The sequence below is a fragment of the Sorex araneus genome, chromosome X, assembly GCF_027595985.1.
Source record: "Sorex araneus isolate mSorAra2 chromosome X, mSorAra2.pri, whole genome shotgun sequence".
In the NCBI taxonomy this organism is placed as follows: Eukaryota; Metazoa; Chordata; class Mammalia; order Eulipotyphla; family Soricidae; genus Sorex; species Sorex araneus.
In genome coordinates this window covers 265,192,384-265,414,073 of record NC_073313.1, presented here as the reverse complement: position 1 = coordinate 265,414,073, position 221,690 = coordinate 265,192,384, and the positions used below count along the sequence as shown (strand labels likewise).

General features: G+C 50.1%; 4 protein-coding genes across 9 annotated transcripts; 2 read left to right on the top strand and 2 right to left on the bottom strand.

The window, feature by feature from the left end:
* The first annotated feature begins 29,710 nt into the window (after positions 1-29,710).
* LOC101557259 (ephexin-1) lies at positions 29,711-63,797 on the top strand. Its single transcript, XM_055122425.1, has 13 exons — positions 29,711-29,917; positions 30,416-30,558; positions 35,557-35,858; positions 55,732-55,892; positions 56,824-56,976; positions 58,195-58,324; positions 59,943-60,017; positions 60,484-60,573; positions 61,513-61,676; positions 61,854-62,009; positions 62,308-62,387; positions 62,577-62,681; positions 63,154-63,797. The coding sequence occupies exons 1-13, from the start codon at positions 29,814-29,816 to the stop codon at positions 63,342-63,344; spliced, it is 1,854 nt and encodes a 617-aa protein (XP_054978400.1). The 5' UTR covers positions 29,711-29,813; the 3' UTR covers positions 63,345-63,797.
* A 1,317-nt stretch (positions 63,798-65,114) lies between these two features.
* Positions 65,115-69,627, bottom strand: SNORC (secondary ossification center associated regulator of chondrocyte maturation). Its single transcript, XM_055123497.1, has 3 exons — positions 69,495-69,627; positions 65,877-66,059; positions 65,115-65,249 (listed from the first exon to the last, which is right to left on the bottom strand). The coding sequence occupies exons 1-3, from the start codon at positions 69,553-69,555 to the stop codon at positions 65,140-65,142; spliced, it is 354 nt and encodes a 117-aa protein (XP_054979472.1). The 5' UTR covers positions 69,556-69,627; the 3' UTR covers positions 65,115-65,139.
* An 8,596-nt stretch (positions 69,628-78,223) lies between these two features.
* Positions 78,224-220,866, bottom strand: GIGYF2 (GRB10 interacting GYF protein 2). 5 transcript variants are annotated; one of them, XM_055119839.1, is made up of 30 exons: positions 220,787-220,866; positions 215,502-215,567; positions 208,531-208,649; positions 188,365-188,448; positions 174,741-174,870; positions 172,651-172,746; positions 161,376-161,487; positions 154,413-154,524; positions 152,633-152,673; positions 128,421-128,600; positions 124,240-124,457; positions 123,991-124,153; positions 123,565-123,753; positions 114,875-115,068; positions 113,812-113,974; positions 110,779-110,945; positions 108,889-108,980; positions 107,857-107,964; positions 106,498-106,598; positions 103,890-103,990; positions 103,127-103,288; positions 101,272-101,430; positions 98,579-98,815; positions 92,307-92,429; positions 90,278-90,484; positions 89,968-90,173; positions 88,668-88,822; positions 86,914-87,110; positions 84,137-84,284; positions 78,224-80,009 (listed from the first exon to the last, which is right to left on the bottom strand). In XM_055119839.1, the coding sequence occupies exons 3-30, from the start codon at positions 208,581-208,583 to the stop codon at positions 79,942-79,944; spliced, it is 3,966 nt and encodes a 1,321-aa protein (XP_054975814.1). In that variant the 5' UTR covers positions 208,584-208,649; positions 215,502-215,567; positions 220,787-220,866; the 3' UTR covers positions 78,224-79,941. The 5 variants fall into 5 exon arrangements, with proteins under 5 accessions (XP_054975814.1, XP_054975815.1, XP_054975817.1 ...); XM_055119840.1 differs by having other exon boundaries at positions 123,625-123,753; XM_055119842.1 differs by lacking the exon at positions 208,531-208,649.
* Positions 136,918-147,519, top strand: KCNJ13 (potassium inwardly rectifying channel subfamily J member 13). 2 transcript variants are annotated; one of them, XM_055119845.1, is made up of 4 exons: positions 136,919-137,022; positions 141,011-141,094; positions 142,230-142,705; positions 145,188-147,519. In XM_055119845.1, exons 3-4 carry the CDS (start codon positions 142,246-142,248, stop codon positions 145,808-145,810), a joined length of 1,083 nt encoding a protein of 360 aa, XP_054975820.1. In that variant the 5' UTR covers positions 136,919-137,022; positions 141,011-141,094; positions 142,230-142,245; the 3' UTR covers positions 145,811-147,519. The 2 variants fall into 2 exon arrangements, with proteins under 2 accessions (XP_004610874.1, XP_054975820.1); XM_004610817.2 differs by lacking the exon at positions 141,011-141,094 and having other exon boundaries at positions 136,918-137,022.
* Positions 220,867-221,690: the final 824 nt, after the last annotated feature.

Genomic DNA, 221,690 nt, shown 5'->3' with positions numbered 1-221,690 from the left:
CTGTTCACGGACTTTCTTTCGTGCTCTCTCTATCCAAGGCCTCTTTCAAAGAATCTTTTTTTTTTTTTCCTTCTTTCTGGGTCACACCCAGCGATGCACAGCGGTTACTCCTGGCTCTGCACTCAGGAATCACCTCTGGCGGTGCTCAGGGGACCTTATGGGATGCTAGGAATCGAACCCGGGTCGTCCGAGTGCAAGGCAAACGCCCTCCCTGCTGTGCTATCACTCCAGCCCCTCAAAGAATCTTTTTAATTGATCGGAAGACTCTATGGACCTTGACCGCGTGTCCTTCACTGACATTGCAAATACATTCGCCCAGTCTGTGACTTACTATTCAATTCTCCTGTCTTTGAAGGAACACTCTTACTTTGATGACACTAACCCCAACTCTTTGCTCTTCCTGTTGATCAACCCCACAGAACGGTTGACAGCTCCAGGTGAGAAAGGATTTCCTTCCCCCGGTTTCCTTATAGGTTCTCGATACTTTTTCTGTTTTCGACTTTTTAGGCTCCTAGTCCACACGGATGAGTTGTTTTTAACATCCTTTATGAAAGGGCTTTCTGCTGCCGGGTGAATAGCTCCGGTTCTGCTTCTTCCCGAGCCCACGTTCGACAGCGGGGCCGGGCTCTGCTGGTCTCCTGGTCTCCGTCACGCCAGCAGCACACTGCAGCTTCATGCTAAACCCCGAGTCTGCGCGTGTAGGTCCTCCTACTCTCTCCTTTTTTTAAAGACTGTCGTGGCTATTTTAAGCCCTTTGCTTCTCCATATAAATCGTAGAAACGCTTTGTCAATTTCCACGCCAAGAATGTGGTGACGATTGCTTCTCCTCTGCAGATAAACGTGGGATCACTGGATCACTGTGCTCCCACCCCCCTCTCCGCCCTCCCCCCCCCCCCCCGCCGGGACCTTCTGCCTCTTTCCTCTTCATTAGAGAGCCTTGAATTAGCCTGGCAGGGATCTGTAGTTTGGTTGCTTGGTTGGGTTTTGGACCACACCTGAAAACGTCAGGGGTTACTCCTGGTTCTGTGCTCACAAGTTGCTTCTGGCAGGCTCAGAGGACTCTATGGGGTGCCAGGGGTGGAAATTGACTCGACCATGTGCAAAACAAGTGCCCTATAGCTGTAACCTCTCTTTATTTTTCTTTACATTTATCTTTTATTATTAAATCACTGTGAGAACAGTATAATATCTCTTCAATATAGTGAGTTACATAGTTTGATTACATTTGTATTTTATTACAAATTAGTAATAATTTATTGCTAATCATCAAAAAACAATTCAATCAATGACTGCCCTGTTGATTAATCAATTCATTATTCACTCATTAATAGTTTTATTAATGAGGGGCTGGAGTGATAGCACAATGGGTAGGGCATTTGCCTTGCACATGGCTGACCTGGGTTCAATTCCCAGCATCCCATATGGTCCCCTGAGCATCACCATGAGTTAATTCCTGAGTTCATGAGCCAGGAGTAACCCCTGTGCATCACCGGGTATGACCCAAAAAGCCTAATAATCATCATCATCATCATCATCATCATCATCATCATCATCATCTTGTTAATGATTAATTAAATTAGTTAATTTATTATAAATTAATCACTCACTGTTGAGGCTGGAGCAAAAGTATAGATAGATTGAAGCCAGCTCGACCACATGACCACATGTAAGAAATTAATAATGAACTATTAGATTAATCAACTTAATCATTAAATTAAAAGATATGCTATCTTTTGTTTTGTAGAGCAACTTACATGGTTTGATTACACTTGTCCCTAAGTATTTACTGCTTTTGATTCTCAGTACAGTGTTTTATCATTTTATTTTTCATTATTGTTACTCTGGGGCTGGGGGCACCACACCTGATTCTGTGCCCAGGAGCGGCTTCTGGCAGTGGCCGGGAACCCTGTGGTTCTGGGGTCAAACCTGGACCTTCCTCTATGAGAGCAGCCCCTGGAGCCAGCACCTTGACCTTGTTTCTCAGTTTATTTTTTGGGGGCAGTGTATTTAAATGCTGTTTATTTTTCACCTGCTGACCTTGTGGGCTGTGTCCTTCATGACTTATCCATTGTAATAGTTGGGTTATTAATGTTTGGGTTTTCTAGGCACACAAAACTGTCAACTATGAATAAAGAAAGTTTCAGCCCTTTCTTCCCAAACTCCATGGTTTCTTTTTATTTTTCTTTCTTTATCACACTGGCACACGGCAGACCCGGGTTTGATTCCTCCGCCCCTCTCAGAGAGCCCGGCAAGCTACCTAGAGTATCCCGCCCCCGTGGCAGAGCCTGGCAAGCTCCCCTGTGGCATATTTGATATGCCAAAAACAGTAACAACAAGTCTCCAATGGAGACGTTACTGGTGCCCGCTCAATGTAACTGGTGCTAATCGGTGAACAACGGGATGATGGTGCTATAGTGCTATCACACTGATGAGAACTTCCATTACAATGTTGAATGAAAGCAGATAAAGGTCCTTACCTTATGACCTGATGACATTCTTTCATATATATATTAATATAATGCAATTCATTTTTTCTTTTCTTTAAATTTTTTTTTTTATTTTACAAAGTAGTTCACAATATTTGATTACCTTTAATGTTCAGACACCAGTCCCACCACTATTACACCTTCCCACCACCATATTTTGGGTATTTCCAACCTGAACCCCAACCCTTGTCCCAAAGCAGAACCAAAATAATATATTTCCCTCTAAGGTTGATTGCCTCCTACTCTGAATCCCATCAAGTGTTGTATGGTACTGTTGGAGTATGGGAAGGGTGTGTCCTATGAAGTGTCTTGCGGCCACAAATGCAGCCGCGCAGTCCAGAAAAAGGTTCACTCACGGGTGAGGCTCAGCCTGAGCGTGTGGAGAGCGGCCGTGAGCATGGTGGCAGTTGAGTTCTAGGGGTTTTCGGCTGCTGGCGCTGGGTCCCCTGGGGCGGGGAGGGGTCTCACCCACCCGCCTCTGGGGCACCCCAAGTGAAACAGCTTGATTCGGGGTCCGGTGGCATGATTATGGCGAGCGTCATGTTGCTCCCTTCCGGGAGAGAAGGACATGCAATCTGGATGGTGGCCAAGGGCGAGATTATCTGGCATCAGTCAGGGGTGGCTGATGGGCCTGACTGCCAAGGTGGGGGCACACAGTGGCCGTAGCCAGGCCCACAGTACAGGGCCGGGCGGGGGACAGTCTCTGGGTGGGTGGGTGTCTCTCCACGTCAGAGACATAGAGGACAGCGCCCCCAGAAGGGAGTGACTAGCGGAGGCCGCAGAGCCTCTGAAACAGCCACAGCGGGTGCTGGGTGCCTGGACGCCCCCTGGTCTCCCACAACCTGGACTCAGGCTTCGCCAGGAAGTGGGTGCAGTGCCGTCCTGCCCCCAGGGGGCAGGTTCAGAGCCCTGTGGGGCCCCAGCCTCTGTCCTTGACTGGACTGTCCCCGAGGGTTAGACTCTTGAGAGGGTCTTTACACCAGGTCAGTATTTCCCTAAGTGGGCGCACGGGCCTCCGGGATCACTGGAATAGTGGACGGGGTGCTTGCAGGCTCAGGTGCTGTTGGGGTGTTCTTGGTGACATAAGAATAGCAGATTTCCAGGGAGGCGCTGAGCAACCTCCCCCAGGCCCAGGGGAAGCCAAGTGAGTTTGGGGGCTTTAACTCTGGGGACAAAGTCACAGGGGAGATTTCCGGGTCCAGGAAACACTTCCTGCCACAGAGAATCCACATTTAGCACCTCCCTAGGGAAGAGAACTGAGACTAGAACTTCTATAAATTGACATTTAGTACATAAGATTACGCCATGTGATGGATTTTGCTTGTTTTTGAGGCCACACCTGGCAGTGCTCAGGGGTTGCTCCTGGCTCTGTACTCAGGAACCACTGCTGGTGGTGCTTAGGGAACCAGATGGGATGCCGGGGATTGAACCCGGGTCGGCTGCGTGCCAGGCAAATGCTCTCCCCCCACTGTGCCATCACTCCAGTTCCAACGCCACATGATAAAATTTTATCTGGGAATTTTTCTGCAAGAGCTGAGCTAAGGTGCCTTCAACTATTCGTCTTCTGGCCTTTCGACCATCAAACTGGCCTTTGTCTTGTGACCACATCCTGAGGACAGGGTTGGAGTTCACCTCCGCGTGCCCAGGCCCGTGTCCAGTGGGCAGTGGGGCAGCCTCTTTCAGTTTAGCAGCTCCGGACAGTTCGACCATGACTTCCTGGATATTGACTAGTGTGGCCACTACCCTTGGACACAAGAATGGTCATCAGCAGGAACCCACTTCTTATTGCCAGACACATGTATGGTGCCGAGTGTCTCTCTGGATGCAGGCGTGGAGCCAGGGCTGGCTTCCATGGTGGAAAATGGGTGTTTCCATGGAAATAGACAAGTTTTACTGATGATTGCTCTGGGTGCAGCTTCCCATACATTCATAAATGTGACTTCAACTTGTTCCAGAGAGTCTTAGAGGAGCCAGAGCAATCATACGGCGGGGAGGGCACTTGCGTTGCACGCAGACGGCACGGTTTCAATCCCCAGTGTCCCATATGGTCCCTTGAGCACTTCCGGTTGTGTCCCTGACCAGAAGCCAGGAGTAACCCCGGAGCACTGTCAGATATGACCCGCAAAAAACAAAAGCAGATGGCCTTCAAGTCTTTACAATCTCTAAACACTAGGAATAGAGCACACGGGTTGGGAGCTAACTCTTCTTTCAAGGAAGCTGTTCTGGGGGCCAGAGCGATAGCACAGCAGGTAGGGCGTTTGACTTGCATGTGGCCGACCTGGGTTCGATCCCCGGCATCCCATAGGGTCCCCCAAGCACTGCCAGGAGCAATTCCTGAGTGCAAAGCCAGGAGTAACCCCTGAGCATCGCTGGGTGTGACCCAAAAAGCAAAAAAAAAAAAAAAAAAAAAAAAAAAAGAAGCTGTTCTGGGGATCCCTTAGAGCAACATAGGAGCTGGGAAATGCAGCCTACCATCAGCCCGTCGTTCTACCGGAAAAGGGTTAAACAACTCCTGGAGGCCCATCGGCAAAACCTAGGCTGCGCGGGTGACCCAATTTTCAGCAAACAAGTTTCCAGAACACACCAAAGAAAGAGGGAAGCGATTTGAAGAGAAAAGCGAAGTTGCAATGAATGGTGAGAGATTGCTTAGATGCTCTCTAAAACATAACCCCAGAGAGATCATTTGAGTGAATCTAATATTTGAAGAGATTATTAAGAAAGTGTTGTTCCCTGAATAGCCAAGCAACCCTGAGAAAAAAGAATGGGGGCATTACTATCCATATCTTCCAACAATGCAATAGAACTACAGCCATCAAAACAGTGTGGTATTGGCATAAATGGACACACAACTCAATGAAACAGAGTCAAGAGCCCAAATTAACCTTTGTGTGTGTGTGTGTGTGTGTCTGTGTGTGTGTATATAAAAAGTTAATTTGTAACAAAGGTGTCAAAAACAAAAAATGGAAAATGGGAAGTTTTTAATATATGGATAATCACACAGGAAAGAATGAAATTGGGTTGCTATCTCCCACCATGCACAAAAGTTAATTGACAAATAAATTAAAGACTTAGATGCTATATCTAAAGCCAGGGAAGGAAATACATTGAAGAAAACATCCAAGATATTGACTTCAAGGATGTCTCTTTTGTTTATTTTGGTTCTTGTTTGAGGGCCACACCCAGCAGTGCTCAGGGCTGACTCCTGGCTCTGCACTCAGGGATCACTCCTGGCAGGGCTCGGGGCCCCTGTAGGGTGTAGGAGATCGAACCCAGCCCAACCACATGCAAGGAGAGGCCCCTGCCACTATACTCTTGCTCAGGCCTCAAGGATGTCTTCAAGGATTCCAATAACTGGCAAAAGAAGCAGAAGGAAAGATAAATAAATGAGGTTACATAAAATTAAGGATATGTACTGTGAAAAACCTAAGATAAAAAGACATTCAGGGGGCTGGAGCAATAGCACAGCGGGTAGGGCGTTTGCCTTGCACACGGCCAACCCGAGTTCGATTCTCAGCATCCCATATAGTCCCCAGAGCACTGCCAGGAGAGATTCCTGAGTGTAGAGCCAGGAGTAACCCCTGTGCATAGCCAGGTGTGACCCAAAAAAGCAAACTAAAATAAATAAATAAAATAAAAAGACATTCAGGGGGTGATATTCACGTACCAGGCGTTTAACAAAGGCCAAAATCCAAGATACACAAGGAGATTGCAAGACCCAATCACAAGAAAACAATCAAACTTCGCAAAACACGAGGAGAATGGCTGGACAGAACTTCTCCAAGGAAGACAGACAGATGGGACCTGGGGGACAGGAGTGCCATTGTTATCACTGTTATCAGGGAAACGCAAATCCAGACAAGGGTATCCAAGCACTGAGATTCCCGCTCCTGAGAACAGCCTATGTATTAAAAAAAAAAAAAAATCTCAGAAACGTGGAGGAAAAGTCACTCACTCATTGTTGGTGGGGGTGTGAATTGGTCCCATCGCTGGAAAACAGTGTGGAGACTTCTCAAAACATCAAAAATATAGGCTAGTCATGGGATCCCACGGGCCTCTGCTGGGCTTCTATCCCAAGAACAAAAACCACTATTTTTTTATTTTATTTTTGGTGATGGACTGGAGCAACAGCACAGCGGGTAGGGCGTTCGCCTTGCACACAGCCGACCCAGATTCGATTCCTTCGTCCCTCTCAGAGAGCCCAGCAAGCTACCGAGAGTATCCCGCCCACACAGCAGAGCCTGGCAAGCTACCCGTGGTGTATTCGATATGCCAAAAACAGTAACAAGTCTCACCATGGAGACGTTACTGGTGCCCGCTCGAACAAATCGATGAACAACAGGACGACAGTGCTACAGTGCTTTTTGGTGATCCAGTTTTGGGTCACAAATGCTCAGGGTGGGGCTGGAGCGATGACACAGGGGGGAGGGCATTTGCCTTGCATGCAGCCACCCAGGTTCGATTCCCAGCATCCCATATGGTCCCCTGAGCACCGCCAGGAGTAATTCCTGAGTGCAGAGCCAGGAGTAACCCCTGAGCATCACTGGGTGTGACCCAAAAAGCAAAAAAATAAAATAAAATAAAAAAATAAACAGAGCAAGGGAGAGACAAAGCACCCAAACACGCCCGGGATTCTGGCCACAGAGCTGAGGTCACGGGCACGGGAGGGGTGAGCTGACAGGGCTGTGTGCGGGCTGGGAGCCCAAGGCAGGTAGCAGAAGGTCGTGGGCCTTCGGATGGTGGGTGCAATGTGATCATCGACATTTCGAAAAGGTGTGAAGTCATACCTCCGAGACAGGCAGTCCTGTGAACCTACATCACCTCATTAGAAAACCAACATGAAATGAAAATTTAAAAATCGGTCATGTGTGTAGGCGTGTTCGTGGTACTGTGGTTATTTGTTTGAGTCCTTATCCTTTTAGAGATGGGCTCTGAAGCATTTTGGATGCAATAAGAGGTCTGAGATAAATTCCACAATAACCCGAGTGGGTAGTGGGCGGTAGTGGGGGAGGCGGGGAGATGGACGGGCAGCAGCCTGAGCCTGGGTTCCTGGAGCTGGAGCTCATTCTCTCTCTTTCTATCCACCTTAGCGCATGCTTGAAATTGTACATGAGAAGAAGTTTCATTTGTATTATGTTCATATTTTAAAGCTTTTAAAATTAATTAATTAATTATTTTTATCTGAAAGGAAAAGCCAGGGTGGGCCAGAGAAATAGTACAGTGGGGAGGGAGGGAAGAAAGAAAGGGAGGGAGGAAGGAAGGGAAGAAGGAAGTAAAGAAAGAAGGAAGGAAGGAAGGAAGGAAGGAAGGAAGGAAGGAAGGAAGGAAGGAAGGAAGGAAGGAGGGAGGGAGGGGGGAGGGAGGGAGGAAGGAAGGAAGGAAAGAAGGAAGGAAGGGAGGGAGGGAGGAAGGAAGGAAGAAAGGGAGGGAGGGAGGAAGGAAGGAAGGAAGGAAGGAGGGAGAGAGGAAGGAAGGAAGGAAGGAAGGAAGGAAGGAAGGAAGGAAGGAAGGAAGGAAGGAAGGGAGGGAGGGAGGGAGGGAGGGAGGGAGGGAGGGAGGGAGGGAGGGAGGGAGGGGGGAGGGAGGAAGGGAGGGAGGGAGGGAGGGGAGAAGGGAGGTAGGTAGGGAAGGAGGGAAGGAAGGACCTGAGAGGGCGGCGGGGAGGGAGAGAGTGAGGAAGGGGAGGGACAGGAGAGGGAGGGAGGGCTGGAGGGTGCCAGTGAATGCCCACGGCCTTGGCAGGCAGCAGCCCCAGCAGAGTCAGACTCACGGGAAGACACCCCCATCTCTCGGGGGGCTCGGGTTGTCCAACCCAGAGGGTCTGCCCACTGTCCTGGGTTGCCTGCCCCCCCACCCCGGACTCCCCCAGTCGGACAGGGCTGCCCACGCACTCGACCATGAAAATGCGAACAGCGTCCCTGGAACCCATCTCCTCCCCGGCATCCCTCCCCTCGGGCCTGGCTGAAGCCCCCCGTGGCCCAAAGGACTCCAGGACATTCCCTGGCTGAAGAGGTGCAGATTCTCTCTCACTGAATCCCTTCCTATTTTTACCCTGTCTCAGAACAAATATATCTGTGGCTTATGTTTCACAGTTTATGCAGCTAATTTCATATGCTTTTGACAGCTACATCTTATTTTTGGCAGTTCTAATTTTTTTTTCCGCCTCTGAAGGGCGTCTTTCCCTCCTTCCTCCACCTCCCGGGGGCGGGTGGCCTGCCCCGGGCACACAGCGGCCTTGTCTCTGGGGCTGGCGCTTGGTGACTGGCCACTGGGCCGCGTCCTAGGACGTGGCTGTGGTCTCCAGTGGACGGGCCCTCCCGCCCCCGCCCAGGGGTGGGCCGTGCTCAGATCTGATGGGGTCAAACCAACTGTCACTCAGGCTCGCTGATTTCTTGCCGCCTAAAATAATCAGAGTAAGCGGCGTGGTGCCGGGCTGAAAGCATGCATCTCCCGGCCCACAAGTGTGGCCCGAGCGTTGTGTTGGAGACCGTTGGCATGAGCTCACTTGCTCGAGTGTCCACTTGGGGTTTTGCTTCGCTTCTTACCCTGTCATTCTTTTTAGAACGTCTTTGTTTTCAGCTTCCTGACTTTGTCCTTTAAACTTCCTTCTAACTTCCCCCTTCTGTTTTAATCACCTTTGAAACGCTTTTTCTTTTGCGTTTTACGTGTTTGGGGGGGTTGGGGTGGGGATGGAGGTGATCCCTGGCTCCGCGCTCAGAGGGGCCCCCTGGTGGTGCTCTGGGGAACGTATGTGGGTCTGTGACTAATCGGGGTCTTCCTTCCTGCACGATCCCTCAGCCTGGATTTTACGGTTCTAATTCCTGCCGATCTAAACATGCAGTGCTTCAGAGGGGCCAGAGTGAGGGTACAGCGGTGTTTGCCTTGCACACGGTCAGGTTTTTCTTTTTGGATCACATCCATGATGCTTAGGGGTTACTCCTGGCTCTGCAGTTAGGGATTACTCCTGGCAGTGCTCAGGGGACCCTATGAGATGCCAGAGATTGAACCCGTGTGCAAGGCAAACGCCCTACCCACTGTGCTATCACTCCGGCCCCCCAAGTTAAAATTTCAAAATAAATAAAAACCAAAATGCAGTGCTTCTGTATTTACTTGGACCTCTCTGCCCCTTTCTTATGTTTTTGTCTTACTGTTTAAATCCCTGAGCTTCGGGGGAGGGGGTAAGCTGACACTTATTGTTTTATTTCTGCTTCCTTTTTGGTCATTGTCTTTCATATGCCCTTTTATTTTGTTTGCTTGACTGTAGCCTAACTTTTCAGAGACCTAATTTTGCTTCATTAATCATTACATGATTGATTTCTATCTGTCCCTTACACGTCATGTTTATTTTTTTCTGTCCCTTTGGTTTTTCGTTTTGGACCACAGCCAGCTGGACTCAGGGCTTTCTCCCGGCTCTGCACTCCAGGATCACGCCCGCCAGTACCCAGACCCTGTGGGTGCTAGGGATTGAACTGGGGTCAGCCGTGTGCGAGGCAAGTGCCCTATTCATTGTGCTGTTTTGTTTTTTTTTTTTTCATTACCTTGACTCTGTGGACGGGCTTGAGGAGGAAGAGGACGAAGTGGACACAAAACATGTGTGTTTTCTCCCCAGCCAAACCCAACATGCACTGACTGTGGGCGTTCAGGGAGGGCTTCACAGGGCTAGAGGTCAAAGCGGGTCTGAGCTCTGGACGTCCTCTGGCCAAAGCACCTCCAACTAGAAGGGAGAAGAGGAGAATAAACCAGCAAACACTCGGACGGGGCCGACACACCCAGCACAAGACAGACTGCAGCAAGCTTAGGGGACACCCCAGAGCCGCCCTAATATTGTGGAATTTGGGCCCCGTCTGTTAGTTAGAAGCTGGTTTTATTTGCAGCAGGTGGACCCAGCCAAGCTCAGGCTCTTCTGGACTGGGCCCAGAACAGAGGCCGTGCAGGAATTAGTCCTCTGTGAAGCGCTTTTCTGAAGTGCAGGAGACGGGGGCTGGGGGGAACCAGGCAGGAGATTAGGGACCCTGGGGTGTAGAAGGGGGCACCCTGGGGCTGAGGGAAAACAATGGCACTGTCCTGAGGGGGCCTCTGAGAGTCCTGACTGGGGAAGCAACTAGCATGGGGGTGCAGGCAGGGGGCCCCTGAAGAAGGCCTGGCCAGAGGCTTTCCACAGTCTACGCCGGTCGGGACCCCCGGGCCCGGGCTGGTCAGATGTCCTGGCCCGCCACACTCAGAGGCTGCTTTCGTCCCGTCAAGTTCCAAATCCCACGGGACTCAGAAACTCATCTCCACAAGCCACGAGGCCTGAAGCGAATCCACCAGATCCCTCGGAAGAAACCCAGTCAGGACAGAACCGGCAGAGTGGCGAGACCCCAGGCGCTGAGCTGAGAGGCAGAGGTGGTTCCTGAGGGAGGCTCCCGGCAGGGAGACAGCGCCGTGCAAGCGTGACCCTGGACTGAGGGAACGACCGTCACTGGGAGGGCCGTTGTTTGGGGCCCCGAGCAGTAGTGCAGCGGGATGTGTGTGTGTGTGTGTGTGTGTGTGTGTGTGTGTGTGTGTGTGTGTGTTGTGGGGGGGAGGGATTGTGCTTTCCTTGCATGCATCCCATCCTGTTTCAATTCCTGGCACCACAGAGGGGCCTGAGTCCCACCAGGAAAGATGCCTGAGCACAGCTCCCAGGAGTAAGCTCAAGTTAGTGTTGGAATATCATCATCATCATCCCGTTGATCGTCGAATTTCTCGAGCGGTCTCAGTAACGTCTCCATTCGTCCTAGCCCTGAGATTTTAGCAGCCTCTCTCTACTCGTCCTTCCCAACGGTGCCGCATTGGAGGCTCTTTCAGCGTCAGGGGAATGAGACCCAGCCTTGTTACTGGTTTTGGCATATGCATACGCCACAGGGAGCTTGTTGGAATATAGCACTAAATATTTCAGGCTTAACAGTGGCGTGTCCCTTCTCCCTTGCCACAGGGAGCTTAGGTTTACTGAGTCACATCCATCACAGTGCCCCCGAGTCACTCCCGTTCCTTTTGTCTATCTGTAACCACTTCTCTCTGCTCTCTTCCCCAACCAGCTAGTCAGTTTTTTCCCCTAATCAGACTCTGTTAATTTTCAAGGTCAAATCCTTCTAGGACACTGAACTTGTATTGGAAGTTAATATTGCCTCTCTCCTCTCCTTATATCTTTTGATTAGTTTACTTTAAATCAATGGGCTGGAGCGATAGTGCAGCAGGTAGGATGTTTGCCTTGCAAGCTGTCAAACTGGGTTCAATTCCTCCGCCCCTCTCAGAGAGCCTGGCAAGCTACTGAGAGTATCTCACCCACATGGCAGAGCCCGGCAAGCTCCCCGTGGCATATTCGATATACCAAAAACAGTAGCAAGTCTCAGAATGGAGATGTTACTGGTGCCTGCTCAAGCAAATGGATGAGCAACGGGATGACAGTGATACAGTGACAGTGATACTTTAAAGCAATGTCCTTTTTGTATGGACAAAGGAAGACAGTTAATATTATGCTTTTGTAACTTGGGAGTAAATTGTATCCAAACAATCTGCACTCCTGGGCATCTGCTTCCTCGACTTAAGCCTCAGTTGCTCTTAGTTCCTAGCACCCCAAAAGCAGGGTCCTGATGAGGGACGGAATGGACCCAGAGCAAGCTGTGAGCTACCTTGGCATCTAAATGGGCCAGGCCAAAGTGTCACAATATTCAACTGTAAGTTGAGAGCATGGTCATGGACAAATGCTGTCATGATCCAAAAGTAACGCCGAGACTAGGACCCTGCTAGGGATAGGAAAGACTAATCTGGCCCGAGCACTGTAGTCTGAGCAAGATGACCCTAGAAGAGCAATTCTATAAGCTTAATGTATCTCTTGCTGCGTCCATACAAAATGATTAATATTATAAATGCCTATATGTTTGTTGGACAAGGAGAGGAGAAACACACCCATGGGATTCCGCTCTTTGGCGGGTCGTCCTGCTGAATGAGTGTCTGTCCTAGAAGCAGCTTCCCCTGAGGGAAAGACTTTACCCCTATTGACCGTGACCACACCTATGTGTAAGCCCCAACCCCTCATGCTGGGGGGTTTAGCTAGGAGGTAAGAGAGGGCTGGGGAAGGAGGAGAAGGAGAGGCAGAGGGGAATGGAGATGGGAATGGCATAAACTGCAGCTGACTCCGACCAGCCTGGCCCTGTTCCTTCCTTCACCTGCACGTCGCCATCCACTTCCCTGGGATGGGGAAGCGGCCGAGACTGTGGAACGTAGGCGGCAGGAGAGAGAGAGAGAGAGAGAGAGAGAGAGAGAGAGAGAGAGAGAGAGAGAGAGAGAGAGAGAGAGAGAGAGAGAGAGAGAGAGAGCTGCAGCCCCTTCGGAGAATACCGAGTGGCTTGGAGCATTTCTGAGCAGCATTGACCGAAGGCATCTGAGAGAACTTCCTGGCTTAGCTTCCTGTAAGCCCTTGGTATAAGGAATTCACACTATAAAGTGACTGTGGGCATCTACGCAGCCGAGGACTCATCAGAGCCCGGAGGGGGCCTTCAGGTTCCTCTCCCCGGCCAGAGACAGCCCGGGAAGCGAGGGAGGCCTTAGTGAATGACTTCTCCTCTCATCTCCCGCCCTCCCCACCATTCCCTCCCTCCCCACCCTCCTCTCTCCTACCCTCCCCTGTCATCTCCTGCCCCCATCCTCCCCTGTCCTCCTTCCCCCTCCCTGCCCTCCCCAGTCTCCCCTCCTCTCACCATCCTTCCCTGCCTCCCCCTCTCCTGCCCTTCCCTGCCCTCCCCTTCGAGGGTATGATCCAAGTGCTCCTTTTTTTTTTTTTAATTTTTGGTCCACACCTGCCCATCTTTACTCCTAGCTCTGTGCTCAGGGATCACTCCTGGAGGGCTCAGGGGACCTGATGGGTGTCGGGATGGAACCCCAGCCGACCACTTGCCAGGCAAACTGCCTCCTGCCGTCCTGACCCAAGCACTCTCAGTGAAGGACTTGGCTGCAGGCCGGGCACCAGCAGCCAGCTCCGCCCTGCCCCCCACAGCGCCCTCGGGAAGGGAGCGCCCAAGGGGCCGGGGGCATGGGGGGCGTTTGGGCGTAGCCCAGCACTTGCCCTCACTGGCAACTTGTCTGTTTCTGTTTCCCAAAGATCCATAGGAAAAAATGTGTTCTCTCTCTGTCTCTGTCTCTGTCTGTCTGTCTGTCTGTCTGTCTGTCTATCTCTCTCTCTCTCTCTCTCTCTCTCTCTCTCTCTCTCTCTCTCTCTCTCTCTCTCGGGTGTCACACCTGGCTATGCTCAGGGGTGACTCCTGGTTCTGCACTCAGGAATCACTCCTGGCGGTGCTGGCTGACCATCACGTCTGGCAGTGCTCCGGGATGGGATGCCGGGGATCGAACCCAGGTCAGCCGAGTGCTAGGTGAGCGCCCTTTCCGCTGTCCTACTGCTCTGGGCCCTCACTCAGGTTTAAACTCTCGCTCCTGAGAGACACATGCGCCAGCCCTTGGCGAAGGGGAACTGGCCAATCCTAGTTCTAAAACTTCCCAACAAAACAGAAGAAAAAGGCAGCTGTTAAAAAAACACAAACCGTTCGATCCCCGGCATCCCATAGGGTCCCCTGAGCAACTCCAGGAGTGATTTCTGAGTGCAGAGCCAGGAATCACCCCTGAGCATTGCCAGGTGTGACCCTGTCAGTGTCACTGTCATCCCGTTGCTCACTGATTTGCTCGAGCGGGCACCAGTAACGTCTCCGTTGTGAGACTTGTTACTGTTTTTGGCATATTGAATACGCCACAGGGAGCTTGCCAGGCTCTGCTGTGCGGGTGAGATACTCTTGGTAGCTTGCCAGGCTCTCCGAGAGGGATGGAGGAATCGAACCCGGGTCGGCTGCGTGCATGGCAAACGCCCTACCTGCTGTGCTATTGCTCCAGCCCCAAAAAGAAGAAGATAATGCAAACCCCCAACCTGCTACAGGCCTGGCTCTGGCTCCTGGTGGGAGCTGGCTGAGGTCGGCGCGTCTCCGGCTGGGGAAAGGCTGTAATTACCGCGTGTGCAATTACTGCAGAGTTTCTAGGTGTTCTCCTGCGTCATCTCCCAGGAACCCTGGGCTTCCTCCTGCTGGGGAGAGCAGCGTTGGGGGACTATGAAGACCACGCTCTTGCCCTGCGTGGCAAACCCGGAGGGGCAGCAGGAAACGCTTCCAAACTCGCCTGCTGCCGTCGCGGGTGCTTGGGCAGGGGAGCGGGGGGCGGGGGGCAGCCTGCAGCTCGGGCCCCAGTGCCCCTGCTCTCCTTGTTACTCCTCTGCTAATCTCCACACAGAGCCAGGTGCCCTGGTCCCTTCCAGACTCAAGGCCCCCCCAGGCTCCAGCCGAGCCGTCTGGAGGCTGGTTCCTGCTGGATTCACTGCCTTTCATCCCTGTGCTGGCCACAGGTCCTTAGCACCTCCCCCTGCCATCCCCGATGCTCCCCGTCCTTGGAGCCTGCAGCACCCGTGTGGCGATGGCTCGTCTCCCCACCGAACCCTCTACCGGGCGGGCAGCCCCGCACACACGACGGCCCCGGCTTCCCTGTGCGTGATTGGCGCTGTGGGCCCCCGAGCCTGCCGCTGCTGCCCGGGCGCGGGGAGGCAGAGAGAGGTTGGCGCTGCGGGAGAATAATAACATGCTCTATTTTGGCCCAGGTTTAATTACTATGCCAGGAGTCAGGTCTTCCCAGGTTGCAAAGCCTCGTGCCTGCCAAGCCGGGGCTGCCACGCCTGGGTGCGAGAGCCAAGACAGTGCGAGGGATGAAGGGAGGCAGAACCAGCCTCAGGCAGGACAGCCAACCCCGGGCGGCTGCTTTCCCGGGGCCTGGGGGGTGGGGGGGACACAGAAGGCCACGGGCGACGCCCACCCAGAGGACCCAAGGGGCAGACAGCGACCCGGCCCCAGCGACTGGCGGGTGCCTTTGTCCTCTGTGGCCCGTGCCCTCCCCGCCCCCCTCCGCCCCAGGCAGCAGCACTGGCTGTGATTCATCGTCCCAAACACAGATCCATCAGCCGCCCGTGTCAGACTCTCCAAGGAAATCCTGTTGTCTGCCAAGCAGCATCGGCGGGGCGGGGCTGTGTTTCCTAACGACGTCGTCTCTGGCTAGACGGGCTTGGAAATCAGATCGATAACCTTGGGCCATCCCTTTGAATAGGAGCTTTGCGTCCTGCGACGCTTCTAGTTGGAGTCCCAGGCAGTTACTCCCGCACGGCGGAGGGATGGGTGAATGAGTGATGAATGAGTGAATGAGCTGGAGAACATCCTGTTCTGGTCGCAGTCGGAGGAACACGGAGCCCCTAAGAGAGCGTCTCAGAAGCGATGGAACCGTCTTCGCGGTGTTCTCTGGTTTGCTGTGGGGTGCTTTGTCGGGAGTCAGAGCCGCACGGGGGCTGGACCCCCAGGTGCTCGCCGATGCTGGGGCTCGGTCGATGGTGGATGCTCCTGTCGGAATAAGTTCACTACCGCATAGCTGGAAGCCGATGGAAATGTAGCAACTGTTCTTCCTTCCCTTTGTTCCCCCTGAACATGTGTTGGAACAAGAGCTGGAGCCAGCAGGTCAGGCCTGAGCTGGTGCAGAGTCCTCCCGTCAGATTGTCTCACTGGGACAGGGGACAGATAGGACCTCTGGGAAGTTCCTCCAACCACCCGGCGTTGCCCAGGGAGAGGCGATCTCCCTGGGTTCCCCATGGATCTGCTTCCAAAGGAAGCGAAGGATCAAACCGGCACCGGGAACCACAGCTGACGGGAGGGGCCAGAGTTGGGGGGTCACAGAAGTTGGTCACCTCCCCGGGATCTTACGCAGCCTTGAACCCAGTCTTGAACTTGAAGAAGATGCGGGGAGCAGAGGTCAAGGAACAGATACAACCCAAGGACACCGTCTGACCAACACATAGCCGGCATCCCTCTATCAGACCGATGTGGGGACACCCCATCCTGGAGACAGAACTGGAAGACTCTCGACTGTGAGGGGCTTGAACTGGATCCCATCTGGACTCCTAGAACTAGCTGTAAATGCCATTTGGGGGAGCATCAGAGACATCTTGAACTACTTGGTGGATTACGAAATGGTTGTCAATGTTCTTGGCACCCTGGTACCCTGGCACCCTGCTTTTATAGATGAACACCCTTTTTCTTAAAGGCTGGACACACATCGTGGGATAAAATGTTGTGATGCCAACAATTGCTGTCATTGGTGCAGGGAAGATGGGAAACAGGGCTAGGAGGGAGGGAGGGAGGGAGGGAGGGAGGGAGGGAAGGAGGGAGGGAGGGAGAATACAAAGGTGCCAATGTTAGTCATTTGTTTTTCCATCTTGAGGTTCGGGGTTTATGGACTGTCATAGCGTGATACTTTCCCTTTCACTTCCTGTTAAAATAATGTCTTCATGAAAGAGTTGTGTGTGTGAGGGGCTGGAGCGATAGCACAGTGGTAGGGCGTTTGCCTTGCACGTGGCCGACCCGGGTTCGAATCCCAGCATCCCATATGGTCCCCTGAGCACCGCCAGGAGTGATTCCTGAGTGCATGAGCCAGGAGTAACCCCTGTGCATCGCCGGGTGTGACCCAAAAAGCAAAAAAAAAAAAAAAAAAAAAGTTGTGTGTGTGAGGGAGATGTCTTTAGAAAAGTAGCACTTTGGGGTTATAAAGCTGGGTTGACAGATGTGTGGAACTACAGTCAGATACGAGGTAGGGAACAGGCATTCGATAGTGTAAAGGAACGTTGTCAGCTTGGGGGCTGTGGGGCGCCAAGACCCACAGAAACAGGTACCCCGGGAAAACAGAGCTCCTGTGCCCTGTTTTCTCTGCCAATCCCTGAGCAACGCCGGGCTCACGGGGGATGCCCAGGTCCTTGGGATGAGGTGAGAGCTCAAGGATTACCAGACTAGCCTGAATCATGACCGTTTCTTCAGAACACAGCGAGCACAGTTTTATGCTCTTCACGGTTATTATGAAGAGAACAAAAGCTTCTACTTGTGTCTACCCAGCCCGTTTCTCTCTCCCGCTGTCAGCCTTCGCGTCTTAAGCAATTCGCATTCTCTGGAACGTGGGGAACGCTACCCTGCTCTGTTTGACACGTCTCCATGAGCAGAATTGATGTTTTTGTTGTTTAGGATTATTTCGTCGTCTTCTTTCACGTCTTGCTTCTTTTCATGGTTTAATTTTAGGACTCGTTCATCTGCCTTGCACGTGTTGTGTACAGTGCCGGCTAGCTGAGCTGTGTCTTCCGTCTCACGTGGCCCACTTCACTGCGGACGGAGTCTGCGTCGGCGGGTGTGGCCCTGGAAGGGTCATGGGGCCTGGGGACACTGAGCAATGGGCAGTGGTGTGTCCCTCTGGGGCAGGGTATGGCCCGTGGATTATGGGGGCAAGAGGGGCACAGAGGTCTTGGGGTTCAGGCCCTGCCCACAAGTTGCGTCTCAGTTTTCCAAGATGTTGGTCGTTCTGTTTGCTGCTGGTCAGTTCTCAGGGGAGCGACAGCTGGAGGCCACTTTACTGTCCACTCAGTGGCCGTGGACACCTGGTCAGCCACATGTGTGTCCCAGCATTGCCTCTACTTGTTTCACTCGCGCTCCTGTTTTTTCATTGTTTTGTGGTGCGTGCATCGCTGTGGATTCGGGCAGTTGCCCTCCTTGTTCAGTAAGTTTGACACGTGTCCACCAATTACCAGCTCTCTCGAGGGACGCCCTGGTCATCCCGGATTGGCCCGGAAGGGCCCTTAAAGTTGCCTCCCCAGCGGGGATTTGTCAGTGTGTCCGTCCGTCTTTGAGCCCTTCCTGCCTCTTACCCGGCAGGGGACTCTATGATTTGCTTCTGCTCTGTGGCTCCCAGAACTGCTCTGAGGAGATTAATATCGGATTCTCCCAGCGTCCTCCATCCTGCAGGCCCAGGGTGCCTCCCACTCTGTGTGGCTGGATCGGGAGAGACTAATGTGTGTGTGTGTGTGTGTGTGTGTGTGTGTGTGTGTGTGTGTGTCTGTGTGTGTGCTGCTTTGAGTGCGTGAGTGCGAATGTGTGTGTTTGATTGTGAGTGTATGTCCACAGATGTGGGCGTGTCTGAGCATGTGTGCGTGAGTGTTTTTGAGCGTGTTAGTGCTGTGTGTGTGTGTTTGCATGTGTGTGAGTATGCAACTGAGCATTGTGTGAGAGCGCATGTGGGTATGTGTATGTGTGTGAGTGTGTGAGCGTGTGTGTGAATATGTGAGTGTGAGTTCAAACCTGCATGGACTGACCCCAGTCCTGCACGAGCTGACCACCCTCCCAGCTCCCCCGTTCTCACGGGGACACCTGGCTCTCAGCAGCCCCCCTCTGGGGCTCTCAGGCCAGTCCGTAATGGCGCAGAACTGTGCGGTCACTCTACGGCCGCAAGAAGTCCCACCAGTGGGTGGTCAGAAAGAGCAGGGCTGGGGCCGGAGGGAGCACTGAGGGTGAGGTGCTCCCCTTGCCTGCAGCCAACTCGGACTTGATCCCCGGCACCTCGTGTGGTGCTCCAAGCTCTGCTGGTGTCTCTGCTGAGTGCGGAGCCAGGAGTGAGCCCGGAGCACAGCTGGGCGTGCCCTTCCCTTTAGAAAACAAACCAGCAAACAAAAGCCCCACAAACATAGGTGTCTGTTTTCCCTCAGCCCTCGAGGCCAAGTTCAAAATCACGGTGAGAGTGAAGGCCGGAGGAGTGTCTCTCCCGGTCAGCTGCCCGCCCTCCCACAGACACGTCTAGCCTCTGCCTGAACGCCCTTTGAACGAGCCCAGTCACGCGCCTGACGAGACCCTCTTAGCCTACTGATACTGGTCTCTTTCTTACTTTCCGTTTTTGTTCGGGGGCCTCACCTCAAGGTGCTCAGGGCCTACTGCTGGCTCTGTGCTCAGGAGTCACCCTGGGTGACAGAGCCAGGAATTGAACCAGGGTAGGCTGCAGGCAAGGCAAGTGCCTTCACCTCGGTCCTTCTGATTTCCTCTGCAAAGACCCTGTTTTCCAGTCACAGCAGAGGTCCCAGAGAACTAACCCAGTGTTTCCTTCTGGAACACTCCACAGTCCCCCACACCAAGGAAGTTTTAAGATGCTTTTGGTTTTTGAAGCATACAACTTAGTAATAACATACTTCGTTCAAAAATTACTAGAAGTAGCTTTTTTCCCAGGCAGTTATGTTATCAACTTGATAATAATTTGGGTCCATAGATTTCAGTATACTTTTTTTTTTCTTTTTGGGTCACACCCTGCCATGCACAGGGTTACTCCTGGCTCTGCACTCAGGAATTACTCCTGGCGGTGCTCAGGGGACCATATGGGATGCTGGGATTTGAACCCTGTTCAGCTGCATGCAAGGCAAACACCCTACCCGCTGTGCTATCGCTCCAGCCCCTCAGTATACTTTCAAGTCTCAGCTTAGATTTCCTTCCATGGTTTCAGACGCTTTTAAATTATTTGAATATTTAAATGTCTGCTCTTCATGTTCCTGGAGCGAGCAGACACCATTGGGCTACACAAGCACGCAACAGGGACGAAGGGAGGTGTTACTGGTGCCTGCTCGAACAAATCGATGAACAATAGGATGACAAGTGATACAAGTGATATTTAAATGTCTATGCAGTATACACGTCAAACTGTAGAAGAAGGTACATTCAGAAAGCGCTTACCTGAGCCAAAGCTATAGCACAGCGGGGAGGGCGTTTGCCTTGCATGTAGCCGACCCGGGTTCCATCCCCGGCATCCCATATGGTGCCCCAAGCACTGCCAGGAGTGATTCCTGAGAGCAGAGCCAGGAGGAACCCCTGAGCATCCCTGGGTGTGACCCCCAAACCAAATCCCCCCCAAAAAAGAAAGCTCTTACCCCCCTGTTTAACTCTAGGAAGAATCATCTTTTGGGGGGAGGGGGGTTACACCCAGTGATGCACAGAGGTCACTCCTGGATTTATATTCAGGAATTCCTCCTGTCGGAGACCCTATGGGATGCTGGGAATCAAACCCAGGTTGGCCACGTGCAAGGCAAACGCCCTCCCCGCTGTGCTATTGCTCCAGCCCCGAAAGCATCATCCTTGCTTTTCTCTTGTCCCCACTGTGCCTGTCTTTGGGGAGTGTAAGTATGCACCCCCTGTTTTCACTTCACAGCTGCCTGTCCCCTTCCATGCGTCTACAGTTAGCACCGTAGCCCCCCTCGCGCAACGCGAGTGCTCGTGCGTGCGCGCACACACACACACACACACACACACACACACACACACACACTCCCGCCCTCGCAGGAGTCCTCCCTGCCTTCTCTGGGCTGGAGCGGCCCTGGGTGCTCGTCCATGTGCTTGAGTGTTTGTCCGGCCCTTCTGCACGGCGAGACGGACCATCCGATACTGTGACCCTGCGGAGGACCCCCCGGCTTGTCTCATCCGTGCTCTCTGATGGCCTTTGGGGGCCGGCCGGCCGGCGATGACGCCACAGGCAGGGCCCCTGCCTTGCACGTGTCCGGCCCAGGCTTGCTCCCGAGCACCAGAAGGAAGCCCTGCGCGGGGCCGGGTGTGGCCCCAATCCTCTCCCCCTCCCGGCAGAAACACCCTGCAGGGGTGAGGGGAGGTGAGGCGGGAGGCGGATGGTGCTCCAGAGGGGCTCAGCAGCGCCTGTCCCGTATCCCCTGGGTCTCCCCTGAGACTGTGGACTCAGCCCGGCCCCCTCTGCACCTTCCAGCGGCCACACTGGGCGGAAAGTGCTGGAAGCAGGGCCCTCGGTTCAAGAGCGGCCGCCTACACCCCCAGATGCTCTCCCTGGAACCGTCCCTTCTCGCCTGCCGCTTCCCGAGGCTTTCCTCCGTGCAGGCGCGAAGCCAGAGCCGCTTCCGTCAGGACCAGAGCTAACTCCAAAGGATGGGGTCCGCCGCTCTGCCCCTCCTCCCGGCCCCAACCGAGGCCCCTCAGGGTTAGTAAGAAAAGAGCTGGTTTAAGCCCCACATGGGGGGGGGGGCGGGCGGAGCAACAGTACATCAGGTGGGGCGTTTGTCTTGCATGCAGCCGACCCAGGTTCGATTCCCAGCATCCCATTTGGTCCCCCGAGCACCGTCAGGAGAGCAGAGCCAGGAGTAACCCCTGAGCATCGCTGGGTGTGACCCAGAAAAGAAAAAACAAAACAAAACAAGCCCCACATCGATGGAGCTGGCGACTTCAGTGCCCAGAGCCGGCCTCCGGCAGCACCGGACAGAGGGCAGGGGGCGAGCAGCCCACGTGGAGAAAGCAGCCCGTGTGGAGAAAGAAAGCAGCCCGCGGGAGGCGCCGGGAGGGAAACGCATCCAGCAGGTGGTTTTCGGGAGAGAGGAGAGCAACCGAAAATCCGCGCGTGTCTGGTGAATCAACCTTGCCCGCCTCTGCCACACGCCCCATAGCCAAGGCTGCGTTAAGGAGGGAGGCCTGTGCCCAAAGGAGGAAAGATGGGGCTTGTCTGCAGTTCCTAAGGCCGTGCCGAGAGGCTTCCTGCTGATACTGAAAGAATGTTCTCTGCCCTCGTGACTCCTGGGCAAAAATACTGGTGCCTCCAGGTAGCAGGTGGCGTTGAGCCAGCTGTCCCGGGGCCCAGCCCAGGAGGGTAGAGAAGGGATACACCGTGGAGGGAGCCGTGCCCCCAGAGAGATGCTGGGGAGGTGCCACTGAAGATGCTGACAGGCTGCAATCAGAGGTGGGCTTCCTGGAGGAGGAGGCATCTGTTGCCAGCACAGTGGTCTGCAGGCTAGGGAAGCCTCTGATGGGACACACGGGGCTCAGGGATGACCCTTGGTTGGGACGTGGCCACTTCCGGGGCCGGGGGCTGTGTTTGGGGATTTCTGGAGGGAAAAAGGGGGGTTTCTGGGAAACTGCCTCTTCGGATCATCAGGTGGATAAAAATACCAGGTGAGTGTTTTAATTTTAGAGCTGCCAGGAAGTAATCGACTGAAATCTCTGGGTTCGTGATGCTTTGGAAACTGAAGAGCTTTTCAGAAGATTGTTTTACGTAACCAGTTGAGGTGTTTTTCACCCATCAATCCGGAGAAAACAGCTCAGCCCCCTCTTCTGAGTTCATCAAGATGCCCTCGGGTTAGTGAGCACTCAAACCCCAGGCTCTAAATTTATGCACAGTTCGAGCCCGCTGTTGTTTGGGGTTTTTTTTGCTTTTTAAATTTTTTACAGTAACTTTTTTTTTCCCTTCTTACATAAGTGGCACATTTATTGCAGAGAAAAATTTTAAATGCCTGAGTGAAAAGAGGAAAATTCCCTCAGAATTCAACCAATGACTCTAAGAACTGTGGCATGTTCTTGGGGATCGTTCCAGATCTGTGTGTGCACACACTTAAAATTCCACAGAGATGAGTCTATTTATGAAATGGAGAAGTTTGGGAATCTGTGTCTTGATTCACGGACACGGGACAGGAGAGATGGCATGGTAGGGAGTAGGGCGCTGGCTTCGCATGTCACTCACCCTGGTACAATCCCCGAAATCACATCAGGTTCTCCTGAGCACCACCAGAATTTATCCCTGAGCACAGAGCCAGGAATAGCCTCTGAGCACCACCGGTGTGGCCTCCAAACAAAATTAAAAGATACTATGGCAACTTATTCACTGTCACTGTCACTGTTATCCCATTGCTCATCAATTTGCTCGAGCGGGCACCAGTCACGCCTCCATTGTGAGACTTGTTACTGTTTTTGGCATATCGAATACGCCACAGGGAGCTTGCCAGGCTCTGCCGTGTGGGCGGGATACTCTCGGTAGCTTGCCAGGCTCTCCAAGAGGAACGGAAGAACCAAACCTGGGTCAGCTGTGTGCAAGGCAAACGCCCTACCCACTGTGCTATCTCTCCAGCCCGGACATTTATTCAAGTTAGCAAAATGTTTCTAAGTCCTTTTTTTTTTTTTTTAAACTTTTGGGATCACACCCAGCAGTGCTCAGGGGTGACTTGTGGAATTACACCTGACAGTGCTCAGGGAACCCTGGGGTGCCGGGGGTGGAACACGGGTTGGCCGTGTGCCAGGCAAATGCCTTACCTGCCGTGCTATCGCTCCAGCCCTCTGCGTGGTCTCTAACATGCCTCCACCTTCAGCGGTGAGGCATATTTGGTCCACTTCTCCTTACCAGCCACAGGGCCCTTCCCCGTCATCGCTCAATGCTGCCTGGGGTCAACTTCCCCACAGGTGTTCTCCTTCTTCCTCGAAGACTCTGCAGACCCCTGCAGATCCGTGGAAAGGGGCGTTTGCCTGCCAGCTCACTCTGCCACCCCAGAGGCAAATGCCACCTCCCGTGCTTCAGCTGTGCGCTGTGCAAGGCTATGCTGCTGTGTGTGCACGCTATGGGCTGAGCTGAGTTTCCCATCAGTGTTGCGGCCCTGGCCTGGTGCCCCTCAGTGGGCTGCGGTCTCAGGCCCTGGCCCACAGCCGTGTCATGGCAGTGCCCAGGAAGGAGGCGGGAGGGCACTCAAGTGGGGCTGGAGTGATAGCACAGCGGGTAGGGCGTTTGCCTTGCATGCGGCTGGCCCGGGTTCAATCCCCAGCATCCCATATGGTGCCCCGAGCACCGCCAGGAGTAATTCCTGAGTGCAAAGCCAGGAGTAACCCCTGTGCATCGCCGGGTGTGACCCAAAAAGAAAAGCAAAAAAAAAAAAAAAACAATGGGAGGGACGCCCTGTGTGCATCCAAAAAACGACCCATCTCCACCCAATGCTGTTGGGTCTTTTATGAGCCTCTAAATCCTGGAACACTTCGCCCCAGTGATTCAGCCCAGAACTTTCTCGCTACTGGATGTTAAGGTGTGGTGGCCGGTCTCTGCGGGAGGGACACTCTGTGTTCTGTCTCACGGGCGTGTGGAGAAGGGAGACTCCGCTCAGCTCGGACAGTGGCGGTGTTGTCACGGGCACGTTCTCCTTTTGTTGACGCTGAGCTCTTTCAAGTCCGTGTTGTTTGGGAACGGCCTCTTTGTCTTGCTGGCCTGGTGGCTTCTACAGAGTGCCCGCACTAGGTCACTGGCTAAGATGGTGCTACAACGGTGAATGTCTTTTAGAGCTAAATGGCGGCTTTCTAGAAGAAGAATTTCTTTGCAGAGGGTGGTTGGTCATACCTAGTGTTGCTTAGGGCTTACTCCTGGTTCAGTGCTCGGGGGAACATATGCAGGGGTTGGGACAAATCAGAGGCACGCCATGAGCACCTCACCTCCTGTGCCATCTCTATAGCCCCAATAATAATAATTTCTATTGAGCACAGTAGTTTCCTCCCATTAATGGAGGACTACATTAGATCTGATGGCAGAGCTTCTAAGGTGAATAAACAAATAGCACTGCACTGTCGCACTGTCATCCCATTGTTCATAGATTTGCTCAAGTGGGCACCAGTAATGTCTCCATTGTGAAATTTGTTGTTACTGCTTTTGGTATATCGAATACACCCTGGGGAGCTTGCCAGGCTCTGCCATGCGGGCAGGATACTCTCGGTAGCTTGCCGGGCTCTCCCAGAGGGACAGAGGAATCGAACCTGGGTCAGTCGCGTGCAAGGCAAACACCCTACCCGCTGTGCTATCGCTCCAGCCGGAACAAACAAATAAACTTATAAAATGAATAAATCTAAGTGGGCTGGAGCGATAGCACAGCAGTAGGGCGTTCGCCTCTCATGCTGCCAACCCGTGTTCGATTCCTCCGCCCCTCTCGGAGACCCCGGGCAAGCTACCGAGAGTATCGCGCCCGCACGGCAGAGCCTGGCAAGCTCCCCGTGGCGTAGTGGATATGCCAAAAACAGTAACAATAAGTCTCACAATGTGAGATGTTACTGGTGCCCGCTCAAACAAATCGATGAGCAACGGGATGACAGTGACAGTGACAGGGAGGAGGTGGACTGTTCATCCCTCCACTGAGCTCCCACTAGGCCCGTCTGAGGCCCATAGCCACTGGACTGCAAACACACGTCCCAAGGACCCCCTCATCCTCCTGACTCCCAACCTCATCTTCTACGTAGTTTGGAAATCGTCTCCTTTGACCCCCTTTCTCAGAGTGCTCCCACGGACCACCAGCCCTGGTGCCCCCACAGCCCACATCCGCATGCCCCAGCTCCCAGGCTGGGAAGCCCACCCTGCAGGGTCTGTCCCGCTAGACGCACAAGCGTCAGCGTCTTCCCCTGGTTTCCCCGGAGGGGCTCCTGACGCCAGCACTGCCGCCTTGGCCGCAGTCTGCACCTCAGAGGGGAAGGTCTGGGCGCAGCCTTGGGAGGACGGAACCTGGGTCCCGAGTACCGTCTATATCAGCCGTGCCTCTCCCTGCCGCCTCCTCCGGGCTGCCCTCGGGCCCTGGAAGGGAAGCCTTCAGCCATTAGGCGGATGCTCGCAGCCCGGCACCCCCGACTCCAGCCCAGGAGCCACTCGCCGCCCTCCAGCCCAGTTCCCGGCCTTGCCTCACAGAGGCCTGTTTCCAGGCGCCTGACGCCTGGCCGGCCCGAGGCCCCTTCCACACTCGGGGCAGCCCATCACGGAAGCTTCCGGAGAAACCTCTTCCTCCTGGAAAAAAGGCCAGAAGCTGCATGAGCCCAGCCCCGGGGTGAGGATGGACCAGCACCATGGCCCTGGGTGGGAGCCCCCCACACCCCCAGTTCCACCCCGCATACTGGTGCCTGGGGCCGCCCAAAGGCCCTGGGGCCAGAGAGCTGGGCACCCGTGAGCGCTGCCCCCTATCCTCTGTGCCCTGGGTTAGAGACAGGGACCCGTCAGAGCACGGGGCAGTCCTGGCAGAGCCAGGGGCCAGCCCGGACACCCACCGGCCATCAGCAGAGCCCCAGGCCGGCCGTGGCCCCCCGTGCCGAGGGAGTGACCGGGGAACGGGACTCACCAAATGTGCTGGTAGAACCGGCCCCGGGGGTCTCGGGGCAGATGGGGCGGATGGTGGGAAGGGGACGAGGAACTCAGGTCCTGTCCTCGGAATCAGCCTTCAGCAGAAGGGGACGGCCCCAGCGCCCCTTGTGACACCAACTCCAGAGTGCGGGAGCCCCCAGGTCACCTTCAGTTTTGGTATTTCCGCAGAAGGAAAGGTGCTCGCGGTGACGCCTTACGACCATGGGTGTGAGGGAATTAAGTTAGGTGAGGGGGGATTTGAGGGACAGAGCCCGGGACACCCCCGTCTCGACTGAGGATTGCCAGCAGGCAGCCCCCTAGCGCCTCAGGCCCAGAGCTGTTCTTGGGGTGCCCTCACCTGGTTGCCTGCCCGGGGGTCGCTCGTGTCGAGCTTCTGCCCCCCCTGGCCCCAATCCCACACCTTCTCAGGGGTCACCCCAGACCCCAGGGGAGCAAAGCGTCTCCGGTCACACAGAACATTCCAGGGATGCGTCATCCATGCACCCCGGGCCCCCAGGAGACCAGCAAAGGCCAAACCTCTTTGAGGAAAGTTAATTTTTCAGCCAAATTGATTTTGTTTCTGGCGTCTTTCCATAATAAGTGACAACCCCATAATGGCCCTTTGTCTCTGTGATAAGAACGAGAGACAGTGCCCTCCTTCTGCCTTACGAGGAAGTCTCACCACCAGCACGTGCGACTTTTTTTTTTTTTTCTTTTTGGGTCACACCTGGATATACACAGGGATTACTCCTGGCTCTGCACTCAGGAATCACCCCTGGCGGTGCTCAGGGGACCGTATGGGATGCTCGTAATCGAACCCGGGTCGGCAGTGTGCAAGGCAAATGCCCTACCCGCTGTACTATTGCTCCAGCCCCGGCACTCGTGACTTTCACACATGTCCCCGTGAAATACACCGTCTCGGGCAGCGAGTGTGGGTTTCTGGGTGAGGTGCAGATGGGGTTCTGCCTGGCCTCTTTCCTAGCGTTCTCCCTCGGTTGGGGACCCCTGGACCCCTGGGCCTATGGTGGTTCAGATGCTGGTGCTATCTCTGTAGCCTAAATGCATTGGTCTCAAAGCCACTGGAAGAGATAATAAACCATTCGGTTCATGAATTCGAATGATATCATCAACTAAAAGCAACCAAGCACCTGTTTCTTGAAGTCTCTAGCGTGTATTGGAATGTGATCTTCTCATTACAAAAATAAATCAATAAAAAGTCATTTTCCTACTAGCTTGGAGGATACAAATGTGTTTTCTCATTTGATAATCAATCTGGTAATCAATCTACCAGGCAATCAATACTGAAACTATTAAGAGTTAGTTTGAAGTTCTCTGATCTGATACCAGGAAATCTTGACTTTACTCCCCAGATCTGCCATTGCTCTCTCTCTCTCTCTCTCTCTCTCTCTCTCTCTCTCTCTCTCTCTCTCTCTCTCTCTCTTCACACACACACACACACACACACACAAAGTGTGCACACACATGCACACATACACACACGTGATCTTGGGCCAGTCATTGGAACTCTCTGGTTCTGCATCTTTTTCTAGAAGACAAAATTGCAAAAGCAGATTATTTCCAAATTTCCTTCTCAAGTTCTTTCTCATAATAAAGTAACGGTTTTTCAGATAAGCGCTCTGGAAGGCCAAGAACAGAAATGGGAGCTGCTGCTTCTACAATTGCCCTTTATAGCCCAAAGGAAGAAATAGATAATTTTGTGTGTTTAAAATATTTTAAATAACTAAATATTTCTTCAAATATACCATCAATTCCTCAACAGACACCTGTAGAGCACGTCCTAAGTGCCCACTGGGTCTAAATATTTGAGGCATTTATCGGTCCTTTAGAAAGAATTCTGAGCAAAACGTTGGTGAGATGGAGGTTTTGGTACCAGCCTCAGCCCTGAGCAGAATGGAAAGTAGAACATGGGGAATTTAGCTTAAGGTTAGATGCCTTCAGAACTCTGTGACTTTCTAAACTGATTTTATAATTAGGAGGATATTTTTAGCTTATTTTTCCTTCGGAAGGTTTTATTATCCTCATCTTAATATATGTAATTTCTCTCGAATATTTTCCGACTGGGTGGGGGGAGAATTTTCCCGCTTCAGCGCAGCCAGTGTGGAACTCGAAGGCTCCATCTGGCTTTCCTTCCCCGGAAGGGTGGGGGACTCGGGGCAGAGCGGGGTCCGGCACGGGGGCGATGGGGGAGCTCTTCCCTGAACTGGCGCTGGCAGGATGAGTCAGGAGGCGCCCAGCGACTCTCCAGGAGGATTCCAGGGCCAGCCACTGCTGCCGGAGACACGCGACCGCACCCGCCCCTGCCACCCCCTCACGCATCTTAGAAATGGGGCGGGTGGGGGGAGAAAGCTGGGGGGTGCAGGTAAAGGAGTGGTGGCCTACAGGAAGCGGGCGGGGGAGGGATCCCCTGAAGCGCAGGGAGGAGGGTGGGTCCCTAGTTTTAAAAGGCAACAAGGAGAAGGATGGACGGGGGGTGAGGGGCAGACGCCAAGGGGCTTGGGACTTCGGGAGCCACCGACAGGTGCCCCTCGCGGGTGCGAGCGCAGGAACGGTTTGGGGCTCCCTCAGCTTGCTGACAACGGACAGGGCTTGCTGTGGGGGTGCAGGGGAGCCGAGAGAAGTGTGGGTCCCCGCAGACGCAGACGCTGCAGAGAGGGAAGAAAGGGCGCGGGTCCTCGCGCCCTCGGGACCCCTCCCCAGCGGGTAACGGGGCCCAAGTGGCCACTCCTGCGGCTGGGTTCGCGGAGGCCACGGGTGTGCGCCCTTCCGCGCCGCGTCAGCGACCCCTGCACCTAGGAGCATCTGCAGGAGACACACGGACCCGGGTCGTCGGACACACGCCTGGGGGTGGGACGCGCAGAATCTCGCGCTTTGCTCCGCGCACCCGCCAGGCGCCCGCGCGGCCCGCGCCCGGGCAGCGGGACCCAGCCGCTGCCCACGGGGTGCGACGCCCCCTCGGCCTCCTCTGCCCTGGAGACCTGTCCCCACCCGCGTCACCCCCACCACACCCTGTCTGCGAGCTCGGGACCACCCCCCCACCCCCCACAGAGGAGCGAGCTGCAGCTTCCCGAGGCCCCGCGCGCGCAGGCTCGGGTGCAGGTGCGGGGGCGCCGGGTGTCCCCCTTCTCTGCTCCCCCCATCCCCATCCCCGCCCCCCACCCCCGAGCTCGGGGCGGACCGGGCCGCAGGGGCGGGCGCGCGGGGCGCGGGTCCCGGCTCGGGCTGCGGGGGGCGCGCGCGCGGGGCGCGGGGTCACGTCGCGGGGCCCGTCCAGGTCCGCCCGGGGGGCCGCGAGCTGCGGGGGCGGCGCCCGCAGAGGCCCGGGACCCGCGCGCCGCTCCCGCCCGCGCCCCGGCCTCGCCCCCGCCGCGCCCCGCCCGCCGCGCGTTACCCCGGCAACCCCGAGCCTCGGGCGCGCGCCGGCCCGCGGGAGCGCTCGGCGGCGGCGGCGGCAGCGGCAGCTCGGGCTCCCCGCGCGCTGCGACCCCGTCCCCGCCCGGCCCCGCGCCCGCCCCCATGGAGCTGCTGGCCGCAGCCTTCAGCGCCGCCTGCGCCGTGGACCACGACAGCTCCACCTCGGAGAGCGACACGCGCGATTCGGCGGGACACCTGCCCGGCAGGTGAGCTGGGCGGCCGGGCGCCCCGCCGTGGGGACAACCCCCGGACCCCGATCGGCCCGGCACCCCGCCCGCGCGGCGCGTCCCCTCCCCCGCGCCCCCGGCCCCGGCCGCCTGCGCCCCCGGAGCCCGCGCCCCCGGGGCCCCCCGCGTCCTCTCCGGGCACCCCGGGCGCGCGCGTCCCCCTCGCCGTGCGGCGCGTCCGGGGACTGGCGCGGGTGCGGGGCGCACGGCGGGCTGCGCTCCCCGAGCCCCGGCCCGTCGGGGCGGCCGGTCGGCGCCGCGCCTCGGCCCGGGCGCGCCAAGTTTCCGACGCCTGCCCGCGAGCTCCGAAAACAGGCCGGCCTGGGCGGGCTGCGGGGGGATGAATCACCCGGTCGCGCCCTGGCCGGTGACAAAAAGGGTCCTGTGGGGCCCGCGGGGCCGCGGCCAGCTGGCGGCGCGGGCGGCGAGGTGCGCGGCGGACGGCTGAGCGCGCCCCGCTCCTCCTCTCTCCGGCAGCGAGTCGTCGTCCACCCCGGGAAATGGGACCACGCCCGAGGAGTGCCCGGCGCTCGCCGACAGCCCCACCACGCTCACCGAGGCCCTGCAAATGATTCACCCCATCCCCGCCGACTCCTGGAGAATCCTCATCGAGCAAATAGGTGGGTGTCCCCGCCGTGGGGGGCTTTCGGTGCGCCACCGGCGCTGCCCACGCCCGCCCCCTCGTCGTCCTGGTGCGCCCCGGGCGGGCGCAGGGCATCACCGCTTTGGTCCCCGGCGCGTCCATCCTGCCCTTTCCCGGGGACGGCCCCGTGTCCTTCCTGGCGGAACCGGGGCGAGTACGGGGCAGCGGAGGGACGGTCCCCGGCGGGGCTCCTGGGAGACCAGGAGCGGGCTTTGGGGGAGAAGCAGGCGGGGTTGGTGCCGCTTTGGCACAGCACCGGGCGAGGCGGGAGAGCTCCCCGGTCCGCGGGCGAGTCTGGCTCCTCCTGCCCTGCACGGCGGGAGACCCCCCCCCTCTCCCGGAGGTGCCCCGGGCCCAGGACCGGCTTTAAGGCTGAGGGTGCTGTGATGTCACGCGGCCTGGGGTCTCCGTTCACGGGCCACGTGGCGGCCGTCTGACGGAGGGGTGGGTTAAGGCGCCCAGACACGTGGGAAGGGGCTCCCGGGCGGGCAGGGAGAGGTGCGGGTGGCGCAGGCCCCGCGGAGCCTGGGGGAAGCTGAGGGGGTGTACCGCACACTGCGTGCTGCAGTCGCGTTCCCAGAGGGCCCCTTGCGCGGCGGGCTGCTGGTGGGGGCTCTCTGCCTTTGTGTGCTGCCAGAGGGGTTGATCGGAGAACAAAGACTCCTGGAAGCCCCTTCTCCCACTCTGAGCCCCCCCGCCCCCCGCAAGAGCACCCTCAGGACGCTGCTGCTGCCGCCTCAGTGGCTGGAGGCATCAGAGGGGAAGAGAATGGGTTTGGGGAGGGGGGCTGTGCGTTGTCTCCTGGAGACAGCTCTGTGCGGGCATGGCGCCCCTGCCCGGGTCCCTGCCCTCTCCACCCTCCTTTTTCCTCCTCTGGTCGGTCTGCGGGGCACCTGCTGGTCTCTGCCACCAGCCCTGTGGGCATCTGTTGGTACCCGCTGGCAGCCCAGCGCCTTCGTCCCTGCGTGCCAGTGCTCAGCCAGGGGGGGACGGCAGCTACCCCTGCCTGCCGGGCCCACACCAGCCACGCACACCTCCCACGGTGGCCTGCGCGCGCCCTGCTCCCTGCACGCGGGGCAGTTGTGCCGGGCCCCCCCAGGCTGAAGGGGGACGCTGAACCCGGGGGTTTCAGACCACCCCGCTGGTGACAGCCACTGCTCCCGGGGATGCCAGAACAGAATGATGTACAGGAAGCAGCCACGTGGCTGTGGTGGCGCGTGTGCATGTGTGTGTGTGCGTGTGTGTGCATGCGTGTGTGTGCATGTGTGTGTGTGCATGCGTGTGTGTGTACTGTTACAGGGACTCGGACGCATAGACCCTGGGCCCCTGGAGCCGGGAGAGTGCCTGTGTTTCTGGACGTGGGTGCAAATGCTGTTCCTGTCTCCAGCACCTAACAAATGCTTGGCACAAAGAAGGTGCTCACGAAAAAGGAAATGAATTTCCTGCCTTTTAAGGGTTCCTGCTGGAGAGCGGGAAAGATAGTACCGGGGTGAAGGTGCTGAGTGAGGGTGGTCCCCCTGTACCACCAGGAGTGACCCTGAGCGCAGAGCCAGAGTAGGCTCTGTGCGTGGCTGGGTCGGCCCCCCACAACTGCTGCTAGTTGGAAGGAAAATGACTCTCTCCAGGAACGGAGGGTCCTGTTTGTGTGTTTATAGTGAAGCCAGTTAGTTTATGTTGAGCAAAACTTGCTTAAGAAGGACGCAGGGGCTGGGGGCCAAGGGTGAGGGTTCGGTGTTCAAGAGGGAGCACGAGCCTGAGGAAGCAAGTGGGGAGAGACTCAGGCAAGCAAGCGAGAGCCGTGTGCAGGCGGGACACGAGCCTGAAGAGCCGGCTCGGAAACTGCGAGTTTATTGGCCCCGGAGACCTCGGCAGGAGGCGGTGGGAGAGAGTGCACACAGCCTGCCGCAGACGGCCGTAACCAGGAGAGACGGGAATGGAACCTTCTAGAACCGTGTGTGTACAACAGCAGGGGCAAGTGTGCATGATAATAGCCACATAAAGCTGTGCTGAGTCTCCAAAAATAAGTAAATAAACCAGAAAAACACGATATACTGGCAGTCCACTGAGGACATCACTTAAATCAGATCATTTATTTGGACGTAATTCCTCACTTAAAACTGTCTCTGTTGTCATCTAAATTTTAAGGCTAATAAAAATGAGTAAACAGCTATTACAAATGGCTACATAGTGTGTCAGATAATATTGCCATGATAGTGCCTCAAAAAAAAATAGCATCTAAATTTATACTCTAAATAAGTCAGAAGGAATTATGGTGGCCTTTTAAAAAATAGATTTAAAGTTGAAATACAACTTTATTCTGATTCTAAGAACAAGGAATGGGAATGACAGATATATTTTTTTAGGTAGAATTATGTTGTCAAGAAATTTTAAAAATAACTTGGATTGGGAATCTTTGACAGAGAGCAATAGAATGCTCTGTGCCCCCCCCCCAAAAAAAAACAACACCTTAAGCAATGGAATTTCCTATGTCAGTTGGTGACCCAGAGGCAGATAGTTCAGAGGGGCATCATGCAGCCAGTCAGTACCTCAAGTCCTTTCCCTCTGCCATGCTCAGGATTCAGGCTTCATGCCACAGCGTGGCTGCCACGGCACCAGACATCACATCTTCAATCTGCCATAAATAAAAGCCGAACGGGAGGTTTGCCTGTAAGTGTCTGTGGGGCGGGGGCTGGGAGGCCCCAGAGGAAGCAGGCAGCAGGCGGCATCACTTACTCTCCTTGGCAGGCTCTGTCCCAAGCCGTGACTCAGTTCACCGCTGGAAAGGGAAGGGGCTCTGTCAGTGGCTTCTGAGTGGCCAGCTCTCACCCCTCCCGGCACAGAAGGGAGGGTGTGAGGGGCTAGACCGCGGCCCCAGCCCCTGTGCTGAGTCCCAGCTCCCCTCCCCCACCCCACGTTGCTCTGGTCGCAGCGGCCCGAGCCCGGCGAGCTGTGGGCTGGCGTTTCCCGTGGCGTGTCGGCCTGCAGCAGACACGGGCCGTGACGTGGAGCCTTCAGAAACATACCAGAGTCGTTAGACAGTTTTTGTGCCGCTTAGAAACTACATTGTGTTTGGGTCAACAAATCCTCCGGCGCCTACTTTCTTTAGACCCCGTGCCGTGCCGGCGTCCCAGGAGCCAGCTGGTTTGACGTCCCCCCTGGGCCTGTCAGAAGCTGTCCCTGCCACCACCGCCTTCCGGAGGAGGGACGGCCCCTGGGCCCTCGGCTCTGCTGCTCTGCACCAGCGGAGAGACGCCGGCTCTTGTTTTTGGAACTTGCTTGTTTTTTATCGAGCTGACGCTCTAGTTTCAGGGAGTTGATTTCACGCTGTGTTTCATTTCTTTGTCTTTGGGCCACGTCCCGTGGTGCTCGGGACTTACTCCTGGCCCCGAGTCACTCCGGGCAGCGGGCAGTGCCCAGGGAACCGTACGGGGTGCTGGGCATGGAGCCTGACTTCGCCACGTGCAAGGCAGGTGCCCCCCGCCTTGTGCTCTGTCTCTCTGGGCCTCCGAGCTGTGTTTTTACATCTTTAAAGAAGTTCCGTGGGGGCGGAGAGGCAGTAGAGGGGGTCACGGGGCTCACTCGGCATCCGTCCGTGGTACCTCATGGAGTTCCCCGAGCACCGCCAGGACTGAGTCCTGAGCACAGAGCCAGGAGTCAGCCTCGAGCATCACTGGGGGTGGCCCGAACACTGAAACTAATGCAGAGAAGGGCCGAAGCGCGGCTAACCGGGCCGCTCGGCCGCACAGTGCTCAGGAAGCCCCCGCCCGGGCACTTGAGCAGAGATGGGTCAGGGCCGGGTCTGTGCCCTGTGCTCAGGGGCCGGGTGCTACCCCAGCCCTGACCCGGCCCCCCCCCCCCCGGGCATCACCGGGCAGCCCAAACCGGCCAAACACAGCACCTCCGTGCAGCCCCACCCCGGCCCGGCTGGTGAAGAGGACGCGGCCACCAGGCTCAGGGCTCCCCTCAGGCTGCTCTGCACTCCCCACCCCGCCCCTCAGGAAGGAGAGGAGCTGCCGTGGCCCCCTGCTGCAGGGGGAGAGGGCGCTTCCCGGGACCCTGTGGCACACACCAGACCTCCCCTGGGGAAACCGTCTTTGCTTCAGACCCAGGCAGAGCCGGGGCTCGGGACCCTCTCTGCACCCCGGAGCATCACACAGCCCCTCCCCCTAAACCTGAACCCCAGATGCTTTCTGAGCTTCCCCTGGGCCTTCCCAGGGAGGACGAGACCCTCCCCCAGCTGCCCTGACACAGGCGGGGCACCTCCCCTGCCAGAGCTCCCCACCTCCCACCCCTGCGGGCTGGACTCCAGGAGGGGCCGGGCGCTGCGGGTTGATGCCTCGGTGCTGATTCCACTGCACCCCAAAATCTCCAGGGAGATCCCGCTTGCCTTCATCCCTACTCTCGCCACGGCCCGGTGCGGGGCAGGAGAGGGACCCAAGAGGCTGAGGGACGTTCCCAGCTTCCACTGCTGAGTGCACGGCTCTGACTGCCAGCGGCCAGGGCCAGGCTGCGAGCAGCTCCTGGAGGGAGAGTGAGATTCCTGGGGCCTGTGGGGACACAGCGCTGACCACATAGCGCTGACCACATGGCACTGACCCCCCCGGCACTGACCACATGGCAAGGCCTGCATTGGGCCTGCCAGCATGGGGGAGGAAAACCTAGATGCGTGTGTGTGTGTGTGCGTGTGTGCATGTGTGTGCATGCATGCATGTGTGAGTGTGCATGCATGTGTGTGCATGTATGTGTTTGTGTGCATTTGTGTGTGCATGTTTGTGCGTGGGTATGTTTGTGTGTGTGTGTGCATGAGTGCATGCATGTGTTCATGTGTTTGGATAGTGGACCTTACCAGGGGTATCTCCGTCCGGTGGGCGCATCCTGCCGGCTGCCGGAGGAGCAGCGCCCTCGCCCTGGCCGGACGCCAAGCCCCGCCCCGCCTGCCGCGACCGCGGCCTCAGCACGTCTCTGTGGCTCGCAGGGCTCCTGTACCAGGAATACCGCGACAAGTCCACGCTCCAGGAAATCGAGACCAGGAGGAAGCAGGATGCCGAGATCGAAGCGGGCGATGACGTGTCCCCGGCCAGCGAGGAGGCCCCCGAGGAGGAGGAGGAGGAGGCTGAGGAGGAGGAGCCCGCCAGCACCCCGGAGAGGAAGACTCTGCCCCAGATCTGCCTCCTCAGTAACCCGCACTCCAGGTTCAACCTCTGGCAGGACCTGCCCGAGATCCGGAGCAGCGGCGTCCTGGACATCCTCCAGCCCGAGGAGATCCGGCTGCAGGAGGTAACGGGCCGTGTGCGGGGCCGCGTCCGGGGGCTGCGTCTGGGTGGTGGGTAGAGTCCTGCCTGCGTCTGTCCGTCCGGAACGAGCAGGCTTGAACCCGTGCAGTGAGCGGCCTCCGTCTGCACGGCTGTGGCTCCGTCCGTCCGTGGGCTGCAGCTGCGAGCTGGGACCCCCGCCCCAGGCTGCGTTTGCCCTGGGTCCCACCCGACCCCCGTCTCAGTGCCCCTCAGGCACCAGGCACGGGGTGAGCAGAGGCTGGGGAGGAAGCAGAGGGCACCAGTGCCAATGGGACTCCGCCCCTGCCGGCTGCGTCCGTGACCCCCGGGCTTGTGGCTGGCGGTGAGGTAGGACCCGTAGAGACGAGCAGGGCCGGGGAAGCAGCATTCGAGAGCATCGGCACCTGCGTTTCCCCCTAAGCGAGATTATTCGGGAAGAGGAGTGGGGTCGGTGGTGGGGAGGGAGCATGGGGGAGGAATGGTGGCGGGAGCAAGTGGGGGCTCCTGGAAACCTAAAAGGCGGGTCCAGGGCTGCAGATGGCGCGGGGTGGGGGGGTGAGCACAGGTGGCGTCTGGCCCCTGGCAGCTCCCTGGGCGCAGACCTGGGGCAGCCTGAGCACCTCTGCCGTGGCGGGTGACCCCCGGGCCACCTCCCAGGCCTGGCATTGGACACCAGCCGAGTTGGCCAAGCAAGGGGGGCCCAGCAGGTCTCCTGAGGACCCTTGGGAGTCCTCCCCTCAAAAATACAGTGAATTGGGGCTGGAGCCATATCACGGTGGGGAGGGAGCTTGCCTTGCACGCGGCCGACCCGGGTTCGATTCTCAGCATCCCATAGGGCCCCCTGAGCACCGCCAGGAGTAATTCCTGAGTGTAGAGCCAGGAGTAACCCCTGTGCATCTCCAGGTGTGACCCCCCCCAAAGAAAAAAAAACACTGGGCTCAGGGACAGCCCAGAGTGCAGGGTTGAGGCACGGAGGCGCCTGCCGTGCACGTGGCCGCCCGGGTTCGATCTCTGGCAGCGCAAGGGCCTGAGAGGCTCCACATGGCTGAGCCCTGGCGCCGACCCACCCAACAGGGGCCTCAGACTGGCCAGGGGCCCGTAGGTAACTTCCCTTGCCCGGACGGCCACTCTGGGAGTGGAGTCGAACAGTGCGGCTGGCTGCTCGTCTCGGCAAAGGTTCTGCTTTATTATGAAATGTTTTGCAGCTAAACAACCAGCTCATTAACACACTGTCATCGCCCTGCAAAGCTGTGAGCCCGGGGCCAGGGAGGGAGCTCAGAGGAGCCTGTGCACGCGCGAGTGTGTGACGCGCTGTGTGTGCCCAGAACCCAGCAGGCCTGTGTTCAAGGGGGCATCTCCAGGAGTGGCCTGGGCCCAGCCCCACTGCAGGCGCCCCTGTGAAAGAGAAATCAGCCCACCGAGAAAGTGCTCCTGGGGTCAGGCGGGCTGGCTCCCGAGTTCTCACGGCCGCCTCGAGCAGAGCCGCACTGTGGGGTTCAGGCTATGTCCAGGGCTCAGGCTGTACAGACATAGCTCAGGGTGTACCGTGGCTCAGGGTCTCCCTGTGGGCTCAGGCTGTACCTGTGAGTTAAGGGTGTACCTGTGCGTTCAGGGCTGTACCCTGGGCTCAGGCTGTACCTGTTTTTTGGTTTGTTTTTTTTCTTTTTTTTTTGCTTTTTGGGTCACACCCGGCGATGCACAGGAGTTACTTCTGGCTCATGCACTTAGGAATTACCCCTGGCTGTGCTCTGTGGACCATATGGGATGCTGGGAATCGAACCCAGGTTGGCCGCTTGCAAGGCAAATGCCCTACCCGCTGTGCTATTGCTCCAGCCCCTCAGACTGTACCTGTGGGCTCAGGGCTGTATCCATGGCTCAGGGTGTACCCGTGGGGCTCAGGCTGTACCCGTGAGCTCAGACCCAAAAGCAAAAAGAAAAAGAGTCAACACTGTTATAAGCATGTGACCCAAACTATACGTGAAAAATAACAATTAAGAGCTGCTAAGGAGGCAGAGTAGGGAAGGGAGGGGGCTGGGGTCAGTTTGGAAGGTGACGGCACTGGTGGTGGGTCAGGAGTGGCGCCCTGCCTGCTGGAAGCTGGTACTCAGAGCTTTGTAAGCCGCGGTGCCTGCATTAGAGGAACAGCTACTCAGACTGTTTCAGGGCCAGAAGAGGCGCAGAGGGACGGTGAGCAGGATTTGCATACAGAAGAGCGGGTCTGGCTCCTAGCACTGCTCGGGTCCCGCCCCCCATTCCAGCACTGCTGGGGGTCACTCCCTCAGCACCACGGGTTATAGCCCCCCAAACAAACAAACAAGGATCTTCTTTCATCTTAGGCCTGGACTGTAGCTCAGTGGTAGAACATGCACTTTGCATGAATAAGATTCTAGATTTGGTTCTTGGCACCAAAAGAATAAATAAAATAGAATAAAAACCCAAAACCCACCTTAGTTCTGAAAAAAAGTGGAGCCTGTGTCTCACGAATGGGAGGGCCACCATGTCCCCATCAATCACGCTGGTGCCAGCGGGAGTGGGGAGGTGGGGGGTGCCAGAGTGGGGAGTCAGGTGGCCCGTCTCAGAGGACAGGGCTGGGCGGTGCAGGGGGTCTAGAGGGAGATGCTCCCCTCCATGCCCAGACCACACCCCGGGAGTCAGCAGCCCCGGTCCTGCTCAGGACAGGCAGAGAAGATGTGATATGCAGAGAAAGCACTCGTAGAATAATTTTTATATCACTTGCCAACATAATATTTGAGATATACTTATTCAATAAAGTATATGATAGATCCAGCCTGGGGCTGGCACGATAGTACAGCGGGCAGGATGTTTGTTTTGCACGTGGTTGAACCAGATCCAGTCCCCAGTGTTCCATATGGTCCCCCGAGCATCGTCAGGTGTGACCCAAAAACCAAAAGATAAATAAGCATCCCTCATTTTATTCCATCTTGGGGGGCATGGCTGGCAGTCCAGACTATTGCATAAAAAGCACGGGCTCAAGGCTGGAGCAATAGCACAGCGGGGAGGGTGTTTGCCTTGCACGCAGTTAACCCAGGTTCGATTCCCAGCATCCCATATGGTCCCCCAAGCACCGCCAGGAGTAATTCCTGAGTGCAGAGCCAGGAGTAACCCCTGAGCATGGCTGGGTGTCACCCAAAAAGCAAAAAAAAAGCACATGCTCTGACCCTCTGAGTCAACTCCTGAGTCTTTTAATAACCCTCCCCCCCTTTTTTTCCCTTTTGGGTCACACCCAGCATTGCACAGGGGTTACTTCTGGCTCTGCACTCAGGAATTACTCCTGGCGATGCCTGGGGGACCATATGGGATGCTGGGAATCAAACCCAGGTCAGCCGAGTGCAAGGCAAATGCCCTACCCGCTGTGCTATTGCTCCAGCCCCATCTTTTTATAACTCTTAATATGGTCAGAGAATAGCCAAGTATATGTGGAGCTCACACTATATTTATATTTGACAGTGTGGTTCAGAAGAAGCAGTATTTTATTTTCCTGTGCCCATAGTCGCCATCAAAACTTGATCACACTAAGCTATAAAAAGAAGATATCTATCACTGTCATCCCATTGCTCATCTATTTGCTCGAGCAGGCACCAGTAATGGATCCATTGTGAGACTTGTTGTTACTGTTTTTGGCATATTGGATATACCACGGGTAGCTTGCCAGGCTCTGCCATGCGGGCAGGATACTCTCGGTAGCTTGCCAGGCTCTCCGAGAGGGACGGAGGAATCAAGCCCGGGTCGGCTGTGTGGAAGGCAAATGCCCTAAATTGCATTTTAATGCCTTACTCTAAGGCAATGAAACATGGAGATAAAGTTAAACAACGTAAACTCGCCCGATTGGAAATGTTTAGAATGCTCCTAACCTTTGACACAGAATGGGTTTCATAAGCACACGTTTGTGTCAAAGATAATGATGAGAATATTTCGTTTACTAACACACAGAATGTGGCCCAGGTTGGTTTGGATAAGAATCTGTAAGCTGCAATGCTAGTTTCATTATTAAATGAAGGATAGAGACAAAAATGAACGAACTAAGGTGTCAGCTTGAGACATTCCAGGAAAATCCCTCACACACACGTCACCAAGGAAACAGAGAAGGATCCCAAGAAGACTTGGGAAAATTTGGACGAGACAAATGATTTTCTAAGAAAATCCGTGTTACCAAAAACGGACACAAAAAAATCAACAATTTCAGGACAGCTGGAGATCCGAGAGGTGCTGGATCGCAGCTGGCGAGGTGCTGACCTTGCTCGGGCCAGAGACTCGACCCTCAGCACTCACAGGGTTTCCTGAGCACAGTCCTGGTGGGGGAACCAGAGGGGGTGCTGGGAGTGAACCCAAGCGACTGTGTGCAAGGCAAGTGCCTTACACGCTGTGCTGTCTCGCTGGTCCCCGATAACTGTTTGTTTTTTTGTCTTTCGGGTCACACCTAGTGATGCTCAGGAATCACTCCTGGTGGTGCTCAGGGGACCATATGGGATGCCAGAGATTGAACCTGGACCGACGCATACAAGGCAAATGCCCTACGCACTGGCCTATCGCTCCAGCCCCCCTCCCCCGCCCCATTCTTTTTAATCTTACAACGTATGCTTTCTGACCTCAGTGGCATTCAGCTAGGAATCCACAACAGGAAGATGGCAGGAAAATCTTCCACACACAGTTGGAAAGTGATTGGTGCATTTCTTTTTGTTGTTGTCGTTCCTTTTAGGTCACACTCAGCAATGCACAGGGGTTACTCTACTTTGCACTCAGGAATTACTCCCAGTGGTGCTCAGGGAACCCTATGGGATGCTGGGAATTGAACCCAGGTCTGCCACACGCAAGGCAAACGCTGTACCCACTGTACTATCGCTGTAGCTCCGTTTGGTGCATTTCAGATGTGTCAGAAACGCCCATCAAAGTCTCCAGGGAAATTAGAAAAACAAAACTGTCTGTATCCACAGATATTATGACTGTCCACATAGGAAAGCCCAAGGAAGCCACCAAAAGCACTCTGAGAACAAATAATAGGATGGACGCTGGAGTTGGGCGTGGCTTTGTGTTTGAATAGCACTGGGGGGCGTGGCTTTGTGTTTGACTAGCAGTGAGGGGCGTGGCTTTGTGTTTCAATCGCAGTGGAGGCGTGGCTTTGTGTTTGCATAGCACTGGGGGCGTGGCTTTGTATTTGAATAGCAGTGGGGGCGTGGCTTTGTGTTTTAATAGCAGTGGGGCGTGGCTTTGTATTTGAATAGCAGTGGGGCGTGGCTTTGTGTTTGAATATCAGTGGAAGGCGTGGCTTTGTACTTGAATAGCAGTGGGGGCGTGGCTTTGTGTTTGAATAGCTCTGGGGGCGTGGCTTTGTGTTTGCATAGCACTGGGGGCGTGGCTTTGTATTTGAATAGCAGTGGGGGCGTGGCTTTGTGTTTGAATATCTCTGGGGGCGTGGCTTTGTGTTTGCATAGCACTGGGGGCGTGGCTTTGTATTTGAATAGCAGTGGGGGCATAGTTTTGCGTTTAATAGCAGTGAAGGGTGTGGTTTTATGTTTAATAGCAGTGGGGGCAGGGGTGGGCCCTGGGTTTGTGTTTAGCAGTGCCCCCCCCCCCCCCCCGCACCCCACACTCCGCAGGGAGGTGGGAGTGGCTTTGTGCTTGAATAGTGGGGGGAGGGCGGCCCAGGAGGTGGGCTTGGTTGTGTTTGAATAGCAGTGCTGTGGTGCCCAGGGACTGGTGTGAGGGGAAGCCCAGCCTGCCTGGGGCTGGTCGCCTCTCTGGCCAGTACTCCGAGCCCACGAGCACCTCGGCCCCCTACCCCGTGACACCCCACGTGTTTGTCCACCCAGCTGCGGGTCTGAGAACATTGGCTGGGCAGAGTAAAGACCCGGCACCCCCACACCCGGCCGTGGACGTTCCGAGTAGCTCTGCGCCCCTTGCTCCGGACCAAACACAGAGGTCGCTGTGAGCCGGGGACACGCGGAATCCAGACCCGCGAGAACAGAGATGGGGCCCGGGAGGCCACTCCCGTGGGACGCGCGTATCCCCGAGGTGTGGCCCCCAAAGCAAACAGCAACATGCCGAGCAAATGGGCGCTGCTGGCTGCGCTGCTGCAGCCTCGCCGGGCCGGCCAGGGAGCACCGACCAGGGAGCACCGGCCTCCAGAGAGCACTGGCCAGAGAGCACTGGCCAGAGAGCACCAGCCTCCAGAGCGGGCAGGCCTGGGCAGGCTTCCCTCTGGGCCATCGGAGACCGTTTCCCGCGGGCCGGAGCCAGGGCCGGCGGGTGAGCGTGCCCGCCGCATCCCACGTGGCTCCCATGCCCGCCAGCACAGTTCCTAGTGCAGAGCCAGGGCCGCCCTGAGCAGTGCTGGGCGCGGCCCGAGGCCAAACAAACTGACCAAATGAGCAGTTCGTGTTTCTCTGACAGGAGCGAGATGCGGGCGTGGTGCAAGGCTGCGCTCTGGGAACTCTCTCACCTTATTTATGTACAGGCAGGAGGGCGGTGGGAGTTTCGGGGTGTTTGTCTTTGTAACTCAGGAATTACTCCTGTCAGTGCTCAGGGGACCATGTCTTAACGACATAGACTTGTTCAAGGCTATTTCAGTTCCTAGAAGTGTGTCTCGTGTGTGTGTGTGTGTGTGTGTGTGTGTGTGTGTGTGTGTGAAGCAAGATACTTTTCTTTTGGGGGGGGGTCGGGTTACACCTGGCGATGCACAGGGGATACTCCTGGCTCTGCACTCAGGAATCACTCCTGGTGATGCTCAGGGGACCATGTGGGATGCTGGGAATCGAACCCCGGTTGGCCGCATGCAAGGCAAACGCCCTCCCCGCTGTGCTCTCGCTCCAGCCCCGCAAGATACTTTTTATTGAATGAAATTTCCTTAGAAAGATGTGTGGGGAAAGAAAGAAATCCATGTTCAGAGAGAGCGCAGGCTCCTCCAGAGCGGGCAGGGCAAGCAGAGAGAGATGCGTCTTCCTGGGAGAGCACGGGCTCGAGAGAGCGGCCTCTGAGAAGCATCTCGGCCAAATCGTCAGAGACGCACACCCAGTGTTAGCAGCTGAGGATATTCAGTGCAGCAAAAATTAGAAGCCTCGGGGAGAGGGGAGCCCTAGATCCACAAGGACGGGGGATGGTTTGGTGAAATCTTATTCCACTGGCCACAGATGCAGACGTTAAGAAACACTTCCGGGGGGCTGGAGCGATAGCACAGCGGGGAGGGCGTTTGCCTTGGAGGCAGCCGATCCGGTTCGATCCTCAGCATCCCATATGGTCCCCTGAGCACCGCCAGGGGTAATTCCTGAGTGCAGAGCCAGGAGTGACCTTTGTGCATCGCCAAGTGTGACCCAAAAAAGAAAAAAAAATTTTTTTCAGAAAAAAAAAAAGAAACACTTCCGGAACTGGAGCAATAGCACAGCGGGTGGGGCGTTTGCCTTGTAGGTGGCCAACCCAATTCGATTCCCAGAATCCCATATGGTCCCCCGAGCACTCATGAAATCTCATTAATCACCAATTTCTCGGGCGGGCTCAGTAACATCTCATTTCGTCCTTTCCCTGAGATCTTAGAAGTCCATCTTGACTTGGCCCCCCTAACAATGTTGCACTGGGGGCTCTTCAGGGCCAGGGGAATGAGATCCAGCTTGTTATTGGACTTTGCATATGAATACACCATGGGAAGCTTGCAAGGCTATCCCATGGGGGCAGGAAACTCTCAGAAAATTGCCAGTTTCTCCCAGAGGGAGAAGTAGGCTAAAGATATCGATTCTGAGCTCTTGCTTTTAAGTCTCTCTCTGGATGTTGGCCGTTGATGGGATTACACACACTTGGGTTCCTCTGCCGGTACCTTCATGCGTGACGCCTGTCCGAACGTGTGGAGAGGGGCCTCGAGCATGGCTGTAGCTAGGTTCTGGTGGTCTTTGGCCGCCAGGAGCTCTGCTCAGGGTGGGGAGGGAAGCTGGAGCCCATCCCCTCCGAGGGGCCCCTGGGAAGACAGCCAGGCGTGCGGGCAAGAGACTCTCTGCGCCCCCCCCCAGCACTGCCCCCCTCCCAGCACTGACAGGAGTAATTTCTGAGTGCAGAGCCAGGAGTAACCCCTGAGCATCACAGGGTGTGACCAAAAAAAAAAATTTTTCCTGGGGCTTAGTGCAAGCACTAAGAGACGTTCCCTCGACATTGGGACGTTTCTAACGTCAGGAGAGACATTGCACGTGCCAACCTGGTCCAGTCCCCCTCGTCATCCCACATGGTCCCTGTGCGTGGCCAGGAGTGATCCCTGGGCCCAGGGCAAGTCCTGGCACTGCCCGGGTGTGACCCCCAAAGTAAAACACACAGAGCTCATTTCCCAGGGGGACCCCCCGGAGCGGGCGTCTGTAGGAGGGGGCGGCCCACACCATCTGCTGTGGCGTGGGCTGGGGAAAGAACTCGGCTCCTTTGGTCTATTTTGGTGGCCCAGCGAGCACCCTCGGAGCCCTTCAGGCTGAGCATCTCGGGTGAGGCCCGAGGGCCCGCGGCTTCCAGGCTGGCTCCCCGGGTTTGTGTTTGGAGCCGAGTGTGTGTCTGTGGCGGCCGGTGCCACGCTGCGTTTCCACCCTCAGCTCTACTGCTTCCTCGCAGTCAGTGCTGCCTCCCCTGCTCTTCACAGTGCTCCCCCGAGCCAGACGGGCGCCACGCTGCCAGCCCCTCGCTCTGCTGTCGGGGCGTCTGTCTGTCTCCGCGTCCTTCCCGGAGCCGCCTGTCGGCAGGCGCGGCGCCCACGCCAGCCCCCCGCCCCCGAGTGAGTGCCTCCTGGGGGGGCTGCTCAGTTACTGAGGCATCGGGAGTCAGGACCCCCCGTCTGTGCACCTCCTTCCCGGGGTCTCGGGAAGTGCGTGCTGAGCTCTTGGGGGTCGGGGGCACGGGGGGGGGGGGTGGTTCAGGACCCCTCTGCTTAGATTAGACTTGGATTCAGACCCCAGTTGGGAGGGGGGCTGCTGTAGACGGGGCGGGGGCGGGGGTGCCCCCTAGGGGGCGGACGCAGAATTGTCCAAAGGAAGACTTAGCAGCGCAGAGGCCAGACCAGGCCTAAGGAAGAGGCCGCTGTTGTGGCCACTGGCACCCAGCTGACCTGCCACCCCCACTGCGGGCAGGCTGTGTCCCCCCCGCAACGCCAGGGCCGGGCACTGGGAGAGAAAAGCCGGGCTCGGCCGCCCTTGCGGGAGCTGAGCTGGGGAGGCGCGAGGAGGGGACTGAGCGTGTCCAGGGGCAGGGGAACAGGCCCCAGTGGACCTAGGCTTCCTCCCCCTGGGGACGAGAAGTGGGGGGCCCAGGCCTTCCTGTGCAGCCTCACCCCAAGTCTGCGCAGTGTCTTCAACCAAGTGGCTGTCCGGCCTCTGAAACCCAGCTTTATTTTTTGTTGTGTTTCGGACCCGTTTTCACAACTCTGGATTTAAGTGGACTTTTAGCTCCCCCCAAAAAGGAAACTCTCTGTCTTAGAGAGAAATCACTCGGCATCTGTAATACGCTGCACTTCCGTCAAACACGTGTGTCCCGGTCACACTCTGGCTTGCCAGCCCCCACGGGATCAGACCCTTGATTCCTAGGGATAAATGTTAAGGATCCAGCAGGTTGTTCGGAAGGAAGCGGGGGCGAGAGCTTTGCTTTCGGATTCGGGGTGGGTAGTGGCCGCCACCACACGTAGCACTCGGGTCCAGGGCTGTGGAGTCACCCGTCACAAGCCTTTCCTGGTGAACGAAGTGGCAGTTGATTTTTCTGTTTGGTTTGGCTTCTGGGATCACACCCGGCGATGCTCAGGGGTGACTCCTGGCTCTGCACTCAGGAGTTAGTCCTGGTGTTGCTCAGGGGACCGTGTGGGATGCCGGAGATCGAACCTGAGTTGGCCGTGTGCAAGGCAAAAGCTCTCCCTTGTGTACTGTCGCTCTGGCCCCGCATCTATTGTCTTTACAAGGGATCTTTGAATAACTAATTTACGCACGTGATGTAAAGTTCTAGCAAAGCAAACAGATTTGCGGCGGGGAAAGTTTTCTTCTGGATCAGTGCTCCAGTTTCCAAATCAGACAAATGCTGTGTGTGTGTGTGTGTGTCTGTGTGTGTATGTGTCTGTGTGTGTGTCTGTGTGTATGTATGTGTCTGTGTGTGTTCTGTGTGTGTGTCTAGGTGTATCCATGTGTATGTGTCTGTGTGTGTGTCTGTGTCTATGTGTGTATGTGTCTGTGTGTGTCCAGGTGTATCTGTGTGTGTCTGTGTGTGTATGTGTCTGTGTGTGTTCTTTGTGTTTGTCTAGGTGTGTCTGTGTGTATGTGTCTGTGTGTGTCTGTGTGTGTGTCTGTGTCTATGTCTGTGTGTGTATGTATGTGTCTCTGTGTGTCCAGGTGTGTCTCTGTGTGTATGTGTCTGTGTGTGTATGTATATGTCTGTGTGTGTTCTGTGTCTAGTTGTGTCTGTGTGTATGTATCTGTGTGTGTCTGTGTGTGTCCAGGTGTGTCTGTGTCTGTGTGTGTCTGTATGTGTCTGTGTGTGTCCAGGTGTGTGTGTGTCTGTGTGTGTCTGTGTGTGACACAGACTGGCTGTCCCTTGAACAGACCTTTCCATCCCTGCCCCAGAGCTGCCCATTCTCGTTTCCTTCTTTCCCTTCCTAGCAGCTCTCTGGCGCCCCCTGGCTGTCAGCGGCCCCTGGTGCATTTCCAGCTTCCAAGAGGCAGGAAGTGAAATCTACAGGGTAGGGTAGCGAAGGTCTAGTGGAACGCCTGGACTCAGAGGGACATTTTGTCTCGTTTGGGGGCCACACGCAGCAGTGCTCAGGGCTTATTCCTGGCTCTGTGCCCAGGGATCACTCCTGGCGGGCTCAAGCACGCACCCTGCGCGTGCGTCTCACTGTGATGTTGCTAAGTCCCTCTCCAAGGCGTCCCCGTGCTGGTGGCGCTGGGTGGGCCGCTGTGTTACTGAGCGGGGGGATCTGCTGTGGTCCCCCTGGGCTGGCAGTTCTGTGAGGCTCGGAGGGCCACGTGGCCACTGTGTACTCAGACAGTGAAGACGAAGCCCCGGTGCTCTCTCGCTGCCTGTGCTCGGTGGTCTCGGGCCGCTTCCCCACCCATGTCGAGGGGCGGGCAGAGGAGGAAACGGGGCCTGGCTGGATGGTGATGAGTCGCAGTTTATTCCAGTCTGATTTATTCCAGTCTCGTCTGGATTCTCCCCGCTCCCACTCTTACGGCCTTGGTTATATCCCCAAGTCGTGAGGGTTGGGGCAGTCACACACAGGTGAGGTCAGACAATCAACAGTTTTAAGGCCTTCCCAGGACAAATTATTTTTTTTTGCTTTTTGGGTGACACCCGGCGATGCTCAGGGGTCACTCCTGGCTCTTTACTCAGGAATCACTCCTGGCGGTGCTTAGAGGACCATAGGGGAGGGATGCTGGGAATCGAACCCGGGTTGGCCGCATGGAAGGCAAATGCCCTACCTGCTGTGCTATTGCTCCAGCCCCTAGGACAAATAAGGGAAAATACCATCTAGGGTTTTTTTCTCCTTTCCTTAGTCTGACAACCATTTAAACATTCATCTTGGGGCCGGAGCAATAGCACAGCGGGTAGGGCGTTTGCCTTGCACGCGGCCGACCTGGGTTCGATCCCCAGCATCCCATATGGTCCCCCAAGCACTGCCAGGAGTAATTCCTGATTGCAAAGCCAGGAGTAATCCCTGGGCATCGCTGGGTGTGACCCAAAAAGCAAAATAAATAAATAAATAAATAAACATTCATCTTAATTCTACTTCTTAATAACAGTAGTCATGTTGTATGGACAATGTAAGAGATACATTGAGCTTGCAGAGTGTCTCTCCTGGGGACATCTCGCTATAGATCTCAGACTACAGTGCTCAGGACAGATTAATCTTTCCTGACTCTAGCAGGGTCCTAATCCAGCTGCTACTCTTTGGATCATGGCAGAATTTACCAACGATCATGCTCTTAACTTATAGTTGAGTATTGTGGTGCTTTGGCCTGGCCCATTTCAATGCCAGGGTAGCTCACAGCTTGCCCTGGGTCCATCCAGTCCCTTGTCAGGACACTGCTTTTGGGGTGCTAAGAACTAAGGGCAACTGAGACTTAAGTCGAGAAAACAGATGCTCAGGAGTGAATATATTCGAAGTCAGCTAAGTCCCCAGTTAACTGGGAGTTAAAAAAAAAAAGTATAGTATTAATTGTGTCTATACAAAAAGGACATTGCTCTGAAGTAAACTATGCAAAGGACATAAGGGGAGGAGAAAAGCAATAGTTTACTTGTAACACTGCCGTCCCATTGTTTGCTCCAGCGGGCACTAGTAACATCTCCATTGTGAGACTTGTTGTGACTGTTTTTGGCATATCGAATATGCCATGGGTAGCTTGCCAGGCTCTGCCGTGCGGGCGGGATACTCTTGGTAGCTTCCCAAGCTCTCCGAGAGGGGCGGAGGAATCGAACCCAGGTCGGCCGCATGCAAGGCAGACGCCCTACTCGCTGTGCTATCGCTCCAGCCCTTACAAGCACAAAATCAGAGATTTTGGAGGAATTTGACTTTACAAGTCACAGGTACTGCTTTGGGGATGAAGGTGACTAACGGTTGGGGACGCAGAGCACAGAGAAGAGTTGCAGATAAACACAGAGGAATGGGAGTGCCTCGGGAGCACTGTGATGGGTGCAACCCAATAAAAACCTAAGCTCCTGCAACCAGGGAGAAACGACAGCAATGCTATCCTGCAGCCACGTGCGGTCCAAGCGCTACAGTTCTGGAAGAACTTGAGGTTCATCTGTGGGCTGGGTGGCGGGGGTGGTGGGGGGCTGCTGTGCCTCCAGGCAGGGCTCATCTGCCCGCCCCCACCCCAAGGAGGCCCCAGAGTTCGCAGCCTGGACCCGTCTGCCCGGGGAGGTTCAGGGGCGTCGTGTTCTCTGGGCGACCAGTTGTGGAGCTGGACCCGGCAAAACGATTTTAAAATTAGAACGTGACACAAGTCGGGGCGAGTGCATCACCGATGGAGAAGCCGCGTCTTTGGGGGCGGAGAGACGGTGCAGGGTGGCGGTGCCGGCCTGGCGTGCTGCCAACCTGCCCCATCGCTGGCACCACCGGGCCCCGTGAGCCCCGCCAGGGTGACATGCAGCGTCCATGCCACTCCACACCCTCAGCTGCCTCGCTGGGCCATCTGGTCCACTGGCCGAGAATTCGAGGAGTGACCCCCCCCTCCCAGGACCGTGGAGCACTGTTTTTTTTTTTTAAATTTAAATTTATTGAATCACCATGTGGAGGGTTACAAAGTTCTCATGATTATGTCAGTTATACAGTACTCAAACACCCTTCCCTTCACCCGTGCCCATATTCCATCACCAACCACCCCATTATACCTCCCGCCCCCTCCCACCCCCCCAGTCCCCGCCCTTGTAAGTGATAAGTTTCACTTCGTTTACGCTTTATCTTGGTTACAGTCCATGTTTCAACACATAATTCACTATTGTTGCTAGGGTTTCCCCCCAAAAAAGAGAAGACAGTCCCACTGTCAAGGAAGCATTTGATGGCTCTCCATTGCTGAGAATGTAGAGATATTAAGTCCCGCTGTTTGTTACATAACTTTTCTATTTTTTTCCCCCCTCGTCCCGCGCCACCGAGATCACGCCTGTTTAGTAATCACCACGCTGCCTGACAAAGGGAAACAAACCAAAAGAGATGGTTATTTCTCGTCATCAGCCGGCGTGGGGCTCTAGCTTAGTTGATAGTCTGGTATAATGTCTGCAAGCAGTTTCTGGAACCAAAAGTAATACGCTGGTATCGGCCCCGGCTCAAGGTTCCACCAGCGTCCCGATGTTCCAAGTACATAATAATTTATTCCCTTGCATCCGATTCCCACGCCACCAGGTCTGTGTCAGCTTAATGGACATCATACTATGGTTAACGCCACGCCGCGTTTTTTCCCGAGAAAGAAGGATATTTCTTCTCAGCTGGCGTGGGGATATGGCTTAGTTCAGTCTATAGAGATGGCTACCACTTTGGTGGCCTTCAATATTTCAGCAAAAGACTTACTATTCTTGTTAGGATTTCCCACCAAAGTCCGACCCGTTAAAGTCCAGGGAAAATTCTGCCTAAAATTCTATCGCTACAATCTTTTACCCTTTAACAAAAAACTGAGTACTATTGTTTGGAGTTTCCCCCCACGTTAAGCCCTGCCAAAAAGGAACATTTACACGTTGCTGACAATCAAACAATCAAAAGATATTAGGTCTTCCTAATATCTTTTGGAAGATATTTAAGCAGAGAGCGTCCCCACATGGCTCTCTGCTTAAATGTCGGCCGGCACAGGGCGGATCCAGGAGTCCCGCCCATCGGCTATCCCGGGCTTCCTGTAGAGTCTAAAAACCGGCTATAGCCTCGCTGCGTTCAAACAGAAAAAGTTGAGAGAGAAAAGAGCATACCCTGCCGGCAGCGCCTGGGCCAGAAGCTCCCAGCACACAGTTTGGAGGCATTTTGGGGGCGCCACTCGTGTCCAAAGTGGTTCAGTTGCCTCCGGGGTCGATCTCGCGCGGGGCCGCAAAGGAGCGTCCCCCACATGGCTCTCTGCTTAAATGTCGGCCGGCACAGGGCGGATCCGGGGGTCCCGCCCATCGCGTGGAGCACTGTTTTTGAGTTTTTTTCTGAGTGTGTGTCCCAAGCACGGAGCCGGCCTGTCCCATTCCTCTCCGAGGCCCCCCAGGCCAGCCCCCCCGACCCTGGGCACCCCCGTGCTGAGCTCCTGGCAGCCTCGGGCTCGTGCAGGCCGGCCCCAGGTCGGGGGGTTTCCTGTGGGGTCTGGGCAGGGATCCACAGGCTCGGGAGCTGGGTGGGAGTCGACCCGGGGTCACAGATGGGGGTGGGGCCGCGCTACTGGCTCGAGTGGCCACCGGAAGTGTCTGGATTCTTACTGAAGATGGGCCAGGAAGCAGCTGGCCCCTCCCGGGCCCTCCCGGGACCCCCTGAAATGCTGTTGATGGGGCGAATGGACCTAGGGTGGTCGGGGGAGGGCAGGGCTGCTCTGGCCAGGCAGCCCGGGAAGCGCCTGAGCCCCCTGGCCCGGGTCTGGGATTGGAGCACACGTGCCTCATCCCACCTCCCCTCTGCTCCCACACTGGCACCCCCAGAGTGGGCAGCTCTCAGCCTGGGCCCCCTGGGAGGGGGTGGGGGTAGCCGGGGCAGCCTCTGGCCACATGGCAGCACCGGACAGCGGACAGGAGCCCAGTGCAGGGAAACTGAGGCCCAGCTGCACTCACAGAGATCTGACTGGCCGCAAGGCTGCGCCCCTGCGTGTGCGCCCTTGCTCAGCTGCCTCCAGCGGCTGCCCACACCCCTGCAGGTACCAGGCTGGCCCTTGCGGGTCCCAGGTGACAGTGGGCCCCTTGCCACGGAGGGCAGAGAGCAGCCAGGAAGAACGGTCGGTGCAGACCAGCCTCGGGAACCACGTGCGGGGTCCCAGCAGCGCTGAGGGGGCTCCCGGGACACGAGCTGCTGTCCCTACACACGCGTGCGCCCACTCAGACATTCTCACGCCCTTCGCTCTCACATGTGCATTCACATACACTCACATACATCATGTGCACGCATACACACTCACGAACACTCCACACTCATATGCATGTGCTGCACAGCCACACACATCACATACACATATACGCTCACACACATCATACGCACACATGAACACTCCACACTCATATACACACACTGTACCAGTCACACATATCACACACACACTTACATACGCTCACAAACATAACATGCACACACTCACAAACACTCCACACTCATACACGCACTGTACAGTCACAGATATACTACAGATATACTACATAACACTCACATACACTCACATACACCATACACTTCCATGTACATGCACTCATACACACTGTACACTTAGATACACGTCTGCTCATACACTTACACACATATGCACTCACAAATTCATGCTCACATTCATCTATCACTGTCACTGTCATCCCGTTGTTCATCGATTTGTTCGAGCGGACACCAGTAACGTCTCTCAATGTGAGACTTATTGTTACTGTGTTTGGCATATCCAATACGCACGGGTAGCTTGCCAGGCTCTGCCGAGCAGGCTCGATACTCTCGGTAGCTTGCCGGGCTCTCCAAGAGGGGCGGAGGAATCGAACAGAGGTCAGCTGCATGAAAGGTGACTGACCTACCGCTGTGCTATCACACACACACATACCCACACTGACTCAACACACTCATGCATACACGCACACACACACAGGCACTTGTACAGACTCACATATGCTCACATACCTGCTCACCTGCACACAGATATACATCATGCACCTAGTTACCTGGTCTTACACTCCCACACAGACTCTCACATACCCACACACTCTCCCGCCCGAGCGCACAGCCTTCCCGGGCTGCTCGTCATGCCCCTCACCTGCCCGAAGTGTCCCCTCAGCTGCCCCTCCGCTGCCCCGCACACCTGCCTGGCCGCCAACGGTGTCTCACTCCCTGGGGGGTGCCTAGTCCGTGCCTGTGGGTAAACAAGTGCATGCATGAACGAGTGACTGGACGAGTGAACAGAGGAAGGAGGGAGCGAATGAACAAATGGGAAGGGAGTAAGAGAAGGAAAAGAGAGTTAATGAGTGAGTAAAGGAGTATGTGAATGAATGAGTTGAATGAATAAGTGAAGGGGTAGGTAAGTGAATGAAGGACTCTGAGTGAATGAGTGAATGAGTGGGTGAGTGAATGAATAATTGAGTGAGTGGAGAAATGTGAGTGAAAGAATTAATGTGAAGTGAAGGAATACGTGAATAAGTGAGTGAAGGAATGAATAAGTGAAGGAATGTGAATGAAAATGAACAAGTGAAGGCATGTGAATGAAAAAAAATGAAGGAGGGCCGGAGCGATAGCACAGAGGGTAGGGCGTTTGCCTTGCACCCGGCCGACCCGGGTTCGATCCCCGGCATCCCATATGGTCCCCCAAGCACCGCCAGGAGTAATTCCTGAGTGCAAAGCCAGGAGTAACCCCTGAGCATCACTGGGTATGACCCAAAAAGAAAAAAAAAATGAAGGAATGTGACTGAAGGAGCATGAGTGAAATAGAGAGCGAATGAAGGTTTCTCCACTCACTCAATTATTCATTCACTCACCCGTGAAAGGAGGAATGAGTGAAGGAATGTGAGTGAGGGAAAGAATGAGTGCAAGAATGAGTGAGTGAGAGGGAGGCAGGAGTGAGGCCGGAAGGGCCTCGACCCTCAGCCCCGCCAAGACTGACTAACAGGGTGTCGGTAGGGAGGAGACACCCACATGGATGTGGCCAACGGTTTGACGCAGACGAGCCGACAGGCCCCAGGCGCTGGGCTCCGGTGACTCACGGCCGCTCCCGGGGGGGGGGGGGGGGGTGTGTGTGGCAGAGAGGGGCCGTGAGTCAGGCCGGCAGGAAGGCCCACCCGCCTCTGCCCAGCTGCCCGCTGCCCCAGCGGGAACAGAGGTGGCCCTGGCCCGGCCAGCCCAGCCCTTCAGCGCGTGTGGGGGCGACAGGTGCCACTCGGGGAGACGGGCACAGACCCTCCCCGGCAGCGGCTCGGGCCCGGCCTGGCCCTCGGCCACACACCCACCTGGGTCGCAGGTGGTCGCTTGGAGACAAGTCAGGGCCTGACGTTTTCTTCAGAAACTCACAGTCAGCGGCAGGAGGCGTTGGGTTCCTTCTCGGGAACACTGGGGGGTGTCAGACGTGGGCCGAACAAGGGGCCACCGCTGAGCCCGGAGGCTGCCCTGGCGCGCTCTGTGTAGCTTTGGGGCTTGGGGTCGGGGGTGAGGGTTCCAGGGCGACGCTCTGGGGAGCAGAGGGGCTGCAGGGTCACTCTGTGCAGGTTTGACTGGGGCTGTGGCTTAGGGACAGCAGAGACGCCTCGGGCCAGTGCGGGCCTCCCCGTCACCACCCGGAGGGCCCGTGTGAGGGGTCGCTGCGGGGGGCTCTGGAAGCAGCCAGGGGGTGCAGGGGCCGTTCCCCTGGCTGCCCTGGGGAGCCCCACACACTGTCCCCTGTTGGCCCCACACTGCTCCATGTGCTGGGGGGAGACTGAGTCGGAGAGACGCCCGAAGCGCTGTGTGGGAATTCAGCCCAGTGAGACCCGGCGGAAAACTCCAGGGAACGAGAGAGTCTTTGACTCCGGGGGGCTCAGAGGCACGGCCTCCACCTCCCGAGCTCCCAGCACAGGCCACCTGCTGGACTTGCACATGTGTGTCCAAGAGCGCACGTGCAGAGCAAGAGGCCGGGTGAGAGAACGTGTCAGTAGCTAGCAACCAGCCACAGAAAGTGTACCCAGCACGGTGGTGCACGCAGCCACAGAGCGGGGCCCCACCACCGCTCAGTCCCCCGAGTCTTGGCTGTGTATGGAGTCATGTGTTTGTTTGTTTTTTAATTTGTTTTGTTAAGCATTTTGTTTGTTTGGGGGCCACCCCTGGCATACTCGGGGCTGACTCCTGGCTCTGCACTCAGGGATCACTCCTGGCAGGCTCAGGGGACCATGTGGGGTGCCGGGGATTGAGCCCAGGCCGGCCGCGTGCAAGGTAAACGCCCTCCCCGATGTCTCCAGCCCCTCCGGGGGTTCCGAGCTCTCTGAGTCCATCTGCAGGCGCACATTTTGCAAAGAGGGCGCGTTGCCAGGGGTGAGGGCAGCAGCCAGCCTCGGGCACGGGGGCTCGATTCACACCACCACACTGCCCCTTCCGCTGGCCGCCCGTGGCAGGACCCTCCAGGCTGCATGGAGGAAGCAGCAGGCAAGGCAGCTCCGGGGCAGTCTCAGGTGGGGTGCGTTTGCTTAGTTAGGGCAGGGCGGGAGGTGAGTGGGCCAGAACCACCTCAGGTGTTTTGCTCCTTGTACCCGTGTGATCAGGTCGCAAGCACAGCATCCAAGCCTTGAGGTTTCTCTCTTTCAGAATAAAAATGGCTTTGATGATCGCATGAGAAAACTGGGCCATAAGGAGCCGGTGACAGTGCCGGGGTTAAGGCACTTACATGCGGCTGAGGCCTGGGCATTGCCAAGTGTGGCCCCCGGCCCCCCATTCAATAAAAAGAAAAAGAAAAGAAAATCCGATCATGAGAGGAATATGTATACAATTTTTAATTAGTTTGGGGGTTACCCACCCAGCAATGCCCAGGGCTTACTCCTGCCCCTGCACTCAGCAGTCACTCCTGAGTCATTCCTGAGGAGCATATGGGATGCCCGAGATCGAACCCAGGTTGGCAGTGTGCATGGCAAATGCCTTACCCACGGTGCTATCACGTAGGCCCCTGTACATTCCATTTTTATGTCTTCAATTTAACGATTGAAAATAAGGGCTGGAGCGATAGCACCGCAGGGAGGGCGTTTGCCTTGCACGTGGCTGATCCGGGTTCGATTCCCAGCATCCCATATGGTCCCCTGAGCATTGCCAGGGGTAATTCCTGAGTGCAGAGCCAGGAGTGACCCCTGTGCATCACCGGGTGTGACCCAAAAAGCAAAATAAATAAATAAATGAAGGGTGAAACTAAGAGTGAGGACTGGGTTGTGGCTCAGAAGCAAAGTGCCCGTCGCAGAGGGGAGGCCTTGGGTTGGATCCCCAGCTCTGCAGAAAGCGCATTCACGCCTGCCGCTTAGGAGCTGACCCGGTGGCCTGCGGCCCACCCTCCACTCTCCAGGAAGCAGAGACCCAGGCGCCCTGGTGGCAGTGGGGCCCTGGGCATGGCAGCCCCGGTCTGTACCTGTCTCCTGGCGGGGGGCGGTGGACAGGGTCCCATTCCCACAGAGGTGTCCGCTGCGAGCTCCTCACCCTGGCGCAGGCCCTCCGCACCCCTCCCTGGCTGGCTGGCTGGTGTGTCCCCGACGATGACGCTTCGTCTTCTCTGCTGTCCCTGCTGCAGGCCATGTTTGAGCTGGTCACCTCGGAGGCTTCCTACTACAAGAGCCTGAACCTGCTAGTGTCCCACTTCGTGGACAACGAGCGGCTGAAGAAGGTCCTGCACCCGGCAGAGGCGCACATTCTCTTCTCCAACGTGCTGGACGTCATGGCTGTCAGCGAGCGGTGAGCACTGGACAACCACCCTGTCCGGCTGGGGACTGCCCAGGAAGCCCCGCCCCAGGTCCCCTGAAGCCCCGCCTCGGCCCCGCCCCTAGCCCTGGGAGCCCCGCCCAGCCCCTGGAACCCCTCCCCAGAGCCTCACCCCCAGGTTCCTGAAACATACCCCCGGGGCCTCGCCCCCAGATCCCTGGAGCCCCGCCCCCAGCCCCTGGAGCCCCACCCCCAGATCCCTGGAGCCCCGCCCATGGAACCCCACCCCAGCTCCTGAAGTCTCGCCCAAGAGCCCCGCCTACAGGAGCCCCGCCCACAGTTCCCTGGAACCCCACCCCCTGGACGCCTACCCCATCCTTGTCTGGGCACAGCTAAAATAGGTGGCCAACTAACCTAGCTTTTCTGGAATGTTCCACAACTAACTAGAAATAAGTAGTGGGGCCAGAGTAATAGTATAGCAGGTAAGGTGTTTGCCTCGCACACGGCCAGCCCAGGTTCGATCCCCGGCATTCCATATGGTCCCCTAAGCACTGCCAGGAGTAATTCCTGAGCACAGAGTCAGGAGTTTTTGGGTGTGGCCCAAAAACCATAAAGCAAATAAGTAGGTAAACCAAGCAGCATGGCCTGGAGTGCTTCCCAGGCTCTGAGTATTGTCTTTTTTTTTTGGCGGGGTGGGGGGCTTTTTGGGTCACACCTGCTCATGCACTCAGGAATTACTCCTAGCGGTGCTGCCCTGAGTATTGTCAAGTCTGAGCCATCAGCTTGGTTGGCCAAATGTCAACAGGGCCCCCATCCCTGGCCACTGCTTGTAACCTCCCTGCAAAAGAAACTGAGCACAAAATTCCTGATGGGACCAACGGCTCCCCCACCCCCGGGTTCCCTGGCTGCTCCGGGGGTTCCTTGTGCACCACCCCCCACCCACACTCCCGTGCCCCTCCCACAGGTTTCTGCTGGAGCTGGAGCGGCGCATGGAGGAGAGCATCGTCATCTCCGATGTGTGCGACATCGTGTACCGGTATGCAGCCAACCACTTCTCCGTGTACATCACCTACGTCAGCAACCAGACGTACCAGGAGAGGACCTACAAGCAGCTGCTGTGAGTGTGTGGGCCCCGCCGCCCACAGCCAGCCCACGCCCTCGCCCCTCTAAGCACATTCCAGCCCGACCTCTCAACACCAGCCCGGGCCCAGGAGCCCTCTGCAGCCCCACTGGGCTGGGCAAAATTCCAAAAGATTTAAAAAAAAAAAAAGAGGCCAAGAGGACCACTCGTGCCCACGGCCCAGGACCGGCTGTGACAGGGTCCCTGACTCAGCCGCTACTCCCCTGGGGCTTGGGGCCAGCTGGATTTTCACTCTGGGAAGCGTCATCTTCTGCAGGAAACAGCCGGGTTCCCTGTGCTCCCCGCCTCTCGGGGCAGTCTAAGCCCCTGGCTTGAAAATTCTGGATGGAGAGACAGTCCATCAAGTCGGCACTTGGATTAGGTTGCCTCGTATGCAGCTAACCCAAGTTCGAACCCCAGCACACCATACGATCCACAAACCACCAGGAGTGATTCCTGAGCACAGAGCCAGGAGTTGTCCCTGAGCATCACCAGGTGTGCCCCCCCCCCCAAAAAAAAAAAGAAGAGAAAACACCAAACTTCTGGACCGAGGGGGCTGGAGCGAGAGCACAGTGGGCCAAGTATTTGCCTTGAACGTGGCCAACTTGGGATCCATCCCTGATATTCCAGAGTCCCCCTAGGCACCGTCAGGAGCAATTCCTGAGTTCAGAGCCAGAAGTAAGTCCTGGGCATTGCGGGGTGTGGCCCAAAAACAAACAAACAAATCAACAACAAAGAAAAATTCTAGACGGAGCCCATTGGGACACTGTGCCGAGCACAGGAGAGGGAGGTGGAGATGTCGCAGCACCAGCGCTGTCAGGCCTGCGGAGAAGGCAGGGACCCTCAGGGTGACATGCCGGCTGAGAGCGCGAGTCACCGCAGCTGTCTGCAGCCCCCTGCCGTCTGTCCTTGTCCCCATGGGGCTCACCCCACACGGTTTCCCGCTGGGCAAATGAGCGCAGTGTGCGACTGATTCCTAGTCTCGGCCATACAGAGACTCCTGCCCTCCCACACGGAGCGCGCTTGGCTCCTTCTTCACGGAGTCACTCTTGTTAGTTGACCTGATCCTGAACCGTTTCTTTGCCGTTAGAAAACGCACATCAATAAACGGATGCACTTTCCCTGTGCCGGTGGGCTGTCTGGCTCCCAGGAGGCTCCAGGTTCAGGAGCAAAAGCTGAGGAGTCAGACACCTACTCTGGGGTCTTTGTCCCCAGCCAGGAGAAGGCAGCATTCCGGGAGCTGATCACGCAGCTGGAGCTTGACCCCAAGTGCAAGGGGCTGCCCCTCTCCTCCTTCCTCATCTTGCCTTTCCAGAGGATCACGCGCCTCAAGCTGCTGGTGCAGGTAGGCCCCGCCCATCGTCGTGAGGCCACGCCCGCGACACGCCCATATGCCTCGAGTCCCCACCCATCCGGTGTCTCCCACCTTGGAGAACTTTGCCTGCCTTTGGGCCCCACTCACCCGCCTTTGAACCACGCCCTCCAGCCTTTGGGGCCGCCCCTTTCGCTTTGGCCCCCCCACCCATCCTTGAACCACGCCCCCCAGCCTATGGGGCCGCCCCTTTCACTTTGGGCCCCGCCCGCCCGCCTTTGAACCACGCCCACCAGGCTTGGGGCCCGCCTCTCTCGCCTCTGGGCCCCGCCCACCGCCACCTGTTCTGCGCCCCTAAGTCCCTCTGCACCGGCCCTGTAGTCCACTGGTCTCTGCCGGCTTTCCGGAAGCCCGTTTGTTCCACAAATCCTAATTTTGCTCCCACCGTGTGCCAGGCACACATTCTGGGGTGGGGAGCCGAGGCTCTCAAGAAACGTGGCTGTTTCTTGAGACCCGGGTACCAGGAGCGGGTACGCGTGGACACGGCGGCGAAAGCCACGGTCTGTGTAGAAGCCGGGGTGGGATGCACAGTCCCGGCCCGGGGGCGCTGCCCCGGAGGGGGCACAGGCGGATCTGAGAGCTCACAGCGCCGCCACGTGGACGGAGATGGAGACGGTCTGGTTAGGAGGCCCGGGACAGTGGCTTAGAGGGTCCCGGAGCCTTGGGAGAGCGCGGGGTTCCCCAGGTGGGCGGTGTTTCCACTTCCGGTCAGCATACTGAAAGGAGACCCCTAGGATGAGCATTTTATTCACAGAGGTGGGACCTACACCGGGGGTGTGGCTAGGAATGGGGCGAGTTAAATGACAGGTTTGGGGACTCCCACATAGGGTGCAGTGTCAGGCAGGGGGGCTCAGAGACGGAGCAGGGCTGGGGTGGGCGCACCCCGCGGAGCTCCGGAAAGAGGCGAAGCCGATGGCTCCAGTGCCAGAGCTTGGGGCCAGTGCGGCAGGGACAGCACAGCATGCAGAGTGCTCGCCCAGTCTCAGGACAGGGTTCGGGCAGTGGGGCCACAACAGACTGCCCTCTTGGGACCCGGGATGGAGCTCGGCACCCGGCACCTCCTGGCCCAGGTTCCTCTAGGCACTGCAAAAATTTAAAAAGTCGTTTATAGGCAGACTGAGCATCACTTTATGTTAAGTCACAAAAAGTGGGCAATTGGGACTGGAGCGATGGTACAGCAGGGGGACGGCACTTGCCTTGCCTGTGCTGACCTGGGTTTGAGCGCCAGCACCCCAGAGAGCCCCCGAGCTGCCAGGAATGATCCCTGGAGCACAGACCCTGGAGTCAGCCCTGAGCACGGCGGGTGTGGCCCTCCTCCCCACCAAAAACAGGTGTTTTTAAAGCGAACCCCTGGGGAAGAGAGACACCTGCATCCGCAAGATCAAGCAAACAGAGTTCGGGGTCACTGGCTGCAGCCCTGGAGGAAAGCGGGGGAGGGGGTTCCAGCCGAGGGCCCCCTTCCACAGCCGCACCTGTGCTCGGCCTCCCCCGGGGCTGACTCCGCGGCCCACGCTGGCCGCTCCCGGCCCAGCTGCGAGGCCCCACGCCGGGCTGCGGCCCAGCGCGTCACGCTCTCTCTCCGCATGCGCAGAACATCCTGAAGCGAGTGGAGGAGCGCTCGGAGCGGGAGGCCACCGCCCTGGACGCCCACAAGGAGCTGGAGCTGGTGAGCGCCCTCCTGCGCGAGTGCCCCCCAGGCCCTTTGCCCCCCCTTTCTGGCCATGCTCCCTACGGCGCCTGCCGCTGGGCGCTGGGAGGTGAGGGCCTGGGGAGAGTGCCGGTTTATTCTAACATTGGCTTATGTGATCCAGAAAGGTCTCTGGCTCTAGACCAAAGTGTTGGGATGGTGGATGGGGGAGGGGAAGCCCCCCCATCTCCCCGCATCCCCCCAACCTCAGCCATCTGAAGCCTGGGGGTCTGGCTCATCCTTTGACAGATGACCAGTGATGTGTCTGTCAGAGGTGGCACCGATGCCTGGGGCTTGGGCAGAGTGGGCGCTGCCCTTGCCAGAGGCCACAGCCCAGCCCTCAGCCCAGAGGTGTGGGGAAGGGCCTCCAGCTTGGGCCGCAGCCCCCAGGGCCAGCGTGGGCAGAGGAGGTGGGCGGCCCTGACGCGCCCTCCGGCTTGTCCAGGTGGTGAAAGCCTGCAACGAGGGCGTCCGGAAGATGAGCCGCACGGAGCAGATGGTCAGCATCCAGAAGAAGATGGAGTTCAAGATCAAGGTGAGCACCTGCTCCGGAGGGCTCAGTGCCCTGGGCCAGCGGGTCAGGAGCGTCCAGAGACTAGGATGGACGTCCCCAGCCTTCTCCCAGACTGTCACAGGAGCCCTGAGGCCCTGGGGCCGGGTTCAGAGACACACCAGGGGCCCGGAGGATTGTCGAGCCAGGATCAGGAGCAAGCCCCACTCCCAGATGTACATGTGACCACGAGAGGGACCTTCACCCTTGACCTCTCACCCATGACCTCTCGCCCCTGACCTGGTGCTCACTTCCCCACCATGAACCTGGCCACTTTGATTCTTGCTGCAGGGCCTGTGTCCAGACCCACATGCTAAACACACGTGATATGCATGGAGAGAAAGTGTGCAGTCACAGAACAGACACAGCGCAGACAACGGCGTATGTGGTGCAGTCACAGCACACAGGCATGCAATAGGCATCAAGCATATATGTGTGCAGACACGTGCACACTAAACAGCTCAGACACGTGATACACATAGAGCCTTGTGCAGATTCACTAAGCACACATGCCCAGACATGTATGCAGAGCAGACTCACAGTGCACAGACACTGAACACATACACACTAAACACGCATGCAGAGCCACATGTATGCAGAACAGACTCACATGTACAGACAACACCCGTGGGCACACTAAACATACCTGCACACAAACATATGATGCATACTGAACAGACGTGTGTACACAGCACATGTACGTACACCAAACATGTGCATGCAGGCACGTGATCTAGGCAGAGCAGACATACATGTGCTCGCAACTCAGGAATCCCACACGTGCGTGTCCCAGCCTGAGATGGCAGGAGGCAGCCCCGCCCCCGGGAAGGGCGGAGGGGCGGGCTGGGTGGGGCGGGGCAGCGGGCCGGGGGCGGGGCAGCGGGCCGGGGGCGTGGCCGAGCCCTGAGCAGCCCCTCCCCGCAGTCGGTGCCCATCATCTCGCACTCGCGCTGGCTGCTGAAGCAGGGCGAGCTGCAGCAGATGTCGGGCCCCAAGACGTCCCGGACGCTGCGCACCAAGAAGCTCTTCCAGGAGATCTACCTCTTCCTCTTCAACGACCTGCTGCTCATCTGCCGCCAGATCCCGGGGTGAGGGCCACCCTCCCTTCCTCCCGGGCCAGCCTGGACAAGATTATTTAACACCCCCCCAAGCCTCAGTTTCCCCTCCTGGCGAGGGGGCGTTAGGACGCGTGGTCCCCGGCCCGGTGCCCGCGGGGGAGGGGCCCGCGCGGAGGGACAGTCCCCGCATGCCCCCTTGGTCTGCAGGGACAAGTTCCAGGTGTTCGACTCGGCGCCGCGGGGCCTGCTGCGCGTGGAGGAGCTGGAGGACCAGGGCCAGACGCTGGCCAACGTGTTCATCCTGCGGCTGCTGGAGAACGCGGACGACAGGGAGGCCACCTACATGCTGAAGGCCACGTCCCAGTGAGTGCCACCCACTGCTCGCGCTCTCGCCCCGCCCGCCATCACCTGGGCCTGTGTCCTGGCGCCCAGAGGGACAAGAGGGTCCACGTGGGAGAAGCTGAGTGCGGGGGAGGGGCTGCGGGGTGGGTCCCCACAGGGCCTCAGCCCACCCAGGGCTTCATTGTGGGTGAGCTTTGGGGTGTCTCGAGGGCGCATCCCCCTGCTGACTTCAACACGGGGGACATCAGACAGGGCCCCCGCGTGCCACCCGGCACCCCGGGCTCTGTGCGTGAGGCGTGTGGTCTCTCCCCCGGGCCAGGAGTGAGATGAAGCGGTGGATGACCTCGCTGGCCCCCAACCGGAGGACCAAGTTCGTCTCCTTCACGTCCAGGCTTCTGGGTAAGGGGCCCGGCGAGGCGGGCGAGGGAGAGGTGAGGGAGGCAGGTGAGAGGAGGAGGTGAGGGCGGGTGAGGGCTGAAGCTAGATGAAGAAGAGGCGGCCTGTTCTCAGTGGCGGGCCCCCCCCCCGTGGCGAGGGGGTGGGGGCTCAGTTCCCCGGGACCCTGCTGACAAGGCTGGGCCCCGCCAGACTGCCCACAGGTCCAGTGCGTGCACCCGTACGTGTCCCAGCAGCCGGACGAGCTGAGCCTGGAGCTGGCCGACATCCTCAACATCCTGGAGAAGACGGAGGACGGTGAGCGGGGACCCCCGCCCGACCCCCGCCTTCCTCGGAACGGCCAGGGCACATCCTGTGCAGCCCCTGGGAGTGCAGGCGCAGCCTCGGCCTGCCTGCCCCTGACCCCCAGCTCAAGTCTCTGCTGCTGCCCGGCCCAACGGGGCTCGGCGCCCCCTAGGAAGCTCCCTCATGTCAGAGCCCCCCCAAAGTGCAGCCCCTCCCTTAGGTCCCCCTCCAGGCCTTGTGGGGCCGTCCCTTTGTGGGGTGGGGCGCTGACATGGATGGGGTCACCTCTCCTGGTGGGCCAGGCTTGTGGGGGGTCTCGGGGAGAGGCTCCCCCCGCAGCGCAAGCCTGGGCTGGGTTTGTCCTAGTCCTGGGCACATGCCCCACTTCAGAGTGGGGGACCAGGCCAGGCTGGGAGTGGGCGGGCCCCCTGCCCCCCACCACCCCCCAGAGGGAACTCCTGACCCCCAGCTCCACCCCACACAGGCTGGATCTTTGGGGAGCGCCTGCATGACCAGGAGCGAGGCTGGTTCCCCAGTTCCATGACCGAGGAGATCCTGAACCCCAAGATCCGGTCCCAGAACCTCAAGGAGTGTTTCCGGGTCCACAAGATGGACGACCCTCAGCGCAGCCAGAATAAGGAGCGCCGGAAGCTGGGAAGCCGGAGCCGACAGTGACCCAGCGGGCAGGGCCTGGCCGGCAGGGGAGGCCCCGGGACCGACGGGCCCACTGTGTCGTGTGTCCCGGCCGCCTCTGCTCCTGGCCCCTGGGAAGAGCCCTCCTGTCCCCCGGAGGGTGACGGTGCCGGCATGCCGCGGGCGCCCCACGCCCAGGGTGAGGCTGCGGGTGGGCGCCGAGGTGCCTCGCCTGCCCCCTGCACGCATCCCTCTGTGCCCCGAAGCCCCTGGACCCGCCGGGAGGGCAGACAGGCCGCCCAGACCGGGCCTGTGACCGCAGTCCCGTGGTCCTCCTCGGGCTGACGAGCCGCATGTCACCTGTGTGCTCTGGCCTCTGCGGGAGCCCAGGGGCCGTGAGGGGTGACGGCTCCTGCATCCGGGATGGGGCATGGGTCCGGGAAAAGCAAACCTCGTCGTTGGCTGCATTAAAAGAAGCATCATGTATAAAACAGGGCAGTGGGCTCCTTTCTCCGTTGCCCCGGGTGCCCGGAATGGCGTGGGGGTTCTGGGCAGGGGGACAGAGCCCCGTCAGGGTCTGTGGGGGCCACACAGCCCTCGGGGAGGGGCTGAGGAAGCAGAAGAGGGACCCCCTCGGCTGCAGCAGGTTTGGGTGACCACAGAGGGACCGAGGGAAGGCGACCCCAGGCCTGCGGGAGCCCAGGCTGCACCCCCTGGGCCACAGACCTGAATGTGAGCCCTCCTCAGCCCCCCACTCCCTCTGCCACTCTTCTCGCCCCCGTGAGAAGCCCGGGACGGGGGTGAGGAGAAGCTGGGCCGGGCACCCAGCTCAGCCAGGGCTTGGAGACTCGGGCATCTGCGGCCACGCCCTGCAGTGGGCCCTGCACCACGGCGGGTGTGCCTGTCCCGAGCCCTCTGGGGCCTGGGGGCACTGGGCTGGCCGCTGCCCAGCTTTGCGGGGGCTGGGAACTTCCCCAGGGGTCACCTGTGCTGGGGACAGGCCACCATCTAGGCATCATGCGTCCATGTTTTGACAACCCAAAGCGTCGACCCCACCAAGTGTTTGGGGAAAGAGTGTGGGGGCCACCGGTGCCCCTCTGGGGGGCCCAGGAGAGTCGGGGGAGAGCCCCCAGGGCCCGCCCCCCACTCCACTCCAGGCCGGTGGGCCTTGTCCTGGCTTTGGCCTCTGTGTAAAGCCCCACTGGAGGGGCTGGAGTGATAGCACAGCGGGTAGGGCGTTTGCCTTGCACGTGGCCGACCCAGGTTCGAATCCCAGCATCCCATATGGTCCCCTGAGCACCGCCAGGGGGTAATTCCTGAGTAAAGAGCCAGGAGTAACCCCTGTGCATCGCCAGGTGTGACCCAAAAAGAAAAAAAAAAAAAGCCCCACTGGAGCTCTAAAAGGCCGGGAGGCTCCTGGGAGCGCCGAGAAAGGGAAGCCAGGGCCAGGGGGTTCCCCTTGCTCCGCCGCAAAGGCCCTGGGATTGAAGTGAAGAGGGTGGGCTGGACGGGCTTTCATCGCTTCCGGCCCTTGGGGAGGGGCGCCCCTCAGTCCTTTCTTGCTTGCATCTGAGCCCCAGCTGGGGGCGGGGGAGGGACCTGGAAGGGGACACGGCGCCCGGTCCAGTAACGGAGCCCCACTTTCCACACACCCCTGATCGCCCAGCACAGAGGCAGGGAGCGGCGGCGGCTGTGTCCGCACCCCTCCACCGCCACCCCCCCCCCCGGAAAGGGGTGGGCGCCGGGCAGAGCCCCCTGCCCCGTGCACATGCCCCACCCCGGCCCGGACACACGGGAGACTCAGCTGCGCTGTCGCGGGACAGGCCCTTTATTCGCTTCAGGAGGCGGAAAACTTTCTCAGCGCGACCACGACGAGCGCCAGAACCACGCAGGTGGCCAGCAGGGCGGCGATGACGATGGCTGCGATGGCGCCGGGGCCCAGGGAGCCTGCGGGGGGCGGGCGGGGGCAGAGGCTGGGGGCGCGGCCGGTCCTGGCCGCCCGCCCCACTGGAGCCGCGCGCCAACAACAGGGTACCCGGGGCCCCGCCCCGTCGCAGGGTACCCGGGACCCCCCCAGACCCCCCATCGCAGGGTACCCGGGCCCCGCCCCATCACGGGGTACCAGGGGCCCCGCCCCACCACAGGGTCCCCGGGACCCCCGGACACCCCCAACACAGGGTCCCCAGGACCCCCGGACCCCCCCACCGCAGGGTACCCGGGCCCCGCCCCATCACAGGGTACCCGGGGCCCCGCCCCATCACAGGGTACCCAAATCCCGTCGCATCACAGGGTACCCCGAGCCCCACCCCGCCCCCATGCTCCGCTCCCCCCCACCCCCTGATGCTCGCCCACCCTTGTGACTCTCCCGAACCCTCCCCAGTGCCCTGCCCCTGCCACGCCCCTCCCACGATACCCCGCCCACCTACCACTTGATTTGCCAGGGCTCTCCCGGTGCCCCGCCCCGTGCCACGCCCCTACCCCTGATGCCCCGCCCACACCGACTAGTGATTCGCCCGGGCCCTCCCCGGTGACCGCCCTCTGCCCCGCCTTCCCCTCCGTGCCCCGCCCCCTTACCGGCGCCCGGGTCCAGGTGTCCAGCGCTGTCGTGGTCTTCGGGGGCCGGTGCAGCGCTGGGGGCCGCGACAGCGGTGGGCTCGGGCTCGCGGGCATAGCTAGTGCTCTCGGCCGGGCCTTCTCCCGAAGGCAGCTCCATGGGCTCGTTCCACAGCGTGGGCACCGGCTCCTGCGGCCCCTCGGCTGCAAGGCCAAGGCATGCGCGGGTCAGGCCGCCACGGGGGCAGGGGAGGGCGCGGGGGGAGGACCTGGGGCCCCGGGCCCCTACCCGGCTGATCGACAGGAGGGAGTAGCTCTGAGCCAAAGGGTGTGTGATCTCTGCGGACAGCAGGGGACGGCTGAGCACTGGCCCGAGCTGGGCCCCCCACAGAGCTCCATGTGCCTTGGCAGAGACACCAGCGCCCCCCGTAAGCCCCGGGACTGAGGGCAGGCAGGGTAGGGCTGGCTCGGAGGAGACCAGGAGGAGAGTGGCCCCTCCGAAAGCCAGAGTCCCTGGCCCCCTAGTGCCCCGGGTAGAGCCAGTCAGGTGTGGGGGTGACTGTGGTCCATGCAAACTCCGCAGTGGCTGGCGCCCCCACCCAGCTGGGGTTCCACCAGCGCCTCAGGCGTTCCTGCTGCGTTTCAGCCCTCGCAGGGTTTGGGGTACTACCCAGGGGCCCCAGAATAGAAAGGACAGCTCAGAGGCTGCAGGCAGCCCATGACATCATGCCATTCCTCCTTCAAAGATCCCGGGGGTCGGGGGGCGCCCACCCCTCACAAACACCCTCCTTGCAGATAGGAGGCCCAAGGCAGCTGGTAGAGGGGCGGGCTTCACCCGGACCTGTCCTTGGCAGGAAACTGCTGGGCTGCCCAGAATAGAAACCAAGGCGTGGGGGCCCCCAAGGCTTCGAGGGCCGCAGCCACCCCTCCCTACCATGTGCTCTCTCTGCTTCCCTGGGAGCTACAGGGAAGCTGGGGTCTGCATCCACTGCCCTCAAGCCCTCTGTCTGGGCTCCCCTTGCCTTCAGGCCCAGAAGCCTCCCCAACAGGAGGAGGGGGTGTCGGGAAGACTGGGGCTGCCCCAAATGAGCACTCGGGCCAGGCCCAAAGTGGAGTGGGCTGCCCACCCCTTCCAGGAGTCTCAGCACTGCGGTGGCCTGGATGGGACTTCACGTCATTGGGAGCTTTTCTCTGGGAGGGGCACACCCAGCCTGGGGTGGGGGCTTCATGGGGTGCCCGGGTCAGCGTGTGTGTTCTGGTCTGAGCAGACTGACCCCGTCACCGTCCTAGGGAGAATGACGGGGCAAGGGCCCGCCTCTGGAACGGGGGGCCAGGGGAGGGCAGGAGTGGATCGGGAGAGGAGGCCGGGAAAGCAGGCTGGGAAAGTAGTGCCGCAGGGGTCCTGGCCAGCCCACCCACGGAGATGGGCACCCTGAGCGCGGGGCGGCTCTGGACGCTGGCCTCTGGCAGTGGCCCGAGGGCTGGACAGAGCGTGGCTTAGTGCCCCGCTGCGTGGCCAGCCCTGAGGTCCAGGGCTCAGACTGTCCCAAGTAAACAGCAAGCCACAGCCCCCTCCCCACTGCTGGCCGCGCACCCCAGGACGGGGCCAGCAGGCCCCTTCCCGCACCCTCAGCGCCAGCGGCTGCCACGGGCCAGGGTGGCCACCGAGAGCCACGAGGCATGGGGCCAGCGGGCTTGGTGGCATGTGGGCCTCAGGCCTGTGGTCAGCCGGACGGCAACCCCACCCGACCCCCAAGACAGCCGGGGCCCCCTCCCTTCCCAGAGCTAGTGAGGCCCAGGGGATCCCCCGCCGCTGGCCCTTGGGGGACGCGCCCTGCCCACTGCGGCCCCACACCTTGCTGCCACAGTCCTTGGTGGCAGCCACGTGACTGGGCCCGGGGCGCTGCACCAGGGCTCCCTGCTCAGAAGGGCAGAGGCCCGAACCCCCTCTCGGTCCAGCCCCCACCGGACCCAGGAAGACCTACTTGGGCCCGGGTCACCTCCCCGACCTGGGGAATGGGGGTCCCCGGCTGGGAACTGGCTGCCGGAGCTCTCGAAGCCGCAGCCCCGGGTGTGAGCCAGGCAGTAGCCCCCTGGGCCTGCACATGCTCTGTGCTGCAGCTCCAGCCCCGGAGCTGCCGGAGCTGTGCCTGCCACCCAGGGGTTCAGGCAGCGCCGCCCGGCCCGGGCCCCCGGCGGCTGGCAGGCACAGGGCATTTGCTTATGCTCTTCTGAGACTCAGTTTCTCCTCTTTGCCTCAGAGAGGAAGACAGTGTGACCTGCTGCGGGGCGTGGCGGGGAGCCGGTGGGACCCCTGGGGCAGGATGAGAGTGTTGGGACGCAGAGGGGCGCAGAGGAGGAAGGCCACGGGCGGGGGGAGCCTGTGCCAGCAGCAGCCTGGGTGCCGCCCCGCCTCCGACACTGACCTGGAATCAGGAGGGGGCCCGGGGACACTGCCGGCCCCGCCGGCCGCCTGCCTGTCGGTGCAGAGTTTGTTTAGCGTGTGCCCGACCACAGGGCCCCGCGGCCGGGCGCCCCAACTCACAGGCGCCTTTGTGAGGGCCGTGAAGGGCCTTTTCATGCCGCCCTGGCCTCCCGCCCGCCCCGGGCTGCTCCCCGCCCCAGAGCCCGCATAGCGGCCCGGGCAGCCAGCAGCGGGGAGCGCTGAGCCCCCCCACCCGGCACCCCACCCCGATGGGCAGGACCCCCATCCGGCGGGCTGGGGGGGGGCAGCGGCCCGAGGGCCTGGCACACCTGAGCCCCAGAGACTGCAGGGGAGGGGCCTGCCCGCCTGTGCAGGACGAGAGGAGGAAGGAGGGGTGAGGCAGGAGATCCGGGAGACACCGCCCCCCCCCCCAGACGAGGTGGCACTTCGGGACGCCCACCCAGCCGGCTGTGCCTGCCAGGTCACCTGGGGCCTCAGGCGGGGCCAGTTGGCTGCTTCGGGACAGGAGCGGACCTGCAGGCAGGTGTCCCCGAGCCGCCCTGACCACCAGGCGAGAGGAGCTTGGGCAGGGGTGCGGCGAGGGGGATGCAGGCGCCCCTGTTCCAGTCCCCCACCTCCCGTCACTTCCCAGGGGCCAGGAGCCTGAGTCTGCCTCCTGACACCACAGAGGGGACAGGGCAGCCCCCTCCGTGGCCCTGCTGTCCCTGTCACACTCCCTCCTGGCCCCCACCCCGAAGCCCAGAGCCCCCAGGCACAGGTGGTCCCAGACGCCCCTTTGCAGACTCCCTGGGACCCAACCCCTTCTCCTGGTCTCCGCGCGGCTGGCCCCTCTGCCGAGTCTCTTGTCACTGGACCCCAGATCTAGTCAGGGGGGTCTCCTCCTGCGTCCGCCGTGGGGCTGAGGGCCCGGGACCCCGCTCCCTCCAGAAGGTGCCCTGGGTGGGACTCGGACCTGGAAGCCGGCGGGAAGGGACGGCACCAGCCCTGAGGCCTCAGTTCGGCCCCCGGGACCCCCACCCTCATCCCTGGGCCGCGGGCCCCTCCTTACCCTTGGATCTGCATACTCCAGTCTGAGGGTCACCCCAGGCCCCCCAGGGGGCAACCCTGGGACTCTGCTCCCCAGTCCACATCCCACAGTCGGCCCGTCACTCGGCCCCTGTGGCCGGCCCCAGCCGGAGCCCGGGCCCCCTTACCTGTGAGCACGGCGGGGGCGAGCACCCCCGGCAGCAGCAGCAGGGCCAGGCAGAGGGTCATGGTGGCAAGCGGCGAGCACGGCTGGCCGGCGAGCGGGCACAGAGCACAGAGCGGGGGAACTCCAGGGCGGCGGGAAAGAGGCATCAAAGGGCTGGGAAGGGCTTTCATCAATGCCAACTCTGTCCTCCTGGGACACCGTGCCCGCCCCCACGCACACGCGCCGAGCAGGAGGGGCGGGGGTGGCCCCACCCTCGGAGGGGGAGAGGAAACGGCCGCCTCTCCCCGGCCGGCCTCCGCGGGCTCTGCAGCGCCCAGAGCGTGTGCCCGGGCCCAGGACCCAGCTCTGGGCTCGGGCTCCCTGTACCTGGCTGGGAGGGGACGCGCAAGGGAGCGGGACAAGGCCGAGCCGGAGCACAGCGGGGAGAGCTTTGCCTTGCCTGTGGCCGGCCTGGGTTCGATCCCCGGCACCCCACACGGTCCCCTGAGCACCGCCAGGAGTGACTCCTGAGGGCAGAGCCAGGAGGGTGGCCCTCTCCACCCCGAAGGGAGAGTAGAATAAAGTGCTTTGGGAAAAACGGAAGTGTTCTTGGTATCTTTTAATACCAGTAAGAGCGGCACAGAACAGCACCTTGTTCGCCGTGCTGGGCAGAGTGTGTGCAGGGGAGGTGCTGTGCTGCAGACACCAGCCCCCCGTCAAGAGTCCTCACCCCTGCCCGGAAAAGCCGTCCCTGAACGCCGACCCTCCTCTGCTCTGAATGCAGTGATTCCTGGGGTGCCGATGGCGCCGGAACCCTGCTGCATGGCTTCCCGCAACTCCAGCATCTCTGAGGTCCCCCAGCTCCCCTGCTGCACCCCGGCACCCCGCCCCCCTACACCCCAGCACCTCCTTCCCCACGTCTTAGCCACACAACTAAACGTCTTCGTACACTCTGCATGTGACCTCTCTAACCCAGAAAGGGGAGGGGCCCCCGGAAACCGGCGTGGACTCTCACTGGGAACTGAAGGTCAGAGGGCGTGCTTGCCCCAGCTCCGCCCCCTCCTGACTGGCTCCGGCCAGACGAAGCAGCCCCGTCCCCCTCCCACCGTCCACCCGACACAGCTCCCGGGGGTCACCAGCTTCCCCGCCCGATGCTCTTCCTTCGCATTTAGTCCTGTAGAGCTTCGGGGTTGGTGATTTGAGGGTTTCCAGGTTGAACGGGCCGACATGTGACCAGCTGAGTGTGTGTTCACACATCCACATCCGTGGAGAACGGGACATGCCTTCTGAGCAGCCTCCGTCAGCCGCAGTGCGGGGCGCGGGGCACGTGGGCTTTCACTGAGGAACAGTGTCGGTGTAGGACTGTCACCCTGTCCACTCCCTCTGGTCCACTTTGTCTACTTATCCATGCATCTCCTCGGGCTGTTTCCAGCTGGGAACGCTCACACGCTGATAAGGCTCTTGAGTCTCATGCCCATTGACATATATATATATATATATATATATATATATATATGTATATATATATATATACTTTTTGGTCACACCCAGCGATGCTCAGGGGTCACTCCTGGCTTTGCACTCAGGAATTGCTCCTGGCAGTGCTTGGGGGACCATATGCGATGCCGGGGATCGAACCCAGGTCGGCCGCGTGCAAGGCAAACGCCCTACCCGCTGTGCTATCGCTCCGGCCCCTATATATATATATTTTTTTGAGGGGTGGGGGGAAAGAGGGGGCCTTACTGGGTCACATCTGGCGATGCTCAGGAATTACTCCTGGAGGTGCTCGGGGGACCATATGGGAAACCAGGGATCGAACTGTGGTTTGCAAGACAAATGCCCTCCCCGCTGTCCTATGGCTCTGACCTTTGACACGACTTCCCATGCTGTGCCACAGTCCCCAGAATGAGCGTCTCAGCGCTGTTAGAGTTGCTTCACTCTCACCAACCAGGTCGGGCTGTCTTCTTCCTTGGGAGGCGGGGCAGGGTCTGGGGCAGGATCTGGGGCCACACCACAGAGCTCAGCAGCGGCCCCTGGTGGTGTGTGTGGGAGCCACAGTTCAGTGCCAGGGTTGAACCAGTCAGCAGCTTATAAAGCAGGCAGCTAACCCTGTGTCTCCCCCTGCCCTGCCAGTCTTTCAGCCCGCCCCCTAGTCATTACCGGGCACGAAGGTATTGTGTTAATTTTCAGCACTGTGACTTGCAACACTGTCAGTGACAGGGTTTCGTGCGTGCACTGTTCCAACACCTCCCCCTCCACCTGAGTACCCCTTGCCCCCGCCACAGTGATCTCAGCTCTGTAGACCAGTTCTCAGGTCCTGTTGTCTTGGACCATTTGTAAACCCCTTATGTTTTTGTTTTTGAGCCACACCCAAGATACTCGGGACTTACAACGCAGAACTTACTCTAGGCTCTGCACCTGGGGACCAGTGGGACGCTGAGGATCGAACCCGCCCGGCCATGTGCAAGTGCCCTGCTTGCTGGAGGCCCAGCCCATCATTCCCTGTTTCCTTACACCCCACTGGATCTGTCCTTCTCATCTTGCTTTTATTCCTTGTTTGAGCCATACCCGGTTATGCTCAGGGGTTACTCCTGGCTCTGCACTTGGGAGTCACTCCTGGTGGTGCTCAGGGGGACCATTCAGGATCCTGGGGGGTCAAACCTGGGTCAGCCACCTACAAGGCAAGCAGCCTACCACTGTCCTATCCCCCTTACCCTGTGGTTCTGATGAGCAGTTGTATGGCTAAGAAGTCAAGCACCTTCTCATACGTACCAAACGCGACAAGATCCTTCCGTGGTCTGTTCAGGGTTAGGGTTGTGTGGCCCATTTCTGGGTTTTCCCCCCCAATTCCTCAGCATTCCCCCATTGTTCTGGGTGCTCATGGCGGAGGTTTGGATTCCCAGTTACTTGAGAACAGATCTGTTAGGTTGTTGATACCGACACCTACCAATATTACCCCTGCTGTTCAGGCTTTTTTTTTTTGCTTTTTGGGTCACACCCAGCAATGCACAGGTGTTATTCCTGGCTCATGCACTCAGGAATTACTCCTGGTGGTGCTCGGGGGACCATATGGGATGCTGGGAATCGAACCCGGGTTGGCTGCGTGCAAAGCAAACAACTTACCCGCTGTGCTATGACTCTAGCCCCACTGTTCAGGCTTTTACCGTGCAGTGTTGAGTATGTCTCCCCAAACTGCCAGATAGTTACTCACTTAACTGACATTTAACTCAGTGAAGTGTGTGTGAAAAAGGACCACCATGCTCCCCCCTACTCCCAATATAAGATATATATAACTTAACTTCTCTGCACGGACGCGAGTGCATCTGCGCGGTTTTGGGGTTAGAAGTCAGAGTGCCTTGTCTGGGGTCAGGTCTGGTGGCGGCCGTGCAGGCTTCGACATCGGGCCCCTGGGCTTCTGGCTGGGTGGGTGGGTGGGCTGCAGGCTGGGGGTGGGGGCAGGCCTGGGGTCCGTGCAGGCCACGCCTCTTTCTGGCCTGTTTCTTCGAGAAGCCCTTTACATTCGCTTTCAGCTTTTCTGGTTTCCCCGTGTAAAAGCCTTTGTGCAACGGCACCCGTGGAGGAAGTGGCCACCCCTTACCTGTCTGTTCCCACCCTCAATGCCGGGGCGGCAGGGACTGCTTGGTCCCATCTATTTCCTAAAGCCCATGACCCCCCAGCACAGAGGGCACTTGTGCGAGGGGTTCGGTGATGGTGAACGTGTTCTCGCTTGACTATGCATTTGTGAGGACTCTTGCTTCTCTGTCCAGTCCCGTTGGCCCCTGGGCCCTGCGACAGGACAGAGCTGTGTGCCGTAGAACATCAGACCCCAGATGCCTTACCTGGGCCAGCCAGCTTCTGATTAGCACCCGCCAATGGAAGGCATTGCTGGGAACCCCAAGATGGGCGAGGCGGTTGCCCCCCCCCCACCGCCCCGACTCCTGAGGCCACCCAGGAGCAGCAGCCCTGCCCTGTCACCTGCGATGGTGGGGGCAGGGATAGCCACAGAGAGCAAAAGTGAAGACTCCCAGATCAGCCGGCCTCTGAAGGCAACTGCGGTCCCAGAAGCCTCCTTGGACAGTGCTCCAGGCTCAGTACTTTGCTGCTCCAGCACCGGCCTCCACAAAGCAGCTGTTTTCTTTTGGGTCCACACCTGGCGGTGCTCAGGGCTCACTCCCGACCAAATGAGATGGAACCCGGACTGGCTTCCCGCGCGGCCAGTGCCCTACTGCTGTACGGTTGCTGCAGTGGGGCTGCTCCGTTTCAAATGTAAGGTACTCATTTAGAGTCGTAATAATGTTTACTGTGTAACATTAGCACAATTAATCATGACCAAAACAAGACACACTGCACCAGCTCTATAGTATTTAAAATAAATGTTTATGATTGAGAAACTCTGCAGTGACAACTTGTATTCTACAGTGGATGAAATTACATGTCTGGAACTTATCCAAATTTTTTCCGACTGTACTGTATGAAAAGGAACAGATCTGTGACACTGAAATGTGAACGGTGAGTGATCGGATATGCCTTTTCACTCTGTCGCACATAACACAAGTCACTGACTCCTCACCGATTCCCGCATTCGGTCTCTGCTGCAAACTGCTTCTGGCCAGGCCAGCATCTCACCGCCTTGCCCCTAGGATGGTTCTGAGAAATGGGCCCTCAAGGGCAGTTTCCAGGGCTGGATTCACCGTGTCGGAGCCAAGTGGGACACACGATTTGTGACACAAAGCTACTGAAACAGGAGCTAACCGACCGAAAGTGTCACTTTATTGTCTGGCGACCACATGGGCCGTGAACAGAGTGGAAATTTTTTTTTTGGGGGATGGGCCCTACCGGGTGGTGCTCAAGGTTTACTCCGGAAGGCAGGGCTCGGAGGACCCTATGAGATGCTGGGCACGGAACCCAACTCTGCCATGTGCAAGGCCAGTGCTCCACCAGCCGTCCTCTGTCACTTCAGACTGCAGTTGGTGCTCACAGACGACAAACTCTAAGGTCCGGCCTTGCTCAGAGAACAGAGCTCTCGACAGCGGGCTTCTGAAGACTCGCTAGACCCCCAGTCTGACGCCCGGAGCCTACTGAGCGAGAATGCCAGGCCTGGGCTTGGCCTACTCCCGCCACTGCCTGGGAGCCTCCTGCTCCACAATGTCGACCAGAGACCAGAGCAATAGCACTGCGGGGAGGACACTGGCCTTGGACACGGCAGACCCGGGTTCAATCCCTGGTATCCCATATGGTCCCCTGAGCACCGCCTGGAGTGATCCCTGAGTGCAGAACCAGGAGTACACCCTGGGTACCACTGGGTGTGCCGAGGAGACACTCTGGGCACATGGATGTGTAAGGCCAGGCTGGATCCTGCACTCTGGGTCTTGAGCACTGGACTGACATGTCAGCAGTGAGTGGCTCCTGGCACTGCCGGGTGCAACCCCAAATTAAGAAACAAGATCCTATTTCCTGCACAGTCACAACTGGCGGCCAATCAGGCTCAGTGAGTCCAAGGAGCATCACGCCCAGTCTGCAAACTGATGGGCGGAACGGGCAGTAGGTGCAAAGGGAACCCGGAACCAAGGTCCCTCCCGGCAAGCGCCAGGCACCACCTCAGCCTGTTCTTGCCTTGTTACAGTCCCCCACCAAGGACACCTGCTCGCAAGACCCATCTGAGCACCCTCACTGCGTGGACCGGGGGAACTCCGCCGTGTCAAGGCCTGGGTATTTGTCACATCACTTTGCGCCCACAAACACAGGCTGCCAGGACAGGCATCGGGTGGGAAGCACTCGTCTGTCCTGTGGGGGACGGGCTAGGAGTCCCGCCCCGCCCCCCCACCCCCACCCATGGTCTCTGCTGCAAACTGCTGCCAGCACCTGGGGGAGATTTTCTACTTCCTCCTCTGGGGCCCTGGGAAGTGTGTGATGCTCGGCTGAATGCAGAGGAGGGACGTGCCAACCAAGCGGGTCAAAGGAACTCACAGGGATCCTGGCGGCGACTCAGAACTCGGCCTTCTCACTCCAGCACCGAGCGACAGCTGCGAGTCCACCTGGCTGCGGCCGGGACTCCGAGGGCCGGACTCAGGCAGGCCGGACAGCGCATGCCCCCGCCCCGCAAGTCTCGGCACGCGCTCGGGAGCTAGTGCGGTCTTCCTGCCCCTCGAGGGGACTCTTGCACTTCTCAAGCCCCAGGGTCTGAAAGGCCAGGCACCATGGGCAGTGCCCAGCAGAACGTGGTGCCCCTTAAGACGAGGGGCTGCCAATCAACATGTGACTTGGTAGGGACGCACACCTGGAACACGGAGCCCTCAGGGTGCAGACCCCGAGTCCCGGGAGCAGCCAGCTTGTCGTCAGGAAAGGACACTGAGCGGGCTGCAGGTCAGGGCAAACCTCTCCCCGGGGCCCCCAGGGAGCAGGGCCGTGGCTGGGGACGCGACACAGCCCTCTCGGGGATCACGCCTCTGGGTCCCCGCCATGCCAGCGGGCTGGCCAGGGAGAAGAGAGGGGCACAGGGGCGCACCGTGTCTGCACGCACACACCCTGGTAAGAAGTCTGGAGCTGGAGGCTGCCCAGGCGCAGGGCCTGGCGGGCGGCAGAGAGCGCTCCGGGGGCAGAGCCCAGGTGCTTGCCCCGTCGGGCGTCACTCTGGAGAAATTTGAATCTCAGAGAAACGTGAGCTGTATTCCAAATGGCCCACCTGAACACAGCCCGAGCAAGCCGAGAGACCCAGACTGCACCTGAACCCGCGCGAGTGTCTGTCACAGAGCGCCCCTGCGGGCTGAGGAGGCAGGGAGAGGTGGCGATGATGGCAGCGGGCCAGGCCTGGGACGCACCGGGAGCACCGGCATGGGCGCTCCACGCAGCTGTGCACTTGACACACCTCACGGACACACACAGACACGGACGTAGCTGAGCTTCGGCTTAGGATGACCACGTCCCCTGTGGGAGCACATGGCAGCAGGCCTGACCTGCAGGCTCAAGTCCGGGCCACCAAGGGCCACTGGGGCGGCACCCCGTCTCAGAAGGCAGCTGTGATGCCTCGCTCCGAGGGAGTGACTGCCTGGGACAGTCCTTGGAACCCAGAGCAGCTGCGCACGACTCTCCCCAGAGAGACACTCGGGGCCCAGGACCCCAGTCGAGACCGGCACGGCCCCTACAAGCACCGGCGACATGACCGTCCCCAGCACCCTCCAACGTGCCTGCCTGCCGCCCGCAGGAGTCTGACCCCGACACTGGGCAGCAGTTTAGAAACAGGCTCTTGTGAAAGCTGCGTCTTGAATCAGGCACACGCGTTTCTTTTAACTTTTATTAAAAACAAAGCACTTCGTAGAAAACATATTTCGGCTTTTGCTGATCCGAGTTGCAAATAGTGTATGTTAAATGACATACTACCGCGGGTCCTCAGTATCATTTTATTACGGTTTTGACGGAGAAAAATGGTGCTGGCCACGGCTGAAGGAAGCGGTGTGATTTGTCATTAAGTGTTTCCAAGAACCCATCAGCAACACCAGCATATTTTATGTCATTTCATGAAATGGTTGCCCTAGGAGAAAGGTACTGAAAGCAGAGTACCTGGCATCGCCTCCCCCTCCGCCCCCCGCCCCTCCTGCTGCCGTGTGAACTGAGGGGGCGGTAGAGGCCCTACTCCAGGCACCTGGACACGAAAGGCTGAGACTACTCCGTGTAGCTGTCCCCCCCTTCCCCCGTCTGCTCTACGCTCCAGGCACCATGGCACTACAGCAGCACGCGTGCCATGGTGCCTGGAGCGTAGAGCAGACGGGGGAAGGGGGGGGACAGCCTCTGCCACGCTGAAGGCAGGTCAGGAGCTGCCAGATGTCAACCCGGCTGGAGTCCCGCCGTCCCCAGGCGAGTGGCAGCACAAGCGGCCGTGACCACGGTGGAAGCAGCACGGAAATACCTCTGGGCCGGGCCCTTCCCAACGCCTGACGTAGAAAACGCAGGCACCCGAGTTAAGGTGGGATTGGTGTCAGGGAGCAGGGACCACCGAACCAGAAACAACATAACTCAACTATCTTGCCTTGGCTTTGGGGGGGAAAAAAATCATCTTTCATTTTTCAAACAACTGGAAGCAAACAAGGTGCAAAACATGCACTGTGAACAATTCCGAGAGGGCTGGGGCCAGCCCTCGGGGGCAGAGCACCGGCCGTGCACGCAGGTCCTGGGTCTGACCCCAAGCACACACATCAATTTAAGTGAAACTCAGAAGAGTGAAAACAACCAAGCAAGAATGCTAAGAAGGGGCAGGATGGAGACAAACATTCCGTTCCGAGGGAAGAGGGACCTGAAAGAAACTAGGAAATTCCTCAGGGAGAGGCTCTGTAGAGCAGACCGAGTGTCTCGCACGGAAACCAACAGCTGCTCCCTTAGCCTGCCCGCTCGGCCCCCGACCCTGCGGAACCTGCCCGCACGGATGCATGCACGCCCAGGGAGCAGATGAGACGGCTGGACCACTCTGGCCTCGGGGCGGGAGGGACGGCGTGTGCTGTGAGGCAGGAGACAACCCACAGGCGAGCAGAAAGGCGCAGCCAGGAGGCCTCGGGCAGACTTACCTGTGTCTCTCCTGACCGCTGCTTTCCCCCACACAGAGCAGCCAGTGTTGCTGCGCGGGCGGGGAGAGCCCCGGAGGCCTCCGGGTCCCGGGTGCCCGCAGGACACCGTCCTGGGAGTCATCCACGGTGCCGAGAGCAAGGCCTTCGCCCAGCTCCGGCAGGCGACCACAAGAGGTGCACTCAGAATAACACCAGCTTTTTATTTAAGTTCTTTTTTATTTTCCTCCACACTGGCAAAAGTTCCGAGGGAGCTTAAAGTTTTGTAAACATTTTAACTATCCCTCTTTCCCACCCCCCACTTTTGAATTTACAAAGCAAAGGAGAACAGGAGTCCCGATTCTTAGTGGCACCCCGGAGCTCCTCGTGCTATTCTGATCCAAAAACTATATACAAGTCGTATCAGTCTCTGTATATCACTGTACACATTAGGGGGCGGCGGCGAGAGGGGCGAATGACGATCCCAAAGAATAAAAACAGAAACCAAATAGAACCACCCAAACTACTCTCAGAGCAACTCTGGCGTGACAGAGCGAAAAGGTGTCCCCTGAACCACTGCACTTTCCGCTCAGGGCCGGGTGGTCCAGTGGCTCCGGACTGAAGTGTACTTGGCATTCCAGGTGGCGGGGGCGCGGGGCAGGGGTGGCGGCCCACAGCTGGTGGAGGCAGGAAGAGTGTCTGTTCATAAATAGGACTCGACTGTGTTTCCAGCCGAGGCGGAGGGGCAGTGCTAGGCCACGCCCTGGAGCAGCCAGGCCCAGGCTCCCCGCCACCCCTCCTCTCCCGCCCCCTCCCTCCCGCCCACCCTCACCCCTGCTGCCTTCCTTGGTACAATGGTTTCCACTGGTGAAGGCCTCAAAGATGGTCAGGTTTTTTTTATGTTTGCTTTTCAGAAAAGGCAAGCAACTCGACACTCCAGAACCTTTCAACAAAACCTTCTCGGGGCCACAGCAAGACAAACACACAATGCTCTGAGGTACCAGATGAAATTCCGGGCTTTTATCAGAAGCAAAAGTTTATCCCTATCCAAAATGAAATTATACAAATTCATACATATGGTAAAGATCCTAGCTGCCTCTTAAAACGAGACAAATTTTCAGCAGAAAGGCCCAAAACAAACTGGTCCTAGTCCTCTGAAGTAAAAATATTTATGGGAAAAATCAGTTTTTGTAAGAAAGAAAAATTGAGCACAAGTCCTCTCTCCCAGGACACAGGGCTTTCTCTGTCCAATCAGGTTTGGAGGGCGCCAGGGGAGACGCTGGCGTGCGTGGAAGTCCCTATTCTAAGGAAGAAGAACGCGAACCCTTTCTCCAAAAACGCTCAGAAAGAGGAGGTGAGGGCTGTGTGCAACATCGAAGCAGTCCCTGGGCCCCGCCCCCACCCCCGGCTGGGTCTCCGTGATGCAATCCCAAAGTTAGCAGCCGCCGAGCCCCACGCAGCCCGGAAGCACAGGGGCCGCCGGCCTGGCGCTGGGCTGCGGGCGCGGGGCTGCTGCCGTCCACTCTCTTCATGATTGCACCAGCAAGACCCCTTGCTTGCCCTTAAAGGGAAACGGGGGGAGCAGGGAAAGAAGAAAACAAAAATGGAAGAGTAAGAATGACAAGAGAAAGTAAATTGCTATTGGCAGGTCCCAACTCACTTTCCGGGAGACAGCAGGTGAAATTAGGGCCCAGTGATCAGCTTGTTGGGGAGCGATCCCGACTGCCACCGGGACACGGGGCTGCCCCGCTCCTCCAGTCGGAGATGCTCGCCAGCAAGGGCCGGAAGAATCTTGGACACAGAGCTAGAAGAAAAAGCCTGAGATGACGGTTCTGTGATTTGTTGCAGAGTGATAAAGAGTAAAGGTGAGGAAGTGTCCAGAGGTGGAGAATCCGTGGTCAGCAGAGAGGAGAGGGCAGGCCAGTCCATCGTGGACACTCAGTAGTCATCCAAAGTCTCGATCTCACCCATATTGAGTCGCTCCGACGAAGCATTCACCGAAAACCCTGCCGGAGGGAAAAATTGGCAGTGAGCGCCCACACAGACAGCCCTCAGCTGCTCCAGGATGGGCCCTGAAGTCCCACGGCCCAGGGGGTCGAGACACCGGGGGGCGACAGGGAGGAGTCAGGCCTCACGGTCTGTGCTTTAATAAGGAATCTCTGTTGGCTCTCTCAGGGCGAGGGTAGAATCAGGAAGGAGAGTGGGAGGAAATGTGAAGCCGAATCACTGTTTTTGTGTTTTTTTTTTTTTTTGGGGGGGGGTTTGGGTCATACCTGGCGATACACAGGGGTTATTCCTGGCTCTTTACTCAGGAATTACTCCTGGCGGTGCTCAGGGGACCATATGGGATACTGGGATTTGAACCCGGGTCGGCCGCGTGCAAGGCAAACACCTTACCCGCTATGCTATCACTCCAGCCCCACTGTTTTTTTTTTTATGTCCTTTTTTTTTTTTTAAGTGGTGGGATCAGACCTAAAACCCCTACACGTGACACAATTTAGCCACTCGCTTCTTTTCAGGGGGTGTACACTAGTGGTCCTGACTCTGCTGCCTGTGAGTTCCAGCACTCTGCGACCATGTGGCAGAGTGACAGAAGCGCCCACCCCTGCCCACTGTTTAAAACGGAAGCCGCCTCAAAGGCCCCAGGGTCTGGTGGTCGCCAGGCTGAAATGCGTTGGCATCCCTGCACTGACTCACATGAAAGAGGCCCGCAGGACCCCGGGATGTCCCATCACCCAGTTCACAGATGAAGGCTGTTCCTCTCAATCTACTAGGGAGATCAGCAAAAGAACTTCAGTGAGCAACTGAGCCCAAACAGGATGTTCCAGAAAAAGTAAGACTACCACTGAAGGCAGCAGGCAGTTATCACATTAGCTGAAGATCACTGGCGCATTCTCCCTTAACTTCATGATCAGAGATGAATGAAAAGAGGTCCTCGATTTATTTTTTGGGTTTTGGGCCACACCTGGCAATTTTCAGGGGTTATTCCTGGTTTTACACTCAGGAATCCCTCCTGGCAGTGCTCGGGAGACCATATGGGTGCCAGGGATTGAGCCTAGGTTGATCGTGTGCAAGGCAAGTGCCCTACCCGCTGTACTAGCTCTCTGGCCCGACAGGTCTTTTGAGAATAGGTGATTCCCAAAAGCTTTTCAGTTCATTCACCCTAAATAATATCCTGAACTGTTTAGCTACCACTTGAATGCCCAACAGTAAGCTGATGGGAAAGAAAAAAGCAGTCAATATTACCCAGGTCTTCTGCTGCTCCTTTCAGTTCTTCAATACTCAAGTTCTCAAACAAAAACACCTTTGAAATGTACCAATAACAAAAAGTGCCTTACATAATAAAACTGGGTAATTATATTACTTTCTTGAGGCAAAAATATCATCATCTGAAAAGACAAACATGCTTGTTTGCTCACCAAGGAGGCTGTGGCACCGGAGGCTGCCAGCCTGGGCCTGGCCCAACAGCCACGTCCCCGCAACCCACACACCTCCTCCTTGGAAGACATGAACACCTTAGTGTTTGTATCTGGAAATAACGGCTAGGTTATAAAGTATGAAAAACTCAAACTCAAACTCTTATGAAATGACATGAGCTGTTAATCTATGCTTAAACAAATTCTCTTGGACTTGACAACAACAACAGATACATTGTGATGAGCTGCGTGCAAACCGTGTGGAAACGCGGGGCCGGGGAGAAAGCACCAAGTGCTGGAGCACAGGCTCGCAGGCCGGACACCCAGGGTTAATCCCCAGGATCACACGGTTCTTCAGAGATCACCGAGTGACCCGAGCTGGAATAGTCCCAAAACAAAACAAGTGGAAATGTTTAAAAAAAAAAAAAAAGCCAACTAATTTTTAACCAGGTAAAGACAGGAAGGAAGAAATTTGGGATCGAAAGGAAAAGTCAGTTATTTACTGGGCTAGACTGTGGCAGACATGCAATGAGAGAGAGGCAGGAACTCTCAGCGAGCACCAGGAAGGCCCAGACACCGGAAACCCAAGCTTTACGTGACCCCCAACAGGCCTGGCCGTATAAGGTTCAGAGACCAGGCCCGCTGGGACAGGCCGGCGCTACTGCAGCATGCGTATCGCTGTCCCCCAGCTCAGGAAACTGGTGCGGAGCCGGCAGGGGCTGACACGTGGTTGCAGGGGCAGGGGACTGGAATGAAGCCAGATGCCCCCTTCTGTGTTTCAGAAGTAAACGTCTCCAAATACTGCCTTCTCAATGATGCCTTTGGATCAAGGGAGAATCTGTCTCACCATTCTGTGCATGAGGAACTTATGACTGGCGGGTGCCTCTTGTTTCTCACTGTAGACCAATAAGGAGTATACACATCGTGGAAATGGTAAGGAGCAGAAGCTGCTGAGTAATTTCTAGAGGGAGCTTCTGAGCAGTCCGCACGAACTGTCTGAGGCTCTGGGAGCGGGCGCCAAGGTGGCACAGGCCCCCGACATGCACTTGCTCCCCCTGCCTTTTCACCTTTTCCTCCAAGACCGACACATCGTGTCAACTCCACTCCTGAGAGGATCCAGCTCTGCCTCCTCTGAGAGGGGATCTTAAGTTCCTTTCCTCCCGAGTGCTGCCGTCTCGGCGGCGGGGCTCCTGGCGGGACACCCAGGGCGAAGCCCCAGAGCCACACTGTTCCTCGGGGATCACCACATGTCCCTCAGAGAGGTCGGATCAAGTCTTTCACACTCAGCTGTGCCGCACTCAGGAGCAGTTTTTTTCTCTGACAGCTTATGGCACGGCTGAAGAGTTAGGGATTCTCCGCCGGAACCCAGGACAAAATCTAAGGACAACTTTTAAACCTCTCTTCACCTATTACGATCAAAACGGAAAACAATCTGGGGCTGGTTCCATCCTTAACACCACACCCCCTCTTCTGGAGAGCCAGATTTCCTTGTCCCAAAGCTAGTTTCCAGGCACCAGGTCCAAAGGACACTTTTGGAAGGTTCTGTTGCTGGCCTCCTTGTGCTCCAGGGAAGCCCTCCTGCTGCCTGCAGCTCTGGTCACTCTCCACCTAGTGCTCCTTCCAGCGGGCGGCAATGCTATCCCCCCGTCATCCTAGTCACGCTCGGGCAAGTCTTCACTGCAGTCTAACTGGTGCGGCCCTGGCTGGCCAACACCCCAACCTGCCGTCTCCCAATAGAACCCTTCTACTCTGAGCAGCAGAGTTCCCTCATAGCACACCTGACATATAGAGAAATAACAAATTTCATCCTTGCTTGAGTCAGAGCGACAGTAAAGTGGGAGAGCTCTTGCCTTGCACGCGGCTGACCCAGGTTCAGTAACTGACATCCCATGTGGTCCCTTGAGTACTGCCAGGAGTGATCTCCCAGTGCAGAGCCAGGATTAAATCTTGAGCACAGACGGATGTGGCACCCCTGTCCCAAAGCCCCTCTCCCCCTTCCCCCCCACTGTTTCCCATCAGCACTCCACAGAAACTGGAAGGACTTCTAGGAAGTTTCTATCATCTATGCAACAGGACTTTCAAGTTTTATTTAAGTGCCGTAGTATAAGAAATGCCTTTTCTTTCTCTCTCTCTCTCTCTCTTTTTTTTTTTGCTTTTTGGGTCACACCCGGCGATGCTCAGGGGACCATGTGGGGTGCTGGGAATTGAACCCGGGTTGGCCGCATGCAGGGCATATTCCCCACCTGCTGTGCTACCACTCCAGCCTGCCAAGAAATGCCTTTTCTTACTCCCTAGATACACTTCTGAGTTGGGTTTCCTTCGGAGATGCCCAGCAAACTATTTTGAACTGGTTAAAACATTTTTCTTCCTTTTTTTTTTTTCTTTACTGAAACTTACTTAGAAAGACATGTGGGGAGGAAAGAAGACAAGCCTGTGTTTGAGAGAGAGAGAGAGAGAGAGAGTGAGAGCGCACAGACTTCCCCAGAGTGGAAGGAAGCAAGCGAGATGTGTGTTTCAAGCCAGACCATGGCCTTGAAGAGTGAACCACAATTTTGTAGAAAGTATTTCTGTTCAAACTGTGGCTCACGGTGATTCAATTAAAAAAAAAAAAGGGGGGGGGCAATTATCTATTCATAAAACCATCTTGCTCGGGACACCATGGCCGGCACTGTCTAGACACCTTCTCCCACCAACCCCGGCGTCCAACCGGTGCTCACCTAACAAACTGGGATCTGCTCGAACCATCTTCTGCTTTTTCTTTTTCTTGCCACTTTGTACGGCCTCAAAATTGGATTGCTGATTGTTGCTCTGATTGGTCTGAAATACTGAATGGAGTGCACTGTGGTTCATCCCCCACACAGAGTCCTGTAAGAACAAAACGAAATCACAGCTAAGGGCAAAGCAGACAGGGACTTGGTCACCCCCCTGAGAAAATGCCCCCGCCCCACCCCGAGGCACATAGCCCTGGCGACACTAGCACCAGGAGGCAGCCAGGGACCTGCGTTTTCGGCCCCTCAGACCAAGACACCCCATCGACGCCCCATCCCGGTAAGGACCGGTCTCTACACCAGGTGACAGCAGGGTGGCCACAGCCTCGCCAGGATCATCAGACTCTCCCTTGCTCACTCTCCTTTTTGGGGGAGGGGGGCAGGACGCATACCCTGCGATGCTCAGGACTTACTCCTGGCTCTAAGCTCTGGAGACCATACAGGAAGCCAGGGACTGAATCCAGGCTGGCTGCATGTAAGCACCTTACCCACTGTTACACTAGCATCACTGCCCAAGCCGCAAGAGCCTTCCTTTTTCTTTCTTTCTTGGGGGTAGGAAGAGGAAGAGGGAGAGGGAGAGGGAGTGTGTGTGTGTGTGTGTGTGTGTGTGTGTGTGTGTGTGTGTGTGTGTGTGTGTGTGTGTGTGTGTGTGTGTGTGTGACATGACATCAGTAGTGATCTGGGCTTCCTGGCTCTATGCTCAAGGATTACTGGCTGAGGGAGGAGGAGGAGGAGGAGGAGATGGGGGTCCCAGGGACGGCACCTGGGCCGGCCACCTGCAAGGCAAGCACTCTACCGCTGTCCTGTCTCTCCACCCCAACAACGGAATCTGTCTTATCCATTTAGATGAAACACACAGCAGTTTCGGGAACAATTTCTTGATGACGATGATGAGGAGGAAGGGATCTGTGTGGAGTGCACACATTCTCCCTACGGCTGCAGCTTTCCTCTGGGGACTCTGGCTCACTCATCCCAACGTGCAGTGTCCCAGTGTGAGTAGGCGCCCTGGGGTGGAAGGGTGCCCTGGCCCAGTGTGAGCCTGCCTTGAGCCCTACCTGGAGAACCCGGGCCAAAAATGAAGGAAGGAGTGACTGAATACAGATGACGTTACTATCAGTAAAGTATGCCTTTTTTTAAAAAAGAAGTATTTGAAGTTTTTAGTTAAAAGCGTTTGGTGATGTTTCTGTGACCAGAAATAAATAGGAGGAATTTTGCTCTTTTTTTCCCCTATCAATCAACCTATCACCAAACTGGTTTTACTCAGGCTGCAGTTTCCAAGAATCTGCTCCCAAGTTAAATGAAGATTTACTGTATAGAAAATAACCACAAACTGACCTCTGAACTCTGGAAACTCAGGACCCTTACCTCCCCAAAGCAAAAGGTTCTTTTGTTCCCTGGGCCTCAGACTGCGGGCCAACTCGCAACACATTATCAAACAAAACCAGTGTCACCCACTTTCTTTCAGACCTCCGGAGGAATCTGTACGGAAAGTGTCTGTCTACGAAGTGATCTACCAGCCATTCACACTTAGTTGCTGCTTTTATCCAAGCAATCATCAGTCATGAGCCGGTGAGCGTGGGTGGGAGGGCGGAAGCACAGGGGAAGGTGTGGCCGCCCTGTCGCACCCATTTCTGCACGGATGCGGCCGACACCCCAACACAACGACTTCTCATCCTTAAGATGTTTACCCGAGCGTCCAGGTTTTCGTCCAGCACTCTCCTCGTCTGATCCCTGTTAGACCATCTACCCAACAGAGTGCTCTGAACTTCACTTTATCTTATGCTCCACCAAGATGACCTATGACAAAAGTCTAGAAAGGCTATGACACAGGAGGACAGGACTATTCCTCTCTCTGGCAGTGCGAGGGGGACCACGCGGGGCTACAGATTAAGCTCTGTAGGATGCTCGCCTTGCCTGCAGAACCCTTTAGTCGGAGTAAGTCGCTCCAAGAGCATCGCCAAATCATTCCTTGGAGTATTCGGACAACTGAGTCTCATTATGTATGGACTCCCAACCTATAAACTCGCCTGCTTCCTACAATCTATTTGTAAATCCAAACTCAACATCTGTAGTATTCTTATGGCTTTAGACATGTGCACAGAATGAGCACTGAAATTTAATTATCCCAGGCATACACTCCTGCTAAAGGCAGAACAAAGGTGATACTCGTGTCTCCTTACCTCAGCTGCCATAATACAGACATTTTTTTCAATCGACTTAGTATTACGTGTTCCACAATTTTGTTTGGTTTTCTAATTTTTGGTTTTGTGACTTCATAATGTCTTAAGGCGAAAACAGAATCCCCAAAGGCAAAGTGACACATCCATCACCCGCCGAAATGTGATCAAGGGTCCTGCAGTAATCTGATGAAGGATCAATGGTTCATTCCTGGGCAACTGGGCTGGCAAGGGCTCTGCGGAAGGTCCCCCGCTAACAAACACTGGCAGCGCTGCCCGTGCTGGTGGCATCTCCACCAACAGCGTGAGAAATGCCGCAATGCTGCAGACTCCAGCGCGCCAGAGGCGGGCCCATAGGTTTCATGCTCCAAACAATTGGCTCCGAGTGAGTCCACGAAGGGACCCAACAGGAAGTGAGTGGCTGCTCTGTTCAGAGCTCCGGGCCAGCACCTGAAGACATCAGGCCTGCGTCTAGAGAAGCTCCGGTCTCCGGGGTCCCCAAGCACTCTCCGGCCCAGCACCCCGGGGGCTCGCTCCCACCCGGCTTACCTGCTGCTGCGGCGGCTGGGGCTGCGGTTGCTGCTGCGGCTGCGGCTGCCGCTGGTTGGCTTTCTGCTTGGCACGGCGATCGAGGAACTGCTTGGCGAACTCCTTGGCCTCGGAGGTGTCTCCTAAATAGGCCCTTACGTAATCATGGACCTCATAGGGAGATTCTACTTCTTTCAGGAAAGAAACAAATGTGGGGACTGCAACAGGAGAGGGCAAGAAACAGAGTAACGATAAGATAAACCACACAAGAATCAGTTTTAGCTCTTAGTACACAGTCACATCTCATACAGACCTCAGCAACGGAACTGCGAAAAGTACAGTTCCTGTGTCAGATACTCTTTCCTCTGCCTCTGTTGGGAGCAAATCCCCCCACCACGACAGCCGTGACCAGCAACAGCAGCCAAGCAGGCCTCACTCCCTGACGGACTACTTAAAAACAGCATGTGGGCCAGAGCAACAGCACTGCAGGGAAGGTGCTTGCCCGGCACATGGCTGACCCAGGTGTGGTCCCTGGCACTCTGTAAGGTCCCCCAAGGCTGCCAGGAGTGACTTCCTGAGGACAGAGCCAGGAGGAAGCCCCCAGCACAGCCAGCTGTGCACGCTCCCCCTCAACCCCTGGCAAAAAGAAAAAGCTAGCCCAAGACTGAAGCTACTTGGTGGTTCATTCCTTCCTTCCACAATTAACACCAAGCGTGACGGTGTGTGCCAGGCACCACAACGGGCATTATAGTTCCAGTAACGAACTCCTAAGACTTCTACTCACTGATAGCGAATGTTTAGAGAGAAAACAAACGTAACATGCAAGCTGTGTGGTGTGGGGTGAAAGCACAAAGAGTTAGACACTTTAGACGTGGGTTTAAAACCGGACTCCGAAATTTGCTGGCTGTGTGACCTTGATGAGTTACTTAACCATTCTGAGCCCCTGTTTCCTAATTTATAAAATGGGGATAATGTCACCTGGATGGTTCTCATTCCATAAAGCTACTGCAATACGTCAATAGCTAGCGTTTATGTCAACCCCTGGAAAGTGCCTAGCACATGGTAGGTGCTTAATGGATGGTAGCCACTGAGAGTATTCGCTACAGCTTGCTCTGGCTCTTTCAGACCAGGGAATGTTCCAGGGCCACAGCCCTCCAGCTCCTTTACTGCTCTGTTGAAGAAGGCCCTGCTCAGACACCCGAGGGGCTAGCTCAGCTCGGCCTATCTCTGAGGACTCCCCTCCACATTCGTGTTCACCTAAGTGTTGGCGCCGTTTTTTCCAGGCAGGGCTGAAACCATCTCACTCACACGCCAGGACCTAGTCTGTCCCTGCATACGCAACGCCACCTGCTCTGCCACAAGAAACTCATCCCCACCAACGGCACATAGGGGAAGGGGCCACATCAGCGTGGCCTTCCTTCAGGCACACTTTGTCCCCAGCTTGACAAGTCACGTTCCTTCGGACTTGACTCAGCCGACAATGTCCCCATGAAATGAACGATACGGAACTCAGACCTCCTCTGCCGTGAGCAAGCCTGGCGCTATTTGCTCTGGGCGATGGCTGCTGAGCTATCTGCGCAGGGCAGTAAGAGGGCTTCTCTCCCAAGTCCTATTCTGCTCTTTGGGATTCAGACTCCTACAGTGGGCATGGGACTTGACCTCCAGAACATTTCACCTCCTGAGTTTTGGTCCGACATTCCAATTTACCGACTGCAATGTGTCGGTGGGCCCTGCGCTGCCATTTCACATGCTGGGTTGCCCTCCCCCATTCTTACCATCCAGGTTATTTGCCGTATTAAGGGCATGAAGCATCTGTTCACACCACTGGGTAAATCCATCCTGGGCTTTATTTACTCCCTGAAAGAGCTTCAGCAACTTTTCTTCTTCTTCTACTTTCTTATTCTGCCGGTTAGACACACCTACAGATTTACTAAAGCAAAACAATAGGGCGATATTATATTCCCAGAAACTGTTACTATACGATTACACTAAAATACCATAAATAAGTAAATAAATAAACAAATATCCTGGCAACACTGGACGGCTGTCCAGCAATCCAATGCTTGGCTTCAAAAGAAAAAAACGTCAAATATCTGGATTGGGTGGGGTGGGGGAGAGGTATTCAATACTCCTGTAAAATCTAGCCTCAGCAAGTACATTCTAGTTTTGAGCATCGGGTTTCTTTTCAAAGGGATGATTACGTTCTTCCTAGGCATCTTTCAGTATGTTTTAAATTTTGCTAAGCCTCAGTTTCCTCATCTGTAAAATGGTACTACTTCCTCTCTCGAGTATGGTAAGGAATAAAGGTACTGGACAGAAAGGCCAGTGCCTGGCGAAGACCCCCAATAAACTGGCAGGAGACTTAGTGTCCTATCAGAATGTATCAGGCCTCCAATCACCCTAGCAACACTACCATTTATTAAGTAATTACTATATGCCAGGCACTTTACTACTGAATGGCTTCCCCGGGTTTGTCTGCTCTTCACAACTATGCCCATGAAGCTGCGGCTATTATCTTCATTTTACAGATGAGGGAACTGAGGCTCAAAGAGGTCCCCTCTTGCCCAAGGTCACACAGCTCATAAGTGATAGTACTGGGAATTGAGGTCACGTGTTTAGCACAGAAACCCACGTTCATTCAGCAGCACTGTACACTGAGGAAAGCAAGCTGAAATGTAGCTAATTTATCATGAAAATCAATAGGCTCCAGGTCATCACAGAGGTGTCTGCAATGCTCATCACAGTGGAAGCACCTTAAAATGTAAATTTAGGGGAAAATGCTTAATCCAAGTAATATATTGGAGAAATGTTCACCAAAAAGCTACTAACCCTACTGCTTCCTAAGTGGCTGCCATGTGAGAGGCAATGGACCAAGTGCCCAGTAAGAAAAGGGGCCCCTAGCAGCAACTCAGAGGTGTCTAGAGGGAAAGAAAGTGATACCCAAGTTATGACCTCCTGAGTTTGGACACCGGAAAACAAGTTCAAAACTCAAGTTCTTTCCCTGCCCAGCCCCTAGCCCGTTCCCCTTCCCTCAGCCCACCAAGGGTCACTGGGTGGATCCATTCGGAGCCCTACCTGAGACTGGCGTTGTTTTTGTTTTTATTTGCTGAATTCCTAGGTCCCACCTCTTTCACTGCATCATCCCAGAATCCCATGTTGGAATTTTTAGTGTCGGCATTACTCCAGATACTACTGACTAGGTCGGATGCCCACTGGTTTGGGGGAGCAGTGTTTATAGAGCCCCAGACAGAATTGCCCATGCTGGTGTGCAGGTTGGAATGCTGCCAACAAAGAGAAACACATGGCTATGGTTAAGAGAGTCCACGTCCTCAGGAAGGCAACCCCGACACCGCGCTCCGCAACGGGGCCCGGGCCCTGGACGCACTGGAGTATTCCGGGATCTGCTCGGCTGCTGGTGCTGCTGCTGCTGCTGCTGCTTCTGCATCTGCCGGGCCTCCTCCTGCTGGATCTCCAGGAGGGACTTGGCGGTGCCCGCGGGCTTGCTGACGTTGCCCCAGCCGGAGAGCTTCTGCTGCTGCTGCTGCTGCTGCTGCTGCAGCGCTTTCATCAGTTCCCTCTGCTGGCGCCGCTGCTGCGCACACAAAGACAAGCCAGCTGGGTCTCCGGTTCTTCGGAGGAGGGTGGGGGACGCTCCCGAGCAGGGCCCGGGAAGCCCGGGGATCCCTGCAGGATCCAACCGGAGTTGGCCACGTGCTGTGCCCGAACCCCCGGGCGATCTCTCCTCTCCCTGGTCTGAGTTCAGAGTCACCCGTGTGTAATTCACGAAACAGCCCCAGCTTAAGACTAAACAGTCTCTACAGAAAAGAAAACACTTAAGAAAGTCAACGCCTTTGCTGCAATAAAACTGTAACAGATTCTGGGGCTGGCGCAATAACACAGCGGGTAGGGCGTTTGCCTTGCATGCGGCCGACCCGGGTTCGATTCCCAGCATCTCATATGGTCCCCTGAGCACCACCAGGGGTAATTCCTGAGTGCAGAGCCAGGAGTAACCTCTGAGCATCGCCGGGTGTGACCCAAAAAAAAAAAAAAAAAAAAAAGTCACAGATTCTAAGAGGAAGGTTTAAAAGACGAAACGCAGGGCTGGGGTGACAGTAGAGAGGGCAGAGCGTGTGCCTTACACATAGCCAGCCTGGGTTCAATACCCGGCACTCCATGATCAGTTTTCCCTATCTGAGAACTATCTATAGAGCGGGATTTGAACCCTTTGAAAGAATGCACAGAGTAACCAAACGAAAATACAAATGAGGCAATGATTGACTTCTTGTAAGATAAAAGACAAAATCACTATCACTGGCATCCCGTTGTTCATCGATTTGCTTGAGTGGGCACCAGTAACGTCTCCATTGTGAGAATTGTTGTTACTGTTTCTGGCATATCGAATATACCACAGGAGCTTGCCAGGCTCTGCCGTGCGGGTGATACTCTTGGTAGCTTGCTGGGCTCTCCGAGAGGGCGGAGGAATCGGACCCGGGTCGGCCATGTGCAAGGCAAACACCCTACCCGCTGTGCTATCTCTCCAGCCCCAGGTCCAAACTATTTTAATTACTCATCTCCTCTCTGCCAAGATTTTTTTTTTTTGTGAAGCAAGACAATTTTTACTGAAGTTAACTTAGAAAGATGTGAAGGGAGAGAAAGCAAAGAAGTGTCTATCCGAGAGAGAAATGGGCGTCTCCAGAGTGGGAAGACGAAAGGACAGAGACAAGTGAGCTATGCGTTCAAGGGAGAGCCCAGTCTGAAGAGCAGGCCTGTGCAAAGAATTCCACTCCTGGGGCTGGAGGAGCAGGCCAGTGGGCAGGGCACCTGCCGGCACACAGCCGACCCCAGCACCCATACAGGCCCCTGAACACTGCCAGGAACAGTCCCTGAGTGCAGAGACAGGTGTAACCCTGAGGACCACTGAGTGGGTGACACCCACCTCCACACCCCTCATGCAAAAGGGAAAAAAAGTGTAAGAATTCTATTCTTCCACTTTGCTCTTTCTCTTTGTATTCTTTCTAATAATGAATTACGGAATCCAAATTTACAAGAAAGACTATCCTTGTCGTGTTTTTGATAGTATAATCAGAAAATGAAATACTCTTTCAAAAAAATATATTCTGCATTCTAAAACTCAAATCTACAAAGGTTACTTATATGTATAAAACTCACTCCCATTAATTTGGAAAAACACAATGAATTTTTATGAGCTACAGTGAACTACAGTCAAAGGTTCGAGATAGCTGAACACTGTCATCACCTAATCTGTTACTCCTATCAGACATTCGGAACTGCTAAATTAGAGAGCAGAGTCTGATGCCCACGGGCACTGTGCAGAGAGCCACCGATTCATCCCGGGTCCCTGCAGTCCACAGCCAGGCTGCGGTCTGCTTGTGCCCGTGTGCTCTTCTGCTTACCTCTTCTCGAAGCTGCCGTTCCCGCTCCTCTTCTAGTTTTTGGATTTCAGCCAATGACAGCGTTGCCTGGGACTGACATGCCGTCGTGTTGGACTGCTGGCCCCACGTCGAAGAAGAGGGAAGCTGGAAAGGAGGACAGTGAAGAGGCGTTCATGAGGAAATGTGAGGAGGCACCAAAGCATCACAGAGTCGGGACACTCGGGCTTCCTTTTACCCAACTTTACAACACTCATTTCCTTTTTCAATCCTTTCCCCTACGATCCACCAACTATCTGCTTCTTTGACTTAATACAGGTAGAAGTTATTGATTTAGAAAGAATCTCATGTCCTGAATAATATACTCAAAAGTCTAACGGGACATCCTTTATATTGTAGGCCAGAAAAATTAGTATCCACACTTCAAAAAATTAATAAAGGAGCTGGAGTGATAGCACAGCGGGTAGGGCATTTGCCTTGCACGCGGCTGACCAGGGTTCCATACCCAGCATTCCACATGGTCCCCTGAGCACCGCCAGGAGTGACCCAAAAAGCAAAAAATAATAAATAAATTTAAAAAATAGCGCAAACTTGGGACCAGAGCAAAAGTACTGCAGGAAGGGTGTTTTCCTTTCAAGCAGCTGACTGAGGTTCAAGCCCCAGCATCCCGTATTGTTCCCTAGGTACCGTCTGAGTGCAGAGCCAGGAGTAACCCTGAGCATCACCAGGTGTGGTCCCAAAACCAAAAATAAATAGAAATTTTGAAAAAGCAAAATATAATGACAACAGCAAGAAAACATGATTGACAGAAGTTTCAGGGCCATGTGTGGTGTTTGTTACTCAGGCTCACTCCTGGCAGTGCTTGGGGGTGCTGGAGGATCAAACAGGTCGCCACATACAAGCAAGCATATAACCCCTCTACTATCTCTCCAGCCCAAGACAAAAGAGTTCATAAATACATAAGCATGGGTCAAACAGTTCCTCCTAAAAATGGCTCTGCAGCTTAAAATGAAACAACTGTAACGGAAGGGGCCAGAGAAGTGTCAGTGTAAAGGCGCTGGTCGTGCCTGAGGCAGCCTCGGCTTGATCCCCAGCACTCTGCGCGGTTCACACACTGCTGGGTAAGGCTGCAGAGCAAAGGCTGCCTGCACTGCCGCGGACCTCACCAAACATCTCTTCAACTGAGCACCCACAAAACACTCTGAGTAGAATGAATTTCCCTCCCTTTCTTTCTGGGAGGTGCCGGGGTCAAATGCAGGGCTCTGCACAGAAGGTAAGTGCCCTACCACTGAGCTACATTCCTGGCCTGATCAGACTTTTGGGCCAACGACAGAAGTATTTCTCTCAAAATAAACCTGTGATGTGTTTATAGGGATGCAGGAGGCATCTAGGAAAGGTGGGGTTTCAGAGGAGCGCCAGTTGAGCAGAATCCTTTTTTCTCCACAGGAAATGATGTGTTCGGAAAGTGCTACCCAATGGGAACCTGACAGATCCCAAATCTAGGGGCACCGCAGCAGGATCTACAAAAATACAGCTGTTCTGAAAGGGAATACCCTGCCATAGTGGCAGTTTGGGGTGGGGGGAGACGGGACTGGGGAGGGTGGGAGGGATGCTGGGTTTACTGGTGGTGGAGAATGGGCACTGGTGAAGGGATGGGTTCTCGAACTTTGTATGGGGGAAACATGAGCACAAAAATGTATAAATCTGTAACTGTACCCTCACGGTGATTCACTAATTAAAAATAAAAAAAAATTAAAAATAAAAAATAATAATAATTAAAAAAAAATACAGCTGTTCTGGCCCCACAGAGAATCCCAAGACCCGCAGGTGAGGCCAGGGTTCCCAAGCAGTCAGCCGGTGTCTACTGACGTATCTGCGATACGTAAGTGTGTCATCCCACCGTCCCCAAGAATCCCAAGCAGCCGGGCCCCTGCAGGCCTCTCCGCCCCTCCCCGTGCCGGGTGAGAGCACCTTCTTGGGCCTTCGGCTCGGCAGCGCGGCCGTGCTCTCTGCCTAATGCGGAACCAACCAGCGGTCTCCGGGAAGCACACGAGTATCTGCAGATCAGTATCACTCTCCTCAGGTCTTATCCGAACACGGGAAATAATATCCCAGCGCTCCAGAGGCTGCCCCGGGACATTTTCCAGTCCCACCTCCTACACCCTGAGCCACTCTGAAAACTGCAGTTTGTCCATCAGAGCAATCCTCTCCCAAATGAGAAGCGAACAGCAGGATATCTGACACATTTTGTGATCCCTGAATGTCAAATGATTCATTCATCTAAATATTTCAACTTCTCCACCCTTGTCCTGACTTTACAGAACTTTCTGGTTAAAATCCTTGTGGCCGAGGAGTAAGCTCCAATGGCCTGAGCGTGAGGACCTGAGTCTGGTTCCCAGCACCGCACGGTAGCAGGGCGGCACAACCGCCCTCCCTCCACTCAGCACCAAACCCACTGGAAGAGCAGGGCGACGCTGCCAAGCTGCGAAGTGCAGGAGTACCCCCACCCCGGCATCGATGGTGGCTCACGTTACATGGAGTCAACTTGGATCAACCCTTGGTACTGCATGTGGTCCTGAGCACCAGGCGGGGCTGGGGTGGGGGCTTGAGCAATAGGTGCTCCCCCCAACACATCAAATCACCATGTTCTTACTTCCACTATGAACTTTGTGGCCCTCCCTAATAAAAGCTGTGGAAAACATTTTTGGGGTCCCCCCCCAATCCTGCAAAGACACTATTTCCCCCAACCTCCCACCAAGGACTCGACCCAGAAAACAGCACAGCCTAGCGCCAGCTCCAGAAGCTTCGTCTTGCCTGGGTGTGTGAGAGGCCAGGCTGGAGTTCAGTGCTCCAGGTTTCTCCCCAAAGAAATGAACTCCAGAGGCAAGCACAGTGCAGAGGAGCCGTGGTGCAAACGGTATTCTGACAGGCAGCTGGAGCAAAGCCACAGTGCAGTGGGGACCACACTTGCCTTGCACATGGTCGACCCGGGTTCCAACCCCAGCAACACAGTTGCCCAGCCTCGCCAGCCCAGAACCAGGGATGACCCTGGAGCATCTCCAGGTATGGGCCCAAAATACACAACAAGCAAAGGCAAGCAGTTGGGAGAAGCTTGGGAGTTTCACGGGGGGCTCGGGCTGCGCCGTAGGAAGATACTCTCTCAGAGAAGCAGGGAAAGGGCTGGAAGGAGTGCTGGGGTCGAAGAATCCAGAATGTCATTGGGTCAGTCTGTGAAGCAATTGGGCTCCAGGGCAGTTTTAGAAACAACAGAGCAATCTGCTAGCAATTTGTGGGGCTGAACAGCAGGAAGTGGGGAGAAAACCAAAGAGAATCCAGCCCAATCCAGCCACCAAGCGGCCCTGGCCTCCCCTCCCACCCCTTCCCAAATATAGTGATGGCAGCTCACTGCAGGGAAGGGGAGGGGTGAGTGGTTCACTAGAGCAATACTGCCAGGTGCCTCGCATGCCCACAAGTCAGGTTTGATCCCATATGGTCCACTCAGCACAGCCAGGAGTGACTCCTGAGCACAGAGCCAGGGGTAAGCCTTGAGGCACCACCCAAACCAAATTAAACTGAATTACCAGCGCTGCGAGTAATACTAAATGTCCTATCGGAAGAAAGGGCAGGAGGGAAACTGGGGACACTGGTAGAGGGTAGTGGACACAGGTGAAGGAACTGGTGTTTGAACATCATATGCCTGAGACTCAATCATAAATATCTTTGTGACTTTTATATCATAAAGTAATTTTGTGATTCAGAGATTCAATTAAAAAAACCTTTATTAAAATAAGATACTGCCACAATAAATGAAGAGCAATGGAGAATTGGAGGGAGCAGTACCCAGAGGTGGTTCAATACATTATACGGCAAGCATAGTTTTCAACAAAAACTTGAGACAGGTAAAGAAACAAGAAAGTAAATCTAAATACAGACCAGTGACAGTGACCAGTGGCCAGCCTGGACAAAGACAGGTGAATCCTACCGGTACGCTCAGAGAGGAGCCCTCACACCACCTGCGCCTGCCCAACAGAACATCCTGTGAGCACTGAGTTGGGAGTACCTGTGAGCAATGCCAGGGGTGGCACAGAACAAAAGTATGTTCATGTACCCATCCCCACTGACTGAATACACAATGTCTGCCATACGGATACAGTTCAGTTTCACACAGGATGAAGCCGTGCGCACTATATGCTATAGCCTGAGTGACCGTGCGAACACGCCAAGTGTGGACGTGGGTCCCGAGAGATCCCATTGTCTCAGCAGGTCTGACCCTCTGCTCGCTCGCTCGCTCCACCCCTGCAGCAAATGCACCACGCATGACACTGAACCATGCAGAGGCCACTTGTCACTAGACCCACAGGAAAGGAAACAAGCAACACTAAGCCTGATCCATCAGAGGCTTCTGGTGTGCAGACCACACAGCAAAGACGGTGGGGGAGCCCCGAAGAGGCCTACCGACAGCAACCAGCCGATACCTCTCCGGTAAGCTCAGGGAAATGATGGTCCGGGTAGTCAGCAAAGCATGAGAATATGAGGACAGAATGTGAAAACGGCAGTCGGAGACTCCACAGTGTGACAGGTGAAATAAAAACTCAACAGACGGGACCAGAGACAGTAGAGCGGGTAAGGTGCTTGTCTTGCATGTGGCCGATCCGGGTTCAATCCCTGGCATCCCATATGGAGCATCACGAGGACTGAGTCATGAGCACTGCCAGGTGTGGCACCAAAACAACTGAAAATAAACAAAACCTCAAAAGAAAGCCCAAGCAACAGAGTAACAGCAGCTGAGGAAAAGACAGGTGCAGGGAACCTCTAGACAACAGGAGATGGGAAAAAGTCTTGAAACAAACAGCATGCCAAACAACTATGGATTAAGTCCAAAAAGAACAGCATAAGAATTACTGGTTCCCCAGAGAACAGGAGAGCAAATCGGATGAAGAACGTCAGTCAAATAAACCATAGTGCAGGCACCCAGATCAAAGAGGCCCAAAGGATCTCAGCCAAAATAGACCCAAACAGAAAAACTCCACACTGTGATCAAACAACAAAAGCCAGACAGCGATAGAATATTGGAAGCAGCAAGCTTAAAGAAGGAATGCACATACAAAGGACTGCCCAAGAGATTCACTGCAAATCTCTGGGATATAATAAAACACTTCAATGAAACAAACACCAAAAACAATATCCAGCTAGGATTGATACAATGTCTCACGAATAAGCAAGTTTAGTGAGTTCATAGCCTTGAAATCAGTTTTCCAAAAAAGATTAAAGAGGTACCCTTAAAAAAACAGGACAAGGGTTGGAACAATAGTACAGCGGGTAGTAGTAAAGCGGGTAGGGCGCTTGCCTTGCATGCAGCCGACCCGAGTTCAATACGCAGCATCCCACATGGTTCCCCAAGCACTGCCAGGAGTAATTCCTGAGTGCATGAGCCAGGAGTAATCCCTGAGCATTGCCAACTGTGACTCAAAAAGCAAAAATCAAAAAACAAACAAAAACAAACAGGACAAAACTCACTAACATGCATAACTTATTCAAAATGATGGCAATAAATTCCTTCACCTCAATAATCACATTCAGTGTCACATTTTTCCCAGAAAGTCTTCCCAAGTTTTCTAGGTGGACAGCGATTCCTGGTCTAAAGCATCCAAACTCCTGGAGCACTTGCTCAAACAGATGGCGGAGTCTCGCCCATCCAAGGTTCTGGGTGATCTCCACCAAGTTCATGTCTGAGTACCACTGCCGCCTTCTCAGATGCCACAAACGCCCTGTTCCCATGTCACTACCCTGTGGGCTCCGTGAAGACAGGAGACACCAGGCTCGTCCACCAGACTTCAGTGACTCTCATTTTCCTGTCACTCCCCAGGATGACCCAGGAGCCATTTTGGCAGCCGCCTTTATGGCTGGTCCGAGCCCTCACAAGCTCCCTCACGTAACGCTCTGACTCTCCAAGAACAATCTCCACACAGCTTTCAGTAACCCCGGAAGCCGGCTGTCTCGAACCATGTGTGCACATCGTCTTGGCGCACCCCAGTGTGTGTCTCCTGCTCTCTGAGCACAGCGAACACCACACACGCGGCCTTGCTGAGCTGCACTGAACTCACAGACCAGCGAGCCGGGCCTGGATTGGGCTGCCCCACTGACCGCTCGTGCCGGTTCTCACTCGCATATCCGAGGCAGAGCACGTGCGCTCCCGGCACGGAACAGTGAACAATGAGGCAAGTCCAGAGTTTCCTTCCGGCCTCACACCTGAATGAGGACGCCAGCGAGGTGGCGAGGAGCCGGGCCGGCTTTACCTTCATCTGCGCCAGCTGCTGCTGCTGCTGCTGCTGCTGCAGCCTCCGCAGTGCCTCCTGCTGCTGCTGCCGCTGGCGCATGAGCTCCTTCTGCCGCTGCAGCTCCAGCTCCTTCCTCTTGCGCTCCTCCTCCTCGTGCCGCAGCCGGGCCGCCTCCTCCTCCATTCGCAGCCGGTTCTCCTCCAAGCGGCGCTGGGCCTCCTCTTCCTCCCGAGCCCATTTTGCAGCCTCCTCTTCCTTCCCAGAAGGAAACGTTCAAACAAACAAAACAAAACAAAACAAAAACACAACTTTAATCACGTTTAAAAAAGTTTCAGCCAAAGCACCTGTGTAACCTCAGAGAGCTAACCCTGTGCAACCTCCGAGAGCCAGCACCTGAATAACCTCAGAGAGCCAGCACCTGAGTAACCTCAGAGAGCCAGCCCTGCGCAACCTCAGAGAGCCAGCCCTGTGTAACCTCAGAGAGCCAGCACCGGCACAACCTCAGAGAGCCAGCACCTGAGTACTAGACTATCAACTAAGCCAGAGCCCCACGCCGGCTGATGACGGGAAATAACCATCCTCTTCGGTTTTTTTTCCCTTTGTCAGACAGCGTGGCGATTACTAAACAGGCGTGAACTCGGTGGCGCGGGGCAAGGGGGAAAAAGAAAAGTTATGTAACAAACAGCGGGACTTAATATCTCTATATTCTTAGCAATGGAGAACTATCAAATGCCTCCTTGGCAATAGGACTGTCTTTTTCTTTTTGGGGGGAAACCCCAGCAACGGTAGTGAGTTGTGTGTTGAAACATGGAATGTAATCGAGATAAGCGTAAACGGGGGCTGGAGAGATAGCACAGCGGGTAGGGCGTTTGCCTTGCACGCGGCCGACCCGGGTTCAAATCCCAGCATCCCATATGGTCCCCTGAGCATGGCCAGGGGTAATTCCTGAGTGCAGAGCCAGGAGTAACCCCTGTGTATTGCCAGGTGTGACCCAAAAAGCAAAAAAAAAAAAAAAAAAAAAAAAAAAAAAAAAAAAAAAAAAAGCGTAAACGAAGTGAAACTTATCACATACAAGGGTGGGGACTGGGGAGGTGGGAGGGGGCGGCAGATATACTGGGGGGGTTGGTGATGGAAGATGGGCACTGGTGAAGGGAAGGGTGTTTGAGTATTGTATAACTGACATAATCCTGAGAACTTTGTAACCCTCCACTTGGTGATTCAATTAAAAAAAAAAAAAAAGTTTCAGCCAAAAAGTGAGAGAGAAAACAACTCTGTGACCTCAGGTAGAAATTGCATTTTTGTATGTTGGTAACAGTCCCAGAGGCCTGCTCCGTGTCCAGGATTAAACTATTTGCTAATTTCAACATAGAAATGTCCCTCTGAACACCTCTAGTGAGCATTCATCTCTGAGAAACCCCCGTGGGCCCTCCCGCGCCGTGTGGCCCCGGTCCGTGCAGACACTATCTGCTCTTCAGGAGCTCGGGAGTGAATACTGGGACTCTGCAGCTGTGGCTTCTATTCACTCCGTCTACACCTCTATCCACAGAATCTGTGGGATTCTGCAGGACAGAAACAGTATCTTAGAAAGTTCTGTATTTTCTGAAACAAGCACAACTAGTATGTTGTATAGTAACAAAACACATTAACTGACAAATTAAAAAACAAACAAACAAACACCCCAGGAATAAATCTACATACAATCTAACTTTAAAGCTATCTGCTTTTATCTATCTTAGGTTTCTCTAGGAGTTTTAATCAAGAACTTGGGAAAAAGCTGAAAATCGCCAGTTCTGTGTCAATCTAAATAACAAGAATCTCCATCAGTGTTTCTGTTCTGCTAAACAGGACCATGGAGTGGTGCAGGGGGCCTCCTGCTTGGCCCGCACATGGGTCTCGCAGCTGCTGGGCACGGCCCCGTCTGAGAGCTCTCTCCCACCTGCTGTCTGGCAGTGACTTCCGGGAGGACATGGGACCATGGTCCCACAGCCAGGTCACCGAGGTTTAACCAGCAATCATAGATCATGCTGCTAGTGTATGCCCTTGACATAGTGTGACAAAAACAACTCTCTGCTTCTGTGCTCTTCCCAATCAGCCACATTTCAGTCTAACCATGAGAAAAATTGCCAATATTCCAATACAAGGTCATCTTACAACCCGCCAACCGGTTCCTTAAAACTGTCAGTCACAAATCTGAGAAACTTTCAGCTAATAAGCAGCTAAGGAAACATGAACCAGTTTGTGACAAACATGGCAGAACGCTATGGGGGGGTGTGTGTGTAAGAACATAACATCACCCCAATTTTTATGAAAATCTATTACTTTTTTAAAACTAAGATTTGTCAATAAAAAAAATCCTATCATATTCGGATGGTAAAGTAAAGTGTTTTCAGGGTTTTTGCTGCCCGAGAATCAAAATTCAAAGCCCGACTGAAATGAGTCGTACACGGCCTCGTCTCTGCAAGCGCGTGCGTGCGAATGGGCAGGTCCGGCTCCTAAGAGAAGGCACTCACTTCTGCTGACACCCATTATTCCTGTTCTCTTCAATACTCTGTGCAGTTCTGACAATTATACATGGGATGGTTATTTCAAGTATCTCTTTCAATAATGTTCGGCATCCTGAAACGGTTTTAAACACCATTCTAACACTCTAGCCCTGTCTCACAGCACATTCCTAGCTTCAGAGCACAACAGAGAGAAGCCAAATGTGGCACCTGCTTGCGCAGCAATTCCTCCTGTTTCCGCCTCTCTTCCTCTTCTCTTCTCCTCTCTTCCAGTCTCCTCAGAGCTTCCTCTTGCTGCTGCCTCTCTTCTTCTTCTCGCTGCCGCCTTAACGCAATTTCCTGCTCCCTCTGGCGCCGCAGAGCTTCTTCCTTTACCAAATTAGAAAAGGAGTGTGCATATCTAACTCTACTACATCATAGTTTGAAAAGAAACAGGTTATATATGCTGTAAGACCCCAGCAACAGTAACTACGAAAGTATATGACCAGGATCTAGAGTGTCTAGAGTGAAAAGTATATGATGTGTACAGGTGTCAGTGTGGGCATGTTAACAGATAAAATAAATCTGTATTAAAATATCGATAAGGCACATCTGCTACTCAAGCCCATGTGCTGCTGGCTCCCGTGTAGCGGAGCACATACGGTGCCTGAGCACACGTGTCGCCTGCATTTCCCCTCTTGAGATGTGTACTTTCATGCTTTCCCATCTGAGGCTGGGGTGTGTGTAGGGGCTCTCTCCGCGCTTGGAGAAGCCTGGGTTCTCTCTTGAGCACGTTACTCTCCGCTCTCTCCCACTAGCTCTCCCTCCCCTTCAAAACCTCCAATAAAAACTGTAATTAAAAATATAAATAAATAAAAAATAAAATAAAATAAAATACTGGTAAGCAGTACTACTTGGTGGTAGAGAATACATTAGCTACCCCAGTTGCTAATTACCCCTAGAATTAATGGTAGCAAGAGACCTGATTATTTTATCATCTAAGAACGTAAGGCATAAGAAATCAAATCAAAACAGAGGTATTGTATCCGTGAATGTGTCCTGAAGGATGGAAGTTCCACAGGTAAATACAGCAAAGGGCCCCACTGTGAAATAATTTCCATACTGCATTATTTCTTACACCTAGCAGAGTAGCTCTGGGTCACAGACACCCCGTGGCAGAAAGGGAGCACGCTGGGCCTGGAAGAACAGCACAGGGGTATAGAGTTTACCCTGGAAGCACATCAGCAAGGCAAGTCCTGGGGTGCCACACACACCTTCCAGCCGTACTGGAGCTACATCTGGGTAAGCAGCACAGAAAGGAGTGTGACCTCAGAGAGCCAAGGGCTAAAGCGAGCACATGCCCTTTTGATTTTCACAAGCTACTCTTAAAATCTTTGCAAATGTGAAAAATGAAGTAAAGGCTAGACTTGGGATATATTACAAAGTGATTCCTTCAACCAGAATCTATTAAAAAAAAAAATCCAAGAGAAAAATGTGTCAACATAGAGCGATTATAGCTGTTTAACTGTGTGATTATACAGACTGCACTCAACCCAGGTTCGATCCCCAGGACCCCATACTGCCCCAAAGCCTACTAAAAGTGATCCCTGAGCAGCAGTAGGAGCCAGGAATGAGCCCTCAGCACAGCTGGGTGTATCTCAGAAACAAAATGAAACAAACAAACAAAAAAACAAACAGGCCAAGCACAGAACAGAGAATGAATCCCCGCCCCTGCAAATACCAATGGTCATGGAACATGAAAAACTTTCAATAAAATTGGCTGTAAATACTTACACAAAAACATTACTTGTGAAATTTAACTATTTCTAAAATCCTAGGAAAGTATTTAAGAAATCCGCTCCAGTCACCTACATGCCTAATAAATATTCCTCCAGAGGGTATTAGTGGACAACAAGTATCTCCGCTAATGAAAACGGAGTCTTCTGAAGTTCTACCCCAATTCTCCTGTTAACTCTGGGACCTCAGGAAAATCATCTCCCAGAGATCTCATACCTGTGAGCTGAGGGGCAAGAGCAGAAACTGAGGGCCTGCTGCTAAGGCCTGGGTCAGAGCTCTCGGAGCATACCTGTTTCCTTCGGGCAAGCTCTTCTTCCTCCCGTCTTTTCCTTTCTTCCTCTTGCTGTCTCCGAAGCATTTCCTCCTGTTGTCTCCGAAGTTCTTCTTGCCTCTTTCGTTCCTCCTCTTCCCGTTTTGCCCTCATTTCTGCCTCTCTTCTCTCCTGCTCTAGCTGTGATTACAAAGAATGGTTTTATCATCAACGTGAAACCAAGGAATGCTGCCCCTTCACTGACTACTACCTGCTAAGAGGAGCTGGTGGGCCAAGGGTGTGCTCAAGTACATCTCTTGCAGACATAAACCTGGGGGGTCTGATGGCCAACTTTATAAAAATATTTTTTTTTGGGGGGGTCATACCCAGCAATGCACAGGGGTTACTCCTGGCTCATGCACTCAGGAATTACTCCTGGTGGTGCTCGGGGGACCGTATGGGATGCTGGGGATCAAACCCAGGTCAGCCGCGTGCAAAGCAAACACCCTACTGGCAGGTGCTAAAATCAAAACCCAGGGGCCCAGCTACTGAGATGTGAATGCAGACAGGCACTGCATCAATGTAACTGAACTTCATTGACCGTGGTCACTGTCAGCTGACCAAGATTAACTGATGTGGACTTGCTAATTGTAACTGTGTGAGGGATCCTGAGGAAAGAGGACACAGTGAGAACAGCGTGACTGGGCTTGCTGACTAGCCAGGTAGCAGTAGGCATGGAAAACGGATACGACTCTAAGGAGTGAGAGAGACAGCAGACTGCAGGGCTGGGGTTGTGGCAGACCTTTGCTGCTTTGGCCTTCTCCATCTGCTGGAGCTGTTCAAGAGCAGGTCCTGAAGATGCCGTGTCAAGGGGAAGGTCCCACACACTGCCACTTTCCCAAACTGTAAAACAAGGAGAAGAACAAGGGCTGTCAGAGCTTATATACAAATGGTCACAAAGCCAGAAGCACAATGTGCCAAGCTGCTTCCCCGTCCTCGGAAGGGCTCAGTCTCTACATGCTCTGCTTTTTACAGCTACTGGCCTCTCATCATTCTAGCCTGTAATATATTCAGATGGAGTGCATGTATCAGGCATTTATTGAGAAGGAAGTCTATCCTGGATAAAACTCAGATCTGTTCAAACTCTCATTCTTACCTATGTTAAAGCTAAGAATCATGGATAGTTTTGTAAGTGCACTGCTGCAGAGGATTTAAATCCTAGTGTACTGGATTCAAAAGCCTAATTTCTATTTGTAGTGGTCAGGGAAACTCATACTGGACACAAAATAGAAAGTGAGGTAACAGAGAACAGGAAGAACCAAGTGATTCCCTAACACGGTATTTTAAATACTACTGAATGTTCATTCAAAACCAGATTTCTGCTATGTGAGTTTCACTTCACTGAGGAGACAGGAGAGAAGAAGCTGCAGAGCAAGCAGCAGACAGCTGGAGAGGCCTGCCAAGGCCAGGGGCTCCTGCCAAACTGACGCAGCCCAGCCAGAGGTGGAAGATGAAGGCTCTAATTTCCTACTGTCAGCAAGGTTTGCTAGTACTACATTGTAGCATTTCATTTTGGATGCTCCAACTGAACTCTATGTATTAGTAAGGATTATTTGTACAAAACCAATCATTTGTAAAGAACTTTGTATCAAACCATAGAAAGAAACTATTTAATATGATACAGACAAAAAGTTTTCCCCAAACTGGATTCATCCAATTTATAAATGGCTACCAAGAAAACTTAAGGTAGAAATCACATGGAAAGTGAATGAGGCAAGATAAATAGTCCTTCTACCATGATCCTCAGGGTCAGTGTTGGCAAGGGAATCACTGAATGGCTCAGTGAAGAAACCCCCAAAATGCCCACAGTCCCGACAGTCTTCAACACCAGGGATGACCCCTCGAGAGAAGCGCCCGTGAGTCCCTACCTCCCTTCCCCATCGCAAGCCCGCCTTAAGAAGGAGATGCATTTCATAAATATCAAGGCTTTAAAAAATGAAACACTCCAGGGCCGGAGCGATAGCACAGCGGGTAGGGCGTTTGCCTTGCACGCGGCCGACCCGGGTTCAATCCCCGGCATCCCATATGGTCCCCCAAGCACTGCCAGGAGTAATTCCTGAGTGCAAAGCCAGGAGTAACCCCTGAGCATCGCTGGGTGTGACCCAAAAAGCAAAAAAAAAAAAAAAAAAAAAGAAACACTCCAGGGATGTGGCTCAGCCTGGCAACTTCCCACAGGGCAGCGTAATCCCCAGCACAACTCTGCCACCCAAGTGTGCTGCACCCAAGTGTGTGTGGCCTCGGGAAGTCACAGAAACAGCAACAAAAGGCAGAGTCCTGGGCGGGCACAGATCGACAACTGAGAGCAGGCTTGTTCTCTAGACACCGACGGTTCCTTCTGCTCAAGGTGATCAGGAGGTCTCGCCAGATATAAACCCCGTATTTAAAAAACAAACAGGGCCTGAGACAGCTCAAAGCACGAACCAGAACCTTGCATGCATGAGACCCCCCGAGTCAATACCCAATACAAGCGTCCCCCGTACAGCCCTGGTGAACCGCACTGCCTGGAGGTCACACAACAGCCTATCAGATGTGCACTGACGGGGAAAAGAACCCCCAAAAATTGCAGTCTCAATTTTCCAAAATTGATGCAAGAAGATTAGAAATACGATGTTGGGCTCAAAAATAGGCTTTTCTCTTCCTCAAATTTTTAGCTACCTATAATGTTAAGTTCTTTATTAACTTGCCATATCAAATAGGTCATAGTTACTCTTATCTTTACTGGCCTCCTCCCCTATAGAAGGGATGAAAACAAGTTACAAGGTTTTCCCATACTACTGAGCAAAATTAAAAAGAAGTCAGTAAAAATTTATTTATCTACCAAATAATTTTTAGCAAATCAATAATGGTGCACTTTCAAGAGTATTTTAATTCTCTGAGGTCTATTTTTAAAAAAAGAACTGCAACTACTGTTTGTTTTTTTTCTCTTTGTTTAGGAAAATGCCTAACCTCCTGTACTATCTCTCTGGGCCCTGAATTTGCCTTTTTCTTTAATTAAATCATTTGAACTGCACAGTTATAGGGATATTTATGACTGAGTTTCAGGCGTATATCGTTTGGATGCCAATCCCTCCATCACTGCCCACCCCATCTTCCCACTGTCCCCAGTTTCTCGCCCAACCGAAGCCTGCCTGTGGCAAGCACCTGTCTCCTCCAGCATCCAAGCTCCCTTCCCTAACTTACCCCCACACCCCCGCCCCAGTGGCCGGTATCCTACTAAAGACCAAGAACTGAGACTTCTGTTGATCAACACAAAAATACTAAAGACAAAACTACCACATTTTCAGAAAACTGAATTATAAAGTTATTAAGAAGTCCTTAGACGCAAACTCCACGTCAATGCAACTCTTTACCTGTGGGCTGCGAGGCTGCTGGCTGAAGCTCCCAGATAGAGCCGGTGTCTGGGACCGACACAGACCGAGCTACAGAGGGAAGGACATTCTGATCGGATATTCTGCAAAAAGGAAATGAAAAAAGTGACCTATTCTTGTTGGTAATAGAGTGATCTCCAAAATCATTCCTCAGGAGCCACATTTAGCCAGCAAAGTCCTTTGTCATCTAAGTCACACACACTTAGCCAGAGGGGCTGTGATGGCGCCCCTGCACCCCTGCCTGAAACAAACGTTGGGCCTGGAGAGGGAGCACTGGACTGGGATGTGGCAGTCCCAGTTTTAGATCCCCAGCACCAGGACTAACCCCTGGATTTCCCTGGATTTGGTCCCTGGCACACCATGTGGTTCCCCAAGGCCTCGGGAGTGAGTCCCGAGTCACAGCCAGGAGTAATCCCTGAGCGTGGGTGTACCCCACCAACCCAATTAAATAAATTTAAAAAAAAATTAACAAACAATGGCCTCAGTCAGAGCTACAGAGGTGACAAGTTACGATGAAGACTCCCACAGATTGCAAGCCAAAATGCCCATCTTAATTCTGTCACTGAGGTTTCTGAAAAACTGTAGCCCAGAATGTCACTACCAATGCCTAAAGTACTTGGACACCATGAGTAAAATGAGATAAAATCTTTATACCAGTGTTTTTCACACCTGTGGGCTGACATAGGTGTGTGGCCTAGCAGTATTAACACCCCCATGGCATTAATTCTCTTGTACAGTAACTCCATGGCATTAATTCTCTTGTACAGTGACTCCAGTCTTCAAAAACCAGTGGCTAAAAACTACTGTTCTAGACATAAATATTTTGAGGGGTGGGGTGGGGGAGCCATAACACTATACCGTTTCTCCAGAAAATTTGATTGTTATTCCAAATTTATCCTGATTTTTTTGGATAAATTTTTATTCTAAATGTATCCTGAAGGGGGCCAGAATGACAGTTCAAGGTAGGGCATTTGCCTTGCATGCAGCCAGCCTGGGTTCGATACCCAGCACCCCATATGGTTCCCTGAGCACTGTCAGCAGTGATTCCCGAGTGCAGAGCCAGGAGTAACTTCTAAGCATCACCATGTGTGGCCCAAAGACCAAACTAAAAAGAAAAAAATAAAAAGACCAAAAAACAAAAACCAAAAACCAAATTTATCCTTTAGGTGAAAAAAAAAAAAAAGCTGTAATACATACTTTGCCATCAGTTTGAATCGACTTTGAAGACTCTTGTCCTGACACAGCGTGCTGAGTGACTGCTGGTACTGGAGTTCTCACGCACCAACCAACCATCCTCCTCCCCCGGCCCCCCAGTGTGCGAGCGAGGGCCCCGCCACCCACCTCATCTTCAGAGCCTGGAACTGCTGGAGCAGCAGCGCCAACTGCTGCTGCTGCTGGGAGGACAGGGCCGCCTTCTGCTGCTGCGCCAGGACCTGGGCGTACTGCTGCCTGCGGAGCGAGACGGGCTGTCGAGGGCAAGTCCCTGCCCGCCCCGCACCCCCCGACACGCACCAACGCGCTTTCCCGTTCGCGGCAACTGCCACGCAGAAAGCCCCACGCTCATTCTAGAATAAACTGGACTTCTTACATGTGACATACTTCTCAAAGAAAAAGTTAAATGCCAAAAAACGGGCAGAATCCCTCAAAAGGACAATAGCATTAAAAAAAAATGAGAACAAGTAAAAAAGTAAACAGGTATTTCCACATGAAGCAACTTTTGCAAAAATGAAGTCACTTGTATCAATATCCTCAAGTGTGTCTCCGTTTGGGAAATTTAGCCAACTTTTCTTCACTAGAACAGAACTAACAACTTTGTTCTGTAACAGATAAAACATTAACAGTGAAATATTTGCAGCTTTGCAGCCTATGCCCAAGGACTCAATTCTGCTGCTTCAGTTGCAAAGGCTCCCAGAAGACATACAAACAAGTGGGGCGTGGCTGCGTTCCAATCGAACGTTCTATAAACGGGTAGTGGTTTGCCCGGCTGCCAGAGCACCTGAGGAGAGCGAGTCTGACTGTGCCGAGGGCCACACAACCCACCCTCCCACTAGAAGCACCCACCCTTGCCCCGCCCTCTACAATCTACGCTTCCACTCTGTTGAAAACAGACCCATCTCAGAGGCACCTGGCTAGTAAGTAAAAATCCTTGCTTTAGGAGCAAAAATTTCTTATGAAACTCATCACGCATCTGCTTCTGCAACCTCACTGTCAAACCAACCAAATGCAGACTGCATGTGGAGGCAGGCCACGAGCTGCGTGATTCAAGTCTCCTATGCAGGGCTCTGGGTTGGAAATGGTGGCACTGGGAGCAGATGACATGTAAAGGCCCCTTCGCAGAGAGCTGTCGTCAACCTCCCACGCTACTGTTCTTACTGAATTAAGAACTGCTGGTATTGGAGGTGCTGCATTTGGTATAAGGCCGTAAGTTCTTGCTGCCTGGTCAGTCGTTCCTGATCCAACTCTCCCTAGGGATAGGGGAAAAATACCACTGAATAAATTTCAAAGATCCCAGAAGCCACTTGATACATATACACGGAAACAAAATTAATCCCATACCTTCACATTCCACTTTATCTTGATGCTTAAAATGCCCAATTTTTAGAAACTCAGGCAACTTGAAGCTAACAGTGCCCTCTAGCGGAAGAAGGCTGTGCATGCACAGAGGGCTGCTTAAGGTGGGGTGTATTCAACTCAAGCATCCAGGAAACTAAATGCTATGCTGGACTCAAATACTTCAACAGATATTCAATCCTTTCCACCTTAAACATAATTTATAAATGTAGAGATCATGGAGATATGGGGTAAATGGCAAAAAGAAGTAAACTAACCTAAGTTGATGCCATATAATGAGAAGTAAATGTGTTAAGTATGACTTCTTAAAAATACTATGAAAAATTTAAATTGTACATATGGAAGAGTTTAAAAGTCTAACTAAAACACAGTAACCTAAAATTCAAAGCACTAGATGTTCCTATTGCTATGAAAATATCTTGAATTAGAAAAAAAATTAAGCTGCACTAAAACCCTGTCCTTTTTAACTTAAATTTCTAAGAACTAGGCTGGGATTTAAGTTTTGAAAAGCTAAAAAATAAAAAATAAGAAGTGTACAGCAGCAGAAATCAAGGCATAACGACTAAATTAGATGAATCATTAGTGGATACAGCAGAGTCTACCTTTAGTTTACAGTGATTATAATTTTGGGATAAAACATTTGATGTATAATATGAGGGCAGAGTTCACCTGAAATTCAGGGACATTATCTTTCTCATTAGATACTGAAGTTTATACTAAATCACTCTTTAATTTTCTTTATGAAAACCTAGGTTTCAAGGCTTATACATTCTCAAGGTGCACACTCTTCATTTCGGTGTTCACTGAGGAGAAAGGCAGTGACTAGGGGAAGCAAAACTTCCGTTTCATGGTTCTTTTAAGCAGGCCCGACTGTGGCTTAGTCTATTACTTATAATTCAGAACCTTGACTAGAGGCAAGCATTTCAGGTCCAAAGCAATGAACTTTCAGTTTTGAAATGTACAAGATAAAAGTTCATCCTCGTATCAGAGAAGAAAAATAAAGCCTCAACTTGTGATAAAAATTAAATGTATACACAACAGTACATGACACATTACTTTCTTTGTGTTTATATAATTCCTGTTGGGACCAGGGAGAAAGCACATGTTCACACAATCACATGACTTAAGCTTGATGGGCCCTAAAGTCAATCCCCAGCACTGCTTGGTCCCCCAAACTCTACCGGGTATGGCCCTGGTGGTCTCAGAGGCATTTCCAGGACTAAGCACCACACTCTGGAGCCTAATCACCAAACAGGCGGACACAACTGGGTCTAGCTCAGAAAGGGAAGGAGGGTCAGAGACAGGACTGTGGGCTACTTGCCTTGCATGCAGCGACCCTGGTTCGATCCCTAAGATCCCATATGATCTCCAGAATACTGCCAGGAGTGATGCCCAAATGAAAAAAGAAGGTGGTGGTGGGGAGAGGCTCTAGCCAGAACATGCAGGATTGGGTAGGAAGAGGGCAAGGCTGACACCTTCATCCTCCACCCGCTTGGAAGCTCTCGGTTCCTCAGCGGGTGCCTCTGTGGAGGGGGCACATGAGCACAGAACCCAAGCGCCAACGAGCATGTGGTGTCCAAGGTGGAGTTCCACTGGGGTTTCCGCTCATCTCGGAAACCACCGACGCATCCTCTTTGTGTTTACCAGGAGTGCACACGCTGTGTCTCCCCGGCGTGCGCTTCAGGGGCTTACCATATGAGGGGGCGGCGCCGGGCCAGGAGAGAAAGGAACTCTTCCCCACATTTTCATGATGTCACCGAGAGGCTGGAAGCTTTCATCACATGCTCTCTTCACCAATAAGGACATAGTGAAATAGCCAGCCTGAAACCATTCCGCCATTTCCTGATTATTGAAGGGACCTGGAATAAAACAGCACCAATTAAACAGACGTGCAGGAAGACTCCCTTCAAGCTAAAGAGGTGTGGGGGGGGAGGTATTTCTTGGGCCTGCTCCTTAATTTAGAACTTGTTTCTTGTAAGTATTAATTCAGTACATATCCCAAACTACTAAAATACGTAGAAAACGTTCAAAATAAGCCTTGTTTACATCTCCCCAATTCCAACAGTGCTTTAATAACTTTAAGGAGCAAAACTGTCTCCATCTCACTTACTAAAAACCATGTGTCAGGAAAGTATCTGCAGAGAGCCTGTGTTAGACATTGTGGCGCAGAGACTAGAAACACACAGCGCTGACCTGGTTTTCTGCCAGCGTGAGGTTAAGCAAAATAAAAACACTAAAACAAACTATAATTTACTTTCCCAGGTAAATCCAAATCTGGCACGGGTGAGGGGAAAAGGAAATAACATTCTCTGGCTGTTCATGGGCGAGGGCTGGCAGCAGAGGCGAGTGTCCCCTCTTCACGTGGCACAGCAGCAGTCCCGGGGGGAAGAGAGCGCTCTCAACAGAAGCCCCCTAGAAAGTCTCTTTATCTAAATCCCCCTTTTTTTCTACAAAAATTAACTCAAAATGGATCCCCGACTTAACCAGAAATTCAAAAACACATCCACAGGAGAAAAGACGACGATCAAAATGGAAAACTGCGGGGGTGGATCAAACTCAAAAGGCTCAATACTGCGGAAGTAAGCACCAGAACGAGTTGGCGACTGATCGAGTGACAGAAGGCATCTGCAAGTCATAGCTATAACAAGGTGTTGAAGTCCCAAGTGTTTATTTTGAAAATCCCTACAACTCTAAATCAGAAAAATAAACCCTATTATGAAATGGGCAGAGAATTGTAGCACTTCTCCAGAGAAGTCGGTAGACAGCCAGCAGGTCTGTGGAGAATTCTATGAAAGACTCCATCACTTGTTATGCGGGAAATGCAGACGAATGAGCCATGACGTCCACGGCAGAAACCACTCTCTCCTGAGGGCAAGAAGCCAGGGCGGAAAAGGAGCCCTTGTTCCAGGTGGGAGGCTGTATGCTTGGTGCAGCAGTGTGAAAAACAGGATGGTGAAGCTTCAAAAAATGCATCAACAAAATGTTCTAAGAGATTACCTTGGGAAAAATGGAGGGAAAAGGCACAGAACCTCTGCATTTCTTATAAACACATGCAAAACTATAATTACCTCAGAGGGAATTTTAAATATGTGGATCTGTTTTAATGAAAATAACACAGCCCCAACTCTCAGGCACCCCAAGTCTACAGGGATGTAAAGAGATCATTCATGAACAAGCAGAAAGCCAGAAAGCTCCAGCTGCTAGGGAAAAAAACTACATGGGTAGGAGCGAGAGTACTTGGGGAGGGCATGTGCCTGGACGCAACCAACCCGGGTTCTATCTCTGGCATCCCATATGACTCCCGAGCACTGCCAGGAGTGATCCCTGAGCACAGAGCTAGAAGTAGCCCCTGAGCATTGCCAAGTGTGGCAAAAAAACAAAAAACAAAAGAGGGAGGGAGGGATGGGGGGAGGGAGGGAGGGAGGGAAGGAAGGGAGGGAGGGAGGGAGATTACAGAGTAAGCAGCCTCAGAGTAAAAAGGCCAGGAGCTCACAAGGGGTCACTTGGTCAAATATTATCATGAAACTGACACTAATACAGTCGTCTACTAATTTAAGGGTGCTGGAAATGGCTTAGGGGTCAGAAGGAGATGTCCTGCACCCACAAAGACAGAAGTTGCTATCTGGAAGTGCATAGCCCCATTTCCAACCCCCAAATCCCTCCCCAGTGTCCCCAGCACCAGAGGGTGCAAGCAGTGGCACATGGCAGTGTCTCTGAGCACTGCTCAGGAGCCATCCTCACCACCTCCCTCCCCTGCCTTCTGACACCCGTCCCCCCTGCTAACCAATTACACATTATCAGCAAAGATTTTAAAAGTAGACAAAGTAACAACAAATGTCTTTACAGTGTTCATTCCCTATATTCATCTTATTTATGCTCAGTACAAATAAATATTTTAAGGAATTAGTTCATTACATGGCACAATTTTTCTCTCTCAGGTATTTATTTAATTGGGGAATGTTTTGGACCACACCTGGCAGTGCTTAGGGGTTATCCTGGTTATCCTGGCTCTGCACTCAAGAATCACCCCTGCAGACTGGGGGACAGAGGACACACATGATGGGACGGGAAACGACGACAATACGTAGTACTGGAAACTTCAGGCATTAAATGGCTATCATGTAGCACTGCAGCACTGTCGTCCCGTTGTTCCATCGATTTGCTCGAGTGGGCACCAGTAACGTCTCCATTGTGAGACTTCTTGTTACTGCTTTTGGCATATTGAATACGCCATGGTATCTTGCCAGGCTCTGCCATATGGGCGGGATACTCTCGGTAGCTGGCCGGGCTCTCCGAGAGGGGTAGAGAAATCGAACCCGGGTTGGCCTCATGCAAGGCAAATGCCCAACCTGCTGTGCTATCGCTATCATACTGGTATCAATTCCACTTTAGTGAAACATTCGAGCAAGCCCTTGAAAGACTCCTACCACTCCTTTAAGGCGGAGATTGAAGTGCAGAGAAGGTGACCAGCAGGGATGCTAACTGAGAAGATCTTAGGTCTTTTGCTCACACCCCTATCAAACTAGTAATCACATTGTGCTTTGCATTCAAATTATTTTTCACTGAGCTCCTTCCTCTCCTATACTGAATCCAGAAAGCACTGCTGCTAATGTCTGGAGTATGTGAGCACTGACTTCTTTTCCGATGAGCAGGCAAATAAACGCTCACCTCAGGGAAGCGGAGGAACAGGAAGGCATGCACTTCATGGTGGCGGGAGGGGCCTACCTTGGATTTCTCCCTGGGGATCTTTGTAATACCACTTCTGCATGGCTTCATGCATCAATGGGACCGTCGACACGCCCTTGGCTCTGTGCTCCTGCAGCTTCGTCGACAGTCTCTCATCGTCTAGTGCACTGTCTTGAAGATAAGCCACCATCTTCTCAGCTTGCTGATGGAAACAAAACATGGACTAAGAAGCGATAACTCTAAACTATTAAGTCTGCGGGGAATAAAATGCCTACCTTTATGGATCACGTGATCAGTAAAGATATTGGGCACAAATCATAGCAGGCAACAGTTTTAATCCTCCCAGCGATGTCACAAAATAGGTATTGTTCCTAATTCACAAAAGGCTCAAAACCCAAGTCTCACTTGAGGCATCAAAATTAAGCCGACTGAACTAAGATTAAAACACAAACTGGGGGAGATCACAAGGCCTCTAATCAATGCACTAATTAAGAATACTCGTCCAACTAACAAACCTTAAGGACAATCCGAAATCACAGAAACGAACCAACCCTGTAAAACTTTTTAATAGAACAAAGGATACAACTACAAATAAAATCTTTTACAGACTTCATTATTCCCTGTTTTTCCTTTCTTGTCTCCACCCCACCCTAAAGAAAAGAAATTCTTTTGTATAAAGCAAGCTACTTTTTACTTTGGGTAACAATGCATATACAATCTCCGAGAAATCTAGAGACGAGCAGGATGTTCCTTTCTCTACTGCGTTCAAGGCAAACAACACAGAAGACAAGGTGCCAGTCCACAGTTGCTTGCATTCGCCATTTTTGGCATTCCACTAACTTCCAAAGAGAAAAAAGAAAAGCAAACAGCTAAGGGCAACCTCAGAAGAGCAAAAAATAACTTAGCATAATGACTACTACATAGCAGAAACTTACAAGCATGAAATTATTTGAGACAATTTCTCATACAAATATTGGACACACAAAACATCTTTTCTACTACATAAAATGAAGTGGATAAGATTGTTTTTAAAGTGTTCAGTTAATGTTTTCCAACCTATATGGCAGTCCGAGAGAAGGAAGAAGTACTGCATCATTTTTACCTGTTCCAAATGTTTGAGACCCTCCTCATCATCTGGTTCCGTGGGAACACTTCCCATACCAGGAGCACCGACAACCGGCGTTTCAACTGGCCGCAGGGCAGGACTAGGGCTGGGAACAGGAGGTGGAAGTATGAGAAGTGGAGAGGCTGCATCTGAAATCTGTGACAGGGGCTGCTGGACATCAGGAGCCATTTCTAGAGGGGAAAATGCAGACAGACGAGCACACTTTAAAATAAGCAGACTTTAACGACGACGGTTTTACCCAGCTGGGCGGTTACTAAACAGGCCTCACAGAAACATGAACTGTGTCAGGAACACAGCTATTACTTCTGTAGAGCGAGTGTCTCTCCCGGAGTGACACGAGCTCCTCCACAGAATGGCACAACAGGGACTTTTTCAAAAGCACCTGGACAGTCTTTTCCAGGGCCTGTGTCACAGTAGCATCTTATCACCAGTTCGAGTTCCAGCTCTTGAAAACAGTCAGTCTCAAGCCCTTCTTTACACTCTCTCTTCACAGTAAAGCTAACAAAGCATTACAAATCTCCGAAAACGTGTTATTTCACATCAAAGCCTAAAATATCTGCAATTAATTAACTTCACTACCTATTTCAAGGCCCAGTTAATCTAATTCAAGACATTATATTTTGCAGGATAATGGAAAAGCACTTTGAGTCTACCTGTACAGTGAAGGAAATTCTTCTCAGTAAGAATAAAGACTGCAAAAGAGGTTCTGTCCTGGTTCTTATTTCTAACCTCTCAGTATGCAGGCTCTTAAGAAGAAAAGGGGATGGAAGTAATTAGATACAACTGCAATTTCCCCTTTGAAGCCTTGTTTGTTCAATTACAGATAGCTTCTCCAAATTCCTGTTCCTCTCATTCTTTGTTTTCTTTGCCAATTTTCTTAAAAGGAGTCTGCACCCGCTGTCTCTCCACTCCCTACCCCCACCTGCTACCCTGTGACGGCCACTCCCGCCCCATCTCCAGTAAGGGCTCTGTCTCAAATATACACGCTCCAGACTCCCCTCACCCCTATCACCCACCCTCTACGGACAATCTGACGTGGTCTGCCCGGCTCCAAGCAGACAGGCTCGCCTCTGAGATCTCTTCCACTTGACTTGCTCTGTAAGGCCTCTCTGGCTCCTCTGAGCTACATACCCCAGGGTTCTGTCATCGGGCCACTTTCCCCCACAGGTGAATGTCATCTATGACGTTTTCATTGTCTTTCTGGCCTTGAGTCCTTCAAACTGGTTCAAATCCTTCACTCCCAACAGCTCACCTGACTGCCTCTCACTTCTCATCCACGGCTCAAACAATACACAGAAATTTCTCTTCCCCCTTTTACTCCTGTTTTCTCTGAACAGAACCACGATCTCTTCAGGCAAGTGCCTCATCCTGGGCTCACCTTCTTCCTGCCCTGACGTACAAGCTGCAATAAGGTCCCACCACCTCCTACTCTGAACACGCACTGGCCAGGCTGGCCTCTGCAGGGGCCTCAACCCACCCTGCCCAGCACCCGCCCAACAATCCCCCCACAGCTGGCAAACCCATGTCCAGTGGGGCTCCCCTTGGCCTTCCTTTCCACACCTCATTAGTTCAAGCATCCCAAAAACTATGCAAACAAGTGGGAGCACAACAAACTAAAAGGCTCCTGTGCACATAAAAAAGAAAACAAAAGTGAAAATACAACCTATGAATCAGGAGAGGTGGGAGAGATCTGTCAGCCAGACACATGATACGGAGGCCAGAGCGGTACAGCAGGTAGTACAGTGGGCAGGGCGCTTGCCCTGCATGCAGCTGAACCAGGTTCAATCCCCAGCATCCCCCATGGTCCCCAAGTACCACCTGGAGTACAACCTCAGTATCATCAGGTGTGGCCCAAAAAACTTAAAACAAAAAAAACCATAAAACAAACTCAAGAGCATAAAAAACAAAAATCCTATCTAAATTTGGGCAAAAGAACTCCAAACAAACACTTCGACAAAAGGTTACAGAGGACCTCTCTAGAGGGCAGTAGAAAAGATACTCAGTGCACTGGCCACTCAGAAATGCAGACGAAAACCACAGCAAGGGTTCACCTCACACCCATTACAGTGGTCAACATCAAAAGACAAGACAGATCTCAGACACTCCAAAACTACAAACAACAAACACCAGGCAGGGTGTAGAGAAAAGGGTACCTGCACACAGTGCTAGGTGACTTGTGAGTCCGTACAGCCACCGTGGGAAAGTGTGGAGAGCCAAAGAAACTACAGACAGAACTCCAATGTCATCCAGCAATGACATGTGTCAATAGATTCAAAGGAAATAAAAACACTAAAAAAAAAAAAGTTCCCTAGAGCCAAGCTATGGCAGCAACATAAATGCCCAAATTGTGCTTATTATCACAGAGTTGTAATATCTATACCCACAATGAAGTCTTTAGAAGCTAAAATTAGACTCTATCACATTCACTAACTTGGATGAATGGTAAGTTAAGATAGCCTGTCACACGAGACAAACACTATATGATCTTACTGATGTGAAATTTTACAAATACAAAACCCCAATGCACAGGAAAAAATCTGATTAGGAGGCTAGGGGGATGAGGTGGACTGAAATAGGGTAGGGGTGAGGCAGGGGAGGGACTGAAGAAAGAGGTCAGAGTACAAAATCCCAAGTCTGAGGGATGTAATATATAGCACAATGCTGTTAATAACACCACTTGTCACTGGAGTATGAGACAAAGGCAAACCCTAAGGGTCCTCATCACAAGAGTGATATCGTGTTTTTTCTCTTCCTGTCTGAGGTATGATGGACGCTAAAGCTGTGTGATCATTCCACAATAAATATAAATCAACCCAGTACACTGTCCTCTTGAAACCTGTCCAATGAAGTATTTCCATTTCGTGCCAGTAAGGAGTCAGGGAGATGGTGCAGGGGCCGAGGCCTTGCCTTACATGCTGCCAAGCCTGCTTTGCCCCTCAGCACCCAACGGGTATGGGCCAACTCCCTTTCTCCGATTACAGTAAAACCAGAGGCGGGAAAACAAGGCAAAGGAAAGTGAAACAATAAAAACAAAACAAGGCAAAACCAGAGCTGACTTCTGTCTAAGCTAGATCAGATTGACTTCTTCACGTCAGTTTTCACTTCTCCCTACTACGGGAATGTCTAGTCTCAATTTATTACCTGTAAGAGCCTCCAAACTTATTTCAAGACAAGCTCGAAGACTATGGGCGCCTCAAACACTGCAGGCATCTGCAGTCAGGGTGCATTTCTGCACTCGATATGCGCATGCTTTATATTCCGAGAGTGTCGTGTACACCGGAAAGCAGAAGCCAGGGGAGCGAGAGCCCGGTCTCCTGCTCCACAGGACAAGCACCGGCGTGGCAGCCAAGGCCTAGATCTGATTCCCTGCACCACGTGGTCCAAGTGCCAGCGCCAGACCCGAGCTACTCCACAAGAAAACAGCTGGTTGCTGTGGGGGAGGATCAGAACTCCAAATAAGACAAGGTCTCAAAAAGTTCCACTGTAGGGAAATACACAGGAGAGATGCAAGTATTCGCAAAACTGATTCATCCAGCTTTGTTCTAGACATACAAAAAAACACCAAAAAACTGGAAAGAAACCCTTAGTCCAAACTGTCAAGTATCAGTTTACTGAGAAAAAAGAGAACATATCTTTATAGCGATGTGTCGCTAGTACCGCCATGTCCGGAATCAAGCTAGCTGTTTAGCAAGCAAGGAAGGGGTGGAGAGAGCACAGGAGGGCAGGCACTGGCCTTGCATGCGACTGCCTTGAAGCCATCTGAATTGAATCCCTGCAATAAATACAGGTCCTCGCGTTCCGCCAGAGGTCACTCCTGGGCAAAGGCCAGAAGATAGCTCCTGAGCACTGCCAGAGGTGACCCAAGCAACCTGCCCCCAACAGCTTCTAAATGTGAAAAAACTGGAAAGAATACAGGTCAGCAGTAGAGCACTTCCCTAGCACTTGGGACGCTCTGGCTGGGGTGATTTAGATAATTTAGATGATTGGACAATCACCAAAATAAAACACAGGGAAGGTAGGAAGGGAGAAAAGGAGGGAGGCTCAGTGGCACAGCAAGTGCTTTTCCTGCTGTAAGGCCCTGAGTTTGATCCCCACAGGGAGACCACAGAAAGGGAAACAGGTGTCTAGTTGGAGCCCAGGGTCCCTAGTGGGAGGGCAATGAGCTAGGCAGGGAAAACAGCCACAGGGAAAGGAAGGGAAGAGGGGAGCGTCCCAGTCACCCCAAGACGAGGTCACCAGGAGACAGAGGCAGCCAAGTGCCAGCAGGAGGAAGGTAAGGACTCAAAGGTCAAAGAGAAGGGTATGACTTTTGTGGTAAATGAACACACTATCTCTCTAATATTAGTGTTACAGTAATATTTTCTGTAAGATTTGGGCATTTGCCTTGCATGCAGCTGACCCAGGTTCAGATTCCTCCGCCCCTGTCGGAGAGCCTGGCAAGCTACCGAGAATATCTGGCCCGCACAGCAGAGCCTGGCAAGCTAACCATGGCGTATTCAATATGCCAAAAACAGTAACAAGTCTCACAATGGAGACGTTACTGGTGCCTGCTCAAGCAAATCAATGAGCAATGAGATGACAGTGACATAAAGTCAACAGAGACCACCAAAAAAAAAAAAAAAAAAGATATTCTTTAAGAACACAGACGCAAAGAACCTCAAAAATATACTAGCAAACAGAATCCAACAACTCATCAAAAAAGATCATACACCATGACCTAGTAGGAGTCATCCCAGGGATGCTAGGATGGTTTAACATACGCAATCACTCAATGTATCAGTATACCATATCAATACGGGGGGAGGAAATCGTATGATCCTATCAATAGATGCAGAGAAAGCATTTGACAAGATCCAGCACCCATTCATGATTAAAACAAACAAACAAACAAACAAACAAAACCTTCTCAATTAATTGGGAATTGAAAGAACTTTCCTCAAAAGTTAAAGCCATTTACCACAAACAAACATTATACTAAGTGGGGAGAAACTCAAAGCCTTCCCACTAAGATTAGGCACAAGACAAGGTGGCCCTATCATGCCACTTTCATTCAAAACAGTACTGGGAGTACTTATCATGGCAGTTAGGCAAGGAAAAGATATTAAGGGCATCCAGATAGGAAAGGATGAAACCAAGCTTTCACTATCTGACCTGATACTGTATCCTGGAAATCCCAATCAGATACCCTGAGGTATCTGATTTTCTGAGGCACAATTGTGAATGCTCCCAGAAACAGTAGCAGGCTACAAAATATGCTGAAGTCCATATATTTCCTTTATGAAAATAATGAAAGACCTATTAAATAAAATCAAATCCATTCACAATTGTGCCTCAGAAAATCAGATACCTCAGAGTCTGCTTAACTAGAGGTGAAAGACCTATACAAAGAAAACTACAAAATATTTTGATACCAAAGAGGATACAAGGAAATGGAAACACATCTCCTACTCACAGACTGGGAGGATTAGTATCATCAAAATGGTACTACTGCCCAAAGCATTGTACAAATTTAAAGCAGTCTCTAAAAGGACGCCCAGGACAATTTTCAAAGAAACAGTCAAACATTTCTAAAATTCATATGGAAAAATAAGCCCTTTGGGGCTGGAGTGATAGCACAGCGGGTCAGGCATTTGCCTTGCATGCAGCCGACCCGGATTCGATTTCCAGCATGCCATAGGGTTCCAAGCACCGCCAGGAGTGATTCCTGGGTGCAGAGCCAGGAGTAACCTCTGAGCATCACCGGGCGTGACCCAAAAAAGCAAAAAGAAGGAAAAAATAAGCCCTTCCTGCCATGAGCAAACCCAAAACCTAAAGCAATCCTTGGGAAAAATAAGATGGGAGGCATCACTTTTCCCAACTTCAAACGACTACAAAGTGGCAGTAATTAAAACATCTTGGTATTGGAATGAAGACAGACCCTCTGATCAATGAAAAAGAGTTGAATATCCTAAGACAAACCCTCAGGTATATGATCAATCTTCGATAAAGAAGCAAAATATATGAAATGGAGCAAGAAAAGCCTCTTCAACAAGCGGTGCTGGGAAAACTGGTCAGCTACACGCAAAATGAACTCAGATCTCTTTCTAACACAATGCACAAAAGTCAAATCAAAATGAATTAAAGACTCTGATACCAGACCCTAATCCCTAAGTTATATAGAGAAAATGTAGGCAGAACTCTGTGACATTAAAGCTAAAAAGATCTTTCAAGAAGAAAACACCACTGACAAAGCAAGTGGAAGCAAAGATAAACAAACAGGATTACATTAAATTAAGAAGTTTCTGCACCTCAAAAAAAAAAAAAAAAAAAAAAAAAAGACCAGGATACAAAGACAGCCCACGGAATGAGAAAAGTTTTTCACCCAACATTCATCTGATAAAAGGCTAATATCCAAGATATATAAGGCATGGGTAGAACTTTGCAGGAAAAAAAAAATCTAACCCCAACAAAAAATGGGCAGAAGAGATGAACAGAAACCTCCTCAAAGAAGAAATAAAAATGGCCAAAAGGCATGTTAAAAAATTATCTGTGTCACTCATCAGGAGGATGCAAATCAAGACAACAGTATCATCTCACACCACAGAAACTGGCACACATCAAAAAAGAACAAGAATGACAAGTGCTGGCTTGGGCGCACGGAGAAAGGGAATCTCGCTGGCGGGAATGTTGTCCATTCTTTTTGGAAAACAATATGGACATTCCTAAAAAAATCTAGGAATTGAGCTTCCATTCATTTTGACCCTGCAATTCCACTTCTCAAAATACTTCCCAAGGGCTCAAAAATAAAATGGAGAAAGGACATCTGCACTCCTCAGTTCCTTGCCACTTTATCCACAATAGCCAAAATCTGGAAACAACCGTCATGTCCAAGAAAAGATTATTAGATAAATTATGGTACACATAAACAATGGATTACTAATCATAAGAAAAGATATAAAATCATGAAATTTGCTGCAGTGAGGTGGGATCTGAAGATTATTATGCAGAGTGAAGTTAGTCAGAGGGAGACAGAGTGGCACAGGGGATACAAGGAAACAAAAGAACAAATACCCAAAGACAAGGGAACAAAGAACTTGATAACTGGTCTTCAGTAGGAAATATGCACCTACGGGGGCTGAGGGACAGGACAGGGAGGGGGCAATGGCTATGGTGGAAACAGTCAATTGGGAGGAAGAGGTGCTGAAAGGTGTTTTGTTCTGGATGAAACTCTCTAAGCAACAGTACTGCAAACCATAGTGTAAAAACATGTATTCAAAAAAGTGCCTCTTTGGCGGCGGCACCCACGTGGCGACCACCATCTTCTAGAACTCACTACCCAGAGGTACTAGTTTGCAGTGACGTGGCGCACAGGAGATCTTGGGGTGGGGGTGTTACCGGCATGCTCTCCACCCAGACGAGATCCGGAGCAGCTGCACACGAAACTGTGAACTGAGCTAAAATATCAGAAATCCAAAACCGCGCAGCCGCTTCTGCGGCCACGCAAGCTCATATATTCTTCATTCTCAGCAATGGAAAACAAATTATTCAATGATACCTTTTCAGCAAGCTTGATTGTTGGGGGAAAATTCTAAATAATAATAGTATTCTATTGAAATATTGAATGTATTCAAAGTATAGAGAGAATAAAGTGAAGATCATTAGCCACAGAGGTAGGGGGGACGAGAGGGGGATATACTGGGGTTCTTGGTGGTGGAACATGTGCACTGGTGAAGGGAAGGGGATCTGATCATTGAGTGACTGAGACTTGAACCTGAAAGCTTTGTGACTTTTTTCACAGTAATTCAATAAAAAAAAAGAAAAAAGAAAAAAAAAAGTGCCTCTTGTAGAGTCAGACCCACTGGTGGTGGGAGGGGGAGAATTGGTGGAAGGAAGTGGGCCCTGGTTAAGGGATCTGTGTTGAAACAATGTATGCTTGAAATCCAATCATGAATAACTTTGTAATCTCAAGATGACTACATTTTTAAAAATTTATTAAAAAATAAAAGATTTTGGGGCTGGAGTGATAGCACAGTGGGTAGGGCATTTGCCTTGCATGCGACCGACCCTGGTTAGATTCCCAGCATATCACACGGTCCTCTGAGCACCGCCAAGAGTTAATTCCTGAGTGCATGAGCTAGGAGTAACCCCTGAGCATTGCTGGGTATGACCCAAAAAGCCCCTCCTCCCCCCCCAAAAAAAGATTTTCTGATATCATGTGCAGGAAATGGGACATTAATATTGCCTGTGAAGGAAAATGAGCAATTTTTTTTAAATCAATATAGTAACAGCGGAGAAGGAAACATAATTCAGGTTATTCTTTAGCAGAAGTGATGGGACTTCCACACATTCCTCCAGATCCCTTTCTTGCCCCTTGGAACAAGTTTTCTGATGAGTCCTCTAGATAAAGCCTCACACAAGGGTATGGAAGTAGTTTGACTTGAGGATCAAACTGCTACAAAGGATCCCAAACCTAGTTTGTTCAGTATCACACTGCTATGAGGGCATTGAGCCCTGGAAGTAAAATTCCTGAGAATTCCCCTTACATATTCTTGAGTGGACCAATATGGAGAGTTTAATTATATATTCAACAATTTCCTACTAGACACAACTGTAAAGAGGCATAAATCAAAGCCTGTCTTCCGGGGGCCTTAGCAGAGTCCTACCTGCCTTTCTAGCTAGATACATACCATTCCCCCTACTGGGCACTCTGACTGGTAGGCTATTTTCTGTCCGACTGTCTTCTTCACCTTTTTCTGTTTGTTCAGTTTTGGGTTCCTCTTTCCTCTCAAACTGTGATGCTTCCTGAGGTTGATGGTCTGAAGGAGTGTTTGGTCGAGCAGATGATGAAGAGATTTGGGGTGTTTCCTCACTAGCTTCTGTAACACAAAATAAGTTAACTTAGAAAGCATTCACTGGTTTTAATTAAAAAAAAAATTATTTTAGCAGGGCCCCAGACATAGTGCAATTTTTTTTAACAAGCCCCAGAGATAGTGAAGGTCAAAATTTGATCCCTGACACCACACATAGGTCTCTCTCTCCCTCTCCCTCTCATCAAAATGGGGGGGGGGGGGAGAAGAGAAGAGTTAAAAGACGAAATGAAAAATGAGCCTCACCAATTCCCGGTCTATCGGTTTTCTCTCCCTCTTTCTTATTTGTCTTATCGGGTTCTTTGGCTTCTTCGTTGTGACTGCCCTCAGAGTCAGAGCACTCCTCTGCTTCCTCCACAGGCCGGAAGTCCATCTCCTGCTCTTCTGGAATAGGCTCTTTCTGTACTTTCTGTACGAGAGTAAATTCAAAGTTCGACAGCTCACTGGCTGTGGCAGACGTCAGCACCCGTCATGACCCCGTAAGCAATGCCCTACCTTTAGAGAGAGGAACGCTCCAGAGGAGTCGAACGTGCCCATCTCTTCCTCCGCATCCTCTAAGCACCACTCCGGCAAGCTGTCCCTGTCATCATCAATGCCCCCACTGCCAGAGCGCACCCTACGGTAGCCCCGTTCTTCATCTCGGTCACGGAAGTCAAACTCAAACCGTCGCCGCCGTTCCATGTGTTCCCGCCAGCCTGCAGAACGAGGGCCATCTGGGATGAGGAAGGAGAACACAGACCTTAGGAAAGCTTTAGGACACTATCTGAAAATGAAAATCATAGGCATGTGATGGAGAAAATTGTAACTGAAAGCAAATTCAAATCAATCGACCTCCTGATTCAGTTCTTTGAAGAAAAATCCTAATTTAGGTTTAGTCAGCAGGAGCACTGCTCCCGAGCTAGGGACACTCCAAAGCAGTGGCTCTCAATACAGCCGCCTGTCCGAGTGGCTGGGCCCCTGTCTCGTGCCATGACCTCCCACTTATGCAGCTTGCACCTGTTAACACTGGGGCACACCTATGGCCCTATGGCCCCAGCTGAGAAACAAACTCTAAAACTCATATATAAAAGGCAAATTTTAAACAAATAATTTTTAAAAGATACTTTAAAATGTATTCAAAGCATACACTTAAAATTAATGTGATGCGCTTGACTGAAGGGTCAAGACTCGTTCAGGGGACTGCTCCGTAAGCCAGACGTCTAGCATATCTCCCCTTTGGCTGGACTTAGAGTACTTTCTCTTTCTCTCTTTCTTTCTCTTCCTCCCTCCCTCCCTCCCTCCCTCCCTCCCTCCCTCCCTCCCTCCCTCCCTCCCTCCCTCCCTCCCTCCTTCCTTCCTTCCTTCCTTCCTTCCTTCCTTCCTTCCTTCCTTCTACTCCTGGCGATGCTCAGGAGACCAGATGGGATGCCGGGGATTGAACCCAGGTCGGCCATGTGCAAAGCAAATGCCCTACCTGCTGCACTATCGCTCCAGCCCCTAAAGCACTTTCTTCTTCTGAAAATATAGTTCTTTAGGGGTAAGACTAGTTCCTTGGGTCATTTCAAGATATCAAACTTACATGTTTACCGACAGTGCCAAGATCTTATTTTATAATTGTGATTCCCAAGAGTCAGGAAATTGTAGTGCTGCTGCCAAATTTCAGTGATTTTATATAGCCCACCATCCAAATATTATACTTGAAGAAAAATTCCTGAAGCGACTTGCATCAAGAATCCACTCTTGCACCGTCTACAGCTTTTTCCACAATAACAGGCTCCTTCTCCTCTCCCTTCCCCACCCCCATCTCTTAACTCTCCCCGGGGAGTTTTTATTTCCACATAATACCCCCAGGGACATTCCTAAATCCACCCTTGCATACTATTTATTACATTTACTTTCCAAGAGAAAAAAAGTGTTTAATAAAAAAGATTCCAGTTAAGATTTTTTTTTTTTAAAAAGAAGCCTCTTAAAATATGACAAACCAGATCTAAAAGAATTGTGAGGAGAGGAAGGTTAACACCTTTTAGAATTTCTTTGACTGTTTTCTCTATTTGAGACACCAAAAAAAAAAAAAATGAAACTGGGGGCTGGGGAGATAGTCAGGGTCTTACAAGCATGCAACCCACCCGGATTCAGTCTGCAGCCTCCACTCACAAGTTCCCCCAACCACCATCAGGAGTGACTCCTGAGCACTGCTAGGTGTGGCCCAAAAGAATAAAGCAAAACACAACTAAGTAAAGAGACCAAAATTTAATGTTCCCACTAATAAGATCCTGATCTGCTAAAACCAGCAATCTAAACACCAAACTGCAAACCAGAGGCAAAAAGCTAAAACAAACACATCTTATAAAGCAATATTTTATAAGCCACTCAGAAAAGGTGAGGGGGACGGGAATTCCAGTATTTCTAGACTCCCCACCCTTTACTTATAATACCAACAAAATACTACAAAATACTACCTTGCAAGAAAACTAAGGAATTGTTGAGGGTCAAATTGCTTAAATGCAAACCCACCCTACTCAAAGGCAGTCCTCCTCATCAAACGCCGAATTCCAGAGGCCCTGATAGGAAGCAAAGCATGTGGGTGATAGGCATCGTCCCCCGCATGCAGCCAGGCTACCTCTGGCCAAGCCTCAGACACAGCCCAGCAAGGCTGCTCTGATAAAGCTATACACCCCAAATCTGACTCTGTTTTACCAACAGTGTAATTTTACTTGGGAAGGTAAATGCAAGTGGTAAGGCTCAACTATAGCTTAAGATTCACCAGTGCTTTATCTACTTGATTTTTGGTTTGTTTTGGGGTCATACTCAGTGGTGCTCAGGGGTTACTCCTGGCTCTGCTCAGGGACTGAAGGCAGGTCGGCCAAATGCAAGGCAAGCCCTACCTGCTGTACTATCTCCGGCCCTCTCACCACTGCTTTACAGTCCTACGCTATACCAGAAGTAAACTGTGATGCTACTTTCATAAAGTAAAATCAGTCAAGTCCCTTAAGTTTCTGGGGCCATGGATAAAATACTGAGGTTAAGGCATTTGCCTTGCATACATCTTGCCTGTCTGATCTCTGGCAATGCGTATGGTTCCCGAGCAGATCCAGAGTGACCTCTGAGCACAGAGCCAAGAGGTTCTGAGCACTTGGTATGTTACAAAAACACAAACAAAAACATTGTATCTAATCTGCAATGCAATCCCAATAAGACATTAACTATAACCTAAGAAATAAGATACTAACTACAACCTAAGAACAAACCCTAAATATATATTTTTTTGGCCCCAGTTATCTTTCATATTCCTACAACTTTAAAAAACACACACACATAAAGCCAACTTTACCTGTCCTGTTAACGGATAGTAACATGAACTATCCAGAAAGATTTAGCAAAGAAAAAGATGTCATACATCCCCAATCTAGGCTGCTGGTCAAGAGAGTGGCTACAGTTTTGACCTTGCCTCCCTTTAACAGAATCAACACCAGACATTTGGGCTCGGAAACAGCACTCATCTTCCAAAACATTCACCTTGTTTGTTTTTGATCAGCTGGAATTTCTCTTCTCGCTCAGCCCAGATCCTGTCCATTCTCTCAATGAATGCTTGTTGGGAACATAGTCTATAAAACCCTTCTGCGCACAGGCAAGCTCAGCACAAAATGCTGTGATGTCTTGAAGAGAACTATAACATTTGGTTGCCCAGGACACAGACTGATGGGAACTTCCCAGATAACTGTGATGCAAACAATGCCTACCATTGACAGGAAACACTCCCAGAGCGGCCAGAAGGAGCTGGAGTAAACATCCTACCTCCACCGGAAGAGCACCCTCACTCGTTTCTACCCACCCGCGTTCCAAAGAGCACTCTGAACGCCTATGATTCTGCTTATGCTCTCAAGCTACTGGGGTTGCTAATACAATGATTTTTTTTCAAAGTAAACAAAAATTTTTTTTTACTAAAGACACACTTCCTTGGCATGGAGTTGGTAGATGAAATAATATACCCATGAAGTTCACAAGGCGTGCACACACTCTTCAGAGGCCTTACTGTTGTGTGACCCCCCAGTTCAAGCTACTGTGGCATCTGGTCATCATGAGGCATGGAATCAGCACTCTGGCTAGGGATGAACTCGGACACAAAGCACCAGTGTCTTCAATTACCCGAGTATCCAACGTCTGGGAAGAACAGCTTAAGGCATTCTTAAGAATCAAACAGAAGAACTTACAAAACCACCAATCACTACTATTTTCTCTCTTTTTTTCTAAAGTTAGAGGAAGAAAAAAATGAACTTGTGATTATGTTTATGACCTGGGTTTAAAGTTTATTCTTCAGATGAGCATAAATCACATTTTCAGAACAAAAAACTTTAAAACAATAAGCCCTTTCTAACGCAGGAAAAACATCCAGTCGGGAGGAAGCACGTATCCCTAAGTGAGTAATCACTGCACTCTCATCAGCCCGAAAGCACGCCGGGGCCAAGGAGGCGGCGCAAGGCTCACCAGTCAGAACCACAAAGGCAGCCCTCTTCCCAGTAAGACCCTGACCCCAGAAAATGAGTTCTTTTAATCAACTCAACAGATGTGCAGAATTTTTACGTGAAGAATTTTAGAAACACATATATGACTCCTTTAAAAAAAAAAAGGTCACCTTTGCCACCTAGCTCCCAGAGATCCCCAGGAACGCTCACCAGCCTCTCAAGCACACCTCTTACCAGGGCTGTGCGGCCGCCACCTCTCCCCGTCCCTCCTGGGCCCAGCGAGCCGCCAGCCTCCGTCTTCATCGTCTCCGTTCTGCTCCTCCCTGAAGATGCGCCAATTTTCACTTTCTGATCGTATAAATTCATGCTTTCTTCCCACTGATGTTGGTCCACCTTCCTCAAAATTTGGTCTTCCTGTAAGGAAACAAGTAAACATAAGCCTCAGTGACTCAGGATTCTGAAAACAGACTGAGTGCTCAAACCAGGCTTTCCTGCAAACACATCCCTCTCAATGTGTCGGCAGTACAAATGAAGTAACTGCAGATCTATGCACATGTTGTCAGACACATTTCGTAAAACCGAACTTCCATAGACTGGGAAAGTATTTAAAAGAGAAATAATACGCTCACTTAAAGTGGGGGCAAGTGGGGGGAGTGATGGAAAAGATCACACGGCTGCACAAGTGCCCCGAGAGAGTCTGACAGAGGCCAAGGGAAAACTTAGTGGCACACTGGACTCCCCCAGGCCCATGCCCCACCCCCACGACGGATGAAGCCCTGAAGCCTCCAAGAAAAGCTCCGTGAAGGTGGCCCTGCAGTCCCCTGCCCTCCAGGCTCTCTCCAGGGTCCAGCAGAAGAGCACAGGCAGGGCTTAGGGCACCTGTCCTGCCACGTGCTACCATTCCAGCAGCTCTGCTGTTTGGCCCTGGCAGCCTGCTGTCGCATTCCCAGGTGCTGCAAACACTCCCAGCATCATGGCAGCCAAAAGCAAGTAGCACCACTAATGGTGTGGGCAGAGCCAGAGACACAGTACAGCATGTAGGGTGCTTGCCCTGCACGCAGCTAACCCAGGTTCCATCCTCAGTACCTCATACAACCCCTCCAGCACTGCAGGATGCTACCTGAGCACAGCTGTGTGTGTGTGGGGGGGGGGGGGGGGGAGTCCCGCAGAGGGGGCAGCCATGTTGGACCCTACTGAATACTGCAACTAAGAAAAATGGGTGAGTGAGCTCCAGAGTCAGAAAGTACAACCTCTGGTGAGCAGGTGTGGAAGTCCAGAGCAAGCTGGGACGATACCACAGGCCCCAGCAAAGAGTATAAGTCCCAGAGAACACGGGCCCCAAAGTGGTGTAAACTGCAATGAGCTCAGGGCAGGGTACAAGCAAAACAGGACAATAGGGGGAAAAGGAATCCACAGACTGGTGTCTCCAACAAGCCATCCCACCGCTCAGATGGGGAGCAGAAATTTTTCATTCCCACCAGTACCTAGTGCATTATCCTTATGAAACAAATCACTTTTGAATACAACTCTAAGCCCTGTGTGACCCGAAGCAACTGCAAAGACGCATTAATGGTAAGAGAGCTTGGCAACGGGCCGGGAGATGGCTGAAAGGGCTGGAGCATATGCTCTGCATGAGGCAGCCTTGGGTTAGATCCCTGGCATGGCGCCCAAAGTAGCTCAACACAACTGGGTGCAGCATCACCGCCCCCCCTCCAGTTGGCACTTAATGTGCAATGAGTATTTGCTGAATGAGTCAGGAGATTAACACTTGAATCCTTGCTGTGCTGTTTATTTGTTCATCTGGGGGGCGTGTGGGCCACACCCAGTGCACAGGGGCTGTCCCTGGCTCTGGCTTAAGGGCTACTCCCCGAAAACCCAGTGCCAGGGGCTGAACCCCTGTCTCCCACATGCAAAGCTATCTCACTATTGTTTACTACTTCCATTTCAGTAAGTTGCATTTCCCCACCTAAACAAACCTCTCAATAGTCAAATCCTATGTACACTTTTCATATTAGTACCTAGGGGGAAAAAAAGAAGGGACAGGATTGGGCAGGAGAAAAGCTAGTGTATGGGATGCCAGAGCTTGAGCACATGCCTTGCACGTATGAGACCCTGGGTTCAATTCCAGGTATTGTTAAAAAAATTAAAAGGAGAGCTGAAGAGATAGTACTGTGCATAGGGTGCTGATTGTGTAAGGCCAATCTGCGCTCAATTCCCAGCATGCAAAACCCTTTCTAAAAACCACAATATACTCTTTGATATATTAAATACTGCACGATAGATCATTGCAATTAATTTACATGACGACTTCTCCACTAAACTAAGAAAAACCCAATTTAATTGTGACATGTCAAACACATTCCCTTGCTTTCAGAGATCACAGGGAAAAAAAAAACTCAAGAATTTTTATGAACTTCACATCTTTTCCTTCTAAGAAAACATTAATGAACTATAACATTCTTAGCAAAAGTACACAATTCAAAATATACAAGTCAAAGGTTTTCATAAACAAAATATATATGCATAATTACTAAAGGTTTTTTTTTTTTTTGAGGGCCTGGGGGTAGGGTCTGGGGATGAGGGTCACACCCAGCACTGCTCCCAGCTTACTCTTGGCAGGCTTGGGAGACCGTATGTGGTGCCTGGGATTGAACATCAGTGAATGTGTGTACGGCAAGCGCACTACACACTGCACTGTGTCTCGGTCCCTACGGAACTGTATCTGGTGGCGGCGGGGAGGACCCACAGCCCGCGGTGCTCAGAGCCTACTCCTAGTGCCGGGGTTGAACCCGAGCCAGCTGTGTGCAAACACCTAACCTCTGCTGGACTCCTAAGGATTTTTTGAAAAGAAAAGCTTAGTTCTCAGAAGTGTTCAAGTTCATTGAACCCTTCCCCAGGTAAACACTACCCTGATTTCTAACCCCAAAGATTAGTTTTAGGTGCTTCTGAACATGTTTATTTATGCAGAACGTTTACTGAATGCCAACTTCTCTCACTGGACACTCGGAGACTGAGCTACTTCGCTGGAGAGAACAGACTCTTGTTCTTCTGCACCGCTGGACGAGATCTCACTGAATTACCGAAGCAGAACGTATGCGTTATTGCTGCTCTAGATGGTTTCTAACTTTTTGCTATTATGAACTGTTCTGCTCTGGGTATAGCTGGTGCATGCTTGCATTTCTCTTGGTATACACAGCGGCGTGAAACTGCTGGGTCATGCGGGCACAGTCAAAATCTGCATGTACCATCAATTAAGTCTTCCAGAGACATGGCAGTGCTAAACCATTTTTTACTTGCTTGTTTTACTCAAGCCTTTAATGAAACAGCAATATCAGTGCCTCTTCCATACACACACACACACACACTCAGACACACACACACACACAAACACAGAATTAAAAATAAAAAGGGCCAGGGAGAAGGTTCAGTAGACAGAAGTGCATGCCTTGTATGAACAAGAACCTGTATTTCGAACCCTGGCACCATACCTGGGCACCTCCAGGGGTACCTCACCTGATGACACCCACACGCACCATGCACTACTGTGTCTGACCTTCTTGGCCGAGTACTGCCGGCAGTGGCCCCTGGGCCTCCCTGAGCTTGTGGGAGCACCCCCAACCCCACCAAATAAGGAAAAAGAAACTTAAAGACACTGCACCTGCTCTTCCATGCCAAGGAAGGGGCAACCCATTCCCGCTGATGAAACGCAGCCACGTGTCTGTTTACGTACTCCTCACTGAACCACAACTACCAACCTCGCCACTGTTCCGGTGAAGAAAGGTGACCCCAGCAGTCACCGAAAACAAAGCCAAAGTGTCCCAAACTCCTGATCCAGGGTTCACTCACAAATTAAACCCACAGGAAGTAGCCCAGACATCCAGACACCAACACCAAGAGAGAAAGAGCTGGGCTGCAAGGGAAGGAGAGCTCCAAGGGCAGCGCGTGGATCCGGGAAGTGGCGGGAAGGCTGCCCTCCGCTCCAGCAGGGCGCAGAGCTCCGGTTACCTACGTGCCAGAGAAATGGTACAAGAGGGGCCGCAGAGAGTCCCATCCAGGCGCAGGCATCAAACCCAGGCACTTCAGGTGCAAGGCAGATCCCTAGTCTGCTGTATTACCTCCGCGGTACCCTAGAAACTAGAGTTTTGGAGGGAGAAATAATTTTACTAATAAAAACTACACTTCATATAGGAAGTACCATTAAACACCAAAATAAATCCTTTATAACCCAAATGATTACAAATAATTTATGTGTTTGTGTCAACTTGTATGAGTGGATAGGAATGCCAATGAGAATTTCACTTGTATAATTTCATTTTTAAATACTATGATACTGGGGCAGAGCTATATTGACAGCAGGTAGGGGGCTTGCCCCACACGTGGCTGACCTGGGTTCGAGCCCCAGCACCCCGTATGGCCCCCTAGCACTGCCAGGAATGAAGCCTCAGTACAGAGCCAGGAGTAAGCCCTGAGCATCGCAAGCTGGGGGCCCCGAACAGAAAACCTTGGGTATTCAGGGATGGGGATGTGCCTCTGTGGTAGAGCGCTTGCCCTACGCTTGTGAGGCCCTGGAGCCCAGCTCAGCACCACAAAAGAAAAGAAAAAGAACAACTCATACATCTGTGTACAGCAGGCGTAATTCTAAATAAATACTATCAGTTGTCTGTGGGCCAAGGAGAGGAGATTTAAAGACTCTGCTGTGTCTAAGCACCTCAGATTCTGTAATGATCGAATGGAAATGCAGAGAACCACAGGCACAATATATGAAATCAAAATTTTCCACAGAAACACTGAAGAACCTTAAAAAAAAATTTATGGGGGGGCAGTGTATAAGAGACAGTGAGACGGTGTTTGTCAATCCCTGGAACCATGTAAGACCCCCAAGAAATGATCTCTAAGCAGAGTCAGGAATAAACCCTGAGCACTGCTGTGACCAAAGACAAACAAAAAAATCCTATTTTACTTTTTTTCTTAAGACATCATTATTTACCAAATTGTTCATAATAGAATTTTTGGCATACAATGTTCCAACCCCAATCCCATCCACAGTGTCGATTCCCTGCAACATGCAACCTGCCTTCTTAACAGTTTTCCTTTTAAGGGTGGTTGTATTTTGGCTCTGTGACTTACACTTCCTTATAACACACCTCTACATGGGCTCGAGGTGTCCCTGTCACCGCCTTCCACCTCTTCTTATTCCCCATTTCTTTCCTTGGTGGTCTTTCTCATTTCTGCAATCTAGGGTCAAGGGTAATCCAGGTCTCCCCGCTCTACTGCCTTGGATCCCCCTGTGCTGTTACTCTAGAGCACCGATGATGAGTCACCTCCTGATTCACACGGTATCTCCCCATTCCATCTGCGCGGAGGGAACTGCATGCTTTCATCATTCCTTGCAGATGCATAGGATTCCTCTTGCGATACACCTTCATTATCTGCTGTCTGTCGCTAGACGCCCGGGCGACTGCATACCCTAGCTTTTGGACTCGCCGCTGCATTGAGGAACGGCGTGCATGTGTCCTTTTAAATGAATGTTTTGTGTCTTGGAGAGAGAAGATACTGGCAGTGGAATTGCCCGGTCATATGGTGGCTCTATTCTAACTTTTCTAAAAACTCTCCATTCTATTTTCCACAGACACTGAAGACAACATTTCTATCAGCAGAGTACGAGAGTGCTCTTTTCACCACACCCCTGCCAATACAGAGCGTAGGAACCAAATATTTGTAGTGACTTTTTAAAAAAATTTTGAACAAGTTAAATTTCCATCATCATGACTTAAAATTAAACATAACTGAATAACCTACACATTAATGCCTCAGCCAACTATTCCTAAGAAAAAACTGGAGGGCTATGAATCCTTGAATTGGAAACAGCATGACTTTCCCCCTTCCTTTTGAAGAGATGAAAAGATCTAAAGTTTTTTTTTTTTTTATGGTGGTGGTGGGGGGTGGGGTGTCTAAGTCTTAAAGGTGTCTAAGATTTCCAACAGGCAAGTACACATTTCTGTCTACTCAAAGGAAACACAAATACCTCATAAGCATACTATGTATGTACAAATGTTACAGCCACATCAAGGATAACTCAGAATGTGTAAGAGGTCTTACCACGCCACTCCAGCCCCCACCCCACCCATACAAAGATGCGCCCAAGTATTTTTCTCCAATGGCAGAAACTGCCTAGTTGTATCAAGGCTGAATAGAACTCATCTAAAAATTAAATTAAAATAAAATTAAAATGTAGTATCAGTTTTAGTCCGAGTAGACTGAGTGGACTTCCTAAGGAGAAAGAGCAGTAAAAGGGCACCTGTGTGAATGTTTGACTCACAGCCAAAAATGGTGTTTATGGAAAACTTCAGATGGAGCAAAGAGGCACCCAGCCAACAAAATCTACAGCTGTTGAGACTTGGAACTTCCTTACAAGTGCCCAAACTCCAAAAGCAAAAGTGGAATTATGGGACAGACTTTGAACCTTGTTTATGTGCAAATTTTTCTAGCAAGCAACTTTTATTTCTCTATTCAGATACATATTCTCTAGTCAACAGTAAAAATATTTTCTAATACCAGAGTAAATAGTAAAAGGGAATCCCATCCAGGTATTGATCTTTTACTTTCTTTCCCCTAAATTCTCGTGAACTAAATTCAGAGTGGCCAGGAGGAAGTAACTTAAATTCTAAATCCGAAGATCTGCAACTTCTCAAGCCTCACCAGTTAACCTGGGTCCTAAAAACACAGTTCCAGTAGGAGAAGAGAGTCTGAAAAGGGTGTTGGCATTAGCAGAACCGCTCTGAAAAAGCACCTCAGAGCTAGTCCACAGCCTTCCGCCCGCCCCTCATACAACTGTCTGCTGGTGCACGTGGGGAAGCTCCCTGCAAGCTCTGGCGTGGATGGTCAGGAGGGCTCAGACGTACAGAATTGGGAAGAGACTCGGAGCTTCTGAAAAAGTGAAGAAAGAACTGCAAGAAATAAATTTGTAATACGGGAGGTCTACTGTGGGCTAGTAGCTAACATTTATATACCAGAAAAAATGTTTTAGGGCATCAAGGAGGGTCCCACGATTGAGGATGCTCACATTATCTGTGTCCTATCAGTTTTACCACATCCAAGCCAGCAACTCAACCACGATGAACTCGCGTGCCATGTTATGCTCCGAGCAGGCACTCCAAGTGGGTTCACAGTCAGTAACTAGGATTTAGCATTAGGAATCACTGTCTCTAGGCCACAACTAACTTGGAAACTAGAAATCCAGAAACAGGTTCTTGTTCCTGGATTTCTTCACTTGAGGCATTTATTTTTTCACTTCCGACATTTAGTTCTTGATGATCATTTTGCCAAATCATTTGTGCTGATATAATCTTAAACAGATTACGTTATAGTCTCCTCTGTTCAGTAAGACCCTTCACTGCCTCGTTTACCACAATGTCGGCTCAAGAGGCACAGCAGACACGCTCCAGAACACCTGCTTTCTCAGATGCAGTGTTGCCTGCATTTCCTCTGTCTTACCCCATCACCACCACACCCCAATTAAAATAAATCATGACCCTACCAGGACAAGCAGGGAAAGAGTAGCATTGTTAAGTTCCTTCTTTATACTCAATACCTTCTAGTCCTGAAGGTCAAAGTTTCCACTGCTATGTCTGAACTTGTACTGAAATGTTTGGCATTAATAAAACAAAGAAGGACTTAATGTATTTTTTAAATGATGGGGGAGAGAAAGGACTCTACAAAGGCTGATTTCACTTCCTAAGTAGCATTATATTGGTCTACATTAATAATCTTCCCAGCAGGCCTTCCATGATTTTTCTTTGAACAATTCCAGTCTTTGTTTTCTTAGATCCTCTTACATGTGCCATTTGATCCAAGTTCTAAAATGCAGCTAACAGAAATGAAGAAAAGTACTGCTCAGTACGGCACTACACAAAGCCATCCCCACAGCTCACTGCAACGTGCGTAACAAGCTGGATCACAGACAATTTCCAGCTGAGAACTAGTTAGACAGTAAGTTAGATACCTTGATGTCATCACACTTCTCTTCAGGGAAATATCCCCCAAACATCACTGAAGTATGCCTCTAGCAAAGTTTTCAGTTCTTTCACACACACAAGTATGTTTAAAAGGTAAACATGAACTACCAAAAATTAATTTTGTTCTTGTTCAAGGTACCTACAGCAAGCCTTAAAAAAAAAGTCTCATCTTGCCAAAAAAGTATTTCAAGTAACTAAATTACCTATAATACTAATTCTATAACTAAGAGTAGACATTTCATGAGACTGGACATGGAAAGAAAAGTAGTAAAATCAATTCATTAATTCATGCCTGAAAGTCCTTATCCAAGTAAATATCCCCAAAGAAAAAAGATTAGTAAAGGAAATATCTCACACTTCAACATGCTATATAAGGAAAGACTGCTGAAAGGAAATCTTGCAGGGAATTTTATCCTTTTGAACTTTCAAATAAACTCTTAAGTAAGATTATGCAAACTTACTAAAGACGGGTCCTGATTAGAGGGAAAAAATGCACCCCTTCTCCAAGTCAGTTCTGGAGGCTTTCTCCAGAGTTGTTAAGGTTTGTGTTGGGTAAAGAAAGATCTCCTAACAAACCAGCATTCTTTTCCACATGATCAGAGCTAATTGGCCCCCCTGCAGACTAAGTGACCAATCACATCAGCTTCAGCTGAAACCAGCCCCCACGACATTATAAACAGAAGAATGTGAACTGTAAACCCAGTCCAAGAAGAGAACCGACAAACGAGACCTGTAGATTAGAATGACCTCATCATAAAGACAAACTCCCCAAGTTTCCTCGAGACCACCTGTGCTCACAGGCTGACCCAGCAGGCAAACCGGTGAGTACAAGAGATAACCCTCATTCTTCCTTCCTTCCTTGGGGACAGAGAGAGACACTGGCTAACAGGACAATGCTAGATACTGCTAATACGTATTTTAAACAAAGACATTATCTATAAAGTTTCTTATTCGGTTTTTTTCCACCCTTAATTTCAGAAATGGAATAATAATCTACTAAAAAAGTATTATGGAAGCTTGCTTAATTTTTAATTTTTTTAATTAAATAAATATTAATGTTCTGTTATAATATAAAAATGAGTAGAAAAGAAAGATTGTAGGGGTAAGAAAATAGTGGCTTAAAAAAGTGTGTCTTTTTATTTTGGAAGGAACTAAAGAAATCTAAAGGAGCATACAGACAAAAACAAAAAACAAAATCTTTGCTTTTGTTTTTAATTCATAAAAGTGACTGAGTATCATAATCTGAAATTTCTCCGTAAGCATAAATTATCGAGAAATTAGTAAATAGTTCTGCTAATAAAAAATTAATAAATAAATCTCTGAGCTTATATAATAGTTAGAACTCACAGGGTTTGCCCTAGTTATAAAGGGCAAGAGAAATAATTTCTAAGATTAAAGTATTTCTATCGAATGTGAACTAGTATGCAGTCATATTGTGATCTTTACCATCTGTAGTCTTTTCTTACCATTTGTAGTATTAACTGTAGTTATATCTTAACCTATGAAATACATATTACAAAAAATCATAATTTTAAGCAATACAATGGAATGAGCAGAATGAATTCATTACTTTGTTGAACAATGCAGCAACCAAATGATCAATTTTATAAATAGTTTTTCACCAAGGTTTATAAATGGGCAATTATTTTACAGCCCACACACAGATAAGAGCGAACCGTCCCTCTAACTGCACTCTCTACTGGCATCAGATGATGAGAATCATCTAAATATAAATAAGGCAAATATATACAGAAAACACACATGTGCCCGTATGAAATCTATCAATTGAGGGAAACAAATAAATTTACAAGTGCTGAGTTTAAAGGGACTATGCTAATTTAATTTCCCTTTTCTTTCTTATTTTCTTTCTTTCTCTATTTATTTTCCCCTGAGGACTGGACTCAGAGCCTCACACATGCAAGGCATGTATCTGGCTCCTTTTTATCTTTCATCTGAGGAAGCCTGGACACAGGGATAGGGCGGTTTACCCAAACAGCTACGTAACCAGCAGAGCCAGGGGATGGCTAGATTTACCAACTTTTCTTCATTACAAAACCACACTGACTACAAAGAGACAAGAGTTATTCACTGGGATATGGGAGCCAAATTTTACTTTGCTCTGCTCTCCTACCCAACACAACTACACAAGATCTAACAAGGTTATAGAGATATGTGTATACATGTTGTGTGTGTGTGTATATAGTGCTTGACTGTTTTGGTATTAGCTTTTTTACTTCCCTACTCACAAGTTCTTCCATGAATTTAGAAGCATGAGAAAAGGAATGAAAGTGTAAAGACCTTACAGTAAGAGGGCCACAGAAACTGTAGGTGAGCAGCCACAGAGCCCAAACAAGAATACATTTGGCTAGCTCTAGTACAGAGGGAAAGGCTTTCTCTTAATGGCGATGGGCTTTGTAACTCAGGAGAGTGGGTAAATTAAGAGGAGTCCTGGCGCATTCCCCACCCTCCACCAAAGAGCTGCATCTGTCAGGACAGCAGCTTCACTAGAGCAAAGGGCACCAGTGTGCAGGTCCACGACCAGCATTTTCACACTGGCAGGAACGCAAGAACTAAAGGACAATGCCGTGTTTCACGATCTTCATGAAAGCAGCCAGTATGTCACATCTTCCTTCCAAATAGGAAGTATTTAAGTATCAAATATTTAAGTATTTGATACTTAAGTAGCAAAATACTTAAAAAAAATCAAATGATGGTATTACATTTTAAAAATTATGTTCTCATCTGCCAAAATAGTGCTATGTGAAAACACCCTCTCTATATTTTGTTTTGCTTCTGCTGCTCTGCAGAATCCGAAAGACAGTATTAGGCAATAATGCTGACTGCACTGATCTTCACGCCATATAGATGTCTTAACTGAAAACAGAATTCTTCCCTATACAGCGTAAGCATGAACCTGGGCATTTCTGAAGTACAAATACTCTGTAGTGGCTCAAACAACAGTCAAGTAAAACATTCTGTTAGTCACAAAGGCTAAATTTTCCCAGGGCCAGAATGTCTACTGAGATACACGACCTATCTGACCTCAGGAGAAACTGCCTCAGCTTCATCTGTAAGTGGAAATGATCACACTACTTATTACTGTGAAAGTTAAGAAACATTAGTAATAAGAAGGCAACTAATATGTACTGAGAGGCTGCTTGGTGCCAGGCACTAGGCTTTTGGCGTCAGGTGAATTACCACATGGGGGGTGTCTAGTATGATTCCTAGATAACCTATGGCTCTGACCTATACTGTTGCTACTATCAAGGAAATCACCATCCACTTATCAAAGGTTTAAAATAGATGGCTGGCTGGCCCAGTGGGGATGCGGCTCAGCAGAAGAGCATTTGTTTAGTGTGTTCGAGCCCTGGGTTTGAGTCTAGTACCACCCAAAAACCTTACATTTGCGCCAAGGAGTTAGTTCAGAGAGTTGGAGTGTGCACTTGGCATGCAGGAGACCCCGATTTGGTCCCCAGCACTGAAGGTCCCTGAATGTGACTGAGCAACACCTGAGCTGGGAGTAGTTAATGGGCACTGCCAGGTGTGGCCCCAAATCCATCTGTATCAATTTGTTGGAGACACTTATTGGAATAGGAATAGCATCTACTAAATAAATGCTAAAAGTCTGGCTATCCAAGATTATCTTGTGAATGCAAAACAATCTTAGGCAGCATTTTAAGTCACTAAATCCTCAAAATACAGTTTTGTTTTGTTTTTTTTTTTGGCTTTTTGGGTCACACCCAGCGATGCTCAGGGGTTACTCCTGGTTCTGCACTCAGGAATTACTCCTGGCAGTGCTTGGGGGACCATATGGGATGCCGGGGATCGAACCCGGGTCGGCCGCATGCAAGGCAAACGCCCTACCTGCTTTGCTATCGCTCCGGCCCCAAAAATACAGTTTCTTAAAGTTTTTTTTTTAATTTGCTTGTACAGACTTCTTTAAACTGTCGGATTACCATCTGAAAAAGTGGAAAAACTATACTATCTTGCTGGGATGACAAAAAAATTAAAGATAAAGTAATATGAAAGGTACCTGTAAAGACTTGTTGTGTGACAGTGGATATTTTTAAAAAAGAGATTTTTGTTTTGGTGATTTAAAAAGAAACACACACACGCACAAAAAAGAAACCTGAAATTCTAAAACTTCTTACAAACCCAGCAATCATTAAATACTTATGCCAAAATAAAGCTAACCTAAAGTAATAGCAACTTATTAGAATAATTATAAAATAGTAACACCCTAAAATTTTTTAATTTATAATATGAAACTGAATCAAATCTACATAAACTGAACAAATGTCCCAGTGTTCCATCAGTAATCAAATCTGAAAAAAATACAAAAGAATGTCTCTAATATCACCAATAAATGCTAAATTAGACCCAGAACGAAAGGGAAAGAACATACCCAGCTGGCCACGCTCCAATTCCAACAACACAGGAAGGCAGTCTGGAAAGGCCCCAGGGCCACGGGCCGCTCCCCTCTTAAAGTGCCACTGTCACTCAACAGTGGAAGAAGACATGCAACACGAAGGAAGGAGCAGGGGAGAGTCAAATATAAACTACTCTGGCCTGAGGAAAAGGAGAAATGCTGCATTTCCTGTTCTGTTCCTAGCAGCCTCCGCACACATCTTAAAAAAAATAATAATAATTGCCACTTGAGACATCAATGCTTATGTTAATTAAACTCAAGACTTTTTCTTTGGGTTTTTTTACTTTCAGATTTAGTCTTATCTAAAAATATCAAGAATTTCTTTTGTCAAGGAAATAATTCACTTTCATCCCATAACCTAATCAGAATATTTTTGGTAGGGATGGAACCCGGGGCCTGACACATGCAAGGCGAGTGTTTCGCTGCTGAGTCACATCCCAGTGGAGAACAACGATCTCTCAAAGGTGAGAGATCTTGCCTGTCCTAACTCTTAGCCTGCCATCAAACATCTGCACATTTTAGCACTGTACTTAACACAATTTCTATTCATTACACAGAGGAAGGCAGAATCTCGCACGGCAGAGCCCGGCAAGCTACCCGTGGCATATTCAATATGCCAAAAACAGTAACAATAATGAGTCTTATTCCCCTGACCCTGAACACGACAGGCACCAATGGAGAGCAAATCAATTAGCAACGGGACAACAGTGATACACAGAGGAATACAATAATTTAAATTTATTTCTGATTATGAAGTTGTTCTTTACAAATAACAAAAAAAATTTATGGAAGAACTGCTAGATCTCCTCGCTACTCACTATCCTTAGAAAATTTTAAATATACTTGAGTATGTTAAATGCTAAATAAAGGGTTAAGGAGATAGCTCAACAGGCTAAGCAAATGCTTGTGTGCAGGGAGAGGGGGTCTGGGTTAATCCTTAGCACACAGTACCAGGAGTAACCCACGCTACCACAAGCCCCAAACTAGAAACAGTCCCTGAGCATTAGCAGGTGTGACCCCCCAAATAAAAAAAAAATAAAATAATATTTTCAGGCATTCAGGGAAATAATGAAGACTCTCTTCAGATGTGCCATGCTTAGTTAGCAAGCAAATGAAGCAATGCTCCTTATGTAAAGAGAGAATGAAAGAAACAAAGCTGTCAAACTGGGCACCCTGGGGTCTGGAGAGAGAGCGTACCAGCATCAGAGGGATCCTTGAGCACAGAACCAGGACTAAGTCCTGAGCACTACCAGGTGTGGCCCAAAGACCCAAGCACTGCCCCCCCTCTATCCCCCAACTTCCCTCTCAGAAAGTAGGACACCCTGCCTGGAGTCTGAAAAGCAATCAAAAGCAAAGAACCAAGTGAGTCCAGTCTCAGAAGGTACTGAAACTGGTACTAGAGAGAGTACAGCATTGCATGTGGCTGACCCAGGTTCGATCCCCGGCACCCCACATGGTCCCCTGAGCACTACCATGAGTCAGGAATAAGCCCTGAGCACTGCCAGGCATGGCCCACAAATCAAAGGTGGAGGCAGGGTGGGGCAACGTATTACACCAACTATAAATGGCGAGGCGCTCACAACCCTCCTCTCATTTCAGAGCAGCACGGTCTGAGATGGATGGCAGCAACTGCAAAGTGATTGCTCCTCTCCTCACTCAGAGATCCCGGAGGATAGTCACCAAGGATGGCCACAGCACGTTTCAAATGGATGGTGCTCAAAGAGGCCTTGCCTATCTGCGGGATGCCTGGGGCATCCTCATGGACATGCGCTGGCGCTGGATGATGCTGGTCTTCTCTGCCTCTTTTGTTGTGCACTGGCTTGTCTTTGCAGTGCTCTGGTATGTTCTAGCGGAGATGAACGGTGACCTGGAACTAGACCACAACACCCCACCTGATAATCACACGATCTGTGTCAAGTACATCACCAGTTTCACAGCTGCATTCTCCTTCTCCCTGGAGACACAACTCACAATTGGTTATGGGACCATGTTCCCCAGTGGTGACTGTCCGAGTGCAATCGCCCTTCTTGCCATACAAATGCTCCTAGGACTCATGCTAGAGGCTTTTATTACAGGTAATGGTTTTTGTTCTTTTAAAATTTTTCACTGTTTTGAGGAAAAGATATAGTCCGTTACAAGGAATTGTGGTACAAGATATTTATGTGGATCAGTTCTAAGGAATTTAAATTTATAATTATTGTGAGTAAATTTACATTCCAGTCTTTAGAACATCATAAGTAAAAAGGATAATTATGATACTAATTTGCAGCTACAACAGCATATACCACATTAATTTATTTGTATACATACTAACACAGAGAGGTGGTTTGAGAAAATGGAATCACTCAGAAAAAATTGTTCGGGTTTGGTTTTGGGTCACACCCAGCAGTGCTCAGGGACTGCTCCCAGTGGTACCCGGGGGCCCATATGCTGCCAGGGACCGGCCGTGGCCTCCTGTTTGTCAACACGCACACTAGCTCTGTACGCTGTCTCCCCAGCCTGAGCACAGTCTGCTGAATAGATGACAAAATATAGCCAATGCATAGTTTGACGCTCATTTTACCTAAGAATTTTTTTCTTTTTTGAGGGGAGGGAAGGATGAAAAATTTTTCTCCCGAATTCATCTTTTCAACACGTACTCAGTAACTGTGAGCTCAGGACACTAATGCCAGCATTACATTTTAGAAAACAGTCCATATTCTCAACAAAATGTTCTGTAAATATGGTCACAAAGATGAAATTCTGCTTGGAAACCTGATAATATGAAAGGTTCTTTCCTCTTAGAAAGCAGGAGTCAGTGTTCTTTTGATAGTGATATATACAACTGAAAAAGCAAAAACTAAACCACTCCTGGTGGTGCTTAGGGGACGATATGGAGCCAGGGATCAAACCTGGGAGGGCCACATGCAAGGCAAGCATCTTACCCACTGTGCTCTCTCTCTGGCCCACGAAAGCCTGGCTTTAACATACTACCCAATGATAATCTGAGGTCACAGGACAATTTATCCTGGCCTACAACCCAGAACAAATCACTTTAATTCTACAACAGTTCTTAAATTGGGCTAGTCATTGGATAAAATTTAGGGGCTCTGTGAATAGAGATGGACAAAACTTGCTACCCCTGCCCCAAGTCCCTAACTGCCATTTGGCGCTCGTGTGGCTCTTCGGGCGATGCTGTGGAGAGAAGTCAGGCTCAATCCCGTGAGGCACATGCTGCGTTGCTGAGCCACATGACAGCACTGGTATCTCACTCAGTGATAAATATCACAACAAAACTGTATCAGCATTAACTATAACTCTGATACAAAAGCAATCACTGGCATTTTCATAATAGATTTTGATAATACAAATACTTCAAAATTATAGCATTAAACTCATCAGTATATTACTTGATACATTAATAAAGTGCATATATAGAGTGCTATACTATACTATTTTTTATTGTCTAACTAGATTTCTATATTTGATTTCCCCTGCATGTATTTTACTTTACTATATTTAAGGCCTCACTCTGATAAGAGATCCAGAGGTCTCACCAGCCTGCAACAGTAACAGGATCGGGGGAGGGGGTACGTTGTATTAGAAAAAGTATGCTGAAAGCCTTTAAAAGGGGGGATGGGGGGAGAAAATGTGCGTTTCAGAGAATGTTTCAATGTTAAGATACCTTAATATATCCAGAGAGAGCGAGCTTGCAAGAGAGAGCAAGCCAGAGAGCCTGTGTTTCAATGTATCTTAATATATATTCCAATATCTTATTTTAATATCATGTTTCAGTATCTTAAAGTAACACTCATTTTATAGGCCTACCCCTACCCCAATCATCCCACTCTGAATTTTATCTGCCTTCCAACTTCAAGTACTCTGGCAGCAAACAAACTGCATTTAGTTTTTTAGTTTTTATTTTATTTATTTAATTTTTTTTTGCTTTTTGGGTCACACCCGGCGATGCACAGGGATCACTCCTGGCTCATGCACTTAGGAATCACCCCTGGCGGTGCTCAGGGGACCATATGGGATGCTGGGATTCGAACCCGGGTTGGCCGTGTGCAAGGCAAATGCCCTACCCGCTGTGCTATCGCTCCAGCCCCAGCATTTAGTTTTTATTACATTTTTTTTAAAGCAGGGGTAGAACTAGAGGAAATAAATGACCATTCTTTGACTTTCTAGGAAAGAAAAGGATAAAACCTGATGTTTCTATGTAACAAAATGAGATTCACTTATCTACTTTAAAAGCATAGTTTTTAAATAAGAATGTATATGGTTTGAAAAGGCTTTGGCTCCACTTGGGGAAGGAGGATTACTCATGGCTCTGTGCTCCTGCAGTGCGAGGCTCCAGCTCGGGCCTCCTGCAATGCGGGGCCTGCGCTCGCCCGCTGGGGGCCCACTCCGTCCAGCTCTCCGGGCCGGCGTGAACTACCTGGCTAACAGTGAGTTCAAGTCCTTGTCTGGAAGGTCGACAGCACTAAGGCACTTATCTGATGAGGTCTTCTCATTCAGAAAAGCTACTGATATTTAAGTGTGCATTCTAAAAAACCAATTCACTGGTTTCTAATTTAGGTGCCTTTGTGGCGAAGATTGCCCGGCCCAAAAATCGAGCTTTCTCTATCCGCTTTACTGACTTAGCAGTAGTCGCTCACATAGACGGCAAACCTAATTTAATTTTCCAAGTGGCCAACACTCGGCCCAGCCCGCTGACCAGTGTCCGCGTGTCGGCGATCCTCTACCAGGAGAGGGAAAACGGCGCCCTCCACCAGACCAGCGTGGACTTCCACCTGGAGGGCATCAGCTCCGAGGAATGCCCCTTCTTTGTCTTCCCACTGACCTACTACCACTCCATTGTACCCTCAAGTCCTCTGGCGACTCTGCTCCAGCACGAAGACCCTCCCCACTTTGAATTGGTCGTGTTCCTGTCCGCAATGCAGGAGGGCACCGGGGAAATCTGCCAGAGGAGGACGTCTTACCTACCCTCCGAGATCATGTTACATCATTGTTTCGCATCTCTGTTGACCCGAGGCTCCAAAGGGGAGTACCAAATCAAAATGGAGAACTTTGACAAAACTGTTCCTGAGCTTCCAACTCCTCTGGTCTCCAAGCGCCCAAACAGGACTGACCTGGACATCCGTATCAATGGGCAAAGCATTGACAATTTTCAGATCTCTGAAACAGGACTGACAGAGTAAGGTCTTTGATGGCTCCCTATTTCTAACGTACGGAATACACCAGCCAGTTATGCAGCTACACTCTCTTCATCTTGTCTCACTCTTTCCCCGATGCTCATTACATCTCTCTGAATACATCGTAGTAATCAAGCCTATGCCCATAAAAACGGCCAAGCTCAAATACTGTGGAAATGTGACATTCTACTTTACGAGATTTCATCTGCGGTTATCTGCTGAAATCAGTGCATCTCAACACGAAAGATAGACAAGTGATGTTGGTAAACTTAGAAAGATGTGGTAATAAAGGGACGGTATAGAAAGTAAAATGGACAGTGAAGCTGAACACAGCTGACTCTAAGAAAGTCAGTCAGAGGTCTCATTTTCCCCAACAAGCTGAAGCAGCCGCCCAGTTTCGAACCAAGCTCCCTGGGTAGAACGATGCTTTCACAATATTTAAAGAGCATCTTTTAAAATTGTTGTGTTTTCAAGACAACCAAGATCATTCCTTTGGTTCTTTATATTACAAAACTGAGTATTAGTCCCTTAATTTTTGACAATTAAGACCAAGAATTCCAACAAGAACAGTAAAATAGATTTTTACATAACTCAAAAAGCATTTAAGCATGACACTCAAACACAAGTATATGTCCAAGCATTTGTGGAAGAAAAATAAACTTCAGTCCAGATGGAATATACAAGCAAGTTGATATGAAACTCTAAAACTACTCTGCATAATAATCAAACTTTTGTTTTAAAATTATAGTTACCTATTCATCTGTATGGCTTCTAACCTAAGTAAAATCATTCCCTTCCTACCTATGACACTGATATATTCAACGATATCAGAAACCACAACAGTGCTAAATACCAGATAAATATAAATATATTTAAGTTTTTGTAGATATAAAGGTTTAGTTAGATGAAATTCAACTAGGAAAAAGTCTTCAATAAGGCAAAAAATAATTTAGGCAACAAAGTATTTTCAACCCCAAATTCCTGTTTCCAACTTCAAATAGCTTTTTCTATAAACATAAAATGAGTGTTTATTCACCAGTAGGAGGCTGAACTAGATAAACCCTATTATGTCTTTCCAAATCTAATACTCCATGAAAATTATGCTTTCTTTGCTTCATTTTTTATTTTATACATATGAAAATCAACATTTTTCCTTACCTCCAATTTAAGAATATCCTTAAATCCATGAAGACTATCATTTCAATTTTTTTTTTTAAATCAAACTGTCCTCAAAGAAAACAAGAACCAAGTCACCCTATCAGGTTTCCAATAGATTTGTGGCTGCTCTTTTTTGAAATTTCCCTTATTCAGGTTTATGTGGGAAAAGGAAAAGAGGAACCCTCTCCACTGGAGATGACCAAGGCAGTACTCATCTCTTGAAACAAGTACCAGTCGAGTAAAGGCAAGCAGTTCCGAGGAGAAAGGCACAGCGGCAAGTCACATTGTTCTACTCTTCGACCAAAAGGAAAAGAAAATAAAGAACAACTCTGAGTGACCTAAGACTGATAACAGCAGAAGAATACCGAGAACAGAGAAACTTAATCATTATGAACTTTGGCTGTTTGAAAATCTTAGGAATTCTTAAGTACAAGCCAGCCGGACCAAGCGACTTTTTTTGAGCCCAAGACTGTAATAACACATGTAGATGCAGAATTCTTATTTCTATAATAAAGTAACAAGATTCACCTAACCTGTGAAAATAAAGTAGTATTGAAGATTTACATGGTATGTGTTTTCCTACTAGTTTACATAACTGACTAGACCACACACCATTTTAACCATTAAGTGCAGCTGCCCACAGTGGCACAGCAAGGAAAAGAGCAAGGCTTGGGAGCTGAGTGTCCCTAGAGAGGCGACCTAGTCCCCACCCACCCAGCTGCCAGAGTCTCACAGTTGTATGACCTACACACCCGCTGGGCTAGACAGCTGGACTGTGGCACACCCCTACATATGCCTCCCCCCCAACTGTGGGCTTGCTAATGCTACTTAATGTTTTGCGGAACAGCCGGATAAAAAATGCAAACAAAAGGTTTGTTTCATTCTGGAAAGCACTGTCCATGATTCTATCACTTCGAAGAATCAGAATTTCCAGGCTAACGATTAGGCTTCCTGCAGATACCACTATCCTGTCAGGAAACTGGAATGCCAAGGGAAAGGGGGCTTACTGGCAGGTAGAACGGCAGCACCAAGACTAACCTGGGCCGCCCCAGAGTTCAGTGATGGGGTCTCAGACATATGCCAGGAAGACCAGGCTAAGACCAACTTTAAAAGTGATTTTGGAAAACAGAGCAGCAAAGCATGACATTCCCAACAAACTGGAAATTAGTCATTATTAAGAACCATAAACCCTAGGGGCTGGAGTGATAGCACAGTGGGTAGGGCGTTTGCCTTGCACGCGGCCGACCTGGGTTCGTTTCCCAGCATCCCATATATATGGTCCCTGGAGTACCACCAGGAGTAATTCCTGAGTGTATGAGCCAGGAGTAACCCCTGTGCAACACCAGGTATGACCCAAAAAGAAAAAAAACAAAAACCATAACCGTAGTTTTAATTAACTACAAATCATATTCCCAACTGCCACCAGCAGCCTAATAACCAAGTGCTGTTATGTCTACCTCAAAGTACTTGACACCAAAAACATGATTAGGATAACTGGCATCACACTGAACTTAACCCGTTAGTCTCATCTAGATTATATTTATTTTTTTGGTGTTCGTTTAATTTCAGCTTCACAGATCCAAAACTGATCCCCACCACCCCTGACTCCCAGTGGTAATCAATTCCCACAGAGTAAGAATGAGGATTCCAGTATCACGGGCTTCTAATGCCTCAGCTCTCCCCTTGGGCATTCACTGGGGAGCTAACTCTTACTCAGCTGTCTGTAATCCTACTCCTTTCTCTCTATGTAAGAAGCAAATACATGCCACAAACCCATCTACCTTGATTAAATACCATAAATGACTCTCCAACCGCTAGTATTCAGTTTTGCAGGGGGAGGAGTTACACCGAAGGGTGTTCAGGGGCTACTCTGTGCAACTTGGATTTCATGCCTGGAGACCACTCAGTGCTGGGATTAAATCCTGGCCCCCACAAACTAAGTATGTGCACCGCGCCCTCCAGCTCTCCCCGGACGGATATTCAAATTATCTTAATTTGATGGCACAGGACATTTCACAGCTGATCAACAGGTCAGTGTGTCCCGACAAATTAGCCCAGCACTGATATTCTGAGAGAATGAAAATTGCAGTAACAATTGTTTAAGATTGGGAGTGTTGGGGGGAGGGTCTGGAGAGGGGCTGGGGACACTGAGATGCCTAGCCCAGATGCTTGGGCTGGACGAGTCAGTGCTTGAGCTGGTAATGCCGTGCTCCTCAGGCCCAGGGGACTGGGGCCACCAGGGCCGCAGGCCAACACTGTACGTGCTCGCTCACTGACAGGCAGGCATGCCAGCCCTTTCTGCTCCCCCTCCAAATCCTGGGCTGCAGTGTTCTTTTCCAAAAAGTGGGTTTGACAAAAAACAAAAGCTCAGATTCACTAGTACCATGCCCCCACCCCAACCCCAGGATGTTTGGAACTATACCCTGCAGTGCTCAGGGAGAACTCCTGGCTCTGCACTCAGAGATCACTCCTGATGACAAGCATCAAACTTGAATCTACCACAAACAAGGGCTTTAGCCACTGTACTATCTCTTTGGCCCAATTTTTCAATATTCTTAACCATTTCTCATCAACTTAAGTTTTCTGGAACTCACCTACAGAGGCCAAAGGGAAAAAACCCTGATAGAGGGTGGCTAAGGAAATTATTCCAACTGGATTAATATCGTTAAAACAAAAATGCCATGAAACTCTGCAATGATCCTTCCCCCACTGGAGATAAAAAATTCAACGTACCTGTTTTTAATAGATTAATCTATGTAAGTAAATCTATGTTAAGTACCAATTTATTCTCATGAAAAGGGAACACTACTTTTCCAAGGCAACCAAGTCATATTTGGGCTTTAAAAACTTGCATTAAGAACTTCCTCCTTACCCACTAAACTCATAGAGATCAAGTCTAATTCCTCTTTCACATGATTGCTAAGCAAATATTTGTGAAGAGTGACCCTACAAACTCTCTTGCCTCCACTCTGGCCTGTCCACTCTTGCCTCTACATAAACAGTCCCATTTATTTCATGTATTCTCCCACGAGGAGCTTCAAATGTGCCACGGTATGGACCCTTTCAGGAGGTGAGTGGCCCCCGGAGTAAACATTACCCCTTGAGGACATGCAAAGGAAGTCTTGGACTTAATGAGGACACTTTAGTTCTGGCAGATGTTGTTTTTGTTACTTGTGGTGCCCAAAATCGAACCCAGGTCTCTTATGCATGCCAAGGAATGCATTTTACCACTGAGCCACATACTCGATGGCTAGTCGTAATAACATTCTAAGTGACCACTACCACCTGACAGTTCCTGCAGGCAGAGTCAGCTCCATCACCACGATGTTGCCATACTGTGATTTTAAATGTCACAGAGAAGACTGCTTTCCTGCTCTTAAACTCTTTTTTGATCCCCACCCCCATCTAATTCTGATACCAAATTACAATAGCTCCACTCCATAGCTAACCTTTTAAAACACTGGAAGACATAATCTGTCACACATCAAAGGATTATTTATTTATATTTATTTATATTTGGCACAAGGCAACTATGAGTAAGAATTCAGTAATTGTTGAATAATGAATCCATATACTTTCATTCCTTAAAAATAAAAAAGGCATTATCACCTCTATTCACTATGTAACTATTATGTCTTTGAGCATTTCAATTACCCATTATCTTCTGATTCCAAACCTTGCACTCTCTAAATCTCCTTACCTTTCCATATCCACTGGCCAGAGTATTAAATAAAGGACAGATGGTAGCAGAGATCCTGACAAATGATCTAAAGCATGAATAAAGTTGTTCAACCAGCAAAAGCTCACCCACCCAGTTGGTTCCAAGCTTCCGAACACCACAATTTTTTTTTTTTTTTTTTTTTGCTTTTTGGGTCACACCCGGCAATGCACAGGGGTCATTCCTGGCTCATGCACTCAGGAATTACCCCTGGAAGTGCTCAGGGGACCATATGGGATGCTGGGATTTGAACCCGGGTTGGCCGCGTGCAAGGCAAACGCCCTACCCACTGTGCTATCACTCCAGCCCCACACCACACTCACTTTCCGACATTTGTCCTCCCCGTGCCTCAGACCCCACCCCTCCTAGCTCATGTGAGACTGAAGCCGACCTCCAACATTCAGTGCAGGCGATTCTACTAAGTCACAACCTAGCCCCTTGATGGCTTTTTTTCTGTTCTTGTTTTTTTCCTGGCTGAGGGTGGGTGTAGGTTGGGCCTCACCCAATAGTGCTCAGGAGCTATTCTTGCAGTGACTGACCCCAGCCATGATTGGGAGATCAGAAACAGTTCCGGGGAGAGAACCAGGGTTGGTGGGACACTAAGCAAACACTTTAATCCCTGTACTATTTCTCTCTTTTTTTTTCTGCTTTTTGGGTCACACTCGGCATGCACAGGGGTACTCCTGGCTCTGCACTCAGGAATTAATTACTCCTGGCGGTGCTCGGGGGGACCATATGGGACGCTGAGAATCGAACCCGGGTCAGCCGTGTGCAAGGCAAACGCCCTCCCCGCTGTGCTATCACTCCAGCCCCTGTGCTATTTCTCTCAGTCTGTTTATCTCCCCCTCCCCCCACCCCACCCCACCCCACCCCACCCGCTGGGACCAAGGGCAATGCCAAGCAGAACTCAGGGCTTACTCCAGGTCCTGTATTCAGGGATCTCTCCAGGCACAGCGCAGGGGACCATCTGGGGTATCAGGGATGCAACTTGGGTCATCAACTGCACGCATGCAAGTGCCCTACCCACCATACAGCTTTTCTTAAATATAAAAACAACTGATGAGTACCAATGCTATGTCAGAAAATAATTTAAATCACTGGCACGTTAAAATGATATGATGCAGACCATTATAGCTACTTATAATCACCTATAATGTTTAAAATAATTTGCAAACTGTTCGGAGAATAGTAACATGTAGTATACTGTTATTTTTAGATACAAATTATCAAACTTTTAGATATAGTCAGAGTAATTTTTTGGTAATTCTAGAAACTGAAAATATGTATGGCAACTTCCCTAATTCTGAGAGTGCCATGAACTGACATATTTTTCTTTCATGTTATGCCTACTAGCAGTCCATAATGTAAGTCCCGTTAGTCAGAAGCACGACCTGTCACTACACATAAATTACGGTCAGTTCGCCAGACACTGAAACCTTGCATGACATCTACTGCCTCTCTCCTAATTAGCCCTATGTAATTTATTGTGAATGTCCTCATCTCAAGAAAAAAAAATTATACTACAAAAAGTTAAAAAATTACTAAGTTAGTAATGGTCAAAGTTTCAGCCTCGCTGACATAAAGCAAACATTCTACCATCTCCCCTAATTTTTCTCATCTGTAAGATGCTAACTACACTAGGAGTTATTAGATCTGTTCTTAACTTGAATTTTCAGTAAACAAAGCAGCCTTAGTAAAGAGTATCTGCTCTGCAAAGAACACACAAAACTGAGTAACGAATCCCCAGCCGGCTCGTCCTCCCTGGTCTCCCCTACTCCAGCCCTCGGGCAGCCAGAGGCCGCCATCTGGCAATGCTGCGACTCCACCTGCTGGAGAGGTTCCGGCTCCTCTCGCCCTGCTCAGAACAGAGCGCAAGGAGCTGGCCTGGGCCTACGGGGAACAGCGTCCAAGTCCAGGGAAAAAAACGTCTTCAAAACTGTAACGAGCCTTACCTACATCTTTTCGTCCTGGCTTTTCAAAACGTCTGTCTCCCCTAAAAAAAAAAAACAAAAAACAAAGAAAGCTTCAACAAAAATTGAAAATAACATCACCAATCCACGAAACACGATTTTCTATCATTCTCTGGAAGAATTTAGTCTTCTTCTAAACTATAAAACTATGAAATAAATGCATGACTGTTGCCTAACATGTGCGCCAAAGAAAAGCGCATACACTGGTGGAGACACACGTCTATGGTCGTAGCTGCCAAGAGCTCGTTTCTCCCCACCAAGAAATGAGATACTTACAGTACAGTTTTCTAGGCAGCTCCTCGAATGTATTTCCCACACCAGTAAAAAACTATCCTACTCTGAAAGGCTGCAGAGTATTACCTGTGGGTACCTGACTGCATTAAAAAGCACTCAGTACTTGGTGTGGCTTGGTTCCTACTGCTTCCTATTATACACACCACACTGGGATACTTGCGCCACTTGCTTACTTATGTAGTTTATACTTCATATAAACTCCAAACACGGAGAAGATGCTACAATAGCAACAACCAATAAAATGTCAATGCATTCCAATAAATGCTAAGTAAATAGCTACGCTGGCAACTAACAAATTCCATTACTGATTTCAAAAGCTCATTCCTCCCGGGGCCGAGAGGCAGCAGAGGGGAGGGTGCTTTCTGTGCACACGGTCAACCCCGTTTGACCCCTGGCACCACTTAAGGTCCCCTGAGCCCCACCAAGAAAAGCTCTGAGCACCACCAGGTGTGGTGAAAGACAAAAATAAATCTTACTACCTTAAGTTGGGGCCATTTTTACTATATGTGTGTTGGGGGCTGGGAGGGGATGGAGGAGGTCGCAGAGCAATAGCACCACGGGAAAGGCGCTTGCCTGGCATGTAACCATCTGATTTCATCCCCCAAACACCATATACGGCCCTGAAGCCACTAGAAGCCACTCAGAACCAGGAGTCATCCGTGAGCACCTCCAGGCTGGGACCCATCCCCAAAGACAATAAATAAGTCTGGAGGGGCTAGAGTGGAGCCCCACACCTAGCAGTGCTCGGGGGACCTTAAACACTTGGTGCTGGGGACGAAACCAGGAGGCTAAGTGACATTCAATGCAGACGGCTTTCCCCTGTACTCTCTAGCTCTGGCCTTACACTTGAAATTTTCTAACATAAAACTTGATGCTCAACAAAATGAACAGCACTTATTTTTTTCCCGGTTTGGGGGCTATACACAGTGGTGTTCAGGGGCTCGGGGGCCCATATACTGCCAGGAATCAAAGATAAGTTTCCTGCATACAAAGCATTCACACTGGCCATTCAAAATATTCTTTAGGAGGGGAGGTAGAAGGAAAGGGGAGGGAGATGGAGAAGGGGAGAAGGAGAGAAAGAGCAGGGGAAGGGAGAAGGGGAGAGGGAGGTGAGATGGGAGGGGAGCAGGGGAAGAAAGAGGGGGAGAGGGAGGTGAGGAGGAGGAAGGGGGAGCAGAGGAAGTAAGAGGAAATAGAGGGAAAGAGGAGGAAGGAGAGAGTAGCAGGGGAAGAGAGAAGGGGGAGGGGGAGGGGGAGACACAGAAGAGAGGAGAGGGTAAGGAGATGACAGAAAGGGGAGGGATGGAGGGAGGAAGGAAAAATGTGGATTGTTTAACTCGTGGCACCAGGAACTGAACCCAGGGCCTCACAAATCAAGGCAAGCACTCCAAGGCTGAACTGTACCCTTGGGAAAGTGAGTTTTTTGACACCAAGTAGCTTTATATCAAGGTTTGGATCTTTCAGTTACCTTTCCTCCCAGCTCTGCGACCTATGCATTTCCCTGCTACCTCCACGACCAAACACACCCTCTACTTCATCAAAGCTTCTTTGGTAGAAACCACATTCACCTCTGCCTCTGCCTGGAAATAAAAAAACAGAACACATGATAGTCAGCTGTCAGTATCTGGCACGTTTTCAACACCCAAGAGTAATCTTTGCAGTTCTGCCTCTGCACAAAGCAGGATGTCTACATTTAAGTAATTTCCTGAGGCCTGATGGATCTTTATACCTGAGACAGATGATGGCACTTAAATAACTAGCAAGTAGCGAAACCATAGGAAATTGAAAACAGATCAGAAAACGAAAATGAGATTATACCATCGGTACAATTCTAGTTCTGAACAAGAAACAGCGTTAGTAACAAGTTCTTTAACAATTTTAAAGTTTAAGAGTAAAATTCTAAGGCCGGGAGCCAGAGAGATAGTACAGCGAGGAAGGCACTTGCCTTGCATGTGGCCGACCTGGGTTCGATCCCCGGCACCCCATTTGGTTCCCTGAGCCCAGCCAGGAGTGATCCCTGAGTGCAGAGCCAGGAGTAAGCCCTGAGCACCACCGGGTGTGGCCCAAAAACAAAAAACAAAAAACAAAAAAACAAAAAAAGATCAGTAAACCATTACTATAAATTACTTTCTACAGAATTATTTTCAACAAAAATAGAAGAATTGGAGAGTTCAAGAAGATAATGTACAAAATCCAAGCACAGATGCTGAATGATTTTTCTAATCCCACAGAAAGGACAAATGGATAGGGTCAACATTAAACTGTCAATTTGGTAAGTTTTCTAAATTTTTATGGCCAAGGGTTTGACTCAGCAGGAGAGCACATGCCGTGGGTTTGATCCTGGGCACCACCTTCCTCCTCCACAAAAACAAAACGAATAAAAAAGATATGCCACAGCAACCAAGTCACTCTTTCACTTTTGCTAGAATCATAAAAAACAAAAAGGAAAACTTGAGACTGAATTCAAAGCACAGAGGTGGTAAGGGTGTGTGGGTGAAGGGAGACAATGGCCAAGTGTTTCAAGAACAAAACTGGCCTCTAGTTAAGGCAATTTTGGTTAGGCCAAACCAAACTGTGTTAACTAAAGTCTACCCAAACAGAAAAATCATGCAGGGGCCGGAGCGATAGCACAGCGGGTAGGGCGTTTGCCTTGCACGCGGCCGACCCGGGTTCGATCCCCGGCATCCCATATGGTCCCCCAAGCACCGCCAGGAGTAATTCCTGAGTGCAGAGCCAGGAGTAACCCCTGAGCATCGCTGGGTGTGACCCAAAAAGCAAAAAAAAAAAAAAAAAAAAAAGAAAAATCATGCAAATGTGCAGTTATGTACAGGTAAAGATGTTTTTATTTTAAGAACCAGAAACAACTGCAATTTTAAAAACTAGAAACCACCCAATGGAAGTTTGGGAAAATAAATTCAGATAGAACAACTGAGTGAAAACACTGTGAAGTCACAGAGGTTAAAGAGCCGGTCTTAAGATAAATATCCATTATCCTGCTGAGTAACAAGCACTGAACAGCATACATGTAAAATACTCTTATTACCTCAAGGATACAGGTGCAAGAGCTGGGGCAGGAGGAAAAGACACGTAATTCCAGATCCAGGACAGAATGCCCTGCAGGCTTTCTGCACAGACCAAATGCTGCCCAACTAATGAATGCAACCTTGCTCTAATAAGCAGCTAGAAAAATGGAGCAAGAAAGAAAGGAAAGGAGAGAGGTATCTGGACCTATTTATACCTAGATAAAACCTTAACCATCAGACATGGATGAGTTTCTCCCACATAGTAAAATCACCAAAAGTAAAATGATAAATGTGATCGATCTTGAAGAGACCACTAAGTGTACTTCAAAATTTAAATATAAATGGGCAAAGAATAATTTTACATACTTAGGTAGCAATTCTTTTCCTTAGTTACAAGTGATCAAAAAGTGACTCTGAATTTTTAGTTACACATGTTATATTTTACATGAATTTCCTACCAAATGCAAAACTAAGTAACAGAATTATATGTAAGTGATCTTGACTCCCCCTAGGTATGTATTTCCTCTTCTGAAAACTGAACATGTGGACAAAGGCGAAACTCTAAGAATCAGTGAAGTGGAGCCAGAACCACAGCACAATGGGTAGTGTGTGTACCTTGCTGCTGCTAACCCAAGTTTGATCCCCAGCACCCCGTACCACCAGGATACCCTGAGTCCCACTAGGAGTGATCCCTGAGTGCAGAGTCAAGAGTAAGCCCTGACCACCGGTGGGTGTGGCCCAAACAACAAACCAACCAACCAACAAAAGAGATCAAAGTAAGGACCAGAGAGACATAGGGGGTTTAGGCCTTTGCCTGAAGTATGCAGTCACCTCTGGTTCAATCCCTACCCCTGGACTACTGCCAAGGGTTGGTAACCCCTAAGCATACAGCCAGAAACAGCCTCTGAGCATGGCCCAAGCCTTCCCACACCCTTAGGAAAAGAGTTAAAGTGAAACCCCAGTTTCAGTAGCCCTCTTCTTAGGAAATACATACACTTTACTGGAGACCCTAACACAACATCATACAATTTTCAGGGGAGGGTGGGCTTCTCACGCAGTGCTCAGGAAGCCCAGGGTGCAATGCTGCTAGACGAACAATGCTCGGGAGGTCCCGTGGCGCTGGAAGAGAGCCGGGCGGGGTATAGGATAGGCATGTGCTTCCAGCAGGGCACTATCTGCCAACCTCCTGTAATATCAATTTTTTGTTTTGCTTTGGGCCACACCCAGCAATGCTCAGAGCTTGCTCCTGTCCGTGGCTCAGGAACGACCTCTGGTGGTGCTAGGAGGACCTTATGCAGTGCCAGGCATCAGACTGGGGTTGGCTGGACAGAAGGCTAGCACCTTAACTTCTGTACTCGCAAGCAAACTTTCACGCAACACAGGGCTGACCCACAGCAATGACTTCTCCGCTGGAAGGAAACCTATTCTCTGGCTTTACAGAACAATTTCCCCTAGAAAACCATTAAGCACCTTGAAAAACTGTTTCAGTGTGAAAACTTAACAATGAAAAATCGTCTTCAAAAAAAAAAAAGAAAAATCGTCTTCAAGTTTTGAAAGACAAGCACACTACATAAGATGTCTTCTGCCACTGATATAACACTGGCACTGGTTCTTTAGCATACTAAAAATTTTTATAAGTAGACACATAAGATTAAGATTCTAGAGTTTTCCAGTTGTGAAACATAAGGCTTACCTCAAAGTACAAAGCCACTATAATTACCTACCAATGTTGTTCCCATACAACATGAAGACAATGTTTACAGGCTGTCCTACTGTCTGAGACTTCATCCTATTCTTGGGGACATTGAAATAAATATTTTTTTTGTGAGGGTGGGGAATTGCCAAGAACTGAACCTAGGGCCTCATTCACACATACATGGTAAAGGTTCTACCACTGTAATTGTAATGTACGTCTGTGACTGTAATTGTAATGTAACTGTGACTGTAATGTACGTCTAGCCCTAAAATGTACTTCCTTCTAATGGTGACAAAAACAGTGGTTGACAGTTTTATGATATGCTTTTTTATATAGCCAGAAGACAAAGATGACACTTATATTTTGTTTTGCTGCTTGTTTTAATTTCACAAGTTCATAAGAAGTCTGGCAGTCAATTTTCTTTTCAAAATTTCCTTATGTTGGAAAGAACCAAGATAATCATCTAATATGAACTGTTCATGCAAAAAGGAGTCACAATAATTGCTTGAACAGTAAGTTAAGGTAAATGAACTGTAAGTGAGGAACTAAAATCACAGACTGGTGGACTTTTATTGGGGGTTGGGGGGGCTAGGGGGGTCATCACACCCAGCAGTGCTCGGGGCTTACCCCTGGCTCTGAGTTCAGGGATCATTCCTGGTAGGCTCAGGGAACCGTATGGGGTTCCAGGGATCAAACTTGGGTCTTCAGCTTACCTGCTGTCCTATCACCCACCCAGACTGGTGGATGGTCTTATGAGACCAACAAAAAGAATCACAGTTAGAAAATGAAACGAGAGATGAACCGAGAGCCGCGGCACGAGAAGCAGAGCCTCCGCGCCTATTGACTGTGATCCTGAGGTCTCCTAACCCATTTTGGCACCAGAGCGGATTCTTGCAGCCATCCATTTTGACTGTGATCTGAGCTAAAATATTAGAAACCCAAAACCACGCGGCCGCTATCGCGGCCACGCGGACTCAAAGTCTTCACTCTTACCAATGAAGAGAAATTATTAGATGATGCCTATTCAGCAGGCATGATTGTTGGGGAAAATTTCCAATCAATAATAGTGAGTTCTGTATGGAAATATGAAATGTACTCAATATATATAGGGAATAATGGGAATATCATTAGCTACTTAGATGGGGGTGGGGTGGGAGGGGGGTGTATTGGGGTTCTTGGTGGTGGAACGGGTGCACTGGTGAAGGGATGGTGGTTTAATCAGTATTTGACTGTGACTTAAACCTGAAAGCTTTGTATTTTTTTTGTTTTCACGGTGGTTCAATAAAATATTTCTTTAAGAAAAAAAAAAATGAAACGAGAAATAGTTTTCATAAAGTCAGTTCATTCCCTTAACTAAATTCTTCCATAACAATATGCTAACTAAGTCACTATTTACAATATTTATTATTTTCCACATGGTTGCTTAAGTTCTGAATGAGTCCTCCAGTATGGCTTGGCGGGGGCCCCCAAGCAAAATGAAACCAAAGCAATTGTGGGCGCAGGAGGCAGTCCAGTGGGCAGGGCTTTTGCCCCGCATGCGGCCAGCCTGAATCTCATCCCCGGCACCACACGTGATCACTAGAGCCCTGCCAGGAGCGATCCCTGGAGTCAGCCCTGAGCACAGGAGGGAGTGTGGCCCAACAACCAAGAGTGGATGAACTCTGGATGGGAACCCTAGCCTACGGGAAATCCTTCGCTTACTAAAGACAACAACAACAAAACCTACAAAGCACAGAAAGTTGTTTCATTTTAGTTTTGCCCGATGGTGCTCCAAAACGAGAGCCAGCCCTCAGCGCACCGAGCCACTCATCCCTCCATATGGATTTGAAAGCCTGTTTAGATGAGCTGGTGGGTATTTGCTGCACCTAAGCTGATGGGTCACTGGAGGGACACAAACAGCTGGCTCTGAGTCCCATTTCTTGACTATTAACATCTCTTGGTCTGTGACTTGACCTAAAAAGCACTAGAGGCAAAATCGCCCTGAAGAGTCTCTCCTCCCTTCCTGCCACACAATACAGAGACACACAAGAAACTCACTTGACAGCCAGCTCCGGAACTGTGCGTCACGGAGCAGCCAAGCTCTCTGCACCCAGGGCTCCGAACTCACATGCCCAGGCCTCACCACCAGCCGTCTATCAGAAAGGGTTTTGATCTTCCCCTTATTTTTTTAAAAAGAGAATTCTAACAGATTTTACAAATGAAACAACTGTTCCGAGACTGACTGCTAGAGAAACACATATCCAACCCTGTAGGAGCACTCCATCTACAGGCGGAGAACGTCAGCTTGCCCTTTCTTAGAGCACCTGCAAGGTCTTCACAGGAACGTGCGACGGGCTAGAGCGTCTGAAGACTAGGTGCAAGTCAGACAATTAGTAAGACACTACTTAAATATGTCTTAAATACGCCAAATTTGTGCTCGTGCCCGTCTGGAAGGTGTGATATGTGGAGAGAAAGGCCAGTCTTTTCAACTACCCAATTCATCCGTTTCTAAAACATCTTTTAAATGAAACGATAAGATATCTTTAGGTTATTGCTAGATTTAAACAAGTGCTCAGATACTTGCATTACAAATATCAAGACTGCCTTTACATAGCATAAAGTCAATAAACCCAAAATAGGAAGCAAGCATCAGAAGAAAATAAAAAAAAGAATCCTTCTTAAGAACAACGAAACACTTTTAAGTCTCAGAAAGTGATTGATACTGGCCCCTCCTCATCCCCAAAAGAAATGGCACAACCCAGGGGGACAGAGCACCTCAGACACAACTGGGCAGTGCTTTCTGTTTGCTGAAAGAAGGTGAACATCTAAAGAGTTGAGTCATTTTTTTTCCCCTTGAAAAAGAGGGACTAGGCCAAGTAAGTATGGGAACCTCTGGGTTACATATATTCTATATCACTGTCATCCCTTTGTTCATTGATTTGCTTGAGTGGGTGCCAGTAACATCTCCATTCATGTCCCTGTCTCGTGCTAGTATAGCCCAATGGTGTATTTGGGGCTCTTTCAGGGTCAGGGGAATGAGGACCATTAGTTGCTACTGTTTTTGGCATATCGAGCACGCCACGAGTAGCTTGCCAGATACCCGGTACATAAATTATTCCTGCTAATTATTTTTTATTCTACTTCCTGTAGAAGCCCAAATATTGTTAAGAATTTTTTATTTAATTTTTTTTGGGGGGACAAGAGGGACAACACCTGGAGGTGCTCAGGTCTTACTCCTGGCTCTGCACTCAGGAATCACTCCTCATGGTGTTCAAGGGACCATATGGGATGCGGGGATTGAGCCTGGGCCAGTCACATTCAAGGCCAGCACCTTACCCCTCATAGGCACCCAGTAAGAGCTTTTTTGATGAAAGCCTCCCTTGACTGGCACACTCCTGGCCTGTGGCTCAGGAAACACAGGCCAGAGAGGATCACAGGACTCTGGTGCCGTACTGGCAGTCAAGGGACTTCCGGAAACTCTGGCTCCTAAAGTGCCAGGCTCCCTGGGGACAAGGAATGTAGCTAAGAATTTACCAAAGTTAGTTAGAAAATTCTAGAATCCTTCACACTCCTCTCTCTCTGAACTAGAGATAGTACTGCTATGCTCCAAACCAAGAATTGTAGAGCAGCTAACTCAAGAAATGGGTCAAAAATCAATCATTCAGCCTATTTGGCATGCAGTTCAGATGAAAGGGCAGTTTTTTTCCTCCTCCACGATTCCATGCAAACTCACCTCTCCCTCGTGAAGAACTTCGACCTCTGGGAGCCCCCACCACCGTTCCTCCTCCTCCTCGTCCTGTCAACCTCAGGACAGCAGCACTATTTACAGACATGGAAAAGTTTCTCTGCCAAGAAAGGAAAGGAAAAATGAGCGGAATAAAACAGCACGTGGCTCTTCTCATCGCCCAGAGCATCTACAAAAGGGCATCTAATTACCAGACGCCATGGGTAACCGCGGGCACACAATATACTACTTAAACCTGGTTTTTGCTGAAAATTTCAAATGAACATTTCACATCCGCAAATAATGAAAACCAGCACCTCGCAGGACGCCAGGCTCTGTGCGGAAGCACCAAGGCTACTCTATCAGAAAGCAGATGTGTCGCATAGGTGGACCAAAACAGAAAATTCGGTCAAAAATCAGGTTTCAGAGGGTTCTTCCCTGGAAGGCAGAAATTCGACACCAAAAAGTTCGATTCAAGTGTAGTATTAAAGAGCATTGATCACTTTTGTCTTATTCAGCTTACTAGTGAAAGTAACACCCAATCAATGTAATAAAGCTGTAGAGAGAAAAGCGGAACAGAAGATGAGGGCGGGATGACGATGAGGGCAGCTTCTAAGGCAGGAAGCCGCCACAACCTGGGGCTTAGTACGGAGAAGGGACCACTATGACACGGATAGTTGGAAATGAGCCCTCTAGACGTCAACTGAATAATGAAGGAAGTATAGTAAGACGTTTGATATGCTGTCAGTAACAGTATTTTGAACCGTAGTATTTTGAACCACAGGGCAGCCTGACAAGCAACCTTTCCGTCGAACCACATGGCCACAGTCTCAGGATATGACATTCTTATATCTGTGAAAACTAACAGAAGCACAAAGATCTTTAACTGCATCCCTGTCAACCAAGAGGTTGAAAGTCACGATAAAAGTCATGATCATCTTTGGCGGTGGTCTGCAGTAACTTTGTACACCAATAATATAAACTTAAATACTATTGGAACCATATTATCGAAACCATAGCAGCTTTCTTTAAATCATGATCATCTCTATGTGGGGAATGCAATGCAGCTGTTAAAAACTGAGAGAACTACTTTCTAGGCTGAAATATACTGAACTGCTAATATTCACCCATCTTTACTTCATAAAAACTTATTTCATGTAACATTTAAGAGAGTTTCTCTGAAGGACAGGACAAACTTCCCAACATGCCACACTGACTATGGCACTCACTAATATTGCACATGCTGGCCCTCTACTAGATTAAGAAAGGTATATTTATTCCTAGCTTGCTAAAGGCTTTTTATATATCTTCAATAATGAATTTACATTATTTATATTAGGTAAAAATCACTTGGTAATTAATCATCACAAACTAACTTCTACGGATTTATTTTCTGATCATTCCATGTGCGAATGTTTTGTTGGAGCAAGTAGTATGAGATAACTTTGTTCTATACCTGCCAAGGGGGCGGCTGGGGGATGGAGAGAACCAGGGGACACTGGCGGAGGGAAGTTCACACTGGTGACAGGACTGGTGTTGGAACACTGCATGCCTTAAACAATTCTATTAGGAGCAATTTTGTAAATGACAATGTCATAAAAATTAAAAGTTTTTTTTTTTTAAAGAAAACCTTATTTCATGTGGTCAATTTGACAGCTGGAAGATATAAAGCACAGGCTTCGCTGGAGGAAGACACATCCAGAGGCTGGAGCACATTCATAGGCTCAATTCTGTGTCTCATTTTCCATATTTATATGTGGGAAGGAATATTTATAGCACACTTAGCATAGTATATTTATAACTACCTCATAAGTTATTACAAGCACTTGAACATCAAAGAGTTTGGAATAGGGACTGGCACATAACAGAAGCTAAGGCAACATTTTTCATTATCTCCTAAACAATTGTTCAGGTGATAACAATTAGGTATACAACTGTATACATAGTATACCACCATTTGTGAACACATAAGTATATAAATACCTCGAGCCATATTTTAAACCCCTGGAAAAGAACACAGGGAAACGGAAATGGAGGCCATCTGAGGAAGAATAGGTAGCTTCAGAGTTTGAGTGACAGGGGTAGACAGGTAGGTAGTACAGGAGTTAAGGCACTTACTTGGTCTTACAACCAGGGCTCCATTCCCTATAGCACACATGGTCCCACAGGCACCTACAGGAGTGACCCCTGCACAGCCAGGAGTGAGGCATGAGGGCCACCCGCCATATGTGAACCCAAAATAAGAGAGTCTGGTGAATAACAGACTTGATTTTTCAATATGCAAGCTCATGGAAACTTTTATGTATGTGCATTTATTATCTACTCAAGGACACACATGTTTTATGAAGTAATGTTTCGATGTAAAACAGATGCCATGCATAGATCTGTGCTTCTCAAACTAAACATTAAGTTTTTCCAGAACATCTTTCCTCTATTATTTTACAGATAATTATATATAGAGAGATAACACAAAATTAACTTGCATTTTAAAGATGAAATACCTACACCAGATAAATTCAGGAAATTTAAAGGTCTGTGGCAATAATCTATTTGCTGTACAAGTATTCACCTCCCCCAAAGGAATAATCAGGTGAGAGGTAATCAGAGCTCTAGGAACAATCAAACAACTGCCAAAGGGGAACTGACCATACAAAGAATTGTCATGAAAATAGTCCTGAGTCCTGGGGACAGAGAGATAGTACAGGAGGTAAGGCACTGGCTGTGCACGTGGACAACCCCAGTTTGAATCCCCGGCCACACACATGGTCCCCCTATGCAATACCAAGAGTCATTTCTGCGCAAAATCCAGGAATACCACCCAAGTGCTCCAGGGTGTGTCCCCAAAACCAAAAGAAATAAAGATAGTCACGAATCTTTTGCCAGCTTTAAGCACTGCCCCATTCCAACACAGTTCATAAATAACAATGGCTACCAAGAGATGGAAAATTCTGAACGTATTTTAAAATGAGCCCTGCTGATCATGTCACCACAGTGAAAATACTTAAATGTCCCTAGAACTATAGGAAGCAAGTTAATTCATTAAAACAACTTTCATATTGAAAAAAAAAAAAAAGAGGGCTGGAATGGTAATATAGTAGGGAGGCATCTGCCTTGCACTCAGCAGATGGGGGTTTGATATCCAGCATCCCAGACAGTCCCCAGAGACCTGCCAGAAGTGATCACTGAGTGCAAAGTCACCAAGCACTGCCAGGTGAGGCCCCCCACCAAAATGAATTTCAAAAGGCAACAACAACAGAGGGCCAGGAAGGTTGCTCAGTGGTTAGGGGTACATACCTAGCATATGATAGGACCTGAGTTCACTACCCAGCACCACATTCTTCCCCCACCATTTCAAACACTATCAGGTATAGTCCTGGAGATCCACAAGCACAGCTAGTGTTGTCCGGTGGCCCTAGTAATGCCATGTCTAAGCAGTGAATTCTCCTGCTCCACTAGCCATATACTGTCTGGGGTGGCCTCTGGACCACTGGAAAGTTGCTTGGGAAAGCCAAAAACAAGACAAATGCCTGTAGTCATTCCAGAACTAATTTTGGTGGTATGTGTACTACATATCTTCCTTTAATCTTTCTCAACTTGTTAACCAACAATTTCCATGAGGCATCTGTTGTACCATCTTTGATTTTTCAAAGGATTTGTTACTACATTTGTTACTACATAACAATCTTAGTTACAGATGATCAGCAGGGCTCATTTTAAAATACATTCAGTATTTCCCAACTCTTGGTAGCCGTAGATATTTTAGAGCTAAGATTGCTACGGTGTATTTCATGATGGTTCCACTTCTACCTTGGAGGCTGGGGAGAGGGCTCAAAACACTGGAGCACACTATCTGCATGTAGAAACCCTAGGTTTGATCCTTAGTACTATGTAATTTCCTAAGCACTGCTTGAAAAAGACACCCCACCCTCCCAAAAGCCTGTCCTGCAAGGGTAACTCCTGTATTTATCCACAATTCAGTCTCTAATATCTACATTTCCTGAAGAAAACACAGAATCAGTAACATGCATCTAATTTTTTTAAGAATCAGGACTGGGGCTTGGTACCGAGGTTAAGGCACATGCCTTGTATATGCATGAACAAGCTCTTGCACCAATAACCTCCTAGAAATAGACAGGTGTCGTCCAAGGGGCCCCCAGAACTGCTGGCAGCCTGTGGACCCAAGTGGCACAGCAGCCTCAGACCCTCACACGACGGGCCCTGCTGACCAAGGAACACCCAAGGTGGTCACCCTGAGCATATTTAAGGATGATTCTGCCACCAACCACCCAAAAAGACATTTGGAAGAACGGGGCAGGAGAGATAGCTCCAAGAGCTAGAGCAAATGTTCTGCACGTGAAAGGTCTGGGTTCAATGCCCGGCCATAGATGGTCCCTTAGAACTGCTGGGAGTAGCCTCCAAGCATCATTTAAAAAAATCTAAATAAATTAAGAAATTGGAAAAATAACCAAGAAGCAGTGAAACTGGCAAACTGGAGGATGGAGGATGGACAAAAGCAAGCACAAGTCAGTGAGTTCAAACCCTAGTGCCACTGGCACAACTGAGACAGTTCTGACAAATTAGGGATTCCAGAGAGAAAGGACACAGGTGGCTCAATGACTTTGAAAACAGACACAAGAGGTCCTGGGCACAGGCCCCAGTGCCATGTATTTATCTTGGTGAGTCACATCAACTCTTAGGGAGAACAATGGTATGTAAAACTATATGAAAATTAGCTTCTGCATTAAAAAAAGTTACATGTAATTTTAAAAACCCAGAAAACATGTTAGGTTGGCTCCTAAGCATTAACATGAATCAAGAAAAATATTAATATATATTTATTATATTTATGTATATATTTATTAATGGGCTGGAGAGAAAGCACAGAGGGTAGGGCATTCACCTTGCACATGGCCAACCTAGGTTCGATTCCTCCGCCCCTCCTGGAGAGCCCGGCAAGCTACCAAGAGTATCTCGCCCACATGGAAAAGCCTGGCAAGCTACCCGTGGCGTATTCATATGCCAAAAACAGTAACAAGTCTCACAATGGAGATGTTACTGGTGCCCGCTCGAGCAAATCAATGAGCAATGGGATGAGAGTGATAGTGATATTTATTAATATATATATATAAAAATTGTCACAGCCGGGGCTGGAGTGATAGCACAGCAGGTAGGGCATTTGCCTTGCACGCGGTCGACCCAGGTCTGATTCCCAGCATCCCATATGGTCCCCTGAGCACTGCCAGGAGTAATTCCTGAGTGCAGAGCTAGGAGTAACCCCTGAGCATCGTCGGGTGTGACCCAAACAGAAAAAAAGAAAAAAAAAAAACTGACACAGCCAAGAATGATTAGCAAACATTTAAAAAAATACTCTCCACAGCACTAGAGAATGAAATGCAAACTGCAACTATGGAACACACGATTTTCTTTCATTGACTGACTTTCCTTTCAGTCATAGAAGAGCAGAGTAACGTCTCATCCACCATCACCTGCACCAGGAGGGAGGGAGATGCTCTCTCTCTCTCTTTTTTTTTTTTTTAATTTTATTGAATCACCATGAGATAGTTACAGGCTTTCATGTTTGGGTTACAATCTCACAATGATCAAACACCCATCCCTCCACCAGTGCACATTCCCCACCACCTGGGTATACTCCCCCTTTCCCACCCTCCCCCTGCCTCCATGGCAGACAATATTCCCCATACTCTCTACTTTTTGGCATTATGGCTTGCAACACAGACACTGAGAGGTCATCATGTTTGGTCCATTATCTACTTTCGGCATGCATCTCCCATCCCGACTGATTCCTCCAGCCATCATTTTCTTAGTGATCCCTTCTCTATTCCATCTGCCTTCTCCCCTCCGCTCATGAAGCAGGCTTCCAACTATGGGGCAATCCTCCTGGCCCTTGTATCTACTGTCCTTGGGTGTCAGCCTCATGTGATATTATTTTATACTCCACAAATGAGTGCAGTCCTTCTATGTCTGTCCCTCTCTTTCTGACTCATTTCACATAGCATGATAGGGGAGACGCTCTCTGAACACTTAGAAAAACCTGCAGAACTGCAAAAACTGACTGCCACCATAAAGAGAGACAAGTGACAGGGACAAATCTCCTATTACACAACTGTTCTGCCGATACTGACTTTAAGGCCACTTATTTTTTAAAATGATCCATTTAGAGGCTGGAGGGATAGTTTATAGGGTGGCATGTGGTTGCCTGGCATGCAGTTATAGTCACTACCCCAACCACAGGACCACAAAAGGGCCCCCAAGCATGGTCAAGCATGACACCTTGAGCACTGAGCTAAGTGTAGCCCCATCTCCCCCAAAATGAGTAAGAAAACTACTGAACATTACCAAATGTAATGCTGAAGTAATTCAGTTAAGGAGGCAGTGAAACAAAACTTATACAAAGTGTCCTGAAAGCAAATGAAGCACTTTGATTTTATTTCTGGACTTTTATACCCTACTGATATATTATACCCTACTGATCTACCGGGTTATTGCTCCTCACAGTCTTGATTATTGTAATATTCGAGCTCTAAACAGGAAACGGGATTCCTCCTGCTTTGTTCTTTTTCCCAAAACTGACTATTCAGAGCTAGTTGAAATTGCGTATGACAGGCCGAAGTAATAGTATAGCAGGAATGGCACTTGCCTTGCTTGTGGCTGACAGGGTTTATCCCCAGCACCCAGTATGGTACCCAGCCCCTGCCAGGAGTGAGCCCTGAGCACTGGCGGGTGCAGCACCCCACCTCACAAAAAAGAAGAAATTCCACATGAATTTTAGGATCAGCTTTGTAAATTTTCTCCGCCCACCCCACCCACCCACCCCCAAATCACTGAGATTTAGTAGTGACTTTACCCTGGCTGTATGCAGACTACTGAGCAAATCCTTCAACGTTTAATGATCACAAATGCCTCTCCATTTCTTCAGGGGCTTTTTCTATTTCTTCCAAAAGTTTTGTAGTTTTTAGTGTAAAAATCTTATATCTCCTTGGCTAAATGTAATCCTAATTTCTATACTGTTTTAAATAGATCCCCTTTCTTAATTTCCTTTACGCTGTATCCATTACTGTAGAAACACAACTGATTTTTGGTGCTGAACCTGTATCCTACAACTGGCTTTATTTATTAGGAATGCTCAAAGACTAGTGTTGCTGTTGTTCTTTAAAATTTTCTGCTGAGGATAGTATTTGCAAATAAGACAACCTGACATCTTCCTGTATGATCGTCACCTTGCTTCTTTTTCTTATCTGACAGCTCTAGCTAGAACGTGCAACACAGCATTAGAGAACAGCAGTGGAAAGCAGGCACCTTGTTCCGTCACCTTTGGGAGAAAGTGTTCAGTGGTCTTTCACCACTGAACATGATATTGGTTATAAGTTTTCATAAATTTTCCTTAACTGTACTAGGACGTTTCCTGCTACTCCTGTTCTCTCAGTGTTTTACCATAAGATCTGTGAAGTGTATATTGTATCAAATCACGCTGTTTTTCCCTCCATTTAGTAATGGAGTGTGACGCTGATTTCCTAGGTTGATACACCCTGCATTCTAGAATAAATGCCCCTTGATCATAGTGTGCAATCTTTCAACAACTAGAGATCTGCAAAGGCAGACTACAGAGAAACCCAGCTTACCAAGGGCAGAGAGAGGGCTGCTGGGGCTAGGGAGGCAGACAATGATGGAGGGATGCAGGCACAATGGTGGAGGTGTGGTGTTGAAACACTGTACGCACAAACCATACAGTTAACAGTAATCAAATCACAGTATCATTAACATCATGGCAATTTATAGTGCCTCAAATAAAAAATTTTTAAAGGAGAGGGGCCGGAGTACAGCAGGTGCAGTGCTTGCCTTGCACGCGGCCAATCAGGGTTCCATCCCCAGTATCTCCTGTGGTCCCCCACGAGCTTGCCAGGGGTGATTCCCGGAGTGCAGAGCCACCCCTGAGCACCGCCAGGTATGGCCAGAAAGGGGACTGGGACATGACACCTCTGCAAAGAAACACTACCTTGGGGACAGAGTTATAGTACAGCAGGTGGGGTGCTTGCCTTGCACCAACCTGGGTTTGATTCCCCAACAACACATAAGGTCCCCTGAGCTCTGCCAGGAGTAATCCCTGAACCGAACCAGGAATAAGCACTGAGTACACCCAGGTGAGGTCCAAAAGCGAACGAAAAACAGAAACAAAAGTTTACTTCAGAGTGAGCTTAAGGGTGAGATTTTCTTCTAGGATATAATCCGCACTTTCTACAATAAATGAGTACTTTCTATAACAGTATTTTGAAAATTTTAAACAAAATACAAAGAAATTATAAATCAACGCACATGATAAAAACCTATCAAAAGAATGGCTAAGCAAAAAAGGCAAAAAACACTGTTGTAATGATCCACAAACACTGAAACAAGTTCAATCTCACTAGTTACTAATAATTTTTTTTAAAATAATCATCTTAATCAGAAATTTAAAAAGAGTGGCTTGAAAATGACAACCTCTTCTATATTGCCTGTAAGAACAACCTGGCTTAAATTACTATAAAAAAAATAATTTGAAAATACCTAATAAGGTTTGGGAAAATGTAAAGCGGCTAGGGAAATAACTGAAGGACTGAGCATATGCTTTGAAATGCTGAAGCCCTGGGAACAATTACTGCTGTCACAGTGTCCCCAGAGCAAAAAGCCGAAACAGTCCCTGAGCTCCTCCAGGAGGTGCTCTCTGAGCACTGCCCGGACCAACCCGAGGGCCTCACACATGCTCTACCGCCAGGCTACATCGCTGGCCTTGAGAAATCTTGTTTCTGAAAACAACAGACACAAATTATGTCATCATTTTGAATTTTCCATGTTCTTCTGTATTCTCCTTGGCCCTCTCCTTCCTTCTCTGGTGGCTGCCATATGCTTTTATTTATTTATTTACTTTATTTTGGGGGTCACATCCAGTGGGGCTCAGGGCTCACTCCTGGCTCTGTGCTCAAGAATCATTCCTGGTGCTCAGGGAACCACAAGGGATGCCAAGGATGGAACCCAGGTCGGCTTCCTGCAAGCAAACACCCTACCTGCTGTCCAAGCCCTCCGCCCCCAAGGTTACTATTTTAGAAGTAGCAGCATCAGCCCCGGCCCAGGTCTTCCTCCAGGTTCCATGTGAGATCAGACAATCTGAACTATGCAGCAGACCACAGCCCGCTGTTCCCAGGCCATCGCCGTGTGTGCTGAGGCTGTCCCTCTCACGGGGCTTCCCGTGGAGCTGGCAAGGGCGACCCTGCCGTATCTCCAAGCCATGGCTGAGCGCGCAGCCAAGGCCAAAAGCGCTGGGTGGGGGCTCTTCAATACACAGTGCCCAAGTGGGTCAAGATTCAGTAACGGATTCAGGGTATGAAGCACTCAGAGCCAGAAAATTAACTTCTCAAGACCTTCAGCAGGCTGCTAAGAATGCTAGCTGTGTGCCGAGGTGTGTTTTATGCAAAGCAGCAGGCGTGCTGAATTGCTGTGAAGGCCGCTGCAGCACGCTGCCAGCCAGAAACCAGACAGCAGTAAAGAGAATCTTCCGCAGAGGGCCAGACACTAATGGCAGTTCAGCACAAAGCCAGTTTCGCTGCTCAGCGAGCTCAAAGCTACCGAGGGATCCTGGGCTCTTGGGTTTCCCACACCTGCGCTCCCCCGAGCAGCAACAGCTCCCAGTGTCAGCAGAATCCGTAGCACTGCCACTGGTGAGCTCCATGCCATCAGGTCCCATTCCCCTTTTATCGATCACACCTGTCATGTGGGATCACTGTCAATCTGTATTCCCAGCATTACAGCAGCCACAATCCCACTTCAATGACAATGTTTATTTTTGTCACAGCTTGTTCTCCAGTATTAGGAGCAGAGATTCCGCCTCAGCAGGAAACTGTAGAGAGTTTCATCAGGTACCAGCGTCTGAGACCCGAGGAAGGTTACTGAATGGACTGTGCGCCACCAAGGGTTGGGCCAGTCACCTGAACCGGCAGTGAACGATGCAGCATACTTCATCCCCGCGCCGAGCTGCGGCTTCAGGGAAGAGCACCAAGTGGAAAGCAGATTTCTTTAATATTTCCCTGCAGGGCTTTGGTTGCTCTTACTGACAGACCTCCTAAGCAAAACACAGCAAGAGGACAGAAGAAACATCCAGGCTGTCACAAAACTTCCTGATGGAAAGAAGCGCTTGAGGGCTACTCAGTGGTAACAGCTGTGCGACTCCGTCAACACGATGAATTGCAAACTTTAAAGGAGCAAGTTTCTGAATTGTGGCTCAATCAAACTGTTTCTAAAAGATTTTCTGATTCCTCATTTATATTGGCATTTCAAGAACTTTTATTTCTCCATTATAATCATCATTATAAGCGGTAGGAGCGATAGCACAGCGCATAGGGCATTTGCCTTACATGGTTCGATTCCTCTGTCCCTCTCGGAGAGCCCGGCAAGCTACCAAGAGTATCCCGCCCGCATGGGAGAGCGTGGCAAGCTATTCGTGGTGTATTTGGTATGCCAAAAACAGTAACAAGTCTCACAATGGAGACGTTACTGGTGCCCACTCAAACTAATTGATGAGCAACAGAATGACAAAGATACAGTGAATCATCAGTAAGTTCCTTACTTGGAAAGCCTTTCATTTAGTTATATTCAAACAGAAAATCTACTTTCCAATACAAAGATGTTGTTTTCTCACAATTTTAGGCACCGGAGCGTCTAAAATAGTACAGTGGGTAGGGTGTGAGCCATGCACACAACCGACCTGGGTTTGATCCACGGCAGCCCATATGGTTCCTGAGCTATCCAGGAGTGATTACTAAGTGCAGAGCCAGGGGTAACCCCTGGTTACCTCCAGGTGTGGCCAAAAAAGAACCAAACAAACAAAAAACAAGATATTTATTTAAATTGGCGAATTTTAAAACATTTTCAGCTGAACAGCTGCATTTTCCTTTAGTGGCAGAATATGTTGGTTACCAATTAATTATGAAGAAAAACATTTTTTTGGTAAAAGAACTTCTCAGAACAGTTTCTCAATGCAAGTTAAGTTCTAAAAGATGGTACACATTGTATTTAAAAATCCAGAATTATTTTCCTTATTCTATATAAATTTATCAGTTTCCATTCTAACATAGAACTTAGTTCAAGTGTATGTGCACATACTAAAAAATAGTAAGAAGGAAGTTGACCTGCGGGAATGCAGGCCTCCCCTCAGGGCCTCAGAAGTAATTTCCAGGGTTTGTGCCTCTGTGGGAAGGAACAGGAATCCAACCTAGACTCAAAGCTAGACACAAACCTGTTCTTCTTCTGTAAAGGGCACAAGAGCCAGTGGCGGCAGGGGCTCCTCCTGTAGAATAGGCAGAAATTCTTTATCCAGAAGGTCTGAAGGTATCTGTACAAGCAAATACATGACCATGAGATTATGGCGGTAAGAAAAAAAAATACTCTTTAGTCTGCTGCTTATTATAAGCATGGGTTAAAGTTGACTAAGTCAAGATTATCTATATTAGTAATTACGCATTATAAAAGGTCAATTATTAAAAATCTTAGTTACTTGTCCATCCCCATGAGATCACTTTTACATCTGACATACAGCTCCAACTCTGGTACTTCAGAGTGCACAAGAGTAAGATGTCTGTATTCAATTCAAAACAGAAAACTGCAATGAGACTTTTATAAACAACTATTTGTGTCCTTAGCAACAATCATTAAAACCTGAAGTCATGAGACCAGAGCAATCAGTGCTGTGGGTAGGGTGTTTGCCTAGCATGCAGCTGACCTGAGTTCAATTCCCAGTATCCTATATAGCTCCCGAGTACAGAAAGAGGAATAAGCTTTGAGCACTGCAGGATGTGATCCAAACCCACCCCTTCCCTGAAAAAGGGGGAGAAATTAGCATTCTCATTAGTCAGATAGTAATTTTACATTACGCTGGCTGACCTTTGATCATTTAAAAGAGAAACAAATGTAGTATTACATTTCTAAGAACTGTTCCCCAGGGCCTGGGGATATGGCTCAGTGGCAGCAGAAAGCCTGGCATCTGTGAGGCCCTGGCTCTATGTTAGCACAGAGGGAAAAAAAAAAAAGATTTGTGTGCTGCACACACTGTTACATCTAACTCAAAAAAGGGAAGACTAGAAAGGGCCGGAGAAGTGACTCCCGAGTCACCATCTCCTTGAATCACCAGCGCCAAATGCCCAACCGCCAAGGCAGCATCGTGAGTAGCCCTATGACCCCGAGCTCTCTGGCCTGAGAGAGCAGCAGAGCAAATCCCAAGACTGTTTCATTTTGTTTTGTTTTGAGGGGGCCACATCCAGCCGTACTCGGGGTTTACTTCTGGCTCTGTGCTCAGGGATTATTCGTGGCAGGCTCAGGGGACCGTGTGGGGGTCCAGAGATCGAACCTGGTCAGCTACATGCAAGGCAACAATCTCTGGGAGTAGTGCTCAGAGCCCCCTGAGCACTGCTTTGGAGGCCCAAAAATAAATGATGTAAGCAAATAAATATTTTTAAAATGAAAGGGCTGGAGCACATGCTTTGCAGTGAAGGCCTGGACTTCACCCCAGCACCACATGGCCGCGCGCAGCCCCGGGAGGGATGCACCAACAGTGAGTCAATGCGTAGCCCCTGAGCACCACCGGGTAAGGCCAAAACCCAAGAACTGCATCAGTGACAATTAAACTGAAACAGGATCAGCATCTCTGCTTACTCCTACCTTCTACCTGGTGAGAATACTAGGAGGCAGAGGCCGGGAGACACGCTCAGGAGGTCGGGCACATACACAGCACGGCAAAGCCCTGAGCTAGAACTGTGCCTCTGCTCACAGCCAGGTGTGTCTCGCATATAAAACAATTTTAAATCATTTTATAAAGAATAAAATGTGCAATAAAGAAAAAAGTTTTTTCCTTGTTCTTTTTTTTTTGGGGGGAGGGGGGTGTCACAAGGGGAATGCTCAGGGCTTATTCCTGGCTCTGCAATCAGGAATCACTCCTGAGGTTCTTAGCTGCATGCAAGACAAATGCCCTGCTGTACTTACTATCACTCCAGCCCCAGGGAGAAAAAAAAATTCTAAAGACTTTCTCAAACCACCAAGTTGAAATTGAAATAAACAAAAAGAAGAAGCTGAGGAAATTAGTTAGACAAAGCATTAAGCTCCTGCTGCTTCCATGACACTTTCTACTCTAATGAAATCTGTTTTTCTCTAAACAACAGGCTATAATTAGAGGAGCCTCCATCAACTACTGCAGGTTTCAAAGCAGGGCGGGGGGGGGGGGGGGAAGAGAGCCCACCAGGAGAGGAACACATCACTTTCATACATTTGCACATCACGTTCCTCACCGCACTCCCCCCACCACATTCACAAGCCGAAGTTCCTTCCGACACTCACCTTGTTGTCTTTGAGGAAAAGTGCTAACATTTCTTCTCTGCCGTAACGATAGTCTGCTAACTTATACTTCGGCAGTGCTGGAGACAGCGGAGGGGAGGTGATGCTACCGCCACTCGACAGAGCTCGGAGCCTAGGAGACACAGCACAGAGTCAGGCACATTTCCTGAGCAAAGGATCTGAATTTCTAGATACTGAAAATTGGAGGGTGGAGGGGCAGAGAACTACAGCAGACAGTGCGCTTGCCTTGCACACGACCAACCCAGGTGAAGAGCCAGCACCCCAGATGACCCCCGCGAGTCCCGTAAGGACTGATCCCTAAGCACAGATCCAGGAGTCAACCGGAGCACCACCAGGTATGGCCCTCCACAAAAATATTTTTATGTTTTTCCCCCAATTTAAGCTCTTTAATAGCACTGTCGTCCCATTGCTCATCAATTTGCTCAAGTGAGCACCAGTAACGTCTCCATTGTGAGACTTGTTGTTACTGCTTTTGGCATATCCAACACGCCACGGGGAGCTTGCCAGGCTCTGCTGTGCAGGCGAGATACTCTCAGTAGCTTGCCGGGCTCTCCGAGAGGGGCGGAGAAATCGAACCCGGGTCGGCCGTGTGTAAGGCAAACATCCTACCCACTGTGCTATTGCTTCAATCCTTTGACATAACTTTAAATATAACTTTAATATAAGTTTAATATAACAGAAAGAAGTATTCACTCAAGGTACGAGAGATTTTAGCACCGCCAATGCCTCGGCTTGAAGCTAGGGCGGCGTGTCCTGGAGAAACAGGGCAGGGGTGGGGGGCTCTGCAGCAGTACAGACTGTCCCAGACTGACAAAAGTCAAAGTAAACTGGAACTACTATCTCAAAATATGATTTGGAAGCATTTAATAAAATGTTAACAAAGTACACTATAGAAAAGAAAAAATAGACACTCGGGTCATGGAAAAGATATTTTAACATAATACAACTGCAAACAAGTTTGTATCTATTTGAGAACATATATAAAAATATACTAAAGCACACACACAGGCCGTAAAAACAAAAATAAATTGATAAATACAAAATATAGGATACTATTTCGTCTACAAATGAAGAGTAAAAGAGCTTAAATTATACCTATGTTTGATTTTTACATCTTCTGGATGAGAGTTTGCTACAATTTATACTTTTAAGGTACATATAGTTATTTGTATCTTACATATTTTTGTACTTTTATATATAGGTCTAGAAGATGTCCTAATACATTTTAATGAAAGCAATTAACAACAGAGAATTTGTGATGAGGAAAGATAGTGGAAGACACTGACAATAAAATAAAGCCATATTCACTACTGGAAAAAAAACACTCCAAGTTGGTAACAGCAGTTGGCTCTGAGGGATGGAACTGGGAAGAATATTTTAACTTTATAACCCAATCATTATTTTAAAGTGATGGGGGCTCGTTCCAGGGATTCAGCACCAGAACAGAGAGGTGGAGGGAGCACAGCGACATGTCAAAATGGAGAGCACGCCCTGAGCATGTGAGGCCACATGTCAGTTCCTGACACCACACAATGCCAATTAATTTGGGTGAACCCACCCCCAAAATAAATTACAAATAAAGGGAGGTGGAGGGCACAACAACAACAACAAAAAGAGTACAGGGGCTGGAGCGGTAGCACAGCGGGTAGGGCATTTGCCTTGCATGCGACTACCCGGGTTTGATTCCCAGCATCCCATATGGTCCCCTGAGCACCACCAGGAGTAATTCCTGAGTGCAGAGCCAGGAGTGACCCCTGTGCATCACCGGGTGTGACCCAAAAAATCAGGGGGGAAAAAAAAAAAGTACAATTCCTGAGTGCTGAGCCAGGAGAAACTCTTGTGCATGGCTGGGTGTGATCCAAAAAGCAAAAAAAATAAAAAACACAAAAAAGGGCAAAAGAATTGCCAGGAGATGGGGCTGGAGCAATAGCACAGTGGGTAGGGCGTTTGCCTTGCACGCAGCCAACCCGGGTTCGATTCCCAGCGTCCCATATGGTCCCCTGAGCACCGCCAGGGGTGATTCCTGAGTGCAGAGCCAGGAGTAACAATCCCTGTGCATCACCAGGTGTGACCCAAAAAGGGAAAAAAACAAGTACAATTCCTGAGTGCTGAGCCAGGAGTAACTCTTGTGCATGGTTGGGTGTGATCCAAAAAGAAAGAAAAAAAAATAGAAAAAAGTGCAAAAGAATTGCCAGGAGAGGGGCTGGAGTGATAGCACAGCAGGTAGGGCGTTTGCCTTGCACAGGGCCGACCTGGGTTCGAATCCCAGCATCCCATATGGTCCCCTGAGCACCGCCAGAGGTAATTCCTGAGTGCATGAGCCAGGAATGACCCCTGTGCATTGCCGGGTGTGACCCAAAAAAAAAAAAAAAAAAAGAATTGCCAGGAGATGTACGTAGCTCCACAGTGAACCATTTATGTTCCAGGCATGCGACCAGGGTTCGAACCCTGTATCACTGTATTATTGTCATCCTGTTGCTCATCAATTTGCTCAAGCGGGCACCAGTAACGTCTCCATTGTGAGACTTGTTACTGTGTTTTGCATATCGAATACGTCACGGGTAGCTTGCCAGGCTCTGCCATGTGGGCGGGATACTCTCAGTAGCTTGCCGGGCTCTCCAAGATGGACAGAAGAATCAGACCCAGGTCAGCTGCATGCAAGGTAAACGCCCTAACCGCTGTGCTAGCACTCCAGCCTGGGTTCCAACTCAGTTCCAAAAAAAAAAGGAAGAGAAAAAGCCGCTGCAGCGCATTAAGGTGGGCAAGTCTCAGGCAGGGCTGCCTCAAACTCCACAAAATGGCAGGTACTAAAGGATAAAAGGTTACTCTAGCAATTCAGCCTAGAAGAGAAGCCTATGGAAGCCTACAATGTCTCCCGAGCGGCTAGAGATGTGGCTGGCTCTTTGGCTGGCTCTTGGCAGAGGATACACCTCACGCAAAGTTCGCGTTAGATCCTCAGCAACACACACTCACACACACAAACACATATGTAAATATACCCCCAAACTGCTACATTTTGTTCGCAGAAACAAAAAAAAGGGGAAATGAGCTACTTTATACAAATTAAAATTAATCTGAAAGCCAGGCATAGTAAATACCTGCATATTACTCAAAAATAGAAGAACAATGAGAAAAATGTTTGCACAAAGCAATACAAAACAGTATGTAAGAAGTAATATTGTTGGAAACTTTTTTTTTCAATGTTTCTATCTTCTCTTACATTGAATGCCTTACTATGGGTAGCTCTGAACATATATAACCATGAATATACCAAACTCCCAAATACAATCCCGCAACCCCAACCCATCAATCTTTATCCAATCCTGCTCCTTTATCATCACCACCCCACAAAATCCTCCTTCTGATTATTACGAAGAAAATCTTGGACTTTTAGTACTGTTTTGAGGGGGCTTTGGGACAGTACACAGTGGTGCTCGGGGCTTACACCTGGCTCTGTGCTGAGATCACTCCTGGTGGGCCCCAGGAGAGCACAGGCAGTGCCAAGGCCTGAGCCCAGGTCAGCCACGCGCAAGGCAAGCACCATACCCACCGTGCTATCTCCCACCAAGCTCTGCTTTCAAGACTTTTTTGGCGAGGAGAGGGGTGCTTGCTTTGGGGCTACATCCAGTGGCACCCAGGGCAAACTGCTGGCTATGAGCTCAGGCACCAGGAGTGGGACCAGGGGACCATGTGTTGCCAGGCATGTAATCCAGATTAGCTGCATTCGAGGCACACAACCCTACCCACTGCACTATCTCTCCAGCCCCTGCTTGAAAGATCTTTTGAAGGAAATTCTTCTCAAGATTTTTTTTAAAAGGAAATCTTTAAAAATAAGTTACTTCATCTATAAGTATAGCTGCTCCTCCCAGACGGGAGTATAAAATGAGGACCCCATAGCCATGCCACCAGACTCCACACCAGGCTGTTTTCACTCAGGGTGCCCCAGAGGGAAGGGGGTGAGAACCCTCCCCGCCCCAAAGGACCCAGCCCTGGCAGCCGCCCTTCAGTACCCAAGCGCCACCACGCCCCAGGCTGCCTTCCGACACATTATAAGACACTTCCTATCCATTTTCCTGATTACCACACCATATTTGATGGAGTTCAGACAGTAGGTAACAAAACTCTCAGAGACCCAGCGAGCTACCGAGAGTATCCCACCCGCACAGGCAGAGCCTGGCTAGCTCCCCGTGGCGTATTCGATATGCCAAAAATAGTAACGATAGGTCTCATTCCCCTGACCCTGAAAGAGCCTCCAATCGTTGGGAAAGACGAGTAAGGAGAGGCTGCTAAAATCTCAGGGCTGGGAGGAATGGAGATGTTACTGGTGCCCGCTCAAGTAAATCGACGAACAACGGGAGGACAGTGATACATCAACAAGTACTTCAGAATGTTCGTATTTTTGAAGTCTGGGATTTGCTGGTTCTATTCCCATGAGTCTGGCATGTTCTCTGTTCTCTGCACTGCATATGAATCTGGAGACTGTGGCACCCGGCTGTCCAGCAAGCCTCGACAGGAGACCTCACCTGGCAGCACGACTGTGTGAGGACAGGTTTTGAGGCAAGCAGCCCTCATCGCCAATGACTGGATCCCCACGTTCCCTAAGGCTGCTGCAAAGCAGCTTTACGCTCTCATGCCTTCTTCGTTAGCCAGAGCTTTACTACAAGAGCAACTTCTCAGAGTTCACACAGAAAGAAAAGAAAAAGCCTTGATTCTTTCATTTCTTATTTAATAATTTTCAAAGTGACTTAGTTCACTGCATCTTCTTAACAACACTCCATATACCTCATTTTCATCAGTGGGAGACTTCAGGATGGCTGCGAGTTCTTTGAACACTAACCTGATCACCTTCAACAGCTTTTCCTCTAGCTGGGATGTCCCATGTGGCAGCCTGAGGTTGGCTACCTTGCGTCAGGCCTACGATCAACCATGCCTCCCAGGCCTCTTCAGCATGTGTGAAGAGCACAGTCTGCAGGCAAACGGGCTGTGCTCATGCTTTCTTTCCAATCACTCCTGGGCTCTAGTGTCACTCGGTCCCAGGTACAGCAGCCCACACAGGCGTGACCTCTCCTCACTACACAGAGATGTTTTGTGAAACCACTTCCCAGTACAGTGGGCGGTTGCCTGCCTTCCATGTGGCTGACCTGAGTACGACCCCTGGCACCCCTGAGCCACCACGTGGAGTGACTACAGAGCCGACAGTAAGAAACAGTCCTGAGCACCGCTGAATGTGGTCCCCAAACCAAACTAGACACAAACTGAGGTCAAGTTGGGGGTCTTCCTTAAAACAAAGAAAATCAGGGGCTGGAACAATAGTACAGCGGATAAGACGCTTGCCCTGCATATCCGATCCCCAGTACCACATATGGTCCCCGGAGCACCACCAGAAAGACCCCTGAACAGCCAGCCGGGAGGGGAGGGGGAGGTGGAGAGAAGAGGGGGAGGATCTATATCCACTAGAAACAAAGGCTAGAAATTTTATAGACATTACCTCATTTCATCTCACTTAAGCCTAACAGCAACACCAACAGAACAAACAGGACAAATAAGAAGAGCGAAGCTGAGGGGTTAACTTCCCCAGTCACAGTAAGCAGAAAACATTCAGAACGAGGTGTTTACTCAGAGTGTCAAGATCTTTCCAACACTGACATCTCAAATTTTACTTGAAATACCCACAGCTTATGTTGTCAAGCATTATTAAGTACATTTTTACTAAAAAAAAAAAAAAATCAAATCTTTTTAGTTTTGAGCTAATATGCTCCCTAATCATTCCTACCACTAGAGGGCAAACCTAAGGCCGTTTCAAGTGAAACTCCTGTTGCTGTGTGGGCCAAGAGCTCGGACCTGACTTTCCTTCTGTTAGAAGTCTGAGTTCATCTGTCCCTCACGTGTTTCAGGCCCCATCAACACTCGGGTTCCCTTCCAAATACATCTCAGTTAGTAGATCCACCGTGAGCACCAACATTAGAGTACCTTCTCCAAGAACCGGAGAACAGGTGAGAGCACCACAGACTAAGCCAAGAAGGCACCCTGGATTTGGGAGATCGATCAGCTGTGCTCTACTCAGTGATTAACAAATCCTATTCCAAATCCCTCTTCCCCCACCACCGTTTGGAAAAGCAGACGTAGGGAAGATGTGGTGAAAAAAAAATTACCCAGTAATCATGGAAGGCCTCTAGCACCTTGTGTCACACAAACTCCATGTTCCAGAAAGTCAAGCCCTCCCTGTGTGGTTTCCCACTCGGTCTCTGCTGCATGGAACAGTTATGTCTGCGCTCTCCTCAAATGAGGCGGCACTCCAGCTGTGAAAAACGCATCCCCACAGCCTTACTTGCCCTCAGTTTCAAAGCCCTAAGTAACCTGACTTGCATCCACCCCACTGCTTTAGCAAGGTGCTGTCAATAAGCTCAACGCTAACTGTGCGACACGAAGAGCGGGCTGCTCACCACAGGATGGCAGTCCTGCGAGCAGGAGCAGCAGGAGCACAGCCTTCTAAACCCCAGGACACACCATCATCTACACTTGTTAACTGCGTCCAAAATCCCAGCTTGAACTTCATCAAAGCATGAAAGTGTGGGACTCAGGACCAGAGACGCAGTCGAGTGAGCAGAGCACTTGCCTTACACACAGCCAAGCTAGGTTCGATTCCCAGCACCAGATACAGTCGTCCGTGCCCTCCTCCCCGCACCCCGCCAGGAGTGATCCCTGAGCAGAACCAGGAGTAACCCCTGAGCACTACTGGGTGTGGTCAATTAAAAAGTGTGAAAGCCAAAAACCACTTCTGTGTTCACTCATGATTCTACTGTAGGACTGGGGATGGGGGGAACACACGGGACTTGATCCAATTTACATTCGTTTTTGTGTCACCCTCAGCAGTGCTCAGGCCTTAGTTCTGGCTCCGCATGCAGGGATCACTCCTGGCAGGGCTAAGGCCCATATGGGGTGCCAGGGATTGAATCCATGTTGGGTGCATGCAAGGCAAGTGTATTCTCTCCAGTCCCCCAATTTACATTTTTTAAATTTATTGGGCGCCACAGTCAGTGGTGCTCATGAGTGATTCCTAACAGTGCTCATGGAACCACATGTGGCACTGGGTATTCAAACAAGGGTCACAACGCCGCCTGTGAGGCAAGTGCCTCAGCTTCTCTACTACTTCTCCGGCCATCCAACTCACGCATCATGACGACTGGCTTCTGTGTAGAGAGCAATCAGGCGAAAAGCGAAGAACCCAGGCTGCTGCCGGTGCCATACTTAATGTCAGAAAGAAGGTGGCAATGAAGATGGAGAAAAATGAATTAAGGTAAGGGTCTATCTCACAGTGATTCAATTAAAAAGTTTTTTAAAAATAATGAAAAAAATTTTTTAAAAAAAGAATTAAGATAGTGTGGAGATAAAACTGACAGAGGAGGGCCCAAGGAAAGCTGAGAAAGCTGAAGCATGGAAGAGCCCCAGGTCTGGTCTAATGTACTACATGATCCCCTCACACCACCAAATGTGGCAAGAGACAGGGAGAAACTGACGTGCCACTGCTGAACAGATACACAGAATACAGAAAAATACCCGAGTAACTTATTTTATTTTTTGGCGGTTTTTGGGTCACACCAGGAATGCACAGGGGTCACTCCTGGCTCTGCACTCAGGAATTACTCCTGGCGATGCTCAGGGGACCATATGAAATGCTGGAAATTGAACCTGGGTCGGCCGCATGCAAGGTAAATACCCTACCCACTGTGCTATCACTCCAGCCCCTACCGGGGTAACTTTCATAGTTATACTTTGAATAAATGGGCAAGATGTGACACTAAGATCAATTTTTTTTAACTTTTTTTTTTTTTTTGCTTTTTGGGTCACACCCAGCAATGCACAGGGGTTACTCCTGGCTTTGCACTCAGGAATTACTCCTGGCGGTGCTTGGGGGACCGTATGGGATGCCGGAGATTGAACCCAGGTCGGCAGTGTGCAAGGCAAACACCCTACCCGCTGTGCTATCACTCCGGCCCCCAATTTTTTTAAACTTTTAAGGACAAGATTTGTGAGCCCAGTTTTCGGTATGTGTGAAAGATGAGATGTCCCAGGCAGCCAATCAGCAGTTGAATAGCCTGTTCCTGCATTAGGCTTTCTCCACAGCCCTGACATAGTGACACTATGATGTGGCGCCTTCTCTAAACAACCGAAAAATAATCATCCCCAGTCCCTTTATTCTTGTCTCAGAACCTAACCCAAGAGAGACAAATTTTTTTCTATATAAGAGAGTATCTTAATATTCTCTTCTAAATAACACCCTTGGGTAATATCTGACCTGTCATTCCATTTTTTGAAAACTGCGACTACTATCTTCCCATCTCCAGAATATCTCACCTTCTCCCCACATTTCCACAAAGATTATCACTGTATCACTGTCATCCCATTGCTCATCAATCTGCTCAAATGGGCACCAGTAACATCTCCATTGTGAGATTTGTTGTTATTGTTTTGGGCATAGCAGTGGGTAGGGCATTTGCCTTACACGCGGCCAACCTGGGTTCGATTCCCAGCATCCCATATGGTCCTCTGAGCACCGCCAGGAGTAATTCCTGAGTGCAGAGCCAGGAGTAACCCCTGTGCATCGCCGGGTGTGACCCAAAAAAAAAAATCACAGAGGCTTCCTTTCCAATTCACCATCTACGGTGGACCCATAATCAAGATGCAGATTTTTGTGAAAACCCTTACAGGGAAGATTATCTCTTGGATATGAGGCAAGGAAGGAATTCCTCCCGTGAAGACTGGTCTATGCTGGTAAACAACCTGAAGGTGGACATATTTTGTCTGACTACAATATCCCAAAGAAGTTCACTCTTCAGCTTGCTTTGAGACTTCGGGGTGGTGCGAAGAAGAGGAAGAAGCAGTCTTACACCACCTTCAAGAATAAGAAGCATCAGAACAGTAAGAAGCATAAGAAGCATTAGGTTAAACTGGCTCTCCTGAAACACTACAAGGTGGATGAAAATGGGAACTGCAGCCGCTTTCACAGGGATACAGATGACTGTGGTGCTGGAGTTTTTAGGACCAGCCACTTTGATAGACATTACTCTGGCAAATGTTGTCTGACTACTGATTCAACAACCCAGAAGACAAGTAATTACCTGTATGGGTGAATAAAGGGCATAAACTCTTAATATTGTTAAGCTTTGGACCATTGATTAAAGCATAAAAATAAATGATGTAGAAGGGAGGCAGAATAGTACAGCAGGTAGGGCAGCATGTGTCTTACACACAGCAGACCCAAATTCAATCCCTGGCATCCCATATGGTCCCCCAAGTCCACCAGGAGTGATCCCTGAGCACCACTGGGTGTAGGCCCTTTCCCTCCACCAAAAAATAACCGAGGGCTGGAGAAACAGTAGAAGGGTTAAGGAATTTGCCTTGCACACAGTTAATACTGGATTGACCCCGAGCAACACACATGGTCCCTCATGCACCACCAGAGGTGACTCCTGAGCACAGAGCCAGGAGTAAGGCCTGAGCACTGTCATTTGCGGCCCGTTTCCTCCAAGGTTTTCTGAAATAAGATGAATAAATGTTACTGAAACTATATTCTTAAAAACTGAATCTGACAGATTTAGAAATAAATTTTTTAAGGTAGTACTTAAGTTTTAATCATTTGATGATCATCATCTGGTGATCAAGCTATCCATATATATTCCACAGCCTTTAAAAACAAAAATTAAATAATTCCACTTCTATGAAATTAGGTCATTAGCCTAAAATACAAAATTGCTCAAGGATGTGTATACATATGCACAAAAGTAGAACATTAAAAACTACTTTCCAAGAATTCATTCATGAACAATATTTATTGAATACCTACTATGCGTAATGCACTGGAGATACAGTAATGAACAAACTGTACAAAAACAAGACAGCAAAGAACCTGCCCTCAATGGAGCGCACAGTCTAAAAAGGCTAACGGACGGGTACAAACAATAAACGTGAGTCAAATGTTCAGCAAGTTGTATTTTGACCATGAGAAGTAGGGAGGGTGCTATGAAGTGTTCTATACATGGTCAGAAGAGGTCTAAGGTGGTGATACTGAACAAAACCTGAAAGTGACTACTACTTTATATTCTAGAAACAACATTTCTAAAAAGAATATTCTAAACATGAAAGAGTAGCATATCTATCCTACTCTTATCGTTTGCTCTGGTGATTATGTAATGTACTGTCTTACTCTAAAGATAAAGATAGGAATGACCCAGTGATTCCATAGTACTATCCGGGGAAGTTCAATCTTAACAGTCGATTCCTACCACCACAATGTTCAACCTTCCCCTATTTTCACAGCTGTCCCAGGTAAGAGTGAGTCTCTTCATTTATTTATTGAGCACCGTTTCACATTTCTATTAAAAATTACCATCCAGGTCAGAGAAAGCTCAATGGGCTGACCCTTGGCACCCCGAAGCACCCAAGCCTTGAGAGGCCCTGGGCAGCATGAGGGCGGGGGGGGGGAAGGGGTGAAAGAGACAGAGAAAGAGGAGAGATGACCTTTGTAAATGAATAAAGCCCAATGTCATCACTAAATGTTTCTGTGTGATTCAGAGTTACAGTGACTCAATGTTATCACTCTAAACTTAGATTCCCAGTCTTCTGTACACAGCCTTCTCTCCAGACTCACAATGCCCTCCACACGTAGAAACACAAGGCTCGCCAGTCTCTAGTCACAGTGCAACTCTAGCTCAAGGTAACTGGGGTTCTGATAGATGGTACACAGAAGGCCAAGTGCCTACTGACTCTTACTCCCCAGTTTATCAGCGTTTCTGATGACTAAAGGGAGGCGCCTAATCTCTAATGCCTGCTGGAGAGCAGAGGTCACTGAAGAAAAGACACTCCTTAAACTTGGGACTGGAGACTGTCCTCTGTTAAAGCTCTGGATTCCAATTCTGGATAAAACTGGCTGAGCAACAAAATGCCATCCAAACAGGACGTCAGAGTACCAATGAAAAGGCTATTTTAGACACTGCTAACAGACTAAGTCTGACATGCTGAAATAACTGGGAGCCCGTGGCTCAGGGAAGAGACCAACAACCCTTTCTATGTCAAGAGCTAGCTAGTAGTCAATATTTTAAGCTTTTATGCCAGGTTTCCATTTTAACTATTCAATCCTACCAGTGCAGTGTAAAGTTGCCAAATAATATATTTAAAATGTTATGGCTGTATTCCAATTGAAGTTTACTTTTAAAAAACTTTGCTTATAGACCTATAGGCCCTAGTCTGTCAACCCGCATTGCCGGGCATCATGTTAAATGTATACTGACTCAAAAACATTAGCAGGAGTTTCGCTTTGTTTTGGCTGAGGGTTACCTCTCTTTACTATCTTGTAGTAGAGGGATACTGGAAAATAAGAAAGAAAAAAACCTCCTTAAATTAGCTGTTTATTTGAATCATGTTTTTTATAAAGAAACAGGAACCTATGTAAATAAAAGAGAAATGACTGCAAATTCTGGATAAAAGCAGAAAAGCTACATAAAAAACAGTTTTTATCAAATGGGCTACGTGAATTTTAATCTACCTGGAAACTAATATGATGAGTAAGATTTATCTCCATCAAAAGTATTTTATTACAATGAAAAGCTGAGAACTGCCTATATGCTTTATCTAGAAGACCAGTTTAATAAATGTTACATGCATACAATGCAACCATTTAAGAGAATAGTAAATATTTATTGATTTAAAAAGTACTTTTGCTGTGCAAATTTTTGAAACATGTTACAAAACTGAACGGACAGTAAGATAACATTTGTGGAAATAAATGTACATATACATAAGCAAGCAAACATGAAAAACACCTGGAAAAATGCACCAATGTATTCACAGTGGTCACCATAGATGATAAAATCATGATTATTGCATCTTCTTCTAGCTTACTTATAATTTCTGCTTATTTTAGAAACACTGATTAAATAAGAAAATTATTTTTTAAATATATATTAAATAAAACAGGTGCAGCATTACTTTTTTTTTTTTTGCTTTTTGGGTCACACCTGGCGATGCACAGGGGTTACTCCTGGCTCTGCACTCAGGAATTACTCCTGGCGGTGCTCAGGGGACCATATGGGATGCTGGGAATCGAACCCGGGTCGGCCGCGTGCAAGGCAAATGCCCTACCCGCTGTACTAATGCTCCAGCCCCAGGTGCAGCATTACTTACGTCAACATTTCCAAAATCACCCCCAAAATTTCGAAGTAACCCAATTCTTAAAACTTCAAATAGTGATTTCTCCTCAATTCAAATTGCCAAGAAAACTTATGAGATTACATATAAAATGATATGCATATAGTTCATAAGAGCACTGCAACAGAACTTCCATGGGGAAGTCTGTATCACTTATCAAACCACCACTGCCCAACAATCAAGACTGTTTACAATACTGTTTCAAAATGTCTACTTTACAGCTGCCTTTGGCTCAAGGTCTGAAAGGGGAAAACCAACTATCATCACGTCACTGATGAGAGGATCTTCAATCATCAACTTTGGGGGGAAAAGGAAGAAGAGAGGGGGAAAGTCACACTACAATGTGATGGATCTGAAATTCCATGAGAATTCCATACTCGGGGGTCCAAACACATCTGTAAGAGACTCAAAGGCCAATTAATCGTTATTGTGGTAAATGCTAACCCATTCTATACTAGCTATGATTAATAGCCAGTTGTTCCTGAGGACCACACACCAACCCCATCCAAAACGCAAATTCAACAAAATCTACCTCTAAATGAGTTTATAAATATCAACCTCAAAACAGATGACATATACACACAAAAATGTTACAGTTACATAAAACTATACATGAACCTCAACAAGATCTTAAACAAAAAGTAAATGATCTGCTAGGGTGGTAGGACTGGAAGGAATTTTAAACAGACCAAGAAAAACATTTTAATACATAATAAATATTTTAAATAGTATGCAATCATTAAATAAATATAATTTATTACTGGAATAGTGGCAGTGATTTCAACTAGGCACATAGAGCAGTCCCCAAAGCACGCACATTCATTCTTGTGGGGCTGGTGTGTGATGGCTTCAGACAGCCACTTATCCAGAGACTGTGGTGGGTACGGGCTGCCCTAAGAGACTGTCCTTGCTGGGGGACATTCATCGCTGCTCTCACGCGCCAGACACCCGTGCTGGTGCCTCTGGAAACGTCCTGGGCACAGTGGCCAAAGTTCCGCATTAGCCAAATCTCACTGCCCATCAGCACCAAGCTGCAGAACAAGGAGCAGGGGATGGAGGCTCTAGGCAAGGTCAAGTTCAAGTTCCCTGGTCCCCGGAAGAGCCGCGTCTCCCAGAAACGGGGCTCCACCAGGTGTAACGGCCAAGGATGAGTGTGAAGACATGGGGGCTGAAAAGCAACTCGTTCAGGATGGTTGTAGAATCTGACACATCCCGGATCAAATGGCAGGCCCTGCCCTCCTGCCAGCAACAGCGCTGCCCCCTGAGTCCCGCCCACAGGGAATTGGACTTCCTATTCAAAAACAATAATAAATACATATTTATAAACTCCAGATGCATATATGTACTCTACTACTGTACCAGACATTTCAGTATCAAACAATACGAGATTCTGGAAACTCACCATTCAGGTCCAAAGTTCAGCGTCTGCGTCTCCGCTGCCATTCTTTCCCGTATTTTTACAATAGACTTTTCTATGTGGAAAAACCTGTAAAGACAAATCCCTCCATATAGTTAGTCAAGATGAAATCCATAATTCTGGCCCAGAAAGTATAACTAAGAAATGTATTTTGCTTAAGCTCTTCAACCAGAGTGAGCAGAGTGACATTTGAGCCCCTGTTTGTAACGCTATAGAAGGCACAGTGAACCAAGTAATTTGCCCTGATATTCCAGTCTTTCACCTATTTATGTTTTTTTTTTTTTTTTTTTGCTTTTTGGGTCACACCCAGCAATGCACAGGGGTTACTCCTGGTTCTACACTCAGGAATTACCCCTGGCGGTGCTCAGGGGACCATATGGGATGCTGGGATTCGAACCTGGGTCAGCCTGGGTTGGCCGCGTGCAAGGCAAGCGCCCTACCCGCTGTGCTATTGCTCCAGCCCCTCACCTATTTATGTTTATCTTGAAAAAGAGATACGCCATAAGATGAAGCTGTAAGATCAGTGAAAAGCAGACCATGTACCGTACTAAACCAAATTAAAATCTTTATTTTTTATTTAATTTTTTAGTGGACGGGGCTGGAGTGATAGCACAGCAGGTAGGGCGTTTGCCTTGCACTCGGCCGACCCGGGTTCGATTCCCAGCATCCCATATGGTCCCCTGAGCACGGCCAAGGGTAATTCCTGAGTGCAGAGCCAGGAGTGACCCAAAAAGCAAAATAAAAAAAAAATTTTTTTAGTGGAACAAAATAGTTTTTACTGAAAAAAATTTAGTTGGATGTGATGAGAGAAAGAGGAAAATGAACAAGTAAGAACCCAGGCTTCTCCACACTGGGAATCACGGAAATACATGGTCAAGAGAGAACACAGCCTTCTTCATAGTAGGAAACGCGGAGGAGAGAAATACATGTTTGAGAGAGAACCCAGGCTTGTCCACAGTGGGAAACACAAGGAAAGAAATACACATTCAGGAAAGAACACAGGCATCTCCAGAGTGGAAAAAGCCAAAAATTTTTCGTCTTTAGCCTTGATTAATGAAGGGTGCTAAGCAGTGAATGGAAGGTACTAGGGTATACACTTTAACATTGCTTACGTTAACATTTAACATTGTATACATTTAACATTGCTTCTTTCCTATCACCATGAGTATGTGGGGGGGAGGGGGGTACGCTAGACCTGGTGGTGCTCAGGGATTACTCTTAGCTCTACACTGAGGATATTACTCCTTGTAGTGCTCAAGGGACCATATACTCAAGAACTGAACTGGGGTCAGTCACATGCCGGACAAGTGCCCTACCCACTGTACTATGTCTCAGGTCCCTTATGTAAGTTTCTTAATCTAAGAAGCCCATTCACCAATCTCACCATTTCTGCTACAGCTCACTCACTCACGCTCTCTCCCTCCCCCAGCACACTTTCTACTTAGAACTTTACACTCAAATGGGTCTTGAAAATTTAGGAGAGAGACCCTAAAATACATGTTATCCCCATTTTAACTGCTGGAATTAAAATAAATCTTGAACTGATGCCCTGTTGCCAACAGCGGTCAGCTCAACAGGAGCTGTGTCAGCTGTCAGTCTGCCGAGAGTCCAACTTTGGTCATCGGTGCTCATGTTGCCTGATTACAGCTGCTGCTTAAAATCTCTTCACAAAGAGTATCATCTGGGGCCAGAGCAATAGTACACCGGGTAGGGAGTGTGCATCCCAGATCATCCCCTGAGCACCGCCAGGAGTGACCCTGAGCACTGCCACATGTGACCCAAAAAACAAGAACAGAAACAAAAAGTACAATCTGATCCTAAATTAAACTAAATATACTGTGTCACAGGCAATCAAATAAAGCAATGAGATACTGGTGAAGTAACTCATCATTCCTGGAAGAATAAGTACAAGTGCTACACAGACCTGCAGGGGTAAAAGGAAGACAGGGCAGAGGAAACCTGCTCTGGTTTGCTGGTCTAGTCTGCACAGTAAGAGACCACATACAGCCGCTAGACTCTCTCTTCTCTCTTTACAATAGGGGTCATGCCTACTGGTGCACGAAGGCTGAAGATATTCCCACAAATATCTGGTGGGAATGTGGGTCTGACAGTTCACCGCTAGGCCTGATGGGGCTCAGGAATCCATCAGTCATGGGTGGTGGTGCTCAGGGATCATCAAGGATTAAGTGCAGAGTCTCACACATGCTAAGTATTTACTCTATGACAGGAGATCTCCCTGTTATTCACTCTAAAGTAGGTACCTTTGTTTTGGGGTATTGTTTGTTTCTTTTGGAAGGGGGAACTACACCCAGCAGGCTAAGGGCTTACTCCTGTATCTGTGCTCAGGAATCACTCCTGGCAGTGCTCAGGGGACCATATACAGTGCCAGGGATGGAGTCAGCTACATCCAAGGGAAGTGCCACCTTTACTATCTCACTGGCCCTGGATCCCAAAGCTGTTTTTGTTTGTTTGTTTTTGTTTTTGTTTTGCAGTGGCAGTGTGGGGAGGAAGTAAACAGCATAGATTGTTTTTAAGATGTTCACAAGAACCAAATCACTGACTGAGGGGGGATGAGGAATAGCCAGCAGTGCTCAGGGGCTAACGGGGCTCGATCTTTGGGAGTCCTTCCCAGCAACATGCAGGGACCATGCATGTAAAACATAAGTTCAGTGCACTGAATTTGAAACTGATAAGAAAATGAGGTCACATTCCTATGAGCAATGTGTCCTTGCAATGCCCTTAAAGACAAGATGATACACTGAGCGGTGAGGAGAAGAGAAGGGAAAAAGATTTTACAACTCAACTGAAAGAAGATTAACACGAAATAGACTGTGAAGGTACAGTAATGTGGAATATAAGGAATCTCTGGTCCTTCTCTCCCAGAAGGGAGCATAACATGACGCTCACCACAGCCAGGCTGTTTCACTCAGGGTGCCCCAGAGGGAGGCGGGTGAGAGCCCTCCCCGTGCCAAGGGACCCAGCCCCGGCAGCCGAAAACCTCCAGAACCCAACCGCTGTCAGGCTCAAGGTCGCTCTTCACAGGCTCGGGCCGAGCCTCACCCGCAAGTGAACCTATTCCTGGGCCTCTGATACCTCACAGCACTCATATTCCGAGGGTAGCACACACATTGGATGGGGTTTAAAGGAGAAGGCTACCAATTTTAGTGGGAAATATATTTTTGCACTTAAGGCTCAATCTTTAACAACATGTTAGTGATCTCTTATAGAAGGGCTTAATGGCCCCTGGGTGAAATACAACAACCTTCACATATTTTCCTCTAAAGAAACTTTTATGGAGCATTTTCAGTGGTTTATCCATAACAAACAGTATCAAATCAATTATTTCAATTCTGCTTTAGGGCGGGGTTGGGGTTCAGGAAGGAAACATCCAAAATATGGTGGTGGGAAGGTGAAATGGTGGTGGGACTGGTGTTCAAATATTAGATGCAATCAAATACTGTGAACTACTATATAAAAATAAAATTTAAAACATTTCTATTAGCTGGAAAAAAAAAGCAGCCTGGGAACAAGCAACACCTAAGAAACAACAACAAAGAAATCCTCATCCGTTCTCTCCAGTTTCCCACCTATAACCCTTCAGACAGGGCCAACTACCACAATGTACTAACACTGAAAGCACAGAAACAAATTAATTAATAGTGCCTGGAGCTGGGAACCTGTTTTCAACATGGTTCCCAACAGATTACTTCCTAATGGAAAATTCGGAACTATCTGAGACTCAATTATCACCTGAAGAAACGTCTATGACTCAGAATGCTGTTCTGTCCACATGGTCTCCCAGTGTGGCAGGAGCGACCAACGACAGCCTGGAGAAGCCCCAGAGCCTAGCTGGGTGGATCCCCCCTCAAAAACCATCAAAGAATTAAAGCAGGAAATCTACAAGTTATGAGTGCCTAAGAAATCCAGTGTAAGCACTTAAAGTAACGTAAATTCTATTTCTAAATTCCCTGCCCCAGATTACTCCTTTCAGATCAAATTAAATGAGTCCAGTTCTAATGAATTTACATGTACCAGAGAGATTGTCTTACATGATGCCTTTGAATTATAAATTAGTTGGAATGGAAACTGGGCTTTATTTCTTAATTGTTCTTTCTAAGGATGCTGTGAGGTATTGAAAAGAACTGAGCCATTTAAACCCCACCTTGGCTAAATATTTGCAATGCATGTCCCTATAGACTACAAACCATTAAGAAACTCTACATTTTCACAAATCAGGATTTTAATCAGATTTTTGGATGCTGTTCCCCTGCCATGTTATTCTGCCTCTCAACACTGCCCTTATTTCTTCCTTTTCCTCCATGATCAAGAACTATGCTGAATTTCTTCCCTATCTCATTGCCTTCCAGCTTAGCACCTCCCAAGTTTCTCTAGATAAAAGAGGACATATATGTGAAAATTTTTCCCACAAATTTCAAAAGAACTTCCCCTACTGTTCTACCCTACAGGCCCAATCCTGCTATAAATTATACTTTTGAGTATTTTCCTCCCATGACCTACATGCTTTCGTAGGTGCTGTTCTTCGAGAGTTATCCCTCTCATCAACTGATCAAGGTACCACTGTTTTCACAGTTCACGGGCTCAAAAGTTCAGTGCAACCTGAAACTCCTTTTTTCTCTATCCCTGACATCTAGTCACCTAGTCTCTAGTCAATTCCTTTAGACATTTTTTGCTGCGGTTTCCTTTCATAAGTCAGACCTTTGTTAATTCAAGTCTAATTTATTACACCCAAAACCGTAACTGTTTCCTGACCTCAGCCTCTGCTCACATCCAACAAGATCAATCTTCCTTAAGCATTACCCTACACCGCTTTAAATTGGTTCATTAGACCTCCTGTTTATGGTGTAAATTCTTATACCTGCTGCAATTTACTCAGAACTCACACTGTACTTACAAAGAGTTCAAAATGCTTTATGTGTATTCTTTTGAGATACTCTAGGTTCACTGAAAGAACTCGAGAAATCAAGCAGCTTACCCCAAGGTCATACCCACATAATGAAGACTCAAACGAAACTAATGCAAAATCTTTGAAAGTTACAAGAGGGAGGTAGAGGGAAGATGAAAAGAGCTAGGTGGATTCTTTCAGGGGGTTACCCATTTAACAAGGCTGAAAAAGATAAGTTTTAGTAAAGCCGTGAAGAAGTCAAAAGGAAAAAAGCAGTGGCTATGTAGCAGAAGAGCCCTGTACCAACCAGTGGAGCGAAGACAAACTGGGGCAGGGCCGGAGAGGTACCGAAAGGGGCTGGGGCAGATGCTTTGCAAGCAGGCGGCCCAGGTCTGAGCTCCAGAACAACATGGATCCCTCAAGCACCAAGCCAGTAGTGGTAGCCTCTGAGCATCACCAGGTGGCCCCATGACAGGGAAAAATGGAAGAACTTAGAGTAGAGAAGAATGCAGAATGAAATCTGCACTTTAGGAAGATCTGTCTGAATACCTGGAAGGGGATGATTCCATAGATATCATGGAAGCCTGCTCTCAAAACTTTGGAGAAAAGCATGATGATGATAAACGTTCACTGACCCAAAAATGTCAACAATTTATAAAGTGTTCAGACATAGAACACAGAGAAAAATATTACATCCAACACATTTGGGGGGGGGGTTGGTTGCTGTTTAGGACCTTCCAGCAGTGCCAGGGAACCACCCTGGGTATACCAGGGGTGCTGAGGGGCAGGGGGGGCCATGTGGTGCCAGGGAGCAAACCTAAGACATGCACAATAGCCTAACCTAGCTCTACATTCAACACACTTTAAAATATCTTCTTTCTCACTGGCTATCCTGCGATGTCATCTATACTTTCTAAATGATGGAATTCTGAGGAATTGTTTCTTAGCACATCTCTAATTTGTGTATACAACAAAAATAATATTGGCACAGTTTTGTTTTGTGGTTTTAGGAGGTCAACTCTAGCATTGGGGGGTTACTCTTGGCTCTCTGCTAAGAGAGCACTACTAGGAGTGCTCGCATATGCAGTACTGGAGCTCAAACCTGGATTAGCCACAGGCAAGACAAGATATTTATCCCCATACTATCTCTCTGGCATCTGATGATAAGAGTTTTTCAGCAACAAAGTCTCACATAAGGGGAGAGATGACACCCCAGGCCCTTATCTCTGAAGCCTTCTCCAGAGATGGGTACAGGTGAGTTGTGCTGTGGGAAGGCCCATGTCCCACCCACCCCTGACTTCCTCCAGCACACACAGGACCTAACTCTACAGCCCACTAGCTGGACTAATCTCAAAGACATGCCACATGCTGAATCATCCTAGTTCCACAGTTCTGGAGCATGGGGCCACATATGCATTTGCGTGACATCTCCAGATTCCACAGCACTGGCAGTCCAATATAAGCACAACAAATCAGATGGGAAAGTTGAATAGAAGCCCACCAAAGTCACTGAAAGGAAACAGTAAGGCAGAAGGCTCAAGTAGCATCTAACAATCAGTGAATCCTCAAGGACTTCAATAGTATCATTGAGAGAGAAATATTGTAACAAGCAATATAAATCATTTGTGCCTGCTAAGGGAGCAGGCTTTTGAGAGTAGAAGCTCGACTAGTGGAGGGAAGGTCACCTGGGTGGTGGGTTTGGGGCTGGAACACTGAATACCTAAAATAACTGTATTATGAACAACTTTTAAACCACAGTGTTTAAAGTTTCAAACGTTTTTAAAAATACATATCTATGAAAGCCAAAATAGAGAAATAATGAGAATGAGAGATGGCTTTTAGAGCTGCAGCACACGCTATGCACATAAGAGGACCATTTCTGACCCTGGCAGTCATGGTCCCCTGAGCGCCACGCAAAGCAACTCCCAGCACTGAGCTACAAATAGTCCCTGCACTGTTAGGTGCAGTCCCAAGACAAAAACACAAGAGAACTTTTTCTTTTTTCTTTTTCTTGAGAACTACATCTTCAAGTTTGCAGTGATGTCACTGGTGGCTTGAGGAGCGCAGTGAGTGTGTGGTGACAGAGCCAGAGTGCAGTGGGATGAAAGTAACTTCGGGAGGCAAAGAAAGGAAGACTGCGAATGCAGTTCAGCTCTGTAAGAGGCTCCTTTAAGAGGACGCAGAGAAATAAAGTAGACTGAGATCCCCGGGAGTGTCCAAGGCCCCTACAAAACTTGGCTTGCTACTTGGCCTGGCAATGCAGGCCTGCTGGTTCAATTTCGGTGACTGGTGCCAGAGGTCCACAAGGACCAGCCCTGCGATGCTCAGAAGCCAGCAGGCCTGCACTGGGAGTAGAACTTACAGGTAAGGCAAGTAAAGCACAGCACTCCTGTATGCCACTCCTCTATCCCTCAGGGAGGGAGGGAGGGAGGGAGGAGAGAAAGAGAGGAAGGGGGGAAGGAAGGGAGGAAGGAAGGAAGGAAGGAAGGAAGGAAGGAAGGAAGGAAGGAAGGAAGGAAGGAAGGAAGGAAGGAAGGAAGGAAGGAAGGAAGGAAGGAAGGGGATAATTAAGAAGGCAAAGAAATTGGGGGCTGGAGCAATAGCACAGCGGGTAGGGCATTTGCCTTGCACACAGCTGACCCGGGTTCGATTCCCAGCATCCCATATGGTCCCCTGAGCACCACCAGGAGTAATTCCTGAGTGCAGAGCCAGGAGTAACCCCTGTGCATCGCCAGGTGTGACCCAAAAAGAAAAAAAAAAAAAAAGAAGGCAAAGAAACAAATTGAGTATAGAATGATGGAAGTAAAGTCTTCAAGAAGGAAAAGCAGATGGGATATCAAAGGGGGGAAATGAGGGAAAGACTGCTTCTATTACTTTCATCCACTGTGACAAAAGGAAACTGATGCAAATGACTTAGGACACATCCGAGTTTTTCTTTGGTGGGGGAATGAGGGGTGGTGGGAGAAGTAGGAGGATTCACATTTGATGTCCTCAATTTTCTCATAAGGTGACAATAAAGTTTGAGGGAGATAAATAACTGGCAACTGGGATCAACTTGACATTTTAGAAAATAGTATACTTTACTTAGGAGCAGAAAATGTAAAAATATAACAGAAGAGTCTTCAGTTTCCCCTATTCTTTTTTTTTTTTTTGCTTTTTGGGTCACACCTGGCGATGCACAAGGGTTATTCCTGGCTTTTGCACTCAGGAATTACTCCTGGCGGTGCTCAGGGGACCATATGGGATGCTGGGAATCGAACCCGAGTAGGCCGCGTGCAAGGCAAATGCCCTACCCACTGTGCTATTGCTCCAGCTCGTTTTCCCTATTCTTAAATTATCACAGAACACTTGTCAAACTAAGAAAGCAACACTGGCACATTGCTACAGCATGTTTGTTTTTACTACCACATCTCTGTTCTATTCTAATATCCAATCCACACTGTAGTGAGTGGCAGTAGTTCTGGAGGCCAAACAAGCCAAATGATACGGATGCGCAGGGTTGTGGAACTCTTTCTCCAGCTTAGAAACCTGAGTACAGGGCAGAAGAACTATCAACAGGACTGAGTCAGGCTTACATGTCCGTCAACATAGGGAACGCAAGAAAAAGAGTAATTTAAAAACTACAGGTAGGGCTCAGAGTGATAGCATAGTGGGTAGGGCGCTTTCTGTGCACACGGCCAATCCAAGTTCAGTCATCCCATATGGTCCCCTGAACCCGCCAGGAGTTCTCCGAGTGCAGAGCCAGCAGTCAGGCCTGAGCACTGCTGGATGGGGCCCAAAAACAAAACAAAACAAACATAAAAACTACAGGTAATCAGAGAACAAAGGTGGGAGATGAAGCTAGGAATGTCAGAACGCAAGTAGGAAGAAAGTGAAAGTAGTCAAGTGTAGCTGGAGCTAAGACAAAGACCCCAACGACCGACAGGACTCTCAGTCACCTCACAATGACAATGATGACTGGAGGGCTGAAGCACATGCTCTGCCTGAGTGCGGTCTGAGTTCTACTCCCAGTTACCACCTGAGAGGAATCCCTGGGACAAAGTCAGGAGTAGCTCTAGAGCATTGGCAGGTATACTTTTGGGTAGAGGGTGGGTATTTTTGTTTTGGGGGCCACACCAAGCCATGCTCAGGGGGTCACTCTGCACTCAGGCATCACTCCTGACTGGCTCAGGGGACCATATTGGGGTGCTGAGGTTCAAATCCAGATAGGCTGTATGCAAGGCAAGCATCCTACCCGCTGTACTATCAGCCCCAGTACTAGCAAGTATGACAAAATAACAATATAATAATAATAATAATAATGGCAGAAAGGAGAAAATAATTCAAAAAGTGAGACCAGTGTCCAAATCTAATGATAATGAGTGGAAAAGAGACCTGAACATCAGAGAAAAAGATTTTGCACAAAGAGAAATAATGGCTAGAGTGGCATATATAATCAGTCACATAAATCAATACGTTTGTCTGACAGGATAGCAGTAATAACAGTAATAATAAGAGAAGCAAACCAGGCTCAACTGTCATCAAATAAAGGAGCACAACAGGCCTGTGGATGGAAGAGGATGAAAACATGCTTCTGCTTCCTGGCACACCTACCATTCTGCGGGGGAAAATGCACCAGTGACCTCAGAGGGCTAATGGTAAAACTGTCAGGGCCAGGAGCCAGGGAAAGAGTTCAACAAGTGAACACATGCTAAACACATGCAAAAGGCTCAGGTTTAGTTCCCAGCATCACATGGTCCCCTGAGCACCCCTGGGATCTACCTCCAAGCACTGAACTGCAAGAAGCCTATGAGCACTGCTGAGTGTGGCCCAGACTCCAAAAAACTGCTGTGGGGGCAGGGGGGACGGGAGGGCTGTGGAGCGATAGTACAGCAGGGAAGGCATCTGCCTTGGACACATCCAACCCAGGTTCGACTCCCTGGAACCCCATATGGTCCCCCAGCACCTCCAGGAGTAATTCCTGAGCATTGCTGGGTGTGACCCAGAAAGTAGGGGGGGGAAAAATGCCCTTTCAGGACAAGATGGGCTTCGGGAGAGAGAGTGGGCTCAAAGGGCTGAAGCAAAGGCATTCTCTGCATGCAGAAAGCCCAGGTTCGATCCCTGGCACTGCAGTCCCCCAAGCAACCCTGAAAACACAAGCACTGCTGAATGTGAGCCCCAAGAAAACAAAAAATCATGGACTTTAGTTATCTTAACATCCTATGAACAGCTAACACATGGAGAGGATAAACAAACAAAAAAAAGACATTACAGAAACCTCAGCAGAAAGGTCTCTGAAAAGAGTGGACCAGGAAGGAAGAACCTCAGAGCCATTAAACACGTACTACAAAAAAGATCAAGAACCAGACGGACTTGCACTCATTGTGGCAGGGGACAGTGAGAGCAGCAGCACTGTGGGGCAGCAGGGCTGAGGATTCTGGGAGAACTAATTCTCCTTCTCTGAAAGACAGAAAGCACTTGAAACTCTGAGGGAAAACTATAAAGTGGGCATAACAGCATGAAGGGCTTCTGAGGGATTACTTTCAAAACGGAACTGAGTGAATCCAGACCGGCCCATCAACCTCTGCCTCATGGCGAAGCAAGGGGACGGAGACTTGGGAAGACTCTTGTCGCCCTCCCCGGGCCTTTTCCGCCCTGTGGCTACTCCAGTCTAGCAATGGAACCTCAGAGGCCTAGCTTCCAATTTTAAAGTGTTGACTTAAAAATGGCTAAAAGAATATTTTTACATAAACAATATTTCACACCTTGTCCATTTTACTTAAAAGTTCTTAAAAGTGGGGCCAGAGAAATAGGGACTAAGGCACTTGCCTAGCATGCAGGCAACCACCGTTCAAACCCCAGCACTGCATGTGGTCCCCTAGAATGTCAGGAGTGCCCCTGAGCACAGAGCCAGGAGTAAGCTCTGAGCACTGTAGTTGTAGCCCGAAAACAACAAGCAAACAAACATACAAGCAAAAGCTCTGTGGCAGGGAGGTACTTGCCCTTCACACAACAGAAGCGGGCTTGATCCCAGGCACTGCATTGTGGTCCCTCTAGCAATACCAGGAATAAACTCCAAGTAACCTCAGAGCCATGCATAAGCCCTAAGCACTGCTCACTGTGTCTAGCCCCCCACCCCCCAAAAATGTCCTTACAAATGAATTCAGTAATGTATTTCTTTTCAATACAAGTTTGTTGTTGTTGTTGTTGTTTTTCAATAAACTGCATCTTGGGGCTGGAGTGATAGCACAGCGGGTAGGGCGTTTGCCTTGCACGCAGCTGACCCGGGTTCGATCCCCAGCATCCCATATGGTCCCCTGAGCAACGCCAGGAGTAATTCCTGAGTGCAGAGCCAGGAGTAACCCCTGTGCACCGCCAGGTGTGACCCAAAAAGCAAAAAAAATAAAGAATAAAAAAAATAAACTGCATCTTATATTTGATAGTGAATACAATTTAAATTAGACCTTTTGGTCAACTTCTAAGACATTCCTACTAAATTAGTCCTTACAAGCAACTCTTTTCCTCTTACAGGAATCTCACACCAAAGGTCACTCACGGTCAGCAGGGTTGGGGCTGGAGAGATAGTATAGTGAGTAGGACATTTACCCAGCATTCAGCTGACCTGTATTCAATCCTCAAGACCCCGTATGTTCCCCCGAGATACAGAGAGGAATGATCGCTGAGCACAGTCAGGAGTAAGCCCTTAACACTGACAGGTGAGGCCCCAGAACAAAGATCTACAGGTTTACACTCAGGGCCTCAAACTGCCCTGGGAGCTTTCTAAACCAGATCTTCCTAAACAGTTCCCACTCACCTCTTTTGGCCTAAGAAATTTTTACACAACCCTGGATATATAAAGTACCTACACAAAGCAAGCATTTACTGATGATAAACCCTTGCTTTATTTTAAAGCAAATTTCTCACTATTACGGAGCCCTGGCCCACAGTTTAAAGTAGGTTCTAAATCACTGAACCATCGTCCCGGTCCTCCGTCAGCAGAGATCCCCCCAACAAAGCTGTCAGGATGCCTTGGCACTTGCGGTGGCACAGGCCTGACCTCACAGGAGACTGACAGCTGAGTCATCTCCTAAGAGCGACCGTCTCCCTAGGCCCACTGACAGCTGTATCATCTCGGATCACAAGTAAGGTCCTTTCTTTTCCTCTCAGTAGCTTTCCTGGCTTCCTCTGTCTTTCTTTTAACTACTCAGGTGTTGTCTGTGCGTACATTCAGGGAGAACAGAATGAAGAAATTAATCAATCCAGCTTTTACACCGCAACAAAAAGAGGAGACCCTGATCTCTCCACCAACTCTCCCACTTTCTCACAACCTGGCACAGTGTTTAAGGACCAGATGAGGTCTGGGCTCACACAATCTCTACCAACACGATGGAGCCACAGAACTTTGTAGGAAGTGCCAAGAGGACAATGTGAGAAGCAAAACAGATGCAGAATTAGAATCCAGAACACTGATCTAGTTCATCTTTGAAATTGCTTCCCAAGGAAAATCTACATGGGTCAATTAGCTATCATTATTCCACTAACAGTTCAAAACAAAGGATGGGAGAGTTAGTTCAACTGGTGAAAGGGAGTGAGTATGGCTGGGTAAGTAGTACACTCCCACGGGAAAAAAATAAGGAAAGGAAAAATAATAGGTGCAGAGAGACAGTACAAGAGTTAAAATGTTGGAAATGGAGCAACAGCACCACAGGTAGGGCATTTGCCTTGCACGCGGCCAACCCAGGCTCAATTCCCAACATCCCAAATGGTCCCCTGAGCACTTCCAGGAGTGATTCCTGAGTGCAGAACCAGGAGTAAGCCCTGAGCATCGAGGATGTGACCCCAAAAGCAAAAAAAAAAAAAAAAAAGTTAAAATGTTTACTTACTCCCTTAAATGGCCCCACACAATGAAGGAAAAAAAGTATTCCTGCAAATAAGTATTTCCTTATTATGCAAAATATAAAATATACCTGGGAACCAAAGAGATAGCTAGGGGTTAGATGCTTTCCCTCCTAGGCTCAGTTCCAGCACTCCATATGGTCACCCAAGCACCACCAGGAGCAAATCCTCAGCACAGAATCCTGGACACAGCTGGGTGTGGCCAAAAACCATTAAAAATAAAAAACATGAAGGATACCCAGAAAAAAAAACTATGGAATATCTGGAGTTTAGCTAGTACTCTACACAGTCTACCAACAAGACTAAGAGAAGAGAAAGTAAGGATCAATAATCTGCTCATTAACTCCCCTTTCCCAAGAGCAAAAAAAAAAACCAAAATATTACATATAAATAAGTAGCACTGTAAAAAAAAAAAAAAAAACCAAAATAAACAAAAAAACAACTACTCCCCTAGAATTGCTCACATATGCCAATTAAACACTTTGCTCCCTACTCCAGCAGCCACTCTTTACCTCAGCCAGATCTGAATTAAGATGTAGGATAAACAAATCCTGTAGCACGAGTCAGTTCAAACACTTCAGAACAGATTGGCAGAGGCCACGTATGCCCCCAACACACACACACTCACTCTCTCTCTCTCTCTCTCTCTCTGCCCACGTATGCCCCCAACACTCTCTCTCTCTCTCTCTCTCTCTCTCTCTCTCTCTCTGTCTCTCTCTGTCTCACTTTGGTATTATGTGTTAAATCTACATATCTTCCACCCATAACCCTAAAATCCATTAGAGACTTGGGGGAAAGTGCTATCAAAAGACAAGTTTAAAACATTAGAGTAAGCTTTCAAAGAAACTGACATTCGGCAATTAGGTTCGGCAGCACAAATGGCCATCATGGTGGATGAGCAAACAAAAGTGGGGTGCGTCCAGGTGAACACATGAATATGGGGGGCCAGGCAGATAGCTATATGGGTAGATGCACAGGCCCCAAATATGACCAGCAACATCACATGGTCCCAGAGCACAGCTGGGGTAGCCATTGGGGGCCATGACTGACCTACTAGCCCTCCTTTCAGCACCACCTGGAAGAATCCTGCAAAAAAAATTTTAATAGGGGCTGGAGCAATAGCACAGCTGGTAGGGCGTTTGCCTCGCACGCGGCCGACCCGGGTTGGACTCCCAGCATTCCATATGGTCCCCCAAGCACCGTCAGGAGTAATTCCTGAGTGAGGAATAAGAGCCAGGAGTAACCCCTGTGTATCGCCAGGTGTGACCCAAAAAAGAAAAAGAAAAAAAAAAATTTAATAATTCTTTGGTACACAACTGAAACTCTTCTTTGACCTATTAAAGTCAAAAACACCCTATGATAATGCCAAATTATCCCTTTATTTTTAAATACACGAACATTAACACATTTTCTAATGAAAATTTCCTGTGGAGCATACTTAGGCTTCTTACTAAATATCCAGAGGATGGCTGCAGAGGCTAGAGCACATGCGCTGCATGCAGAAGGCTCAGGTTTCATGTCTGGCTCTGACAAGAGTGAATCCCAAAACACTACCAAGTTTAATTAATCCCCCTCCCAAAAAAGTTTTCCTCAGAAAACCACAACAAAATCCGATTTTGAATTTCCATCTTTTATACAACAACCTAGATCACACATTAATAAGGAGGCTGGCAAAAACAGGCAAGAGAAATAATGTAAGAGCTAAGGCACTTGCCATGCATCCCTCCAGTGCTGGTTCGAATAGCTGGTATCACATAGGGCTTACCTAGCCACCAGGAGTCAATCCTAAGCAGAGTCAGGAATAGCCCTAGTACCACCAGATGTAAACCACTCGAATTTTTTTGTTTTGTTTTGTGGCGGCATCCACCAATGCTCAGGAGTAACTCATGACTCTGCACTCAGGAATCACTTCTGGTGGTGTCCAGAAAACTATATTGAATGCCGAGAATCGAACTCATGTCAGCTGAGTACAAGGCAAAGGCTCTACCCACTAAATTATTTCTCTAATTCACCAAATTTTTTAAAATGGGGTACGCTTGCAAACCATTATTTCTGTATTATTCCTTTCATGTCACCTCTTATAAACATTAAAGATGCTCTGCCGGCTTTTCTCTTCATCATAAAAGGAATTTACCTTCCTAAAATATACTGCCCATAAAACACTACCATCGCTAGTCTATACAGCCTACCCATGCCTGAACACTAGAGTCAGCTCTCCCCCTCCCTGCCCCAAATCACCCAACAGTCACCCAGAAGTGAATAGATGAACCAATACTGTGACAGACATACTCTGGAATAGTCTAGTCATTAAACAAATTACTGATACATGCAGCAACATGGGTGAAGCAGATACTGCACCTAGCAAATTAAGTCAGGTACAAAAGAATATACACTAACTCCAATTCCTGAGTGCAGAGCCAGGAGTAACCCCTGTGCATTGCTGGGTGTGACCCAAGCAGCAAAAAAAAAAAAAAAAAAAAAAGAATATACACTAACTCCATTTATATAAAACTAATCTACAGTCACAAAAAGACATCAGTGGTTGGTGAGGGCCTATAACAGGGAAGAGAAATAGCCAGAAAAAAAGTGGGAAGAAAATTCTTCCCACTTGAAAACGAAAACATTATGTATCTTTGTTGAGGTGGTAACACAAGCACATACAGTGTCAAAAATGCATGTAAGTATATACTTTATAAATATTTAGAATGATGGCATTTTATGGACTAAAGAAAATGAAATGTTATATAATATTAAAGTACTAAATTGGGGGCATAGGCATTGCTCAACGGCAAAAGCAGTTGCATTGCAAGCTGGAAGCCTGTTCAACACCTGCTGCCTAAGTGGATCCCAGCTGATCTACTATTAGGGATCTCCAGTACTCCCCTACTAAAGTGTACAGGAAAAAATACAGAATAAAATAAAGTATATGTGACCTGAGAGAATAATGCAACTTGGTGTGTGAGCAGTACAACACCCAACAAGCACTACAGCAAGTGCATGTGACCTCTGGTCACTGCATTAACACAGAGAAGAAAGGGGGAATAAAAGTAAAAATTAATTAATTTGAAAATAAAAATAACTGAAAGTAGAAAGGTCTCAAAAAGCAATGTATTCCAGGATAACGTTTACCTGGATCATGTCATTGCCATTCCTTAACAGATTAAAACAGACGTTTAAAATCTCACTAAAGGTGGGTAGGGAGAGACAGTGCAGGTGGTTAAGATTCCTGCCTTGCAACTAATTCTACTTCCATCCTGGCAACACTTAAGGTCCACTGCGCACCACCAGGGTCACTCCTGAACACAGAGTCAGGAATAGCCTCTGAGCACTGCATGATGTGGCCAAAAACTCCAAGGGAGAAAATTTCATTTAAGGTCTCAGGCCTCACACAGGCCTGGCCTGCTGGCCCCAGGGTCCAGCCCCAGCATCAAACAGCCTCCTGACACACACCTGGTAGACTACAGGTAGACTACCCTGCACACTACAAGACTCAGCATTGCATCCGCAGGCCTAACACCAGCTCACGGGGAAGGGCCCCAGGGTCCCTGAGCACCTCTTGGAAGACCCCTGCATGCAGTCAATTCAGGCTTGAGTCATAGGACCACATATGGGTCCCCAGTATCTGCCAGGAGTGATATTTAAGAGAAGAGCTAGGAGTAATTCCTAAAGCACTGCTGCATGTGGCCCCAAAACAAAGTTGAAAAAATATTATCTAGAATTATACTATCTTATATCCACTACAACATGAGGCTATGTAAAGTTAAATAAAATTCACTAAAACTTTAAATTCAGTTTATCAAAGGGAAGGGGGGAAAGAACCCTAACAAGATTTCAAAGTCAACCAAGTACCAAGGTCAACATTAAATGATAAATCATGTTACTGACAAATGCTCATGTCAGTAAGGGTATTATGCTAAGGCAGACAGAAAAAGACAAATATACCATATGATGTCATATGTTGAATCTAAAAAACAAATATAGGGCCAAAGAGCTCAACAAGCTAGAGAGTTTTGCTTTTTTTGAGGCCAGTATATTGAAGCCCAGCACTGCATTGTGTCCCAAAAGCAGTTTTGGGTGTGACACCACCCCCGCCAAAAAAAAAAGAACTAGAATTGAAATTTTTAAACAATATAAAAAAAAGTTCATAGATATAAAAAACAGGCTGTAGGGGGGCTGGAGTGATAGCACAGCGGGTAGGGCGTTTGCCTTGCACGCGGCCGACCCGGGTTCGATTCCCAGCATCCCATATGGTCCCCTGACCACCGCCAGGGGTAATTCCTGAGTGCAGAGCCAGGAGTGACCCTTGTGCATCGCCAGGTGTGACCCAAAAAGCAAAAAAAAAAAAAAAAAAAAAAAAAAAAAAAACAGGCTGTAGTTGCCAGAGAAAAGGAAGAAAGTAAGTGAAAGAGGTCAAAAAGAACAAATATCCAGTTATGGAGATATCTAAATAAGTCATGGAGACATACGTATGTACAGTGACGCCTGTTAATACTCCATTGCAGGCTGGAGAGATAGCACAGTGGGTAAGGCACTTGCATTGCAGGTGGCCAACTTGGGTTCAATCCCTGGCATCCATATGGTCCCCCAAACACTACCAGGAGTGATCCCTGAGCACAGAGCCAAGAGTAAGTCCTGAGCACCACCGGATGTGATTCCCCTCCCCCCAAAAAAAACAAATAAAACTGGAAAGACAGTAGAGGGCAGGATTTACCTTGTACACAGCCAACACAGGTTAAATTCCCGGCACCTCATATAGTCCCCTCAGCACTGTCAGTTATGATCTCTAAATGCAAAGCCAGGAGGTGCAACCCAAAAACCAAATAAATAAAAATACTATGTTGCATACTGTAAACTTGCTGAGAATCTTAGTAGTTTTCTCAGTTGCAAGAGAATATAGCCAGAACACTTGAGGCCCTGAAATTGATCCCTGACACAACACAATTAAAAGCATATTAACTACCCACCTGCTCCCAAACCCCTGGTTAACAACAAGTAACAAAAAAAGGGGTGGGAGCTGGAGCCATAGTACAGCGGTTAGGGCATTTGCCTCGCACTCGCACACTGGATTTCAATTCCCAGCATCCCATAAGGTTCCCTGAGCACCACCAGGAGTAATTCCTGAGTGCAGAGCCAGGAGTAGTCTCTGCATCGCTGGGTGTGACCCCCCCAAAAAAAGTCCAAATAAAAGAAAAGAAGTAAGGTCCAGGGTCAAAATGCTAAAGCATATGTTTTGCATGCTGCAGCCCTGGGTTTGATCCCTAGCACTGCATGATCTTCCAATCACCAGCAGAAGCAATACCCAACACCAAGTCTAAGGACTGCCAAGGATGACCCAAAACCCAAGAAACAAAGAAAATAACTAAGACTTTTTTTTTTTAAAGAGTGGCCAGGGGTACAGCTCAACAGGGGGCACTTGATCTAGAGAGATAGTACACAGGTAGGGAGTTTGCCTTGCACACTGCTGAACCGAGTTCAATCCCCAGCATCCCATATGGTCCCCCGAGAACTGACAGGAGTGATTCCTGAGTGCAGGCAGAACCAGGAATAACCCCTAAGCACTGCCCGGTGAAAAACAACAGCAGAGCATTTTGCCTGGCATCTGTAGGGAAGGGGGGCCTGTATGACTACATATAGTATGAAAAGGTGATCAGAGTTCATTTTTCACCATGTATACCTCAAGCTGGACTGGAGAGATAGCACAGCGGGTAGGGCGTTTGCCTGCACACGGCCGACCCGGGTTTGATTCCTCCATCCCTCTCAGAGAACCCGGCAAGCTACCGAGACTATCTCGCCTGCACAGCAGAGCCTGGCAAGCTACCTGTGGCGTGTTGGATATGCCAAAAACAGTAACAAGTCTCACCATGGAAACGTTACTGGTACCCGGCTCAAGCAAATCAATGAACAACGGGACTACAGTGCTACAGTGCTACGATAAAAAATGAGTCATAATGAAAGCTGTACATTAAGAAAAAAATGTCAGGGTCAGAGTGATAGTACAGTGGGTACGGTGTTTGCCTTGCACACAGCAAATCTAGATTTGACCCCCGCAGCCCATATAGCCCCCACAAGCTGCCAAAAGTAATACCTGAGTACCGAACCAGGAATAACCCCTAAGCATTGCGGGGGTGTAACCAAAAAAGCCCAAGAAAAAAGTCAGGGACTTGAGCAATAATACAGGAGGGTAAAATGCTTGCCTTAAATGCCACTGACCCAGGTACAACTCTGGGCATGCCATATGGTCCCCTCCGTATTAATGAGAGTGATCCCTGAGCAAAAGCCAAGAGTAAGCCCTAAGCACCACCAGCTGTGACCCCCAGGAGGGGAGGGCGGGGGGATAGAAGAAAAAAACCATTCCTACTCACACTAAGCACATTTCAAGCCACACAAACCCTATTTCATATGTACCTAATGCCTATAGTACTTAGCAGTGCGTATTTATAAAACACTTTCCATCTAGCAGAAACTCAGACAGTGCTTATACAGATGGTATTTTTGTTTTGTTTCTGCTAACTTGGAAGAGCTTCCCCAGAACTGCTGGCACTTCCACAAGGCCACATTCAGCAGTACTTGGGAGGTCATGTGGTGTCTGGGATCGAACCTGAGGTTCTGTGCATACCAGGACAACTCCCCAGCCTTCGGAGCTGTCTCCCCAGTCAGAAATTTACTTTTTTTTTTTTTTTTTTTGGGTCACACCCAGCAATGCTTAGGGGTTACTCCTGGCTCTACACTCAGGAATTACTCCTGGCAATGCCTGGGGGACCATATGGGATGCCGGGGATCGAACCCGGGTCGGCCGCGTGCAAGGCAAACGCCCTACCCGCTGTGCTATCGCTCCGGCCCCAGAAATTTACTTTTAACCACAACTGAGAACAAATCTCTAGTATCTATGCAATACTAAAACTTCCTGGTGAAATCTAGAACCCCTCAAGTACATGTTCATTATAGTTACTGTTACTTCGAATGCTTTTAAACAAAGAAATCAATGTAACATGCATAAATAAAGCATATATATAACATATACACATACATACATACACATACATATATACACACAAATATAACACTTAAAGTTGTTCTACTGCCCAGACCTGCAATTCTCGCCAGGTCTTCTGACACTCCTATCCAAGATCCCTGTGTTGCTGAAACTATTTCTGTAACAATGCTAAGGGATTTAAATTTCACTACACAGATCATGCAAAGCAGTAAAGGTGGAACTGTGCTACCCTAGTATCATTCACGTTAACGGCATCAAATTACACACAAAGTCACTGTAGTTTTCACTCTGATGTGCCACATACTCACAAGGAAAAATCAGTTTGACTTAAGAATGTCCTCAATAGGACTGGATTGAATACAGAAGGTAAGGCACTTGCCTTGCATGCGACTGTGTCGGCCGTGACCCTGGTTTGAATCCCTGGCACCGCATATGGTCCCCTGAGCACCTCCAGGGGTCACTCCTGAGCACAGAGCCAGGAACAGGCCCTGAGCACCTCTGGTATGGCCCAAAAAAACCAAAAAAGTAAATAAGTAAAAATAGTAAAATAAGTTTATCTAAAAATTTTCCTGAGTAATAAACATTTTTATTAATTTTATTCCCTATGTAGCATCTTTATTAATATTCTACATAATGAAATTGGAAGAATCATAAAGCACTTCAACAGCATAGCCAAGTCTAGAGGAAAAGCACTTACATGATTTTTTAGTTACAAGCTCAAGCAATGGTTTCTAAACACGGAATATCATTGTGACTAAAACAGCTAACACATAAATTCGGTTATCCAAACCTAGGTATATAGTAGCAGTTCATTTTTTTTTTTTTAATTAAAAGAAAACTGAGGCTGTCACTTCAAGGAAATTCTTTTTGCCAATTTATAAAACCTGTGCAGTCAAGCAAAAATTAAAATTTTGCAAAGCTACTAATCATAAATGTGAGCTTCAAGGGTTTTCTAGTACTTTTCCAATTCCTGAAGACTTTTCTGTTGAGTGCTGAACTTAATGAAAGTAAATTTTTGATACTGCATAACATAAACTATACATCCAATGTGCAATATACATCAATGAACTTTAATACAGCATTAAAAGTACAGATACAATTCATATTTCACATTGTAGTGCATGTTAAAAATTACTTTTTACTGGTGGCTGGAGAGATAGTACAGCAGTTAGAACGCTTGTCTTGCTCGTGGCTGATCTGAGTTCAATCCCCAGCATCCCATATGGAGCCCTAAGCACCCACCAGGAGTAATTTCTGAGTGCGGAGCCAGAAAATAAAACCTGAAAATCTCAACCTGGTGAGACCAAAAAGACAATCAAAAAACCTACTTCTTACCCATTTTTAGAGTAATATAAAAAAGGGGCTATTTGCAATTATATGAACAGGTTCTCAAAATATTAGTCCCTTGGGCCTGGAAAGATAGTACAGAGGCTAAGGTGCTTGTCTTGCAAGTGGCCGATCTGGATTCTAACCCTGGCACCCCATATAGTACCCCAGGCCCTCCCACCAGGAGTGATCCCTGAGCAGGGCCAGCAATAAGCCCTGAGCAGGCAGATATGACCCAAAACCTTAAAAAACAAATGAAAAGGGGGGATGGGGAGGTGGGTCTGGTAGGGCACTTGCCTTGCTGATCAGCATCCCATATGGTAACCTGAGCACAACCAGGAGTGATTCCTGAGTGCAGAGCCAGGGGCAAGCCCTGAGCACTGGAGATGTGGCTCAAAAGCAAACAAAAAACTCCCTCTTCCAATGACATAAACTATCTTTATGAAGTGAAATATTTTCTTTCATCTAACTTCTACGAAGCAAGATGTGAAAAGGCAAAACACCACTCTACTCAAATAGTTTACAAATACTTCATGAGTATTTTTGTTAATTGTGAGTACATATATACATATATGTATACACACACATATGCATATATGCTAACATGTCATGAGCTCATTTTAACAAATGAAAAACACAAATAAATTTTAAAAAAACAGGGGCCGGAGCGATAAGAGGAGTTGCCTAGGGATGGTGGGTAGGGAGTCTGTGTTGCAAGCAGCTGACCTGGCCCTGACACCCCGTATGTCCCGAGCCTGCCAAGAGTGAGCTTTGAGTGCAGGGCCAGCCCTGAGCACTGCCAGATTTGGCCCCCACAAAAAAAAAAAAAAAAAGGAAACCAAAAAGCTATTTCAGAGTTCTTTTAAGAGGGTAAAGAAATCCTGGGAGCTGGAGCGATGGCACAGCGGGTAGGGCGTTTGCCTTGCACGCGACCGACCCGGGTTCTAATCCCAGCATCCCATATGGTCCCCTGAGCACCGCCAGGGGTAATTCCTGAGTGAAGAGCCAGGAGTAACCCTGTGCATCGCCGGGTGTGACCCAAAAACAAAAAAAAAAAAAAAAAGAGGGTAAAGAAATCTTAATGGGGGGAGAGAGTAACAATACAGGGGGTTAGGAATTTGCATTGCACGCAGCCGCCCCAGCCCGGGTTTGATCCCCGGCATCCCTTATGGTTCCCTGAGCACTACCAGGAGCAATTCCTGAGTGCAGAGCCAGAAGTAACCCCTAGGTATCGCTGGGTGTTGACCCAAAAAACAAAACCAAAAACTCCTAATGGGCCAGAGATAGCACTGTGGTTAGTACACAGCTGCACCTGGCCCACTGGGATTCATCTGCAGCACCAAATATGGTTCCCCAAACCCTGCCAAAGGAGTGATCTCTGAGCACAGAAAAATGAAGAAACCCTAAGACCAAAAAGTTGAGAACGCTGGATAGAGCTAAATCCACAACTCAGCATGCAGTGTTTGCCTTGCACACGGCTAACCCAGGTTCAATCCCCAGCATCCCATGTGGTCCCCTGAGCACTGGCAGGAGTGATTCCAGAGTGGGGCCAAGAGTAAGCCGTGAGCAATGCCAGGTGTGATCAAAAACATATAAGCAAAACAAAGTTGAGAAAAACAAATAAAAAAGCAAATGAACGAGAGCTGGAATGACAGTACCCGGGCGAACCAGGCCGGCCCAGCTTCTATCCCTGGCATCCCATATGGTCACCCAAGCACCGCTAGGAGTAATACCTGCGTGAGAGACGGGAGTAACTCATGTTTTATGTTTTAGTTACATGATTGAACAGCTTCTCCCATTTGCCTATAAAGATTAGAGTGATTTGCTCACAGCTAAGGCTAAACTACCCTCAGGCAAAAAGCACCTAAGTATTAGTGGTATTGAAAACAAAACTCTGCTGGTCAAAGAGATAGTTCAGGGGATAAGGCACTTCCCTTGCAGGCAGCTGAGTTAGAATCAAGGTCTGACACCCCATATGGTAACCAGGTAACCAGGAGTGCAGAGCCAGGAGTAAGCACTAAGCACTCCCCCCACATAAACCAAAAGCAACAATAACAAAAACAAAAAACCCGAACCTACTAAAGTCTATTCAAGTTATAAATTTTATAATCAAAAACTCATCAGTTTACACTCTAATACAATCTAAAAAACTACTATTCATCAAATAGTTATATACTATGTGTCTGTGAGGCATTATATTGGACATTTCAGATTTGTATTGTTTTAGATTTGTATTGTTCCTGGCTCTGCACTCAGGGATCACACAGGATGCCAGGATGCATCAAACGTGGGTTTGGTATGTGCAAGACCAAGCACCCAACCTGCTGTACTATGGCTCCAGCCCCATATTATAGTCTTAATTCCCACAGTCACTACAGGATACACTTCACAGCTAGGTGGGGTGGGCAGAGGGAGAAGGTTTCATAAAGTTAACTACATTTGGCAGGGGAGGGGCAAGAGTTCCAACCCAGCTGGGTCCCAGTGCAAGCAAAACCAGTACAAGTGCTGAACTATCTCCACAACCTCATGAGCTTGATTTACTTATCTGAAGTTCTAGGTAGTGACCAAATTAAACAACCCACATGTGACTGCAAGCTCTCCACCACCTATCTGTAATCTGCTCAGTAATACGTTCCTCTTGAAATTTTCAGAGGAATTTATTTTGTAAGATAATTTTCCTTTTACCAATCTCCATCCTGTTCCATTATCAACCAATTTCTGTATTTTGCATCACTTGATTCAAGCAATACTGTACTACCTTTAGTTAGGGAAAAGGGCAGTACCCTAATATTCTGTCGGAAACTGTATTAACCATGGTGAAACAGAAAAGGCAATACTTCTATAGTCTTTTATTAAGTGTGTCAGTTTCACGAACATCAATCAAGGCTCATTCTCCCATCATTAATCTTTTTGGTACAACTGCACCTCTAATTACTCAACTGGACATAAGTTTTGGCAACACCATCTCACTCCCAAAGAACTAATCAAGGGAGCCCCTGGATTTGTATCATGGCATGAGTCATGATTTATCAAGTGTAAAAATACCAATACAGGAGGCCAGAGAGAGTAGGAATAAGTGAAGAGTTTGCATGTGGTTCCTGGAGTCCCTCAAGGAATGATTCCTGAACATAGAACCAAGAGTAAACCCTTGAGCTAAACCGGGTGTGGCCCACCCACACTCCCCCCAAAAATTAAAATATAATAATATATCAAAGAAAATACCAATAAACGGGCTGCAGTGATAGCAGAGCGGGTAGGGCATTTGCCTTGCACACGGCCAACCCAGGTTCAATTCCCAGCATCCCATATGGTCCCCCAAGCACCGCCACGGGTAATTCCTGAGTGCAGAGCCAGGAGTAACCCCTGTGCACCGCCAGGTGTGTCCCGAAAAGCCCAAAAAAAGAGAAAATACCAATAAAGGATCAGGGTCAGGTATGCACATCTAGTATGCATACACAAAACCCTAAATTCAATCTCTGACACCCCATAGCCCCCCAAGCACCACCTGCAGGGGTAGCCCTAGGTCAGCTGCATGCGAGGCAAATGTATTTTTGTTTTGGCTCTGAGCAATACCTGGCAGAGGCCAGGGATCACTCCTGCCAATACTGAAGGACCATACATAGCGCCTGGTGTCAAACCGATGTCAGCCACAGGCAAAGCAAGTACCTTAATCCCCTGTACTGTCTCTGCAGTCCATGGCTCCACTCTGGGGCCTCCCACATTCCAGGCTGAGCACACAACTTCAGTTTCTCATCCTTCCTGTATTCTCTCTCCCACTCCCAGAATAACAATAAATATACATGGCCTCACTGATCTTCGCCCAAGAATCAAGGTTCTGACAGCAATCCAGCTATTAAGTATAATATAGTCACATAACTGAAACCCACTCTCCAAATCTGATACGGCTTCCCAATATTCATAACCTACTTAATACTAAAAAAAGCAACCAGAAGTTAGAATTAAGAAATTAGAATTTGGGGGCGAGCGATAGTACAGTGGGTTGGGCATCTGCCTTGTACACAGAAAACTCAGGTTCGATCCCCAGTATACAATATGGTCCCCTGAGCACCACCAGGAGTAATTCCTGAGTGCAGAGCCAGGAGTAACCCTCGAGTACTACTGGGTGTGGCCCAAAATTCCCCCCAAAATTAGAATTTATAAAATGGGAGTCCAGGCCTGTGTCTCAGCAGTAGGTTCACGCTAAGCATGTATGAGACCTGGGTTCAATCACTGACATAGTCAGAAAAAAATTTTTACAAAATACTGTACTACTAGAAGATACAAGGCTGCTGGGTGAGGCCTGCCAGTCCTCATTCACTAAAGGCTAAGTGCTTATTTTAATGTTTCAGGATTTAAGAATTAGAACTGCCAAGTTACATACAGAAAAATATTCTAAGAAAATCTAAAAGCTTCTGCTGAGTTCTTTTATTTTTTTTGGTCTTTTTTTGTTTTTTGGGTCACACCCAGCGATGCTCATGGGTTACTCCTGGCTTTGCACTCAGGAATTACTCCTGGCGGTGCTTGGGGGACCATATGGGATGCCAGGGATCAAACCCGGGTCGGCCGCGTGCAAGGCAAACGCCCTACCGGCTGTGCTATCGCTCTGGCTCCAAGCTTCTGCTGAGTTCTAACTAGAGTAGCTGCCCGACTTCAGAGAAGACTGCCCCAACCTTCGGGTGAGGCCCTTTAAGCTGTTTACAGTTCCGACCCCAATCTCAGGATAATGCTACCTTGACCAATGATGGAAAACTAGATAAGGACTTCTATCAAACTGTCCCTACTAGGAGTGTAATTGCGTTGACACTGAGCTAAGAAACAGCTCGAGAGAGTGATTTTAGATGTGACTCCAGGAATGAAGTGGCAATTTTCTGTACTTCATAGGAGAAAAGGCCACAGTGCTGGGAAGACAACTGAACTAGAAAAAAGACAGACAAGAGGATGTTCCCTGCCAGCAGGAAGGAAAGTGCTATCTATCTGGGCTATCCTGACTCCTGAATGCGTCCCAATTTCTGGTTCAGGTCCTGCAAAAGCCAACCGTTCCTTTGATTCTTCAGGTATCTCCTTAACTATGTAAGTCAGAGAAAGCTAATCATATTGCTACAATGGCAGTATGACAAATGATCCATGTGTCAAATTAATGTACTATAGAGCGTCAAACTTAAACAAGGTTATACATACATTCAACTAGAAGAAAAGCCTTCAAAAAGGCCCCTTCTGAGCTGGAGAGAACTGTCTGGGCTGGAGAGCATGCTCTTTGTGCTGGAAGGCTGGATTCAATTCCCAGCACTAAATGGTCCTCAAGTAAGTGACAGTCAACCACTGAGCCACAAACTGCCCCAAAAACAAGACAAAAAGAAGTTCCTTCTGGGAACAACAATGGGTAGGGCAGCAATGGTGTCTTGCACACAGCTGAATTGGAGTCAATCCCTGACATCCTGTATGGTCCCCCCATGTTCTATCAGGAGTGATCCCTGAGGGCACTGAGCTACGAGTAAGCCCTGACCACCACTAGGTGGACGCCTCCACTCCAAAAAAAGTTCTTTATCTTTACTTCTGCCCCCTAAGTATTGCTCCTTCCTGTCTCATGCAAAAAAAAAAAAAAAAGACAAGTTTAAGACACAGACTCACACTAACATCAATGCAAAAAAATGTGTCTTAATCTCATAGTTCATAAGGAATCTGAAAAGTACCTCAGAAGTCATTTCTATTCACTATCTATAACCTTAGAAGAAATAACAAGACAAAAAAAAAAAAAAACCTGCAACCTTAAAAGTAAAAATCACCTGATTTGGGGACAGAGATAGTACAAGGCTTAAGGCACTTGCCTTCCACACACTCCCCCCTGGTTCTACCCCAGCACCCCATATGGTACCCCGGCACCACCAAGTGTGATCCAGTGATCCCTGAGCACAGAACCAGGAGTAAGCCCTGAGCACTGTCCCATGTGGCCCAACCACTCTCCCTGCCAAACTACCTGTTTGCATAAGCCCTGACTTCGCACAACATGCCCCCTCCAATACTCACCTGTTCAAAAGTTCTGCTGGTTCACAGCAGGAGGTTTGAGCAGACTACAATCAGGTCCGTTTAACACTGCAAAAATAAATAAATATATTATATTTAAAGTAAATACCTAGCAATCTCTTAGGACGTATATTTTTATCATGTTTTTACAGAAAATGAATCCCAAGCCTACTTAAAACAGTACAACTGCTGGAGAGATAGGATGCAGTAGAGGGGTTAAGACCTTGCATGTGGACAACTCCGTTCAATCCCCAGAGCACTGCACATGGTCCCCAAGTACCACCAGAACTGATCCCGGACCAGAGGCAGGAGTAAGCCTTGAGTCCCACCAAGTGTGGCCCAAAAACTATGTAACAGAACCATCTAGTGAGCTGATAGTAACCAGCCAGTCTCTCACAGCACCTCATTTATTTCTTAACTTCTAAGTGTCTGGATGAAGCTAACAAGGAATACTCTAGGCTTGTTATTCAAAATCACCCTGCAGGGGCTTGACATATACTTTTTAAACATATTTAGCAGAGCAAAAGTGAAAACCAACAGCATAACAATACAGTATGTATTCAGACAAAGTCTGGTAGGACTCCTGATAAAATCAAAGAAGCAGAACTGGAGGTATGCTCTCAGTTGGAAAATGACAACTTTCTTTTAATGTTGTGTTGAGGAAATACCTTATAATTCATGATTGTTATTCAAAGTGAAATGGAGTGGTCAGAAGTATAGTAACTTCGAGTGCTTTCTCAGAAATTAGTATCAATTAGTAGAAAAGCAATAAAAATTAAAGTTGACAATTCTACTACTAACAACAAAAAGTTTAAGAAAGTCATTTCTTTTTATTTTGTAAAAAATAAAGCCATAAATAACTCATAACGGTAATTATCAAACTACACACTGTACTAAGCTTTTTTAAGGACAGAAGGAAAAGAGAGAACTAACTTTAATTTTTTTTTTTTTTTTTTTTTTTGCTTTTTGGGTCACACCCAGCGATGCTCAGGGGTTATTCCTGGCTTTGCACTCAGGAATTACTCCTGGCGGTGCTTGGGGGACCATATGGGATGCCGGGGATCGAACCCAGGTCGGCCGAGTGCAAGGCAAACGCCCTACCCGCTGTGCTATCGCTCCGGCCCTAAAATTTTTTTAAATTAAAAAAAAGAACCCACTCTTCTCTGGGCCAAACTCAAGAAAATAAGCTCTAAGATACTTCCTATTAGAAGTATCAAGTCTGGGGCTGGAGTGATAGATAGTACAGCATGTGGGCCAGCATGTGGGCGACCCAGGTTCCATGCTCGGCATCCCATATGGTCCCCCAAGCACCGCCAGGAGTAATTTTTGAGTGCAAAGCCAGGAGTAACTCCTGAACATCACTGGGTGTGACCCAAAAAGCCAAAACAAACAAACAGAAAGTATAAAGTCTGGGGCTAGAGATAGCACAGCAGGCAAAACACTTGCCTTTCACACAGCCAACCCAGGTTCAATCTCTGGCATCTCAGATGGTCCCCTGGAGGAATTACTCCACCAGGAGTAATTCCTGAGTGTAGAGCCAGGAGTAACCCTAAAGCATAGCCAGGTGTGGTCCCAAAATAGAAAAAACAAACAAACAAAAAACCTATAAAGTCCAAGTTCAATGAAGAACAAGAAAATGTAAAAGTGTTTCTTATCTAAAGTAGGGAATATGAAATACTTTGAAAAATATTTTTGTACAGTTAAATTTAACTAAGAAAATACTCTCAAACTTCTCCCCTCTTTTCCTACACACAAAATTATGGGCAATTCAGCAAAGAAATAGCCTTGCATTTCTGAATAATTAACCTAGTTATCTAAAAAGGAGAAAAAAAACGAAAATAAAAAGCCAGAGAGATGACTCAATGGGTTGAATACGGGCTTTGCATGCAGGAGGCCAGTGTTTTATCCCTGGCATCACATAGTCCCCCAAGCACCACCAAAAGTGACCCCCACTCCAAATACAGAGCTGAGAGTAACACCTGAGCACTGCTGGGTACAATTCAAGAAACAAAACAAAATATGCTATGCTGGCCAAGAAATAAGAAAATTATAGTTACAATGTTGCAAAGCTTTCAAAATAAAAAGTTGCAAATCTTGGAGTCAGAAGAGTACAAATCTACTCCTATTTTTAAAGCTATACAATTCTTCAGGGAACTAAAAATGAACAGAGGAACTGGAGAGAGAGTACAGAGGTAAAGCCCTTGCTTTTCACATGGCTAACCTGGGCTTCAACCCCAGAACCACACATGGTCCCCCTGGGCACTGCCACAAGTGATCCCTGAGCACAGAGCCAAGAGTAAGGGCCAAGAAAAAGCCCTGAGCACCATCAGGTATGAATCAAAAAGCAAACGATAGAAAAATGAGTAAAACCCAAGGACTTCATCATAAAATCCTAGCAGTGGTTTAAAAAAAAAACAAACCTGGGGCCGGAGCGATAGCACAGCGGGTAGGGCGTTTGCCTTGCACGCGGCCGACCCGGGTTCGATCCCCGGCATCCCATATGGTCCCCCAAGCACCGCCAGGAGTAATTTCTGAGTGCAAAGCCAGGAGTAACCCCTGAGCATCGCTGGGTGTGACCCAAAAAGAAAAAAAAAAAAAAAAAAAAACCTGAGTTCAAAGTTTCACAACAATGACCAAGGAAAGCCAAGGCAATTTAAACTGGTAAAATAGGTATTTAACATGCCTGTAAGACATATAGATTCAAAGGAAATAGATTCAACCTAAGCAGACTGAGTCTACTATAATCTATAAGGTATCAAATGAGTAATTAATGCTAAAAATGCAGTCAGCAGGGGCCAATGGGTTATAGTCTAAATCAGCCTTTGAAAATAGCACAACACACAGATCCTTCAGAAGGGGGAAGGTAAAAGGGACAGTAATAATCTTCCCAAAGGGGTAAAGCAATCTGCCAGAGTGGAGACCAACAGGAGAATAGATATATGGGTAACTACAATGCAGAATCATGAGAATAAATGTCTGATGTGCCAGCAAAGACATAATGTAGAATGATCATTTCAAAAATTAGCCGAAGGCACAAAAGGGAGAAAGAAAATTTGTTACAGTACTGCCTGGTTATTAACTCATCACTACCTTTCCAAGCAGAGGAGCCCCCCCTTACACCTGAACCTGCAATTCCTAGTTTTCATAATTTTCAGGCAGTCCTATGATACACTACATTTTATACGTACAATTCACCAGTGAAAGTATTTCAAAATCAAAATACTTTGTTCAGGAAGATGGCTCGAGGAACTGGAAAACATACTTTACAAGCAGGAGCCTTGGGTTTGATCCCTGGCACAGAGGGTAACCTCAGCACTATCAGTTTCTTCATTTGAAAACTATACAGGACAGTTATGAAAACTCAATAGGAAAAATAAGGAGATAAGCTTGAAGGAAATCAGCATTTTTTTTCAAGTATTTTTTCAAAGGGAAATCCTTTAAGTATAAAACTGGAAAACTGATCTGAAAAGTTTATGAAATAACAAATTTAGCACAAACCCAGGGTCAGAGATACTAGTGCAGTGGGTAAGGTACTCGCATGCAGGGGCCCCCTGTCTGATCTTGAGCACTGCATATGGTCCCTCAATCCCCACCAACTCCACATACCTGTGACACATATAAAATGCTCTAACGAACATACAAATTAGGTGAGCCCTTAACGAACGTCTGTGGGCAGATTATGTGGCTCTCCAGAACCGAAAGAAATAAAAACTGTACGTCCAGCAGAGAAATAAGGAAAAGGAATTCCTCACTAACCAGATGAAGGGCATCGGGAGTTAACACACACATATCCCACTTTCCTTCGCACGTATGTTCTTGATGTGTCTAAACCTCAAAGGAAACTGACTTACCTACATTTCCAAATATCCTAAAGTATCCCACAGACTCCCCCCGCCCCCGCAACACACACACACACACACACACACACACCCCTTTTAAAACAATTACTGGGGCAAAATCCTTCTAGGCAGCTGCCTTGCATCTCATTTAAAAACCCGTCACTGCTGGCCAGGGGTGCGATCGGGTGGCAGGGGTGGCAGGGCAGGCGCCGGCCAGCGTGGGGCCAGCGTGGGGCCACTGGGGGCCGGGGTGCCAGCCCTAGCACGGGCTCACCCCGCCCCCCAGGGCCGCCTGCAGCGGCACAACGACGACAGCTACGAGAAACTTCAACTCCGGGCCCAGGAGTTAAGGCAAGGGCCACGCACGTGGCCAACGCCGGGACCAAGCCGGGACACCCCACTACCCTACCAGGGTGCCCCCCGGGCAGAGCCCCGGGTGCCTTCGGGGTGCCCAAGCACTCCGGATTTTCCAGATGGGGGAGGGAGGGGTGCGCGCCCGGGCAAGCCCCCGGGGTGACACCACCGCAGGGCACTGACCTCTCTCCCGACAGGCCGGGAGCGGCTGGCCGGGAGCACGGCTCCCCCGGGGGCGCGCCCGCCGCCCCCCGCCGCCCCCCTGCGCCGACCAGGGCAGTTCCCGCAGGGGCCGGGCGGCCGGTGCCCCGCGCGCGCCTGTCAGGGGCCGGGCGGCCGGGTGATGAATGGGGCCGGGCCCGGCCGGGGCGCCCCGCTCCCCGCTCCCCGCTCCCCGGGCGGCTCCGGGGGGCGAGCCCCGGCGCGGGCTGCTTCCCGCGGGCAGAGTCGGCGGCGCCCCCGCGGCCCGGGTCCAGCCCCCGTGACAGCCGGGCGGGCCGCGGCCCCGGGCGCGACGGCCAAGCGGAGCGCGCCCGCCGGGTTCGAACCCAAACGGGCCGACCCGGGCGAGCGGGCGGCGGGGGGGGGCGGCGCAGGGCTCGCGTGCGGGGCCAACGGGGGGCGGGGGGCCCGGCGCCCGCAGGAAGTTCCCGGCCGGCGGTGCCCCCCGTCCCCCCGCCCCCCGGCCGCGGGGCCGTGCAAAGTTCCGGGGCGCCGGGGGCGGGGAGGGCCGGCGAGCACCGGAGCGCGAGTCCCCGCCGGCCGGGGGCGCCCCTCCCGGGGGCCGCGGGCGGGAGCAGCTGTCGGCCGGCGGCAGCTGGGAGCCGGGAGGCGGGGGCGCGGGGGGCCCGGCCGGGAGACGCGCCCGCCGGCCCCCGGGCTGACCCGTCCCCGCGCCCGCCGCCCGCCCGCCCCGCCGCGTCGCCGCCACCCGGGCGGCCTGTGGGTGTCCATGCGGCGGGGCCGGGGCCGGGGCCGGCCGGGGCGGCGGGGGCGGCGGCGGGCGGCGGGCCGGGGGGCCGGGGGCCGGGCGGCGGCGGCGGGCCGGGCGGCGGCGGCGGGCGGGCCGCGGGCCGGGAGCGAGCGGCGCCTTACCTGCAGCCCCGGGACTCGGAGTCTCTCGGAAACCCAGTCAGCCCTCAGCCTCAACAACACAAGATGGCCGACACGTCGCCACGCGCGTCACGTGACAGCGCCCGCTGGCCACGCCCCCGCCCCGCCCCGCCCCGCCTGGCCGCGCTCCCGGCTCCTGCAGTCTCCCACGACGTCGTTCCGGGCCGCCGGCCACGCCCCCCGCCGAGCCCCGGATGCGCGTCCCGGGGGGCGGGGCTGCGGCTGTGCGCAGGCGCGGGGCCCGCCGGGGGCGGGGGCTGCCCCTGCCCTTGGGTCGGGTGGCGTTGCCGGTGGCCGCGGCCCAGGTGCCCTGTGACTCATCGGTCGGCTCGGCCGGTCCGCTGCCCCGTTCGCAGCCCCGACACCCCGCTTCCCGGACGGGCCGATTATTATTATTTTCCCCCAAAAGTAGAACAACGGCCCGCGCCCGCCTGCCCTTGCAATGCCCCGGGAGCCTTGCAGAGCCCAGCCTGCCTTGTGCAGTGTGGCAGCTGCCTTAAAGACCTCCGATGGCCGGGGTGTCGGGGGGACGGGGCGGTGACGAGGGTACCCGGGAAGATTGGGGACCTGATCCTTGTTCTAGAAGGACTCGTTGCTTTTTTGAAATTCACGTTTCTCTTTATTTCTTTTTTTTGGGGGGGGGTCACACCTGGCGATGCTCAGGGGTTACTCCTGGCTCTGCACTCAGGAATCACTCCTGGCGGTGCTCGGGGAACCATATGGGATGCTGGGATTTGAACCCGGGTCGGCCGCATGCAAGGCAAACGCCCTACCCGCTGTGCTATCACTCCAGCCCCTCTCTTTATTTCTTTATTCATTTATTCTCGTGGTTGGAAGGACGTGGGGGCAGAGTTTGCTGAATCTCTGTCGTCTTAGGTCCCTGCTT

Bases quoted from the DNA above. Each gene is read 5' to 3' on its own strand.
- GIGYF2 (XM_055119839.1), bottom strand. From the start codon at position 208,583: ATGCGGTGCCAGGGATTCAAACCAGGGTCACGGCCGACACAGTCGCAT. The intron at 188,449-208,530 runs GCAAGTGCCTTA...TTGTCTTTACAG, and splicing joins CCGACACAGTCGCATGCAAG to GTTTTTCCACATAGAAAAGT. The intron at 106,599-107,856 runs GTGGGTGGCGGG...TCCTTTTTGCAG, and splicing joins TTCCAGGCTCTGAAGATGAG to AATATCCGATCAGAATGTCC.
- SNORC (XM_055123497.1), bottom strand. From the start codon at position 69,555: ATGACCCTCTGCCTGGCCCTGCTGCTGCTGCCGGGGGTGCTCGCCCCC. The intron at 66,060-69,494 runs GTAAGGGGGCCC...TTGGCCTTGCAG, and splicing joins CGCCCCCGCCGTGCTCACAG to CCGAGGGGCCGCAGGAGCCG. The intron at 65,250-65,876 runs GTAAGGGGGCGG...CGCCCCCCGCAG, and splicing joins ACACCTGGACCCGGGCGCCG to GCTCCCTGGGCCCCGGCGCC.
- KCNJ13 (XM_004610817.2), top strand. From the start codon at position 142,246: ATGGATGGCAGCAACTGCAAAGTGATTGCTCCTCTCCTCACTCAGAGA. The intron at 142,706-145,187 runs GTAATGGTTTTT...TTTCTAATTTAG, and splicing joins GCTAGAGGCTTTTATTACAG to GTGCCTTTGTGGCGAAGATT.
- LOC101557259 (XM_055122425.1), top strand. From the start codon at position 29,814: ATGGAGCTGCTGGCCGCAGCCTTCAGCGCCGCCTGCGCCGTGGACCAC. The intron at 35,859-55,731 runs GTAACGGGCCGT...TCCCTGCTGCAG, and splicing joins AGGAGATCCGGCTGCAGGAG to GCCATGTTTGAGCTGGTCAC. The intron at 61,677-61,853 runs GTGAGGGCCACC...CTTGGTCTGCAG, and splicing joins ATCTGCCGCCAGATCCCGGG to GGACAAGTTCCAGGTGTTCG.